At 43.5% G+C, this 288358-nt stretch overlaps 1 protein-coding gene across 4 annotated transcripts; it reads right to left on the reverse strand.

Annotated features, from left to right (window-relative positions):
* Positions 1-4084: 4084 nt before the first annotated feature.
* Positions 4085-160974, reverse strand: LOC126416044 (early growth response protein 1-like). Of its 4 annotated transcripts, none has more exons than XM_050083513.1 (3): positions 160760-160974; positions 48631-49041; positions 4085-8407 (listed from the first exon to the last, which is right to left on the reverse strand). In XM_050083513.1, the coding sequence occupies exons 1-3, from the start codon at positions 160774-160776 to the stop codon at positions 6658-6660; spliced, it is 2178 nt and encodes a 725-aa protein (XP_049939470.1). In that variant the 5' UTR covers positions 160777-160974; the 3' UTR covers positions 4085-6657. The 4 variants fall into 4 exon arrangements, with proteins under 4 accessions (XP_049939470.1, XP_049939481.1, XP_049939475.1 ...); XM_050083518.1 differs by lacking the exon at positions 160760-160974 and adding an exon at positions 160154-160665 and having other exon boundaries at positions 6848-8407; XM_050083524.1 differs by lacking the exon at positions 48631-49041 and having other exon boundaries at positions 160760-160970.
* Between the last annotated feature and the right edge of the window lie 127384 nt (positions 160975-288358).

Below are 288358 nucleotides of genomic sequence, written 5' to 3' on the forward strand. Positions count from 1 at the left end.
GTACGAAATTCTTGTCAGAACAACACATTTTTTGTGTAAAAGTAACTCAATTTCAATTAATACAGCGAAGCCGGATACCAGTGTGGGAAAGAATGACAATTTATTTATTTAATTGATCACATGTGCACTCCCTCAAAATAAATCCCTACATCCAGTTTGGTGAGATCTGTGAAAGGAATGAATGTATGGTCGTCTGCTAACCACAGATAGTGAATCGGAATATATGATCATCTTTGAGTCGATCCTTTGGCTACCTTTGGTGAGACCAAAGAGATGGAAGTTACCAGAGCTTTGAGCGTCTGAAATGTGGCTGACCAATAAGGTAGCAGGGTGCTTCTCCCACTTCGAGAGAGGTGCGAGAGAATCGAGAATACGGCCATGTTTCAGCACTCTGCCGCTGAACCTTCTGCTGTAAAGACCTGTTTTTTTGTTGTGCTCCGGAATGAAAGAGTGGAGGCATGGTATGGATGTGGAATATTTAAGAGTAGTTAGAATTAATAATTTCTCTTTCACAGGACCTTTTGTGGGGAAAATTACAAAGTGAGGCAGGTAATTTTAAGGGGATTGTAGTAAACCAACGGTCACAAAGAGCCCACGTGTAGATATAAGTTGAGATACTTCCGTGAGCTTAAGCTGAAATATTTAAGAATTAATAGCGTGTGTACAATAAGCTGAAATATTTAAGAAATAGCGTGTGTATCATAAGTTGAAGTATTTAAGAAATATCATTCCGTGTGACGCTGAATTTAAACTCTGAGAGAGAATCAAGGTGAGTCGGCCGTTTTTCCAGCAACGCCACATGGCTTGCATTGCACAGGAAGACGTGCGTTTATCTCCAGAGTTCACAGTAGGAAAGTAGAATTACAAAGTGGGGCAGTGTCGTGTGAAACTGGGATAAATATTGATTGAAGTGGGAAAGCGGAAAGTGATGAAGTTGTAAGCGTTCTTTGTGTAATATTTCATATTGTTGTGCTGTGTATGTCTTGTAATTTGGGTATGTGTGTTTTGCATGGGAGTAGCAAGGTAGTTTCGAAAGATTTGTGGGTATGCCTGTTCCTTCTGTATCGCTCGATCTGGAGGAAAGTTTCGTGAGGATTATTGTGAGAGGCGAAGTGTGAGGTATAATAAAAGATCCACCATCCGATCCAGGGAGTGCACTGTTGCGGTAAAATAGATTACGAGACCATAGTATAGAGATTCACTAACGTAAAGCCATGCCCACTGGGCGGAATTTCTCATGTGATTTTGTTGTAGGTTGTAGAATTTGTGTGTTTAGGAATAAATCAAATAGTGAAAAGAAAGAGATTGGTGGCCTTTTTTTATTAAATTGTATGTTATTGTAATGTCCCGAATTTATATAAAAGCCGTTAAATCAAAGACAAAAGGTAAATGTGGTATTGCCAGTGCGTAGTGTACAGTCAGAGTTCTATAAATCACTGATAGTCAGATGCGTGTTTCCGTTGCGTATTATTCATACAGGAGGATAATTTGTAACTAAATAGTAAGGTACGAGAATTCATGTTGCTCGATAAATAAAGGAAGATTCCACTCGCTTGGCAAACCACTCATCTTGCAGGCCTGACTGCTTGATGCCACAGTATGAGAAAGGCAAGTGGGTGCCTCTCACCTTTTAATTTCTCGCTGGATTCATAATTTTACACCATATTGTCTGATGTGAGGTACCAGCTTTTGAAAGTGTGATGATGACGTAGATTGGAATGAATATCTTTCTTTTTAAACCAATCTTATTGAATTTTACATTTTAGATGAGTTTTACCATTTTTATTCTTATCCTTAGGTACTTCAGTAAAAATTCCTCATGTTGGTGATTGACATTAAAGTCAATAATTTTTGTTGCTTGGGACCAGCAGTACAAAATATGTGTAAAATGCAGTGTAAAATGAGCTAATGGTTATTGTATATCATTATCGTAATCGTGTACCTACAAGATTTTCACTTCACAACCCAAGGAAAAGAAATTAAGTGTTAATTTTGGCCCTAATATTTACAGGACAAATAAAACCATAGGTATAAAATGAATATAATAGTTCTTGCAGCTAAGCCTATTCATTTGCGCCATAGACAAATATGAAGCTTACCTACAGCTCTTAAGAATGTTATAACGAATGCCTGGCTTCCGTATCCACTTCTGAATTAACAAAATTCTGGCCTGTAACGGTGCATTAATTACGTTCAATTTCACACTGAAATTGCTACTAGTCGTGCTTATAGCAATTTTTTTCCATGATGTGCGTCGGGTGATGATTTGCGCCAATGTCAAATTTTTCTGGATATCTGTTTTTGTGTGCAAACGTCTTTTTCTGGATGTTACCAATACCACAATATGTCTGGTCGGAGCAGCTGAAATACATATGCCTCTCAAATTAGTGGTTTTACTGTCATCTTTCACCAGTGTAGTCCCGAAATGTGCGTCTCACATCCAATGTTTATCGTTCTCAATATTATTGTTAATAAGTCTCCAATTTTTTTGTTAGTATGGAAATAAAACAAATCACACATAAAACTCGTCATTTATGCTGTGTTAATCACAGGTCTTAAAATGTTGTGTGTATTAACAGTATTTGCATCTGTGAGGCAAAGTGCAGAACGGTTTTTTTTATTTCTTTGCTATATGTTCCAAAATATTTGAATAATTTCTGAAAAATGACAACGATTCTCCTCCATTTCTTCAATTAATAGTTTTTGGTTACTTCAATAAATATATGAATAAATTTGAAAAGATTCATTAAATTTATTTTTCATATTTTTTTAGGTTTTGCAACTATTGGTTTTCTGTTTTTATTTTAGTTATTTGATATCACGTTTCCTGTGTGTTCTTTACAATAGATCAGTGCCTGTTACTATAATAAGTTGTTATGTGTTCGTCTTGGCCATTGTACACTTCTCTTTGTCTTTGTCCTACACAGTGGTGAGAAAAATGAAAAAATGTTGTTTTTTCACAATACTATTAGAGTGAAGATGTGTGTTATGCATTGCGTGGTGGTTGTCTCTATTGCAACTTGTTATTGATCGATACTGCTTTTTAAAACAATATTGCACGAATAGACTTGAAACTTTGAACGAAATGTTCGAGCTGTTGAAGGTTTATTTCATTGGTTGTTTTTAATACAAAGTTTTTGTTATGATTGAATATTGTTCCGCAATTCGTCTGAGTTTGAACTTCCGAATCATTTTGCAGATTTTGAACTCTCATAATGCTTGTTCACTCTTTGTGTTCCAGTTCAGTTGGTAGTATTTTGTGTTTCCTGTGTAGTGTGGCATACACATCGGTTTTTAGTCGGCGTTTGGATGACACAGTGCTATTGAATGATACAGCTGTGGCTGTTGTCTCGCAACGCCTGGTATTACAGTGTGATGTTCGTATGGGAGAATAGAGGTTCAAAGTCCCGACCAAAAATACAGATTTACGTATTTTGTAGTTTCTCCGAATTGAGAAAGCTGAATGGTGCCACTGTTCTTTTGAAAAGAAGACTGCTGGTTCATTTCTCTCAGCTTGAGTCATCCATACTTGTGTTTCGACTCTAATGATCTTAACGTCAATTGGATGTAAAAGTGTAATCTTCCTTCCACTAACACCTAATAATCATTACATACTGATTCTTGATGGATAATTTAATGTTAATTATTTTCTCCTAACATGTCCTGCACATGTTGGCTATTGAGTCGCTACCATACGCTCTGTGTGTGTGTGTGTGTGTGTGTGTGTGTGTGTGTGTGTAGCCACCGAGTGAAACACTATTTTATCTTACGTCTGTCTATAGCAATAAAGTAAACATTTTTTTAATGAAATGTGATACGTTTTTTGATCAGGTACGTCGCAGCTTTTACTGTGATATGTGAGTTTAAATCAATGAGTACAAATTATGTTATATCTGAGATGTTTACTTGTATGTTTCTCGACAGTTTATAACCTACCCTATTTATTTTGATTCACTCTTTCTTTGCCACAGTTCTCATTGTTGTTCCATGTAATGTTGCTAATCAGAACTTTTTAACTTTTACTGAGAGGTTTAGGGAGTTAAGGGGTATTAAGATTACAAGGAAAATATTTTTAGTTCAGCATTTATATTCATTTTTTTTAAATTTGACAACATATTCTCCCATCGCATTGTAACAACACATTACAGCCATTTAAAGTGATCATATAGAAAACATCAACTTGTACATCTAATGCTCAGAGACAGGAGAATGTACAAATAAATATTTTGAGTGAGTGTTTCACTATTTATAATAGATACATGTTCATTTTAAATTCATCAATTCTTTCGTTTCCAAATATCACATTTATAAAAACAGCCTCACGAGAGATTTCAGTAACCTGCATAGATTGTGACGAGTAACAGAACTATTTGACAAGGAGGATCGAGGTTTCTGCAGCATAAATTTTTCGGTGTGTTGTGACAATAAAACACTGTTCACATTTAAAATATTAAGTTTCACAATTTCTTTCACGAAAATACATCATCTTCACTAAGCACATGTTAACAATTAAACCACGTAACGCGGAATTAATATATGATTTTTTCTGTACAACAGTTAGAAACACGGGTAGTGGAGGCCAAGTGTGGCAATAGTAACAGCAGTCAGAAGAAATAGGTCAACAATATTACACTTTTAAAGAGATAATTTATTTACAGTTCAGTTTTAGTATATGTATATATATATACACATTTCGACGATTTTAATCCCTTTTATTTGGCTACTATGGCATTTTAGGCCTAAAATTTGTACACTTCTTTTTTTCGGGTGGTTAAAGTTCCACCATAACAACTGCAACACGATACGAAAAACTTTCTTTTCTATCTAACCTTCTATCCTGTACTCTTTTTAATAGCCAGTCTGCTTAGCATCGTTGTGTTTGGGATGAGAAGAAGCAGAGATCCATCGCGACTTTGGTTAAAGCTTCATCAACACACACATGAGCTTGTGAAGGGGTGCAAATTGACATGAAACTGTTTACACGCATGACGCACATTCGTACAAGTATGAATTAATCCAGAAACCACACGGGGCAAATTAAAGCTCGCTATTGCCAACCTACGGCAGTCTTTAGAAAGGGAAATAGAGTGTAAGAATTTCAGCTACAATTTGTTGTCAGAGTGGAAACAGAAAGTTATTCATCTCGAACATGTATTGTGAGACTGGGGCAGATGGAGCAAGCTAGTTCACACACACTTATGCACGACTCTCTCAGGTTTGATGCACCAACTAAACGAGATCGGAAATATTTTGCAGTGCACGTCCGTGACCACAGAACGGTAACCAGCCACTGTAGCTGAGAGGCACCATGAAGACTTTCCAATAGGTGACGCTCAGACACGGAAGAAGGATCGGTACCGCACTAATTACATAGCGTAAGAATGGGTTAAGGGTGATAAATTGATCATTAACACTTAACGTTACCTGCACAGCTAAATGAAGTGAATGAATGTATTTTACAACAGTGAATAGCCCAATGTACTGGAGCCAAACTACTAACGGTATGCATGGAACCTGTAGGTGTTTTCTCTGCAAGATCAGTAACTCTCGTGGAATGGTAAATTCTGATAGAAACACAGAGAGCCTTTCCTAGTTACAACATTGACAGCGCTAGTTGAAAATCTCTGTGGCCACGGACTGGGGACAGTTTGGCTCGCTACTGATGCTAAACACTCTGGATATGAATGCAGAATTTTAATAAGGCAAGTTCCCGGCTGCGCCGGCCTGTTCGCAAAAAACAATGCGTCTTTCTCCACCATCTGTGCGTGTATGACTGTAGCTAGTAAAAACGACCACATCAACATTAATTTAGACTTTTAAAAAATTTACAACCACAGGTAATTTGAACAACCTCTTTTTTTATACACACTTAGCCAACTGTTTCTTTAAAATAAAAAAGGACACTAATTTCCTTTTGTGTAAAAAAATCTAATTTACGGAATGTTGTTTTGTGATAAAACATTTGTTATTTGGCAACACTTCAAGTATGTAACAGTTACAAAAATGTAAATACAACAGCTTATTCTTCTTTTTCTTACTTGTTCACCTTACTCAATTAATTAAAGCCATTTTGTTATTTTGTTTCTCTCTCTCTCTATACATGTTAAAGCCGCAAACCGGCTGGCATTAAAACAACTTAAAGCACGGATTATTACACACGGCATGTCAGAAACTGTAAAGATCCGATTAGCAAATGAAACTTGTACAAAAATAGGACTGCCGTGGCAGGGCGCGATTTTTGCACACACACACAGCCACAGGGTTCTTCCGAGAAGGAAAAGAAAAAAAAAATGCAGCACAGCGCCTTCCGTCGAGCCCATCTCTCTCTGTTTTCGTCGAAGAAGGGGGAAACTTCTCCACAGTCATCGAGTCTCTTGTATAGACATTACATATATGAAACGACAACAATAATAGTTTACACGTACACACACATTTACAACAACATCAATTCAGATATATTTTCTTCTCTCCAAATTGACGAAAAGAAGCGAGTGAACTGTTTGTTACACACGGAATTTCCGGAGTAGCGTAGTTCGCTCCATTACAACGCGGTAAAGTGTTTGTATGGTTCCGACACTTTCGGGGGGCGCTTAAGGGGTGGGAAAAGATTCTCGCGTTTATTTTTAAGCGTCTGCGGTGCCGTTTGCGTCCTCAGTCTCATTTCCGTTGTCGTCGGCCGCCAAGTCGACGACGAGAACGATGAGAATGACGCTCCTGAACCTGTACACCCACAAGTGGTTGACGGAGTCGGAGAAGAGGTGGATCACGGACGCAGAGGGCGAAGAGACGAGACGAGGGGCGGGGGTGTCGGTGGGAACCGGCGACAGGCGGGCGGCGGGCTCCGCCCTCGGTTCGGGGTCGCCTTCGGTTTCGGCTCCGGGTTCGGATTCGTGTTCGGGTTCGGAGTCGATCTCGGCCTCGGCCTCGACTTCGCCGTCGGCTCGTGATGGTGGCGGTGGTGGTGGTGGCCCGGCTGCAGAGCCGGCAGGTGGGGCTCAAAGTGACGTCGTGACCGGCAGCGCCAGAGCGTCCTCCACCTGCTGCATGCCGCTCGTCGACGCGTGGCCGTGTGCGTGGGGGTGGTGGCCGTGCGGGTGGCCGTGGTGGTGGTGCGACAGGTGGTGGTGGTGGTGCAGCGCCTGCTGCTGCTGCTGCTGCTGCTGTTGCTGTTGCTGCTGCTGCTGCTGCTGCTGCGCCGTCGACGTGCTCGTCACCAGCTTGCTCTCCTTCTTCATGCGCTGCTTGAGGTGCACCTTGGCGTGCCGCTTCTTCTCGTCGGAGCGCGCGAACTTGCGGCCGCAGACGTCGCAGCTGAAGGGCTTCTCCCCCGTGTGCGTGCGGATGTGCGTCGTGAGGTGGTCGGAGCGCGAGAAGGAGCGCATGCAGATGCGGCACTGGAACGGCTTCTGCCCCGTGTGGATGCGGATGTGCCTCGTCAGCTCGTCGGACCGCGAGAAGCGTCGGTCGCAGTTCTCGACGGGGCATGCGTACGGCCGCTCGTGCACCGGCGTTTTGCTCGGCCGGTTGGGGTACTTCCTCGGCTTCACCGGCACCAGCTTGAGCGGTACGTTCGACTGCTGGTACACCTGCGACAGGATCTCGTGGCCCTTGCTGGTGGACGGGTTGTACTCGGCGAGCTGCACCTGAGGGGAATACGCCTGCGACGGGCGCTGCGTCTGCTCTCCGCCGTTGCCCTGCGCCGACGGCGGCTGTTGGACGTCGCCGCCGAAGACGGCGGCCGCGGCGGCGGCGACCACCGCGGCGGCGGCGGAGGTGGGCGGCTCCTGCTTGGGGACGAGCCCGGAGGGTCCCGCCGCCGCTGCCGCCGCGGCGTACTCCTGCTGCTCCAGCCAGGGGTACTTGCCCGACGGCCGGCCGTACAGCTCGGGCTGCTGCGAGACGTCGCTGACGCAGCTGGGGTAGCCGGGCGGCTGCTTCAGCGGTAGGTTGTCCATGGACAGCCCCAGCAGCTCCGCTTGCTGCTGCTGCTGGGTCCGCACATCTTCGTACGCGCCGCTGGCCGGGCTGCCGGGGTACGACTGCGGCGGCGCCAGACCGAAGAACTGCTGCTGCTGCTGCTGTTGTTGCTGCTGTTGCTGCTGCTGCTGCGCCAGCTTGTCGGTCAGCCACTGGTCGCTCGCGGTGGCCGTGAAGATGCCCCTGTAGCTGACCCTGCCCTGTGATCCGGGGTACATGGTGCTGCCGGCGGTGTTGCTCGACTCTTCGTCCGGCGTGGCGGCGGAGGCGGAGGCGGGGGCGGAGGAGGGCGCGGGGGCGGCGCTCGTGCCCGGCTCCGGGCTGAGGCGCGCCTCCGGCTTGGCGTCGACGAGGGCGGGACTCGCGGTCGCGGCTGACGGCGTTCCAGCAGCGGAGGGTTCCAGCGACAGCTCCTCGGGGTCCAACGAACCTGCAACAACACAACGGAGACGCGCCATTAGCTTACTGCCTCTCTTGCCGTCGCCATTATTAACATTCGGCGATATCTTTTCGTTCAGTACTGTAACCGATACTGCTGTCTTTATAAAAAGGAAGAAGGTTTAACGTAAAGTCGACGACGAGTTTCGGAAAACAGCATTGAATTGGAGAAGAAAAACTGCGAACATTGATCATAAATAATGATATTAAGTGGCAGGCAATGTGCAGGTTTCAGAACTAGTCTACAGCAACGTATGATGAAAGGAATACTGTTGTAGAGTGGACGGCGAGTTGTTTACATTCCGTCCTGAGATGGCGTGCGAGCGTCATAAATGTGATTGGGCAGCTATACATGTCTCGGTTGCTATAACGGAACCGTAATGTTTTACTAGAAAGTAAATATCGCGTTTCTTCACTGTTGAAATATTCCCTCACTGGCTCCTTAGCGTATTCCTTTCTGTGAAGTAAAATTAGTTTTTCTGTGTAAAGTTTCCCCTCTGCCACCGATCTCTTTTCAGTATCATATATTGAAAATTTCACGGGTATTCAGCCGGGTAGCGTCGTCCAAAAGGTGCGATATTTCGGCAAGACGACTTCTTGCCATCTTCAGACGATCAGGCCACTTCGTCAGAAAAATTAATTAAGTCGTGGAAATCGAAACTGGTAACATATCTAATGACTACCGAGCGAGGTGGTGCAGTGATTACGGCACTGGCCACGCTTTCGGGAGGACAGGATTTTGAATTTTGACTTCAGTTCTCCATTGTTTCCCTAATTCCGTTATCGCTGAACGCTGGATACTTCATTTCGATGAAAGACGGCCGGTTTTCGCCTTCACTCTTCCACAGTGAGAATTGACGCTCAATCTCTAAGGATTTCGTCATCGACGGGACTCAACATCCTACTCATCCTTTTTAGTGCTGTCCCAGTGATGTACGCGTGAACGCCATTAGGTCTTAGGCCTGTTCCGACTGACCAGCTGCTGTCTACAAGGTGGTACTTGAGGCGATCTGTGATCGTGGGAAATTTGATAAGCATGTTGCCAGTCCTTCCATCCAGTATTACCAGTAGTTGAATCCAGATGATGTCGCGGCTTTTATTACTCAAGCAGCTCCTCATTTGGCCCGACAAGTCTGAGTAGACTTCGTCCCAGACCTCCCTATACCAGAAAAATCCGAGGAGGTACCGAGAATCGAACCCGGCGGTTTCCGCGCCATTCGGTTACGGAGGTGGTCTCAATATCAAAACAAAACCGTGGTTCCAGGAGAAGAAAATATCGGGTCAGCACCTCTGCTGTTGGTTAGGAGCCCAAGCGTCTTAGTTCCGACCTGTGGCACATGTGAACGTCCGTCACTGGTGGTGTCTCGAAAACAGAGTGCCAACCAGCCAGACGGTCGGGCTGCCGGTAAGCGGGTGAAGGGGATGCGGAACTGGGCCGCGGGCCGCAGCCATCAGCCGTGACGCGCCGACCTTGGCGTCAGATCCGCGAGTGACGCGGCGCGGGACGCTGAGCCGCCAGGCTGCTCGGCTACCGGGCTCTGCCCTCCAGGATCACTGACCCTCCTCGCCCCAAAAGCGCTCCGGGGACTACAAGAGTGCAACAGTGGTGTAAAAAGCCGGTCACTCCGTTGCGAGAAATAGTGTGCTTTAGATATGTCGGAGCCCGGTACCTGCACTGACCACTGGAACTGGGTAACAGTTATCTCCTAGGGGTCTGGTGAATTTAATCAATATTTATTCCTTACGCTGCTCTTGTTGCTAGGTGACTCGTCAGGCTCGATTACTCACTGAACCCGTAAAATAAAAATAAAATACCTCAACTCCGATGTTGTTTCTACATAAAACGAAAAGATTTAGTACAGAAAAGGCGATATTTTGTGAACACGTAAATTTGGAAAAAGTGAAAGCTGGACACTGTTGAAAACAGAAAGCGCTTAGAAGAGACGGAAATTTGGCTTTGGAGATGGCAATCGAGGACCGCCCGGATAGAATCGGAATCGAATGAGATGTTTTGAAAGAGATTAACCAGCGAAGAAACATCATACCAAATGTGAAAAAGAAAGAAATGAAACTATTCAGACGTTAAGGCAGACAAATTAAGTTTTTAAGTAATATACTAGACAGCAAAAATATTTGGGAAATAAACACAAGGTGAGGCAAAGAAACAAAATAGAATTTACTGACGGAAAAAATAATTCATAAATTAACGAGAACTGATGACAGCATAAATCAAAGAAAAGTGGTTGCAGTGAAGGACGCACAAGCTGATAATCATCATGATGATGCTTCGAAAATATGTGGAAAGCCTGCAGACGATTAAACGATTACCTTGTGGACTCCAGAGGACAGTCTGTTCGCGGCCGGCCGCTGTGGCCAAGCGGTTCTAGGCGCTTCAGTCTGGAACAGCGCGACGGCTACGGTTGCAGGTTCGAATCCTGCCTCAGGCTTGGATGTGTGTGATGTCCTTAGGTTAGTTACGTTTAAGTAGTTCTAAGTTCTAGGGGACTGATGACCACAGATGTTAAGTCCCATAGTGCTCAGAGCCATTTTTGAACAGTCTGTTAGCAATATTTTGCCCCTAATCAAAAACGAAAGCCGAGTGTCAGCTGGACTTTACGATTCTTTTTGTTTACTGTTGCTTTTTTCACATCTCCTGATGTTCTACGACAGTCGGAAAGTAATAATCTTTCGACACATTACAGCCATAGTGTGTTAACAAAAGAACTTCCTAACTTCCTGCCTTCAGTATTGAAAAAATAAATTAGCTTTAAAGAGTGATGATGAAAATGGGTGCCCAATAATTGAGAAATTTCTTCCCATAATGAGAGTATTTAGAAGTTAAAAAATGTGTGCTGTCTAGGGACTGGAACCATGGCTTTCGCCTCTCCATGAGAACGCTCGTACTAGCCGAACCTTCCGAAAATGAGTCTTCGTCAAACAAAACTGTAATGTGGGAATACGTCTCACACTTCACAGGAACTCTTACAAATGATATGGAAGAGGACGGCTCAGCCACAGCTCGAGGGGTTTCACATAAAATTAATCTTTCCCTCTTCAGCAAAGTGTATGCAGCAATAAAACTTCCAGAGCTGGATTCGAACCCGGACCTTCCCCTGTAATGTCTGCTGCACGCCGATTTTGTAACGAACGTGTGTCACTGGTGTTATTATCTCCAGGCCGTGCTGTGATTCCTAAGCGATGAAATGGCGTGTGCATGTGTGCACCTTCCATAAGGTGAATACAACAAGCGCACTTGCTGAATAGCCATTCCTGTTGAATGTAGCATCGCTTTATTGTATTCGCTCGTCGGTCGTACCCACACATTACAGTTTATGCAACCTGGAAGCATTCATATGCAAATCCCCGGCGTGTTAGCTGCGCGTGCCGGGACATAACCACTACGGAAGGCGATTTATGCAGGGTCTCATTAATTTTCGACCCAGCAGGTACACAAAGCGCAGTTTGAGGCGGGTGCTGCCTTGTTCAGCCGGCATGTCCCATCTCTGCGCCTGCACGCCTCTGGGACGCGCCTTATAGCTCAGCCTTGGGTCATAAAGTGCCTTAATTTGAAGTCAGAGGTCAACAGTAGTTAGCCTGGCGCAACGGCCAGGCCATTCCTCCATTCGGAGACCCTTATTGGAAGGCTCTTAGCATTCTTTCACAGATAGCCGTCCGTGAGATACACAAACTGAGCAGCTGAACATGACACGTCGCATCACTTAAGCGTAACGGGCAAAATATCAATACTGGTTACCGCCGCAGCCTGCGAAATACATTAGCAAGACTTGTTGAGAAACTCGGTCAGTCAAGAACCTTTAGTGCTGCACTTTTTCTGTGACTTTACAGAGTCATCACCATCAAATAATGAGATACTTTTTCTAGAAATGTCTTCACGTGCAGTATGAACTCTTCACAGGGGGGGGGGGGGGCGGGGGGGGGGGGGGGAGTGGGTTACGCAAAATCGAGGTAAATATCTCATCAATAAGTCGTCTGTGACATGGTGGCAAAATGAATACCAGGTCACAAATTGAAAGGTTCTGGTTCAGTTGTGAGTCAGACCTAGTATATTTTCTGTTGTATAGCGATTTTACCTCTGAAAACGATTTGTATAAATGAAAACATTCAATATTCGGGGTGTTCGTTAAACGGTAGATTCCACTATAACTAGTGTGAAGCCGTTGAAAGGTCACAGTTGACCAAGGTCCAAGGATAGTAAAGTACAGAGGTGTTTATAACAGTCTCCGGACTGAGGGCATCTTTAACTTTGCCATCAACTAATACACTAAATCAGTCATGAGGGATGATCTGATTTCGAGAAGACAAAGTGACTAAAATTGCTTCAGAAGTCACTGTTCAGTGTGCAGAAGATTTTGTCGTAAGTTCTCATTGTTGTTTAGTACGGATTTCTGAATTCAAAATAATGAAGCTCGGGGTAGTTTTTATGTCTCTTAGTCGAACACCCGCTTTCCTAGACACGAAATCCGCGGTAAATAGGAATTTACATACATACGATAATAGAAGCGATGTTCTTTAAGAAGCGTGGTACTACACTATATCACATTAGATCCGCCAAGCAAATGATGGTGGAATGACGCATGTGAGATTCAATTACTTTCTTCACACTGCAAATCAGAGTACTCACAGTCGACATAAATGTATTCGTGCCTAGAGGCACTGGGAAGTGCATTTATTTCTGTGCTGCTCGATGTGGTACGCCCACCATTGCAATAAAAATAAAGACAAATAATATTAAGGAAGATACTCGCGGTGTTTGTCACTGAGAATAAAGTCCTTGTACTATAAATAAAATACACTCGTGTGTTAGTAATAAATGCACATACCGACAAATCATCTACCAAAGAAATAGCGAATTTGAAGAACTGTAACTCAGGAATAACTTGACGCCACATAACTCACCATATAGATGAATTCGAAAGCTTGAAGTAGCATTCTGACGAGAAAAACCAGAAACACTTCTTCGGTACTATCCTTGTAGTGTAATCCCTTTATCACGACAAGCAGATTCCTGGACGTAGCTATCTTATCACCACATCTTACCTTGAGATGTAGATTATAGTTTACGCGATGTGAACGAAATTTTCTTTTGGCCATGCTCCACAGTGTATCAGTATCTTTTCGGCAGTTGTGTCCAGAAAAAAAAATGTGTTAGCTGCATGTTAAAATTTTAAAAATATCTGACATGTGTGAGTAAATACTTTATCAGCTTAAGGCAACGGTGATGCATATTTAAGAAGTTCTATATGACTGCGAATCCTAGTGACGAAAAATTAGTCATTTGGAAAAGAAGCATCGGCTGCCAAATTCGGAGAGCTGAGAACGGCGGATTAGCATTATTACACCCATATGCTCCTCATAAGTCATCCAGTCGACTTGGGTTATGTGACACGGTAGCGGGTAGGCATCGCGTAGTCTTTAGGGCCTAATCGCAACGTTTCTTTTTCTACTGCGAAGAAACGAGAACAGTTCCTACATTCTGTATTTTGCATAAGACCCGAGAAGAAACAATAGCGATCATCAGTGTGCTCATAAAAGTGTACCGACTCTCCCGCTCCGTAATGCTATCGATTAGAATAGATGCAACTGATTAACAAATGCCACGAAGTAGCCTTCCCTCTGCTCTGTAGAGGGGCCTGCCGTAGACGGACACACTCGCGAGTGACCTAGCTGGTCGGCAGATTGTTCCGCGAACTCGCGCCTCGCTGGGATTTCGGCTCGTCTTCCCGCGCGAACGATAATGGGCGGTGGTTATGAAACGGCGTGACGTCGCCGCTCTGGCGGCTCTGAGGAAACGCTGATGACTAAGGCTGCCTCTGGCGGGCCAACGGTTCGCGCTCCGCAGCGCCGTCAGTCCAGGTGGCCCGCACAAACCAGAGGAAAGCTGCAAAGGCCACAGCTACACAGCCTTCCTTCTCTTTACGTTCCCTACATGGCCTGTACCCCGCTGTCGATATCACGATCTCACAGATACCTCATATAGCACAGCTTTCCCTTTCACTGGAGAAAATCGTGCAGCAAATTCATGTGTATTAGGAGAAAACATATTTTATTTCGACACCTTGTTACGATGAACCCCATTACCTGTTTATACCGTGCACGTGTTGCCCCGAAGCTCGTAAATATTTCAAGAACCTTATTTTTATACAACACCAAGAGCTAATAATAAAACAAGCCACCGGTTTCTGTCGCACTGATTCCCGGCGGGGTCAGGGATTTTCTCTGCCTCGTGATGACTGGGTGTTGTGTGATGTCCTTAGGTTCGTTAGGTTTAAGTAGTTCTAAGTTCTAGGGGACTGATGACCATAGATGTTAAGTCCCATAGTGCTCAGAGCCATCTGTCGCACTGATCGCTTTCAAGTAACAAAATCGTTATAGCAGCCTGTTTGCCATCACTTTTTTTTATTTACGCCACAACGGAACTAATGCCATATAAGCTGCTATAACAGTTTTATGTTGCCTGTGCCGATCGTTTCGATCGAAACTAGCGGGCTAGCATATAATGGTTTCATTTATTAGGGCCTCTTACTGTTACGTGAAAAATACTTTCTTTAAACATCTATTACCTGTTACTCTACAACTTTTCGCTCCCCACGGCGCACTTAAAAGGCTTATCTCTGCATTTGTAGATCAAATCTATCTTTTAGTTGCATAACCCGTCCTACGACTACGGCATTTTTGCCTTTCTTGTTAACTCGCCCGTCGTACCATCCCAAAACTGTGAAAGTGATCGTCACACACACACACACACACACACACACACACACACACACACACACACACAGTCAGGCGCGCGCGGTCTCCTTCTAAAGAAGGAAAGAGGGGCGTTCGATACTCATCAAGGCAAATAAAGCACAGCTTTTTGTCGCAACACAATGTCGAACCGACAGTTGATATGAGATGATTTTCCGCGCGTAACGAAATAAACAAGGAGCGAGTATCCCTTATACAACCACTCGTTTGAATCACTTTCGTGTGCAGTGCTGACTTTCCAAAAAAAAAAAAAAAAAAAAAAAGGATACGCAAGTAATTTCTCACTTTCACTGCCAGCTGTATCAAGATGTATATCTTAAGGCGCCACTGACGGCTAAAGAAAGTGTATCTGAAACTGGCTGAAATTATGGGAAGCAATATCTTCGTTATTCATTTTTGCAACAAATCTGTGTATTCACTCACAGTCTGCTGTAACATATTGTATAGAAGAGTCGAACTTAAAAATTGGCGTAAAATTCGCCGAAAGAGAACGCTAATCAACGTATACAAAGATAAACTAGAAATTGTGCCTCGGCCTGTTTGAGGTGACCATCCCAGAATTCGACGGAGGAGATCAAGGGTAGGTACGTTTTCAGACACATTGGCTTATATTAGTCGGCTAAACTTGTCAGAGGAAGGTCTCGAACGTCCTGCGGTAGAACCAACGCCCGCGAGATCTCGGGGAAGAGTAGTGATCCACGCTTTCTTGAGAGCCCCGTTGCCGCTCAGATAACTACTGGCACGGGTGTCCTTGGCGTGACATTAGAACAGCTCAACGTTCCTCTCTCTTATCTCCTCCGGCTGACTTCTTGCGGCTTCGCCAAGAATAGTGACGTAAACCGCTACGTAACTTTTTATCAGTGAACTCTGCGCCTGTATGTGTGTGTGCTTTAATTGCATCACGGATCCAAAATAGTTTCCCTTCCCCCTACCTCGCAGTGACACGGCAGGACTGCGGCAGGGTTATCGCAGCTGGCGGATATCATGACCTAGGCGTGTAGCGTGCTATTGCAGGCGAACGGTGAGTGCTGTTTCGCGACTATGAAACCGCTTTTAGAAGCTTTTTTTACGACCCATCAGCGGCTGTAGGTTACTTGAAGAGTATGAACATTTCAACAGAAGTTCCTTTACAAACAGTAGAACTGGCCGCAGCTTTGAGGATGGCAAAGTACAGGATTTCACGCTAAGATGGTAAATAAGATTCCATGGCTCATAATGATGTAGTAGCTTTGTACTTCCTGTATACACATGATTCCTATTTGTGGCGTCTACTTAGTTCCGTCTTGCTATACATATACACAAACTGTACATCTTCGAGCTATTAGACTTCTTCTTTTGCCAATCTGTTTAGTCTTGCCTCCCATTTTATAGCACTACAGTTTTCCCAGCTCCATTTCAACCATTCTAATGCTCCCTGTGACTGGTGCAAAAACTCGACCCAAGCTTCTTGTTGTTTATCCGCTCTAGTGAAGATCTTCTCTCTCCTATTATTCTGTTTCTTGACGCTTCATCCTCCTCTAGCTACTGAAATGCGCAATAAAAACAGTACAGACAAGTATTTTTCCTTGGTGCACTCGATTCATGATCTCGTTTATCGAGAAGGCTCTTGAACGAGAAGTAGCGGTTACTAGATCGAGATGTGACAACGTTTGGTAGAACAGTGTCCTGCTTTATTGTAAGACTCTAACACTTTTTGTTCCTTTCAACTGTCTTAGTGTGATACAGTCTGCCACGATTTTCTCTCGTGGGCCAGCCTCTTCATCTCGGAGAAGCATTTCCACCCAACTTCTTCAATTATTTATTGGATATATTCTAATCTCTGCCTTCTCTTACACATTACTCTCTACAACTTCCTATAGTACCACAGAAATTATTGGTTCAAATGGCTCTAAGCACTATGGGACTCAACATCTGAGGTCATCAGTCACGCAGACTTAGAACTACTTAAACCTAACTAACCTAAGGACATCACACACACCCATGCCCGAGGCAGGATTCGAACCTGCGACCGTAGTAGCCGTGTGGTTCCGGACTGAAGCGCCCCGAACCTCTCGACCAAAGCGGACGACTCAGAAATTATTCCCTAATGTCTTAGCGCATGTCCTACCATGTGAAATGTCAGCGTTTCAAAATTAATGGAAGTACAGTTTCATACATGAATTCACGTTGCAGTACCAAACATTGCAAGTCATTAAAAGTTAACTGACCGTCTGCCGTGTGTTGTTCTACCTACGGCGTTTGTGGACACAATGTAGAGAGGTATGTGGTCAGCATACCACTCTTTCGGACTCCCCACCTAGCGTCCGCTACTCTTCATTCAAGAAACTTCACTATTAACGAGGTCGTGCATCCCGTTCTAGTCCAACAAGGAAAAATACTTGACAGTACCTGGAATCAAACACAAGAACTCCGCATGCAATTGCACTAATAGTAGTAGCATTTTATAACGTAGGAGGTGAAATACTGGCTGAGTGAAGCTTTGACTGGGCTGAGCACGGTGCCATACGAGCTCAGTCCTTTGCCGACGAAAGAAGAAGAGTGCAGGCATGAATGCCGAACCAGCACTCTGCTTTAGTTTGTATTCTGTTTTTTAGCGCATTTCAGTAGCTAGCGGAGGATAAGCGTCGAGATATAGAATACTGACAGAGACTAGGTTTCCATTACTGTTGATCAGTAAACCCTCACGGCAGATTCTTTAAAGAATCGATCTCCCACGTAGAAAACGCCATATCTACCGAACTATGTGCCTTATAATAATATAAGTCTGCAGGCACATTCATTGGTATATGTGGATACTGTCAGAAAACTGTGTTGCGAATAAAATTAGTAATCAATTAGAACGTCGTGTCTGAAGCCGAAGTTTTACCGCACGAATAGCTAAAATGAAGCAAGAGATAATCGTTTTTCCTTTCATTATTTAGTGGGAGTGTCAGCGTGAAATATTTGCTTCAGTCGCTAAGTGCCCTCATTCTCAAATAACGGACGAATATAGTCTGGGTAGTTTGCGCGCCATGTGTTATGCTTTGTCAGGAAATATACATAGTTTCTCTGTAATATTTGAAATTCACTGTGGTTTTGTTGTTGTTGTTGTGGTCTTCAGTCCGAAGACTGGTTTTCTGCATCTCTCCATGCTGCTCTATCCTGTGCAAACCTCTTCATCTCCCAGTACCTACTGCAACCTACATCCTTCTGAATCTGCTTAGTGTATTCATCTCTTGGTCTCCCTCTTAGATTTTTACCCTCCGCGCTGACCTCCAATACTAAATTTACTAAATTGGTGGTCCCTTGATGCCTCAGAATATGTCCTACCAACCGATCTCTTCTCCTAGTCAAGTTATGACACAAATTTCTCTTCTCCCCAGTTCTATTCAATACCTCGTCATTAGTTATGTGATCTACCCATCTAATCTTCAGCATTATTCTGTAGCACCACATTTCGAAAGCTTCTTTTCTCTTTTTGTCTAAACTATTTATTGTCCACGTTTCACTTCAATACATGGCTACACTCCATACAAATACTTTCAGAAAAGACTTCCTGATACTTAAATCTATACTAGATGTTAACAATTTTCTCTTCTTCAGAAAGGCTTCCTTGCCACTGTTAGTCTACATTTTATATCCTCTCTACGTCGACTATTATCAGTTATTTTGCTCCCCAAATAGCAAAACTCATTTATTACTTTAAGCGTCTCATTTCCTAATCTAATTCCCGCAGCATCACCCGATTTAATTCGACTACATTCCATTATCCTCGTTTTGATTTTGTTGATGTTCATCTTATATCCTCCTTTCAAGACACTTCCATTCCGTTCAGCTGCTCTTCCAGGTCCTTTGCTGTCTCTGACCGAATTACAGTGTCATCGGCGAACCTAAAAGTATTTATTTCTTCTCCATGGAGTTTAATTACTACTCCGAATTTTTCTTATGTTTCCTTTACTGCTTGCTCAATATACAGTTTTAGTAGCATCGGGGATAGGCTACAACCCTGTCTCACTCCCTTCGCAACCACTGCTTCCCTTTCATGCCCCTCGACTCTTATAACTGCCATCTGTACAAATTGTAAATAGCCTTTCGCTCCCTGTATTTTACCACTGCCACCTGTATATTGTATGAGATATTAAAAAGCTAATTATTATGGCCCATAGAGGCCTTTTGTAAACGAACTTGTAACTGGGATCGTACCCTGGGTTAGCTCTTTAGTAATATAGATAAGCAACAAACGGCATAAACGGAGCTGTTGCTTAAGTCAGAGGGAGTATTAGTGTTGTTTGAAGAGGGATGAGAAAGTTGTAGTTCGAGGATGTAGAAATTAGCAGCGGAGTGAGAGGGAGAGGCTTTACGGAGCGTTGCGGGGGCGGCTCGGCTGGTGGCGGGGTTAGGGCAGCGCGGGACATCGACCCCTATCGATCGGTGGCTCATCTGGGCCGAGGGTCGACCTTCAGCCCAGGCGGCGCGTCGCTACCCTCACAACAGTCGCCGCCTTCACCCCTCACACTGGTTGCTGGGTGCGGCCTGTAGCGCTTAGGTCGCTAGAAACACGTGTTTGCAGGGTGAGCAAATTTACTGTACACATGACATATTAAGTCTCAGCTCGTATTACACTGTACCACCCTTCGTAAGTCCAGATTTAAGATCGTGATAGTTGCACCGAAGGTACCACTGAGCCACTGACTCAATTCGGAAAGGGAGGTATTTAATTCTGCCTCGAGCATTTAGTGCTTCCGACAAACAGCTACGCACAAAAATAGGAATTACAACAATCAAAGAAAGTAAAATAAGGATTAGGGAATGGCAATGCTGAGGGAATTATATCAGAAAAAGAAACACTACAAGTAATAGATGGTTTTTTCCTATCTAGCAGCAAGAAGAGTGACGATGGCCGAAATGGAGAGCATTCGAAAGGCAGACTGGCTACAGCGAGAAATTTTTTTAAATCGGATATTAATTAAAATGTTAGGTAGTCATTTCTGATAGTGATCTGGAGTGCAGTCTTGTACGGAAGAGAAACATTGACGATTAACAGTGGAGGTAAGAAGAGGATGGAAACTTGAATACAGTAAGTAGATTCCAATAAATGTAGATTGCGGTATATACGCAGAGATGAAGAGATCTGCATAGGACATAGTGGTGTGCAGAGCTGCAGCAAACCAGTCTTTGGACTAAAGACCACAACAACAACAACAAGGTCATAGTCCGTTTCTTCTTCCATCAACTTCCTCCAGCGCTACAATTCAGTACTGATGGGAAATTGCAGCATTCCAAAAGCACAACCCCCAAAACTGTGTTCAGTAAAAGACAAAGCTGATGAGGCAACTTAGTATATTCGCTTTGTAGGAACATTAAGAGAGATATTTGAAAAGTGTCCTTACGAAAACCGAATCGGTTGATATTTGCTAACTGGATAAGTATATCTTTTCTTCGTGCTCGATCTGTTACATCGACATCAATGCGTCGATAAACTCTGAGCCTTTCTCCTTCCTTCAACATTTTAATTGGTAAATAAGACAATGTTATTCACTTTTGATGAAAACTGACTTTACTTGTTAGACTAATTTTCTCATACAATTAATAGCATTGCAGAAATTTTCGATAATTAGCTTGAAATACCAGAAATGGTGTTATTAATCAGCTCCAGATGATTCTAGATTTATGGAATACTCCAGTATTACCGGAGCTCGATACACGTACATGCACTTAAAATATACGGATTTCTGTTGGAGTACAGCTATTCACGAAGATTGATATTTACGATCAAATTGGAGGTATATCCTTTGCCTTTCTTCTACCTGAGAAGTGGTTCATCCAACCAGCGCCGTTACAGTTTATTTTGGAAAAGGGGCGAAGATGTAACTTTTTTTCCTTACTGAATGTGTTAGCAGATGTAAAAGTCGTTCACCTACTAGATATATCTCGCAAGTACCAACAAGGAAGCGAATTGCGGACTTTTCAGTTCACGGATTGACGGTACAGAACGAGTGAGATAACGCGATTGCAGCAGAATGGACTCGCATTTGAGAGAAAATTAGTATCCCATTCCGTGGTTTTTCTAAAACGATCTGGGGAATGTCTGGATGGTTCTTTTGAACACACAAAGCGTGTGCATAAACTCCAATTACCTCTTCGTCGTCGGGATTCTACAGGGAAGTCTTTCTTCAGTGCAGTGCTGTTAAGTGATACGGAAACTCAAGAAATGTGGCATCTGTGTTATTCCTTTCAGGTTGTAGTTCATTATTCACTTGAGAGAGATACGAAAGGCGCAAAAAGTCCAGAGGAGAACACGTTGACTTAGAGTTGATCACACGTCCACTCGGACCACCTTCGGGAGTGAGAGATCTAGAGCGGGGCGCCCAACGCACGTGCTCGCTGGATGACATTAGGTGTCGACCTACAGAGCGTATCCGCGTGCGCGGCTCGTGTGAATAGCTGGTAAGCGCAGCGCCTTTATGCGCCATTGTTCACGGCCTTGGGCCCGTCGAGCGCCGGAATGTGAGCGCGGACCCCGGAGCGTGCGGCTCCTCCGTGCCCGACACATCTCTGTTAACGGCGACCCGCAGCACGGTCACGGTGTACCGTCTCGGGTTTCCCAGAATGCAGTATCGACCTTGTCTTTCTCCTCCACGCTGGACGCGGACGTGGAGTTTGACATTTTATCAGTGTGTCCAGCTCTCAGAGGCCGTTCCGGAAACCTGAGTGACGCTCCGCAACAGGACAATGACATTCACGTTTATTGATGATTCGTGTTTCTCCTCTGCTTCGGCTTTCACACGTAGTGACTCTTTAGCGTGAATGACTGGCAGTAATCAGTAGTGGCAGGCGTAACTGCTGAGTTGAAGGGGAACTATTCAGGGATGTGTGCGCGCTAGTGGTGACATTGTCGTTAGCATATATATATATATATATATATATATATATATATATATATATATATATATATATATATATATTGTAGTAGGGCCACTGAAGTCAACAACGCTGTTGCTGCAACTAAAGAGAAAATGCTCTTATAATTCCCCTTCTACAGGTGTTCTTTGGTCGTGTCGTGTAGTGTACATGCAAAAGTGACTCGCCATTGCTCAGCGAGACTGATTTCTTCGCCTGTTGTGAAGCATGAGGAAGTCTAAAACCCTGACTACATATAATGAAACTGCAGGCTGAAAATGTAGATCTGAGGCAACTGGATAGGGAAATAGGAAGGGGGTGGGGAGCGGGGGTGCGGAGAGGGGTAAGTCGGTAGGGAGAATGGGTGGTGACAGAAGACGGCTATACCCATCTATTCGTTACTCTGTCATTCAAAACACGATTATGATAATATATCTAGTAAACGACAAGTTGTTAGCGGTTACGGTGCGCCCTGGTAATTGTGCTTTCAGCTGTGCAGCAGTACGTTGCTGTAATCCGTTGTGGGATGAAATGGTGAGCAAGATGTTGGAGAAGTGAGTTGTAAAGACAATTATTTACCTCTTAAGTGCAGCTGCATTCCAGTGATAAGGTACCTGAGCTGCTACAGAGAGAGTTGTTGCAAACATCCTCATTACAGATCCTGCACTGGCTTACGGAGGCTACAGAGAATAACACATCCCTTTGTGACCACCGGCATTTACTATTAATTTCCTAGTGGCATTTTATAAAGCGGGGTTACCTTTGGGAAGCCTTGCACCAGATTTCTGTGAGGTCTGCTTGTTAGTGCAGATATAGTGCTTGATACAGAAAGGTCAGACTATCAATGTTCAGATCCATATAAACGCTCGTCTGCCCTATACGGAGTGGTTCATCTGCCCCTGTCTGCGGGTGTTTTGCAACCCACAACGCATTCTGATACCATGAGCAAGATTTCCAGATTCTGTCTCTAGCTAAATGCAAACTATTAGACCTACAGAAAGCCGGCCGGTGTGGCCGAGCGGTTCTAGGCGCTTCAGTCTGGATTCGAATTCTGCCTCGGGCATGGATGTATGTGATGTCCTTAGGTTAGTTAGGTCTAAGTAGTTCTAAGTTCTAGGGCACTGATGAGCTCAGATGTTAAGTCCCATAGTGCTCAGAGCCACCTACAGAAAAATGAACGGGCTCTTTTTGTAGTAAACTTGGTGTAGCCACATTTTTTACCAGGATATGTTTTCGCTAGAGGCCGTAAATTTAGAATTATTCAAGGAAAATGTACAAAAGCGTCCTTCAAACGCGTTTTTCTTGAATAACTCGAAAACAGTGGCCTCCATCGGAAACATATTACATTACAGAATTTAACTATCTTAAATATATTATAAAATGGTCATGTTCATTTCTTTCTGTAGGACTAGTAGTCTGCACACAGCGCGGGAGAGAATATGAAAATGTCACATGTGTTTTTGACGGAATTTCGGGTTGCATAAAACCAATAGGTAGGGGTGGCTGAACCACCTTCAATACCAAAAGACGAGCTGCATATAACCAGACATGGCCACCGGAGAAGTCTCAAACCAGGGGTAAGTATGTAGTTTTGTGATGTAGATGAGCTAACCAGCTCAGTGAAGCAGCAGCAGGAAACGACAGGTTATTGCTGAAGACGTTTCACAAGACGAGAAAGTCCATCCGGTCGCAGTAGAGCTCAAGGCCCCCGCAAGCTTTACGGCTCTGCCGGCTGGCTGCGCGCTATTGCCCTCTCAGGGAAAGCCCGAATCACGCGGCGGCGCCCGGTGAAAACTGTTGCGACGCTCGGACACTGGCGTCATGCTGCTGAATGGACAAGTGGCACCTGGGATAACCAGTGACGCGTTTTCCCTGTGGGAATAGTTTTACCAATGAGCCGCGAAATTTCTCAGTGTGGTCTGCAGGAGGAAGGCGGCGTTCGAGCAAGCGCCGATAATGGTGGGGATGCCACTTTGTCTCGTAGAGGCGCAGAACGGAATCATTGGCGGCTGAACAAATGTACGTTTGCAGTGTTCTGAAAATGCCATGAAAGATACACCTCAATGAAGAAACTGAAACATAAATCATGTATTGTAGAAAGCAGTCATAGAACTTCCTACAAATTCTGGGAGTTACCAAGAATAATTTGCTGAAGTGAATAAAGTTATATAATGGACTGCAGGTTGCTGTAAGTAATGTATCCCAACAGGCAACTACGGTGTAAACTATGACCGAAATACTTGAGGAGTAATTTTGTTTGCCGGCCGGTGTGGCCGAGCGGTTCTAGGCACTTCAGTCTGGAACTGCGTGACCGCTACGGTCGCAGGTTCGACTCCTGCCTCGGGCATGGATGTATGTGATGTCTTTAGGTTAGTTAGGTTTAAGTAGTTCTAAGTTTTAGGGGACTGATGACCTCAGCAGTTAAGTCCCATAGTGCTCAGAGCCATTTAGTAATTTTGTTTAATGTAAACAATCCTCCATCGTCTTAAGATGCATTTCTCAAGAAACTTTCAGATAACTTGTGTTGGCCAAGTTTTGGCAGAACTTCAACGATGAAATCATTTCTTTTGTTTAATGACTTACACGCAACGAGTCACAGAAAAATAAACAAAAAATAAAAAAACGAAAACATTCCCATTACTATGAATGCACTTGTTGCAACGTGTTTTTGCGTGGCTGGTACTCGGCTTTGGGTAGTGTCCTTGAGAACAATCAGCTCACAGGCAGTCGTAGCAGACGAGCAGTTTAGTATAGACGTGTCCTTGAGCTCTGATGGAATGCAAAATCGGTGGAGCTCTTGCGCAGTTTCAGAAAACTTGGCAGCAAGAAAAAATCTGAGCAGCGCAAGGAACAAATGATAACATTTTGTGGACTAAAATTGGCCACAGTGCCGAAGAACGAATTTGCTTGCTTGCTACGGTGGCTGCATAGAGGCATTATCTATGTATCCGAGTCAAATAAACAACTACTTTCTAAATAGACCGCATCTTCATTCCTCGACCCGTAAGAAAATCTCGTTCCTTGGATGAAATGTTACGAAACGCTACTATATTCCTTCACGTCACAGGAATTCGGTTCGCCGGCCGCGGTGGCCGAGCGGTTCTAGGCGCTTCAGTCTGGAACCGAGCGACTCCTACGGTCGCAGGTTCGAATCCTGCCTCGGGCATGGATGTGTGTGATGTCCTTAGGTTAGTTAGGTTTAAGTAGTTCTAAGTTCTAGGGGACTGATGACCTCAGATGTTAAGTCCCGTAGTGCTCAGAGCCAGCCAACCAGCCAGGAATTCGGTTCCCTCTATCTCTCTCCAAATCTACAGGTTTTCAGAGAAAAAAAAATCACTTTGTTCTACAGTCTTGTGTTTAGGTAGTGGCGTAACTAGCGTAATTGGAGCGAAGCTAAACTACAACTTCGTGCACCGCGGTTCCCCCCCCCCCCCCTTCCCACCCTATCGATATGGCCCTTTTTTTCTAAGTTCACATCGCTGCTAAGCCTGTTCATTCGTTTACTGCGACTAACAAGACTTAAAAATAAGGTGAAAAGTTTACATTTCAATAATTCTTTTTTTATCATACAACACACACACTAACTCACCCTCCAATGTAGCACTTCTTAGAAGAATACTGCTATCTTTTCTCATTGTTCCACTGAAACAACAAACGCATTATATACTCTTTGTACTTTCGTTACGTTGGTTCGCTTGGCGGAACGACAAGGGTTCCTCTAGACAAGAAGAAACAAGCATCTCCTTACTAGGGAAATGAAAGTTTGGTGGAACTATTACGCAACGCAGTCCAGTCCAAATCTCCTCAGGACTCATATATCTCCAGCTTTCCAGTCCATTCTTTTCTTCTTATTTCTGTTTAATTTTTCCTTCTTCTTCCTGCTCCTACTTCGTTCTTTCTCTTCCTCTTTTCCTCTGCTCTTCCTCATTTTCTCGTCTGTCACAAAAACGCACCTCTATGGAACTGCCACTGAGAACACGCTTTACGGCTGCCGTCCCCAACTTATGCCATTGTGTTTAAGACTCACTGAAATGACTTACGGAACTGATACGTCAGTATATATCTTTGAGGTATTCGAGGTCGTAAAAGCTGATACACAGATAAGCATGTTTTCGTGCGAATATCAGTGACGTCACAGATGCAACCGAACTCCACTGTTGGAGGAGAGATACCAGAGGGGAAACAGATAATTTGACACACTGTCAGGATCTGTCTTATCTCCAAACAGCTTGCAAGGGGGAGACGGGGCCTGTGGCACTGCCGAGCAGGTAGCCCGAGCTGATTGCCAGATGTTGCTGAGAAGGAAGTGGCGCTTCCACTCCTGTGACGGCTTTCTGTCTTAGCGCCAGAGATGAACTTGCCAGCTGCGCAGAAATTTGGCGGTGTACCACTAGCCTATGTGGCGGAGGCTCCTGACGGCTTACACCGAATGTTTAAATGTTCATTCCCAATAACGATCTCTAGACTAAATTTTATGGAAACAGGAACAGTAGTCCGCAGCTCGTGGTCGTGCGGTAGCGTTCTCGCTTCCCACGCCCGGGTTCCCGGGTTCGATTCCCGGTGGGGTCAGGGATTTTCTCTGCCTAGTGATGACTGGGTGTTGTGTGATGTCCTTAGGTTAGTTAGGTTTAAGTAGTTCTAAGTTCCAGGGGACTGATGACCATAGCTGTTAAGTCCCATAGTGCTCCGAGCCAGCCAGGAACAGTAAATATAAGCGATAAAATGCTTTCCGCTTTGAATGTATTTTGTAGCAGCGACATCGTTTACTATTACCCACAAAGGATAAATTACAGCTGAAGAGTTTTCATAGAGGCGCTTGGAAACATACGTAACTATCAGAAGAAAGAAGATAATATTCTCCTGCCGAAATTCTTTGAGTTTCATTAGCAAAGCAAAGCTGTCGTCAAGCCGAATGTTGGTCTGAAGACTAAAGTGTTTTACTAGGCATCGTCGTGCAGAAAGTGCGATGCTTTTGTCTTCCTCCTACCTTTAAACTGGCTTACCTAGCAGCTACACAAGGGCCTACAGTTTAGAGTGGACTCCGAACTAGAGTGCAACTTAGCTTTCTTCACATTAACGAGCCAAGGGCAGAGGTGAAAGAGACGACGTGTGACAGAAAAACATTGATGTACCTTTGGACAGGTAATACGGCATTTTTCCACATTGCCACAAAGCTATTATTACTTGACAGCCGGCCGGTGTGGCCGTGCGGTTAAAGGCGCTTCAGTCTGGAACCGCGTGACCGCTACGGTCGCAGGTTCGAATCCTGCCTCGGGCATGGATGTGTGTGATGTCCTTAGGTTAGTTAGGTTTAATTAGTTCTAAGTTCTAGGCGACTGATGACCTCCGAAGTTAAGTCGCATAGTGCTCAGAGCCATTTGAACCATTACTTGACAGAGGGTGCAAACATATTATCATTCGTCAATGGAGTATCTTGCTCAGCTACCACAAGTGCTAAATTAAGTGGACTGGAGATCCTTCGAGAAGAATAGAGATAGTTATTTGTCTTTATTTCCATTCACAAAAGACACAGGAGTAATATAACTTTACTGCACAGCGTCAGTTTTGGACCGCTCAGAGAGTTAGTGTATTTTGGTCACCGTTAGCCATTGTGGTGACGTTGTAGGTCCCTGTTTTGTTGCAAGCGTGAGATATCAGAAAAGTGACGAATATTAGCCTACGAAGGTTAATACCTATTACGTTCTTCAGTATTGCGTTTCGAGTCTATCTTCGCAAGGTAGCTTTGCTTCGCCGCTACATTTGTTAAGTGGGTTTGTCGTATGAATATCAGTACCATCCTACATTCCCCTTTCCAGTCGTGTAATACTCTAAAATAAGCAAGAAACACCCATTAATAAGAGGGGCTTCCTTATGCTAGTACAGCAACATGTATGCGTGGGATGTTTGTTGACATTCTCTCTCCCTCTCCTCCTCCCCCCCTCTCCCCCTCTCTCTCGCTACCTCTCTTCTCTATCTCTCTCTGTCTCTGTCTCTCTCTCTCTCTCTCTCTCTCTCTCTCTCTCTCTCTCTCTCTCTCTCTCTGTATCCCACTCGATCATCACTTGGCTATACCGTCACAGGCCACTGTAGGAAAACTTACAGTTTAGGTACTGTTTTAAAGCGGCTGTTTTCTCCAGACCAGTTTACTTATCAAACTAACGAGTACCCAGTATTTAATGGCATTCACACTATAAGCAGCTAGCAAAATTCCAGTCAAAAGTACAACAATTTATCTTCTCACCCATTCTGATCACGAAAATGTTGCTGTTACTTTCTGTCTTTTTCCATTTCGTATCCGTGACAACTAGTGAACTCAGAGTGTGGAGATATTGCAGTTCCTTCAGTGAATAGATCCTCCAGCGAACTGCAAAGTAGTGTGCTAACATCTCCAAAGACTATACTTGAGCGTCCTTCGCATGTATTAGACAAACGAACTGATTCATCTAGAGGTAATACTGAGAACACACATATTACCCACTCCACAGTTACGCACGGTGGGGCCGACGCCGTCCCCCTATTGCCTTTTCACGCTTCGCCCGAAGCGCGCACGACGCGAGACGCGGAATAATTGGCAGGCAAATATTACCGCCGCTCCTTCGCGGTACGGTCGTTTTTTGCCCGTGACTCAGGAGTTCGGCAGGCGCCTTGCGCCTTGCCGACGGACCTGGGCCCAGAAGCTCTCCCGCGTGACTAACGGCGGACGCCGTGACATCAGCGGCGTGTCTTTCTCGGGACACTGATGTAAGGAACGCTCCAGGCGCCCGGCGGCATTCCGTATGCCGTCCGCGCAGCCGTGCGCCAGTACACCACGCGGAGAGCGAGCCCAGCTGGTCTAGGTGACGTCACGGCTGCGGCCTTGACCCTGCAGGAGCGTGGGACGTCGACAGCGACCGGTCAGTAGCAAACACCCTGACATTCGTCTTGCCATCACCTGGCCGACCCCTGCTCGTATCTACGGTGAAGGGCGGCTGTGCCGGAATGAAAGTACGCACACGGAGCACGAACTGTGTCATCTGCTAATGCTGCAGTCACGTACGGTAGTGAATGTAACATCTACGTCGAGTCTGTAGAGTTGGTGATAAACTTCTGGAACTGCAAGAGCAACGTGAAACACTGCTTAAGACATCAGACTTTCCACTCGAAAGACGTCGGTCTTAGATCCTTGACTGGACTAACTATTCTGATGTTGCTTCGTCAAGATTCTTCAGAATCGCTACAGACAATATCAAGACGCTCCTGGAAAGATATTCCTGCTTTTCCAGTCAATAGACATCGACAGTACCTTAAAGTGCGAAGAAAATAGGAATGGCGAAAACGGCAATAAAAAGTGTTAACGAAATTGAGAAATATTGTGAATGTCCATCTTTCTCGGAAACGTGGGATAACAGCTGATGATATAAATAATGAAAACGAAACACGACGGACGTATCATGAAACAAATTTATATCAAACGACTAGTCCCTGCGTAGCCCTTACACCATCTTCAGGTCCACTATAAACCAAAGAGTACTTTCATTCTGTGGCCATGTATAGTAAAAGCCATATAATACCAGTTGCGAATTGCATACATTAAGTGTGTATACCTTACATGGACATCATGTCCATGTGATTACAGTAGTGACAACACGTTGTAGACTAATACTCCTTATGTATACAGTCCACGATAATTGGCTTATATGGGTTCTACGACAGATGGGCTAAGGAATAAAAGTACCATTTTGATTCATAGCGCACCTGAATATGCCGTAAGTGTTGCGCCCAAACTAGTCACTTCACAAATTTCTTTGATGATACGGCTGTAGTGGTGCGTTTCCTTATTTTAAATGAAGAAGAATGCTTAAAATCTTCTTTAGTTAGTGCTCGACAGATTTATAAAAGACATTTTTATGTATATCGCAACAAAGCTGCTAAAACATTATGCTGCAACTTGTTTCTGCTATTTATGTCATCACCTGACACACTTAAGATTTTAAAATTATGTATACTACCGGAGCGTTATTGTAAAATGGGATATCATATCCTCTGGAACACAACACAAAAGTTGTGTTGTTTCAGTGGCGAGGCGGATAGCTCTATAACCATGTGGAGTTTTTGCGATTGGCCTTGTTGCGAAGACCCAAAGCGCTTACTTCAAAAGGTGTAGGGCAGCTCTCAAACTGTGTACTTCAGCATACGAGTCACTCGTTCCACAACTACTAACCTTAGCAGATAATTAAACGAGTGACACTGCTGAAAGTGTCATTATCTGAATCTACAATCGTTCATTTTATACGTATCTTCCACCCTGTTGTTAATCCTAGCCCCTTACATGTTGAGATGTCCACTGAGTGTAACGACTGACTGATTATTCTACAGTTCACTGGTTTTCGTTAGTGACCCTATCGTAGGGACCTCGATATAACAGAAGGAGGAAAGGAAATGATCAGACAAACTTCTGCTTAACACTTAAGCGTACTGGGAAATACGTTTGACCGACGATGCAGTACGACTTCCTGCTGTGTCGTCGCCACAGTGCTAGTCTCTACGGTCATTTATTTTTCGTGGGAAAGGCAACAGCTCGATGTGACGAACGTACTGTGAAAGGCGGACGGTTTTCCTATAGCTCTCTGCAGACCAAAAGCTTCCGAGGTGTAATTTCGAAGTGCTTCCAGTTCACACAACCACACTGACGAGGCTAACGAATCAAGCTGGACGTAAAGCTTAATTTTATCGCATGACAAAGTTCTTACGTGTATAAAAATCCCCCAGAAGCATCATGTTCCAGAAATTAGCCACCGTTGGACTTGTGATTCTTAAACTTCTCGCGGCGAAATTCGTGACGAAATAATTCACGTCTTAACAATAGGATGTTAATGTCCAAAGGACACAATATTTCAGCAAGCTATCCTGCTGATATCGTCTGTAGAGCTGATGAAATGTTCGTCAGAGCGCCATGTGATGACAATGAGGTCGCACGCCTAAATATAATGCTCCTTGGTCACTGAAATCTGGCTGTTCACACCTGAACTATGTCGTCACTATATGACTTATCCGCAGCGCTTTGTATTCATCAGTACTAACTTCTCTTACTGCGGGGTTTGGGTAAGAATCTGCTCCGCTTTCCTTCATAAAATGTCAAGTGCTTTCGTTTTTGTGTAAATAAATCCATCTATATAGCTTAAAACGAGGGCGTGCTGAAAAGTAATGCCTCTTGAATTTTTTTGTGTGAAAACTCTTAAAGCGTTTTACATAAAGCAGACGTTGTTAAAGTTCTCCATCTTTATCCTTCATGTCTACATATTTATTTGCGAACTTAGTAACTGGATTCTCCCAACGAGAATCCAGTTTGTTGATACCACCATTGTAGGATGTATGTGTTTGTTGACAGAGCTGCAGACTCACCTCTGCTTGCAACGCTTCATCTCTATCGAAGTGATCACCTCAAAGATATTCTTTAAATTTGGGAAGTAGAAGAAAATGGAATGGGCCCAAGACGGAACTGTATGGAGAATGATCGATGACGGTGAACCGAAGGTGTCGGATTGTTGCAGATGTCTGAGCGCACGTTTGGGGTCTGCCATGAAGGTGAGAGCGCTGTGTGTGTGGGCGAACTTTTCGAATTCGAAACTCGATTACAGCGCGCTGTTTCTCACGTACCGACACCCGTTACATACCACCATGTTACACGCTGCAATTTCCAGTGCTCAAGCGGCAGAGGGCTGCAAGTACATAGACATGAAGAGTAAATATGCAGAATGTTAATAACGTTTGTTTTATTTAAAAAGCTTTAAGAGTTTTCACTTGAGAAATTCGGAGGCATTATTTTCCAGCACGCTGCCGTATATTTCTTTATTCGTAATATGTTATCTAGACAGCTTTATTTCCAGAAATTCACAATGATCGCTAAGGAAATTTATTTACTTTATTGGCACATTCGCTTCAAGCTTACTTTGAGAGGAGCCCCGATGAAACTTTTGTACATACCATACAAACAATAGAGGAAGGAAGGCAAGATTAGTTGGGAAGGTATAAGAAACGCAAACGGCCATGTTTGTCGGAGGAAATCCCCCCCACCCGGAATATGTAAAATAATTCATTCTGTCAAACGATAAAATCTTATTTTCCATAGCCAGACAAGGATATATACCCCGTTCCCTCGATGTACCAGTCACGTACGGCAAACAATTGCGCCACCTCCAGCAGTACAAACACTCAAGAGGACTAGAATGAAATTTTCACTCTACAGCGGAGTGTGCGCTGATATGACACTTCCTGGCAGATTAAAACTGTGTGCCGGACCGAGACTCGAACTCGGCACCTTTGCCATTCGCGGGCAAGTGCTCTACTAACTGAGCTACCCAAGCACGACTCACGCCCCCGCCTCACAGTTTTAATTCCGCCAGCACCTCGTCTCCTATCTTCCAAACTTCACAGAAGCTCTCCTGTGAACCTTGCAGAACTAACACTCCTGGAAGAAAGGATATTGCGGAGACATGGCTTAGCCACAGCCTGGGGGATGTTTCTAGAATGAAATTTTCGCTCTACAGCGGAGTGTGCGCTGATATGGAAAGGTCTCGAGTTCGATTCTCGGTCCGGCACACAGTTTTAATCTGCCAGGAAGTTTCACTCGAGAGGACTGGTAATGTAGGTTCAAATGGTTCAAATGTCTCTGAGCACTATGGGACTTAACTTCTGAGGCCATCACTCCCCCAGAACTTAGAACTACTTAAACCTAACTAACCTAAGGACATCACACACATCCATGCCCGTGGCAGGATTCGAACCTGCGACCATAGCAGTTGCGCGGGTCCAGACTGACACGCCTAGAACCGCTCGGCCACACCGGCCGGCGATAATGTAGGTATTACTGAAAGTGCGATGAGGGGTATTCGGGCAGCAAATTTGCAGGTATACCTTGAAACTGGTGTTCAGTGGTAGGCTTTTAGATTAGCACAGCGACGCAGGCAGAACAGATCATTGGAATGAGCAGGGCTGGAGGAGTCCCATAGTTGGTGGAGGGTGTGGCGCGTGCTGTGGACTGAGGGCGCTGCGGCGCGCCGCCGGTGTGAGATGTTGGTTATGAGTAAGTAGACCAGCGATTAACGGTGCCCCCGCCGACAAGTCCTGTGAATCATGGCCCTGAATGTGGAGCGTGCGGCGATTTCGCTGAGATTCGGCGTGCCCCCGCGCGACCTCACAGCCTCCTTGGGCCGCGGCGCTGGCGGTCCGTCGCTCTCGCCGTCTCGCTTCTCTGGCCGGCAACCGTAGTGCAGTCTGTATGGATGCGGCGTCAGCCAGTTTGGATCTATGACGCTCAGGGCGCACCAGATTGACGTTAGTGTCACACAGAAATTTATTGGTTCCACAGAGGTTGCACTGTCATTTTATCCCACGACAAAAAACAGTGTTTTGTTATTGCAGTTTCTTTGATACATGATTGCAGCTGTGTTACAGTTATCTGCGTTTACTAGAATAACTTTTCTATTAATCTGTGTGAGTACCAATGGTTCATTGTGGACTAGTTTTGAAAGTCTTTTCAAGACTTTTCTTTATGGAAGCTTGACTTCCTGTTAACTGGAGATAAATTCACTATAACAGAATTATTATATTCTTATTACAGCCTACCGTCGCATTTGTCTTTAAAAATGATAACAAGTTTCGTTTATATTCTGAAAATTTACTCACAAGTCAAAACAAATAAAAGATACGCTAAGGTTCCGATCTTACATTAGTAATTATACATATGTTTCAGATTACTTATATGAGATCAAAACTTGTCGTGCATTTAATATGTTTTAAGAGATCTGAAAACATTCAGAACACGCACGAGACCGGTTATTATTGATGCGACAACAGACTTTTAACAAACAATACTAGAATAACTTTTCTTTTTAAATCAATCGTATTTATGTGTTATAACTTTCTATGTATTGTGTCCTACTTTGGCAGCGATGCAGGAAATTTCAGGGATAATCTGCCGGAGGAATTCGCAACGAATTAGAAAACAGAGTTAAAAATCAAAGCAATGGACTCTCAATAGAAGAACCATTGCAACAACTATCATCTTGACACATATAATAAAATCCTCCAATGGAATCATCGAAACGTAACGCCACAGACAGACCGGGAGTGAGAAATGAGGGTGGTTCTTCACCACCTTTTCGTTCCAGTTTTTAAGAAAGAAACACTTTCCATTTTATGTTAAAAAAGCTACACGAAAACAAGCACTGGGGTTCCCCTTGTCACAACTATCAGAGCTCTTAATTCAAATAATTACAAATAACTCGATGTAATATACATCAATGTTAATAATCTTAGGAATGCAATTATACTGGTTCATAATGACAGAAACTCAACATAACGTGCATATTTTTCAGTAGAGTACCACACAGAAAAAATTACTCCTTATTATTAAGTACATGATCAATTTATGAAAATATATTAAGGCTGAAATACGTCACTTCGCAAGTGATACAATTCAAAAAGGCACATATTTCCCCGAATAAACTATATGCGTAGTACAGGTAATTTTGTTATCAGTCAAATGATGTACTAAATGTAACTGGGAAATATTCCGGAAAAGCGTAGTTTTTAGCTTGTTATGCAATGTTTGTCTGTCTTTTTTTAAATGCCCACACAGCCACCTCAAAAGTGAAATGTCGATAGGACAGTGTGTGTCGACAATTCAGAACATTCGTTAAGGTTAAGTCGTATCCTGGTATGAAGTTATATAGGCTTAGACTTGTCATGTGAAGCAATGCAGACGGCTATCATGTTAGTTATGACGATACGTAGATAAGGAGAACACAACACCTAGTCCCAGAGCAGAGTAAATCGCCAACCCGACCAGGAATCGAAGTGAGGACTCTTTGGGTAGCAATCTGCCGGCCTGACATCACAGCTACCGAAGGGCACTATTTAGGAGTTGAGGTGAAAGTTGCCGGCCGGTGGGGCCAAGCGGTTCTAGGCGCTACAGTCTGGAACCGCGTGACCGCTACGGTCGCAGGTTCGAATCCTGCCTCGGGCATGGATGTGTGTGATGTCCTTAGGTTAGTTAGGTTTACGTAGATCTAAGTTCTAGGGGACTGATGACCTCAGAAGTTAAGTCCCATAGTGCTTAGAGCCATTTGAACCATTTTTGAGGCGAAAGCTATGCATTCTATGCATCTACAGTGAAAAGAGTCACTGTTTATTTACTTTTTTTTTTTTAAGAATGAAACAATGTTGCATCTCTGTCGTATCAGTGTAATCCGGTTTCCATGTCTATTCCAGTCACGTTGAAAGGAAAACAAAGAAAAAAAATTAATAAAATCAAAAAACCATTATTCCCCCAGTACGTCACTAGACTAAAAAATTTGCAGTTATGTACCATACAGAAATGCGTTTGTTATTTATACACTATCACTGAGGACCTTTTTACGATAGTAACACGTCGGATGGTCATATAGCGCCCATTGTGGTCACTTACGAACTGATCGACGATTTTAGTTAGCACGATGGGCCCTGGTTGATCTTCTGACTTGTTGCTTTGGTAACAAGGTAGTGGTTCAGGTGATGACTGACAACAATCATAACTATTTAACTGTCATATAGGTCATAAAATGCCAAGAAGCACCTAAGTGTGAATTGCAAAGTAGTTTTATGTATAGAGAGATATTAACAATTTTGAATAAAAAACTATTTTTCAGAACGGATCAGGTGCTCCGATCACTGCCTCCGTGTGCAGAGTGTGACTGTTGAGAACTGAAGTCGATGTTGCTGGCCGCGGCAGCAGGAGCAGCAGCAGGGTTCAAGCGTCTGGATGCTGTGGCAGATTCTCCAGCAGAGCAGCGCGCGCCGAGGGGAACAAAGAGGTGCTCCGCGCTGGAGCCAACGGGGTCAGCCCGCGGTGACAACTGGCGCATATGGGTCAGGCGCCCCGCCTAACGCAGCTATGCGGTCGCGCCGGCTGCCGGGCCAGCTGCGAGCCCGCCGCGCCGCCTATTAACACGCTTTATTGTCCCGGCTTAACGGTCGCTGTCAGGAAGGTCACCGGTTCGAGACCCGACAAGCGCGAGAGCCGCGCGACCTCATTCCGGGCCAGCTTCGGCCGCGGCTCGCGCTCTTCCGGTACCGCACGCGAGGCATCTGCTCTCGGAGGCGCTTCGGGGGGCGTGGGCGAAACGTACTCCAAGCTTATGAGCGGCTGGTGATGGCCGGAGGGCTAGAGTTTCATGCCCCTTCGTTGATGACGTCATTAGGGACGAAACAGGCGCTGAGATTGGGGAAAGGAGATCGGATATGCCCTTTGGAACACTGCTGGAATACCTCGTCATGCCCCTTTGTTGATGACGTCATTAGGGACGAAACAGTCGCTCAGATTGGGGAAAGGAGATTGGGTATGCAATTTGGAAGACTGCTGGAATACCTCGTGGTTTGGTTCATGTGCGTAATTGGAAGATTCTTCTTCACCCACGCTCATGGGCTCCTTTCCTTTGGCCAAATGTGAATGCCTTACCTTAAAGGTAACCGTTCAACATACATCAGTACCATTCCTATCTAGTGTGCTGATGGCGGTGGGAAATGTGAGAGGGTGAAACACAGTACGATTACATAGCTTCTTTCTCCCCGATCAACAGTTTAGACACCTTTATTTAAAAGAATGTAGAATACCAGTCACAAAATAAGGTGATTTTATTCAACAAACGACCGATTCGGACTTGTGCCCATCTTCAGATGGTTTACATTCAGATGCATGTTTACATAATGTTGGAGATCACTGTTTGGATTAAAAACAAATGATGTGATCATCATCAAATCACGAATGTAAACCAACTGAATAAGGGCACAACCCCCAAACTGGTTGGGTGTTCAATAAAATCATTTTCTATTATGACTGGTAGCCATTATTATTCTACACCCTATTAAGGAACAGTCCCGCAATTCAGCCCCATCCATTATGGATAAAATACATTTCCTCTGTATTTAATATTCTCTTTCCATGGACAGAAGAGAGGTGACACTTCCACGTTCAAGGCTTGGATAAAATACTTGAACACATGTGATAAGAGACAAATTCTGTATTAGTCCACTATCCCTCATCCCCTTCCATCTTTTTGCGGCAATTGCATCCTGGATTCCTCGTTTGATGAATAAATACAAGTCAAACAAAACAGCTAGAGGGATACGTAGCCAATCTACTGCTGTTTATTCAGAAAGTCACACTGGAGAACAACTGTATAGTTGCAAAAATGGTTCAAACGGCTCTAAGCACTATGGGACTTAACATCTGAGGTCATCAGTCCCCTAGACTTAGAACTACTTAAACCTAACTAACCTATGCCCAAGGCAGGATTCGAACCTGCGACCGTAGCAGCAGCGCGGTTCCGGACTGAAGCGCCTAGAACCGCTAGGTCACAGCGGCCGGCTGTATAAGTTGCATTCGACAGCTAGTGAACAGAAGTGGGTGTTCCCTTGATGGTAAAACAACTAATTTGTTTGTACCTTCATCCAAACTATTTCATATTTGAATTATTTATTTATAAAATCTCCAATGTTTTTCGGTCTAAGTGGGAAAAATAAATTGCAGATGGAAACCCGTGTGCGAAACCGTCGTCCACCGAAGCAACAGAGCTTCGCATTCATAGTAGACAAGGGCTGTCTATACAGCAGCTAGCTCCAACTTTCTCCACTGGCGATCGTGGACAACATTGCTAGGCGTTCCGCCGGCGATACGTCACCGTGCAAAGTTACGTTTACTGGCGAAGAGGTGGTCTGTAGCGTCACTGGATGACATTTCTGGACACGGGATCCTAACCTCGATTTGTTCCTCAAGACACCCTCGAAGTTTATCGCCTCATTTCTGGGACACCCTGCACTTCGGCTAGAGCTGGTCGTACGGAAGTGTCCCAAACAATACACGATATTGTTATGCAGAGTCTTACTCGTTAAAATCTAAGGTGGATACATCGTTAGTTGAAAGCAGCTGTCAGTTCGAAGGCTATTTCTCCTAGGCATGGTCGCACGAAATGTGATATTCCATACCGTTACTTCACCTCAAATCATATCTCTAAAAGTTTTTCCCTGGTGGTTCTGCCGGCCGGGGTGTCCGAGCGGTTCTAGGCGCTTCTGTCTGGAACCGCGCGACCGCTACGGTCGCAGGTTCGAATCCTGCCTCGGGAATGGATGTGTGTGATGTCCTTAGATAAGTTAGGTTTAAGTAGTTCTAAGTTCTAGGGGACGGATGACCTCAGATGTTGACTCCCATAGTGCTCAGAGCCATTTGAACTATTTGAACCGGATGGTTCCTCCGAAAGCGATGCGGGAGGTTTCCGTCCGCATTTTCTCTGAGCTTCAACTTCATCTCCAACGACCTCGCCATCGGCGCGAACTGAAACACTAATCCTCTACCATCTGAGCCAACTAGCAGGAGAGAGACCTATAATTTAAGATGGAATCGAAACTGTGGATTATGTAGTCTTTTTAACATTGAAAAACGTGAAACTTCCTAGCTAGTTAAAACTGTTTGCCGGTCGGAGACTCGAACTCGGAAAATTTCCCTTTCGCGCCCAAGTGCTGCACGTTTGATGAATAAATACAAGTCAACCAGAATAGTTACAGGGATACGTAGCCACTCCATTCTTGCTTATTGACAAAGTCTCACTGGAGGAAAAATGTATAGCTGTATTCGACAGATAGTGAATAGGATTGGGTGTTCGCTTGAAGGTAAAACATCTAATTTGTTTGTACCCTCATCCAAGGTATTTCATATTTGAATTATTTATTTCTAAAATCCGCCATGTTCTTCGGTGTACATGGGAAAAATAAATGGTTGGTGGAAACCCGTGCAGAAGCTGAGAGGTCGGGTTGTGAGTCGTGCTTATGTGGCTCAGTCGGTAGAGCAATTGCCCACTAGAGGCAAAGTTCCCGAGTTCGAATCTCGGTCCGGCACACAGTTTTAAACTGCCAAGAAGTTTCATACCAGCGCACACTCCGCTTCAGAGTGAAAATTTTATTCTGGACTGAAAAACTTTCCTGGATCCACACAAGAGTCGAAATCTGGACCGATCCGAGTCAACGTGCTGCACGTATTTCAAATGTGAAATGTCTTTCAGGAATTTTAGCACCGTCTCTGGTAGGCGTGGTCCTTTCGCGAGATGAGGGAACTGCGTCACCGTGCAATCGCCATCCCGTCCACGGAGCGCCGCCACACTCGGTGCGCGCCTCGGCGGCTGGCGCTATTGATTTCTCGTACGGCGCCAACGCCACAGCCTCCGTGGCGTCACTCCGCCGGAAGGCAGGCTGGTACTCGAGAGAAGAGCAAGTGTTTCAAACACGTTAAGGGAGCTCTTACCGAATCTTCTAGTACTCCAAATACTACAGTGCGTGTCTTTCCTTCGCAAGTGCATTAACGCTTCTCTCTTTAATAAGAATGTAGACAGACCTTTACAGGAAGCTGACACTGATGAAAAATGGAAAGGAACGTGGGATTTTTTTCACTATTCAACTTCTTATTCGGTCTGTGCTGTATTCAAAGAACGGCGTCGCGGAATAGTTGAGAACTGTTGTACCATTCACTACTCACGATCAAGTGATAATCTTCAAGTCACCGATTGACACTAAATCAATTTTAAGGAAGATTCTTTGGAGTAAAATTCATGATTGCTTTCAGTTTCAGCATCTGTGATATATATGTGCATCTGTGGGGTAGACGTAATGACTAAAAACAGGTATGTGTTTGACGCTAAGGGATTTTCCTTAAATTTGGCGTAGTATTAATCCGTGACTTAAAGATGGCCACTTGATCGAAACTAATTGCCTATGAATAAATATTTTTATAGTAGTTTTTGGTGGTTCCATAATGCCGTTCATTAAATGCTTTGCAGCTGCACAGCTCTCCAAACAGAAAAAGTTTTATACTCTCTTCGTTCCTTAGAAGCTGCGCCACGAGAGCTATTGAGTTCCCAGCCAAGCACTTAAGGGACAGGCAGGAGTTCGATGAAACGAAGAACACGCCTATAATGAGTTGAAGCGTTCCATGTAGGTTTCAATGACAGAGGCTGTAGTACATAAAAATGCTACTCACTCTCTTAGTAGACAAAAAAAAAAATGCTCTAATCCCGCTAACCCACACACTGGGGCTCGCTACTGCTGTAAGCTCTCCCAGCTGCTAATGCAGGCAACTGAAACCGCAGCTACTACTCGTCAAATAACTATACAGTTGTCGTGGAGTGAATGAGTAGACATCGTTTCATTCCTCTCACTCGTCACGTCCTTCGTAGTACCTAGAATTAAACACAGTCCTCGATACCGAAATTACAAATGGTTCAAATGGCTCTGAGCACTATGGGACTTAACATCTGAGGTCATGAGTCCCTTAAACTACTTAAACCTAACTAACCTCAGGACATCACACACATCCATGCCCGAGGCAGGATTCGAACCTGCAACCGTAGCAGTCGCGCGGTTCCGGACTGAAGCGCCTAGAACCGTTCGGCCACCACGGCTGGCAGCAATTACATAAGTAGCACTTAATTACGAAGGCAGCAACTCTTTTTGTGCACGTGAATTTCATTAAACCTATCTGCTTCGTATCTTGCTTAGCTTCCGCGCGATTGCTACGGTCGCAGGTTCGAATCCTGCCTCGGGTATGGATGTGTGTGATGTCCTTAGGTTAGTTAGGTTTAAGTAGTTCTAAGTTCTAGGGGACTGATGACCACAGATGTTAAGTCCCATAGTGCTCAGAGCCATTTGAACTATTTTGCTTAGCTTTCGCAATTTACGCTCGCAGAGTGAGACCGTGTTTCGCATTTACTCAAGAGCTGATTTAGTAATTGACTGTATTCGACGATGGACCCATTCTTTGATTCCGTCCTCAAAATGTTTATGTTGACATACATGTGTCACTAAAAGCAACTTGTTCGAATGGTTTAAATGGCTCTGAGCACTATGGGACTTAACAGCTATGGTCATCAGTCCCCTAGAACTTAGAACTACTTAAACCTAACTAACCTAAGGACAGCACACAACACCCAGTCATCACGAGGCAGAGAAAATCCCTAACCCTGCCGGGAATCGAACCCGGGAACCCGGGCGTGAAAAGCAAATTGTACTGAAATCTTGTGCACCTCATCTTTGACGGGTGCAAAAGGTGAAAACCAGAATGGAATCACAGCATAGTTTCAGCAGCTTCCAGTCACACAAGTCTATGCCGAGAAAATGTTTTTTTTCTGAAGCTGTCGTCAGGTGAGAAAAACACAAGAGCTCTCTTGATGCACCTTCTATGAGTGTCGGAAAGCGTATCGGAAAGATCTGGTAGAAGATGCAAAGCAGTTATCTTAACAACACAGGAACAACATTTTTATAGCGACACTGTGAACGATGGAGAGGTTAATTTGTGTTTACTACGTGCACGTTACACTGACGGTATTTTTGGAGAAAAAGTTAAAACTGCCCCTGAGAGTCGACATTTTTAAAGGTTTTACCTGGCTCTCAGTCCTAAATCATGTCGCGAAAATGTCCCCGAAGAATGACTCGTAAGCCATCTGGTGCTTCCCTTGACAGCGAGTGCTCTCGAGCGCATAATTTTTCCTGTAGCTGCTTCAAGGAAAGACAGGGATTCTCGCAGACAGCCTGTGGCGTTGTTTCCTTCCTCATACGTAAGCGCCGGGATGACGCAGTTGGATGCTCGTTGAGAATCCCGGTGCAGCTTTCCTCGGGAAAACTGTTTTCCCAACGGCAGCAGCTGCTGTAGAATCGAAGCACCAGCAACGCACGGCTAAATATACTGGGAGGCCATTCGCTTGTTTTCTGCCTACGTGTCTTATTGATAGACAGTGTATGTACGTACTGAAGGTTAATCTGGAGCAGACGTATTCTGAAACGTTACTTCAATACTGACGTCTATATTACGTGTAAATGACATGGAATCACTGTTCGACTCTGTGATCATTGTCACTACTAAATATAACTGCCCACCTTCAATGTGTTTTTTTTTCTTTTTTTCACGTCAACGTGTTTCGGCCGCAGCCATTCTCAAAATAACATTTAAATTTTCGAAGCACTGTATCTTGTATGAGAGATGATGTACTCTTGTACCATAGATTAGCGATCAAGACGGGCAGTTGTACTGATGTCTATATTATACTGCTTGTCCACTGCGGTGTACTTGCTCCATTCTGATAAAAGTTTAGGCACAGCTCAAGTTTGAAAAACAGTTGCACCAATACGATATAACATATGGCACCTTAGTGAAGCGAGAAGACTCGTTCCATTTGAGTCGAGTTAGTATTTCACCTCTCATCTTTGCAACTGCTTTTCAGATTTATACAGAAGCCCCTGCTGCAGGAAAAAAACGAAGCTGAACAGTAGCAACTTGACCCAAGCCGGTCTGAAGACACCAAAACACTGACATTTATGGTATAATCTGCTGTGTCCTTTTCAAAGGAACTAAGCCTTAGAAAAGATACATCTTGATGGCGGGCGAGGATTACATCCAGCATTCTCGATTGCGAGCTCTCACAGCGCTATAAATAACGGAAAATTCCGTTATTCTCAGCAAGTCTGACAAAACGTTGCAATCTAAAGCAGTTACCGGGAACAGAACCCAGAGAATACGCTATACTAGATATCAGAGGCAGCAAACAATGGATACCGGAATCGCTGGTGTTATTACTAATGCAAAGTAATGCCCAAATCCCCGCCCAGTCTGTGTCAAAATATCTAATGTCCTCGCTGTTCAACTTTGAAACAAAAGAAGTCGCAAGTCATGCCACCATGTTATTCGGAATAGACTTCAGGGGATCGATGCCGAAATCTTTCACACTCGATATACAAGGAAAGCTGCGCAGTGGATGAATCGTTCTGTAAAAAGTGAACAGAATTTAAGAAAAATAATTCAGGCCCAAAAGGCAATGTTGTCTTTTTCACTTTTCATTCCCACGAATTTTAAGATCACGCACGACAAGTAAATAAATGAAGGATCTTCGGGCAAAGTGGGCAGAGGTGGTTGGGAAAGACGTTGACCACAACGACATTCAAGGCAGAGATCAGTACAGAACGCTCATCAGAACATCAGATCCTCTCCGGTCTCTAACAGAAGTAAACTGCATCCAGAAACTGGACTGAAATGAACCCAGGAACGGAAAAACACCCATAGCGGAAGGATAAGAGACTATTGGACTAAGAGGAAAGCTCGCCAAAAGCAGTAAGTACGTGGTACGATGTAGTCCTAAACGGAATATACGAGAGCCGTTCAGTAACTAATGTAACACACTCTTTCTGGCTTTATTCAACATTCCAGTACACCATATTTTCCCATTCTTTTGGCTGCAAAAGCCTATTTTTCAACGTAATCTCCGTTCAGTGTGAAGACCTTAAGCAATCTTACTGGCCTGTATGCACACATGGTACCACTCTACAAGTGGGCGACCGAGTCAACGTCACGCTGCATCAATGACTTCCCAGTCTTCCAAGTAGTGCTTCATGCAGAGTGCATCCTTCTTTGAGGAAGAACAGTCCAATGGAGTTTCGTTAGCTCCTCTCGGATACGCAGACATTTTTTGGTCTTGTGTTGTCATGGGGAAGAAGAAGTTCGTTTCCATCTATCGCCCACTTCGAACGAGAGTGTCCGAACGGTCCAACACTACAGAAACCAGAGCTGTGTGCGGCCAGCCGGTACGCGGGAGATAGGGCAGGTTTGCACAATCTTGTTGCGATGATGGCAGTCGTGTCACTCAACGACTCACCGCGCTTTTGTTCACTGCCCCGTCTCCGTAGACCAAGCATCCGTGAATCTGCGATGCTCTGGCTTCACTCCGAAAGAAACTCAATGATAGCACTTTGCTTGGAACGAACCTCTGTTGCAGACGCCATTTTGAGGCCTTCGTATAGCGCTGCTACCTGTTGGAACTTCATGTAACTAAAGGGGATGAAGCAGGAATATTCCACGATTCCCACAACGAATTCCGTATAGTTTTCAAACTGGCTGAGAAAAAAAAGTGTTGCATTACTTATTGAACGTGGATAGTAATAACAATAACAACACAAAATAAAATTTACAGTCGCTTTTACGAGTCAGTGAATAGACTGCTTTTCAGATTTATACAAGAGCCCCTGCTGCAGGAAAAAAGCGGACAGTAGCAGCTTGACCTAAGCCGGTCTGAAGACACCAAAACAGTGACTTCTTTAGTATAATCTGCTCTGTCCTTTTCAAAGGAACACTCCTAGACTGAGCCTTAAATCCCCATCTCATGTATAAAACGTATTTCTCGAACTATGCGTCTCACGATGACACTATTTCGCAGGTACATTCAGCGATATATGTGAATACTGTCTACAAAATTTGTTGCGAGTATAATAAGTAGTGAAGAAATAATAAATGAATATGAATGTCTGATGCTGCAGTCTTACTGTAGGAACAGTGGAAACGTGGTAATCGATGAACTTATTTCTTTTCGTGATTTTATCGGGGTTGGGTGTGGTGGGGACCATCAGCGAGAAAAAGTTTCGTAAAGGTTAGAAATTATGTGTAAATCAGTTGGAAATTCCTAAGTGCTCACATTCTCAAATAATGAACGACTATAGTCTGGGTCACTTGCGCGCCATGCATCAAGAGTTATACACAGCTTCAGAGTGTAATACTTGACTTATCGCGTTAAACCTTTACCATAAGATCGTAACTCTTAATGGGTAGATTGTGTCAGCATTTAAATTTTTTTAAATTTGATCAATGTAATATAGATGGTTACTGGATCGGTTCACAAAAGTGAAAGACAGAATAACACCAGCATATTGACTCTGATTACATAAGCAACGGCAGACAAAACAAGACCTTGAATCGGCGCAGAATGTTGCAATACGATCGTAGCTCGCGCGGCACCGGCAAATAGGCGTTCTCTACGGAGTGTCGAGGGATGCAGGCTTTGTGAATGGGCGGACAGGGCTAGGTCAACGCGTGAAAGTTCTGGAGGGCGGCGCGCCGCTGCGACTTCATGAATGGACGTCGCGTATTGATCGGCCAGGCCCCGGGCGCCGGATCAGCTGACGGGGCGCCGCCGGTGCGTGGGCGGTGCTCCTGTACCTTCACCAATAATCGGCGGTAACCTGCGCGAAGTGAACTCAGCGTCCTGTACCTCATCCACAATGCAACATGAGAGTGTCATTTCTCCAGTTTCCATTTTATCATTCAAGTATGAGTAACGCTGGTATAGCTAGAACTTAGTACTAGAGAGTAATATTTAAGGGGAAAGTAAAAGTAAAACTGCAGAAACCATTGATTAAGGACTAGTCTTTTCCTGGCAGATACTAAAGGTCCTCACTCAAAAACTGTGGCAGTCGACAGTCAGCTGCTCAAAATATGCTCGACATTACGTACAGCATCCACAACGATTCTAGCAGTAGCATTCTTCAGTTTTTACTTCGTAAGTGAGTCGCTTACTGTGAAGAACGCTGATGCCTCTAGAACTTATTAGTAAAGAGCAATACTGAAGGGAAAATTTAGAGCTTCTCTCCTTACTAAACTACATTTTATTTCAAACAAACTACAAAAATCATTCGTTAAAGGGAAGTGGAATTCATTAAAATCTTGCAGATTGTGTTTGCAGCTTGTATGGATTTTTTAAGAAGTGTTATGTTCAACTTATGGCTGTAGAATTTTCTATTCTGCTACTCTCAATGATTGACAGTGGCATAACGCCGAAATTCCAAACAGCAGAATAAAACCTTCCACTGCCATAAATGACGTTCTTTAGCAAACATTCGTTTGAGCACATAACAAGGAAAAAAATTTCTCTAGCAGTGGTGCGCCGAACGGAATGAAGGAATAAAATAGGTGAAAAATGACCAAGACATCAATAACCATTTTAATATGTTGATAGCACATATTGTAATGTCATTCCATCTCCCTGTCACGTGAATAATCTAAACTAATACATCGTCAAAACGTGTTAAAACATTTTTAAATTTTTTAAATTTCACTTTTGTCTAGTATGAGGCTGGGTATTTGAAATGTTGATTTAATATCGTGTTCTTACAGTGTCATTTTAGTATACAGTATCAATGAAGGTGTAGAAAAATACTGTAGAAAATGCTAAGAATGATTCAGCTTCAATAATTCTTCCTTCTTTCAAAGATTCAAACGTATGTGATTGTTCTCCGTTGGAACTGAATCAGCTTCTAGAAAATCAATACATCTGATAGTGATGGTAATACAAAAAATTCATACTGGATAACAAAGCAATCGAAACCACGGTTCTGTTAAAATTTGCTTATTATCAATATGTAGTTTCTCTGACGAACAAATTATACAATGTGACTGGATTTCGTTAAACGTATAAAATTCCTTGTGGCTGTAATGCTGTTGGCATATTGTCAGACACCACGATTCTAAACACAGCTGGAATGTGTATACATGTACAGCTTAATTCATAAATGCATGAAATGTCATTGGGAAATTGAATATTAGATGAAGCTATAAGTACTCATATTTACGATTTATTGGTAGCGTCCATTTGGGGGGAAGGAGGGGGGGGGGGGAGTGTCAAGGAGGGAAGACAGGCGACAGAGGGGAAGGGTCGAAGTTGAGGAAACAATGGAGAGAAACACAATGCAAATGAGCTCTCTGATTAGGAAACTGAACAAGAGTATTTAACGCAAAATTCGAGTTTTGCGCTCCTCAGATGCCAGCAGGGGTAGGCTATCCGAGCGCCCTCGGCGTCTGGTGCAACTAGCGCTGCCTGTCGGCGCTTTAGCGAACTCTGTGGCTACTGAGCAGACGCTAGACTTCACAACACGATTAATAAAGCGGAAAAGAAGGGAGACGCATATGATCCCTTCTTGATTATTGCAACTCGCACTGCTAATCCAGACATCTGTACCTGGGAAAGGGTTATTCTGTAAGGGAATATAGTTCTCATAATTTTTATTTCAATTCGCTAGACTAGCAATTTGATGCAGCACTTGCTGAGAAGAATCAACGAGAAGTGTAAGACTTGAATCACTGTGTCCACTGTTTATGTTTTTTTTCTGTTGCTTATCATCGCTGATTAAACGTCGTATTTACAACGTATTTGGCGTTATAAGCTCAAATCAGGAGAGGCTCCTAGAGCAGGAAGCGTCTCGAACTGCGCGACAGACAAACTCTCTTGAAACTGATAAATATTTTGATAGGAAAATAATAAATATTTAAATACAAAATAATTACTGGGCTGGACGATTTGCCTACGCTGAATAAAATACAGTAATACAATCGTGTCACATAAGAAAAAGCCAGGTAGTTTTGAAAGACAGACACGTTAGCTAAAAATTATACGATAATCGTGGTTCAATAAGCTAGTGGTCGGAATTTATCTTACGCCAGAAACATATGGGAAATCTCCTCAGTAAGTTTTATTTATAAACAAATCAGTATTTACTGAAGTCGTGTTGATTAACTACAAGACTGACAGTGCACTGTCAAATCATAAGGAAGGGGCACAGTAGTTACAGTCTGAGGAGTCCCAAAAGGCCAGAATCGAGACACACAGCGGTTGAAGAGTACATTTAGTTTTCGAGCTCAGTGTACAACGGCGGTTGACACACCAGAGCGCAGCGCCCGCACAAGGCGCATTTGCCGCTGGCACTGCCGGCTTGCGTTCTCGGCGCTCCTGAATCGCTCGCCGCGACGCTGCCAACGGCGCAGCAGGCACGTGCTTCTGAGCGCCTGCGGGACTCATTGCCCGGAGATGAGTCAGTGCTTGCCACACGCAACAAGTCACCAGCCGCTTGCCGGTTGTCGGCTGCGTCCGCTAGCGTTGCGCGCTCTTCGGCGTCGGCGAGACGTACAGTTTGCACAAAATTCTGCGCAAATAGCGGAATACCTGAGTGTAGTCTGGCCAGGTAGCTGTCTGCGTGACGGTATTTATTCTGAAATTTCGCAACGTATCGGTCGTTACTGTTGGTAACCACCGTCAGGGTGGCTACAATTAGACGGTATGAGAAGAACATAAAACAACATAAAATGTACAATTACATGTATTTTTGATCGACTTCGAGTAACAGAATGAACATTCTGTACTGACGATGGCAGTGACCGGTGGCTTTTACGTGTCTCCAGCACAGCATTGTCGTCGTGGCCTAGTAGTTTTCGCCTTTCTCGACTTCAGTTCTCAGTAACCACCCTATTTTTGGGGGAGAAGAGACTGGAACCGCGTCCACTGAGCCTCGTGAGGTCAAAATGAGAAGCTGATTGAATAAATAAGAATACTGTATTTGTTCTAAAATAAAGCAACATTTCGATCATTATAGCAGATATCAGCAGGATCACGATGTTTACATGGCATAAGAAAAACATAAACAACAACTTAAAAGGCAGAGGTGTGCTATTGGAGAGCGTCAGCTTGACGCTAACGCATTATAAACAAATGGGGAGATTGTCACTCCATGAGCGTGTTTGGAAGCCAGGAGCGATAAGCGACAGTATACACAAGCGTAAAGCGGGCTATATTTCCGGTACTCGACTGCGTCTGGTGCATGTGTGTTAGAGGTGTGGGAGCCGCTGTTACACAGGGACACGAAGCGAGTTGGCGCCGGTCGCGGGGATTATTATCGCGAGTGAGAAGGGTGCCGCCCTACCTGTAATGGGAGGTGGCTCGACTACGGTGGACGGTCCGAAGAAGGACGGAATGTCCCCGGAGGTGGTGACGGGCGTGTTTAGGTCTCCGGGTTGCGGCTCGGGGGCGGCCGGCTCCGCCGCGAGCGGCGCGGGGACGGTGGAGGAGGCGGCGGCGGAGGCGGCGGTGGCCGGGCTGGAAGGCGAGCCGGCCGCGCCCGCGACCGCGTCTTTGCTGGAGTACAGGCAGTCGAAGCTGAGCACGTTGAAGTGGTGGGCGGCTGCGGCCACGGCGGCGGCGGCCGCGCTCTCGGCCGGCAGGAATAGCGGGTGCGGGTGCAGCAGGGGCGGGTGCGGCGCCAGCGTCTCGACGCCGTCCATGATCATTGTCGGCGGCGAGCAGGTGCTGGCGGGCGCGGTGGCGGCGCCTCCTCCTGTTGGACAGTCAGAGACCAGCGTGTCGGTGTCTGCAGGTCCGCCCGGCACGGCTAGCCCTGCCTGCTCCTCCTCCTGCTGCTGCTGCGAGGCTGGCGGAGTGGTCGGCGGTGGCGGTGCGTCAGTTCCTCTCGCCGAGTCGGACGTCGTCGAATCCGAGGCGGCGGCGAATAGGTGGCACGTCCAGGATGTGGGTGACTGGGGGAGGGGGAGCACCAACACGCAACCGGTAGCCGACAGGGTTGTTGTGTTGTTGTTGTTGTTGTCGTCGCACGTCGCGTCCCTCCCACGCGAGGGGTCGAGGTACTCGCGTCACCTTCGGCTGTCAAAAGCCGCTTATCGGTCACCCGCGCAGGCACGCACGCAAACACACGCGCACTTAGTGTGACGGCCGTCCTCCCTCCTCGGCGTCTGCTCTAGCACTAGCGCGCCGCCGGGCTCCGTCACCAGTTTTATGAATGAAGCTCGTGTCCCATATTTGGAAGTCGCGACGGGGCCGGCCAGCCAATGAGAGTGCGGCGGCACGCGGCCCCTCCCTCCGCTTCCCCCCACCGAGCGCCATCCCCACCACGCGGCGGCGTCAGTCACTCGGCGGGCGCCGCCATCCCCTCCACGGCGCCGCGTAACGGTGACGTCAAGGTGACGTAATCGAACAGATATAGCAGCGCCGCTCTCGCGGCGGCGCACGCTCTGCGCTAGCGACGGCCGCGCCGCACATCTCGCCCAAGTCCTTTGCCTCTGCAACAATGCTGCGCACCGTGAGGAGTCTTCTGTAGTGCTGCGCAGCGGCGTCTCCTTTTAAGGTGATCGGAAAGGGCCGAACGCTGCCGAGAGCTCGCGAATTCGACGTCACGGGCGGAGGAATGCCAGCCGGACTCGGCACGTTTCGCCGACGCTCGGGAGGCGGCAGTGATACCAACACCGCCGCTTCGGCTTGCGCGAACAGTACAGCTGTTCTCGCGCGCATTCCCGCCAGAGCTCTCTCTTCCCCTCGCAGACGCGCGCCTCCTGCGACAGTCGCACTGCAGCGCTGCCACAATAGCGCCGCCGTTTCCTCGATAGCGGTGCTCCGAAGCATACGACGCCGGTTGGCAGAATGCGAGCCGGCGACGACCGCGATTCCATTTTTGAAGGGCGTCCAAGGCCCCAGCCGTGAGTCAAGCCTCAAATAAACCGGCCAGCAAGCGTGTGACGTGCTGTTATGTAAGCGGTCAGCCGGTGCGGCGGGCAGAGCGCGCGTTACCGTTACGTACCGATGACACCATCGGCGAGGAATTAGAAATAGGGGCGTCGTGTGCCAAGTGGACGCAAAGATAGCAGCGCGCGGTATATTTAGCCGGTGCGGCGGCATCGCGTAGGCGGCCGGGCCTCCTCCGCCCCCTTACAAGTACACGTAAACACGGCGAGCGACACGTCACGTCTCCACGTCACGGCCGCTGCCGCTGGCAGCGGTTCCTCGCCACTGCCGGCTGTCACATTCCTGCCGCACAGAAGTCGGCAAGATGTTCGGGCAGTTCAGTGCTGTTCGACTGGCCTGCCCGACGAAGGAGGCTAATCTGTTGCTGGACTCTGCCAGAAATTCTTTAGAAATCAGACTGTTTTCATTTCCGTAAAATCTTTTTAAGATTCTGCACTATAGATTAGTAAACAAACGCAGTATTTGTTTGCCAAATAGATCGTATTGACGGTTGGTTTGTTCAAATGGCTCTGAGGACTATGGGACTTGACTTCTCAGGTCATCAGTCCCCTAGAACTTAAAACTACTTAAACCTATCTAACCTAAGGACATCACACACATCCAGCCCGAGGCAGGATTCGAACCTGCGACCGTAGCGGTCGCGAGGTTCCAGACTGTAGCGCCTAGAACCGTATTGACGGTCTCCTAACGCCTTAATACCAAGAGTCGCTAATTCGCATCATACGAATGGGACGCTAATAAATGGAATGTTAACTGCGATTGAACTCAAGTGTTGGTAGTGCAGATTCCACAAGCTGCTGTAAATGCTTCTGACGCGTGCTGCCATCTCCTGGGTGTCTTAGGTACTTCTAGAAGGGCATAATATTTTATTTTTTTCTTCCACGTAGTATTTTTTTCAGATATTAAAGGGCTAACAATAGTACTCCATTTTTTTCTGTTGGGATGTGATACCAGAAGAGCGTGCATCATTGGATGTATCTCAAAGTACGACAACACTATTACTCGCCTAGCTATTCACGAAAAGCACTAAACACACACGGTAGTTGCCTGATACTCAGAAAGTAGTCAACTGCGCCGGCCGTTTACATTGCTCAAATAGTCCTTAGCTAAATGGCACTTTTTCTAAAAGTTGTTCCATTGAAACAGGCAGCTGTAAGTTACTAAACAGTATGTTACTTTGGAATATGACGTAACTGAAGAATTTCTAGTGGACAGAGTTTAATATGACATACCCGTGGACGTAATTAACTGATTCGTTTTACGAAGTTGGCAAGCCATTTGCTTTGACTGTCTTAAGAACTATTGATTTCTGGGCAATTTTTCTCCCAAAAATGAAAATTCAAGATTTGAAAAAAAAAAAAAAAGGTTGTTGCCGGAATAAACGATCTTAATAATGTGTTCCATTTATCGTTATCAAGGAAATATTTTCGCTTTACAGTATGCGTAAAAGCCACAGTAAACTATCTCAGAATGTTTGCGGATATTAGTAATGAAGTACGTTAGCTTGCGATGTTCAGACAAAAATAATTTGAAACTTTGCAGTTTCCTTGTTTCCTTCCAAAAAGTCTACGATAAAGTTGACACTATCATAAAATAAACAACGCATTTGTGTACGGAGCTCACTACCTGACAGGTTTTCATTACTGGTAGTGTTCTTAATGGTGTTTACATGTTTATAGTAAGTCTTTTGAGGCTGGTGTTGATAAAGTTTGGTATATTTAAGTAGTTTAGTGGGTATGTTTTTGCGATAAACGGGGAAACATACGAGAAAACAGATCCTTGCTGAAAAGACAATCAGCAATGTAAACAATTACAGCGGGAAGCTCGTACCTTAATGAGACATTGTTTCGTCGTTTGAACCAGACTTGGATACTATAATGTTTGGAGCCTTACAAAATTAGACTGAGTGGAGCGACAAAATATAATAATAACGATGTATGTACTTAGTTATAATACAAAGATAATGTGCATCTAATAGGATTAGAAATCCTTACAGCCTCGGAGGAGGCCACGAACGTATTATTAGCTTTAAACGCACGAGCGCGGTAAACACATACGCACTTACACACACACACACACACACACACACACACACACACACACACACACATATACGGCTCATTTATAAATGGAATGGTTATAGATGTGCTCGGGTGATACCCTTAATATTTCAGCATGATGTTTCCAATAAGAGCGCTGAAGAGTATTTCTGCAGAAAAAAGGAAATGTGTAAACTTCGTGCACGCCTTCTTATTTAAATGATATAGCTACTGCACAACAGCTCTTCTGCTCTTGCGTGTAAGTCCCGACCGAAGTGTCTCAGTGGGTACTAAACCAGACTACTACGCTTCAAATCAGCTTCCTCTGATCCAGATTTAGATGGCCCGTGAGATCTATAAATCGCTCCGGCCAAATGCCGGGATGGTTCCTTTGAAAGAGCACAGCCTATTTCCTTCCCCATTCTTGAAATATTCCGCGCTTGTGGTCCGTCATTAGTGACACAGACGTCGACGGATCGTTAAACCCTAATAATCCTTCATTCTGATTAATCCTGAAGGTTGTGTTATTGTTAATTAGAATCATCCAGTCGTAACAGCTGAAGAATTTCATTCTTTCTTTTGTTTTATTTTCCGTCATGAGCGATAGAACACGCTGTTTAAGAGTGCAACAATAAGTTGGTACTGAGATTTTTTATTGATTAGAATTGGTAATTTTAGACATAATGCAAAAACCCAAGCTGGGGCCCGAACAGCACAATAACCCTGGGTTCGGTGTCGGGCGGCGGTGGGGTGGGTGGACTGCTGTAGCCTCTTGTGGGGTCGTCAACCACTGAGAGCTACGGCGAGGACGAAGCCTCTCCGTCGTTTCTAGGTCCCCATTTCAATACAATACAATACAATCCATTACATATTGAAATATTTTTGTACGTCTTTCTTGCATTAACAGAGCGAGGTTAGCACCTGGTAGCCGAAAATTGGAACTAATTGTTTTGCAGCGTAAATCGATTTCGCATTAACGCATTAGAATATCTACTACGTTTCGCTGCCATACGATAGTTTCAACTGGCACTGGACCTCGGTAAGTAACCGCACTTTAATTATAACCACAGTCCCAATGTCTCGCTCCTGTAGCGACCGCGAAGCAAAGTACACAAATTACAGCAAAGACAGAGACATCTTCATTGCTCAACATACCGCGAATGGAAGAGAAGGAAACCTTAACACTTCGTACATTGATAAGTACTTTCTGCCATGTACTTCACAATAGTTTGAAATGTATATATCAGGACTCGCAGAAGCTCCGTATTGGTAGTCATCATTTGTTGGATGCTGTCGTGCTGCTGGGCAAGTCTGAGGTGGGAGAGATTTGTGTTTTTAGAATTTAATTCACAACGGGCAGGAAAAATTGTTTGCATTTCTATAGGATGTTCACGGTTCAAGAACATCAGGAGGCATAATGATGTCGTGTTGCTTGGCTTCCGCAAGGCGTTTTTTAAATAAAACAAACGCTGTTAACATTCTTCATCTTTATTCTTGATGTCTACATATTTGCAGCCATCTGCAGCTAGAGGGCTCCTATCTGTAGGGTGAAAAATGGCCGTATGTAACGTAATTTTGTCGGTGCGTGAGAAACGGTGTGCTGTAACTGAGTTCAGAATTTGAGGAGTTCGTCCAAACATGGGACAACCTCTCCTTCAGCACGACTTAGCCCCATCCGATTCTCTGTTCTAAACTTAAAGAACACCTTCAAGGAATTCATTTTGTCATTGATGAAGCGGTGCAAACAGAGGTGACGTAGAGGTTCCGTCAACAAAGTCAAATATTCTACAGTCACAGTATCAACGAAGTGGTCTCTCGTTGGGAGAAATGTGTTCGTCGGCAAGGTGACTGTGGCGAGGAGTAACTATGTGGACAGAAGAGACGTAAAATGCTAATAAAGTTATTTTTATTTAAAAATCCTTAAGAGTTTCAAATAAAAATTTGGAGACATCACTTTTCAGCACATTCCCGTACGACCATTACTCTTTACAGAATGTGTAACTGATGTAGTGGAAGTTACACGAGGCTTTTCGCGGATAATGCTGTTGTATGCAGAGAAGCCGAGGCGGTAGAAAATTGTACCGAAACGCAGGAAGCTCTGAAGATGATCGGCGCTTGATGGAGTGACTGGCAACTGGTGCTCAAAAAATGCAATTGTGACCTATTGTGCATAAATGGGAAGGAAGATCCATTATTGTATGATTACACGATTGCAGAAAAATCACTCCAAGCAAATGGTTCAAATGGCTCTGAGCACTATGGGACTTAACGTCTGAGGTCATAAGTCCCCTAGAACTTAGAACTACTTAAACCTAACTAACCTAAGGACATCACACACATCTATGCCCGAGGCAGGGTTCGAACCTGCGATCATAGCGGTCTCGCGGTTCCAGAATGTAGCGCCTAGAACCGCTCGGCCACAACAGCCGGCTCACTCCAAGCAGTTACATGCTTAAAACGTCTACGTGTGTGGATACAGAGCGATTCTAAATGGAACGATCACGAAAAAATAAATGACAGGTAAGGCTTCCGTACAATATTTTATTTTGCAGGGGGGGGGGGGGGGAGGGGAGGGGCCTGGACATGTGCGTAAGGACTATTTTTTAACATTTTGGAGGGCGAACGGTGACTTTTAAGTAACCATAAAAAGGTTTCAGTTACGTGTCTGTTAAAAACGTGTGTAATTTCTACTCTTAAATAATTTTCATGAAAGAAAAGCACCGGACTACACAATAATTTTTTCTTTCCTAGAGGGGGATGGCCATCCCCGCCCCCCCCCCCCCCCGTCCTTCCCATCTTGCCTCTAGGTATGAGCGCCCTTGATGGCAGGTAACGGAAATTCCATTCAGATTCATTGATAGAATCCTCTGGAAATGTAGCCCAATCACAAAGGAGGTAGCTTACAAAACCATCGTTTGCCCAGTACTTAAATATTGCTCATCAGTCTAGAGTCCGTATCATACAGGCTTGATAGAAAAAACCCTAAGAAAAAGAATGCAGTTTGTTACTTTTTCATTTAGTAAGCACAGAAACGTCTCGGATATGCTCAGGAAAGTCCAGTGGAGACGCTACAAGAACGGCGTTGTGCATCACGCTGTGGTTTACTATGTAAATCGGCGACCTTCCATGGAAACAGTCAACTGATCTACTGCATCCCCTACGTATATGCTGTTAGAAGACCTCGAAGGTAAAATTAGAGGATAAAAGTAAGAGTAGGGTTTAACGTCAGGTCGACATCGAGGTCATTAGAGACGGCATTAGAGAGATTCGTGCCCGTACGGAGATTTGCTAACAATCGTTCTTCTAGTGCACTGTTTCCATCTGCAACGGGAAAAACGGAGGGTGGGGGAACTTGCGGGGGGGGGGGGGGGGGGGGAGTGGCTACGAAATAAAAATTACACTCCGCCGCCCACCGTAGTCTGGCTTGCCGAGTGCAGATGTAGACATATGGAAGTGTCTTGGAAAGAGACGATGAAGATGACGAGGACGTCGACTACGCGCCGGACCCATCTGCGGGGCTCGGGCGTTATCGCGGCGCGCCGCACCGCGTCGGGCTGCGGTATTATTAGCCCAGCTGATAGCCGCACAGCGCGTGACGTCACGCTTCATTCACGGTGCGGCAGAGCGCGCAGGCCGTTCGATCGAGCGGCAGCGGCGGCGACCCCCGAGCGCAAGGTCACGGCCAGCCCACCCCCACCACACCCCCACCATCGGCCACCCCCCACCACCCGCCCCTACTGCCTGCCGCGACAGCAGCGCCCCAGTATGCCCGGCGGTTCCCAGCGTGGTCAGGGTGCGTCTCTGTTACGAGCAACTTTTTGGTACAACTACACTACGTTGAATACCGCTAATATTGAATACGTAGACAGGGGACACAGATAACGTCTGTTCTTGGGGTCACATACCATTGGAGGTGGAAGGGAAGAACTAGCCGCATATATGAGTGAGTTTTTGGAGCGCGCAAGAAATCTTGAGACCTGCAAAATCTCGTCGGTCACACCGATTTTATCTGACATCCATATTGAGATGCACACAGTTACTGGCAGCAGATTTAATTGCGAAGACGACGTGGAAGATGCATTGTTATTTATGCGAAGCAGTATATTTACAAAAACCAGTATTTTTTTCCTTCGAGTTCAGTTACGAAAGAAAGAGATACTAATACTTCACACTGAATTTTACGCCAGCACGCCGTTGGGGGATCCAAAGCTAAATGCGTGCTAAAGAAGCCACCGCACACAGCTGAAACATTTCTAAAGCTGCTGCCAATGAATCGCTGTACGATGCTACACTTCATGATTGAGCTCGTCCATTTTGTTATGGATCCCGTAGCAGAGTGCCACGGTAATATGGTACGGGGATTTCAGCGCGTAGCACGACTGCTGACTTGTACCTGATACAAACAAAAATAATTATATAATTTGGTTTTTTCGAGGTAATAATTAAAACTTTATGATTAACCTTCTTAAACATCATACGCAGTCACCTACAGTCAACGTATACACTGAACGACAGAACTGTCAAACACCACGAAGATAGGTCGTATTAATCGGCTGACCTGCCCCACGAGGTCTCCAAGTCAACACTGTCATGAGACTCTAGCTTGTTTTCCTTTCCTACATAAATATCATTGAGCGATAGGTGTACACATTTCGATAGAGCAGCTAGAAACTCCAGGTTCTGGTTGTTTAGAAATCACCAAAAACGCAGCTGGCTCTATCACAAGCCAAAATAAAATATTTGATGAAGAGCAAGTTTGTTTGTAACAGACGTTCCGGACAGGCGCAACATGAACCATTTCACAGTGGCATTACTCCCTGAAGAATTTCAAGCGTCTACAACGCATTCAACTTTAAACAACCTGTCAGTTGTTGGAATCCATATCGTTAATTAGTTTCAGTTCTTCGTTGTCCCTTATCTTGGAAAGAAAGAAAATAAGTATTGCATTTCTATCTAATAATCATACGCTTGGTTCCGCAGCAAAGTTTGAGTCGAACGAGCGTTTCAATTTTGGGTTATCACCAATAGAGAACACGTTTCGTCGCTGGAAAGCACCTCACTCTAAAACAAATACCTAATTAAGCGAACTGGTGAGAACACGTTTCGTCGCTGGAATGCAACTCACCCTAAAACAAATACCTAATTGGTTTGGTTTGGTTGTTTGGGGAAGGAGACCAGACAGCGTGGTCATCGGTCTCATCGGATTAGGGAAGGATGGGGAAGGATGTCGGCCGTGCCCTTTCAGAGGAACCATGCCGGCATTTGCCTGGAGTGATTTAGGGAAATCACGGAAAGCCTAAATCAGGATGGCCGGATGCGGGATTGAACCGTCGTCCTCCCGAATGCGACAAATACCTAATTAAGCGAACTTCTTGCGCAGAAGCTATGTTCCCGTACAAAGGACAGATCCACATTACATTAAAGAGAAAACTACTAAAAATGTTGTTACATTTCCTTACCAAAACTGACAAATGTTCTGAAATGAAGCCATGGGCAGTCATTCGTTCACCAGTCTGATGTGAAAACAGAATACAGCGAAACGAAAGCTGAAGTATAAAATTTCGCGTTTTACACTCCACTACACGCTATGTATCTGACAGGTACATGCTTGAGTGTTTGATGACAGGTTTAGCCGCGCGAGAGCGCCGTTGTATTCCTCTTTCCTATTCCTCAAGCACGTGGTTCCTCAACGGGTTAGTCGAACGTTGTCGCGCGTCCCACGCTCGAGATGCGATTAATTTATTTCTGTGTTTGCAGATACGCCACGTGTTTTAAAGTTAAGTTTTTTAAATGTTTCATTTTTTATTTTACTCTTCAATTTTAGTTTTAGCAAACGTTGTTATACCTTGCGATTATAATTATTTTTGTGAAAATGGATTTGCGTACCTAATACGTACTCATGTATCTCTCTTATACAACCCGTGCATTTATGTTAGTTTAACTGTTCCAAACCTTCTGAGTAACTTTATTTTGTCCAAGTTATTCGTACGTAATTTGTTTTCCCAAAACCCAGTATTTTTCAGTGATATGTTCAAAATGGCGACAAAAAAAGTACAAATTCACGACTTCTACTTGATGGTTTTGACCAGAGTGATGACGAAGAAAGTGTGCTTTCATTAGCTTCAGCTGCTGAAGGAACGTCAAACTTCACCCCAGAGGCTCCGTAAGAGGAAGTTGACGCTGATGCAGAATAGGAGGTTCAAGAACGTGAAGAGAACACTGACACTGAACAAAGACATACCACCTGATTGTGAAGACGACGACACCTCTTAAGTATGTCTCAAAATGCAAGAAAGAAAAATATTAGATTCAGTTTCATGAGAAAAACACCTTACCCACGTAAGAGTAGGCGTAAACACAAACCCATCAGACAACTCCCAGGCCCAGTCGGAAGGGCAAAAGAGTCACAGACAGTTCTGGAAAGTTGGCTCTGTTTATTTGATGGCAGTATGTTAGAAAAGAATGTAATGTTCACTAAACAATATAATGATAGCATCCAACATAATTATTCGCGTGTCAGAGCCGCTAAAAAGACCGACAAAACCGAGATAAAAGCGTTCACTGCCCTTCTCTGGATTGCTGGAACTTACAAAGCAGGAAAACGTAACCCTTCATATTTATGGGCTAATGATGGATTCGGGATTAAGATATTTCGTCTCGTTTCTTACTTCAAACTCTGAGATTTCATGACAGGCAAACCAGAGAAGAACAAAATGCTCTCGATCGCATTGCCCCTATCAGGGGTATTTTTTGAGAAATTCATTAAGAACTGTATAAAGAGTCATTGTATAGGAGAAGACGTCACCATGGATGAGAAATTGGAGGCTTTTAGGGATAGCTGCCACTTTATTGAATATAGATCTTCGAAGCAGGGTAAATATGGAGTTAAAATATTAGCTGCCGTCGATTCAAGCGTGTATCGTACGCGCAACATGGAAATTTACGCAGGCAAGCAATCTGTTAGCCCTCTCCAGGTTAGTAATAAATCCGTGGATGTCGTTCACGCCTGTGCCCTGTTATTAAATAAGGTCATAATATAATAGCAGACAACTGGTTCAGTGATGTTACTCTCATAGACACCTTGTCAACAAAATACGGTCTGGCCTATGGGAGTGGGGGGGGACTGGGGACGATTTTTTTGTTTGTTTCTTTTTACTAGTCCTAGTGGTACTAGCCATGTTTCATTCGTTTGACGGAACTTCCATGAGCTAATTTATACAAAAAGTTTAGACATAGTTTATTTAACAAGTAACGTTCCCAGTTTGATGTTGCATATGTACTTCTTCACCTGGAAAAACCGCAACATTACATTTTTCAGTTAAGTAAATCTGTATCTCACAGATGCCAGGCGTGTACCGATGTTCGATCGGATGACACATATAAAGGAGTGTTAAGAGATCACGTAGATCGTACAAACTTGTCTTCGATTGATCGTCACACAGATTCCCGTGTGGATCACATAGTAACAGACATCCTTGACGCAGAGAAGCAACTGAAAGAGATGAAACAAGTTGCTAGGTCGGGATTAACGGAAATGGACCCTTACTTCGCGAAACTATAGCCCAGCTCAAAGTCACAAGCGGCTGGAAAAGCGCGGGTGACTCCTGCATATGAGAAGGGTAATGAAACGGACCCGCAAAATTACAGACCAAGATCCTTAACATTGGTTTGCTGCAGAATGCGTGAACATATTCTCAGTTCGAATATAAAGTTTTCTTGAGAGGGTAAAGTTTCCGCCCACAAATCAGCACAGATTTAGAAAACATAGCCCGTGCGAAACTCAGCCTGCCGTTTTCTCACATTATATACTGCGAAACATGGATGAAGTGAACAAGTAGATTCCGTATTCCCAGATTTCCGGAAAGTGTTGGAGATAGTGCCCAGTGCAGACTGTTATCAAAGATACGAGCATACGGAATCGGTTCCGAGGTATGGGAGTAAAAAAAAAATGGCTCTGAGCACTATGGGACTCAACTGCTGTGGTCATAAGTCCCCTAGAACTTAGAACTACTTAAACCTAACTAACCTAAGGACATCACACACATCCATGCCCGAGGCAGGATTCGAACCTGCGACCGTAGCGGTCGCGCGGTTCCAGACTGAAGCGCCCGTAGCCGCGCGGCCACTCCGGCCGGCAGGTATGGGAGTAGATCGAAGATTTCTTAATAGAACTCAGTACGTTGTCCTCGACGGCGAGTGTTCATCAGACACAAGGTTAGCGTTACGAGTGCCACAGGAAACTGTCACAGGGTCGCTCTTATGCTCTATACACTTAAATAATTTGACGGACAGCAGTTTGCGGCTGTCTGTTGATGACGATGAGGTGTCGCGACGTATACAAAACTTCAGTTGGTGTGACGAATGGCAGTTAGCTCTAAACGTATAAAAATATGAGTTCATGCAGATGAGTAGGAAAAACAATCCTGTAATGTTAGAGCACAGCATTAGTAGAGTGCTACTCGGCACAGTCACGTCTATTAAATATATAGGCGTAAAGTTGCAAAGCTATGTGAAATGGAACGGTTGCGAGAATTTTATGGAAGTGTGATTCAGCTGAAAAGGAGACCGTGAACAGAACACCAGTACGGCCCATTCTTGAGTATTGCTCAAGTGTTTGGGATACCTGTCATGTCGGATTAAAGAAACCAATCGAGAAGCGAATTGCTAAAATTGTTACCGGTAGGTCCCGTCGACAGGCGAGTTTTACGCACATGTTTCGTAAACTCAAAAGGGAATCCCTGGACTGAATACCATTTTCGTTTCGCGGAACATGGTTGAGCAAATTTACAGAACCTTTTGTATGAGAAACTGAAAAGGAAGTTCTTAGTAGTAGGACCGCCCCCATGAACCATACAACGGCTTACGGAGTATGCATGTATGTAGATGTAAAATAAATCGACCGATAACCATGTAAAAACTTATTTCGCTTGAGCTGTGAGATAAATCGGGCCATTTTAACTCTAAAAAATGGCTCAAATGGCTCTGAGCACTATGGGACTTAACTTCTGAGGTCATCAGTCCCCTAGAACTTAGAACTACTTAAACCTTACTAACCTAAGGACATCACACACATCCATGCCCAAGGCAGGATTCGAACCTGCGACCGCAGCGGCAGCGCGCGGTTTTTAACTCTAAGTTGGTTAGGATTCTAGTAGAGAAAAATTCTGCAAACAGGAAATTCAGAACATCTATGTATAAAAACGGACACGCGCTACCCTTCAAGTTGTTCCTTCCTCATTTGAATATTCAAGATTTACTTTGTTGCTGAAGAGTCATTTTAGATCATTTTTGCTGCACTTTGTAACTCACGGACTTATGTTTTGAATCGTTGTAAGCCATCAATGAACAAATTATATTTTAGTAAAAGGTACAGAACTATTTGGAGGCATAGAGCAATCAAGCGATCACTGAAATATATTGACAGCTTAAAATATCGCTGACGATAACGTAGTGTTAGCGTGAGCACTCATCGTATCATACGTGGTCGAGTACGCAATATATATGGACACATGAACAATGGTAAAGAGCTTCAGCAAGTAGTGAAACAATGTAGCCTTTTGGGAATGCTTACGGAATGAAAGTCAACGCAAAGAAATCAATAGTTACACAAACAGGAGAAGCAAAACAAGTTAAAAACATTGTTGAATGGAGTAAAGCTGGTGTACGTTAAAGAGCCAAAATATTTATGAAGTAAAATAAAGATTGATTGAAAGGTGTGCTAATGAAATAAAAACACAAACAACAGAAATTAAGAAGAAAAAAAATGGTTCAAATGTCTCTGAGCACTATGGGATTTAACATCTATGGTCATCAGTCCTCTAGAACTTAGAACTACTTAAACCTAACTAACCCAAGGACAGCACACAACACCCAGCCATCACCAGGCAGAGAAAATCCCTGACCCCGCCGGGAATCGAACCCGGGAACCCGGGCGTGGGAAGCGAGAACGCTACCGCACGACCACGAGATGTGGGCAATTAAGAAGAAAGAACAGGACGATATTTAGTAGGAATGTTGACGTCAACAAGGGAAGCGACTGATCAAACGTTTTCTATGGAGTGTTCTATTACACGGTGCAGAAATTTGAATTCTGAGGAAAGAGGACACCAGATCGCTGAGGACATTCGAGATGTTGATGCTGCAAAGAATGGAAAAGATAAAGTGGATAGACAAGATGAAATATGAATAGGTAATAAGGTGACTGGAAGTAATCATGCAATAAATGCAGAAAGAAGAAAGGAAAAATGATTTGGAGGATGCTAAAGGAAAAGTTAAATCACAAATAAAGTTCTAGAGGGGTATGTACAGAAAAAAAGAAAAGCAAAATGGATAGGTTTCGGCTTCTGGATGACAGAAGAAAGTACAAGTACAGCGAATTGAAAAAGGAAGAAATGGATCACGAGAAATTAAGATACGAATAAGGTGTACGCAGGACAGGCAGCTATATGACAGATGTCTATGAGGATAAATCCAAATGAATTTAGAGTTCAAAGAAATAATACAGATAAATAAATGGCTATCTCTGGTGTCATAAATTGAAATAAGATGTTCATTTAGCTACAGTAAGAATTAAGTTACTGTAACACCTACAAAAGATGAAAAAAAGAAAGTGAAATGTCAGGCAGATAAAACAGTAAGACAGGAATGCAATTCATTGTTATTGCTGCTTAACTGAAATGCAATAAAAACAAAAAAAAAGGGAAGGAAAGTTCAGCACAGCAATTAACGAGTAAAGGGCACAGGTTATAATATTAAGGTGTATAAATTATATTCTTCTTAAGGCTGCAAAGAAAGGAATGTCAAATAGAAAGTATAGACGATATACCTCAGAAATGGGAGTGAGATAGTGACAGTGAAAGATGATAAGAGGTTACATAAAGTCAAGTAATGGATATAAAAACTGGAGTAATTACATTATGAGAAGTGGAAGAATTGAGGTGTCCCCTGAGCAGGCAGTAGGTTAAGATAATACGAGGTAAGCAGAAAGGAACGACGTCTGCTGTTTAGTGCCACATCGACTTAGTTTTCATTTAAGATGAAGAACCAATTAATCTTGGGAAGTATATGGGGCAAGGGATTGCTCACTTGATGACACGAGGTGCAGAAACACGCTGCAAAAAACTGGTTAGTGTATTGAAGTGAAATATAAACCATGGAAGAATCACGAAAGATGACACAGGGACGAACTGAACGCCGGCCGCTGCGGCCGAGCGGCTCTAGGCGCTCAGTCCGGAACCGCGCGACTGCTACGGTCGCAGGTTCGAATCCTGCCTCGCGCATGGATATGTGTGATGTCCTTAGGTTAGTTAGGTTTAAGTAGTTCTAAGTTCTAAGGGACTGATGACCTCAGATGTTAAGTCCCATAGCGCTCAGAGCCATTTGAGCCATTGTTGTTGTTGTTGTTGTGGTCTTCAGTCCTGAGACTGGCTTGGTGCAGCTCTGCATGCTACTCTATCCTGTGCAACCATCTTCATCTCCCAGTACCTACTGCAGCCTACAGCCTTCTGAATCTGCTTAGTGTATTCATCTCTTGGCCTCCCTCTACGACTTTTATCCTCCACGCTGCCCTCCAATGCTAAAGTGGTGATCCCTCGATGTCTCAGAACATGTCGTACCAACCGATCCCTTCTTCTAGTCAAGTTGTGCCACAAACTTCTCTTCTCCCCAATCCTATTCAATACCTCCTCATTAGTTATGTGATCTACCCATCTAATCTTCAGTATTCTTCTGTAGCACCACATTTTGAAAGCTTTTATTCTCTTCTTGTCCAAACTATTTATCGTCCATGTTTCACTTCCATACATGGCTACACTCCACACAAATACTTTCAGAAATGACTTCCTGACACTTAAATCTATACTCGATGTTAACAAATTTCTCTTCTTCAGAAACGCTTTCCTTGCCATTGCCAGTCTACATTTTATATCCTCTCTACTTCGACCATCATCGGCTATTCTGCTCCCCAAATAGCAAAACTCCTTTACTAATTTAAGTGTCTCATTTCCTATTCTAATTCCCTCAGCATCACCCGACTTAATTCGACTACATTCCATTATCCTCGTTTTGCTTTTGTTGATGTTCATCTTATGCCCTCCTTTCAAGACACTGTCCATTCCGTTCCACTGCTCTTCCAAGTCCTTTGCTGTCTCTGACAGAATTACAATGTCATCGGCGAACCTCAAAGTTTTTATTTCTCTTTCCATGGATTTTAATACCTACTCCGAACTTTCCTTTTTTTCCTTTACTGCTTGCTCAATATAAAGATTGAATAACATCGGGGATAGGCTACAACCCTGTGGTACTCCCATCCCAACCACTGCTTCCCTTTCATACCCCTCGACTCTTATAACTGCCATCTGGTTTCTGTACAAATTGTAAATAGCCTTTCACTCCCTATATTTTACCCCTGCCACCTTCAGAATTTGAAAGAGAGCATTCCAATCAACATTGTCAAAAGCTTTCTCTAAGTCCAGAAATGCTAGAAACGTAGGATTGCCTTTCCTTATTTCCTTAATCTTTCTTCTAAGATAAGTCGTAAGATCAGTATTGCCTCACGTATTCCAACATTTCTACGGAATCCAAACTGATCTTACCAGAGGTCGGTGATGTACTTGAGGACAATATTATGGAAATGGAAGAGGATGTAGATGAAGATGAAATGGGAGATATGATACTGCGTGAAGAGTTTGACAGAGCACTGAAAGATCTAAGTCGAAACAAGGCCCCCGAAGTAGACAACATTCCATAGGAATTCAGAATAATGCTAGAAATTTAAGGGGTAGGTGGAATAATTATTGACGAACTGTGAGTAATAACGGGTGAGGAAAGCAGGCTATGCGATATCAAGGGTAGTAGAATTCATTAGCTTTTGGGTCGATAAGCTGTCTAGCTGAAACAAGAATTACTGAGAAGTGTGGAAACCTGAAGAGTCTTCCACCAGAGGAAAGCAGAGGTTGGTTTCAAATCTTTGAATAACTGGTCACACAGCCCCCCTCTTCCTATCCACATCCCCCGTCCCACCTGCCACCCAAACACGCACACAGTAGGAGAGAGAGAGAGCAAAAAGGAACGGCAAGATTAGTGTGTTTTGCTTCAGTATTCTACACAGTGTCCGTTGTGAAAGATTAGATGGGAATCTCATTCTTCGAGGATGCTGATAAGAACCTAAGAGACGCAACGTGTATCCTTTCTATTCTACATTTTCAGGGAAAAGGTGAGAGATATGCACCCTGGTACGGTGACGTAATGAACGTAATCAGTGCGCAGTCGCACATCTCACCAATACCTAACGCTCCAGATAACGGTCGACACCCCATGACGCAACGGCGACGTCGTTGCGTATGTCCTCGGTACCGGTGCGTGCCGGGTCTATTCGCTGGATTTGGGCGCTTCCTGTCGTCTCGTTTATTCAACCGCGTCACATCTCGTGTGAGTTCTGTTTGTTGACAGCTCCGACTCCCTTCGGATGACAAAATCTCTTTTGCATTGTTTCTCTGCGACAACAGAGCACTCTCTGACAGACTGTAGCAACATGAGGCGATGCATAATCCTTGTTTTTCAGAGCAGACTAGCTTGCTAAGAGGTGTTGTAATCAGCATGAAAAGCGACAGTGAATCAGCATTTTCTGTAGACTGTGCAATCAGTTTTCTATGGCAATGATCTTTATTTCCAGAGCACTTTCTCCATTCGTGTTTCCGCAAGTTTAGCATCAACTCCGTATCTCTTCTTGTACCGCGCGAGCAACTGTCCCACTGCAGTCGAAAAGTTCGGGGGTTCAATCACATGGTGTTAACGATTTTTTTGTTTCGGTTAACGTGACTTTAACTTCTTGCTGCTCATTATGCAGGTCTAAAAATCCAACCTTGTTTTTTTCATATTCCCTGTTAAACTGTACATACCTCTATAACCTGCAAGCTACGTTGCTTCCAATTTAGAGTAAGGCGAAATCATAGTATGCTGCCAGACAAAGCATGAAGCACCCAGAAGACATAGTCAGATTTCAATGTAACTTTGTACGCGTACACACATCATCAGTGGGTGTTTATAATTACAATTACCATACTCTTTGATAGGTGGAAAGGGTCAAAGGTGTATTGGCCCCCGAGCAGCCCGGATTTGAGCCCCCTCGGCTTCTATGGCTCTGAGCACTATGGGACTTAACATCTGTGGTCATCAGTCCCCTAGAACTTAGAACTACTTAAACCTAACTAACCTAAGGACATCACACACATCCATGCCCGAGGCAGGATTCGAACCTGCGACCGTAGCAGTCGCGCGGTTCCGGACTGAGCGCCTAGAACCGCTAGACCACCGCGGTCGGCTCGGCTACTATGTTTGGAGTGTAATCGAAAGAGTTAACAATAACAAAGGGTGTTAATAGTACATAGTACATAGGTACAGGGTGCAGCGCTTAAATTTGGACAAATGAAATTTTTTAAAGCAAATTTATTAAAACAATATACAAATGATATTGCAAATGCTTTTACATATAAGTACTGGTATCTTTCAAGAGGAACATTACTGGATATAACCCCCTTCAGCCGCAAAGGCCGCCTCGAATCTTCGTCTTATTGGTAACTCTTTCGATTACGCTCCAAACATAGTAGCCGAAGGGGCTCAAATCCGGGCTATTCGGGGGCCGGTACTCCTTTGACCAAAACATGTCAACGTCATCCGAGAGCCAGTTTTGGACTAAACGTCCTGTTCAAAAATACACTCCTGGAAATGGAAAAAAGAACACATTGACATCGGTGTGTCAGACCCACCATACTTGCTCCGGACACTGCGAGAGGGCTGTACAAGCAATGATCACACGCACGGCACAGCGGACACACCAGGAACCGCGGTGTTGGCCGTCGAATGGCGCTAGCTGCGCAGCATTTGCGCACCGCCGCCGTCAGTGTCAGCCAGTTTGCCGTGGCATACGGAGCTCCATCGCAGTCTTTAACACTGGTAGCATGCCGCGACAGCGTGGACGTGAACCGTATGTGCAGTTGACGGACTTTGAGCGAGGGCGTATAGTGGGCATGCGGGAGGCCGGGTGGACGTACCGCCGAATTGCTCAGCACGTGGGGCGTGAGGTCTCCACAGTACATCGATGTTGTCGCCAGTGGTCGGCGGAAGGTGCACGTGCCCGTCGACCTGGGACCGGACCGCAGCGACGCACGGATGCACGCCAAGACCGTAGGATCCTACGCAGTGCCGTAGGGGACCGCTCCGCCACTTCCCAGCAAATTAGGGACACTGTTGCTCCTGGGGTATCGGCGAGGACCATTCGCAACCGTCTCCATAAAGCTGGGCTACGGTCCCGCACACCGCTAGGCCGTCTTCCGCTCACGCCCCAACATCGTGCAGCCCGCCTCCAGTGGTGTCGCGACAGGCGTGAATGGAGGGACGAATGGAGACGTGTCGTCTTCAGCGATGAGAGTCGCCTCTGCCTTGGTGCCAATGATGGTCGTATGCGTGTTTGGCGCCGTGCAGGTGAGCGCCACAATCAGGACTGCATACGACCGAGGCACACAGGGCCAACACCCGGCATCATGGTGTGGGGAGCGATCTCCTACACTGGCCGTACACCACTGGTGATCGTCGAGGGGACACTGAATAGTGCACGGTACATCCAAACCGTCATCGAACCCATCGTTCTACCATTCCTAGACCGGCAAGGGAACTTGCTGTTCCAACAGGACAATGCACGTCCGCATGTATCCCGTGCCACCCAACGTGCTCTAGAAGGTTGTAAGTCAACTACCCTTGCCAGCAAGATCTCCGGATCTGTCCCCCATTGAGCATGTTTGGGACTGGATGAAGCGTCGTCTCACGCGGTCTGCACGTCCAGCACGAACGCTGGTCCAACTGAGGCGCCAGGTGGAAATGGCATGGCAAGCCGTTCCACAGGACTACATCCAGCATCTCTACGATCGTCTCCATGGGAGAATAGCAGCCTGCATTGCTGCGAAAGGTGGATATACACTGTACTAGTGCCGACATTGTGCATGCTCTATTGCCTGTGTCTATGTGCCTGTGGTTCTGTCAGTGTGATCATGTGATGTATCTGACCCCAGGAATGTGTCAATAACGTTTCCCTTTCCTGGGACAATGAATTCACGGTGTTCTTATTTCAATTTCCAGGAGTGTATATAGTCTCCTCGAGGCCACACTTAGCATTCACGGTTTCACGACATTCGTCAAAACTTGCAGATAAACTTCTTTTGTGACACTTCCTGGCAGATTAAAACTGTGTGCCGGAACGAGACTCGAACTCGGGACCTTTGCCTAACGCAGGCAATTGCTCTACCAACTGAGCTACCCAAGTACGACTCACGCCCCGTCCTCACAGCTTTACTTCTGCCAGTACTTCGTCTCCTACCTTCCAAACTTTACAGAAGCTCTCCTGCGAACCATTGCAGAACTAGCACTCCTGAAAGAAAGGATATTGCGGAGACATGGCTTAGCCAAGGTCCCGAGTTCGAGTCTCGGTCCGGCACACAGTTTTAATCTGCCAGGAAGTTTCATATCAGCGCACACTCCGCTGCAGAGCGAAAATTTCATTCTGGAAACTTCTTTTGTGACAGTTTGTCCCTTTTCAAAGAAGTGTTATGATGTCACCCTCACTGGACACAATATCTAGGGCGCGAAAACCAGACTTCTCCGAAGCATGGCCAAAATGTCGTAAACAGTTGATCTCGGATACACTAAGAGTCGAACTATTTCAGTGGGCGAACGCCCAGCGCGAAGACCTTCGATAATCGCGGCTCTTCGATTTTACTCCGCACTTGGCCGTAACATGTAGGTCATTCTGAGGTTCTAACGGTTTACTAGGTGCCTATGGCTTTCAAGAACGCCAATCGCGACCTCCGGAAAAAGTACGATATGGCGGAAAATTCAAATTGAAATTTGTCTGGATTTAATCGCCGCACCCTGTACATAAGTAGCGTGAACAGCGTCAGATTTTGAGTCACCATTGCGAAAGACATAGAAATGCTGCGACTCGTGTAAGATAGCATTATGAGCACCTCGCAGAGTTTGAAAGAGGCTTCATTGTGGGCCTCCATTTGGTCAGCTGGTCGAGTCGTGCAGTACCTAGAGTTGTGGAGCATTCGGATGTGACAGTGGCCCGATGTTGGACTGCATGGGAATGTGTAGGCAGGCAGGTTCATCATTGAGATTCTGATCACATTGTAACCACTGTCATACCCGTGCCTGACATCCGAGAACAAGTAATGGATTTCCTGTAACAAAATGGTTCAAATGATTCTGAGCACTATGGGGCCTAACATCTGAGGTCATCAATCCCCTAGACTTAGAACTACGTAAACCTAACTAACCTAAGGACATCACACACATCCATGCCCGAGGCAGGATTCGAACCTGCGACCGTAGAGGTCGCCTGGTTCCAGACTGAAGCGCCTAGAACCGCTCGGCCGCAGCGGCCGCCGGACTGCCTGTAACATTGTGTGTCATCCCGATCTTTTTTCTCTCTTTTTTTTAATTTATTGGCTTTCGGAACGCGCCCATAACTGAAATGTTCAAATGAGTGTGAAATCTTATGGGACTTAACTGCTAAGGTCATCAGTCCCTAAGCTGACACACTACTTAACCTAAATTATCCTAAGGACAAACACACACACCCATGTCCGAGGGAGGACTCGAACCTCCGCCGGGATCAGCCGCACAGTCCATGACTGCAGCGCCTGAGACCGCTCGGCTAATCCCGCGCGGCGCCTATAACCCAAATCACCAATGCAAAAGTTACACAATAGTTGGTATTGACAATTCATAGCATACATAAGTATAAGTCATACCTTGGTACGAAGGTACATAGGCTTAACAAATCCCGCACTTTTGACTGGAGATCAGCTGCAGAGAATTACTGTCCCACTGGTAGGCTGCCGTTAACGGCTCAACAGAAACGCCTGCGAGTGGTGCAGCGACAGGGAAGTGTGTACTGCTGACGAATGGCGTCGCATTTGGTTCAGCGATGAATAACGGTTCTGCACCACTCTGAATGACCATAGGCGGCGTGTGTGCCAGGTGCCTGGGAAGCGGTTTTGTCCTTGCAGAGTTTCAGAGCGGCACAGAGATGATACTCCTGGCCCCATGATGTGGAGAGATGGTAGTGACTGAGACAACTTTGACGGTACAAAGGTGCGCCATGGACATCCTGCATGCTCATGTGTTACCTCCCACGTTACAATACCGTGGTTCTATTTTTCAACAGGACAATTCTCGTCCACACATGACACGAGTCTCTATGAACTCTCTGCGTGATGTCGAGGTTCTTCCGTAGCCAACAAGATCCACAGATATGCCCTCAACAAACATACGTGGTGGGATCAGACTGGGCGCCAAATCTGTCTCAGTGCCATTATCCAGAACCAGCTACAGCCGGTGTGGACCAGTTTTCTTCATGAGAGGGTACAAAATCTCTATGACACCGTTCCCAACTGAGTCACGGCATGCATTTAGTCTAGATGGGGTGCAAAACATATTGATAAATGGCCTCTACTGCTAACCTCTTCGTAAATTTGACTCGATTTTTTAATCACTGAGTTACATCAGGTAGCATCTCAACCCGTGAATTTTCATTCTGTTTCCTTCTCACCTTCTGGACGCGTCGCCTTCTTTTTTTTTCAGGTGATGTATTATCATCACGACCATATCTAATGAAGCAATGCAGTACTTGAATCAATACCTGTGGGCCGTATGGAAAGAATGCTACACAGTTACGTTCGCAGAGTATCCATTAACAACGGTGCTGGAATATCCAACTACATTGATTTAAACGTAAATGCAGAATTGAATTCTTATAAGATACACAAGAGGATCAAATGGAATCATTTTAAATGTGAATAATTTAGGTTAAGCTCTACCGTACTGTTGTTGACATTAAATGACAAACAAGTTTACTGTTACCAGTCACTGTTTATTTATCTCCACGACGCGTTTCGTGGTTTAAACCTCCATCATCAGGTTGATTTACATTTGTTAGTATGACGTGTGTTACGATTTTTTGGAGAAACCATGGCACTGTCTAATGGGAGAAATAATGCACTATTTCAGAACATGGTTTTCGGTTTCTTTTGACAAGAAACTAAACGCATATCCAACGGTAAAAATAAAATAAGTAAAATAGATACCTCTAGTGGCCACTGGAGGTACTTTATTTTACTTATTTTATTTTTACCGTTAGATATGCGTTTAGTTTTTTGTCAAAAGAAACCGAAAACCATGTTCTGAAACAGTGTTTTGTTCCTCCCACTAGTCAGTGCCACATGTTCCTCCAAAAATCGTAACATAATACAACACACACACAAACATACGTCGTACCAACAAATGTAAATCCACCTGACGATGGAAAAATGAACAGTGGCTGGTAACAGTAAACTTGTTGCTTTGTTCAATATGGAATAATGTTTGTACTTTGTTACTTAAATCTGACGTTAACTTATATCAGATTGTGAGAGCTGCTTCTTGCTAAGCGAAACAAGGTATTCAGATTGGAAGTCTACTAGGTAAATCATACCTACTGCCTACGTACCTCTACTAATATTCAAATTTTTTCTCTTTTCTCATGCGGCTTTTCGCGGATGATGCTGTAGTATACAGAGAAGTTGCAGCATTAGAAAATTGTAGCGAAATGCAAGAAGATCTGCAGCGGATAGGCACTTGGTGCAGGGAGTGGCAACTGACCCTTAACATAGACAAATGTAATGTATTGTGAATACATAGAAAGAAGGATCCTTTACTGTATGATTATATGATAGCGGAACAAACACTGGTAGCAGTTACTTCTGTAAAATATCTGGGAGTATGCGTGCGGAACGATTTGAAGTGGAATGATCATATAAAATTAATTGTTGGTAAGGCGGGTACCAGGTTGAGATTCATTGGGAGAGTGCTTAGAAAATGTAGTCCATCAACAAAGGAGGTGGCTTACAAAACTCTCGTTCGACCTATACTTGAGTATTGCTCATCAGTGTGGGATCCGTACCAGATCGGTTTGACGGAGGAGATAGAGAAGATCCAAAGAAGAGCGGCGCGTTTCGTCACAGGGTTATTTGGTAACCGTGATAGCGTTATGGAGATGTTTAATAAAGTCAAGTGGCAGACTCTGCAAGAGAGGCGCTCTGCATCGCGGTGTAGATTGCTCGCCAGGTTTCGAGAGGGGGCGTTTCTGGATGAGGTATCGAATATATTGCTTCCCCCTACTTATACCTCCCGAGGAGATCACGAATGTAAAATTAGAGAGATTAGAGCGCGCACGGAGGCTTTCAGACAGTCGTTCTTCCCGCGAACCATACGCGACTGGAACAGGAAAGGGAGGTAATGACAGTGGCACGTAAAATGCCCTCCGCCACACACCTTTGGGTGGCTTGTGGAGTATAAATGTAGATGTAGATGTAGAAATCTGTGAATTTCTTTGGGAACGACAAACGTTATATAAGACAGAGGGACCGTTCGCAAGAGGCGTAATTTAAATTCCTGGTCTCCTGATTTAGGTTTCGCGTGATTTCTGTATGTCACTTCAGGTGAATGTGGCGATGTTTCCTTCGAGAAAACCGCGGCCGGTTGATCTGCTACGCAGCTGCCTTAGACTTCATCACTAATAAGCTTGATGGTGATAGGGTACGAAATTGTAACCTCACTTTAAAAAATTAAATAAAAACGTTTTAGTTATTTACATCCGGATCGCTTACTTGTCAAGGGTGCTCTTCACACAGAATTTCGTTTTATTTTAAAATAGGAGTTCCAGTAGGTAAGCCACTTGTTCTTCAATATTCTTTTCTTGTTTCTCTTGAAGTACTGACAACAGAAGCTTTGTATTATTCAACTTCCGTGACAGTTAAGAATCGTGCCAGCTCGAAATTCGAAAGGGAACAATCGGTTTAAACAGGTCGTCCACTCACGGTGGCAGGGCCGACCCAGTTTTGCAGTGCCGCTGATGTTATCTCCGTTCCGTTATTTCAGGACACAACAGGGATGAGTGAGGGTAGATCCATTTGTTAGAGGGTCTAGGTGATACGATAAACACATTATTGTTAATATATCTGCAAGATAGAGATCAGTTTTTACTTTCGATATTCTCACTTTTTACCAATGAAAACAAATCACACTGTTTCGAATTCTTTTGATGCAGAACTTGTAATTCCGAAATTTAGAAATCAAATCAGCGGTTGAGCGTTATCAGCAACCAAATACTATGTAAATATGGAATATCTGAACCCAAAATTGCTTAGTAATAGGGGATGAGAGCAACATCCCAAGTGTCTTTAGGACTCTGAATCTTGCGTCTGGTTATATAGACCCTGCAGAGAGCTGTTAGACAACAGGTAGTAATATTAATCTCCGGCAAACACAGTCTCGCTGAGGGCTAATTCCTTTATCATTGAGTCCATAGTTCCATTTCACCGTTACTCAGCACCTTTTAAGTCAACAGGACGCACAATAACCTCTCTATGGTGGAAAAAAATGATATTAGGTTGTATTTATAGGACATTACTTAATGTGGCTCATGTAAATAAATTGCGCTACTCACAATGGAATTGGAAATGCTATGTGGCTAGGGCCTCCCGTCGGGTAATCCGCCTGGTGCAAGTCTTTCGAGTTGACGTCACTTCAGCGATTTGCGTGTCGATGGAGATGAAATGATGATGATTAGGACAACACAACACCCGTCCCTGAGTGGAGAAATCTCCGAGCCAGCCGGGAATCGAACCCAGGCCGTTAGGTATGACATTCCGTCGCGCTGACCACTCAGCTTCCAGGGGCGGACAATGAATTTGCGATATCTACATCAAAAGCTACACTGATAAGCCATCTTACGGCGTTTAGTGGAGGCTCCTTGGTAGACCACTAACATTCTCCCTCTTTTAGTGTTCGTTTGGAAAGTTGTACGTGAGAAAAACAACTGCGGATAGGTTCTCTAAAATTTCGAACTTTTCTGATTTTTCCGACATCATCAAATGGCACATGCAGGGTACTCTTAGTTCAATCTCGGGATTTTAACAATAATGCTGCGTGCTTATGATTAAAGTGCAGCTACTCACAGAGGTCCATTGTGGGCCATAATTATCGTATAGCAGCGAAACATGGTGCGAAGCATATTCGGAAAGCAAGGTCAGATTAGGCGCGAAATGGAAACCACTGTGGAAATTCGATGGAACTTTGCACAGATGAGTTGGGCAGTGTCTTTCGTGTGTCTGTCGATCGCTTCACGTCGCTCTTTCCAGTTCAGAGCGCAAAGTGATCACGTAGAAATGCCTACAACAACAGTGTCTCCCGCCAAGCAAATGGATCTGGTGAGAGATTTCGCCTGAATCTACGCAGCCCACATAACTTAAATGTCTTGCGTTTCTTTCTTCAAGACAATTTTCAGCCGCGTTCTGCGGGGGCAATGAAGACGTTCCTGCAGCGTTTTCCATGGGAAGTGTTTGATGATCCACAATACAGCATTTAATTGGCTCCCTCCACTGTTCCTCTCTGCTCACGTGAACCGCTCGCTATGGAGTCAACATTTTGGCACAAACAACGAAAGGCAGATCAGCGAAGACAATTGGTGGAAAGCACAGGCGGCTGCTTTCTGTGACGAGGGTAATGGAAAGTTAGTACAACGCCACGACAAATGTGTAAGTCGGAGCGGCGACTATTTAGAGAGGTAGCTGGAAGGTGTGGCTAACTGTTGTGAATAAAAAATTTTTGATTTTCACTGTGATTTTCATTTCGCGACTGACCGGACCTTACTTTCTGAACAGCCCTCGTAATATACTAATGCGTTAATGCGGAATCGATTTACGATGGAAAAAAATTAGTTACAATTTTGGCCTCCAGGTCCAAATCTGGCTGTACAGCATCTCGTCGATGTCCTCACTGCTCATACTGGATAAACTGTGTAAGCGGCAGTTAATAATATCATCAAGATTGTGCCTTTATCACTCGTGTGACCATACCTGCCCTAGTACCGTTCCTGATCAGTTACATATGTAAACATTTCTATACGTCTTCCTTGCATTCACAGGGTCAGTGGTGGCCAAAATTGGAACTAATTTTTTCCAGCGTGGACGCTTTAACGCATTAGAATATCTACCATGTTACACTGCCATACAATAATTACAACCCACATCGGACCTCAGTGAGTAGTTGCACTTTAATTACACTGAAGCGCCTAAGAATCTGATATAGAAATGCGTATTCGAATACAGAGATAACGTAAACAGGCAGAATACAGCGCTGCGGTCGGCGACGCCTATATGAGAGAACAAGTATCTGGCGCAGTTATTAGACCGGTTACCGTTACTACAATGGCAGGTTATCAAGATTTAAGTGAGTCTTAACGTGAAATTCTTGTCGGCGCACGAGCGATGGAACACAGCATCTGCGAGGTAGCGATGAAGTGGGGATCTTTCCGTACGACCATTTCATGAGTGTACCGTGAATATCGGGAATCCGGTAAAACATCAAATCTCCCACATAGCTGCGACCGGGGAAAAAAAACCTGCAAGAATGGGACCATCAATGACGGGTGAGAATCGTTCAATGTGATGGAAGTGCAATCCTTCCGCAAATTGCTGCAGATTTCAGTGCTGGAACATCAACAATTGTCAGCGTGCGAACCATTGAAAGAACATTATCGATATGGGCTTTCGGAGCCGAAGACCCACTCGCGTAACCTTGATGACTGCACGACACAAAGTTTTACTCCTCGCTTGAGACCGTCTGCACCGACATTGAACTGTTGATGACTGGAAACACGTTGCCTTGTCGGAAGAGTTTCATTTCGATTTGTATCGAGCGGATGGAAGTGTACGTGTATGGAAACAACCTCGTGAATCCATGGACCCTGAGCATACCTGCGATGCCTTGCAACGTGCTGTTCAGAGGAGAAGTCCACACCCTCGTACTGTTACGGATTTGTGGACAGTCCTGAGGATTCGTGGTGTCAATACCCTCCTGCACTGCTTCAGACATTAGTCGAGTCCATGCCACGTCGTACTGCGGCACTTTTACGTGCTCGCTGGGGCCCTGCACGATATTAGGCAGGTGTACCACTTTGGCTCTTCAGTGTATAACGACCCGGTGCCTTAAGAGGTAATGCTGTCGACAGTGGTATGGTGTAGCCACTCGTACCACTTACGAATCGCAGATTCTCTGAAGCATTCGGAGGCAAACGCGCCTATTCCAGCAGGAGGCATTTCTTACCATTGCGTTCAACAATGCCCAATCGCTGCCGTCGACATGCCTTTAATGCGGCACTTTGGGTTTCGCGTGCAACTGTTATAAGCAGTCGAGTCAAAACCGAACTGAAGAAATCCTGCTCTCCTGGCACAACTACCAAAGTAGCAAATCCGCCCCCCCCCTCCTTCACCACTCGCCTCCCCCCCCCCCCCCCCCCTCGTAAAACCATCGTTTTTTTTCTGCTATCACATTCATCACATTTCTAATTTTGTAAGTAGGTTTAAAAATTGGATCATTATTGAAAAATATTACTTATAGTAACTATACTGATGAAAATTATACACACAATAAAATTAAAGTATCATCAGACTAAATGAATTATTAATTGTATAAACTTTCCAAACAATTGAAAATGAAAGAAAGGGTCTTAATTTGCATATCCTATCACAAAACGGCAGCTATCGTGTACAGCTTTCATTATGATGTTATTACGTTTTGCAGAACAAACATTTGTTCGCAGCAGCATCTCCCACAGTGAAAGCCAGCCTACTCTTCTCGTAGTTTGTAGTTTTCTCCTTCTTATATCCTTTTTAGAAGAACTAGCCCACGTCTTTGTGTGGCACACAGAGATACATCTCCAATTTGTAGATTTCCTTTCTTCGGTTGGTTAACAATAATGCCACGCCTTAAGTCTTCTGGAAGTTGCGTAGTTTGCCAAACGGTATTGCAAAGTTTAGTTTCAATTAAGAATCAACAATAGTTTAGTTTCAATTAAAAATCAACAAAATATAGGGAGGTTACAACTCTCTCCGCGATGCACAACAACTCTCTTGTAGCGTCTGCCAATGGAGTGTACAACATCTCTATAACTCTCTCGCACATAATGAACGAACCCATGGCAAAACTCACTGAATTTCTCTGTCTACTAATATTATCTAGCAACGTTGTGTTTTGGACACGTACAAATAAATAAATAAAAATCCTATTTAGTAAGGGCCGATCGAACTGAAGGCTTACTGTTATGCTTACAATTCCACATTTGTTATCATCTACATTTTGCAGGAACATTGGAGTTCGTGAGTTGTTCACAAAATTTTCGCGAGTCTTTTACATGAACCGGTTCGGAGGTAAGCTTCAACTACACATACCCTTTCATTCACGGAATACTGCCTGCATGCTTTACACGAATATCTGAGAAATTAACGAAAAAACACTCGCAACACTATCAAGTAACAAGTAACATTGGCAACTACGGCATCATCATAAGGTAGGGCTAGCATGAATCAGTAAAATTACGCGTTGCTTACGAAGCGGAGTCACTCTTAGCTGTATAGTATTGCACAATGTCAAGAAACAAAAAAACTGATGTACACTATCTACTACTGAATCTAATGTTTATACGACAACGTGGAAGTATAAAGCCGCAAAACTCTTGATAATCTACCTACAGAAATAAAAATCGTCTGACAGGCAACGGAAATTTACTTAAATGCAGTATAAAGTTATTTGCTCTGTACTATAAGCGACTCCTTAAACAGAAGCAATTAGTCGGTTATATACCTGAAAATGGGGAACTTGCAGGCAACTGTACATTATTTTTATTAATAAGTATGCCACGTTCCACATCATATCGCTTATCCTCAATATGATCTATACACCATCCGTGCTTTTCGTCTGATGATGTGTCTTAATTTGCATCTGTTGCCACTCATTCCAGCAGTCCCTGTTTTCTCTGCGTGTTTATCTCAATCTTTCATCGTAAATGTGAAGGTACCTTTATTACTTATTAATTACATGTGAATTTGCTTACATAAATAACAGGTTAAATCAAAATATCAAGTACAAGGAGTAAGTGTAAATAAAAAACTGACTTCAGTTACAAATAAGCATGTCTTGTGTTATACAACACGTTTCATAAGTCATTTGTTTGTTTACATTGATTCCATTGCTCTTCGGCGATCCAGATTAGTACAAACCACTTTGTAAACGTGATGTTATAGATGAAATAAAATAATGTGGAGGAAAAGGAAGGCAAGAAGAGGAAGTTATGAGAAACATTGTATCAGCCATTTCACACAATGGAATAACGGTCGCCAATAATTCAAGTGTGAGTCAATTGTGGTTGGTGGATTAGCAACAAACTCCAAATCCAAAATTTCGTGGATCGATTCTTTTTTACGTGCCACTCATCTTTTTTTTTTTTAGTTGTGGTTGATGGTTAATATCGCAAATTTGCGCTGTAATGTTTGGGCATCTAAATAAAGTTCGAGTGTAACTGACAGCCGCTCGGTTTTGGCCCCTTTCCACAGTTCCAGCTACCTGTTCTGTCCTGAGGATTTAACCAGGCGTTTCATCCAGAGAGTGCGAAATGCACTGAAAGAGACTTTTCACTGTGTGATCAAAAGTATCCGGACAAGGCTATGTATTGTGGAATTGACCACCAGATGCCAGGAGAGGTGAACCAGCAAATGTAAAAGGAGACAGGGAGTTTTGTGTTGTCAATAGTGCAGCAGTTAACAAAAAAATAGATCGTTAGAGGAGATAAGTGACTTCGAACGTGGATTAGGCATTGGACGTACCGTGAGTACCGTGAGTAATACAATCCATCAGGGACATTACAACCCTTCAAAAGCTGACCAAGTCGACTGTTGTCACGCTGAAGTGCAAACTTTAACCAAGACCAGGCGGACCTCAGGTACTGACGGACGTGGACCATCGAGGATTGTGGGGAGTGGTTGTGATCGCATGAATCAAAGGAAGGAAGCCCACGTGAGTTCTAAACTACTACCTGTTATCCATCTAGCGCTAAGACTGTATTTTCAGAATTAATATCAGTGGGCTACAACAGTCGAACATCCCTTCATAAGCGACACTTTTCTGTAGTAAATGCTAAGCGATGCTCGAGGTGGTATAAAGAGCGGTCCAACTGGATAATGGGTGACTGCAGACGAGTGTTTTGGAGTAATGAATCACGTTATACCCTGTGGCAATCCGATGGGGCCGAGCGAGGTGGCGCGGTGGTTAGCACACTAGACTCGCATTCGGGAGGACGACGGTTCAGACCCGCGTCCGCCCATCCTGAGTTACATTTTCCGCGATTTCCCTAAATCGCTTCCTGGCAAATGCCGGGATGGTTCTTTTGAAAGGACACGGTCGACTTCCTTCCCTATTCTTCCCTAATCCGATGGCACCGATGACATCGCTGCTTGGTCCCCTCCCCCAAATCAACCAATCAATACAATGGAAGGGCATGGATTTGACGACTGCATGGAGAACGTTACCTGCCATCATGTACCTCAGGGCTCCGTATTGGGCCCTTTCCTTTTCCTGGTCTACATTAATGATTTTGAGGCACCTCTGTACTCCTAATTAGTACGTTATACAGATGATACGTGACTTTTGTTCTTCGGCAAACAAACTAATGACTTGAGATTGGCTGCAACTGATGGTTTAAGTCAAATAACTACTTACTTCCATGATCAAGGTCTAAAAGTCAATATTAGCAAATCCCAGCTATTACCATTACCAAATCAGTATTGATAATATAAGTGGCATCAAAAAAGTAGACACAAATGTAAATTTTTGGGGATATACCTAGACGAAAATCTTAGATAGGTAGGCAACTGCATTTTGTATCTAATACAATCAGCAGTTCACTGCACTTAAATAGCTTACTATGAATATTAGTCTCTGAACAAATATTAAAAACTGCTCATTATAGGACAATATTTGCATATATTAATAATGGAATAGAGGTAGGGATGTGCTGCTGATAAACACATGAACAGAATCCTAACACTGCAGAAAAGAGAAATCAGGACCATGCATCGACTAAGATACAGAGAAACCTTTGTAGGGAAACCTTTGTACAACATAAATATCTAACAGTATATTCCTTGTATCTGTACAAATTAATAACATTCTTTGTGGACCATAAAAATAATGAAACTAAGTACTCTGATGTGCATACCCATAACACAAGACAAAAAGATTGCCTCTTCAGAAACAGAACTAAACTAAAGACAACAGATAATAGTCCTTGGATTAATGGCCAGATATGGTTTAACGAACTGCCAAGTGCTATAAGATGTCACAGAGGTGAAGAATTCAAAAGGGAATTAAAATCATTCTTAACTCTCAAATGTTTGTACTCACTGAATGAACTATATATATATATATATATATTGCAACACTATGCTGTAAATTTAAATACCTATACTATGTAACAACTGTATGTTGCATTACGAAGTACTGTACCATATATTGCGAAGTGCATCACCCGTAAATGGCTTCTTATACATGTGAATTGCAAATTCCTATTGTTTGTACAAAAATTGTATAAAAATGCTATGACGCTTGCAAAACTCACCAGTTGGTGACTATATACAAAAAAGATAATAATTAAATGTGTGGTGCCAACAGTGAAGTACGATGGAAGTAGTGTTACAGTGGGAGTGTTTTTCGTGGTAATGGTGTGACCTCTTATTGCACTTAAGAAAACCCTAAACGCGGAAGGATACAAACACTATTTACAGCTCTTTGTAATGCGCACAATAGACGAAAAATTCCGAGGTAATGATTGTTTGCATCATCATGACAATGCTCCCACTGAGGCAATGGTTTGTGGACAGTAAATTCCTGAAACGGACTGGATTTCCCAGCGTCCCCACCTAAACTACTAATATGTGTCCGGGTACTTTTGATAAGCTAGTGTATTTCACCCATATTTTTGATTTTAAGCAGTGGTGTTACCTACTCTCTCAGCCTGTGGTAGACGGCCGTCGTCACTCCTATTTGCAATGGTGATTTCCTGTCCAGAGCGACCAACCCGCCAAAAAGTTCTTTCTCCTGCAGTTGTGTACGAGCCACCTGACTGCTAACGTGCGAGACTTTTTACACTACTAGCCGTTAAAATTGCTACAACACGAAGATGACATGCTACAGATGCGAAATTTAACCGACAGGAATAAGATGCTGTGATATGCAAATGATTAGCTTTTCAGAGCATTCACACAAGGTTGGCGCCGGTGGCGACACCTACAACGTGCTGACATGAGGAAAGTTTCCAACCCATTTCTCATACACAAACAGCAGTTGACCGGCGTTGCCTGGTGAAACGTTGTTGTGATGCCTCGTGTAAGGAGGAGAAATGCGTACCATCACGTTTCCAACTTTGATAAAGGTCGGATTGTAGCCTGTCGCGATTGCGGTTTATTGCATCGCGACATTGCTGCTCGCATTGGTTGCGATCCAATGACTGTTAGCAGAATATGGAATCGGTGGGTTCAGGAGGGTAATACGAAACGCCGTGCTGGATCCCAACGGCCTAGTATCACTAGCAGTCGAGATGACACGCATCTTATCCGCATGGCTGTAACGGATCGTGCAGCCACGTCTCGATCCCTGAGTCAACAGATGTGGACCTTTGCAAATCAACAACCATCTGCACTAACAATTCGACGTTTGCAGCAGCATGGACTATCAGCTCAGAGACAATGGCTGCGGTTACCCTTGACGCTGCATCACAGACAGGAGCGCCTACAATGGTGTACTCAACGATGAAGCTGGGTGCACGAATGGCAAAACGTCATTTTTTCGGATGAATCCAGGTTCTGTTTACAGCATCAAGAAGGTTGCATGCGTGTTTGGCGACATCGCGGTGAACGCACATTGGAAGCGTGTATTCGTCTTTGCCATACTGTCGTATCACCCAGCGTGATGGTATGGGGTGCCATTGGTTACACGTCTCGGTCACTTCTTGTTCGCGTTGAGGGCACTTTGAACAGTGGACGTTACATTTCAGATGTGTTACAACCCGTGGCTCTATCCTTCATTCGATCCCTGCGAAACTCTACATTTCAGCAGGATAAAGCACGACCGCATGTTGCAGGTCCTGTGCGGGCCTTTCTGGATACAGAAAATATTCGACTGCTGCCCTGGCGAGCACATTCTCCAGATCTCTCACCAATTGAGAAGGTCTGGTCAATGGTGGCCGAGCAACTGGCTCGTCACAATACGCCAGTCACTACTCTTGACGAACTGTGGGATCTTGTTTAAGCTGCATGGGCAGCTGTGACTGTATGCGCCATCCAAGCTCTGTTTGACTCAATGCCCACGCGTATCAAGGCCGTTATTACGGCCAGAGGTGGTTGTTCTGGCTACTGATTTCTCAGGATCTATGCACTCAAATTGCGTGAAAATGTAATCACATGTCAGCTCTAGTATAATATATTTGTCCAATGAATACCCGTTTATCATCTGCATTTCTTCTTGGTGTAGCAGTTTTAATGGCCAGTCGTGTAGGTGCGCTGTCAGGGTCATTACCCGTTACTGGAGAGACCGCGGAGAGAACAGCGACGAGCTACACACCCGAGTGCGCTGCTGCAGCCGTGAGGAATGCCGCGGCCACGACCCCGTATTAAATTTATCCATCCACACAGAACGGGCCCGGCACGTCGTTGGCTGTTTCCCCTGGACTTATAAATAACCGCACGTTGTCCTCTACGAAACGTCACGTAATAAGCGGGCCCTCCGTGTCCCGGCGTCGCGCTACCGCGTTCCTCGTTTAATTCCGTGCTCCTAGTCTCGCTCTTGTACAAGATGGCAACGTGATACCCCCCCGCAGTAACTAGGCTAAGAGCCGCGAAGCATCCAGGCAGAGGATGATTCGCTCTCAAAATACCCACACGCACACGGGTGACAGAGATATGCCTCCGTCAAGTCGTAAAGTAAGTCTCGAATCATCGTTGCGACGCTTTAAGTGTCAACAAAAAAATAACTGTTGAAAAATATAGGCGGCAACATCTGGTCGTAAAAGTGACAAGGCGGATCAAAATAACCATCGAAGAATGTTTGGCGTTCTACCAATGTGTGCGACGTCCTATTGTGATAATGGAGACAGGGATCCCTGTCTTTTCTTTCTTTTTTGTTATTCTGTTCCAGAGCGAGGCTGGCCTGGCGAATGGATGGGTGATCAAAAAGTCAGTATAAATTTGAAAACTTAACAAACCACGGAATAATGTAGATAGAGAGGTGAAAATTGACACACATGCTTGGAATGACATGGGGTTTATTAGAACCACAAAAAAAAAAGGATTACTAGACGCATGAAAGATCTCTTGCGCGCGTCGTTTGGGGATGATCGTGTGCTCAGCCGCCACTTTCGTCATGCTTGGCCTCCCAGGTCCCCAGACCTCAGTCCGTGCGATTATTGGCTTTGGGGTTACCTGAAGTCGCAAGTGTATCGTGATCGACCGACATCTCTAGGGATGCTGAAAGATAACATCCGACGTTAATGCCTCACCATAACTCCGGACATGCTTTACAGTGCTGCTCACAACATTATTCCTGGACTACAGCTATTGTTGAGGAATGATGGTGGACATATTGAGCATTTCCTGTAAAGAACATCATCTTTGCTTTGTCTTACTTTGTTATGCTAATTATTGCTATTCTGATTAGATGAAGCGCCATCTGTCGGACATTTTTTGAACTTTTGTATTTTTCTGTTCTAATAAAACCTCATGTCATTCCAAGCACGTGTGTCAATTTGTACCTCTCTATCTACATTATTCCGTGATTTATTCAGTTTTCAAATTTATACTGACCCAGTAGTTTTCCTTCATTAGAGGAGAGCATTTATAAAATATGTATGCACAGTATTAAGACACCGCCATTTTTATAAATTATGAAGCGAATATTTTATTTATTTTTTTATGTATACTATCTGAGAAATGCTGCATTGCCGAGCATTCATTTCGCTAATTTTCTATTAGGAATGTACAGTTTCTGTACGCTTAGTGCAGCCGCCTCGCGTATCCACAACACGATTTTGTAAACGTCTGTATGGCAACGCCTCTTTAACAGCTATTGTTTTCGCCTACAGCTATTAGCGCTTCGCATTTGAAAGCTGTCACAAGCGCTGCCTGGTGTCAGGGATTTCCTACAGTTTCCTCCACTCTGTAGGAGTGTCTTGATAGTAAAGAATAAATGTATTAAAACTTCATGCATGATGCGGCATTTTTTTCATGCATTTCAGTGTTTACGACGTCATATGTCTTCAGCAGTGTGTCTTACAATGATATATTTGTATATGTCCATTCAGCGGCACATGTAGACATTGCCTGCAAAATGTGTTGATAGTAAATTAGTAGCAAAGAAGTAATAAATTTAAACGTCATGCACAATGCGGCAGTTTTTCACGCATTTCATGGTTAATGACGTCATAGCTCCTGAACTATGTATGGTACAATGACATAATTTTTTAAGGAGCATTTAGTGGTGTATGTGAATACTGTGTGAGAAATTTATGGCGAATAGAATTAGTGGCACAGGAGTAATAAATATAAGCGTCTGCTTTATGGGGAAGTTTTCACGCATATCATTCTTTATGACATCATATCTCCTGAACTATGACAGGTTGGTGGTTACTCTTACTGTCGCCTGACAATAAGGGACACGTGTACCAAGTTTAGTTCAAATCGGTCCAATGGTTTAGGAGCAAATTTGGAAAACACACACAAACATCCATTTTTAATTTTTATTTTTGTAATATGTGTGGATCTAGCAGGTTCTGTGGCACCAGGCGAACCAAAGCTGTTTGGTCACCGTGCATTGCACGGTGGTGGGCCAGAGCAACAGCAGTCTGCAGCAAATGCAGCTTCTGTGATTTTTCCCAGCAGCGAGAACTACTTGCTTTTCTTACATAGTTTACGTAATGCTTGCTGGAAAACTTATAAAAAAAGAAAGTAACAAATTTATAAAATACGAAAAAAATCATGAGAGAAATTCCCTTTGCAGAATAGGAGCGTGTGACGAGTAAACCTTTCAACTTAGATTTGAACACTCGGGATTTACCTATAATTTTTTCCATTGCTGCTGGAAGCCTATGAAAAATTAGACCTGCTGAACAGTACACGTCATTCTATATAGTGCTTAAGGAAATGGAAGTCAAGTGCAAATCATTTTCCCGTCACGTGTCCAGTGAATGAATATTGCATTTTCCTCTGAGTGAGTCGGTATTACCAAAAAAAAGTCCCATTATGCAATGGGAATGGCAAAGTAAAATTCGGAAACAACTGAACAGCGACCTGCACGAAGTTCGCGAACTGACAGAAGGAGATCAGTCAGATCGTTCTTTTCTGGCTTAAGAATATTCTTGGTGAGTCCGCTTTTTCACGATTTGCCAAATTTTATATTATTATTTACCTTTTTGCCCGGAAGAGCTTCCTGTCACCACAGTCGACAAGGTGACGTAATGGACGGAAGCAGTTTACGCCGTTTGTCTGTACCTAGTGCAAGCTGTGTTTTGTATGTTATCGTATTTTAATCACTTAGGTATTTCCAACTGAAGGACTGGACTGCTGGCATACTAGTAAATATATCTTTCTAAAATTTGGCTGACTTGTTGATCGGGCATGCCCGCGAGGAGTAACAGGCGATTTGTTCTTCTGATTTAGTCATTGCAAAGAACGTAACCAAAAAGTCGCGACAAAACAGCATCTTTGCTTCAAACGTCCGCCATTATTCTCAAATTATAGAAAACTGTGCTGTTATTACCTGCGCAATATGTGTAGATTAAACAATTCTTCTTGTTTTTTAATTTCGCATAAGATTTGCAGAGTGCCGGACCACCGTCATGGACACACCTCATTTTGGACAGAGGAAATTTAACTCCTTGAATGGGTGGCTTAATAATTAAATTTCTTTAAAAAATCAGAAAACGTTGTCCAGTGGTTGAGTAATAATATACAAGAAGATTTACGTTGATAGCTTCATCAGTTTTTCCTTAAAATTCGTAAAAGTCGCTTGTTATATACCCTGACTGAGGAGAATGGGCCCTTAACATGTTCCTTGTACAGGTCAAATATTCCGCTAGGCAGTCGCAAGTGCACTAAGTAACACATAGGAACTCAGTCTTATTTGTGATGGAGTTAAGCTTCTTCCGGAAGTTTATGTACTAGAAGCCACTGTGAAGTACGCGGTAGTGGGACAGACCAACATTATTTTGTTTGTTTTCGTGATATGTTACAATACAGCATCACCGGATTTTTTGTGATATCTTACAATACAGCATCACCGGTCTATTGCGGTCCAACTGTATTGGTGAGGCAGCACAGTCTGCAGCAAATACAGCCTCCCTGAACTTATCCAACAGCGAGAACTACTTTGCCATTCTTACAAGGATTCCCATTTAAGTTCCCTTAGGATTTGTGCCACATTTTTCGTAATGGCTTCACGGGACTATTATGAACGTAGAAGTGCCTCTTTGAATTCTTTTGATGCATGTTGTCTTGTTTAATAGACAAGCGACCCAAACGTCGAAGCAGCATCACTGGATACTTTAGCGTCTTGTATTTAACTTCTTTTACAGAACCCTTCCAACAATTCTAAGCTGCGACCCAGAAACTACTCGCAAATAAATCAACTGCAAGTAAATACAATAAAAAGCAAATACTCCATCAGCTACGGATCTGGAAATGGAATACAGCTTCGCAAAAAACTGGATAGAATTATGAAAAATGTAAGCCCTCCATTCAGCTTTGTTAAATCTGATTTTGCGTGTTCGTCCCATTTGATATCGTTTCTTATTATTTCCACTGAATATTTGTTCTATGTGACGACTCGTTACTGTCTGGGTCTCTCTCAGTTATCTTGCATTTACCTATTAATCAGAGAGAGCCGCCATTCGTTACGCCAAACGGACAACAGTGTCTTAAGCAAGCGATTTCATAGCGCTTCTGATCGTATCTGACATATACATATACTGAATAAAAGAACGTCGACGGCTGTCTGCATTTAGCAGAAAGCCTCATGTGAATGTTGAAAATCCTGATGGTGGAGCTTTTGCTCCGAAATAGATAATGGAAGAAATATAGCCAGCAGGCAGACTCCTTTCATGCTAACAGTCAACAATGTTTACAACAAAATTTCATCCCTTGGATATTTTCGTCAGAAAAAGGACGTGAAAGAAAGGCAATTTGACACCACCGCAATCACTTGCACGGCAAGAGTGTCTTCATTCAATACACTGCATGCATATTGCCCTGTTACTGCAATGGATATAGATTAGCGTCAGATTACACGATACAAATGCTTACGCTACAGTTTTTTTTAACGTTGAACATAACAATTACTGGGCAGATCTATCGAAAATATAGATAATGCGTTTAAAAATATTACTTGTCACACGACAGAAATAACTGTAGAGAAAGTCTGGAGATGTTACACATACAGTAAGTGCGGCGAAGTTTTTCTTTTTTTGTGTATTCCTTCGAGAGGCGTATGACTGAAGGCAATAGAAGAAATGCTGAAAACGGACCGGGGAACATTAGAGGTGTAGTGCTTGAAAGAGAACAGAGTAAATCTTTAAACACAAAATACGTTCCTAAAATGAGAACAATAAAAGATACGTTTGCGTCACTTGGAACGCATTTCCAGCTATATGTCCGTATGAACTTTTTTGTCCTTGTGGTGTCACCGCCAGACACCACACTTGCTAGGTGGTAGCCTTTAAATCGGCCGCGGTCCATTAGTATACGTCGGACCCGCGTGTCGCCACTGTCAGTGATTGCAGACCGAGCGCCGCCACACGGCAGGTCTAGAGAGACGTCCTAGCACTCGCCCCAGTTGTACAGCCGACTTTGCTAGCGATGCTACACTGACAAATACGCTCTCATTTGCCGAGACGATAGTTAGCATAGCCTTCAGCTACGTCATTTGCTACGACCTAGCAAGGCGCCATTACCAGTTTATATTGAGATTATAATTAATGTATCATCAAGAGCGATGTTCTCCAATCACGGATTAAAGTCAAGTATTCCAGCCGCTACATTCTTCTCTTCATAGTATAACTCCTTTAACTGTTCCAGACCTCACGCCAGTCTGCGTGAGCTTAAACGCGTGCAGTTCGGCCTCCTCTAGCAACACGGTGTTGGCTCTTCTGCCAACACATCAGTCCTATCTGGGATACTTTTCTGCAGTTTGTCCTCGTTCATGAAGATCACCTCGTGTACATCACTTCTCTATGTAAAAAAAATCCGATGCTGCTGATCGACAGTCACGCGGTATTTTTGAAAGAATAAACGGCCATTTGATTATATATTGTTGTATTTTTCTTCTGTAGCCTCTACATTTTGGCTTTTGGGCATTATCTAGTCCAATGCTAAAAGTGCTTAGACCATTAACACGTCATATCTGGCACAGTAACACCAAAGCAGGTAAAGAAGACTAGCCCTACGATAAGTCAAAGAAATTTTGGCACTGTGCTCGATAATAGCGTAAAAGCCTAAATCTAGACAGTACAGAAGAAAAATACAGTAACATACAATCAAAAGACGGTTTACTTTTTTTTTGTGAAAAATAAAGAAGTGTTACGAGTGGAACAGGGAATTGTATCTATGCTTTATAGATCTAGAAAAGGCATATGACCGAGTTCCTAGGAGGAAGTTATTGTCTGTTCTACGAGATTATGGAATAGGAGGCAAACTTTCGCAAGCAATTAAATGTCTTTATATAGATAGTCAGGCAGCACTTAGAGTTGACGGTAAATTGAGTTCATGGTTCAGAGTAGTTTCAGGGGTAAGACAAGGCTGCAACCTGTCTCCACTGTTGTTCATATTATTTATGGATCATATGTTGAAAACAATAAACTGGCTGGGTGAGATGAAGATATGTGAACACAAAATAAGCAGTCTTGCATATGCGGATGACTTAGTTGTGATGGCAGATTCGATTGAAAGTTTGTAAAGTAAAAGTAATATTTCAGAGCTAGATCAGAAATGTAAGGACTATGGTATGAAGATTAGCATCTCCAAAACGAAAGTAATGTTAGTGGGAAAGAAATAAAAACGGATTGAGTGCCAAATAGGAGGAACAAAGTTAGAACAGGTGGACGGTTTCAAGTACTTAGGATGCATATTCTCACAGGATGGCAACATAGTGAAGGAACTGGAAGCGAGGTGTAGCAAAGCTAATGCAGTGAGCGCTCAGCTACGATCTACTCTCTTCTGCAAGGAGGAAGTCAGCACCAAGACTAAGTTATTTGTGCACCGTTCAATCTTTCGACCAACTTTGTTGTGTGGGAGCGAAAGCTGGGTGGATTCAGGTTACCTTATCAATAAGGTTGAGGTTACAGATATGAAGGTAGCTAGGATGAGTGCAGGTACCAGTAGATGGGAACAATGGCAGGAGTGTGTCCAGAATGAGGAAATCAAAGAAAAACTGGGAATAAAATCTGTAGATGTACGAGTCAGGGCGAACAGGCTTAGATGGTGGGGTCATGTTACATGCATGGGAGAATCAAGGTTACCCAAGAGACTCATGGGTTCAAAAAAAAAAAAAAATGGCTCTGAGCACTATGGGACTCAACATCTGAGGTCATCAGTCCCCTAGAACTTAGAACTACTTAAACCTAACTAACCTAAGGACATCACACACATCCATGCCCGAGGCAGGATTCGAACCTGCGACCGTAGCAGTCACGCGGTTCCGGACTGAAGTGCCTAGAACCGCACGGCCACCGCGGCCGGCTCATGCGTTCAGCAGTAGAGGGTAGGAGGAGACGGGGTAGACCAAGGAGAAGGTACCTGGATTCGGTTAAGAATGATTTTGAAGTAATAGGCTTACCATCAGAAGAGGCACCAATGTTAGCACTGAATTGGGGATCATGGAGGAATTTTACAAGGGGGAGTATGCTCGAGACTGAACGCTGAAAGGCATAATCAGTCTTAAATGATGATGATGAGAAAGATAAAGTAAGAAACATATTTATGTGTCGCGTGAAACCATTACGGTTTCGTTAAAAAATTACATATATGTCTGGTCACCTCTGTTCAACGATGTTATCGTACGCGATGAACACAATAAAGATACTGCGCGATCGTGCGTTAATGTAGATACAGACGTGAATAGACGTGAACGGGTCTTAACTAGTGTTATGCGAACAAATATTGCCACAGTAGCGGTTGTGTGTACTGTTAATTACGCAATGCCGTTCCCTGCCATACGGTACGAAAGGAGGGGAGGACGTGTCAGATGGATTAGCGAAGGCGTAGAGCGGTGGGGGCGTAGTCTGTGAAGGTGACAGTTAGCGCCCGATGCGACGCCGCTTCGGTTGCATGGGCGGCGGGACGTGCACGCCTAGATATATTGGGAGTGGTGGACCGAACAAAGAGGCGAGGTGACGCTCAAACCGGTTCCATGGGTGTAGTCCCCGTATGACGTCTCCGGAGCGTTGGCGTGTCCGTGTGTCCGGCGTGCGTGTGTGTGTGAGCTAGCGCTGCGTCTAACTTATACGGCATAAACTGTGGCGTGCGTGTGTGCGCGTGCTGCCGCGTGTTGGTGTGCGTGCAACGCGTATTATGTAAGGCTATATATGGCCGCATTCAGGAGGGAATCATAATTATTGTGAACCGCACCCAGGCCCCATTGGCCTGCGAGGGCGTGGGCACGGTGGGGGCGGTACGTCCGGGCAGACAGGAAACACAGCGAGGGGGAGGGGCGGCGCGGAAAATTTATGGAAATTCTCTACCGCCGCCACTCTGTAATTTTCCATAAACAAAATTTGGGGGTCTATATGAAGTGCTTAACGCCTAACAAATAGATTGCGTTACATCCTCATGTAGTCGTCGCCGAGATAACTGAGCACTCCGAGGCATTCTTTCTGTAATTCGGCCCCACGGCGAAGCAGCGAGCGCGTTCGGTGCTTTTGAACTCGCGTCGGGCGAGCGGAATGGGAGCTCTACACAGATTAAAATAACCTCTTCATCAGCTTGTTTGCTTCGCCTCTTCTGGGGACGAGCCCCCGTACCGCCTGGCGGAGGACGTATCCCCTTAGTATTTATTTTCCGTTGATTTCTCGGTACAAAGTGGAGGAGTGAAAGGTTTATACTGCGCGCTACCTTGAAATAACCGAGTTCCTTCAGTTTCGTAATAGAGTTGATGGGGTGACTTTCAGACCTGTGAATCGTAGTAGGCAATAAAAACTAATTTTCCCGCTCAGAAAAGATCAAAGAGAGCGTAGAGGGGCGTTTTATCAACAAGATGAGTTCTCTGTTAACCGGAGCGAACTGCATCCTTAGAAGATGGAAACGTGCAATTAAATCGCTCTAGAGGAACCAAAAAATTTTTTTTGTTACCTTTAGGGATATAATCAAGAAGCTTTGAAACTATGAATAGTCAGCTACAGGTAATAGGGCAGGAAAGAGACTCCAAAGAGTTCGCCCTATTTGCTTGCCGAGCGAGGTGGGGTAGTCGTTACTAATCTGGGTTCGCATTCCGGAGGAATACTGTTGCTTTCTTACTTTCATGTTCCATAGATCAATCACACGATAAAACTTAACGATGTGAAATGTGCCATTTTACATTCTCACTGTTAGTTAATTTATATAGCCGGTGCCGGCCGGAGTGGCCGAGCGATTCTAGGCGCTACAGTCTGGAGCCGCGCGACCGCTACGGTCGCAGGTTCGAATTCTACCTCGGGCATGGATGTGTGTGATGTCCTTACGTGAGTTAGGTTTAAGTAGTTCTATATTCTAGGGGACTGATGACCTCAGAAGTTAAGTCCCATAGTGCTCAGAGGAATTTGAACCATTTAATTTGTTAATATAGCTACATGCTGAACATTTAATTTAAACGTGTTTTTATATTTATTACAGACACACACACACACACTCCGAGCTTGTGCTCCATCTCCAGTGACCCTGATGCCTACTAGACGTTAAACCCTAATCTTCCTTCCTTATAATCCTTTAGAAGGGAGGTAAGATGTGTACTCTAAAGCAGCAAGTTCCACAGTCATGTACAGGTATCCTTATTTACGGTAAGCGAATGCTTTCCATTCACCGGTTCCTTCGTCTTCTTCTCCTAACGTAGTGTGTTTCAGGTCTGATAACCACAGCATCTTCCACGGATTATACACTCCTGGAAGTTGAAATAAGAACACCGTGAATTCATTGTCCCAGGAAGGGGAAACTTTATTGACACATTCCTGGGGTCAGATACATCACATGATCACACTGACAGAACCACACGCACATAGACACAGGCAACAGAGCATGCACAATGTCGGCACTAGTACAGTGTATATCCACCTTTCGCAGCAATGCAGGCTGATATTCTACCATGGAGACGATCGTAGAGATGCTGGATGTAGTCCTGTGGAACGGCTTGCCATGCCATTTCCACCTGGCGCCTCAGTTGGACCAGCGTTCGTGCTGGACGTGCAGACCGCGTGAGACGACGCTTCATCCAGTCCCAAACATGCTCAATGGGGGACAGATCCGGAGATCTTGCTGGCAAGGGTAGTTGACTTACACCTTCTAGAGCACGTTGGGTGGCACGGGATACATGCGGACGTGCATTGTCCTGTTGGAACAGCAAGTTCCCTTGCCGGTCTAGGAATGGTAGAACGATGGGTTCGATGACGGTTTGGATGTACCGTGCACTATTCAGTGTCCCCTCGACGATCACCAGTGGTGTACGGCCAGTGTAGGAGATCGCTCCCCACACCATGATGCCGGGTGTTGGCCCTGTGTGCCTCGGTCGTATGCAGTCCTGATTGTGGCGCTCACCTGCACGGCGCCAAACACGCATACGACCATCATTGGCACCAAGGCAGAAGCGACTCTCATCGCTGAAGACGACACGTCTCCATTCGTCCCTCCATTCACGCCTGTCGCGACACCACTGGAGGCGGGCTGCACGATGTTGGGGCGTGAGCGGAAAACGGCCTAACGGTGTGCGGGACCGTAGCCCAGCTTCATGGAGACGCTTGCGAATGGTCCTCGCCGATACTCCAGGAGCAACAGTGTCTCCGTGCGTCGCTGCGGTCCGGTCCCAGGTCGACGGGCACGTGCACCTTCCGCCGACCACTGGCGACAACATCGATGTACTGTGGAGACCTCACGCCCCACGTGTTGAGCAATTCGGCGGTACGTCCACCCGGCCTCCCGCATGCCCACTATACGCCCTCGCTCAAAGTCCGTCAACTGCACATACGTTTCACGTCCACGCTGTCGCGGCATGCTACCAGTGTTAAGACTGCGATGGAGCTCCATATGCCACGGCAAACTGGCTGACACTGACGGCGGCGGTGCACAAATGCTGCGCAGCTAGCGCCATTCGACGGCCAACACCGCGGTTCCTGGTGTGTCCGCTATGCCGTGCGTGTGATCATTGCTTGTACAGCCCTCTCGCAGTGTCCGGAGCAAGTATGGTGGGTCTGACACACCGGTGTCAATGTGTTCTTTTTTCCATTTCCAGGAGTGTATGTGTAACACCCCTTTCACTCTACCTCTCGAAAGTAATGAAGCGGGTGGATAAATTTGAGTGGAAGTTCAAAAATGGCTCTGAGCACTATGGGACTTAACATCTGTGGTCATCAGTCCCCTAGAACTTAGAATTACTTAAACCTAACTAACCTAAGGACATCACACACATCCATGCCCGAGGCAGGATTCGAACCTTCGACCGTAGCGGTGAGTGGAAGTAACAGAAGTAAGTGCATCAGTTCCCTTTAGAAAATGAAAGAAGATAGGGTTTTGCATCTCGTAGACGTGGGGTCTTTTGGGTGATTTGGCGGACATTTTTAGCGCCATTCTAGCGGTTATTACTTGCTTTGAGAGCTCTCCACGCTTATCTGCCAGTTGTGTACAATGCTAAAAGAAAATACAAAAGTATCAATTTCATGATAGAAAAGAGTGTTACTGACAATGGTCTATCAACAGAGATAAATACAGAATGTCCAACCTAACGAACTCCTCACAATATCATAAACTGTTGCACATACTTGTTTGTTTGGTTAATACGCGTTGCCCTAATATATACTGAAGTATTTAAGTATTTTTCTTTCGTTTCCCTTCTCTTTCCTTATCTTTTATTTCCTTTGTGGGTCGTGTTTTACTTTTTGATATTATGCGAGAGACGACGGAGGATAAGATTGTTATAATGTTTATTAACAACACTTGGCAAAAAGCTTTTCAGGAAATATACAATATGAGAGAAATAAGGCTGGCAGCGTAGTGCAATTTTATGTCTGTTGACGAGTGAATAGGATTCAAGTGCGCGCTTAATTTCCAGAAATATTTACACTACGCCGCGCGGGATTAGCTGAGCGGTCTCAGGCGCTGCAGTCATGGATTGTGCGGCTGATCCCGGCGGAGGTTCGAGTCCTCCTTCGGGCATGGGTGTGTGTGTATGTGTGTGTTTGTCCTTAGGATAATTTAGGTTAAGTAGTGTGTAAGCTTAGGGACTGATGACCTTAGCAGTTAAGTCCTATAAGATTTCACATACATTTGAACATTTTTATTTACACTACAGAAGAAGCCATAAACCCGTTGCATACGACAGCCCTTGTTGGATGATGGGTAGTTGGCGCATTAATCGAAACGGAATGGTAGATGTTTCATTTATGGCATTTACATGCGATCGATATTTATTGTGAAATCCCACATAAAGACAGAATCATAAAATGGCAGTAATCCTGAAGATGGGGAGGAAGGGTTCACGCACATATGGCCCTCCGTTACCATTGCGTCATTCGTAGGACAACGTCCAATAGTCAGGAAGCTTAAGTCACGTCTTTCTGAAGAAAAGGACTTTCACGGCCCCTTGTCTTACAATGGCACTGCCGCGTGTGTTTGGTGAAGAGGACTACACCAACCAAACGTTTTTCGACTGCGTAAATCAATTCTGACTTTCGATTTTAATCTACAGACAGTACTGGAGTGTATAAAATTCTGTGACAGATTGTTAACAAACCGTAAAATATCTTTCAGCTGCACTGTTTTATCAGTTAGAGCTAGCGCTGGTTGTAGGAGACTTGTCAAATGCATTAAAATGTAAAAAAAAAAAAAAAAAATATAAAAGCCTTCGAAGTTTCACTAAATTGAATGGTGCGCATCTCTACTTAGAAACACAGGTAGAATATTTAATGAACAAATTTTAATCGTTACCGTTGACACGCTGAGTACCAACACGTACGATCAGCTAACCGACACGGCAGTACTTGGCTCGCACGTGCTAACGATGCTGACAACCATTCGTTTGTTTGTGACGCGAGTCTGATTCACGGTGTAAAATACGCCGCTGGCGTGTCCACCGTTCGTGTGTCAGCAGGATCCTGCCGATGAGTGAATGAGTTCACTCGGTAAACAGCGCTCTTGAAGAGATGGCGCTTCCCTGTAAAATGTTTGTTTGCCCCCGACTCCTGCTGAGCATGAACAGACGGTGTCCCTGGATTCGGTGTGTGTTGTTGACAGCGCGGGCGAGCAGTAACGGCGAGGGCTAAATGGCCCTCCTCAACGTTAGGTCTTCTCCTCCTCCTCCTCCTCCTCCTACGCTTCATGGGTTAGGCGTTGAGTCTGTTCCGTCTTCAAAACTTGTCTCTCCATCGCTTCTTAGGTATTCCAACATCCCTTCTTCTGCCGGTTTGTACCCTAAGGCTATTCTGGGAAGTTGTTTATTGTCCATTCTTTGTACGTGTTTTTACAAGGTGCTGCGATATTTGGTTATTCCACTTTCAGCTGGTTCTACTATCCGTTCTTGTGCTGTTTCGTTTCTTCTGTGGTCTATTCTTGAGTAGCTTTTTGTTCTTAGAAATTTCATTTCAGCGGTTTGTATTTCACATACCGTTCTTCTTGTTGGTACCCATCATTCACTGACATCACGACATGCTGGAAAAGCCATATTATAATAAAATGTTGCTCTAGTTTCTTGTCTAGTGTTATTTTTAAATACATTGCGAATGGTTCCACATGCATAGGGTGACTAAGCTCCTCCTACATGTGGGTTTTGCGATACCTGCAAAGCCTTCAAAAACCACATGTGAGTTTTTCAGCCGGCCGAAGTGGCCGTGCGGTTAAAGGCGCTGCAGTCTGGAACCGCAAGACGGCTACGGTCGGAGGTTCGAATCCTGCCTCGGGCATGGATGTTTGTGATGTCCTTAGATTAGTTAGGTTTAACTAGTTCTAAGTTCTAGGGGACTAATGACCTCAGCAGTTGAGTCTCATAGTGCTCAGAGCCATTTGAACCATTTTTTTGAGTTTTTCATATTCTCTCGCTCATTACCCCCAAACTACTAGTCTACAGACGTGCCACTGCGACATCGTCAGCGCTGGCGGGCACCTCTGTGTTTTTGTGTTCGTGTAACAATTTTCTGTCTCCAGAATAGTGGGAATTGGCCCTGTGTATTTCGACTGTTTATATTCTTTTTGGCGAATGCAGACTTTTTATCATAGTATACGCTATTTGCACAACCCGAAATCAATTGTTTGCATTGTTACGGAAGCTGGGATGCTCCGAAACAGGTGTGTAAAATACACATACAGGACTAGATGACAGTGTACCACATACATTGGCACTAAATTAATGTATGTTATGGATTTGAAGATGCCGCTTTGCAGTAGCAGTCTTCAGATTTGTGTAGGGCCGAGCGTTATCATGTTGCAGCTAAACATCTGGGTTTCTGTGGCGCCGAAGTCGGCGGAAACGCGTCTTGAGTTTTGTCAATGGGTTGACTTATGCTTTAGAATTAATGGTACCGCCACTTGACATTATGTCAATGAGAATCACACCTTCACAGTCACACAATGCGGTGATCATGGCCTTACCGGCAGAAGCAGATGCTTTGAATTTCTTCTGCTGTGGGGAGTGGGAATGGCGCCTTTCCATCGACTGTCGTTTTGTTTCGGGCTCAAAATGGTGTACCCACGTTTCATCAACTGCCACAATCCGGGACAAGAAGGCCTCCCCTTCAGCTTCAAAACGTGGCAACAAATCAAGACAGATGTTTCTTCTGTGCGATTTGTGATCCAGCGTTAGACACCGCGGGACCCATCTTGCCCACACTTTTGAATATCCAAGAGTGCGGATAATTGCATCCACACTTCCTTTCCAGACTGACAGAAGCAGCGCCAACTGCCGAGTAGTAATGCGTCTGTCCTCGCGTATGACAACACCAATTCGCTGCAGCAAATGGCTCTGAGCACTATGGGACTCAACTGCTGAGGTCATTAGTCCCCTAGAACTTAGAACTAGTTAAACCTAACTAACCTAAGGACATCACAAACATCCATGCCCGAGGCAGGATTCGAACCTGCGACCGTAGCGGTCTCGCGGTTCCAGACTGCTCGCTGCAGCATATCTGGTGTGACAGCCGTGAATAGTCTCACCGACCGCTGTAAATCGTGGAGCTCCGCCGAACAGCCTACCGCCTTCTGGTGACCCCTCCCTCCGTGCCCATCTACTAACTGTACTTCTACCGACAGCAGCTGCTCCACAGACTTTGCACAAGTGTTTGTGAATATTCCCCACAGTTTCTTTCTCTGCAGTGAGAAATTCAATAACGGCACGTTGCTAGTAATGTACACCACCTACAGATCCATTTTTGAAACTGTCCAGCAGCTACGCTATCCGTCGGAAGTGACGGAAACTTGGTGCGTTCACACAGGAGACTTCAAATAATACATACCTAGCGTTTCGCATTCGTAGCATTTATTTTCTGCTGAGAAAAAGGAATGGGGTGCATTCCTTTCTGGACAATCCTCGTACATATCTGTAAACAGACTCGACCCCGTACCCATCACTTTAAGGAACGTGCAAGTAATTATCTTATAGAAGGAGTAGGAGACGTCTCAGTGCTTCGATATTTCCTAAGCGAAGTTGCTGTTCATCTAGAAGAGACTCCAGTATTTCCTTTTAAACTGCTTTAAGTAGTACACTATTGACCATTAAAATTGCTACACCAAGAAGACACGCAGATGATAAACGGGTATTCATTGGTCAAGTATATTATACTAGAACTGACATATGATTACATTTTCACGCAATTTGGGTGCATCGATCCTGAGAAATCAGTACCCAGAACAACCACCTCTGGCCATAATAATGGCCTTGATACGCCTGGGCATTGAGTGAAACAGAGCTTAGATGGCGTGTACAGGTACAGCTGCCCATGCACTTTCAACACGATACCACAGTTCATCAAGAGTAGTGACTGGCGTATTGTGACGAGCCAGTTGCTCGGCCACCATTGACCAGACGTTTTCAATTGGTGAGAGATCTGGAGAATGTGCTGACCAGGGCAGCAGTCGAACATTTTCTGTATCCCGAAAGGCCCGTACAGGACCTGCAACATGCGGTCGTGCATTATCCTCCTGAAATGTAGGGCTTCGCAGGGATCGAATGAAGGGTAGAGCCACGGGTCGTAACACATCTGAAATGTAACGTCCACTGTTCAAAGTGCCGTCAATGCGAACAAGAGGTGACCGAGACGTGTAACCAATTGCACCCCATACCATCACGCCGGGTGATACGACAGTATGGCGATGACGAATACACGCTTCCAATGTGCGTTCACCGCGATTTCGCCAAACAGGGATGCGACCATCATGATGCTGTAATTAGAAGCTGGATTCATCCGATTGCCATTGCCATTCGTGCACCCAGGTTCGTCATTGAGTACACCATCGCAGACGCTCCTGTCTGTCATGCAGCGTCAAGGGTAACCGCAGCCACGGTCTCCGAGCTGATAGTCCATGCTGCTGCAAATGTCGTCGAACTGTTCGTGCAGATGGTTGTTGTCTTGCAAACGTCCCCATCTGTTGACTCAGGGATCGAGACGTGGCTGCACGATCCGTTACTGCCATGCGGATAACATGCCTGTCATCTCGACTGCTAATGATAAGAGGCCTTTGGGATCCAGCACGGCGTTCCGTATTACCCTCCTCAACCCACCAATTCCATATTCTGCTAACAGTCATTGGATCTCGACCAATGCGAGCAGCAATGTCGCGATACGATGAACCGCAATCGCGATAGGCTACAATCCGACCTTTATCAAAGTCGGAAACGTGATGGTACGAATTTCTCCTCCTTACACGAAGCATCACAACAACGTTTCACCAGCAAAGCCGGTCAACTGCCGTTTGTGTATGAGAAATCGGTTGGAAACTTTCCTCATGTTGCCACCGGCGCCAACCTTGTGTGAATGCTCTGAAAAGCTAATCATTTGCATATCACAGCATCTTCTTCCTGTCGGTTAAATTTCGCGTCTGTAGCACGTCATGTTCGTCGTGTAGCAATTTTAATGGCCAGTTGTGTATTTTACATAACTTTGAAGGGTTGTGGTGTGTTTTGGTGCGTGACACTAACTTTCAAAGTAGGCGCAGACTGTTACTGTGGCCCTGCACGGTCGTTCATTTTTTAGACAGCGAGCTTGTGGTGAGTGAGCGCCGGGCCGTTGTGCGGGAGCTGGAGGCGTGTGAGGGGCGGCCGCTTTGAGGCTGTGCGGCGCTTTGGCGGCCAGTTAGCGCTGTTAGCGTTCGTCAGCTCGGCGGGCACGGACGACCGCTTTCTGGTTCCGGCCGGCAGCCAGCACCGCCGTGTTGGCGACAGCTGCCGGCTCGCCGGTTTGCCCTCCTGCTCTCCAGAGGATCCACAACCAGAGTCCGCGAGATTTCTCCGGACGCCATTCGCGCGCGAATTCAGTCGTGAATCCCTCGCGAAACGAGGAAGAGAAGACATAAGAATGTAGGCTTCCGCGGCCGGTGTGATAGTGATTAAAATTCCTCTGGGTATTATGCCGCGTCATTGCTAAAAACTAACAACAATAATAAACTAAAACCTACGTTTCGGCCGAATTGCAACGGCGTTCCTCAGGGCGCTACTGGTTTTGCATGGGCATAGGTGCTTCAATTTATTACAGACTATCGATGTCTGACGTCACTGTTGTGAAACTTTTAATTGGTCCTCTAATATGATTGGCTAGTCATGACGTAAGGAAAGATAGAAAGAAAGAGGCTATTCGTGGATGCCCATGTGCCGGCCGGCGTGGCCGAGCAGTTCTAGGCGCTACAGTCTGGAACCGTGCGACCGCTACGGTCGCAGGTTCGAATCCTGGTAGTCGGAAGGGGCCAAGTCTGGTGAATACAGCGCGTGGGCTAGCAGCTCTCAGCCAAGTGTTTTGATTGTATCCTGAACCAGTTTTGCTTTGTGTGCAGGTGCATCGTCGTGTAAAAAAATTACAGGGTGATTCAAAAAGAATACCACAACTTTAGGAATTTAAAACTCTGCAACGACAAAAGGTAGAGCTAAGCACTATCTGTCGGCGAATTAAGGGAGCTATAAAGTTTCATTTAGTTGTACATTTGTTCGCTTGAGGCGCTGTTGACTAGGCGTCAGCGTCAGTTGATGCTAAGAAGGCGACCGCTCAACAGAAAGCTTTTTGTGTTATTGAGTACGGCAGAAGTGAATCGACGACAGTTGTTCAGCGTGCATTTCGAACGAAGTATGGTGTTAAACCTCCTGATAGGTGGTGTATTAAACGTTGGTATAAACAGTTTACAGAGAATGGGTGTTTGTGCAAAGGGAAAAGTTCTGGACGGCCGAGAACGAGTGATGAAAATGTAGCACGCATCCAGCAAGCATTTGTTCGCAGCCCAGGAAAATCGACTCGCAGAGCTAGCAGAGAGCTGCAAATTCCACAATCAACTGTATGGAGAGTCCTACGAAAAAGGTTAGTTATGAAACCTGAACGTCAACTACCCGAGGCGATGGATCGGCCGCCAGGCAGCCCGTGACAGAGCACTTCATCACTGGCCTCCAAGAAGCCCTGATCTTACCCCCTGCGATTTTTTCTTATGGGGGTATGTTAAGGATATGGTGTTTCGGCCACCTCTCCCAGCCACCATTGATCAATTGAAACGAGAAATAACAGCAGCTATCCAAATTGTTATGCCTGATATGCTACAGAGCGTGTGGAACGAGTTGGAGTATCGGGTCAGTAGTGTCTGGAGGGGGCCATATTGAACATCTCTGAACTTGTTTTTAAGTGAAAAAAAACCTTTTTAAATAATCTTTGTAATGATGTATAACAGAAGGTTATATTATGTTTCTTTCATTAAATACACATTTTTAAAGTTGTGGTATTCTTTTTGAATCACCCTGTACTTTGCCATGTCTTCTGGCCCATTCTGGTCTTTTCTCGATCAATGCATAGTTCAAATTGATCATTAGTTGTCTGTAGCGATTAGTATCCACAGTTTCACCGGGTTTTAGAAGCTCATGATACACAACACCTTTCTGATCCCACCACACACAGAGCATTGTCTTCTTGCTGAATCGATCTGGTTTTGCAGTCTATGTTGATGATTGTCCCGGATTAACCCATGATTTTTCCCTTTTAGGATTCTTAAAATAAATCCATTTTTCATCGCCAGTAACAATTCGATGCAAAACTGATTTTCTTTTATGTCTTTCAAGCAAAATTTGACAAATGGTTTTTCGGTTTTCCATCTGTCTTTCATTCCATGTGGCACCCATTTTCCACACTTTTGGATCTTTCCCATAGCTTTCAAACGGTCAGAAATTGTTTGTTGTGCATCATTTAGCATTGCTGCCACTTGATTCTGAGTCAAAGTATCATATTCATCCGATATTGCTTGCAATTCGGCATCTTCGAACTTTTTTGGTGGTCTTCCACGTTCTTAATTTTTTACATCAAAATCATTATTTCTGAACCGTTGAAACCATCTTTTGCATGTTGATTCTGATAGAGCATGATCACCATATGTCTCGACAAGCATTCGATGGGACTCTGCAGCACTTTTTTTAAAATGAAATTCGACATTGTTAACACGATGAAAACATATGATGTTGTTTTTTCCATGACTTGATGTGTACAAAATATCTTTGACAAATGTCATACCAACAAAAAAAAAATTAAGGCTCGTTCACAATAAATGTTTCCTATCGACACAGTATCTTAACGCTCATTTCATACCGGTACACCTGGTATGTAGGCAGCTCTGCACTCACACCGTAGTTCGTAAACACCTGCAGTGTTACGAATGTTGACTACATCCTTGGTGGGACCTATCATTTCGTGGATCCTGTGATTGCTTCGAAAAATCGGTGCCCTGGGGAAGGCCGTTGCAATTCGGCCGAAACGTCGGTTTTAGTTTGTTATTGTTGTTAATTTTTAGCAATGACGCGGCGTAATACCCAGATGAATTTCAATCACTACGAGGAAGAGAAGAGTCTGTGGCTTTCCTTCAGGAAAAATTTCGTTGGAATCGTGGTCACCGTTATGGGACAGAGATAATGATGAACGACTTAGGGAATGCGGGAAAAAGACTTTCCTGTGTAGCAGAGGTTAACACCGTTAACACTCTGAGGTGACAAAAAGCGAGGGACATCTCCTAATATCGTGTCGGACCTCCTTTTGCCGGCGTAGTGCAGCGTCTCGACGTGGCATGTACTCAACAAGCAGTTGGAAGCCCTCTGCACGTACACTGAGTCATGATGCCTCTTCAGTTGTCCCTGATTGTGAAAGTTTTGCCGATGCTGGATTTTGTGCACAAACAGTCGATTATGTCCCATAAATGTTCGCAAATTGTCGAGGATGTTCGTCAAACCAGTTGCAGACAACTGTGGCTCGGTGGCATGGCGCATTGTCGTCTGTAAAAATTCCATCGTTGTTTGGGAACATGAAGTCCACGGATGGCTGCAAATGGTCTCCAAGTAGCCGAAGACAAACATTACCGGTCAACGATTGGTTTATTTGGGCTAGAGGACCGAGTCCTGCAACACGCCCGGGAGTACATTTGGGTGGGGTGGAATTCTAAACCTGCCTTCTCACTTCGGGACCGTGTGCCCTGTTCACACCACGTACCTGATAATCCGGCGGCGGTCGTACTATTCTGCTCCACAGCTGGCTTGCCTGAAATTATCTATCGAAACACTCAAGCGAGTTAGGGGAGCCGCTGAACGTCAAAACACAACACTGTTCTACGTCTGGTATGAACAACTATATTAGGAGACGATAAAAAAGTCGCAGGTTGCACTGTTTACACTCTAAATCAGAAGTGTTATCCCAATTAATGGATGTTTAACAGTCGATAATATCTTTGGACGAGCGTACGCGTAACCGTCACGACGCGGGTGATTGTTGACGAAGCGGAAGCCGAATGATCGCACGAAAGTTCTTACGCTCGTCACGCATACACAGATATTTGACACCAGACCTCCTTGACACTAGTAATGATATAACACTGTTTCTAAAGTTAATTTTTCAGTTCTCAGTTTTCACTTGTACGAGCGTGCGTGTAACCGTCGTGGCGCGGCTGATTGTTGATAATGCGGAACGCGATGGCCGAACGCATGTCCTCACGCTCGCTACAAGGCAGTGGCACTTGACTGCACTCTTTTATGGTAACCAATTTTTTTTTCAGATTACATTAGCTCATTCTGGGAGACCAAACACGGCGCGGATGATTGATACTGTACGGTACGACACGCAACGAGAGGATACACAAATACGTTATCAGCAGCACTGCTCATTTTTAAATTACTTCTTGACGCACTTTCCTCTGAATCATTTGCATATTTTATCATTTTACTGTAATAGCACTTGTAGCAACACTTTAACTTCCATACTAACCATGCCTCTCACATGCAGAGCTACCCACAACACAACATAACAGTTTTGTATCCCGTGCTCGACTCAACAGACGCGGCTACCCACAAAGATACTCCGCAACCAACCCAGCGATATGACAGAACGCTTACAGTCCGTTCCATGTAAACGCAGCGCCCATCGTTATGGAGCCGCCACCAGCTTCCACAGTATCATTCTGACAAACTGGGTCCATGGCTTCATGAGATCTGCGCCACACTCGAACCCTACCATCAGCTCTTACCAACTGAAATCGGGACTCACCTGACCAGGCCACGGTTTTCCAATAGTCTAATGTACAACTAATATGGTTACGAGCCCAGGAGGGGCGCTGCAGGCGATGTCGTACTGTTAACAAGGGCTCCCGCGTCTTCGTCTACTGCCATAGCCCACTTACCGCGACTTTCAGCTCACTGTCCTAACGGATACGTTTGTCGTATATCCCACATTGATTACTACCGCTAATTTCCATTTCCTGCATTTTTTCTTGTCTCTTAGCACTGACATATCTACTTAAACATCGCTGCTCTCGCTCGTTAAGTGAAAGCCATCGGCCATAGCGTTGTCCGTGGTGAGAGGTAATGCCTGGAATTTGGTATTCTTGGCACAGCCTTGACACTGTAGGGCTGGAAATAATGAATTCCCTAACGATTTCCGAAATGGAATATTCCATGCGTCCAACTCAAACTTCTATTTCGTGTTCAAATCTCCTAATTCCCGTTGTGTGGCCATAATCACGTCAGAAACATTTTCACGTGAACCACCTGAATACAAATCACCCACATCCATGTCCAAGGCAGGATTCGAACGTGCGACGGTAGCGGTCGTGCGGTTCCAGACTGAAGCGCCTACAACCGTTCGTCCACCTCGGCCGGCTCATTGTATCGGATACACGTTTGTACTTCATGACGGGTGCGAAACATTTGCTACATACCTACAATACGTATTGGCAACGGCCTTGCCGCAGTGGATACACCGGTTCCCGTGAGATCAGCGAAGGAAAGCGCTGTTGGGCATGGCCGGCAATTGGATGGGTGACCATCCAGCCGCCATGCGCTGTTGCCATTTTTCGGGGTGCACTCAGCCTCGTGATGCCAATTGAGGAGCTATTCGACCGAATTATAGCGGCTTCGGTCAAGAATTCCATCACGACGACCGGGAGAGCGGTGTGCTGACCCCACGCCCCTCCTATCCACATCCTCCTCTGAGGATGACACGGCGGTCGGATGGTCCCGGTAGGCCACTCGTGCCCTGAAGACGGATTGCTTTTTTATAATACGTCTTACTTTAGTGTATGATGGCAAGAAAGTTACAATTAGTAATCGTCAAAGTTGCGACCATTGCAGACAATTTCACCAGCTCGGCTGGAGGAGGATTCGATCGTGGCCTTATTTCGAAGTGACTGTCTGCAAACGCGCCTCAATTAATTGCGAGAAACTAAGAGGAAAAAGATGAGAATCGAAGCGTTTCGGATGTGTCCTTACTGCTGAAAACTACTGCTAATATTAATAACGATGAGGTTCTCTACAGAGTCGGAAGATAACGGAATTCGCAGAAAATACTGGCTAGGGGAAGGGGTACGACGATAGGACATTTGTTAAGTTATCATGGACTTACTTCCATACTACTAGAGGGAGCTGCAGTGAGCAAAATCTATAAAGGAAGACAGAGGTTGGATTGTATAAACATGTAATCGAGGACATTCTACTCGGAAATGGAGAGCTTGACACCGGAGAGGAAGTCATGGCTGTATCATACCGGTGTGAACACGACAAAAAACATCGGCACGGGCTTTGAAGCCATACTGATCAGAATACTAGTCCAATGCCATTCATACTGTGATTCCTCTAAGTCTAGTGCCTATTGTTAAAATCACTGTGAGTTCTGTAGAAAACGAGATTTAACGCTCCGTCGACGACTTGGTCATCAGAGACGGAGCACAAGTTTGAATATGATAAGGATCAGGACGGCAATGGGCTGTATATTTTCACAGGTACTGGGCTCTGCAGAAAGCACGTACAGTATTAAACAGTTTGTCAACGAACTCAGTGACTCGCTGACTAATCGCGCAGCACGGCACACCGAAGGAACGACGTTTACAGATCAGCGCGCCGTCGACATCGAGGTAATTAAATGGAGAGTACGGGATTGGAGACCCGTGGTCTAGGGGTAGCGTCTTTGATTCAAAACGTCTTCGGTCTCGGGTTCGATCCCCGCCACTGCCTAAATTTTGATAAATAATCAGCATTGGTGGCCGAAGACTTCCGGCATAAGAAATCAGCCTCGTTCTGCCAACGGCCTTGTCAAAGAGGGCGGAGGAGCGGATAGAAGTTCAGGGCACTCTCTTGTCCTAGGGGTGGGAAATTGCCCCTAAAGGCGGAAGAATCAGCAATGATCAACGACATGAGGATGCAGAAGGCAATGGAAACCACTGCATTAAAGACACGTAACGTGTATCCACAGGACATGTGGCATGTAATTGAAGAAGTGTCATGATGATCTCTCCATTGGCAAAAGATTCCGGAATAGTCCCCCATTCGGATCTCCGGGAGGGGACTGCCAAGGGGGAAGTTACCATGAGAAAAAGATCGAATAATCAACGAAAGGATAACGTTCTACGAGTCGGGGCGTGGAATGTCAGAAGCTTGAACGTGGTAGGGAAACTAGAAAATCTGAAAAGGGAAATGCAAAGGCTCAATCTAGATATAGTAGGGGTCAGTGAAGTGAAGTGGAAGGAAGACAAGGATTTCTGGTCAGATGAGTATCGGGTAATATTAACAGAAGCAGCAAATGGTATAACAGGTGTAGGATTCGTTATGAATAGGAAGGTAGGAAGGTTGTTCTAATCAGAATCGACAGCAGACCAACACCGACAACGATAGTTCAGGTATACATGCCCACGTCGCAAGCTGAAGATGAACAGATAGAGAAAGTGTATGAGGATATTGAAAGGGTAATGCACTATGTAAAGGGGGACGAAAATCTAATAGTCATGGGCGACTGGAATGCGGTTGTAGGGGAAGGAGTAGAAGAAAAGGTTACAGGAGAATATGGGCTTGGGACAAGGAATGAAAGAGGAGAAAGACTAATTGAGTTCTGTAACAAGTTTCAGCTAGTAATAGCGAATACCCTGTTCAAGAATCACAAGAGGAGGAGGTATACTTGGAATCGGCCGGGAGATACGGGAAGATTTCAATTAGATTACATCGTGGTCAGACAGAGATTCCGAAATCACATACTGGATTGTAAGGCGTACCCAGGAGCAGATATAGACTCAGCTCACAATATAGTAGTGATGAAGAGTAGGCTGAAGTTCAAGACATTAGTCAGGAAGAATCAATACGCAAAGAAGTGGGATACGGAAGTACTAAGGAATGACGAGATACGTTTGAAGTTCTCTAACCCTATAGATACAGCAATAAGGAATAGCGCAGTAGGCAGTACACTTGAAGAGGAATGGACATCACTAAAAAGGGCCATCACAGAAGTTGGGAAGGAAAACATCGAAAAAGATATGATTGTCGGAAGGACAGACTCAGCATACAGGAAAGTCAAAACAACCTTTGGTGACATTAAAAGCAACGGTGGTAACATTAAGAGTGCAACGGGAATTCCACTGTTAAATGCAGAGGAGACAGCAGATAGGTGGAAAGAATACATTGAAAGCCTCTATGAGGGTGAAGATTTGTCTGATGTGATAGAAGAAGAAACAGGAGTCGATTTAGAAGAGATAGGAGATCCAGTATTAGAATCGGAATTTGAAAGAGCTTTGGAGGACTTACGGTCAAATAAGGCAGAAGGGATAGATAACATTCCATCAGAATTTCTAAAATCATTGGGGGAAGTGGCAACAAAACGACTATTCACGTTGGTGTGTAGAATATATGAGTCTGGCGACATATCATCTGACTTTCGGAAAAGCATCATCCACACAATTCCGAAGACGGCAAGAGCTAACAAGTGCGAGAATTATCGCACAATCAGCTTAACAGCTCATGCATCAAAGCTGCTTACAAGAATAATATACAGAAGAATGGAAAAGAAAATTGAGAATGCGCTAGGTGACGATCAGTTTGGCTTTAGGAAAAGTAAAGGGACGAGAGAGGCAGTTCTGACGTTACGGCTAATAATGGAAGCAAGGCTAAAGAAAAATCAAGACACTTTCATAGGATTTGTCGACCTGGAAAAAGTGTTCGACAATATAAAATGGTGCAAGCTGTTCGAGATTCTGAAAAAAGTAGGGGTAAGCTATAGGGAGAGACGGGTCATATACAATATGTACAACAACCAAGAGGGAATAATAAGAGTGGACGATCAAGAACTAAGTGCTCCTATTAAGAAGGGTGTAAGACAAGGCTGTAGCCTTTCGCCCCTACTCTTCAATCTGTACATCGACGAAGCAGTGATGGAAATAAAAGAAAAGTTCAGGAGTGGAATTAAAATACAAGGTGAAAGGATATCAATGATACGATTCGCTGATGACATTGCTATCCTGAGTGAAAGTGAAGAAGAATTAAATGATCTGCTGAACGGAATGAACAGTCTAATGAGTACACAGTATGGTTTGGGAGTAAATCGGAGAAAGACGAAGGTAATGAGAAGTAGTAGAAATGAGAACAGCGAGAAACTTAACATCAGGATTGATGGTCACGAAGTCAATGAAGTTAAGGAATTCTGCTACCTAGGCAGTAAAATAACCAATGACGGACGGAGCAAGGAGGACATCAAAAGCAGACTCGCTATGGCAAAAAAGGCATTTCTGGCCAAGAGAAGTCTACTAATATCAAATACCGGCCTTAATTTGAGGAAGAAATTTCTGAGGATGCACGTCTGGAGTACAGCATTGTATGGTAGTGAAACATGGACAGTGGGAAAATCGGAACAGAAGAGAATCGAAGCATTTGAGATGTGGTGCTATAGACGAATGTTGAAAATTAGGTGGACTGATAAGGTAAGGAATGAGGAGGTTCTACGCAGAATCGGAGAGGAAAGGAATATGTGGAAAACACTGATAAGGAGAAGGGACAGGATGATAGGACATCTGCTAAGACATGAGGGAATGACTTCCATGGTACTAGAGGGAGCTGTAGAGGGCAAAAACTGTAGAGGAAGACAGAGATTGGAATACGTCAAGCAAATAATTGAGGACGTAGGTTGCAAGTGCTACTCTGAGATGAAGAGGTTAGCACAGGAAAGGAATTCGTGGCGGGCCACATCAAACCAGTCAATAAACTGATGACAAAAAAAAAAAAAAAAAAAAAAAAAAAAAAAAAAAAAAAAAAAAAAAAAAAAAACGAGATTAGCTGGACGAAGACGAGCAGCTGAACATGTATCAAAGGACAAAGGCTTATACTCGGGCCTCAGACGATTGTGGTGACAGTTTACTACAGAATTAAGCGCTGGCGCTTTCTAGCATACTCGCTGTTCCTTCCTGCGATACGCACATCTCTTCGCGATGATAATAGAATATTTTAGGGATAATGGTGAAGCTATCTGTGTACTGATCAGAAGCGATTTAGAAACAGTCGTTCGTGCGAATCTCAGCTTTCCCTATTTTAGCACGATATCATACGAATTATGGATGAATGGAAACAGGCAGATTCCATTTTCCTAGGTTTCCAGAAAGTGTTTGACACAGCATACTGGCTAGCTTCCCAGATAAGTGAGTGGCTTGAAAACTTCATAAGTAATAAAACTCAGTATGTTCACCTGGACAATGCATGTTCGTCAGAGTGGAGAGTATCGCCAGGAGGGCCACAGAGGAGTCTGACAGGTCAGCTTTTATTCAGTATACACATAAACGATCCGGCGGATAGAATGCGCAGTACTCTGCGACTGTTTGATGATAAAGCCGTGGTGCACGAGTAAGTGTCGTCGTTGAGTCACTGTAGGAGGACGCAGGATGACTTAAAGGTAATTACGATGTGTTGCAATGAAGGGCAGCCAGCTCTAAATCTACAAAACTGTAAGAATGCACATGAGTGCGAAAAACAAACCCGTAGTGTTCGAATGCAGTACTAGTAAAGTGCTGTTTGAAGTAGTCACGTTGATGATTTAGCCATGACGTTACAAAGCGATATGAAATGGAACGAGCACGTAGGGTCAGTAGTGGTGAAGACCAACGGTCGACTTCGATTCTTGAGTACTGCTCGGGTGTATGGGAGCCAGACAAGGTCCGACTGAAGAAAGACTTCGAATCAATTCAGAGACTTGCTGCTAGATTTGTTGCCGGCAGATCCGATCAACATGAGAGCGTTACGTCAATGGTCCGTGAACGTACATGAAAATACCTGGAAGGAAGACGACGTTCTTTTCGTGAAACAATATTAAGAAAATTTAGAGAACAAGCATTTGCGGCTGACATCAGAACGATTCTACTGTTGCCAATATATGCTTCGAATAAGGACTGTAAAGACAGGATAAGTGTGAAAGATTACCGTCAAACCTCCTTGCCTAGGGATGCCAGATGAAAGTTGATGTCGTCATGCCCTGAATGAAAATTGCGCACTGGGGAGGGGAGCTTGAGAGCGCTACCTAGTGAGCGTGCCCTTTCTGTACGATACTGGGCAAGGGGCTGGAGAGCTCACGCTGATGTGTGGGTCCCTGCATTCTGTATCTTTTATTTTAAATGAATTCCTTTAACTTGACTCCTTCGTGATTTTTAGGGTATGTTAAAGATTAATGACAATTGGTTACCTATTTATTTTAAACATTATCACTCGACTTTACAACGATTGCAGCAATTGTTACAGTTTACAGATATTACAATTTTACAACTTACAGCTCGGCTATATTATATACTAATCTGCACGCACATTTCTACGGGCAAAGCGCAATTGCGTTGGCCAAATGTATGCCACCAAAGTCTCCCAATATTTTACATGGGTCATCCACTATGTGAGAAGAATAACGGGCAACCTGGGGACCAGATACATTAACACAGCGGGTCAAATTTTCGAAATTAAACGAGAACATTCATTTCCTTACACAATTCGAAGCTGGAAATAAAAGAATTAGTGCAAATATTCAAATAGCTCTCATCCACGCGTGAACATCAAGACAGACGCACTGAGGGCATGCCTGCTCACTTACCCGTCTTCTGTAACACTCCCAGAATATCGGGGGCACCCGGAGGTCTTCCTGGGCCCCGGTGGAGGGGATGGTCGAACCACTTGGCCGTGACCAACCTCTCCACCCCAAATCTTTTGACATTGGAAAGTCTCTGACTTTGACCTGCCTGTGCTGTCTCTCTTATCACCTACCCAGGAGTAAGTTTGGCACTACTATACTACAGAACAACTTCCCAACAAAGATTTGGCCACGCTTTATGGGAAGGTGTGAGGAGGATTAGGAAAGTTCAAGTGCAGATTCACATTCACGTACAAGAAATCCATAATACACGACATATATAAATACGTGTTATGAAGCCTGACACATTTATTTCCACCCGTCCACATGGGTTCTGTTGCACCCGCGGTCGGCTGCATCGTACAATAAAATTGGCGACGGAGCCGCCTCCGTTTGTATTTCTCGGTGCGAGCGAGCAGCGAAACCTGCTACTTACGGAGCGGAAACTACTGTACCGTTTCAAGTGAACTGGGGCTCGTACAGAGCCATATAGAAACTCAGTTTCCCGTCGCTTCGTTTGCGACTGGAAAAAAACAGTAAATGACCAAGCACCCCGCTCTCAGTATTACTGTTATTGTTAAAGTATAGTAGTGGTATAAGGTATCATAAACCATGCAATCTATGGTGATTTGCAGAGATTGTGTGTATATATGTATGTATGTAGAAGGGCTAATAGGCTGCGTTACTTTGCGGAGAGGAATCCCGATCAGCAAGTCGAAAGTGAAATACGATATAATAAATTGATTTATTATGCATGCAGTTGCTAACATTGTAGGACGGAAAAACCCGATCAACATGTTTGCATACAACATGAGGGGAGGAGACAAGAAGTGCCGCTAGATCTTCGTACACGTGTGTAGTGAAAACAACTTACAGTTACAGTTCACTTTGTATACATTACTAGTAAACACCACAATCACAATCAGACGTTCTCTGATAGGTGAAGAGAAAAAGACCTGTTTGAGAATCCAACAGATTTACGTGATCTGACTGCATTTGAGTTCTTCTTGTGCAGTCAAACGAAAAGCCTTATCAATTGCGTGACTTCATGGATTAAAATCCATTCACAAATGCCACACCAAACACCTGCTATCGCCATTACTGTTATTGTTATGACAGTCAGTCCATAGACAAGTTTGATACCTCTTTCCATGCTACTCTACCACGTGCCGGCCTGCTCTTCTTCGAATAACTGTTGCAACCTTCATCCATTGTACTGAATCTGTTAACTGTATTCGCTCCTCGGTCTTCGATATTCACCCGTCCACCCTTCCCTCCTTTATAAAACTGATTATTCCTTCATGCCTGAGGAAGTGTCATATCAACTGAGGGGTTCTTTCAGTCAAATTGTGCCACAAACTTCTTTTCTGCTTCAATTTGATTCAGTACCTCCTCATTAATTACTGGGTCTACCCATGTAATCTTAAACATTCTTTTGTAACACCCCGCGCGACTGCTACGGTCGCAGGTTCGAATCCTGCCTCGGGCATGGATGTGTGTGATGTCCTTAGGTTAGTTAGGTTTAAGTAGTTCTAAGTTCTAGGGGACTGATGACCACAGTAGTTAAGTTCCATAGTGCTCAGAGCCATTTTGTAACACCACATTTCTTACGCCTTTATTCTCTTACTTTCTGAACTGCTTATGATCGAAATTTTTTCTGTAAAAGGCTGCTCTCCAGACAAATATCTTCAGAGAAGACTTCCTAACATTTAAATTTATACTAGTTGTTCAAATTTCCTCTTTATTAGAAATGCTTTTTGTTGTTTAGTCAGTCAGCATTTGGTATCCTTTCTACTTGCCTCATCATCAGTTATTTTGCTGCCGTAATGGTAAATCTCATCTGCAACTCTTTATGTCTCATTTCCTATCCTAATTCCTTCAGCATCACCACTATCACTACACATTTCACCTACCAGCTGATCCACCCATTTATTATTACTGCGAGGAGCTACTCATTCACCAGCAGTGCACCCCCATCACGTCGTGAACGTCACCACATTCATCGACACATTTTAAATATTTTAATCCTATATTTTAAACGCATTATAATATTGTAAATATTACTGTAGGTTTTTGAAAAAAATCTTGTGACGGTGGCAGCTCGTCCCCATTTTGGAAAGAAAGCAAAAAAAAAAAAAAAAAACCTGTAACGGATCTCCTGGTAGGAATGTGACCTTTTTAAAAGAACGCAGAGGTCATGCTTGCAGATGGTGAATTGACATCCATCTTCTCAGATGAAGATATCGTGACACAGAAGCGTAATCAAAGATGAGTAAAGACTAGTTCTCTGAGGGCCCCGCAACACAAGGTAATTTCAAGTGTGTGAGGAAATTTGCTTTCGTCACTTGACACTGTTGCCATTGCCTAGAGAGGAAGGCATAGAGCTAACGGTATGTTGCATGGGTTTTCTTCACCTCTGCGGGTCGATTATTTTGAAAATGAAGACGTAATGATAATTTACTCTTGTTCCTTTCTGACGTTTACGTTCATCTAAGCTGTGTAAAGTGTCCTATCGAAAAGGTATCATGTTAAAGTCTGAAAAAGATATTTCGTTTGTGACATCAGATAAATACGTCTTGCCATTTTTTCAGTCCAGGATTTTTAATCAATGAAACCAGCAGCAATATGTGATGTCCACGGACATTGAATCTTCGCACTGACCATGCAGAAATTCAAGACAAATGTAACTGACTTAACAATACATCTACTAAATGTTTAAAGAATAATATTTTTTCAACTTTCTGGGCAATTAAAACGTCAATTCAAAATATTATTCCAAAAGCAAACGTTAGTCCTTTGCATTTATATAATAAACAATTTATCCCATATGACAACAAGAAAGTCATAAGAAAAAATGACCCTGTTTGGATTCAAGAAGACAACATTTCATTAGCAATGTCACTATTCACTATAAATAATTTGCTGCAGATAAGGAAAAAAACTGAAAACAAGAATAATTCATATATTACATAGTATATGTGAGATACTGTCCAACCATAATTCCAAACGTCATTGCCGAAGGAACGCTTTTGTTAGAAAACACGTTACAGTTTATCTGGAGACGTTTAGACTCACGACCGAAGTGGCCGAGCGGTTCTAGGCGCTTCAGTCTGGAACCGCCCGACCACAACAGTCGCAGGTTCGAATCCTGCCTCTGGCATGGATGTGTGTGATGTCCTTAGGTTAGTTAGGTTTCAGTAGTTCTAAGTTCTGAAGGCCTCCCATAGTGCTCAGAGCCATTTGAACCATTTTTTTGGAATAGGTTCAAGATAACGGTTTTCAAACGAAGAATTACTATGTTGAATATATCAAATAAATATAGAGTTAATAACTACTTGAATTTAAAGTTTTACTTTGAAATTAACAAGCGTTTTCTCCGCTATTCATAATTGTTTTTGTTTCGTGAAGATTTTATGTCCGTTATTCATTAATGTTTCTGTTTAGTGAAGATTTTATGTGTAAATTTTTCTCTAAATGGGAGATTAAATTCTTAAAGTAATCCGAAAGCCTGATAAAACAACTACTGTAAAATTTATCAGTTGATTCTTGTCAAAACATTAATGTGATGTTAAAAATGTTAGTTCATTTTGTGAGTCATCTGTTCTAATTCTATGGAACTAAACTTTTTATTATTATTTTATCTACTATGAGTAATCGACGGTATTCGATAATTGAAAAAATAAGTTTAACTGAATAGTCATATTTTTCCTATTTTGTAGGCAAATTTTTGCATTCATATTCAGATATGTATATTATGTAAGTAGATGATGATGTTTAAGATACACGTAATACATGCAATAGTGATTAACTGATTTCACAAATTAAAAGAAAAAAGCGTCATGAGTAGACTCCAAGAAATTGTAATACCGTATTTCGTGGTATCTGTTATCATACGGTACGAGACTTCATCATATATTATAATTATTTACTAACTCATAAAAGTGTTGTAAAAAATTTTACATTCACTGAAGTATAGAAATTCTGGCTGCAGTACTACGATAAGCTATTTTAAATAAACTTCTTCTGTGATGTACAAAGAGAAGCTACTCCTGATTTTTCAATGTAACACATTTATCGTGTCTGTTGTACAAACACCGAAATCAGAAACATAAAGATAGTGTTAACCAGTTACAGCTAAAAGTTTAAATGCAGCTAAGTGGAGAAAAGATCTTATTCAGTGTCTGTGGCATCTCGACACACGTGGTGCCTCCTTAGTAATTTGTAATATTTGAAGATGTCAAAAGATTGTGAAGTGGAACTGGCGCGAAAACCGTAAGAAATAAACATTCATCAGAGATAAACACCCACATTCCAACGACTGTAATCTGAAAGGTCGAACGTCGAGTGGTCTTCGTTTCCGTGATAAAAGACGCTGCGACGTGACAATCTTCGCTAAGGACGCGTACTTGGCGACGGTTCGTTGTGATAAGAAGCATGTCTGCAGGTAGTGCTCTTGCGATATATAGCACGATCATAGTTCGTTGCGACAGAATGATAAGGGCGATAAACGAGTGGATGTTTCACACAGGAGTAAATTCACAAGACCGACTGGTTTACGGTTGATCCTTTGAGCTAAAGCTGGCACGAACATCTGCTGTCTAATATTCGCTCGTACAGTGATTTCCCAACTTTGATGCACCATCCACCCAGTGCCAAGTTACCTATGCCTTTCACATGTCTGCTTAACTTGTCCCGTCTTTCTTTACGAATTTTCTACATTCATATCCTAAAGGTGCTTTTACGCTGGCTGCATTTTATGACAAGATGTGGCCGCAGTAATGTTGCTGTCAATATTGCTGGAATTTGGCTTCAATACGTGATAATATTATCGTATGGCCCGGAAATATTGCTGGTGCAGCAGACTGTTGCAAATAGTTGCCGAGATGAGGCCGAGGTTTCCAGTGTTGTCCGCACAGGATGGAGAATATTTCGCATGGCCGGAATACTTCAACATCCGTCTTTGTAAGCGCTTCCCTTTCACTCTCAACCTTTCTTCCTCTTCTTCATACTGACAGTGCTTTGGATCCGAGTCACGTAATCAGTTCAAAAGTTGGCGAGCATATGTAGAGGTACTCAATTTGTTTGTCGCCTACAGGAACAGAGAAGGGGACAAACGAAAGAGCCCGAACTTCATAAAGGCGATACAACTACGTCCGAAGTACGGAACAGGGTAGGCTTTATGTACAAAGTCCGCAAAGTAATAAACAAGGTGTTTCAGCAAGAAAAACTTTAGAACGTGTGTCTCTAAGCAGGGAAAGATGTTTCAGAAATTCGGCCTACCCTCTTTCGCGCGAAGCACATGACGGTTGTAAGCAACACACATTACATTGAAACGCCTTCGAATACCTAAGCCATGCTGCCTCTCAGAGGCAGTTGCACAAAGCGTCTAGCTTCACCAGGAAGCTTCAGAGAACGTTTTCTTTCTAACAAAAGTTGTTCCCCATCACGTGATCTATCACCATTAGACTATTAATGCAAAGACTTAGAAACAACCTGAATACTAAAGGAGACCGCACTCTGAAGAAAGGTAGTTGGTAAACTGTTGCCAATGTATACAGAATAATATGTGATAAAACTAACAGAAAGTTTCGAGTTTGTCGAAACTGTATCAAAAGATTACCGTTTTTGAATACATTACTTTGTGCGTCTCATAACTCATAGATGTTCATGAAATTTTGTAGTCTACTGATGAACTACAATTACATATTGAAATAAATATTTGATTGTTATTTCAGACTTTTCCCTTAACTAATTCTGTGAATTCTACCAATGATGGTGAACAAGAGTTTGACGAACTATTGAGCTGTCATGGTTCTACGTAATGCGTCACTGTTCCACGCAATTACTATGAAAACTCCTCTATTTGTGTGCATTTAATACTTATATTTTTGAAAACATGAGCCCTATAATGCCGAAATAGCCGCGAGAGTGAAACACGAGAAATATCGAACAATCGGTTCGAAACCTAATCCTGGACAATATCAATCCGATAGTATCTAGGATACCTCGAGGTCGCGCAATGTAAGTATCCCAGCACATAATGAACTTCTCGTTTCGTAAAGTTTAGTTAACTTGTGTCCAAATTTCTAATAATTTTGCTAGCTTCAGGAATCTAGCGTCTAGCTGCACACGGTTCAGAAAATTATGCTTCTGTAACACGTCCATCTGATTATGAGCCTGAAAAGGCTGGATAAGGATTCAATGGTACGATTAATCGTATCAAATTCAAAGAGAGATTTGTTGCATATCAATCATACACGAACCGCCAGTTTAAATTAGTTGCTAATAGTCATCCACAACAAATGCAATGGATTGAAGGACTGAGAGTACAAGTGGAATCCCACAAGAAAATTGCCTAAATGCAATATTTGGAAAAATAATAGGTAAATAGCAAACAAAAATTAAAATACCAAAATGAAAATATATTGGCGTGGTTTCAAAACATACTAGAGGTAATTGACAAGCACTGTCTTTAACCCCCTCACAGTCAGTGTCGAGAATCATAATGATTTCTTTCTGTGGGAGCTCTTGACGAATGTCCTTCCCGGGTAATACTCTTGACTCTGTACCACTGACTTGTGCATTTTTCCGTCTTCCTCGTCCCCTTTTTTGGACACGTCTTCTACGTTCTCCACTCTCTCTTCTTACACCCGTGGTAACTACTGTCTGGGGATGCTGTGTTTTGTTATAGAACTCATTTTGTTATAGACATTCGTCAAGAGCTACCATAGAAAGAAATGATTGTGATTCTCGACACCGACTGTGAGGGGATTATACACAGTGCTTATCAAATATCTCTAGTATGTGTTGGAACGCCAACATATTTTCATTTTGGTATTTCAATGTTTGTTTGCTATTCACCTATTATTTTTCAGCTTGTTATATTAATTTCGGTTTAATTACTCAAATATCCGTGTTTTATAACGTACAAGTGTCGTACTATGTATACAATGCGCGTTATACCAAATAATCTTCGAAATATAGCACAGTACTTGCACCTGTTTAAAAAGTTTTAAGTGGCAAGGAGTGTAAGTATTTTTATATTAAAAATTATGCACGTGCACTGCAGTCTCTAAGCATACCTCTATCCGTAACATAATAACTGACAATCAGGAAAAAATGTCTGATGTTTGGATGGTAACGTACATGGTTTATAAATAGCCATTTAGCTGTGGCTGTCACTTACTCGGTGTGCTTCAGCAAGGACTTGTACTCTCAGCCCCTTAAATACTTCTTTTTTTTATGATACCCTAGATGACCGTTTATAACAAGTTGCTTCATCGTAACAGTTGGATTACGTAAGCGGAACGATTTCGTCTACAGTTCCGTCACTGATATTTGAGCGTTTGTGGCCTCTTCTCCGAGATGTAGTCTCGCCCCCTGACCTCGAAACCGCAAGCTCTAAATTTGCTTTCTCGTAATCAGCAACTGTCAGCAGACTTATCACTTTGCTTCGCAGGCACTGTGGCGTCACTACATCAGACCTCGAGGCAGCGTCATCGTTCCAGAAACGTGAGTCACCAGGCTACACGTCTTCCCTCACTTTTGTATTGTTTTTACGTCTAATTCCATTCGTGACGCCACTGAAACTTTCCTCTGGCAGTACTTTGACATTGCAAGGACGAACATCTTCCCGCTCCTCGTTCACACCACATCAAAGAAAATCGCGACGCCTCTAATCGATACTATTTCAGCTAGTCATTACTCTTCTTCCTGCTTGAAATTTCACGCTATACTATTCATCTAGTTCCTTCGTAGCTATTCCTTTAACAAACCAGTGGCCGCGTTGCTAAAATGCTACTATCCCGTACCGCAGTTCTAATTTCAGCTCTAACGAAGGAAGATTACAGTTTAGCGTCCACTGAAGACGAGACGATTAGATATCAGAGCACGAGTTCCGAACGGAGAAGTAATTCAGATCAGACACGTCTTTTTTTGACTTGACTGTTTAGGGAAAACACGGAATTCCAAATTGTGCATGGTCAGGAGGTGATATGAGACGCCGCCCTCGCGTATTAGAGTCCAGCGTTTTACTGTTGTTGCTCTCAGAACGAATTTTCCGATTCAAATTTTTCGCGTTTTCGCTGAATCACTTAAGGCGAAACCTAAGACGTGTACTTCCACAAGGCCCGAGGACGTTCATTAGCAGATCTTTTTCTTATGGAAAAAAGACCTCTTATTCGGTGTAACAAAGTCAAAGTTAACGTGGCCTTGTTCGTCTGGCAGTTGCACACACGCCGTGGAATAACGTAATAATTATTATCTGCTGTCATGGGCGTAAATAAAATTATCGTGGTCTGTTCTATGCGGCACTAAAAGATTTTGTAAATGATATATGGAAATCGACAGTTCCCACATTGGTAAGGAATGTAAAAAGTATTTGTCGAGATTTGTGGAATGACTGAGTAGCGTGAGCACGTTTCCAGTGTATCGTTAATAGTTCGTTATATTTCTAGTCAATAAATAATGCATGCTAGCAGGAAACGTGAAGTGAACACACTCAGAAATAATTTTCCAAAATGTTCTGAGTATGGTGTACACACTAAAACTATTCGAGTCATGCTGAAATAACAAAAAAAAAACAAAACAAATATATAGATGTGTAACTACAAAGTTATGTCAATTGAATGATGTTAAAGAGCGCTCTTGGAAAGGAGACTGAAATGCCTTATTTAGTAAAAATTCCCAAAATGTACGAGATGATTCCTACATTTACGGTTACACATAGCTGAATGACCTGAAAAGCTTACCTCATATCGCTCGTACTTGTTTCTGTTTGGACAAATTATGTTGCAGTTACTCTAATCCGTTTATACGCGGGACACTTTGAGTAGTTTGTACGATAATAAATCACTCATCAACGAAATTAGTAATTATTTTCTATTCAACTGTAACAAATTCGAAAACGAAAGTTTTCTCCAATTGTGGTTTATCAACCAATGGAAACGAAAAACTGTTCATCTAATATTTCCTTGGCCAAACTCAGAGAAGGAAAGTGTACGAACGACAATTGTTATCAGATACATGTCTGATCTATTTTCTTTTCAATAATGGTGTAAGTTTCATAAAACCATGAGAATCATTCCAAATTATTTGATGAATGTCTCTACCTTACCACTCGTTTTCTGTGACACCTGAATACGACTACGGAGTTAAGACACTACGAGAAACGTCGCTGTTTATGAGATACGAAAGAAAGGAACCTGCAGCAGAAAATGGTAGTTGTCTCAAATTTGCTAATGCCGGAGGTACTTCACATCCCGCTAGAGGAATCTGGGAAGACTCGTGACTGGATGCGTGCTACCATCTATCGGATTTCGCGTGCACTTCTTACGCCATGAGGTGCAAGGTGCCAGGGAAGTTTTATTCTGGCTATGCACAGCAGCGATGCAGCAACCCAGCAGCCGTCTATAAAAAGAACAAAATCGCTTCTCTGAAGCGACTGTATTGATGTGGAATAATCAGTTTACTGCCCATGTCTTACGCTGTACGGCTGATAGCATACCTCCGTGTAAACGTTTTGTAGCAATCGCTCAATTATCGATATGACAATACTTCGGTTATCTTTAAACAACAGCTGCTGAAATTATTCAGTTTTTGTAGAACTAACTGTGTTATTAATCTTACAAAAACTATCCTTGACTCTCTATTCTGTTGTGATTAAAAGCTGTAGTGTTAGTGATCTTTTACTTTTAATTGTTTTGGAAAATAACAACTACCTAAAATTGAAAATACTGGTGTAGATGATAAGATTATTAAACGTATACTGAAATGAACTGGAGGACAAAGAACAAAGAAAAATGAGGGCATTGTAAAGTTTTTCATTTGCACTGGTATGAAAACAGCAGAGAAACAAATATTACAACAATCTCAATTATTAACGGTCACTGAAGATTCTTTTTAATAAAGCAGAGTTGAAATGAAAGAAATAACGATGAATTTTTGCTGCAATAAACGTTAGTCTGTTTACGTTACAAAACATGAATAATCATCGTTTTATCAGTGCGACATCGTCACAATCGATTGGGGCAGCATTGCGAATCTACAGCACCCTTATCAAAGGTTCAAATGGCTCTGAGCACTATGGGACTTAGCGTCTGAGGTCATCAGTCCCCTAGAACTTAGAACTACTTAAACCTAACTAACCTAAGGACATCACACACATCCATGCCCGAGGCAGGATTCGAACCTGCGACCGTAGCGGTCGCGTGGTTCCAGACTGAAGCGCCTAGAACCGCTCGGCCACTTCGGACGGCCGCACCCTTACTTGCTTGCCTGATGCCCTTTTTAAGAATTTTTTCTGTGTCCAGTTAAATGATTTTGCTCTAGGAGGTCCGCTGCATGTGATCTATGTACAAGAAGAAAGAACTTTTTTCCTGTATCAATTACTTCATATATTCCGGTCCGAGTAAGATTGCGCGGCGGTACAGGCCATAGACACGCGAAATGTAGGAACCGATTTCATTCACTGTCCGGGTTTTAAGATGTCCTGGTTCCTGAAATCAGTTATGAAAATTTCAGAAAAAGATCATCCAGAAAGACTAAGGGTGGTTTCCTTCTCTAGCCTCGTCTAACTTACGTACTGTACCGTCTCTAATGACCTGGGAGTACAGGAGAGGATAAAAATTCTTTCTTCCTGTCAAATTATTCTGCTTAGTGTCGGGCGAAACAACCTTGTTTAAGGACTGAGGAAGCTTACTCAAACTCTGTGAAAAGAAGAAGCTCTAAATATCTCATATTACGACAAAGGCATGGAAGACGAGATATTTTTAACTTTCTACTTTTGGTCTCCATATCTGCTCTCGTATAATATCTGTACTAAATTTCTAATTTCTGCCCTAAAATCACATATTTTTCTGTGTTAATCTTCGTCACCTCTGGATTCTAGTGCTTAAATTAGTGCCTTTGGGGGTAGAGTGTCGAATATTTTTAGCGATCGTCACATTCACGAGAACTCGAAACTGGCTAATTGATTTAGAGAAGTAATGATATTTATAGGTACCTCTGTTACAACGTAAAAGGATTTTCAAAGCCACTGAGTTACTTTCTATCAATTACTATAATTCCCTAATTTTTAATGTTTCATAAATTTCACCGAAACCATGAATTGCATTCGTCTATCTTGTCTTTAAATCATTCATATAATAAACGAGGGCGGAAAGTAATTACAGCTATATTTTGTTTACATACAAAAGCACCTATCTCACAAACTACTTACAGGGAAGGAAAACCAGTATAAGTTCATAGTTTTATACTCCAGTGTGTGTAACACACTCTTCAGTTATCAACATCGATGTGTTCAAGTGTTCTAAAGTAACGCACATGCCAAACTTGAATTATCTCAAAGTCAGAATCTTGTCATTACTCGAGTTAATGAATGCAAATGGGAAACTCATTCATGAGGCAGCAGCAGTTCTGAGAATGAGAAAGACTAATCAGAAAGCATTATGCAAATCATAGATTTAAGGGAGATACAATGGTGGAACTCTGTCGTGGCTTTTCGACTTAATCATCATGTTTCATGAGCTCTCGTAAAATTTTTTACTAACAGTCTTTCGAAATCATATCAGTAAGTGATGGGCGTAACATCTGTCTCTTATTATAATGCTGAACTGCAAGCCCCCTGTGTCATGAATACAAGCACTTATGGTTGATTTCTCACATCAGCCGTCGAGGTGAAAATGTATGCGTTCTTACCGAAATACCATAACAGTATAGAAAAAACAGCATAATTATTAATCTTTAAAAACTCCCCTTTATGGCTGCCAGGAAACACAATTAAAGGAAACCCAAGTATGCATTTTGTTTACCCCCGATCGTTCCAGAGCTGCGTAACTGTCTCGTTGACGGGATGACTGCGAAAACGCCGCCCTAACCTCGACGGAATTGTGGGTTGTTAGTGTTTCTTGCTATCATTCTAATAGGACAAAGCCGACTTTTCGAACACAAATCCTTTATGATAGTGGCCCAAAATCTTGTGCAGTGAATATTATTAGTGTTTTTAGACATATTTCGGTTACTGAATAATCGTCCTACGCAGACGACAATAATTTAGTTATTGGTGGAGTTTCTCTGGTTTACAATTTTCAACATAAAAAGGTTTTGGTTCTCATACTGTATGTTATTACCATACTTCCTGACTTTTTCCACAACTGAATGTGGTAACTTACTTTTCTTTCCCATCAGAGTTTGGAGACAGAATGTTACCTTGTTTTTGTCACTTGCTAACATTTCTGGTGAATTCTACAAACAAAATTTTTAAGCTATGCTTTTCAAGGAATACTTCAACTGCATTTATCGTCTAACTACTTATGAAGTGACTTGAGTATCATGTCGGTGGTGCTGGTAATTACGATATTATTACTGCTTTTTCAACTACTGTAACTGATTTACATTTTGTGTTTGTCTCTTTAATGAATATCAGTTTTTGTTCCATTCGGGACTGTGTTGAACATCTACCGGTCGTTCTGTTGGTATCTCTTCGACTTACAAAGAACAATCTTACCGCATAGCATTCGGTAAATTGTCTCGACAACAGATTACATGTCCAGTGTTACATAACACAACTGGTACAGGTAGAACTAGCAGTTGGTTGTCGCTAGCAATTGCTTGTAACATCACAAAATGAGCGTACAGCTCCATTCCGTGACCATTGAGAAACTTCATGTGCTTGCTACTGATGTGTATGTAAACTGTTATGTCCACGATAAACCGACAATAAATGTGTGTAGAATATATGAGTGATGCTACAACATTACGAAATTGTTTATTTTTGAAGGTTTTAAGGAAGTATGCACTGAGTGTCAGTCCGTAATAAATGGTTCAAATGGCTCTAAGTACTATGGGACTTAACTGGTGAGGTCATCAGTCCCCTAGACTTAGAACTACGTAAACCTAACTAACCCAAGGACATCACACACATCCATGCCCGAGGCAGGATTCGAACCTGCGACCGTAGCAGCAGCGTGGTTTCGGACTGAAGTGCCTAGAACCGCTCGGCCACAGTGGGCGGCGGTAATAAATACTCCAATTATCATGTGTAAACTGAAATTTACATGATTGTGAAAAATTGTTTGCGCTCTGTGTGGGCTTTCCTGGGGTGTATCTCCTTCCACAACGCACTACTACTGTGTTTTATAGTAACTACTATTTTAAACATAATCAACTCCAAAATCTTTTACGCCGACACCTGTATAATTACACCCGTTTATTTTGTGCTTGATGCTGTTAAGCTGGTACGGTTTATTGTTTGAAGTATCTTAGAGAGGAGGAGGAAGAGGATATTAGTGTTTAACGTCCCGTCGACAACGAGGTCATTAGAGACGGAGCGCAAACTCGGGTAAGGGAAGGATGGGGAAGGAAATCGGCCGTGCCCTTTCAAAGGAACCATCCCGGCATTTGTCTGAAGCGATTTAGGGAAATCACGGAAAACCTAAATCAGGATGGCCGGAGACGGGATTGAACCGTCGTCCTCCCGAATGCGAGTCCAGTGTGCTAACCACTGCGCCACCTCGCTCGGTGAAGTATCTTAGAGCACTGACTTGTTGTGAAACAATGTCTCCAACACCGACCGTCTTTAGAAACAAGAAATATGAGTAAATGACATAACCGGTTAATAAAGTAAAAGAAAACATGATCCGTAGTAGGCTGTAATGTAGACGATCTTTATTTCGTGCGCTTAGCTAATTTCGACGACTTGTCATTTTCAGGCAGCTCTAAAATTAGCTAACCGCACGATTTATGTAAATCGTTAGAGCCTAGAGCTACGTTAGAGCCTAGAGGGAGCATGTTTTCATTTGTTAAGTATTTAAGCCGGCCGGAGTGGCCGAGCGGTTCTAGGCGCTACAGTCTGGAACCGCGCGACCGCTACGGTCGCCGGTTCGAATCCTGCCTCGGGCATGGATGTGTGTGATGTCCCTAGGTTAGTTAGGTTTAAGTAGTTCTAGGTTCAATGGGACTGATGACCTCAGCAGTTAAGTCCCATAGTGCTCAGAGCCATTTGGACCATTTTTTAAATATTGAAAGGCTGCGGATCCCGAGAAAAACAAAAATGAAATTTAAGTGGATCAGTCAGTATTGTACCACGGTTACAGGTTAAGTACTACGCTCATCTATTCGAGCTTTGCCACGCTGGATTAGCCGAGCGGTCTAAGGAGCTGTAGTCATCTACTGTGGGGCTGATCCCGGCGGAGGTTCCAGTCCTCCCTCGGGCATGAGTATGTGTGTGTGTGTGTTCGTCCTTAGGATAATTTAGGTTAAGTATTGTGTAAACTTAGGGACTGATGACCTTAGCAGTTAAGTCCCATAAGATTTTACACACATTTGTACGTTTTATTCGAGCTTTAATTTCTTGACGTGTCACGGAAAGGCGCACATTCGACGAACAGCGGTGGAACCCAGTACCCCGACATGTTGCGCTGGTTTCACTGTTGCCCTAGCACAGTTCATGTGATGAGCAAGGCCGGCCGAAGTGGCCGAGCGATTCTAGGCGCTACAGTCTGGAACCGCGCGACCGCTGTGGTTGCAGGTTCGAATCCTGCATCGGACATGGATGTGTGTGATGTCCTTAGGTTAGTTAGGTTTAGGTAGTTATAAGTTCTAGGGGACTGATGACCACAGCAGTTAAGTCCCATAGTGCTCAGAGCCATTTGTGATAAGCAAGTCAATTCTCTGGTACAGCCACTTTACGAAAAACCTCTGCGGTTGGTCTCGCACTGGACTGGCTCTTTCCTTGACGATCTCTGTAACATGCAGCACAGACAGCGGGAATGGAATTTGCATTCGCCATAACCATAGCCAGCTGTGGTAAAGGAGGCTACCACTGTTATAAGCACCACAATAAAATACTCGCGCCGTTCGACATGATATAGAAACAGTATCAGTAACAGGGACTGCCTTTGAAGGTGGAGCTGTAGCATAACAAACGGCAACGTCCTCATTCAGGCTTGCTTATCCGTAGTGGAGCAAATATCTTTCCGTCAGCGAGCAAATAACTCGCAGCGGCTACGGAGGTGTAAGCGTGTAGTGGAGGCACGTTGCCTGTAGGGGACGGCTGGAGCGTGTCGAGGGCCTGGCTGGACCTGTTAACGGGCCGTCGTGACCAATAAACCTGTGACACGGCCCTTGCCGACGCCGGGATCTGACAAACACTCGGAGCGCCGCCACCGACTCGTGGCGAACACACAAACCTGCGCACCTTCATTCCTTCTCCCGTCTTGTTACTTCCCTCTAGGTTAGTTGAAAATTGCACTGGAGCGTAGAATAATATCCGCTAGCAGCCACAATAGAAAGTGATTTCATTTAACACACGACCGGTTTCGGTCTTATGCCCATCTTCAAGCGGTTTACATTCAGGTTCATGTTTCCATAGTCACAAGGGAACCTCCCCATCGCACCCCCCTCAGATTTAGTTATAAGTTGCCACAGTGGATAGGCCTTGAAAAACTGAACACAGATCAATCGAGAAAACAGAAAGAAGTTGTGTGGAACTATGAAAAAAATAAGCAAAATATACAAACTGAGTAGTCCATGCGCAAGATAAGCAACATCAAGGAAAGTGTGAGCTCAGGTGCTCCGTGGTTCCGTGGTTAGCGTGAGCAGCTGCGGAACGAGAGGTCCTTGGTTCAAGTTTTCCCTCGAGCGAAAAGTTTACTTTCTTTATTTTCGCAAAGTTATGACCTGTCCGTTCGTTCATTGACATCTCTGTTCACTGTAAAAAGTTTAGTGTCTGTGTTTTGCGACCGCACCGCAAAACCGTGCGATTAGTAGACGAAAGGACGTGCCTCTCCAATGGGAACCGAAAACATACGATCGCAAGGTCATAGGTCAACCGATTCCTCCACAGGAAAAAACGTCTTATACAGGGTGATTCAAAAAGAATACCACAACTTTAAAAATGTGTATTTAATGAAAGAAACATAATATAACCTTCTGTCATACATCATTACAAAGAGTATTTAAAAAGGTTTTTTTTTCACTCAGAAACAAGTTCAGAGATGTTCAATATGGCCCCCTCCAGACACTCGAGCAATATCAACCCGATACTCCAACTCGTTCCACACTCTCTGTAGCATATCAGTCGTACTGAGTTGTTTGTTTCCCGCGGATTCTCAGTGCCCCATATACAGACATTGTGACGGTTGACTTTCCCGTTAGTGTGGAAAGTTGCTTCATCACTAAACACAATCTTTGAAACGAAAGATTCATCTGTTTCCATTTGAGCAAGGATAAAATCACAGAAATCGATTCTTTCAATCTTATCAGCTGCAGACAGTGCTTGAACCAATTTCAGACGATAAGGTTTCATAACTAACCTTTTTCGTAGGACTCTCCATACAGTTGACTGTGGAATTTGCAGCTCTCTGCTAGCTCTGCGAGTCGATTTTCCTGGGCTGCGAACAAATGCTTGCTGGATGCGTGCTACATTTTCATCACTCGTTCTCGGCTGTCCAGAACTTTTCCCTTTGCACAAACACCCATACTCTGTAAACTGTTTATACCAACGTTTAGTACACTACCTATCAGGAGGTTTAACACCATACTTCGTTCGAAATGCACGCTGAACAACTGTCGTCGATTCACTTCTGCCGTACTCAATAACACAAAAAGCTTTCTGTTGAGCGGTCGCCATCTTAGCATCAACTGACGCTGACGTCTAGTCAACAGCGCCTCAAGCGAACAAATGTACAACTAAATGAAACTTGATAGCTCCCTTAATTCGCCGACAGATAGTGCTTAGCTCTGCCTTTTGTCGTTGCAGAGTTTTACATTCCTTAAGTTGTGGTATTCTTTTTGAATCACCCTGTATATTCTATACGACACTCGTGACGGCATGTGCGTCACATGACAGGAATATGTTGTCGACCCACCTAACATGTACACTTGGCGAATGGGTAAGAAGATTCTTCTACCTTGCCCGATTTAGGTTTACTTGTGGATGTGATAATCACTCCCAAAAAAGTGATGAAAACGTAAGAGTTTGTCACATAAACTGAAACAAATGAATGCAACAGTTTCACAGTCGCATCGGACGGACGGACGGACAGATAATAATTGTCTGAAAATAAAAAAATAAACTTTTCACTCGAGGGAAGACTTGAACCTCTCGTTCCGCAGCTGCTCACGCTGACCACGGGACCACGGCGCTCCTGAGCTCAGATTAACCGTGATGTTACTTATCTTGCACATGGACTATTCAGTTTGTATATTTTGCTTATTTTTTTCATAGTTCCACACAGCTTCCTCCTGTTTTCTCGATTGATCTGTGTTCAGTTTTTCAAGGCCTATCCACTGTGCCAACTTATAACTAAATCTGAGGGGGGTGCGATGGGGAGGTTCCCTTGTCCCTGTTGGAGATCGCTGTTTGAATAAAAAACATCAGAAACTCTTTCAATCCATATGTGGCATGAATCAGGAAACCAGTGTTTAATAGTTCTAGTTGAAAACAGTTTTGGTTGCAACTTTAGTTTTTTTATTTATCAACTAGGCGTTTCACCTTATTTAGGCATCTTCAGGCTGATCTTAATATGGTATTTCTTAGGACGATCATGTAGACAGTATAGCGATGCCCTTTAGCTATACTGTCTAAATGATCGTCCTAAGAAATACCAAATTATGATCAGCCTGAAGATGCCTAAATAAGGTGAAACGCGTAGTTGATAAATAAAAGACTAAAATTGCAACCAAGACTGTTTTCAACTAATAATAATAAAAAACCATGTAATGTGATGGTCACTAAATAGATACAAATGAAACATTTGGAAGTGGCTACGTGACATGTGCTGCAAAATACTATAGTACTTACATATATCTGGTGTAGCTATATCGTTTTCACATTACATTTATCACTTTACTGTATAAAAATATTTCGTTTATCGCATGTTAACTGTGTATTAGCCACTGTGCTAATTATTGATGCTTCCATATTTAGCCTTTGATAAAGTAATGACACGTTAGATGTTGGTAACTTCAGGCACACATAAAATCAAAACATCCAACGTATTAGACTTGGAAAACAGAGGTATTGGCAGACAGCTTAATTCCAAGAAGTACTGATATTTTGCACAAACAGGTACATAACATATTACAAACTATAAAAATGAAGCAGTTACATGATTGTGGAACCTCACAGTCATTTATAACATCTTGAGTGGGTACTGTAAATTAATAATGGTAAATATAGTTTTTGTATTTTTATCCAAATTTGATAGTTGTGAGGGGGGCCTCGAAATTAGGATTTGGTTTACAATGATACAACAATTTTATTTTCATAATTTGTGATATTTTTTGTATCTACATGTGTATCTTCTCTGGACTTCCTTGACATAAGCTCTCTGACCATCATCTTTGTTTTTCAAAATATGTAAATAAGATGAATGTTGTTACTGCTTGTGCGTCTGAATGTACCAATATCTGAAGTGCCACTACTTTACCAAAGACATAATATGGAAGCACCAATAATTAGCATTGTGACTAATACACAGTTAACGTTATTTTTTACAGAAATATGATAACGATACTGATATACTATTTTTATGTACGTACTACAGTATTTTGTAATACATGTCGCTTAGCTACTTCCGGATGTTTCATTTGTATCTACTTGGTCAACATCACTTTATTTATTTTTGATTTATATAGTGATTTCCAACACTGAGTGTGGAACATGTACGTGAATGTAAACCACCTGAAGATGAGCGTAAACCCGAAACCGGAGTGTGTTAAACAAACTCACCTCCTGTTCTGACTGGTAATGTTTATTATTCTACAAATATACAGTCACGGCGTTCAGCTGCATCCATTAGGGATTAAATACGTGAAAATTACATTACTGTCCAAAACACAAAAGTCTACATCTACATCTACATGGATACTCTGCGAATCACATTCAAGTGCCTGGCAGAGGGTTCATCGAACCACCTTCACAATTCTCTATTATTCTAGTCTCGTACAGCACGCGGAAAGAATGAACACCTATATATTTCCGTACGAGCTCTTATTTCCCTTATTTTATCGTAGTGATCGTTTCTCCCTAAGTAGGTCGGTGTCAACAAAATAATTTCGCATTCGGAGGAGAAAGTTGGTGATCGGAATTTTGTGAGAAGATTCCGTCGCAACGAAAAACGCCTTTCTTTTAATAATTTGCAGCCCAAATCCTGTATTATTTCTGTGACACTCTCCCTCATATACACTCCTGGAAATGGAAAAAAGAACACATTGACACCGGTGTGTCAGACCCACCATACTTGCTCCGGACACTGCGAGAGGGCTGTACAAGCAATGATCACACGCACGGCACAGCGGACACACCAGGAACCGCGGTGTTGGCCGTCGAATGGCGCTAGCTGCGCAGCATTTGTGCACCGCCGCCGGCAGTGTCAGCCAGTTTGCCGTGGCATACGGAGCTCCATCGCAGTCTTTAACACTGGTAGCATGCCGCGACAGCGTGGACGTGAACCGTATGTGCAGTTGACGGACTTTGAGCGAGGGCGTATAGTGGGCATGCGGGAGGCCGGGTGGACGTACCGCCGAATTGCTCAACACGTGGGGCATGAGGTCTCCACAGTACATCGATGTTGTCGCCAGTGGTCGGCGGAAGGTGCACGTGCCCGTCGACCTGGGACCGGACCGCAGCGACGCACGGATGCACGCCAAGTCCGTAGGATCCTACGCAGTGCCGTAGGGGACCGCACCGCCACTTCCCAGCAAATTAGGGACACTGTTGCTCCTGGGGTATCGGCGAGGACCATTCGCAACCGTCTCCATGAAGCTGGGCTACGGTCCCGCACACCTTTAGGCCGTCTTCCGCTCACGCCCCAACATCGTGCAACCCGCCTCCAGTGGTGTCGCGACAGGCGTGAATGGAGGGATGAATGGAGACGTGTCGTCTTCAGCGATGAGAGTCGCTTCTGCCTTGGTGCCAATGATGGTCGTATGCGTGTTTGGCGCCGTGCAGGTGAGCGCCACAATCAGGACTGCATACGACCGAGGCACACAGGGCCAACACCCGGCATCATGGTGTGGGGAGCGATCTCCTACACTGGCCGTACACCACTGGTGATCGTCGAGGGGACACTGAATAGTGCACGGTACATCCAATCTGTCATCGAACCCATTGTTCTACCATTCATAGACCGGCAAGGGAACTTGCTGTTCCAACAGGACAATGCACGTCCGCATGTATCCCGTGCCACCCAACGTGCTCTAGAAGGTGTAAGTCAACTACCCTGGCCAGCAAGATCTCCGGATCTGTCCCCCATTGAGCATGTTTGGGACTGGATGAAGCGTCGTCTCACGCGGTCTGCACGTCCAGCACGAACGCTGGTCCAACTGAGGCGCCAGGTGGAAATGGCATGGCATGCCGTTCCACAGGACTACATCCAGCATCTCTACGATCGTCTCCATGGGAGAATAGCAGCCTGCATTGCTGCGAAAGGTGGATATACACTGTACTAGTGCCGACATTGTGCATGCTCTGTTGCCTGTGTCTATGTGCCTGTGGTTCTGACAGTGTGATCATGTGATGTATCTGACCCCAGGAATGTGTCAATAAAGTTTCCCCTTCCTGGGACAATGAATTCACGGTGTTCTTATTTCAATTTCCAGGAGTGTATAAAGGAGTTTTGCTATTTGGGGAGCAAATTAACTGATGATGGTCGAAGTAGGGAGGATATAAAATGTAGACTGCCAATGGCGAGGAAAGCGTTTCTGAAGAAGATAAATTTGTTAACATCGAGTATAGATTTAACTGTCAGGAAGTCGTTTCTGAAAGTATTGGTATGGAGTGTAGCCATGTATGGAAGTGGAACATGGACAATAAATAGTTTGGATAAGAAGACAATAGAAGCTTTCGAAATGTGGTGCTACAGAAGAATGTTGAAGATTAGGTGGGTAGATCACATAACTAATGAGGAGGTATTGAATAGGATTGGGGAGAAGAGACGTTTGTGGCACAACTTGACTAGAAGAAGGGATCGGTTGGTAGGACATGTTCTGAGGCTTCAAGGGATCACAAATTTAGCATTGGAAGGCAGCGTGGAGGGTAAAAATCGTAGAGGGAGACCAAGAGATGAATACACTAAGCAGATTCAGAAGGATGTAGGTTGCAGTAGGTACTGGGAGATGAAGGAGCTTGCACAGGATGGATTAGCATGGAGAGCTGCATCAAACCAGTCTCAGGACTGAAGACCACAACAATAACTCCCCCATATTTCGCGATAATACAAAACGTTCTGCCTTTCTTTGAACTTTAGCGATGTACTCCGTCAGTGCTATCTGGTAAGGATCCCACACCGCTCAGCAGTATTCTAAAAGAGGATGGACAAGCGTAGTGTAGGCAGTCTCCTTAGTATATCTGTTACATTTTCTAAGTGTCTTGCCAATAAAACACAGTCTTTGGTTAGCCTTCCTCACAATATTTTCTATGTGTTCCTTCCAATTTAAATTGTTCATAATTGTAATACTTAGGTATTTAGTTGAAAAATGTCACAATACGGAGCGGAAATCAGTAATAGTGACACGAACAGCCAAAAATATAGAAAGGAAAGGTAAGCAGTCACTGTCAATGACCATTAAGATTTCCTTCAAGCCGGATTTGGGTTTTCTGTATAGCAAAGGAGTACTTTCTGCTTCGAACTGACGCCTGATTCGAACATAATGAACAGCAGTTCATTGCATTCCGCTGTGTACTGCACTCATAAAAAATTAATTCAACACGAAGCTGTCTTCTTAACAATGGTCACGTCTTGGAATAGGGAAAATTCTTTGTATATGCGTACATAGAGTTTTCACGGCCGGTGTTTCCTTCAGTGGCAAATTTCGAGCTGGGAGGTCCTGGGCAATATACAGGCTGGTCAGAAACACTCTGAAAGTATTATAAAGGTATTTTAGGGTAGATTGTGCGGAAAAATAAATTTTAAGAAAAAATAATATGTTGCGCCATTTCCGATTTAATTAGCATTGATGTTAGCCAATCATGTTGTAACGCGCGCAAATTCGAATTCTTGTACGCGCTAAAGCGGGGCAATTCACAGACATCTGTGGGTCCGTGAGTTACGTCTGGTTCGGATCCACGTTACCAGTTAAAAATGTGCCTTTCTCGGATGTGATAAATTTCAGCTATGTGAGCAAAAGCTACGTTTCGTCGGTTCGAGGAAAACAAACTAAGAGCTCTATTGGCGACTCTCTCTCTGGCAAGCTGCTTGAATTTGCGCGCGCGGCGACCAGGTTGGCTAAGATGGGGAGACCACGTGGCCAAGAATCTTCAGATACTTGGAGCAGGGGAAGAAAATGCCAAAGACCGTAAGCTAGGGAAGAGGCTACTTGACTAGGACAAAAGCGTATCTAAGTCGTAAAATCAAGAACTACAGGAAAGCTTGGGAAATACGTTGCGGTAAACATGTGCAGCATGGAAGCACTTGGGGGATTTGAACCAAAGGTAACACCACTATTTCGTAATTATAGAGCGCCGAAACAGACTACACCTGCTTTTGCCTTAAAAATATTTTACTAAAACAATTATAGTTGGAAATCTGACCCAAGAGCGCTGCGTAATTTATTTCTAATTAGGAAGGTTCCCTCGGTAGGTGCAATAAACAAGTGGATTACAATCTCCGAAGTGACAGTAACGACTTTGAAAAAGAAATCGACGAGGGGACTCAGGGTTTCGAGACTATGCCCATCAGTCACTCCGAACACAAGATGACGCCCAGAAGCAAGCTGTTGCGATGACGTCTGCAGATAGTGTTCACTGATTCATGTTGATTTAAATTTTCATCCGCAGAAACTGAAGATTCTCTTATAACAGGGATATAACAAACTTCAAATGCCATTAACATTTTGCTTGGAAATGAAACAAAAATTTCGAGGACGATGAGTCTCTGGAGAGCCCTTTGGTTACAAATGAGTGCGTTTTGATCTTACAGTTGACATGAACGAGAAGAATGGTTCTTGCTGGGTAGGCAGCAATCCAAAATACACTCTATGAACCACATTTACGTTGCTGCAGTGTGACAGTAACGTGTGCAGTTCTTCACAATGGTATTACATTTTTGAAAACGAAGAGCGACCCAAAAAGATTGTCAGTTGGGTATGACATTCTTAGATAATGCAATCTTTCGTCGCTGTTGCACAATTTTCTGCAATTTCACAGCAATTGACAGTGCGATAATCGAAGATGATTGTGTGGGACGTTTATGTTAACTACACTGCTGGCCACCGTAAATGCAACACCCTGAAGGAAGCATCCGAATCAAGTGAAATTTACACCATGGGTTTGCAGCGATGAGATATGCAACTGATTAGAATTTCAGCGCAGACGCACATCACGCGCGCCTGTGGCGCCGCCTCATAGCGCCAATTAAGGCTTGGCGATTTCGACGAGTGTACGTTCGGCACGTGTGTTTACCTTGTGGTTGTTTCACAAGACGATCAGTTATGCCTCGTAGACAACAGCGAACATCGTTTGATCAAGTACCCGAGCTCGACAGAGGAAGGATAGTGGCTTACCGAGATTGTGGATTATCATACAGAGAAATCGCTAGTCGTGTTGGACGAAACCAAACAACTGTAATGCGGATATGTGACCGTTGGATGCAGGAGGGTACGACGGACCGACGTGGTCGATCGCATTCACCTCGGTGCACCACTGCACGTGCTGATAGGCAAATTGTGCGCATGGCAGTGACGGATCGCTCAGTGACATCCCGAACCATAGCACAGCACATTGCGTCTGTAACGCATCATCCAGTGTCTGCGCGTACCATTCGACGCCGTTTACAGCAGAGTGGTCTGTCCGCAAGACGTCCATTGCTTCGTCTACCATTGACGCGGAACCACAGACGTCTCCGTCGCCAATAGTGTGATGACAGACGGATGTGGACGGCAGAATGGAATGACGTTGTCTTTACTGACGAGGCACCCTTCTGTCTGCAGCACCACGATGGTCGGATTCGAGTGTGGAGACACCGTGGAGAGAGGATGCTGGACAGCTGCATTATGCACCGCCACACTGGTCTTGCACCGGGTATTATGGTATGGGGCGGTATGGGATATTACTCTCGCACGCCTCTAGTACGCATTGCCGGTACTTTAAATAGCCGGCGCTACATATCCGAGGTGCTGGAGCCAGTTGTCCTTCCTTACCTTCAGGGCTCGGCCACAGCCATATTTCAACAGGATAATGCGCGACCACACGTGGCACGCATTGTCCAAAGGTTCTTCGTCAATAACCAGATTGAATTGCTTCCCTGGCCGGCTCGCTCTCCGGATCTTTCGCCGATAGAAAACATGTGGTCCATGGTTGCTCAACGAGTGACCCAGATTACATCCCCAGCTGCCACACCAGATGATCTTTGGCAACGTGTGGAAGCTCCTTGGGCTGCTGTACCCCAGGAACACATCCAACGTCTCTTTGACTCAATGCCGAGACGTGTGGCAGCGGTGATCTCCAACAATGGCGGCTACTCTGGCTACTGATTCTGGCAGGAACCACATGTCACAGACGTCTGTAAACGTAATCATTTGATACTTGGTCAACATGTTATCTACAAAATAAATTTTGTTGTGCTACCTCTTGTCTTTCTTGGTGTTGCATTTACGGTGGCCAGCAGTGTATTTCATCCCATTTGGTGTCATACGGTGGACTCCAAGAGCACTACATTGATCCACTGGATTAACAGAACCAAGGCAATGAAGACGAAACTGTTGTGTCCACCTGTTATGGAGAGCAATGCAGGAGGCCAAGAGCACATCGGCGGGGTGCATAAATAAGACTCTATGAATTGGACATTAATACCTTTTACGAAGAAAAGTGCAATGGTTCAGTTTATGTCAATAAAGTGTTTCACTTCATTGTATCGGATAATATATAAGGTTGTTCTAATATTGATTGCAAAATAGTTTCACTAGTAGCGTCACATCAGACTACAGCTGAATCATTGTTGATAACAGTGTACATATTTGGTTCACTCTATGTGAAACGTGGCAAGGTCTCCCAACGACTATGGTTACTTTCTTGGAACTATCCCTTATGCTGTGTTATATTATTCAACATCTTTAAAGAACCACTAACAATGATGCCTAAGAAGTGTTAGAAATACACTACGAGTATTGTTTCAAAATCATTACTCGAATTGTATTTTTCCAGTAACAGTTATGTCCAGTAGTCTTAGTCATTTGTACGTGCTAAAGCCCACGTGACCCTAGCATATTATTGTTTATGTTAGCAGAGCAGCAGTCGCTTAGAAAGATAAAATGATTATCTGATACATATCGTTCGGGGCGTTGCTAACCTAGAGATAGGCGATAGCAATCGCATTATATTCCACGTGATATTAGAATCTTTAATTATCACACACTGTCGTATGGCTCCCTTACTGAGAATGATCGTATTCCTACAATAAATTAAAGGAAATTATGTTGAGTGGAATAATGCTTATCATCGACTGCACTTCATTTGCCCCAAAATTTAGTAAAACAGGCACAAAAACGATTCTCATCTCCCTTTTCTTAATTTTAATAACGTTTTACTAGCATGAAAAGATACTGGTATGGGGACATTAACATAATTTTGAGAAGAATGGAGCAAGTCTATGAGAAGCTTCCTGACTATTGATCAACTTATAACTACTTTTCAATACAACTAAACAGCTGTAAATTGCTAAATTTCACAAGTACCTTACATATTGCGTAACAAGTTTCGCATCACAGGCCAGAAAAAAGTTGTTTCCGCTTCGCAAGTCTTATAGTAAGACTGATATGCGATAACAGATAGCGAACTTCATGTAGGCAGTTGTTTAGGTGTCTCGCATTCTAACTCTGCTATCCCCCTATATGTTCCCTACCATGGAATCTGTTGTTGACCAAATCAGAAGAAACTGCAACATTCACTCACGCTACACAGAAAAACGATTAGCACTTGGATAATACTTCTTTAAGCATTGCATAGAACGGTGTCCACTACTAGGCTGGTTTGATTTTGTGTGGGCCTCCACCAGCACCGAAAAAGAAAAAGACAAAAAACCCCAAGTCTTCACATTTAAGTTAAAAAGTTATCTTGTGGCACACTGCTTCTATTCAGTACAAGAGATTCTCTATAGTTGAGAACTGTTTTGCGTAATATGTTATTTAGTCGTATACTCTATCATCATTTGTTTAGTGTTTCATTTATTATTCACTTCTTTTGTCCATAATTTTGCTAATTAGCATTTTGTAAACAGTACACAAGGTCGATTCTTGACAAAGTAGCTTTGGCTCTCATGGTCCAGCTAAAGCTAATAAATTAACTAAATAAAAACAGTTAAGAACTTACGTCGTGTAAACATAAGCACTGGTAATATATGCATAAAACAGTGCTAATTAATTAATAAATGTGTATATGTGTGGTTCCCTTTAGATTCAGTATTTAGAATATTAATATAGAATTTTAGCACTTACTCTTGGAAGTATAATGGTGTCATTTTAAGAAACCAGTACATATCGTAGCGAATGTGATGAAAACGTAGAATCAACAGGTTGGTTCCTCTTTCAAGACTACCTACTGCACGATGATTCACTCCTTATCAAACTACTGTGATAAGTGTACAGATATCGATACAATACGTGCATAAGGAAGAAATTTGCTGTCAATAACAACACATTCGTAGTTTAGTTTGTAAAGCTCTTTTCTGTAAGCTAAAAGCATTTACGAGCCGTTTTTCCCAAAGTAAAAACGAGTTACCTTTACAGTACTGAAATCCCTCTTTATTTACTTGGTAATACGAATGGCAAGTTACTGTACTGAGACAATCCAGAGTAGCATTTTGTGTCTTTTTTTTTTTGGGCTCAGATTTTTCACAAGGAAAATCCGCGATTAGTAAAGCTAGTCTATTAGTCTTGTCGATTGGTTCTCTTTTGGTTCATCATTTAGAATACTAATACCGAGTTTTAGTATCTACTCTTGTGAGTGTAATAGTGTCATTTCGAGGGACCGAAACGCATCGCAGGGGATACGATGAAAGATGACACTACCGACACTGCGGCGTTCGACGAATTCTGCGTACAAAATAGGTTGAAATTTGAATCTTCTTGGTCTTGGCTAGTCTATTTTCAACTCCATTTCTTACGTTGCCCTGTGGTATCTCATTTAATGATGCGTTACGACAGGAAAAAAAAAACACGAGGGAGAGACAACGCTGTTTTAAGTTGCCTACAGTATTTATGTGCGAGAGGTTGTCAGAAAGCGTATCCAGATGTTTCACATGGATTTTTGCCATATGCCATATTTTCTAATTGTGCGGCGTCCGATGTGTGCTGCACGAAAATTACGGCTGGAATTTTAAACTTCTTGGTCTTAGCTTGTCTAGTTTTAACATCATATGATATGTTGCCCCGTGGTATCTCATTTGATGATGCGTAAGACCAGAAAAAATGCATGAGAAAGAGACGACTCTGCTTAGAGTCGCCAGTAGTATTTATGTACGAGAGGCTGTCGGAGAGTGTATCCTAATTTTTCACACGGATTTTCGATTTTTAGTTTTACTGGTAACAGAGAATGGAATCTAAGAACAAGATTTTCTGGTCAGTGGTAGTACAACGACCAATAAAGATGAAATCGAATATGATGGAGCAGTATGTGAGACACTCGATTTGGTTTCGATACACACGGCGTTACTAGGCCCGTTCCTTCCCAGTTGGTGTTTTAATAATTTTGATATCCACAAGACCCAGATCACTAAACTTCATTACTTCCTCTGAAAGTGCTGTGTGGATGCCTCCAGTCACATGGTAGCTATGATCAATATTAGTGGCTATTTTAAACATAGAAGTTTTATTGGCAACCTTACACTCAAGAGAAGTAAAAACTGAATTTCTACGTTACTAAATACGTCGTTAAGACGGAGTTTGGTGACAACATCTCAGAGTTTACTAGGTAAATGTGCTTATAGGAGGTGGTAAGCCCCTATATTCCTCCAACCTTTGAACTGATACACACAGCCACTTGTAGGGGCAGCTACATTTTAAAGTGGACTCCGACAAAGGTTGAAAATTGTCATTTTTCACATTAAAAACTCATTACCAGACGTAAAAGAAGTGACAGGTGACAGAAAAAGAATCCTAAGCTACTGCGTCACATATCCACATAGACACTAAGCCAGTAAATTTTAAAACAAAATTATCTGTTTTAACTTCCCTTAGGATCTTATAGTTTTCATGAACGGTCATATTAACATTACGGAAAAAATTTTCATGTTTTGTTGGGCGGCTGAAGATGAAAATAAGAGATGAAGGGGAGAAAACAGAAACGATTCTAAGATGAAATGTGTGTCGCGAAGATGATGAAACCACAGTGTGTAAAATATAATATTATTGGACATAAAGTACAAACAGGGGAAACGTATTTGCCTCGTGGAAGACATACTGTATGAGCGAGTGCATTTCTTGCAAATAATTCCTGTGTCAGCGGACGTCCGGCGCTTAAACGACGCTTGCATCAGCCGAGTGGTCAGGCGTCGAACCCAGCCTGAGCCCCGAATTGCGCAGGTCAGTCTGCTAGCCCAGAGGGCCCCATCCTAGAGCGGCGATTATCAGTAGTATGCACTTCTTTGTCTCACCTCAAGATTACTCACGTGGTCAACGCTAAGGAAGGGGCCGTCCATCAGAGTGATGGCTTCTGGAAGGTGCGCTTTATCGACGCGGCCCGGTCACCCTGACCGTGGAGCAGCCACATCTTCCGTTCTACGCAGCAGCATTGCATCCGTGCTGACGCAATGTGCATCGAGGGTGGATGCGCCGAACTCGCAATTGCAGAGTTCAGTACTCGGTTATATCAAAGGGGAGGGCTATATTTTACACTTTTGAAAATCAACATACAGCTATTGAATTACGTTTATACGGATCTTTCAGCGGGCTTGCTTCACAACTGCGCATTTATTACCTGCTAACGTAAGTCATTCTTAATGTTTAAGAAACAGGTTCGAGTACTTTTCGAGCTGCTTTCTCTTACATTTGTATACGCGTAATTACAATGTTGTAATTAACACCCACGAAAAACAGCTACGTAATTATTTTTTTCACTGTTTGCAGTTACATATCTGTAATTCTGGAACTCACTCTCCTTTACAAGGACGTCACTAGGGACATCAGAACAAAACTGAGCAGCCCATTGATAAAACGGAAATGTACTATACCATATTGGTTTGTCTTTCCTCTTATTGTACTACGACACTATGGTGACGGAATTTCAGTGCGTACAAGGACTGCAAATATATATCTGCTAACAAATAAGCAACAAATTATGTAACTTTACTTTTTGAGGTGGTAATTGAAAGTCTTTGAGTAGCCCTTATATTTACCAACTAGGATCACCTAAAAATTTCAGTCTTATTTCCTGACGTTCCCTTTTCTTTAATATTGCGTCATCTCCCCATATTGCTTTTCTTTTTCTTTGTCTGTATGTTGTTCAATTATTTTTTTCTCACCATCGATAGCATTTTCAACCGAGGATCTTCGCTCCAAAACAGTATGTGTATGTTGTTTTTTATTCTGTGGTGTGATTTATTTTTCCAGTTCCTTTTTTATTTCGCTACTCTGGCTGTAATGAATTTCTAGTTCCAAAAATACCCTATTATTTGTTTGGTTAAGCTGTTCTCTTTCTCCTGGTATAGATGTACAAAACATATTTATCTTTAGTTTGCTGTCACCTCCCATATTTTACAAATTTTTGGTAGACCTTATCACTGTCAGAGGCTGTATATTAATCCTGTTATTAACGTTTGGTCCCTACTGGACCGCACAAAGTATAACTGAGAACATTGCAGCACCTGCTTTTAGTCTTTCGGTTCCACCTATATTAGTTTCATTCCTCAGAAAAGTTTTTATTCCTGTTCTTAACATGTGACTCTGGTCTTTTTGGGTTTTCTGTACGGCCAAACGTTAGGTCATCATTTCCAACTAAAAATGAAAAAAAAATACTGAACCATTATAAACCATGACGACAAAACACTGTCCGTTATGGGACTCTGGTACCCATAAATGAACGAAAACTACGGAAGTGATTCTCTGAAGACAGTAGACAGTAGACTGTACGGCCAAACGTTAGGTCATGATTTCCAACTAAAAATGAAAAAAAAAATACTGAACCATTATAAACCATGACGACAAAACACTGTCCGTTATGGGACTCTGGTACCCATAAATGAACGAAAACTACGGAAGTGATTCTCTGAAGACAGTAGACAGGAAATAAAATCTTTGTTATCCAAGAGATGCAAAAATCAGATGAGTTCTGCAAGAGATAGAATCAAACTCCACGAAATACTAGAGATAGATGTACTTCGAAAAAACAGCATTAAATCTTGTCTTTAAGAAAACCAATGATGAAAAACTCTATGAATATTACAGAAGGCAAGCAGTAGCACTATTATTTAACTACAAAATATTGTTAAAATTAGAGATCACATAGTAGCAGCAACAAAATCCCAACGAAACACGAATCTGTCACTTCAAAGGTTTATGTTGTTGTTGTTGTTGTTGTGGTCTTCAGTCCTGAGACTGGTTTGATGCAGCTCTCCATGCTACTCTATCCTGTGCAAGCTTTTTCATCTCCCAGTACCTACTGCAACCTACATCCTTCTGAATCTGCTTAGTGTATTCATCTCTTGGTCTCCCTCTACGATTTTTACCCTCCACGCTGCCCTCCAATACTAAATTGGTGATCCCTTGATGCCTCAGAACATGTCCTACCAACCGATCCCTTCTTCTGGTCAAGTTGTGCCACAAACTTCTCTTCTCCCCAATCCTATTCAATACTTCCTCATTAGTTATGTGATCTACCCATCTAATCTTCAGCATTCTTCTGTAGCACCACATTTCGAAAGCTTCTATTCTCTTCTTGTCCAAACTATTTATCGTCCATGTTTCACTTCCATACATGGCTACACTCCATACGAATACTTTCAGAAATGACTTCCTGACACTTAAATCAATACTGGATGTTAACAAATTTCTCTTCTTCAGAAACGCTTTCCTTGCCATTGCCAGCCTACATTTTATATCCTCTCTACTTCGACCATCATCAGTTATTTTGCTCCCCAAATAGCAAAACTCCTTTACTACTTTAAGTGCCTCATTTCCTAATCTAATTCCCTCAGCATCACCCGACTTAATTAGACTACATTCCATTATCCTTGTTTTGCTTTTGTTGATGTTCATCTTATATCCTCCTTTCAAGACACTATCCATTCCATTCAACTGCTCTTCCAAAGCCTTTGCTGTATCTGACAGAATTACAATGTCATCGGCGAACCTCAAAGTTTTTATTTCTTCTCCATGAATTTTAATACCTACTCCGAATTTTTCTTTTGTTTCCTTTACTGCTTGCTCAATATACAGATTGAACAACATCGGGGAGAGGCTACAACCCTGTCTTACTCCCTTCCCAACCACTGCTTCCCTTTCATGTCCCTCGACTCTTATAACTGCCATTTGGTTTCTGTACAAATTGTAAATAGCCTTTCGCTCCCTGTATTTTACCCCTGCCACCTTTAGAATTTGAAAGAGAGTATTCCAGTCAACATTGTCAAAAGCTTTCTCTAAGTCTACAAATGCTAGAAACGTAGGTTTGCCTTTCCTTAATCTTTCTTCTAAGATAAGTCGTAAGGTCAGTATTGCCTCACGTGTTCCAGTGTTTCTACGGAATCCAAACTGATCTTCCCCGAGGTTGGCTTCTACTAGTTTTTCCATTCGTCTGTAAAGAATTCGTGTTAGTATTTTGCAGCTGTGACTTATTAAGCTGATAGTTCGGTAATTTTCACATCTGTCAACACCTGCTTTCTTTGGGATTGGAATTATTATATTCTTCTTGAAGTCTGAGGGTATTTCGCCTGTTTCATACATCTTGCTCACCAGATGGTAGAGTTTTGTCAGGACTGGCTCTCCCACGGCCGTCAGTAGTTCCAATGGAATATTGTCTACTCCGGGGGCCTTGTTTCGACTCAGGTCTTTCATTGCTCTGTCAAACTCTTCACGCAGTATCGTATCTCCCATTTCATCTTCATCTACATCCTCTTCCATTTCCATAATATTGTCCTCAAGTACATCGCCCTTGTATAGACCCTCTATATACTCCTTCCACCTTTCTGCTTTCCCTTCTTTGCTTAGAACTGGGTTTCCGTCTGAGCTCTTGATATTCATACAAGTCGTTCTCTTATCTCCAAAGGTCTCTCTAATTTTCCTGTAGGCGGTATCTATCTTACCCCTAGTGAGATAGGCCTCTACATCCTTACATTTGTCCTCTAGCCATCCCTGCTTAGCCATTTTGCACTTCCTGTCGATCTCATTTTTGAGACGTTTGTATTCCTTTTTGCCTGTTTCACTTACTGCATTTTTATATTTTCTCCTTTCATCAATTAAATTCAATATTTCTTCTGTTACCCAAGGATTTCTACTAGCCCTCGTCTTTTTACCTACTTGATCCTCTGCTGCCTTCACTACTTCATCCCTCAAAGCTACCCATTCTTCTTCTACTGTATTTATTTCCCCCATTCCTGTCAATTGCTCCCTTATGCTCTCCCTGAATCTCTGTACAACCTCTGGTTCTTTTAGTTTACCCAGGTCCCATCTCCTTAAATTCCCACCTTTTTGCAGTTTCTTCAGTTTTAATCTACAGGTCATAACCAATAGATTGTGGTCAGAGTCCACATCTGCCCCTGGAAATGTCTTACAATTTAAAACCTGGTTCCTAAATCTCTGTCTTACCATTATATAATCTATCTGATACCTTTTAGTATCTCCAGGGTTCTTCCATGTATACAACCTTCTTTCATGATTCTTAAACCAAGTGTTAGTTATGATTATGTTGTGCTCTGTGCAAAATTCTACCAGGCGGCTTCCTCTTTCATTTCTGTCCCCCAATCCATATTCACCTACTATGTTTCCTTCTCTCCCTTTTCCTACACTCGAATTCCAGTCACCCATGACTATTAAATTTTCGTCTCCCTTCACAATCTGAATAATTTCTTTTATTTCATCATACATTTCTTCAATTTCTTCGTCATCTGCAGAGCTAGTTGGCATATAAACTTGTACTACTGTAGTAGGTGTGGGCTTCGTATCTATCTTGGCCACAATAATGCGTTCACTATGCTGTTTGTAGTAGCTTACCCGCATTCCTATTTTCCTATTCATTATTAAAGCTACTCCTGCATTACCCCTATTTGATTTTGTGTTTATAACCCTGTAGTCACCTGACCAGAAGTCTTGTTCCTCCTGCCACCGAACTTCACTAATTCCCACTATATCTAACTTCAACCTATCCATTTCCCTTTTTAAATTTTCTAACCTACCTGCCCGATTAAGGGATCTGACATTCCACGCTCCGATCCGTAGAATGCCAGTTTTCTTTCTCCTGATAACGACATCCTCTTGAGTAGTCCCCGCCCGGAGATCCGAATGGGGGACTATTTTACCTCCGGAATATTTTACCCAAGAGGACGCCATCATCATGTAATCATACAGTAAAGCTGCATGCCCTCGGGAAAAATTACGGCTGTAGTTTCCCCTTGCTTTCAGCCGTTCGCAGTACCAGCACAGCAAGGCCGTTTTGGTTATTGTTACAAGGCCAGATCAGTCAATCATCCAGACTGTTGCCCTTGCAACTACTGAAAAGGCTGCTGCCCCTCTTCAGGAACCACACGTTTGTCTGGCCTCTCAACAGATACCCCTCCGTTGTGGTTGCACCTACGGTACGGCTATCTGTATCGCTGAGGCTCGCAAGCCTCCCCACCAACGGCAAGGTCCATGGTTCATGGGGGGGGTCAAAGGTTTATACAAGCAGCAAAAGCAGAACAGTAGATGGAAGACAAAGGAAGGAAAATTATTAGTCTCTAATTTGAATCATACAGAATCAACAACTAAAAGTAAGAAACTGTGGGAAAATAAAAAAATTAATTTCGCATGATGTACGAAGCAGTAGGTAGTCATGTTTACCTTTGTCTTCATGTGAAACTGCTTTGCAGCGTTATGGAGACGGCAGGATGAGCTTGACATACGTTAAAAGTATGGTATACGTTGAACTCTTTGGTTGTTGAAACTGTTCATCATATCCGTGATGAACGTTTTTAGGAACACGCTTTAAACGTTCTGCAAAGGTTATCTAACTACCACGGAGAGAGTCAACAAATAAATGGAATCCCACTTTGCCAGTCTTAAGTTGTATGTTTAAAATACGTCAAAAACAAAGAGTACGCTCAACTACTAGCTCCCCCGCCCCCCTTAATTTCTGAAAGCTGAACCTGTTTATGGACAAATTCCTAAATGTGAAATATATCAGATATGATAACACAACGTAGATACTAATTTTAAAAATATATGTTTTAGCAAGCTAAGCTTTTTCTTCAAAGTCTTATTAAAAACTTTTATTTGTAAAAGCAGAATGAAGTAAAATTTCGCATATATATATATATATATATATATATATATATATATATATATAAATTAAACTCAATGACAGCACAGTGCGGACTGATTGGATCTCTTTATTTCTCTTTATTTTGTGAATTTTATGTGATTCAGAAGTGGACTATGCCTCATTCTGAAATCAGCAATAATTCTTTCTCTTATTAAGAGCATTTTTTTCAGATTACTCTTTTATTTCGACCTAAAAATAAATAACAGACTCCAATTATTTAAAAAAAGGAAAACGCGATGGTTTTTGGTCAGTACTTCAGTCTAGTGATTGATTTCAAAATTACACACTTGAATTACGCGCTAGAGGCCACCATAAGCAGTTTCCGCCATTTCCAACAATTTTTGTTGTTATTTGAGACTAGGTTGTGTTTTGCGCAGAATCGGAAAATATTTCTCGTTATAGACATTTAAGCGTTATATGATATATTAAAGCTATACGGAATATACTGTTAATTCCTCAGGTGCAGAATTTTACAGCGAGTAAAATGCTACATACGTTTGGAACTATTTATATAACATGTGGATAAATAAGCTATACTTCGCCAGTCGGGTGCCTTCCTGCATCTTGAAATAGAAGGTCTTTTATCGTGGAATATGTGATACCTGAAAATGAAATGAACTTCTTTAACGCCTTAACAGTATTACCTGTCACGGAAATGGAAATTTGTGTTATTTCCAATAGATTCTATTTCAAAACGTTTTTAATTTCTAATTAGTCTTTGTTAATACTTCTGCTTAATTTGATTTCACACACCAATGGTTTGTGTGTGGTAGATTAATAATGTAACAGATGAAATATTAAGTAGAATGCTGACAAGATTTTCTCGACTGGAACGCTTTTAAATTCCAATTTAACAGGAACATAACAATGTTGTACATTTAATATATTTTCTAACGTCCATTACAGTGCTGACTGGAGGTGAAACTGAAACGTGTACCATAGTAAAAGACTCTCCCCTGTACTTTACCTCCTCTTAATTACATTGGTATTCAGGGTTCAACTATCAGTAGATACGATTTCGCGCATGCACTATTGATGTCAGAAGTATATTTAAGTTACATATATATTATGTGAAAGAACAAGGGTACGGCTAAGTTAAGCATCCCCTGTTTGCAGTTTTCATTCATAAAAACTAAAAAGTCCGGTAGCTGTAGAGGATATTCGTAGAACAATTCCGGAAGTATACTGACTTTCTTTATCCACGCTAAGGAAAAAACGTGTTCAACAGAAATTTGACGAACTTGAAGAACAAGCTTTGTTAACATCGGGGTAACAAATACTTGAGGGCATAAAACTGGTAAGAGCGGTCGAAATATTTGCCATCCTGTAAAATGGTTTTTAACGAAACCACAAAGAAAAAAACTGTACTGAGAAGTGATGAAAACTGTTACATCACATACAGTGCCAAATAAAAGAATGTGTTGGTATAATTTGGAGGTATTTATGCTCTAGCATACTTCAGCTGCACTAGCTTCATCCTGCAAATTTAATAGGTTCGTTGGCCTTTTGCTACATCTTAAGGAAATGTCAGGGCACAAAAGACAATGATACCCATCACGTAAAACCGTTGCCTTCTGTCTTCCGTCTTCTGCTAACGGTGTCCCCGCTGTACCCGCAGAAACATGACGTAAGGCTGTGCTGGAAATTACCATGAAAACGACTTCTGTCATCACGCTACCGCAGGAATTGACACAGACAAGTTCCGTAGCCACTCATGCTCTGAAAATTCTGTTAAATAAAAAAAGTCGCTTGTGAAACAGACTCTGATGTATAGTCTATTTTTACCAATGATGAGAAGCCACCATGTAGCTCTTCGCGGTACTGTGCCTCAGAATACCCTTTATGTGTCTCATAACATCAGTGAAAATATTATAATTGCGACCAGACAAACAAAGTTTCACTTCTTTCTTTCCCCAAGCACTTGGGCTCCCAAACGCGCCATTCACACGTGGATCTTGACTCATGACGCAGCTGGGTAGGTGAATGTTTTTCGGCGTATCGCTCATTGGTAGGCGCGTGTGCACACCGTAGACATGTTTTCGTGCCATTAATTTAGAGAGCAAGTCTAATGTTACCTTATGCGTGCGACAATGAAGTTTCGCCAGTTGCGCTGGTTGAGTTACTGCGTGTACGTCAGGACAAAAACTATGATCCCGTTTCTTTATCAGCTATTGTTTAAATTTTACGCCGCACTCACTGCCCAGAGATAAGTAGACAGCGTGTCTCTAGCAGCTAATCTCTGCTGACGATACAGCCCCGCCATATTGGAAACTCGTACGATGCAAAGTGTGCGTGGGTGTACGGCTCGCTTTCTCAAAGGTGTCGGAGAGCGCCAGTGTTGAACTAAAATGTTCAAAGAGTGTAGCGTATCCGAGATCTCTGATGTGGATCTAAGCGTAGAATTCGTCCACTACGCCTGATGTATCCCAGTTGCGTGATGTTTAAGCGATTTCCAAAATCTACCAGAAATACAAAATTAGCATCTTTATGTTCACATACAAAACGAATTTGCACAACATTATTAACATAACGATTCCCAAAAACCGAAACAATACTGCACCTGTAATACTTCAGAAGAGAGGAGGCCGACAAGACGTAAAAAATTTATAATTATTCGCTCCGTAATGTTCAAGATATTCGCTAAAATCATAACTAATCACAAAGGGGGAAAAGCATCATATTTTAATCAAGCAGGAGAGCCAACTGGCTTCAAAACTAACTAGGTAGATAATTTCCAACTTGTAAACGAATTTATAACAACTAGGTAGATAATTTCCAACTTGTAAACGAATTTATAACAACGAGAAATGTTTATGAACTACCACTGTTTAGGATTCACCGATTTTGAAAATTGTAACAAAATCGGGACTTTGGGAATGAAAAAACACGCAACACTGGTATAATATTCTACAGTATTTATAGTTGTACAGCTCGGTTTCCGGCTGTTACACAATCTTCACGTACTAAGATGAATATTTGTGCCTGTGATATTTTTTGGAATCAAAAATTTTAAACTACTTGGATCTGAAGTGAATCTCATTTGGTTTTCAAATGTGACAAATGTTAATATTGGATTTCAGACAAGATCGAGACGAATTATTTCAGTAAAATGAGATGTGAAACAGTTTTTCTGTACCACTTAAAATAATGCACCACATGACAAATTACAGCAGTTTGTTCTGAGGAGAAAAATTAGTTGAACAATACATAGTAAACTTTGGCAACGTGTTGCGTCGGGTTGACTGAAGAAGATAATCTTGTCCCAATATAACAACTATTACAAACAGATAAAATATTACAAGTGAGACTAAACAGGCAAGTGAAACATATGTAATCATACAAAGTAAAATTTTAACAGGATAACTGAAACCACACTAACTGAAATAATGGAAAAATGGGACGTATGTACATTGTAGAAAATTATGCCAGTGTTGTGTGTTTTCTCATTTACAATGTATAAAATACTCTACCAAGAACCAAAGGAACAGCAAATTAATACGAAACTGGTACTAACGAAAGACGGGGGCTTCTGTGTTTGCGTACTGATGTTTTTAGATTAATAATATATATGTTTACATATTGATGATCTTTTACATTAATACTTCCAGTTCCATTAGAATTCAACAGAATAGCGAAAAATTCACATCTCTGATATAATCAGCTGTCATACAATTTCAATTACAGTTCAGAATAAATAAATCGTTACATACTTCTATATCCTAGTATCATAAGAATCCTTAAAACAAAAAATAAACAAAAACAGCGCCAATGAAATATGAAGATATTGAAAGTCACATAGGAGGAAGAAACAGAAAAAAAGCGTCTTGTTGCAGTCTTCTTTCGATAGAACAGAAAACATTCTACATTGCTGTGTGATCTTGTGTCCCGTCGTTCTATACAAAGTGCAGGAACTCCATCTATTTCGAGAATTTTTGGGTCCTTCATTAAGAATAAAGTGCGCAGTACTATACAAAAAGAAGGAAGAACTGTGCAGAGCGAAGTCGTTGGCATCCTCATGCTCCACTGTTGAAGTACTTGAAATTTTCACACAATATTAGCAGCAGTTGCCTCTGTATCATTACATGAGGGTCTCATGGTGCAATGAACTTACTACACCAAAGAGCAGGCTTCCAAAAATCACCTGATTTCTCCGTAACCCAGTGAGCAAAGCCTTGCAGAAATGACGCGAATTGATTCAGAGTAATAAACTACTCTTAAAGCTGACCAGGGGAGGGAACTGGTAAGTGATGTGCGAATTACAACATTGGAACCGTACTAACGTGTGGACATGAAAATCTAGTTACTGCGTCACAAGTTATCTTAGGCTTTCCCTGCATGTTTGCTGTTTGTGGTTATCTACTCTCCAGGACATTTTAGTGGAAAATACTTACATAATCGTTTCACGGTATTGATGATGGAATTTTTTTTTTTTTTTTTTTTGTAGTTCAACACAGAATGTAATGTATATGGGGACAAGGAAAGAAACAGATGCTGTTACAAATACAACTAATTTAAGTAGAGAATTCAGTAATGCTTCGCTATCTCTTGGTGTTGACAGAGTAGCCAGCCCTGTTCGAAATCTAGAGGATTTTCTAGAAACAAGTGAAACACTATATCCGAAAGAGTTCTTCGCGTTTGCCTGTTTTAATAGGAGAAGCGGAAACAGCGAAAAGCCTTAACGCCACTGTTGCGAATGAATGACTTCACTGACAATCAGTACATGGGATTGCCCAAGATGCCCGTTCAGTGAACCCTGCGCCATTTCTGTCTCACTTCTGTTGAAGTTCTCCACGTTGACCGTGTAGCAGGTCGAATTTATGGCGGCCTATCGCACGAATCTTTGTTTCGTTCTCAGTTGTTGCTTCGCTGCTGCTTTCGAGTGATTTGTGTCCAGAACACTGCGCTGCTTCACGATTTTTTCACTTCTTGTGTCAAAAATCTCGTTTGCTAGATTCTCAGAGTCGAGTGGAACAGATTCACTAGCTCCGAAAATTCCAAGCAAGTGCTGAAAATCGAAATGCTCTTCCCATAACGTAGCACATGAAGTTATGAATATTGACGTAATACGAGCCACCGTGATTTACAACAAGGAGCATGGTCACTGAAACATTTCGAAATAACTGAGGGAAGGCAGATGATATAAGCTAACTAATTCAAAGAAAGTTATGTATCTAAGCTTAGTTTTCTTTTTGTAGTCGAACTTCCAGGGATATTCTTCACATGCTAGATTCTCTATTTCTCTAGTAGTGCACATAGACGTCTGGCTCCCAGAGTGGACAACACTGACCTAAAAGGAAATCACAAGTAATTCCACTGTCCGGGTTTGGAGTATCAGCCAGCAACCCCTGTCAGACATTTCCACCTGTAAATCACATTGTTCCACTTATAGTTTACTGGGATTTCTCCCGTACTGGTCGTCTGGGTAGGAAATTATTTATATATTTTTTTAAATCTTTGCGGCAACCCTTACTCCAGTCACCAAATTCAATAGCGCAGAACACGCAGGTTGTAAGAAAATTCCGTATACAAAACTTTAGACGTTTAGAGGAGATTTTCATATGTGACAAAAATGTCACAGGTGCCCTGTTTTCCCGCTCTGGGTCTATGAAGGTTTTTACTCTAGTAATGTCCAGAGACGGTGCTCAAACTGCAGTGAGGTTGACAGTGTTTCAAAGATTTTGCTGACCCCTTACGGATTTCTTTCTGTGAACGGAGATGAAGCGTCTTGTGCACAAGACACCTACAGGCACTCCAGACGAGCAGACTGCCCTTTTAGCTGCAGCTGTGGCCATTATTCGCGAGACGTAGTTATTTTGAGGATGTTAGACAGTCATTTAGCATGCAGATGCCTGTTGTGCATTAATGTTGACAGGTAACATTTCCCAAAGCACCCTAAAACAATATTTATCACACAGAAGTCAGAACATCACTACTGTCCAAACTTCCATGATACTCTAGCGCAGAAAAGATGCACCTGTCACATAAGAAAAGTGTTTCTTTTTATCTGCTCCAAACATTCTAAATTTTTTTTTATATGTAGTTGGTTTACGCCCCGTATATTTAGGGTCATTTTTCATATCTAGTCCACAACACTCTTTTATAATACGCGCAGTTAAATCGATGACAGTCTAGGTCTAGTAAACGATTTAAAAACCAGCAAATACTCTTTTCGGTGGAACAACCACTCACTACACTATACCAGTTTATTTTAATGTTTGGGTTAATGCTGGGTTACCAGCACTTGTAAAAGACGACATCATTCTCTGTCAGGGTAGTCCAGAGGTGGCGCTCGGCGCTCAGCTAGGTCGAGTGTCGTAAGTGTAGCTAACAGGTGACGCACGCTGTCAGTGTTTAGGCCCCAAAAGTGGTGCAATCCACTAAGCATGACGTCACTCTGGTTCTCAGCTGGGAGAGAGTGGACATACCAAGTGTCCAGTGATATCCTACTACAACGGGTGTCATCTGTAATGTGACGGCGACTATGTATAGCACATGGCATGGAAGAGTGGGCAGTATAGAATAACTCCACTGCAAAACGAGAGATGCATCTGACGCACAATCCAGTAACAGTAAGCGGGACACTACCTTTAGTATGAATAGGAAATAATTATGTACAAAGGAAAGAAACATCATCTGAAAACAGTTATTGTGGAATTTAAGTGAAGTCGTTACTGATGAAATGAGAAGATAGAATCAAAAGATAACAATCGATAGAAAGTTAGTTTACAGTTAATACTTACTGTACTTCTGCGTCGGGCAATAGCGAATGTGCAGTTGTACATCTGTAAGTGATTAGTGACAATTCTCATGTTACACTCATTAGTGTTTAATGTTTAACACATCGAAATGTTGCTAGTCGCTGAATATTATCAGATATTTATTTCTTAGTGCATGAATACTTAACAGTATTATGCATATGACGGAAGACTGATAAACGTACTACGGGGAAATAGGCGGTTTAGATCGCACATTTTTCTTATTAACGGTTATTAATCTCTCAAACTGTTTTCTTCAGATGACAGTGGAAACCAATGATCAATAAAACTATTGTTTGATCTACAGGGACTGACATCCTGCAATAAATTTCAGCGCAGTCACGGTTTCACAGTGGAATCACTTCGTAATTTAAAAAAAAATTGAGAAACGTCTATAATAAATACAACGGCCGTGAGAGCGGTGTGCTGACCACATGCTCCTCCATATCGGGATCCAGTGACGCCTTTGAGCTGGAAATGACTCGCCGGTCGGTCGGTACCTTTGAGCCTTCAAGGCCTGTTTGGACGGAGGTTAGCTTTTTTCTATGATAAACGACTTTTGCGTAATGTTGATTCTGCCATATATGTGGAATATTTGTTTCCTAAGGGATGAGGAAGGAAATAGTCCTAACTACTGACGTTACTGAGATGTTCTGGATCCTACCAAGAAAAAGTACAGAAGTTGAAGACTGTTAAGAACGTCAATCAAAATGAAGTTGTGTTAGAAAGCGATATACCAAAGGAAAAAATTCGAGTTGCGAGCGTAAGTTAAGATTACAGCTTACTGCCATTGTTGTTTAATTTTAAAGTGTAAGAAACAATAAATGAAGCAGAAGAAACATTCTTAGCATTACTAGAGGCCCCAAATATGACATTCCTTTTCACCCTAGGTATAAAAAGATAACGAACGGGTAAAATGAGCGAGAAAGTAAGAGAGGAATTAGTTTGAGAAATATCTAAATAAAGACGACAGTGATAAACAGGAATAGAACGGAGAATGGTCATCCGCTAACCTTCGTAAGGCATAGAAGAAGTCAAACAATTCTGTTAGTCAGCAAGCAAGATAACTTAATCTGGCCAGAGTAAGGGAGAATTCAGGGACAGATTGATGCTGGCTACCTTCGGCATAAGTGGCTTGTTGATATCGATTACTAATAAGCCCTGAGGAAGTTTTGAGTGTGTACATCTGCATAAAGGCAGTGCATTCGAGTGAAACGTGGAAAACTTTGGAGGTAGAAGTTGATAGTATGTAAAATGAGGTAGTGAGGCAGGAGGAAGATAAATATCAACTACGCAGGTTAAATAAGAAATGTGTAACTCCTAGAAAGAACGTAAAAGAATGGAAGGGACGTGTCATATAAAAGAATCACTGGCACTGAACGGAACTGTTGTTGTTGTTGTTGTTGTTGTTGTGGTAGTGATAGTAGTGGTGGTGGTGGTGATGTACAGTTCGAAGACTGTTTCGACGCAGCTCTCCACACCGATGTATCTAGTTGAAATCTGTTCATCCTTCCGTAACTACTGAAACCCACATTCATTCAAATCCACATACTGTATTTTAGACTTGGTCTGCCTCTAAAATTTTAACCCCTCACGCATCCCTCTATTACCAAATTGCCCACTCCATTAGTGTAGTCAGATTGTGCCATAAACTTCCGTTTTTCCTAGTTCGATTCAGTATCTCGTCATTTGTTATACGATGTACCCAAGCAAATTCCAGCATTATTTGTAGAATTTCAATTCAGTGGCTCCGATTCTCTTACGTTTACTTGCGCACACTGCTACACTCCACATCGATACATTCCGAAAGGCTTCCTAACACTTAAATTTACATTCGGCACTAACATATTTCGCTTTTCCAAGAAATTGGTTCAAATGGCTCTGAGCACTATGGGACTTAACAGCTACGGTCATCAGTGCCCTAGAACTTAGAACTACGTAAACCTAACTAACCTAAGGACATCAGACAACACCCAGTCATCACGAGGCAGAGAAAATCCCTGACCCCGCCGGGAATCGAACCCGGGAACCCGGGCGCGGGAAGCGAGAACGCTGCCGCACGACCACGAGCTGCGGACTTTCCAAGAAATGATTTTATTGCTATTGCCAGCCTTATTTTATTTCCTCCCTACTTCGACTGGCATCACTTATTTTGCTGCCCAAATAGTAAAACTAATCTACTACTTTTAGCGTCTTATTTCCGAAATAATCCCTTCAGAATTACCTGTTTTAAGCTGATTATATTCCATTAGTTTCGTTTTAATTTAGTTGGTTAGTTCCATGTTCTATAGAACATTTGAACGGATCCTTTATCGAGTTGACGTGCAAAGAGTCAGACTATACGATATTTATTTAATGTTAACGCTAATGAACAAATTATTATTTTTCGTCCTACTCATGTAAATATTCATAATTACTACTTCCTTTTTAATGACTACCAGTTTTTAACCACAAATTCGTCAACGGAACAGAAAGAGCTGTCCTGGAAAAATGCTTTTAAATTGGATTTAAAACTTGCTTCGCTACCTGTTAGACATTTTATGTTGTTGGGCAAACGATAAACTTTTTTTGCATCGTATTCAATTCCTTTCTCAACTACTAACAGATTTGCCATGCCTAGTGTTCTAGGCATGGACATCACTGGTCTTCTCGAACTGTGAAGGATTATACAGTACACGACGAATTTCATTAGCGAATATATGCATTGAGACAGTGCAGTCAAAATGCTTGGCTCGTTGAAGAGGTACCTACATGAAGTCCGTGGGTGAACACCACGTATTATTCCTACAGCTCGCTTTTGTGCAATCAATACTTTCTTTCTTTGTTATGAGTTACCCCAGAAAATTATTCCGTAAGATATTAGTGAGTGAAATATGCAAAACAGGTTGGTAAGTTTGTTTCTAAGATTAGCAATTATACGAAGAGCAAAGTAGATGAACTTTTTGAGAAGCTCAGTAATACGCTTCCTGCAGCTCAGGTTTTCATCAATATGTACACTCAAAAATTTGCTGAATTCTGCACTATTTACTGACTCCTGTTCATGTGTTACATCAGTTGTTGGTATGATTCTGTTTTGTTGTGCAGAACTGAATGTTATGTGTTTTAATAAAATTTAGGAAGAGTCCATTTTCTGAGAACCACTTTATAATTCTTCGGAAAATATTATTTACTAACTCTTCTGTTGCTTTCCCTTTTATGGGATTTATTATAACATTAGTATCATCTGCAAGATGTTCTAATTTTGCTTGTTGAATTTTATGTGGAAGGTCATTCACATATTCAAGGAAAGAGTGGAGCCATTATTCAACTCTGTGGGACTCCATTTTCCCTAGTCACTGAAGTTTTCTTCCTTTCTGACATTGTCTGAATTATTTAGCACAACTTTTAGCTATTTGTTAAGTATGATTCAAAGCAGTGGTGTGTAAAGCGATCAATTCCATAAAACTTGAGTTTTTCTAGGAGAGACATATGTTCAACGCACTCAAACGCCTTGGACAGACCACAGAAAATACCAATTGGCGACATATTATTATTTAAGGCTTTTGCTAATTGATGAGTAAATATATGTGAACAACATTTTCAGTCGAGCAACCTTTCTGAAATCCGAACTGTGATATTCTAAGTAAATTGTTTCCACCCAAGTGTGTGACTACTCTTGAGGACACCGCTTTTTCGTTGATCCTTCACCGTCTCTGAACAGAGGGAACTGAAAAGGTTAATGTAGTAGGTGTGGACAGAGATGGGAATACTGTAAAAGAGGCTTTGAGTTTAGTAGGTGTGGAGAGACGAGAAGGGTAGCCTAAGAAAGGAAGTGATCTAGGACGCTTACAAGCCAGTCGAAATACTGGTGACTAAGAATCAAAGTAAATATGTAAATATGTCCTCGGCGAAATAGCGTAATCTTTGCACTGCAGAAGTTTCCATCTCACTAACTGCGAAATATACTGCAAGAACACGTTTCTCGGAGAGCAGTTGATTGCGAGGAAGCAAAATGAATCATAAAAGGCAGTTGGCAGCGGCCAGAGAGGCTGCGCGGTACGGCTAACGGTACGCCGGCGCTACGTCACAGTCGACTCACACAGCAGGCGCGCCAATTGCAGCAGAAGCGGGAGAAACGCCGACTATTAGAACCGATCCCGTCGCAGACGAGACTCCTCGCGGCTTTGGTGGCGGGCAAGGCTTTCTGCAGTGTCAACCTGTCGCACAGACACAACGTGACTCAACTCGCAGCCGGCGACCTCTAAATGTGACTCATTTTCCAGACGGTCTAAGGTCAGAGATGCTACCGGCAACGATATGAATGTGCGAGGAATGACGTCTGCATCTTACTTGCTTTACATCTACATAATAAGCCGACAAAGGAAGTCACCTTATTGTGACTATTTGTTATAACTGATTCGGAAACACGGAGATAATCTGCCCATAACATTCACGTTTAGTAGTTGTTAGTTTATCGTTTTTGACAGTGTTTTGATTCAGAGGTAGAGAGAAAATGTGCATTAAACACCACGCTTAACTAAAAATAGCGAAGTGACACGAAACGCGAACTTCCGCAGCTTAAGCACTAACGTTGATAGCTGAAACTGAAAATGATATGGTGTAATCCGTCACATTAATCATCATCATCATCATCATTTAAGGCTGATTATGCCTTTCAGCGTTCAGTCTGGAGCGTAGCCCCCCTTATACAGTTCCTCCATGATCCCCTATTCAGTGCTAACATTGGTGCCTCTTCTGATGTTAAACCTATTACTTCAAAATCATTCTTAACCGAATTCAGGTACCTTCTCCTCGGTCTGCCCCAACTCCTCCTACCCTCTACTGCTGAATCCATGAGTGTCTTGGGTAACCTTGCTTCTCCCATGCGTGTAACATGACCCCACCATCTAAGCCTGTTCGCCCTGACTGCTACATCTATAGAGTTCATTCCCAGTTTTTCTTTGATTTCCTCATTGTGGACACCCTCCTGCCATTGTTCCCATCTACTAGTACCTGCAATCATCCTAGCTACCTTCATATCCGTAACCTCAACCTTGTTGATAAGGTAACCTGTATCCACCCAGCTTTGGCTCCCATACAACAAAGTTGGTCGAAAGATCGAACGGTGCACAGATAACTTAGTCTTGGTACTGACTTCCTTCTTGCAGAAGAGAGTAGATCGTAGCTGAGCGCTCACTGCATTAGCTTTGCTACACCTCGCTTCCAGTTCTTGGTGTGGGTTCCTGTAGTCATGTCCTAGTTCATGAACCACGGGCAACGTATGAGTGGCCAAGTAAGTGGTCCCGACAGTCGGGATACCAGTTACTTTGGAATAAGGCTGGGCATCTCGGACATATTCTGAGTCGTGGTCACCTTTGTGCTCATACGGCAAAGACTATCAAATCCACCCGTTAGTCCCTCAGCCGTTAGGGGTAAAACCCAATGGGACTCGGGGCAAGTAAGGCTAGCAACCTGCTTCCCTGGTACTTTAAATATGATGCTGGCAACAATCAGAGCAAAATGCCTCGGACCTTTGGAGGTGACGGAGTCCCACCTCTACCTGACAAACCAGGGACTCCTAAGATACGTCACATTAATTGTTAAATTAAATGTGAACTCATACAAACCCATATCATTTTCGAATATCTCTAATAGAGCTCTCAGAAGACCACGATACAACCGTATCTCTGAAGCAATAAAACGTTGTATGACCCAGTTCCTATCACAACAAGGCGAGTCCATGTTAATGGAAGTTTGGGTGTTCATAGGAGATAGTGGATCGGACGAAAACTGTACTGGTACACAGCTTGAGACTGTTCCAGTTAGCAGCACTAATCACTTCAGGCAACTGACGAGTCATATAAAATTATCGCTTGTAACGTCTCAAAATTATTTTCATTTACTCAATACAGACACTGATCACTACTTAAACTAAACCACAGCAATGTACCTAAACATATTATAGTTTCAGTATGCTGAAGAATAGTGCACTGGCTGAAACGTCGACGGCGCTAAGCTACGTTTTAAATATCCAAACACTTCTTCTGAAGAATGCACTGCAGTCTCAAGTGATAACTGAGCCAAAATCAAAATACATAATACTTCCAGAGCCGCGAAACAGGACATGAGAGTTCTATCGGCAAGGCATCATTTACAATTGCCCCCTATCACAATTTTTTAAACAGTTTCAGTTTTTCGTGCCCCAGAGCTTGCAGACTTTATTGAAAATTCTACAGAACTATCTCAGTTACTTTGAAAACACTATCGTTGCCAGTTCCCATTCTTCCAAATCATCATCAAGAGCATGAAATGGCATGTATGCAGCTGCATATATGATGTCACACTCCACTGCACCTAATGTCAAAACAGTGAAACAGACATTGCCAAGAGGCTCAAAGGCTTTATATATAGATGGAACACGATGTGCATATACAGACAGATTCTGTGACTCAAATCGATCTTGTCCCTAACGATTATGATTATTTGTTACAATCGAAATTGATAGCAATAAAAAAAGCTTTAAAGCATCAGATGGCGGTAAATAGCAAGCATATGACGACACTGCAGCGCCAAAAGATTATAAAACACTCATTTTCCCGCACTGCTTGAATGACAGTCTCGATGCCTAATCGTAGCAGAAGCGACAGCAACGTCAGTCTAACGACCGCGTTTTCATTCCCGGTATTGTAGAAAGTGGCTGCCTCTGCGACAATCTATAAATCATGTAACTGGGAACATTATTTAGAAATTGGGTCTAATTCAGAGTATATACACTAAGAAATGCAGGCTGATCGTGAGACACCACGCTTACAACTCTAACCTTACTACAAAATAAGAATGTAATGGACAATTTCGATTTATATGATGGAAACTGGCACTGTTGCGCATGTTAGGTACTATATCTGTAGAAGAGCTTCATTTAATCACTATTAATGTTACGTTTGTGTTGACAATGTCGCTTGATAAGAATGGCTTAGGAAGTCGTGGTTTTTCAAGAGTCGATCACATTCCTACATCACATCACTCTGCAGATCCAGCAATTCCAAATAACATTACTCTGCGTTGACGACGATGTCAAGATGTGCTTCAAAACCTTAACTTTTTGCCAACGCAGCAAATGAGCGAAACTAGACAGGAATCAAACACACTACCTATGGCTGCATACCTGCGCATTATTGCATAAGTCGTGCCCGTCGTCTTTGAAGGTAACATCATTAGGGTGAGTAGGTCGCGTCGGGTTCAGCCAACAGGGGATACCAGAGGACACTTGAAGATGATCCCAGCAGAGGGGTCGAAACGTCGAGTGTTGAAATGACAATAATTATTGTTTATTTTCCACTGTTGGCTAGTTTCGGCTACTGCAGCATTGTCAAGCGGTACATGGGTACCAGGCTGTCCACCTAGCAATGTATGGTGGGCAGCAGTAAGACTTACAAGCAGTGAGTTGGTACATCAGGTCGTAAGCTTTATGTTTGCCCGCCATTTGGCTTTGGTTGGACAGCATGGTGGGCAGTCCACATGCACGAGGGCTACCAAAAAATGTTCAAATGTGTGTGAAATCTTATGGGACTTAACTGCTAAGGTCATCAGTCCCTAAGCCGACACACTACTTAACCTGAATTAGCCTAAGGACAAACACACACACACACCCATGCCCGAGGGAGGACTCGAACTTCCACCGGGACCAGCCGCACAGTCTATGACTGCAGCGCCTCAGACCGCTCGGCTAATCCCGCGCGGCACGCGACAGCTACCGCTTGACAATGGCATAGCAGTCGAAATTAACTAATATTGGAAGTTACACTTTTTGTACGATTGTGGTACCGTATCAGATGGAGGCAGTCGAGTATTGTAGTTTGAAGAGTAACGTCACGCGAGCTATTCACCCACAGATTTTACCTTCGCCGATGGCACAGTGATAGTGAGAAGTATAGGCGCACCTGGAGGCACGAGCCAGAGCGCCAGCAGATCGTCGACGCTGGGCGCATGGAGGTGCGGCGCGACCGCTGGTGCGGGCGGGTCGGCTCCACCCCCGGCGCCACCCCCGCCGGCCGCGGCCGCCGCCGCCGCCCCCAGCAGCAGCTGCTGCACCTGCAGGATGTCTACGAACTCCTCCGACGAGTCACTGGCCGAGTCTTCGTCGTTGGGCCGCAGCCTTCTCATCGTCGCAGCCGGCATGGCGCCCGCTGGCCCCTCGGCGGCTGCTCGCGCCACCCATGCCAGCTCAGCAGCACATAATACCTCCCCCACCAGCACAAATAACGCACAGCGCGCGAGTCGAAAGAACGAAAAAAAAAAAAAATTGGTCGTAGTAATCGGAGGTCGGTCGAGCACTGTGGAGCACCACCACCACGGCGACTAGCGCGGCCACCACCGGGTTGACGCGCACCGAGCGAGGACGAGGCCGTCGGAGCGACCGGCCGAGAGCAGCGGCCAGCTGACACTGGCGCAAGCCGGGCCGCGCGCGCCGCGTTTCTGAATGGGAGGAGGAGCCGCGGAGGAGGGGGCGACCGCGGGCCGAGCGTGTGTGCGTGACAGCTACTCACCGGCGACACCGACGCATTTCCCGGCGCTGCCGCGGCGTCCCCCGGCGGCGCCACCATTGGTGACGTCACGCGCCCGGCGTCATCGCCAGCGCCTGGAAGCCGGCGGCAGAGCACCTCCGACTGCGGCCGCCGCTCGCGTAGGCAGTCGGCGGGGAGGGGGGCGGAATACGATGGAAAGATGGGGTGCGCGGGGAGCTCGGCGCGACGCTCGCCGACGGCTCCGGGCCGAGACTAGCTCGGGCGGCAGGAAGGCCGCTGGCACGGGCGGCGCGTCATGCCACGCGGTGCCCTTCTCCGGCCCCCACCCGCCGCTGCCCCCTCCCCCGGCCGTGCGCGCCCCCCACCACCGTGCCCCGGCTCCTGATGCAACGTCTTTTTAAATCTCGCACCTCTCCTCGCTCGCCCGATCCCCACCACCGCCGTCCGCAGTTTTTGGCCGCGACGTGCCGGGAGCTCGGCCCGGTGACGTCACGGCGCGCGGCGCGGCTCGGCGGCAGGTAGGCATTCCCGGTAAGGACCGCAGTCGCACCTCGGCTCTGGCAGCGCCATTGTTTCGCTAATTGCGAGCGCTGCTGCGACGCGAGGCGAGACGGCGTGACGCGTTGGGTGCGAGGCGCTAGGCCAGGGTCGAGGCGCGCGCGTCCCTCGCGGAGGCCTTACCCGGCCAGGAAGGACGCCAGCTTGTCGGCGTGGGCAGCGCCAGTCGTTATGCCGCCGAGCAATGTTTTCCTAAGTAGGTCAGGGGTACGCTAACGGATAACATAGGCTGCAGCAATCTCTCGGCGCTATATGGGTCTCTTATGCAGTCGGTATACGGACCGTGCTCCGAACGATGGGCACTGAAGGTGCCGAGCTCCCGACATCAGAGCGTCGAGAAACCACGTTCGGGAGTCTTTCCGAACGTGTAAGGCAGTATACAGGGTGTTGCAAAAAGGTACGGCCAAACTTTCAGGAAACATTCCTCACACACAAAGAAAGAAAATATGTTATGTGGACATGTGTCCGGAAACGCTTACTTTCCATGTCAGAGCTCATTTTATTACTTCTCTTCAAATCACATTAATCATGGAATGGAAACACACAGCAACAGAACGTACCAGCGTGACTTCAAACACTTTGTTACAGGAAATGTTCAAAATGTCCTCCGTTAGCGAGGATACATGCATCCACCCTACGTCGGATGGAATCGCTGATGCGGCCCTGGAGAATGGCGTATTGTATCACAGCCGTCCACAATAGGAGCACGAAGAGTCTCTACATTTGGTACCGGGGTTGCTTAGACAAGAGCTTTCAAATGCCCCCATAAATGAAAGTCAAGAGGGTTGAGGTCAGGAGAGCGTGGAGGCCATGGAATTGGTCCGCCTCTACCAATCCATCGGTTATCGAATCTGTTGTTGAGAAGCGTACGAACACTTCGACTGAAATGTGCAGGAGCTCCATCGTGCATGAACCACATGTTGTGTCGTACTTGTAAAGGCACATGTTCTAGCAGCACAGGTAGAGTATCCCATATGAAATCATGATAACGTGCTCCATTGAGCGTAGGTGGAACAACATGGGACCCAAACAAGACATCACCAACAATGCCTGCCCAAACGTTCACAGAAAATCTGTGTTGATGACGTGATTGCACAACTGCGTGCGGATTCTCGTCAGCCCACACATGTTGATTGTGAAAATTTACAATTTGATCACGTTGGAATAAAGCCTCATCCATAATGAGAACATTTGCACTGAAATGAGGATTGACACATTGTTGTGTGAACCATTCGCAGAAGTGTACCCGTGGAGGACAATCAGCTGCTGATAGTGCCTGCACACGCTGTACATGGTACGGAAACAACTGGTTCTCCCGTAGCACTCTCCATACAGTGACGTGGTCAACGTTACCTTGTACAGCAGCAACGTCTCTGACGCTGACATTAGGGTTATCGTCAACTGCACGAAGAATTGCCTCGTCCATTGCAGGTGTCCTCGTCGTTCTAGGTCTTCCCCAGTCGCGAATCGTAGGCTGGAATGTTCCGTGCTCCCTAAGACGCCGATCAATTGCTTCGAACGTCTTCCTGTCGGGACACCTTCGTTCTGGAAATCTGTCTCGATACAAACGTACCGCGCCACGGCTATTGCCCCGTGGTAATCCATACATCAAATGAGCATCTGCCAACTCCGCAATTGTAAACATTGCACTGACTGCAAAACCACGTTCGTGATGAACACTAACCTGTTGATGCTACGTACTGATGTGCTTGATGCTAGTACTGTAGAGCAATGAGTCGCATGTAAACACAAGCACCGAAGTCAAACCGAGCGGGGTGGCGCAGTGGTTAGACACTGGACTCGCATTCGGGAGGACGACGGTTCAATCCCGCGTCCGGCCATCTTGATTTAGGTTTTCCGTGATTTCCCTAAATCGCTCCAGGTAAATGCCGGGATGGTTCCTCTGAAAGGGCACGGCCGACTTCCTTCCCAATCCTTCCCTAATCCGATGAGACCGATGACCACGTTGTCTGGTCTCCTTCCCCAAACCAACCAACCAACCGAAGTCAACATTACCTTCCTTCAATTGGGCCAACTGGCGGTGAATGGAGGAAGTACAGTACATACTGACGACACTAAAATGAGCTCTAACATGGAAATTAAGCGTTTCCGGACACATGTCCACATAACATCTTTTCCTTATTTGTGTGTGAGGAACGATTCCTGAAAGTTTGGCCGTACCTTTTTGTAACACCATGTACAGGATGTCAGAAATATTCTCTACGTCAGTTTGTACTGTAGAGCAATGAGTCGCATGTGAACACAAGCACCGAAGTCAACATTACCTTCCTTCAATTGGGCCAATGACGGAAGAATGCCACGCTGCTCCACGCCAACCGACCAGATCCCGGCCCGGAAATGGTGAAAGGACCAAATATACGTCGGCCGATGAGACGACTAACCGAACGACGAACCAACGGTCGTCCTGCTCCAATCTCCCTCCGTCGGACAGTTCACGTATGTCGCCAGCGGTCGGCGAGCACTGGCTGTCGGCGCCTCACCGGCGTTCCGTCCCCGACTTCACTGCTGTGTCCCGACTGCACTACTGGTCCATCTCCAACTGACTGCCAGACACACGACGACCCGGAAATACTACCGGTCGCTCCAGAGATGGTACGACGGGCAAGTAAGGCAGGAAGTTAGTGACGCCAGTAAATGGAATAAGAACACGAGGCGGCAATACCGTAATAGAAGATGACAATAAATGGGATAAACGCGAGCCGTGCACGTCGATGATGTGGCGTGAGTGGAAGACAGGCTATAGGTGTGCGTGGCCATAGTCGCATTGCTAGTAACGTTCCACAGCAGTTCGTTTGACTCGCCTGAGTTTATAAGCTCTCATATCTGGCTGTGATAGCTGTACCTCTTCAAGGGACCTACGCCTTCCGTTGAGAGGCAGCGCACAGTCTGGATGGAAGGATCTTAATTGTGGTCCCTCTCTTTTGAGCCCAACCCGACGGATACCTATGGTAGATCGGGGAAAACCACCGTTCAGGCTGTGTTGCTGGCGGGGCCGGAAGGTGCTAACTGCCACACCACGTATCATTGTTAAGTCTCATTGGCTCAGCGTGAATTGTTTGTACAACCAACCTACACAGCCTATACCTCAACCTCCACTACACTAATAACTTCTGATCTGAAGCTTAAAGTTAGGCACCTCTTCAAGGGACCTACGCCCCCTGGTAAGAGGCGGCGCACGGCCTGGATGGAAGGATCTTAATTATGGTTACTCTCTTTTGAGGCCAACCAGACGGATACCTATGGTAGATTGGGGAAAACCACCGTTCAGGTCGTGTTGTCGGCGGGGCCTTGTAGGCTCAACACAAACCGTTAGCGTCATTACCTTATTACTTTTACCACAAGTACACTTTCATTAGCAACTTTGAGCCAAGCAGTTACCTCTCTAATGTATATCGTAAATGGTTTAGCAGGCTGGACATGGAGGTCTTAGTCTTAGTTTCTAGCTTTAACGTACCCTAATCTCTTCTAGTTAAGTTAGTTTTTAGGATGGTAGATGTTAAAAGCATGTGAGCGACGGCCAGCGTCTTGAGGGTCATTCCAAGACCCGGGCCGCCGCCCACAACCAGGTGACGGGCAATATTATACCTATCTCTTCCCTATTCAATTCTCTTCCTTCCTTCTTTCTAAATATTAATTTCGTTTTTTTATTAATATCCCACTTGATTTTGTATTAGTTATAAGTTTTTCTAATGGTACACAAAAAAGATCTCAAATCGATGTAAACAATTAGAGCCCCCCTCCACGTGGCGGGACACGGGCAACGGTGTGAGTGGGGACGGGAGCCGGTGTGGTGTTACTTTCAGTCACTCCGGACCCCGGACCCAGTCATAGCGGCTAAGTGGCAACATACGACCAACCATAACAAATTAGAAGGTGGGTCATAAAATATAAGCAGCTAGAAAAAAAAAAACGTACGATCTGCCACTGCGACCCTTACAGTATGACCGTTAGGGCTGGCGTCTGTGTTGCGTGGACGTCCAGAATCCTGTCTACGGGTGTGGAAATGTTCGCGTGCCCATTGAAACCGGCTTCTTTGCTCAGCTAACGCAGCACGTCTAACTTTTGTGGCAGTCCTCCGAAAGGACCACTGCGGCACTCGGATGGCAGCAATTTGACCCCTTTCAAGTTCCCTCTGTTGACTGTAGGAAGCACTAATGCGCCTCCGTGACATGGTTACCTGCTTGCTTCAAACGTTCCCGCTGTTAGCATTCTCTATGAGAGGGTAGATAAAATCGCGCTCTGATAGCTATACCACTATGCCATCCGTTGGCGGTCGACGTGAAACCATTATCAATACATCCATTACACGCCAGATAGCAAATGGTATCATCGGATCGAAATCGACGTCATCTTTCCAAGTGTACTAATTTTCTTTCCAGCAATGTGATCTTAATTATCCTTTCTGTAAGCGCTCGAGACACTGACAATGGCATTGGCTGCATCTCTGAGATCATATTCCATGCATGTTCCTTGTTTTATCGCAACTGGTGAAAAGACATGTTGACAACGCAGTCCATAGTGCACTGTCATCTCACCGGTAACGAGCTGCGCATGGCGGATCCAAGTCCGACCTGGAAGTTAGTATACAATTCCAAGAACTCGTTGACTGCCAACACAAGGGACTGAAATAAATCCCTGAAGTCACCTTCAGTCAGATGACGCCTTTTCTCATCAGTACAGAGTCGTGAAACGCCATTTTGGCTTACTATTGAAGCCTACGTTTAGTATATGGGGTGAACGGCAATAAAACCTCCAAACTCCAGGAACGGATCCCTGACTGGAAATGGAGGAAAATAGATCCAGAAAGGCATAGTTACCACGGTAGATGCCGCTGACGAATGAAAGTTCCTCTGAGCACGAACCATGTGCTCCTTGTGTGTTGCAGGCTGTGTGATTGACGCAGCTTACTGTAAACAGCAGAATGGTCCGGTATTCGTGTCAGAAGCAAGCCGAGATGGTGTTTGTGTAGCCAAGCAGATGGCAACGGTCGAGGCCTACACCGAAACAAGTAACCTCACTGACACCAACCACATCAAACAGCATTTCAAGCCCTTTGTTGGGCTTATGTATCATCACGGGTCCTTTCAAACAGACGAACATCCGGGGAGGCGGCGTCCTGCTCGTACACCGGATTTGGAGGACCGGGGTCTGAAAGATATTGAGACTAACCCTAATACAAGCTTCAGGCAGGTGGTCCGCAACATGATGTAAGCAAAAGAACGATTACGTTCATCCTGCGTGCATTGCATCTCATGGAAGCCACTTTAAACAGTCGTTGTGGCGTTGATGCGGTGCAGCTCTATGCTGAATTCCGGGACTTTTTATTGTCGTTGCACGCACCCCGTTCATTTCTGGACCCATGTTCATGGGACTATTTTTTCCTCCATTTCGAGTCAGAAATCCGTCCTTGCCGTTTGTCGGTTTTATTAATGTTCACCCTGTATATGACGTTTCTAAGCACCAGCAAACTGAGGATCTCTCGAAAAATCCATCTTTAATTGAACGAATTGTTGTAATAAAATTCTGGGAATCGTCTTATTGGTGGTTAAAGAATTATTGTAACTTGCATAGCCGGCCGTTGTGGCCGAGTGGTTCTAGGCGCTTCAGTCCGGACCCGCCCTGCTGCTGCTGTCGCAGGTTCGAATCCTGCCTCGGGCATGGATGTGTGTGATGTCCTTAGGTTAGTTAGGTTTAAGTAGTCCTAAGTCTAGGGGACTGATGACCTTCTCAGATGATAAGTCTCATAGAGCTTAGAGCCATCTGATTTTTAACTTGCATATTATGAAAGTATGCCGTTTCAAGTTAACGAAGTATTGAAGATCTATGAAAAAGAACCTTCAACATCGCAGGGCGTCAGCAATCGTTGGTTAATATATTAAAAACTAGAAACCCGCCTCAACTGCGAAAAAAGTACCTAGTGTTAACCTAGGATTCGGCGTAGATAACTACACCTTCTTCAGAAGGCCTTGAGAGGGCAACCCATGTACTGCCAAACCGAAGTTCATTTATGCTACATATTTAAACATTTTTAACGCTTATTAATTGACAATAGCTGTTTAATAAGCTAAGTTTAGTGTGTATTTATTTTTATTCTTGACAATGTTCTTTTAACTAAGAAATTTTAAATTGTTATTCGACTTATAACTCATTGGTTAGTAATGACATCATACCGTCAGAAATGGGCGGAGCCTCCATTATATATAGTAAGACGTGCACTGGTTTCTCCAGTAGTGATTCCCTAACAGAAAGAGGTTCCTTCTCAATGGTAATTCATCGTTTTATAGCTTTATAACTTTATGTATTTTCTTTAATGTACCGGGTGATCAGAAAGTCAGTATAAATTTGAAAACGTAATAAACCACGGAATAATATAGATAGAGAGGTAAAAATTGACACACATGCTTGGAATGACATGGGGTTTTATTAGAACCACCCCATATTGCTAGACGCGTGAAGCTCTCTTGCCGCGTCATTTAGTGATGATCGTGTGCTCAGCCGCCACTTCCGTCATGCTTGGCCTCCCAGGTCCCCAGACCTCAGTCTGTGCGCGAGTGTATCGTGATCGACCGACATCTCTAGGGATGCTGAGAGACAACATCCGACGCCAATGCCTCGCCATAACTCCGGACATGCTTTACAGTGCTGTTCACAACATTATTACTCGACTACAGCTATTGTTGAGGAATGATGGTGGACATATTGAGCATTTACTGTAAAGAACATCATCTTTGCTTTGTCTTACTTTGTTATCCTTATTATTGCTATTCTGATCAGATGAAGCGCTATCTGTCGGACATTTTTTGAACTTTTGTATTTTTTGGTTCTAATAAAACCCCATGTCATTCCAAGCATGTGTGTCAATTTGTACCTCTGTATCTACATTATCCGTGATTTATTCAGTTTTCAAATTTATACTGACTTTTTGATCACCCGGTATGTAGCCCTCTAATTAAAGCTTTGTATACAACTTGTAGGTCTGAAGATGACCACAGTAGTAGTCGAAACCGGTCACCTTGATAAATAAATCGTGATAAAGACTGTTTTCAACAGTAAATATTTGTAAGACATTGATCACTGCCACTCCCATAATGTATTCGAAGTGCAAGTTGTTGGGACCCTCATCTATTCCTCTGGTGAGTCTTTCGCTTGTTGTAGGCCTCGGCGATTTCCACGTTGCCCTCGGAGATGCGGTCACTCTGCAGTCCTCGAACTTGGACGACTCAAGAGCAAGTGTGGGACGAGGCGGCTGCCCCCACCCCGCGGCCGGCGGTGTTTACGTGGCGCGCCACTAGCCAGGTGAGTGTTGCTGAGCGCTAAGCCGCTTGCTGCTGCCGTATTCGGGGTCTCGCGAGCCGGATCTGCAGCCCGCGTGACGCCACGGCACGCCGCCGCTACACTTTACGAGCTCTCGGCGCGATTACCCCTCCAGTCGGTACCTTGCTCTCGGACAGTGGACATATAAGAAGCTTAAACACTTGTTTACTACTGTGCAGAAATAAACCGTATTACCAATGCAAGACTCCTAAATTTGTACTCGAATCTACTCTTCTCAGGATATCGTGCTTAGCTGCCTGTCTCCGAAGGAGTTTGTAACATATCTCTTATCTGCCACACGTGAGTGTTAGATATAACCGGCTACGAGTGCCTAGTTTCCGTTTAGTAGTTGAGGTGGGATTTTGTTCGGGATGACAAGAAGACAGCTCCTACTTGTCATCACCGATTTCGTACTGATTTATGATATATGGAGGGCTTAGCCAGAACTGAAAGTGACATAAGTGGAAGCTTCAGGAGGCGAAGCGCTTAGAAAAAATAGCATTTTCGACTCGGGTTGGGAGAGACATGAGCAACTTGTTTCGCTTGGCGAAGCGGAAGGGGCACAGAACGCTAATCCAAGGATGTGCATCGATTATACGCGAAAATTACAGACCTCAGTCCGTGTGATTATTGGCTTTGGGGTTACCTGAAGTCGCAAGTGTATCGTGATCGACCGACATCTCTAGGGATGCTGAAAGACAACATCCGACGCCAATGCCTCAACATAACTCCGGACATGCTTTATTTATTTATTTATTACTTGCCCTGCAAATAGACTGAAATAATGCTCAAATGGTTCAAAAATGGTTCAAATGGCTCTGAGCACTATGGGACTTAACATCTGAGGTCATCAGTCCCCTAGAACTTAGAACTACCGGGTGACCAAAAAGTCAGTATAAATTTGAAAACTTAATAAACCACGGAATAAGGTAGATAGAGAGGTAAAAATTGACACACATGCTTGGAATGACATGGGGTTTTATTAGAACAAAAAAAAGAAAACTTCACAAAATGTGCAACAGATGGCGCTGGACAGCATAACGTCAGTGACTGCGCATGACAATCGTGTATAAAAGGAGCTGTAATGAGAGAGAGAGAATCAGATGCGCCAGCAGTAGCAGCATGATGACGTTACCTGAAAAGGCGCTTTTAGTGAAGCTGTATTATCAAAATGGTAATGTGCCAGTTGAGCGTTACGCTCCTATCGCCATAGGAAGGGGATTCGAACGGGTAAAAGTCCGTTGACAAATGCAGCTGTGGCGAGAATGATTTCGAAGTTCGAAGCCACGGGTTGTTTAGACAATAGACCCCGTAGTGGCCGACCGAGCACAAGGCGTAGCGCTGCTGAGACAATTCAGGAAGAAATGGAGACTGTAGCGGGTTCGTCTATGCACGGGGAAGTCAGCGCTCGTGCAGTCGCACGTCGCACCGGCATTCCTTACACTACTGTTTGGTTGGCACTGAGGCGTACCCTCCGATGTTATCCGTACAAAATCCATCGGCATCATGAACTGTTACCTGGCGATTTAGTGAAGCGGAGGGCATTTGCGGTGTGGGCGTTTCAAAAGATGGGGGAAGATGACGATTGGTTGAGTAACGTGTTGTGGACCGACGAAGCTCATTTCACGGTCCGAGGGTCTGTCAACGCCCACAACTGCAGAATTTGGGCTACCGAAAATCCTAGAACTGTCGTGGAAACTCCATTGCACGACGAGAAAGTCACGGTGTTGATTGGATTTACCACATCTACCATTATCGGGCCTTTTTTCTTCGAGGAAATGCGTGATTCTGGTTTTGTAACTGCTACCGTGACGGGTGATAGGTACGCCGATATGTTACAGCATCGCATCATCCCCAGCCTGGCTGATAAACACCTGCTGGAACGTACGATGTTTATGCAGGATGGCGCTCCACCCCATATTGCTAGACGCGTGAAAGATCTCTTGCGCGCGTCGTTTGGTGATGATCGTGTGCTCAACCGCCACTTTCGTCATGCTTGGCCTCCCAGGTCCCCAGACCTCAGTCCGTGCAATTATTGGCTTTGGGGTTACCTGAAGTCGCAAGTGTATCGTGATCGACCGACATCTCTAGGGATGCTGAAAGACAACATCCGACGCCAATGCCTCAACATAACCCCGGACATGCTTTACAGTGCTGTTCACATTATTCCTCGAATACAGATATTGTTGAGGAATGATGATGGACACATTGAGCATTTCCTGTAAAGAACATCATTTTTGCTTTGTCTTACTTTGTTATGCTAATTATTGTTATTCTGATCAGATGAAGGCCCATCTGTCGGACATTTTTTGGAACTTTTGCATTTTTTTTGTTCTAATAAAACCCCATGTCATTCCAAGCATGTGTGTCAATTTGTACCTCTCTATCTACATTATTCCGTGATTTATTCCGTTTTCAAATTTATACTGACTTTTTGATCACCCGGTACTTAAACCTAACTAACTTAAGGACATCACACACATCCATTCCAGAGGCAGGATTCGAACCTGCGACCGTAGCACTCGCGCGGTTCCGGGCTGAAGCGTCTAGAACCGCTCGGCCACAAATAATGCTCAATACACTGTATTTATAAATATTTTCATTAATGATACGAGAAGGCCCGAGGGGGAACCTGTTCCCCTACCGGGCGCGTCCCCAGGTGGCGGATAGGGGAAAGCTCTACAGATATGTAGGGTAGGTGGGAAATAAAATACCACCCGTGGACCAACACAGGACCAGAAATCCAAAGGCGACTGTCTCACATTGGGCGGTCTTTGGTCAGCGTCTGTTCCCCAGGTTAGGGGCGGCTGGGAAAAACCTCCAGGGCTAACAACCGTGGTTGTAAATTTGTAGCTCGAAGAGTCACCCCTTACATAATACTATCAATCATGGAAGAGTGTAATGTGAAACAAATTACCCCAGGTGGACAATCCACCGCACCAAGGTGCGCAAGCAGACTATCGGATTCTGGGGAGTCTGCAGCATTGCACAGAGATGAATCGGGACATGATAAGACATCAAGCAAATTGAAATGTAAAAAAACAAGTTACATAGCTACTTTCAATGTAAACTCTCTTTTAAAAACAGGAAAATTAAAACATCTTACAGATACCCTCAAACATCATAGAATACTCATAACATCACTACAAGAAACTCGATACATAGATGAAAACAATTTTGATTCCGGAGGTTTCAGAATATACAAAGGAAAGGTAGGCAAAAGAATAATGAAAAACACACCCCACCTCGGAACGGGCTTTATAATAGATAAAAGTATTTTAGACTCCATTATCAGCTTTCAATCACGATCGGAAAGACTCTCCACACTCACTTTTAAATCTGCTAATAGAGTATACACAATTGTGAATGCACATTCCCCCATAAATGAAGACAATAGGAAAAATAAGGAAAAGGTGGAACGTTTTTGGGAACAACTAGATGACGTGGTGCAAAAGATCCCAGACAAACACAACATCATACTTACGGGGGACTTCAATGCTCAAGTAGGAAAAGAGAAGAAATACAAAAATATTGTTGGAAACTACCCAGCGCACAATAGAACTAACCAAAATGGAGTCAGATTAGTAGAACTCTGCCAAGCGCATGGCTTGATCCTGAAATCCACAGCCTTTAAGAGACTACCCAGAAAACAGAAGACATGGACCTCACCAAACCCACACTTGGGTGAATTTCAACTTGATCATGTGGCGATAAAATGGAAACACCATACAGAAATACAAAATGTCAAAGTACTCAGAGGAGCAAACTTGGATTCTGATCACTATCTTTCTAAAATAAAACTCAAAATTATCCCCAAAAGGAAAGATAGAAACAGTAAACCCAAAAGCAGAAGATACGATCCAGAAAAGATAATGAATTCGAAGGAGTTTCCCCTCGCGACTCAAGATATAAGGAACCAAAATTGGGATCAAATGAAGGAAAGCCTACTAACCAAAGCTGAACAAATAGCACCTATAACCAAAATCAAAAAACACGCATGGTGGACAGAGGAATGTGACAAACTTATTGAGCAAAGAAAGAAAGCATGGCAACAGATGCAATCTCAGAAAAATGAATATAATAGGCAAAATTTCCTGAGTGTAAGAAAACTAGTGAGTAAACACCTCAAAAGAATTAAAAAAGCACAAGAAGATCAACTCCTTTTGCAGATCAACGAAGACTTCAACAAAAACAAGACTAGGAGCTTTTACAGAACTTTTAAACAAAAAATAACCAAGTACAGCCCACCGACACTCCAATTACAAGATAAAAATGGTAATATTGCACACAACAACAGGGATAATTGCAAAATTTTGAGGGAATATTTCAGAAACCTTCTCAACTGTAAAGAACCAATTGAAAAAATGGATTTCAGCAACTCAACTTCAACAAGTCCTAACTCAGAACCACCCACCGTCGAGGAACTACAATCAATCATTTTGAATCTCAAAAACTATAAGGCTTCGGGAGAGAACCAAATTACAGCTGAACTGTGGAAAAATGTCAATAGAAATGCCATAGAATCTCTCCAAAACATATTTGAAGAAATATGGAAAACAGAAAGAATTCCGGATGAATGGAAGATGGCCCTCATTCACCCAATTCATAAGAGGGGATCCAGAACAGACCCCAACAATTACAGAGGGATTTCGCTCCTTGACGTAACATACAAAATACTGTCTAAAGTCCTTTTGAACAGAGCAGAACCCCAGCTAGATTGTCAACTTGGAGAATACCAGGCAGGCTTCAGAAAGGGAAGATCCTGCCCAGAACAAATTCTAAACCTCAAAAATCTTATGGCCTACCAAAAATCGAGAGCAAAAGCGTATGTCATCACATTCATTGACTTTCAAAAGGCGTACGACTCCATAGACAGGGAATCTCTAATCTCCATATTAAAAGAATTGAACCTAGACAATAAAACTACAAACCTAATTAGAGAAACCATCACCAACACATACTCCAAAATTAAATTTATGGGAGAACTCTCAGACCTATTTGAGATAAAAACTGGAGTACGACAAGGTGATGGACTCTCTCCATTGTTATTTAACTGTGCCCTAGAAAAAATAGTAAGAGAATGGAACAAGAAAATCAATAGTGGAATCCGACTAGGAACAAAAAACAAAGGCATCAAGGTTAATTGCCTAGCATTTGCAGATGATATTGCTCTACTAGCTGAAACATGGGAAGAAGCCAAAGAACAGATCCTCGAATTACAGAAACAAGCAGAGAAAATAGGCCTTAAAATTTCTTTTGAAAAAACCAAAATAATCACAAATATAAAAAAGCCAATGAAATATCTTAAAGTAAGAGACCAAAAGATCGAAATTGTTAAAGAATTCAAATATCTTGGTGAATGGATTAGCTGGAACGCCCTTGAGAAAAAAGCAATAGAATTAAGAAGAAACAAAGTTGAACTAGCCTTTCAGCTTACTAAAAATACTTATAATAAAAAGTCCCTCTCATGGAATTCAAAAATAAAACATTACAACACTGTCATTAAACCAGAAGCACTATATGCAGCTGAGACATTATCTATCACTAACCATGGCCCAATTGAAAGGCTAGAGATCAAAGAAAGAAAAATATTGAGAAAAATTTTAGGCCCCAAATTTCATAACGACAAACTAATTCATACCAAAAATGAAACACTCTACAAAACCACAGAAAAACTTTCGGATACAATGAGGAAAAGAAGAATTGAGTTTTATGGGCACATTCTCAGAATGAACCCAAATAGACTTACAAAAAGAATGTTTGACTACTTCAGGAATAAAAAATCCAAACCAAATTGGTTTATCCAAACAGAGAAAGACTTAAGAGAACTACACATCACAGAAAAAATGCTCACAGACAGGACCGCAAAAATGATAAGCAAAGACAGAAAAGAGGGATTCCAGCTCCAAAATAGAAAGAAAAGAACGATTGTCATCTCTGATGAGGAAAGAAAAGCAAGATCAGAAAGAATGAAGCAGTACTGGGCGAAAAGAAAGGCACAGAACACGCAGAAGTGATTGATTCAACGTACCCCAAAGTTGGGTGAAACGAAGAAGAAGAAGAAGAAGAAGATACGAGAAGGAGGGCAAAGGACTACTTTCGCTGTTATTCATGCCTGCCTTACAGCAAAATACGATTTCGACACCCCATTTTGTTGCCCTTCATCGTAAGCCATCCTGAGCTTACATTTCAGCAAGATAATGCCCGCCCGCGCACGGCGAGTGTTTCTGCTTCTTTACAAACCATACCTTGGCCAGCAAGGTGGCCGAATCTCTCCCCAACCGAGAACGCTAGACGTATTGTGGGCAGCACCTTCCAACAATCTCGGTATTTTGACGATCCAAGATGGCAATTGGACAGAATTCGGCTCGATGTCTCTCAGGAGGAGATCCAACAAGTCTACCAATAAATGCAAAGCTCGATAACAGTTTGCATAAGGGCCATAGTTGGACCAACGCGTTATTGACTTGCTCAGTTTGTGAAGCGTTTTCTGTTGAATAAATCATTCAAATGTTCAGTAGTAGCATTCGGATAATTTCTTCGTGATGCATCACTTTTTTTTTTCTCAGAGTATGCTCGCCCGATGCGCACCAAAAACGCTATTTTTTCCAAATTCTTCGCCACTTGGAGCTCCTACTTCTGTCACTTTGTTTCTGGCGTAGCCCTGAATATACTATGAAGTTGAACGAAATCGGCGATGACGTGTAGGAGCAGTCCCTGGTGAAGCTGATGGACTAGACTCTTCCTGATCTTTTCTGAATGGATGGATCTCGGAGCCGACTGGGCTGATTTTGAGAGCGAGTGACTTCTCCATGACAGCCATTGCTTCCAACATACTTTGTACAAAGAGTTCTTAAGATCTCGCAGGAAGGCTGCAATTTAAACAGGCGCTGTAGGCGGGAGCACGAAGTGGCTAATGATAAGGCCGATTTTGCCCTGTGACTCTGGCTGCCTGAAGGGCTTTTGTGGTACATAGCTTCGTGGAGCGGTTTTTTCGTGCTCGCGAAATCGAGTGGTCACCAGGCAGCCCTTGTGAGGTTGAGACGGCAAGTCGTGGGCCACCTGGGGCAAAGTTTGCGTTTTGCAGTGGTTATCGTCCCGGAAGACTGGAGTTAGCGATCCTTTCTGATCAGCGAGGCTACTTTTCCAGCACGGAAAGCTTACAAAGCATCCGAAAGTACATTCCGCTGCAAGGTCGTTGAATTGTCCTTAGGCCTTTTCCTGTTTCTCCCGACATGTGTTGCGGATTAATGAGGGTGAGCTAGTTCGATGAAAAGAAAGATTTCACAGCAGAGTGCGGAACCATAAGCTAGCTTGGGGTGGAGTTGGATATAAAACTGACGGAGTTTTCACTGCTTAATTCGTACCAATGAATTTAATTTCGTTCCATTAAAATCTGAAAGCGACGTTTTATTGTGTGACACTCCCCAACTGATTTTGAAGTGTATCTCTGTTTTGTTGTTGTGATTATAGTCGAGAGCTACTAGGGGCCAGTTGAGGGTGGTGCACTGAACTGTTAATGGTGAATGTATTCCACAACAGTGGTCAGAGCTCGGTTCCTTTCCTGAAAGTAGTTACGTTTCTACTTACATGACTTTCAGCTGTTGACTTCGGTGTCGTAAGAGGTTTAACCCTGTCTCACGGGTAAAAGTGAAGCTGGTGAATCTTATTTTTACATGTGTAGCGATAGAGAGAGTTAATCCAGATCCGCCAGTGAAACATTGCCGCTTAGATCTGTGGGCGGGGCATCGCGTAGTTGGTCTGTTGCCGCTCACCGCCGACAGCAGAGCCGGCCGCCGTGTGCAAAACTCCACTCGTCCCACTAGTCGGTAAATCCCGCCATCATTAGGTCCGTCGCACATGCAGCTTCAAAGCTCATGAATCCAGTTTGCTGACAAGAACAATATACGAGGGTTGGAACTTAAATAGTGGCAACTATTTATTCATAACCGATACAAAAGAGTTACATGTTTGCACCTGTTACTGTGCTTCAAAGTAGTCACAAGCGTTGTGCAGAACCTGTTGCCAGCGATGTAAAAGACGTAGTATACCATTAGCAGAGCCTGTTCTGTTGATAGTGCGAATGGAGCGGTCTAAAGTTATGGTGATTCTCGTGTACGACTATAATGGTGTTATACTAACGCATTACGTTCTTCCACGGCAGATCGTCAATGCACAATATTACTGTTCGTTTTTTGAGTATCACTTGCGACCAGCTTTGTGAAGGAAGCGGTGACACTTTCTGCGCAACCCACCAATCATTTTGCACGACAATGCGCGGGTGCATACAGCGCAAGCTGTGGCTGCTCTGTTCGGTTGATGGGACGGCGAAGTACTGTACCATCCACCATACTCCCCGGACTTAAGTCCTTGTGACTTTGATTTGATTTCGAAGATGAAGGAATCATTTCGTGGCATTCGCCTCAGAACTGTTTCAGAGATTCGACAGGCAGTAGACCGCTCCATTCGCACCATCAATAGAACAGGCTCTGCTAACGGTGTACTACGCCTTCCACATCGCTGGCAACGGGTTCTACACAACGCTGGTGACTACTTTGAAAGACAGTAACAGGTGCAAACATGTAACTCTTTTTTATCGGTTGCGAATGAATAGTTGCCACTATTTAAGTTCCAACCCACGTACATAAGAATAAAGAAGAAAATTGAGGACCTGTTAGATGACGATCAGTTTGTATTTGGGAATGGTAAAGACACCATAGAGGCAATAATGACGTCGCGGTTGATAATGGAACCAAGACTGAAGAAAAATCAAGGCGTGTTCATCGGGTCTGTCGACTTGGAAAAAGTGATAGACAATATTAAGTTGTGCAAGATGTTCGAAATCCTGAGAAAAATAGGGGGAAGCTATAGGGGAAGACGGGAAATATACAGTATGTACAAGAAACAAGAGGGGACAATGAGACTGGAAGACCAAGAACGAAGTGCTCGGACTACAAGGGCGTAAGACAGAGATACAGTCTCTTGCCCCTGCTGACAAATCTATATGCCTAAGAGACAATGCCGGAAAAAAAGCTTCAAGAGTGGAATTACAATTCAATGTGAAAGGATATCAGTGATAAGATTTGCCGATGAGATTGCATCGTGAGTGAAAGTGAAGAAGAATCAGAGGATCTGTTGAATGGGCTGAACAGTCTAATGTGAACAGACCATGGACAGAGAGTAAATCGAAGAAAGACGGAAGTAAAGAGATGTACCAGAACTGAGAGCAGCGAGAAACTTATAATAATAAATTGGGATCACGAAGACCACGAAGTTAGGGAATTCTGCTACCTAGGGAGAAAAACACCCAATGATGGACGGAATAAGGAGCACATACAAAGCAGACATTCATGTCCAAGAGAAGTCTACTAGTGTCAAACATAAATATTAATTTCAGGGATAAATTTCTTAGAATGTACGTTTGTATCACAGCATTGTGTGGTAGCGAAACGTGGGCTGAGAGAAAACCGGAACAGAAGAGAATCGAAACATTTGAGATGTGGTGCAACAAAAGAGTGTTAGAGTGTTGAAAATTACGTGGGTTGGTAAGGTAGTGGATGAAGAGGTTCTCTACAAAATCGATGAGGAAAGGAATACGTGTCAAACACTGACAAGAAGTAGGGAGAAGATGCTAGGGCATCTGCTAATAGACCAAGGAATAAGTTCCATGGTACTAGAGGATTAAGTTACTTAAGGAACATATCCTTTTCCAATGTCTGGACTATGGTTTCTATAGCAAGATACCCATATTCCAAATACATCTACATCTACATCTACATCTACATCTACATGATTACTCTGCAATTCACATTTAAGTGCTTGGCAGAGGGTTCATCGAACTACAATCATACTATCTCCCTATCGTTTCACTCCCAAACAGCGCGCGGGAAAAACGAACACCTAAACCTTTCTGTTCTAGCTCTGATTTCTCTTATTTTATTTTGATGATCATTCCTCCCTATGTAGGTTGGGCTCAACAAAATATTTTCGCATTCGGAAGAGAAAGTTGGTGACTGAAATTTCGTAAATAGATCTCGCCGCGACGAAAAACGTCTTTGCTTTAATGACTTCCATTTCCAACTCGCGTATCATATCTGCCACACTCTCTCCTCTATTACGTGATAATACAAAACGAGCTGCCCTTTTTTTGCACCCTTTCGATGTCCTCCGTCAATCCCACCTGGTAAGGATCCCACACCGCGCAGCAATATTCTAACAGAGGACGAACGAGTGTAGTGTAAGCTGTCTCTTTAGTGGACTTGTTGCATCTTCGAAGTGTCCTGCCAATGAAACGCAACCTTTGGCTCGCCTTCCCCACAATATTATCTATGTGGTCTTTCCAACTGAAGTTGTTCGTAATTTTTACACCCAGGTACTTAGTTGAATTGACAGCCTTGAGAATTGTACTATTTATCGAGTAATTGAATTCCAACGGATTTCTTTTGGAAGTCATGTGGATCACCTCACACTTTTCGTTATTTGGCGTCAACTGCCACCTGCCACACCATACAGCAATCTTTTCTAAATCGCTTTGCAACTGATACTGGTCTTCGGATGAACTTACTAGACGGTAAATTACAGCATCATCTGCAAACAGTCTAAGAGAACTGCTCAGATTGTCACCCAGGTCATTTATATAGATCAGGAACAGCAGAGGTCCCAGGACGCTTCCCTGGGGAACACCTGATGTCACTTCAGTTTTACTCGATGATTTGCCGTCTATTACTACAAACTGCGACCTTCCTGACAGGAAATCACGAATCCAGTCGCACAACTGAGACGATACCCCATAGGCCCGCAGCTTGATTAGAAATCGCTTGTGAGGAACGGTGTCAAAAGCTTTCCGGAAATCTAGAAATACGGAATCAACTTGAGATCCCCTGTCTGTAGCGGCCATTACTTCGTGCGTTGCACAAGAACGATGTTTTCTGAATCCATGCTGATTACGTATCAATAGATCGTTCCCTTCGAGGTGATTCATAATGTTTGAATACAGTATATGCTCCAGAACCCTACTGCAAACCGACGTCAATGATATAGGTCTGTAGTTCGATGGATTACTCCTACTACCCTTCTTAAACACTGGTGCGACCTGCGCAATTTTCCAATCTGCAGGTACAGATCTATCGGTGAGCGAGCGGTTGTATATGATTGCTAGGTAGGGGACTATTGTATCAGCGTAATCTGAAAGGAACCTAATCGGTATATAATCTGGACCTGAAGACTTGCCCGTATCAAGCGATTTGAGTTGCTTCTCAACCCCTAAGGTATCTACTTCTAAGAAACTCATGCTAGCAGCTGTTCGTGTTTCAAATTCTGGAATATTCCATTCGTCTTCCCTGGTGAAGGAATTTTGGAAAACTGCGTTCAATAACTCCGCTTTAGCGGCACAGTCGCCGGTAACAGTACCAGCGGCACTGCGCAGAGAAGGTATTGACTGCGTCTTGCCGCTTGCGTACTTTACAAAATGTTAACACTGTGTGTGAAGCCGAATCGATGCATATCGTAAGTTCACTGGAGTATTTGTTTGTGAATTTATGGGACTAAACAATGAAATTATTAGTGACTTGCAGAAATAGTCTGAGATGAATATGCTTAAAATGGATAAAACAAAAAGAACATGAAATACAAACTCACCTAAGATAACAATCAGTTTTTCCCGTTGTCACAAACATTTAACTACCCAGCCAAACTTGATGATGCAGACTGTAACAATATCGATGTAAAAATGCACTGGTAATGACCGTATTCGACAGTAGAATAACAGCTAAAATAAAGTGTGGCTGACTGATCACATTCAAAAATACCTGGGTTTGTCAGGCATCCTGATGACACATCAAAATTGCCTCCCTGCTAATTTGCAGATTAAATCAGACATCTCTAAATACTTTAAAAATCTTAAGACATTCTTCTCGTCGTCAGCTTGGAGATAAGTTTGACTTTTGTCTTCTGACTTCTCATATGAAGATAAAATACATTCTATTAATAGATGGCATCTTAAAATCTGTACGCTACGAGCATCGAACCTAGGTGGGTTCTGTCACGGTAGTAGGATACCACGCGTCACTGGACTATGACCTCTCCGTATTCTAGTAAGCTGTTATTCGCCGCACCGAGGCATGACGCCAACAGCGAGATAAGATTGCAAGGGATGGAGAAAAAAAAATTATTAATGTAGAGTAATAAAATTTTGGGAATGCCTTTGTCTAGGTACGATATTTAAGTGATTGACATTGCAAGACCACAGGTTAACATAAGTGCGAGATAAGCCATTTCAAATATGAAATGCTAGTACAGTAACAACCGGTGAACCGACAGAATGTTGAAAGCAAGCATGCAAACGTGCATGCGTTGTGTGTACAGATGCCGGATGTCAGATTGTGGGATGGAGTTCGATGCCTGTTGTACTTGATCGGCCAATGCAGGGACGGTTAATGCTGTTTGTGGACTACTCTGGAATTGTCGTCCGATGATGCCCCATATGTGCTCGATTGAAGACAGATCTGGTGACCGAGCAAGCCAAGGCCACATGTTGACCCTCTGCAGAGCATGTAGCGTTACATCAGAGGTATGTGGGCGACCAATTTGTTGGAAAGCACCTCGCCGGCCGAAGTGGCCGTGCGGTTAAAGGCGCTGCAGTCTGGAACCGCAAGACCGCTAAGGTCGCAGGTTCGAATCCTGCCTCGGGCATGGATGTTTGTGATGTCCTTAGGTTAGTTAGGTTTAACTAGTTCTAAGTTCTAGGGGACTAATGACCTCAGCAGTTGAGTCCCATAGTGCTCAGAGCCATTTGAACCATTTGGAAAGCACCTCAATCACCAGACTGACGTACAAATTTGGAGTCGCGGTTTGTGGGATAACCACGAGAGTGCTCCCGCTGTCATACGAAATCGCGTCCAAGCCCATGACTTAAGGTGCAGGTCCAATGTGTCTGGTAAGCTGACAGGTTGGTTGCGGGTCTTCAACTGGCCCCTTCTAACCAACACACGATCATCACTGGCACCGAAGCAGAACCAGCTTTCATCAAGAAATGTAACAGCCATCCAGCCTGTCCTCCAATGGGCTCTCGTTTGGCACCACTGAAGTCGTGAATAACGGTGGTTTGGGGTTGCATGTCAGAGGGCTTCTAGCTGCGATTTGTAACACTTCGTTGGATCAGTGTGGTGCCAATTTTTGCTGGGGATGCAGTACGATGCGCCAGAGCCATACGCCGAAGACGATGGTCTTCCCTTTCAGCAGTGCCACGTGGCCGTCTGAAGCCCGGTCTTCTTGCGAGCGAACATTCTCGTAACCAGTGCTGCCAGCATTCGTGTACAGAGGCCACATTTCTGCCAAACCTTTCTGGAATATCGTAGAAGGAACAGCTAGCTCCTCCTAGCGCTATTAAACGACCTCGTTCAAACTTATGAGATGTTGATAATGATGTCTTCGTCGCCATAAAAGCATTCTTGACTAACATCCGCTTACCGCGTCCAATCTCAAAGCTAACTAACGCTCAAGATCGTTACAGCTTTTATTTAAAGCAAACCTGATCTATATCCTCGGAGTAGCGCTACTAGTGCCATTCTTAAGCGACTGGCTCGTAACTTGAATTAATATCATTTTTTAGATGTAGAAACACGCCTACCTACTTTCCTTGAATTACTATGTGCCCTGGTACAGACCTCTTCCCCAGCCCTCGCACTCGCAGAGCATTATACGGTTCTTTCCGTTCGATTTTGGCGCTCCTCTGTGCTTCGATGTCCATCTGAAGCATAAGGAATCATTCGTTCGAACGTTTTCGCAAGTCGAGAGATTCTCCTTCTTTGAGAAGGAACTCTAAAGAATAGTTTTTATTGCATCTACTATGCCTTCTATAAACTAAGGACTCGAATACAGTATCCATCTCTGTCTAATCATCCATCTATTGATTTAAGGTGCCTATGGTGAGTGTCCCAAACATTGTCTTTAATCTCATAATGCGCGCACCTGTTCCCAAGACATTATACACGACGATTTTGATTTCTTATGATCGGCTTTGAGCTTGGAATGCCGTTAACATAGAGATTATAATCGGTGGTAAAGGTAATGACAGAGTTGGAATTTTTGTAATCTTATCATTTTTTACTCACGTTCCGGCTGGGAAACGATAACGTATCTGCACTCAATCTTCTCTCTGTGATCACCATTTCAAGCAATGCTAAAATGAGGACACAGTGGAAATAGTATGTTGTTGAAAATATTTATTTTTTTTTTACTTCCTGTTTTTGGTTGGACTTGCCAACTGAGCTGTGTGCACATCATCGCCCATCGACATGTGCCTAGTATCGTCTACAGACAATTTTAGGGACATCTACACCGCACGTCACGTGTGAAACGTAACAGTCTAATTGAAACCCATTTAAACACGTAAATTTTAACCGTAAACAGTAATTTCTGACACAGAGGTGTATGGAAATACGCACTTGTGGAAAAGTTGTGATGAAAGTAATTATGTCATCTTAATTACACTAATGTGTAGAAGCTCTGTAAACGAAGGGAACATTTTCCATGACGATAAATTCTAGTAATTAATAAAATATGAAACCGGATTATTGTAATTTCGTATTCGAGAAGTGATACTCGAATGAAATAACGGACACAAATTAATAGAGAAATGTACTTGCTGTTCTGGAGCAAACATAAGTTTATACATGTATTTTCAGTTTTTATATGTTAATTTTAATTGTTACTTAATTAAAAAATCATTTTAAACAAAGCCGAGGATTTTTTGGGATTGTTACGAAAGTACAAATAGTTACAGGCATATTGGCATAGGAGGTCAGTCTGGTTTTGGTTTTTGAGCAGTGAGCATGTAGCTGCTCCTTTTGTATTGTAAGTATTGTCACCTTTTGTAATAATACTTTAATTTTGTTTTGAAAGTATAATAAATATACTAAAACATAATACAAGATTGATTTTTAATTTTAACTTTTCCGAAGTTGAAATTTTTACAGTTACTGAGAATTTAGGACTTCTGCAGCGACAGATCGCCAGCTACGATGAGTATTTTAACTTTAATCAAAATTAATTCAATAGTAACGTTTTACGTGGCATCAAGAAATCGTCTATTTGGTAATGGAGAGAAGTATGTAGCGAGACCAAGGTCTCACTGCAGAAAGTAGGCTTAAATGGATGAAGGTTACAGTAGTTACTAGGAGGCGAAGAGGCTTGTTGGGAATTGACTAACGTGGAGTCTTGCATCACACTAGTCTTCAGGCCGAAGACCATAGCAACAACACCCATTGTGTTGACATTGGGTTAGCGTCTTTCCGTGAGTTCAATAATCACAGCAGATACTCATAACACAGACTTTAGTCGTCAATAATGTATTCTCCTTCACTATTTACAACAGTCTGCCAACACTGGGGTAACTTCTCGATTCCGCGATTGTAGAAGTCAGTTGGATTTTGAGGCGAAGACCTCGTAGAGCCATGTTCAGAGCTCATTTTCATCTGGAAAGTAAGTTCACTGAAGATTGTTCGATAGATAGCGGAAAAGGTGAAAATCTAGGCGCACAAGAGCAGATGAATAAGGTGGGTGCGGAATGACTTCTGAAACTAACTTCTGTATATGTTTCTTGTCAGTCTGGCAGAACTGGGCGGCAGTTGTCGTGGAGTAATAACACTTCACCCAATCTTCCTGGTCATCGTTCTTATATTGCGTCTGTAAGATGTCTCAGTTGTTGACATTAAAAGTTAGCAGCGACGGTTACACCTCGGGGAAGTAATTCGTAGTACACCACGACGTCGCTGTCCCATCAGATGCATCATCTCTTGTGGATGCGAGCATGTCTTTGTACGGGGAATTGCTGCGTTGTTTGAGCTCATCCATCCCATTCTTCTCCTTATGTTAGAATAAAGACACCATTTCTCGTCAACGTATCGGTACGGGATACGAATGATCTGTTTTGTTCACGAGCCACATGATGACGAGAAAATATGATCAACCGCAGATTTTTGTGAGTTTGGCTTAGAGCATGCGGTGGTACCCGTACACACGATTTTTGGACTTTTCCCACTGCATGCAAATACCGCACGACGTTGGAACGATCACAGTTCATCACTTTTGCCAGTTAGTATACTAACGTGGATCATTGTTGATTAATGTGTTCAAACGATTTCCATCAAACCTCGAAGGTCTTCCTAAATCCTCCTTAAAATGAGCAAACCATTTTCTTGCCGTGCTCTGTCCATTGGTATTATCCCCATAAACGGAGCAAACGTGTCTGACTGCCTCCGCTATTGTCACTCCTCAGTTGAACACAAACAGAAGAATATGTCGGAAATGTACCGATTTCTCCACATGGCGTTCCATTTTATAGCGGCCACAGCTCCACCCGCTATCTCCAAATGATAAAACTACAATGTGTGAACTGAAATAGTAACTGCGAACTACAAATAAAAATGAAAATCGATAAATATACCCATAGCAGTCGGAAAACCAACATCCAAAACAAAAACGCTTCGAACTTATGCATTCCCTAACACATATCCTTCAGTTTTTAAGTAGTTTTACCTCAATTGTTTTTTTAAATTTATGGCTCAGAAGATGGTCAGTTATAAAAAGAATACAGACAATTTCTATATCATATCTTCATGTTATAGCTTGAGTTGTTCAGGATAATGAACTGGGAACGTTGACAGCTGAAAACAAAAGCCTTTCGAGTACAATAGTAAACTATTCGGAGAACTTCATTAGAAATAAAGAAGCGGTAAATGAAGTGACTGTGGCAGAAAGATAGAGGCTAGGAATGCAATTAGCGGTGACAATCGTTGTAGAAACGGAGCTTGTTAATTACTTTATGGGAATGGAAAGAAAAATTCAGTCTCACTCGTAATCACATAAAACGGATGCCTTTCCACATAGCTATAAGGTATAATCTGCCACAGTCTCTTTCTAAAGCACTGGCTGGAAGTTATTGTTTTCTATTTTGAAGAACAGGTCAATATTGTCCATCAGAATTTCTCAGGCTCTCCATTTCAGAGTTAGTACGAAGAGCTCACAGAATAAAACGTGAATTACTAATTTTTGACAGCACTTCTCGTGCAGGATATCAGTGGTCTCGATAAAATATTTTAAAATTGAATTAAAAACAATCTCGACTGCAGCTGACGTTCGTGGACCCATGATACCTGCTCCGTTCACCTCCACCACCTCCTGCTATCATAATATGTATCGTCCGAAGATGCTCACATTTTGACGAAACCGGTTACCATTGCCAATTAATATTTTATTGCCGTCAAGCCTGTTTTTACTTAAATTTCAAGACGTGAATTTTTCTCAATCTTAAAACTAAACTCGAAAAATGTGAAGTCCGATCGCGTTGTTTTTCAGTTCCTTTCAATAAATCTATTATTCGTTTCGGTGACGGTCCATAAATCCCGATTTTACAACTGGTACGTGTGTTAAACTGGGTACTTCTACAACAGATGCTGCATAGGTCATGGAAATTAAAGTAAATATTAAAACGATGTTTACTGAGTTTATATCATCATTCGTCGTGAGTACAGGCAAAAAAAGAATAGGTGGTATTTAGAATATTCTCTTTACTTATGTTAATAACATTAATAATTCGGTCTTTGCTTAACAAGTGTATCGCTTTGCCCTCTCACGTGACTTATTTACTTTCTATGCAAAGATCTTCACTCATCGCGTCTGGGGCATTTCGACTTTATATTTGACGCCACTTCGGTAACAAGCGCGCCAGTAATGATATGAAATTATAAGGACAATGTATAGACCTAGTCCCTTAGCGAAGAAAATTTCTGGGAGTCGAACCCACGATCTAGAGACAGCAACGCTGTTATTGTACGTGATAAAGTGTTACTGGGTGAAAGAGCTCTCGCTGGTACTTGAGTATGATTCGTGCCTGTGTCTAGAGTGACTGAAAAGAAGTGCCGCTTATATAGAAACTGGAGCGTCTTATTTTAAGAAAAGTCTAATTCACAGCAGCAAATTGATTTCAGTAAGTGAGTGCTATTCAATCACTTTTTCATGGGTAACATAATATTGCTACCAGTATAGGGTAGAGTTCTAATTCCATATACAAAACATAAATCAAACTAAATTGAGTCTGGTGCTGTAGGGCACTTCTAAAGCAGCAGATGAAGTGAAAGCACTGTGACAGCTTCCACATGATGTTTGGTTTGTGGGGCGCTCAACTGCGCAGTCATCAGCGCCCCTACAAAGTCCCAATTTTCACCCTGTCCATTTTATTTTCACAATCCAATCTAGTCACTCTCACAAATGATGATGATGAAATGATGAGGACAACACAAACACCCAGTCCCCGGGCAGAGAAAATCCACAACCCGGCCGGGAATCGAACCCGGGACCCCGTGATCCAGAGGCAGAAACGCTAGCCCCTAGACCAAGAGCTGCAGACACAGCTTTCAGAGAGTTGCACAGAAATAAGTGGAATCTTTAAAATAGTTCCATTTTCAGTATCGAATCTTAGACTCTGTTTGCGTTATCATCTAAGTTGATTCACTCACCGTAGGAATCAAAAACAATTCACTTAGCATATTCAACGTTATGTAGGAAATGTGCATTTTGACTCCATATAGACTGTAGACAGGGAGCGAAAGACTATTTACAATTTGTACAGAAACCAGATGGCAGTTATAAGAGTCGAGGGGCACGAAAGGGAAGCAGTGGTTGGGAAGGGAGTGAGACAGGGTTGTAGCCTTTCCCCGATGTTATTCAATCTGTATATTGAGCAAGCAGTAAAGGAAACAAAGAAACATTCGGAGTAGGTATTAAAATCCATGGAGAAGAAATAAAAACTTTGAGGTTCGTCGATGACGTTGTAATTCTGTCAGAGACAGCAAAAGACTTGGAAGAGCAGTTGAACGGAATGGACAGCGTCTTGAAAGGAGGATATAAGATGAACATCAACAAAAGCAAAACGAGGATGATGGAATGTAGTCGAATTAAGTCGGGTGATGCTGAGGGAATTAGATTAGGAAATGAGACACTTAAAGTAGTAAAGGAGTTTTGCTGTTTGGGGAGCAAAATAACTGATGGTGGTCAAAGTAGAGAGTATATAAAATGTAGACTGGCAATGACAAGGAAAGCGTTTCTGAAGAAGAGAAATTTGTTTACATCGAGTATAGATTTAAATGTCAGGAAGTCGTTTCTGAAAGTATTTGTATGGAGTGGAGCCTTGAATGGAAGTGAAACATGGACAATAAATAGTTTGGAAAATAAGAGAATACAAGCTTTCAAAATATGGTACTACAGAAGAATGCTGAAGATTAGATGGATAGATCACATAACTAATGTGGAGGTATTGAACAGAATTGGGGAGAAGAGGAGTTTGTGGCACAGCTTGACTAAAAGAAGGGATCGGTTGGTACGACATGTTCTGAGGCATCAAGGGATCAGCAATTTAGTACTGGAGGGTAACGTGTAGTGTAAAAATTGTAGAGGGAGACCAAAAGATGAATACACTAAGCAGATTCAGAAGGATGTAGGTTGCAGTAAGTACTAGGAGATGAAGAAGCTTGCACAGGATAGAGTACCAAGGAGAGCTGCATCAAACCAGTCTCAGGACTGAAGACCACAACAACAACAACATAGACTGTAGTGCGTTGCTAAGCAACAAAGCTGGGAACCAAACAGATAGGCTATCAGACGGAGAAAAAAAGTTAGCCAGACTGACAACAATCTTTTCTTGATTTTAAAAATAAACTCTCATACGTTCCTAGGCATTTCTGAGATACTGTGTTACTGACGATATGAGGGGGAGTAAAAACAGTTAGAACTAAGCGTGGAGAATTGCTATTGGCAGCTTGTCCCACTAGTTGCCTCTATTAAACGCTGTTTTGAATTCGTAGAGCAATCTCCGTGCGTGCAGAGGCACTGTTTACATCGGAGTGGTTTAGTGTTGACGATTTTTGTTTTATCTCTCTTAAGTTATGAGAATGCTTCATTTCTAGATGTCACTTCATTTTGTTTTTGATCACTTCGACGTTGTTACTCAAATCTGTGCGAGGAGCCAACCTTCTCTTCGTCACTGTGCAGGCAGCTTTTTACCAGAGTGCTTCACGTAATCATTGTAATGCTGTTTCATTGTGGTGAGTTCTCCCCCATCTTCTTTTCGTCGCTACCTTCTAAAAGAGAGTAGAACAGAGAATCTATTATTATACTATTTTGATACAATACGTTTTTGAGCTGCTTATGTTTTGCTGGCAGTGATAATTGAGCTGTGTGCTTAGTGTCGTCCATGATCATGTGCCCATTTCGCCAATAGGTGGTATGAGGAATATTCGTATCATAGATCACGTGCATAGGCACATTCGCTTTTTCAGATTTTTCACCTCAGTTCATTTTTTGTTCATTCCATCGGCATGATTCTTTTCCCAATGCGTAAGGTTTCTGGGTTTTCCAGTGACAAGAAGAAAAGGCAGATGAAAATGGTTCAAATGGCTCTGAGCACTATGGGACTTAACATCTACGGTCATCAGTCCCCTAGAACTTAGAACTACTTAAACTTAACTAACCTAAGGACATCACACAACACCCAGTCATCACGAGGCAGAGAAAATCCCTAACCCCGCCGGGAATCGAACCCGGGAACCCGGGCGTGGGAAGCGAGAACACTACTGCACGACCACGAGCTGCGGACAAAAGGCAGATGAGGTCCGTTTGCAATCTCCAGGCTGCACGCCGTGCTGTTCACAATTAAGGACTAGGAACACAGAAACTTTTGTAAAAAAACTTGTTTGGAGTATTAAGATTAAATAATTGTTTCGGCCCTTGATAGTAGTAATGCTGGTCAACTGTAATACCTTGAACAACAAACTCATAGTGGAGTTTACCAACTATCGTATAGCAGCCTTCCACTGGCTGGGCTGTTGTGTGGTTTCTTATCGGTAGAACGCTACACAGTGTTTTTAACAGACTGAAATCGTCTTAAAAGTTTTATAACCCACATATGGTTCGCCATAGATGTAAATGAACTGATGCGCCGGCCAGTGTGGCCGAGCGGTTCTAGTCGCTACAGTCTGGAACCGCGCGACCGCTACGGTCGCAGGTTCGAATCCTGCCTCGGGCATGGATGTGTGTGATGTCCTTAGGTTAGTTAGGTTTAAGTAGTTCTAAGTTCTAGGGGACTGATGACCTCAGATGTTAAGTCCCATAGTGCTCAGAGCCATTAGAACCATTTGAACTGGTGCTTAACTACGACTGCTGTTGCATGTCCGAATATCGAAATTATTTTATCGAAAGTATCCGCCGATCTATTAGTGGACACTAATATCGTGTGTGTGAACACCCTACGTCTTTATGAGAACTTCAGTTCTGCTGGGGACATCGTCAGTGAGATGTCCGAGAGTGTGTGCAAGAAATGCAGCCCATACTTTCTCATGGACCGAAACTATAGAAGGTATTTATATTGTACGCTGGGATCTGCAACGAAGTCGACCTTCTAATTCATCCCAAATGCGCTCCATTTGGTTCAGGTCAGTACTTCCGGAAGATCAGTCCATTTCAGGAATGTTATCGTCAACAAACTGTTGCCTAACAATGGTCCTTTTGCCAGAGTGCATTATCGTCCCGGTACAGTCATCATCCACGAAACTGTTCCTGTACTGCATGGGTTCCTCCTTTCCTCTGAACGGAACCCTTTGACAATCCTGGTACATCGGTGGAAGACCTTCATTATAGAGGTTAGTGATACTTTTAAAAATGAGAAAAACTTGTTTCATTCAGCGATTGCATCTATTTTAAACCATAACAACACAGAAACCATAATGAAAGTTTAAAAAAAATAATTAGTAGCGTTATAATGTCGACGAATGGAACTCAATGTTGCTAGCAATTTTTCGCGGAGCAATTATTGACTCCCTGCGGAATACCAGTTTGGGAAAAAGTTTGGGAAACAATGTTTTCTCTATGCAGAACACAATGCTATAATATGTGTTTACATATATCCGCATTTAGAGTGTTATTAAGGGCAGTAAGAGGACCACACACACACACACACACACACACACACACACACATATATATATACTGAAGAGCCAATGAAACTGGTACACCTACCTAATATCGTGTAGGGATCCCGCGATCGCGCAGAAGGTTCGCAACACGATGTAGCATGGACTCGACTAATGTCTGAAGTAGTGATGCAAGAAACTGACACCATGAACCTGCAGGACTGTCGAGTATTCCGTTAGAATCCGAGGGATGGAGAGCTCTTCTCAACAGCACGTTGCAAGGCATCCAGATGTCCTCAATAATGCTCATGTCTGGGTAGACAGATGGCCAGCGGAAGTGTTTAAGCTCAGGAGGGGGACAAATGTAGAACAGATATGTGTGGGATAGGGGAGACAGAGAAGATCCAAAGAAGAGCGGTACATTTCGTCACGAGTTCGTTTAGTAAGCGCAAGAGCGTTGCAGAGATGCTCAACAAGCTCCAGCAGTAGATGGTGAAAGGTGGCTACACTGAGTCTCAGCGCCAGAGACTGCGCCAAAGATTATTGTTCCACCGCCTCCACTGGTGCAGTGGTAGTTAGAGAGGATGTCGAGGGCAGTTGTTGTTCTGTTGGCCGAGAGAGTAGATGCTGTTCGATTGGTGTAAGGTATAGGTGGAAGATGTTGCAATTATCACAGTGTATTTGAGAAAGGAGATGGGCTTTGATTTATGATGCTGATGTAATGGAAAATTTTCGTCAATGAGGTAAAAAGGTATTACAGATTTCTTTAATGACAATGCCTCTTGGTCACAGGTACAGTCAACAAAGCATCTGGCTCGTGCTCATGTATTAGACTTGTAATTCTGGTTTCTATGTGCAATTATAGTATTTCTGGTTTTTCAATTAGTTCATTGTAAATGGTGTTTAAAATGTTTTGCCGTTTTGAGAAAGAACCGAGCAAGATACATGTATGTTGAGTCACACTACCACACAGAGAATAGTTACACTTGTGCTTTGTTGTTTAGTAGCTTTTATAGTTGCAGGGGACTTAATTAATCAATTGTGTTAATGGAAACTCCTTGTCATTCTTTATTTTTATTTTATGCAGTTAGATTGCGTGCTAATACTAGTCAGGGTCAACCGGTTACGAGACTTCGTAACCGGTCACACAAGTACCAAAATTATTGCATTTATTCATTAATATTTTTAATTAAGCCCCCATGCAATGGTACAACAGGGGCGCTGGGCAACATAGAGAGATTTCCTACTATAATTTCGAGGGCTTACCTTCAAAGAAGAGTCAGACAACATGTTTATTCCTCCCATACACATCTCGCGAATTGACCTTGATGGGAAAGTCAGAGAAATCAGAGGTCATACTGTGCCTTACCTATAGTCGATCCTCGTGCGCGTCAGACGCATATCGAAAAGGAATGCGATAGTGACAGAGATACCAGAAATACTCTTGCGATGTACCGTAAAGTGACTGTCAAGAGTACAGATTTAGACATAAATGTTTCTGATTCATCGTCATAAAACTAAGTATCGTCTGCTTTAACGATTTTGGACCAAAACGTGATCTCAGGTGGTTGACATTTTTGTCGGCAAAAGCAAGATGGTGGAACAGATTAGTGCATAGTGAACGTCTTCATACACAGGGGATGAACAAAAATATGGAAACTATGAAATCTAATACGGTGGAGGAAACCCGGTGGCTTTCAGACAGCTTCTAATCATCTCGGGCTGGGTAAACATAAGACTTCTATTGTTTTCAAGGGAATCTTATACCATTCTTCTGCAAATAGTGGCAAGTACAGGTAGAGATAATGGAGGTGGACAACGATTACGCACGCTTCTCCCTAAAGTAGGCCACAACGGTTCAGTAATACCGAGCTGACTGTGGTGGCAAGAGGAGATGTGGCAGTTCTTCCTCGAACTCAAAAAACCAGTTCTGCACGATGTGAGCTGTGTGAACCGGGGCAGTGTCGTCTCTGAACACAGCATCACCATTGGGAAACAAACACTGCACTGCAGGGTAGACGCGATGAGCTAAAACGGTCACATAATCCTCGTAAAGCAGCCACAACCGCGGCACCCATGGAGTACCACGATATGGGTGCCAAAATCATCATCCTATCCCCCACCATGTTTCATTCTTGGGTCGTAACTTCCTCCAGACCGAGCAAGGTGGCGCAGTGGCTAGCGCACTGTACTCGCATTCGGGAGGACGACGGTTCAGTCCCGCGTCCGGCCATCCTGATTTAGGTTTTCCGTGATTTCCCTAAATCACTCCAGGTAAATGTCGGGATAGTTCCTGAGCCGTGTAACGGCTCAGCTCATTTGATTTACCCGCGAGATTATTCACTTGTTTTCGCCGCAGCGATAGGGGGCGTGATCGCTGAGCGCTGTTGACGGTGGTGCGCGAAGGTTGGACGACGGCTCGGTCGGGAGATGGCGAGAGAGTCGGTCGGTCAGCCTCGGCGCGTCTGGTCAGTCGGTTAGACGCTCAGTCTGGGAGTCGGCGCAGTGAGGCGACAGAGTCAGTCAGAAGGCAGACACACGCATGTTGGTCGGTCGGCTCTATGTCTCAGTCGCTGTTGGGTTGTGCACTGAGTCGAGTTCGTCGTTACTCCGCGGTTGGACGAGTTGGCAGTCAGCAGCAGGCAGGTCCGCACGGTGCAAGTACGCGCCGGGGCCGTGGTCGACGCAGACGGAAGGCCGTTGGTCGACCGGTGGGCTGGTTGTCGGAAAAAGGGCGACAGGATGGCAGCGGCGACGAGTTAACTCGTGCCTGCCGATTAAGGACTGCGATGAGTGTGGCTGTTTGCGAGCATGTGGGGAGGACGGAGTGCTCGCTTGCTTAGCGTGGTTCTCTATGACCAGCTCTAGCACTCGAGTGTAACAGGGAAACTGCATTGGTGTGGTTCTCGTCAACTGGCTAAGGTCGGTATTTTCATATACTTTTATTAATTTTCATAATCATTACTTATTATTATTATTACATTAGATCTTGTAAAAATTGGTACTTCTTGGCACTTCAGTCTGGAAACGCGCGACCACTACGGTCGCAGGTTCGAATCCTGCCTCGGGCGTGGATGTGTGTCATGTCCTTAGGTTAGTTAGGTTTAAGTAGTTCTAAGTTCTAGGGGACTGATACCCTCAGATGTTAAGACCCATAGTGCTCAGAGGCATTTGAACCATTTGAAAATTGGTGCGTTTAAATAGTAAATTTCCAATTCTACTAATATTGCTTGGGATATAGATTTTGAGCTGTGTTGTGTATGCACTTAAAAGAACTGTTGTGAGTGAGGAGCACACTTGAGTGTGTAATGTTTTTCAGTTCCATTGCTACGAAGTGACCATTATTTATGTTGCGTGATTTGTTGGATTTTGTAGTGAGTGGAATTTCAATTTGTGTGATTCTGTTTTGCAGAATGTTTTTCGTGGCAGCATTTGAGAATCAGTTGTTACAAGAAGTTGCTAGCTCTGAATTGCATCCTCGTTAATCAATCATTTATTGTCGGATGTGTTTGTCTGTCTGTAGCAAGTAAGAGGCAGCAGTTGTAGCTTGTTAGTACAAGAACTATTATGTAGAAATTTGAATGGAAAAAAGCAGTCATTTTTTATTATAAAGTTGTTTTATAGTATGTTGGAAGATCAGTCTTTTGAGCTGTGTTTATTCGGTATTAATCAAATTTAGGTATCACACAGCTGGCAGAAATGAATGTTGAGCTCGTAATAGACTGTATGTGTGAAATAATTCGTGCAGTTTTGTGAGTGATGCGTTAAATTATTTATTTGGAAGTTGTTTTGAAGATTTGCATTTTTGGCGTTTTCACCTTATGTTGAACCAAAACAGTATTCCTGGGGTCTTGATGACTGCACATGATATACCTTTTACTAACAGTACCTTTATGTAATGTTTCAAAGTGGGGCTGAATGTTCTTCTGGAGGAAAAAAATTTTTTTTTTCTATTGCTGAAATATCCTTTAAACTGTTAATTGTATTAACTTGGATGTATATTGTTAAATTATAAATTTGTGTCACCAGGGCTTGGACCAAATAAATGTGCCTACACCTTCCCCATCCTGGCTGTGCTACCGTCAGTACACCTCAGTTCCTTTGAAAGGGCGCGGCCGACATCCTTCCCTAATCCGATGAGACCGGTGACCTCGCTGTATGGTCTCCTCCCGCAAACAACCCAACCCCCAACCAACCTCCTCCAGGAGTTGGGAACAGTGTGAAACGGAGAGTCATCCGATCAAATAACTTACTCCAATTGCTCCGTGTTCCTGGTTGCATAGCTTCGAGACCATGTTTTCCTGTTATGGGAATTTCCATCACTGATGCTGGTTTTTGGAAATCCAGGTCGCCCTGCAGTTCCCTAGCTATGGAGCTCCCTTCCTGTTGTTTCTATGTTGACAGAATTCGCCAATGTGACGTACAATTAATTTCAGTGACTCTTGAAGCTGTGGTCTTGTCATTTTTCATTCATCACAATCCTCTTCAAAGTCGCTCAACACACGCTTTCGTTCGCAATTCGACTTAGCCGACAATGTTTTCCCGCTTTTCCTGTATATTGTACAAAACTTCGATACGGTGCCTCTTCAAAAACCAAACACTTCGTCTATCTTGTTTACGGAACCACCTACCACACGTGCATCAACAATTTGCCCACGTTGGAATCATTTATCTCCAATGTAATTCATTCTCAACTACATACAACAGTGCTTTGACCACGTCTGACCTGGCTTGACTAGCACATGCATTTATGTTCAATCGTGCATTTCTCGCGATGTTTCCATATTTTAGTTCTGCCTCCGCAATCAGAGATCTTGCGAAACGTAGCTCTCTCTGTTCCTCCGTGGGATCCATAGTGCTGTAAACCACGGCTTCAAGTTGATGAAGTGTTTCTTGACATCAGGAAACATCTGGTACCGTTCCGCATTGCCGTTTAGTGAAAAAAATGCGAAAGTACCGAATACTGGACCGGATTTACGACTGGATTCAAGATTTCCTTGCAGACAGAATTCAACACATCGCTCTTAGAGGGACAGCATTGACATTATTGTTTACAATGTTTATAACTGATCTACACTCATGCTCATATACACTCCTGGAAATTGAAATAAGAACACCGTGAATTCATTGTCCCAGGAAGGGGAAACTTTATTGACACATTCCTGGGGTCAGATACATCACATGATCACACTGACAGAACCACAGGCACATAGACACAGGCAACAGAGCATGCACAATGTCGGCACTAGTACAGTGTATATCCACCTTTCGCAGCAATGCAGGCTGCCATTCTCCCATGGAGACGATCGTAGAGATGCTGGATGTAGTCCTGTGGAACGGCTTGCCATGCCATTTCCACCTGGCGCCTCAGTTGGACCAGCGTTCGTGCTGGACGTGCAGACCGCGTGAGACGACGCTTCATCCAGTCCCAAACATGCTCAATGGGGGACAGATCCGGAGATCTTGCTGGCCAGGGTAGTTGACTTACACCTTCTAGAGCACGTTGGGTGGCACGGGATACATGCGGACGTGTATTGTCCTGTTGGAACAGCAAGTTCCCTTGCCGGTCTAGGAATGGTAGAACGATGGGTTCGATGACACTTTGGATGTACCGTGCACTATTCAGTGTCCCTTCGACGATCACCAGTGGTGTACGGCCAGTGTAGGAGATCGCTCCCCACACCATGATGCCGGGTGTTGGCCCTGTGTGCCTCGGTCGTATGCAGTCCTGATTGTGGCGCTCACCTGCACGGCGCCAAACACGCATACGACCATCATTGGCACCAAGGCAGAAGCGACTCTCATCGCTGAAGACGACACGTCTCCATTCGTCCCTCCATTCACGCCTGTCGCGACACCACTGGAGGCGGGCTGCACGATGTTGGGGCGTGAGCGGAAGACGGCCTAACGGTGTGCGGGACCGTAGCCCAGCTTCATGGAGACGGTTGCGAATGGTCCTCGCCGATACCCCAGGAGCAACAGTGTCCCTAATTTGCTGGGACGTGGCGGTGCGGTCCCCTACGGCACTGCGTAGGATCCTACGGTCTTGGCGTGCATCCGTGCGTCGCTGCGGTCCGGTCCCAGGTCGACGGGCACGTGCACCTTCCGCCGACCACTGGCGACAACATCGATGTACTGTGGAGACCTCACGCCCCACGTGTTGAGCAATTCGGCGGTACGTCCACCCGTCCTCCCGCATGCCCACTATACGTCCTCGCTCAAAGTCCGTCAACTGCACATACGGTTCACGTCCACGCTGTCGCGGCATGCTACCAGTGTTAAAGACTGCGATGGAGCTCCGTATGCCACGGCAAACTGGCTGACACTGACGGCGGCGGTGCACAAATGCTGCGCAGCTAGCGCCATTCGACGGGCAACATCGCGGTTCCTGGTGTGTCCGCTGCGCCGTGCGTGTGATCATTGCTTGTACAGCCCTCTCGCAGTGTCCGGAGCAAGTATGGTGGGTCTGACACACCGGTGTCAATGTGTTCTTTTTTCCATTTCCAGGAGTGTATTAAGGATAACTGCAGCATGTGGTGCCACACAACGTGGCACTGCACAAAACTGGCGCAAATAGCATAGGCACAGAGGGAACACACACGACACAGATCTGTAAGTTCACGGTATTGGTGATAAGTTGAGAAAACCGTCCCGAAACATATGTGCTACAAAACGCCACTGTTTCCTGCGCATGTATCCCGACATCAGTGTGGGATATGATCACCATGCACATGTATACAGGCCGCACAATTGGTTGGCATACTCTGGATCAGGTGGTCGAGCAGCTGCTAGGCTATAGCCTCCCATTCTTGCACCAGTGCCTGTCGGAGCTCCTGAAGTGTCGTAGGGGTTTGAATACGTGCAGCGATAGGTCACCCGAGAGGATCCCAGACGTGCTCGATGGGGTTTAGGTCTGTAGAACCGGCAGGCCACTCCATTCGCCTGATATCTTCTGTTTCAAGGTACTCCTCCGCGATGGCAGCTCGGTGGAGCCGTGCGTTATCATCCATCAGCAGGAAAGTGGGACCCACTGCACCCCTGAGAAGGCGGACATACGGGTGCAAAATGACGTCCCGATTCACCTGACCTGTTACAGTTCCTCTGTCAAAGACATGCAGGGGTGTACGTGCACCAATCATAATCCCACCCCACACCATCAAACCACGACCTCCATACAGGTCCCTTTCAAGGACATTCAGGGGGTGGGTATCTGGTTCCTAGTTCACGCGATGTGAAAACCCGGCGAGAATCACTGTTCAGACTATACCTGGACTCGTCCGTGAACATAACCTGGGAGGACTGTTCCAATGACCATGCACTGTGTTCTTGACACCAGGCTTTACGGGCTCTCCTGTGACCAGGGGAATACACCTTGCAGGTCTCCAGGCAAATAGATCATGTCTGTTCAGTTGTCTGTAGACTGTGTGTGTGGAGACAACTGTTCCAGTGGCTACAGTAAGGTCACAAGCAAAGCTACCTGCAGTACTCCGTGGCCGTCTGCTGCACTGATTGTGAGATATCGGTCTTCTTGTGGTGTTGTACACTGTGGACGTCCCATACTGTAGCACTTTGACACGTTTCCTGTGTGCTGGAATCGTTGCCATAATCTTGAGATCACACTTTGTGGCACACGGAGAGGCCATGCTACAACCTGCTGTGTTTGACCAACTTTAAGTCACCCTAGTATTCTATCCCTCATAACGCCATCAATATGTGTTCTTTGAGCCATTTTCAACACACAGTCACCATTCGCACGTCTGAAAACGTCTGCACAATTACTCGCTGCACCGTACTCTGATATGCACCAACGCACCAGTGCGTATGTGGACTGCTGCTAGCGTCACCGTGCGACGACCGCAGGTCAGACGCACCTCATGGTCATACTCCGATGTGATTTAAACCAACAAACCGCCCACCAGAACGTTGTTTCACCATGTATCAGCATTACCTTTAATTTATGAGCATGAGTGTATTACAATGTGTAGGAAACTCCTTAAGACTGTTCGCAGATAATGCGGTTGTATATAGGAAAGTAACAACGCTAGAAGGCAGTATCGATATGCAGGATGACCTTCAGAGGACGGATGAATGCTGCAGTCTTGGCAATTGACTCTCAACGTAAAGAAAAAAAAGTGACACACTGCACGTAGATAGGAAAGAAATCCAATGCTGTACAATTACTCTACTGATGACAAACTGCTAGGAACAATATTCTCTCGTAAATGTTCAGGAGTAACTATCAAGAGCGACCTTAAATGGAATGGCCACATAAAACAAGAAGTAGGAAAACAGAAGCCAGATTGAAATTCAAAGGAAGGAAATCTAACTCATCCACGAAGGGAGTGACTTGCAGGGCTCTTGTTCGACCAATTCTTGGAAATTTTTCATCAATGTGGTATCCTTACCAGGTAGTAATGATGGAGGAAATAGAGAAGATCCGACGAAGGACGGCGTGTTTCGTCACGGGATCGTTTATTCGGTGCGAGAGCGTTGCAGAGATTTTCAACAAACTACAGTGGCAGACGTTACAAGAGAGGCGTTGAGCATCACGGATAGGTTTACTATTGAAATTTCGAGAGAGCACTTTCGGAGAAGAGTCGGAAAATGTGTTACTTCCTCCCATACACTTCTTGCGAAGTGACTGCCAAGTGAAAATTCGACAAGTTAGAGCTAACACACAGGTTTACCGACAATCATTCTTTCCATGTGCCATTCGAGAGTGTAACAGGGAAAGGGGAATCAGTTAGAGGTACCTGAAGTACCCACCACAACATGCCGTTAGGTGGCCTACGGAGGAGTGTAGCAATGCTCTACACCTGCACATGGCTTACTGATGTGTTGCAGAGGGTGGCCAATTGAAAATCACAGGTCTGTTGCAAGCTGCAGAGTTACAGTGCTGGTGGTAACGGCAATTTTGGGAAAGTCGATGAATTAGTATGTTGAACAGCTAAAAGTTGTGGAGTTCGTGTGAGCCGATGATGGCGGAGTGTCATGTTCGTCATGGGGGTACAATCACGTCTTTCGCGAAGCCACAGAGGTCTTTCCAATATTCGGAAAGCAAGGTCCAATCGGTCGCGAAATGGAAACGACGGTGAAAACCGAAAATGTTTTATTTGTAACAGTTTGCTACACTTTCCATGTACTTCTCTACATTGTAGCCGCTTCGACTTAGACATCTGTGGTAGCGTTGCACCAAATTTCCAATAGCCTCGTCATAGAAGGGAGTTGTCTGTGCTTTCCGCCACTTCTCTACGCTGATCTGCAGTTCGTTGTCTGTTCCAAACTATTATCTTCATGGCTAGCGGTTCAACTGAGCAGGGATGAACATCAGAGGGGGCCAAGTGCGGGCTATATGGTGGGTGATCAAATACTTCCCACTTTAACGCTGTAGGGGCGTCTTCATTGCCCCTGCAGTTTGCGGCCGAGAATTGTCATGAAGAAGGAAATACGTGACAAGTACGTTACAGGGATTGCATGAAACCAGGTGAAACCTTGCAGCTGGCAACCATACATAGCGGGGAGAAAGTACTGTTCTGGGCATCCATCGACAGACAACATAGAGACACTGCCTAACACATCCGTGCAAAGCTAAAGCGGATTTTCACTTTCGTTTCCTTACTGTCCCAACAGCTTTCGTGCAACAATCTTCTCGAGAGTTGTGTGTGTACAGGGTGTTTGAAAAAGGACTTTAAAACTTTAAAAATTCATATAAATTTATTGAAATCATTGACCATGGTTCCGGTATATTTACATATACCTTCGTCAAAAGCAAAAATACATGTGATTTTAGTAAGTGACTAAAAGTTTCTGTGCTTGTAATAATTTGGTAATGTTCACGGTTACTTAAAGCTATAAGTGTTATGATGCTAAGTTTTTTGTAGGGAAACACATCAAGTTTTTTTTTATCTTAAACTAAAGATGTTGTATGTGGCTTTCGTTGATTATCCTGCACACATGCCATTGGAAGACAATTTCTTCCCAAACTCGCTGTAGCATTTCAGGTGTAACTAGCTCAGTGGCGGCGTAAATTCTTGCTCTAAGTTCCGGTAGAGAAGCCGGCACAGAGGGTTCAAAGACGATATCCTTGATGAATCCCCATAAAAAAAAATCGAGTGGTATCACGTCTGGGGAACGTGGGAGCCATGCAGTTGGCACATCACAGCCAATCTATTTACCTGGAAAGCGGTCACTGAGAAAATCTCGGTCATCAGCCACGTAGGGGGGTGGTGCTCCATCTTGCATTTCGTTCTTGATCATCCTCATCGGTCTGTGGTATCAAAAATTGTAGTAACATGTCCAGGTACACTGTCCTGTTGATGACTCTCTCATGGAAAAAAAATGTGACGTACACTTTGTTCTTGCTCGATGCACAAAAAAAGCTCAGTTTAGAACTATCACGAGCATGTTGCAATGCTTGATGCAGATTTTCAGTGTCTGTTTCTTGTCCTTTGATGCTGGTGAGATGCTCCTTTCAAGTCTTGTTGGGATTTTACGTATTTTTTAAGTTTGTTGTTCGCGGTTTTCGATGTGTATGTGTGGTTTAAATGATTCTGTTATGTTTTTTACTCACGACGACAGACGGTTGCGATTTGCTACAACATTTTGTTCGTTTTCGCTAGTATGTATCCTTGTCTTTAAGTTGCGCGAGATTCTCGCGCATAACACTAGTGCCCTCTCTCGTTAGATGTGTTCCTTAGCGCAAACTTCACCTGCTTGACACTAGGACACAGGCAAATTGGTTCCATATTTTCTATTATATGTAGGTGTTATTAATGTTTCTGATATGTTTTATTTATTAAGACTGAGTGTATGAATTAGCATAACCTTTAAAATTTTGAGCGCATGAGTATGTATCCCTGGGTTTTAATGTCTCGCGCATACCACAAGTGGCCTCTCTCGGTGAAACTCTGTCCTGTGGCTTCCACACCCTCCTCACGCTAGTTCACAGGCTAAGTACTGATACTGTGCCGTGTTCGCATCGACCTTCTCTTCATAATTATCCTGTACAGATGGTGATATTTTAATTTTGACTACTGGCGATGCCTTTGGTACGATTGTTTTATGTATCTCCACTGCAGGATGTGATTTTAGTAAGTGACTAAAACTTTCTGTGCTTGTAATAATTTGGTAATGTTCACGGTTACTTAAAGATATAAGTGTTATGATGCTAAGTTGTTTTTTTTTTTTTTTTTTTTTTTTTAATGAAGGTGTTTTCCTGTTCAGGTGTATTTTTGCTTTTGACGAAGGTATATGTAAATATACCGGAACCATGGCCAATGATTTCAATAAATCTCTATCGTGCAACTGTTTGGCTGCTATCATTTACCTTGAAGATTTTCAACAGTTTCTCGTTCAGCCATGTTCAAAATTTTGTAATTTATATGAACTTTTAAAGTTGTGCAGTTCTTTTTGAAACACCATGTATTTCTACCCAAATACAGCAAGCGTGTAAGGAAAGGTCAGACTGAAAGTGTTTCTGAAGAAGCAAGTGAAGTGGAATATCCATGTTAGATATCATTTGAATTTGTACTTTCTAAAATAACACAGACACACCTGGCAGGCAATTACCGAAACACGTCATACCTACTCGATTCGACAGACTTGCACATCGCAAAGTTCTGAGAATCTTTAGAGCTCTAATACTGTCACTGTCGACGAGTTCGCGATCGGCAGTTCCGGAGGCGGAAGGGGATATTGCGAGGAAACTGACGCGGGGCTGGTAGTCCGGGCGGCTTGCGGAAGGAGCAGCCGGAAAGCTAAAGCTGGCTCGTCACTTCCGAAGCCGCAAGGGAATCCTGCAGCCGCTGTGTCAGAAGCCCGGACGTCAGTGGCGTAGGCAATCCATGCGGAAGTGGACGCCGCTATTTCTGAAGCTCTCTTTCCTGTTCTACAACATTCCCATATTAGCTTTCTTATACTGGAGTTTTCCCTATTCTACTGATTATCATTATCTTTAGTTCATTGGTCTATTGATTAAAACTAAAACTAAAGTAAACTCCGGCAGAACAGGCTATGAAAGCCCAACGGTAAAGACCGGCCGCCGAGTCATCCTCAGCCCACAGGCATTACTGGATGCGGATATGGAGGGGCATGTGGTCAGCACACCGCTCTCCTGGCCGTATGTCAGTTTCCGAGACCAGAGCCGCTACTTCTCAATCAAGCAGCTTCTCAGTTTGCCTCGCATGGGCTGAGTGCACCCCACCAACAGCGCTGGACAGACCGGTTGGTCACCCGTCCAAGTGGTAACCCAGCTCGACAGCCCTTAATTTCGGTGATCTGACGGGAACCGGTGTTACCCCTGTGGCAAGGTCGTTGGCATTGATTAAAACTATACGAAGGCACAATTAATAGCTGCTTCTGTTGTGGTCGTTATTTTTTATCATTTACGATTGTTGTGAATGTCTACAAACGAGTCTGTAGCCGTACTCTCATGTACCGAATTAGATATACTGTCTGGTGCTCCCCAACTGACAGATGGGCTCCCACTCTTCGGTTTTAACGACCTTGAAATGACATGATGCTCCCCGCCGGTAGTCAAGAGATTGCAGTGCAACTGGTGCTGTGATTCAATTATAAGGGAATCAATATACATACTCTATGTGATCAAAAGTATCCGGACACCTGGCTGAAAATGACTTACGAGTTCGTGGCACCCTCCATCGATTATTCTGGAATTCAATATGGTGTTGGCCCACCCTTAGCCTTGATGACAGCTTCCACTTTCGCAGGCATTCGTTCAGACACGTGCTGGAAGGCTTCTTGGGGAAAGGCAGCTCATTCTTCACGGAGTGCTGCACTGAGGAGAGGTATCGATGTCGGTCGGTGAGGCCTGGCACGAAGTCGGATTTTCAAAACATCCCAAAGATGTTCTGTTTGATTCAGGTCAGGACTCTGTGCAGGCCAGTCCATTACAGGAATGTTATTGTCGTGTAACCACATCGCCACAGACCGTGCATTATGGACAGGTGATAGATCTTGTTGAAAGATGCCATCGCCATCCTCGGATTGCTCTTCAACAGTGGGAAGCAAGAAGGAGCTCAAAACATTAATGTAGGCCTGTGCTGTGATAGTGCCACGCAAAACAACAATGGGTGCAAGCCCTCTCCATGAAAAACACGACCACACCGTAACACCACTGCCTCCGAATTTTACTACTGGTACTACACACTCTGGCAGATGAAGTTCACCGGGCACTCGCCATACCCAGTCCCTCCCATCGGATCGCCACATTGTGTACCTTGATTCATCACTCCACACAGTATTTTTCCACTGTTCAATCGTCCAATGTTTACGCTCCTTACACCAAGCGAGGCGTCGTTTGGCATTTACCGGTGTGATGTGTGGCTTATGAACAGCCGCTCGACCATGAAGTCCAAGTTTTCTCACCTCCCGCCTAAATGTCATAGTTCTTGCAGTGGATCCCGATGCAGTGAGAATTTCATTGGGAACTTCATAAGAACTCAGAGGGGAAAGTGCTTGTTTATTGAATGCAGCTTTGTATATCCACCATTTTTCCTACAAAACCATTTGAAGTGCTTCCCGAAGGTCTTCTGTTGAATATATTTGTTGAATATATTCCTGCTTTCCTTCTTCATATATTTGCTTAGATCTGGAGCCATTGTGTCTGAAATGGACACTAAACGTAAGAGCCGTTGTCGTTTTCCTAAGCGATTATTTCAGTACAAATATATTTAAATTCAACTCTGATGACCGCCTAGATGTGTCTGAAGAATTGTTTGAAAAACTTAACCGCAATGAACCTGTACTGCAGCATCAACCCGGCAAACAACATGCCTCCTTCCACACAGCAAACAGTGAATTTAAGAAACTACCTGTCATGCATCCGGAGACCTATTTCGCTCAGAATGTCTTCCCCGTGTGAAGACATTCCTGCCATTTACTGAGGTCGGGCGCAACCCAGTGCAGAGAGTGTAGCATCCTTCAACAAAGGGAATATGTCCGCAATCACGGAATAAAGTATGCCACGGAATTAGGCAGGTTTACCGTACGAGAAAAGCTGCTTACAACAAAAGAAAAAGGCAGGTAGTAATTCCAGCATACCTCGAGGATTTTCTACCACAGTTCTTCCGTTAATATTCACCACTTGGTTTGACCTCTTTGGACACAGTATATGCTTATTTCTTTTCTATATCATTGAATTATTAATATTACGTACCAAATGCTGCAAAATGTAAAAATACCCTTATCAAACATTTTTCTGCCGTGGATATACTTGGCAAAAAAGAAATAAGGTTTCTTACCAAACTCGTCCTTGGCGTAACTTTCCGCGATTTCGGGCATGGCTAGAAATAGAAGATTCAAAAGCGCGCAACAGTTACCTTTTGTTTTACTATTATTGGCCCATTACATTGGGTTTTAAAAGAAGACCTTAGTTCCCTGTCTTTGGCTTGTGTAACAACTGTTTCGCCAAACAGCTTGGAAAATTCCTTGATAGATATCAGAAACCTGGAAAAAATGTAGCCGCGCGGTATTTAAAAGTTTATCTTGAGATAAGATAATCATCTGAGGAAAGCGGGTAATTAAAACGCTAGCTGCTCTTTGCCAGATGCTGAGAAGTTTGTTATTAGCGTGAGAGACAACTCCAACGGTTCAGGGTAAGTTGTCTCTCGGTATTTACAACACAACGCACAAAAAATAGCGTTTGTTTTAAGATTTTTATTCGTATTAATAGTAAAAGTCAGTTTAGTATTGCAACTAGCAACTTTGGTATCATCTGAGTTACTACTCAACTTCTGGTCTTTCAGAACGGACAAAGATCATACATTCAACGTTTCTGTTCGTTTTATAACTAGGGAAGAACTTCGTATTTCATGAAACTAACCTCCTTAGATACTTAAAAGAACACTGTGTATTCACTTGGTCAGAAACGAGACAAACACGTATTAAACTGCCTCCTTTATTTCCAGAAATGTAGGACTACTCAAATGGAACCTCAAGAGTCCCCGTCTACACGATTTTCTCCTTAGACCGAAATAAATAACGACTGCAGCATTGACGCCACAAACGCCACACAACAAGTCTAAAGTCGGAAGCTTACAAGTTTTTCTAACTTTTAAAAGTCATGGTTCCTATAAATTAGTAGTGGTGCATTTTCCGCACAGAAACTGTCCTACGCCACAATATCGCAGCAAATTTACTCATACCTTCAAGAGCTACTAGTCTTAGCAACTACGTCAGCGGAAGTATCGAGTGAAGACCCAGAAATTAAATTCTATAAGAGAAGTCAACCGGCAGTCATTCGGCACGGAATGGGATGAGCATTCACTCTTATGATAGTTGCCATCTGATATCTACACAAGATGTAAATAGTCTTTCACTTCCTGTATTTTATCCCTGTTATCTTTAGAATTTCAAAAATACTGTTCCATTCAACTTTGCAAAAAGCTTTCTCCAAATATACAAGTTAGAAACGTATGTTTGCCTTTCCTTAACCTTTTTCCTAAGATAATTCGTAGGAATAGTATTGCTTCACGTGTTCCAGTCTTTCTCCGGGTACCAAACTGAGCATTCTCGACGTCGGTTTCTACCAGTTTTTCCATTCTTCTGTAAATAATTCGTGTTAGTATTTTGCAGCCATGATAGTTCGGTAATATTCATACATGTCAGCACGCACTTTCTGTGTAAGTGGAATTATTACATTCATCTTGAACCCTGTAGGTATTTTATTTGTCTCATACATCTTTTACACCAAGTGGAATAGCTCTCCCAAGAATACCAATAATTTTGAAGAAATGTTGTCTACTCCGGGTGCCTTGTTTCGACTTAGATCTTCCAGTGTTCTTCTCGCAGTATCATACCTATTATCTCATCCTTATTACGTGTCTTCCCTTTCTATAATATGGCCTTCTAGTTAATTTCCATGTATAGACCATCTATGTAATTCTTCCATCTTTCAGCTTTCCCGTCTTTCGTTAGTACTGATTTTCCATCTGAGCTCTTGATTTCCATGCAACTGCTACCCTTTCCTCCAAATGCCTTTTTAATTTTTCTATAGGCGGTATCTGTCTCTTCCCTAGTTACATACGCCTCTAAAGCCTTACATTATTCCTTTAGCCATTCGTTCTTAGCCATTTTTCACTTCCTGTCAACATCATTTTTAGACGTTAGTATTCCCATTCGTCTGCTTTATTTGCTGCGTTTTTGTATTTTATCCTTTCCTCAATTAAATATAATATCTCCTGTGATATCCAAGGATTTCTGTTAGGCCTTATCTTTTTGCCTATGTGTTCTTCTCTGCCTTTACTATTTCAACTCTCAAAACAAGCTATATGTCTTCTGCCGTATTCCTTTCCTCAGTTTCAAACAACCTTTACCTAATGACCCTTCTGACACATTCAACAACCTCTGGTTCTTTCAACTTATCACGTTCCTATCTCCTCAATGCCCTTACTTTTTGCGGTTACTTTACTTTTCATCTACAATTCGTAACCGACAAAATTATGTCAGAGTCCAGGTATGCCACTGGACATTTCTTACAATTCAAAATCTGGTTCCGAAATTTCTGCCTTACTATGTTGTTGTTGTTGTTGTGGTCTTCAGCCCTGAGACTGGTTTGATGCAGCTCTCCATGCTACTCTATCCTGTGCAAGCTTCTTTATCTCCCAGTACCTACTGAAACCTACATCCTTCTGAATCTTCTTAGTGTATTCTTCTCTTGGTCTCCCTCTACGATTTTTACCTTCCACGCTGCCCTCCAATACTAAATTGGTGATCCCTTGATGCCTCAGAACATGTCCTACCAACCGATCCCTTCTTCTAGTCAAGTTGTGCCACAAGCTTCTCTTCTCCCCAATCCTATTCAATACCTCCTCATTAGTTACGTGATCTACCCATCTAATCTTCAGCATTCTTCTGTAGCACCACATTCCGAAAGCTTGTATTCTCTTCTTGTCCAAACTATTTATCGACCACGTTTCACTTCCATACAAATACTTTCAGAAACGACTTCCTGACACTTAGATCTATACTCGATATAAACTAATTTCTCTTCTTCAGAAACGCTTTCCTTGCCTTTGCCAGTCTACATTTTTTATCCTCGCTACTTCGGCCATCATCAGTTATTTTGCTCCCCAAATAGCAAAACTCCTTTACTGCTTTAAGTGTCTCATTTCCTAATGTAATTCCCTCAGCATCACCCGACTTCATTCGACTACATTCCATTATCCTCAGTTTGCTTATGTTGATGTTCATCTTATATCCTCCTTTCAAGTCACTATCCATTCCGTTCAACTGCTCTTCCAAGTCCTTTGCTGTCTCTGACAGAATCACAATGTCATCGGAAAACCTCAAAGTTTTTATTTTTTCTCCATGGATATTAATTCCTACTCCAAATTTTTCTTTTGTTTCCTTTACTGCTTGCTCAATATACAGATTGAATGACATTGGGGATAGGTTACAACCCTGTCTCACTCCCTTCCCAGCCTTACTATAATGTAAACAATCTGAAAATCCAGTTCTTTTCCACCGTCTTTCATGATTCTTAAACCAAGTGGTAGCGATGATTAAATTACGTTCTGCCCAGAATTCTACCAGGGGACTTCTGTTACATTCCCTTCCTCTAGGCCATATTCATATAATATTTCGAGTGGCCGAGCGGTTCTAGGCGCTATAGTCTGGAACCGCGCGACCGCTAAGGTCGCAGGTTCGAATCCTGCCTCGGGCATGGATGTGTGTGATGTCCTTAGGTTAGTTAGGTTTAAGTAGTTCAAAGTTCTAGGGGACTGATGACCTCAGAAGTTAAGTCCCATAGTGCTCAGAGCCATATAATATTTCACTTCTCTTCCTTTTCGTACTACCGAATTTCAGTCCTCCATCCTTTAAATATCTGAATAATTTCTTTTATCTCATCATACATTTGTTCAGTTTCTTCGTCATCTGCGGAGCTATTGAGCGTATAAACTTCTACTACTGTGGTGGGTGTTGGCTTGTACGACAATGCGTTCGCTATATTGTTCATAGTAGCTTGCCGTATTCTTATTTTCTTATTCATTACTAAATCTACACCTGCATTATCTCCATCTGATTTAGTATTTGTAACCCTGTGTTCACTGATCAGAAATCTTGTTCCTCCTGCCACCGAACTTCACTAATTCCCACTATACCGACCTCAACCTGTTCATTTCCATTTTTAAGTTTTCGAACCTACGTGCGCGATTTTAGGGATCTAACATTCCACGCTCCGATTCGTAGAACGCCAGTTTTGTATCTACTGATTACGACATCCTCCTGAATAGTGTCCGTCCGGGAATCCAAATAGGGAACTATTTTACCTCCCGAATATTTCATCCAAGAAGACGCCATCATCCTTTAACCATACCGTGGACCCGCATGTCCTCGGGAAAAATTACTGCTGTAGTTTCGCCTTGCTTTCAGCCGTTCGCGGTACCAGCACAGTAAGGCCGTTTTGGCTAATGTTACAAGGCCAGATCAGTCAATCATCCAGACTGTTGCCCCTGCAGCTACTGAAAAGGCTGCTGCCCCTCTTCGGGAATCACAAGTTTGTCTGGCCTGTCAACAGATACCCCTCCGTTGTGGTTGCACTTATGGTACGGCCATCTGTATCGCTCAGACAAGCAAGGCACCCCACCAAATGTTTCAAGTGGCTCTGAACACTATGGGACTTAACTTCTGAGGTCATCAGTCCCTTAGAACTTAGAACTACTTAAACCTAACTAACCTAAGGACATCACACACATCCATGCCCGAGGCAGGATTCGAACCTGCGACCGTAGCGGTCGCGCGGTTCCATCCCACCACAGCAAGGTCTATGGTTGGTGTGTGGGGGGGGGGGGGGGGGGCAGGATATGATGAGGAGTAATGTAGTTATATAAATTCAGTTCCTGCTCCATCCACGCCACCAAACTTCTCAGTGCCATTCTATAACAAAAGAAACCAATGATGAATATGGATAATGAGTGTACATTGCACATCACTTTGTGGAATAATGTCCGTAACTAAGTGACTGCCGCCTTTAGTTACCGTCCCTAATAGTCTCGTTGTACATAGGAAGTTAAATTCTGAGTTCCCTTACTTTCTTCCGCATGGATTGTCTAGGTTCGCTTCTTGACTCCGTCTGTTGCAGGAGGACGCATTATAAAATGAAGAGGTTCTGAGCGTCTCCCTTTTTCTCACTATGCTGTTAGCATAATGTCACAGAGATCCGTTTCTAATTATTTCATATAACCTTGATGCTTGCGTGATTCATGAAACAAGTCAATACAAGGGACCCTAGCAGTTACGTTTTTAAACTCGCGACTGAGTGGGGCGCATCTGCGCTTGCGCCTGAAAGTGCGCAGAGCCGTGGCGTTCAAGTGCAGGGAGACAAGTTTAGGGTCAAGTTCTTACCCGCCCGCAAGTCGGCGGTCAGGAGTGCAACACGCAAGCGTCTGCGTGTAAAAGACGAATCCCGTGTGCAGTTAAGCACGATAGCGTGGCCTGTGGAGCTTCAGCAGTTACAAAATATTACGTGGCGTCTGCGTGGCGAGTACGATAATTGTAGCCATGTGTCGTACAAAAACGAATGGAACACATTTTACTATCGTGGCTCCGGCAGTAGGTATTAAGCTGCGAGCACGAACATATATAGACACTCATCAAAAAAAGGTTTTGCATCACCTCGGCTCCCAGAACTGCTGAAGATAGACGTTGGCTTTATAACAGACACATTCCCTTTGACTGTTCAGAGATCTCACTAAACCCGCCCATAGATGTAATCAACCATGCATGAGAAGCGCCTATTAGACGGAGGGGGTCCGACAGCCGATCAGTTCCAGTCATTCCACCAGGAAGGAGGTACAAGGCTCGTGTTGTCTGTAGTTCAACCATGCCTAGGCGGTCAATACCGCGGTTCGATCGCGGCCGCATTGTTGTTTTGTGCCAGGAAGGGCTGCCTGCAAGAGAAGTGTCCAGGCGTCTAGGAGTGAACCAAAGCGATGTTGTTCGGACATGGAGGAGGTACGGAGAGACAGTAACTATCGATGACATACCTCGCTCAGGCCGCCCAAGGGCTACTACTGCAGTGGATGACCGCTGCCTACAGATTATGGCTCGGAGGAACCCTGACAGCAACGCCACCATGCTGAATAAAGCTTTTCTTGCAGCCACAGGATTTCGTGTTACGACTCAAACTGTGCGCAATAGGCTGCATGATGCGCAACTTCACTCCCGACGTCCATGGCGAGGTCCATCTCTGCAACCACGAAAACCATGCAGCGGGGTACAGATCGGCCCAACAACATGCCGAATGGACCGCTCAGGATCGGGATCACGTTCCCTTCACCGATGAGTGTCGCATATGCCTTCAACCAGACAATCGTCGAAGACATTTGTGGACGCAACCCGGTCAGGCTGAACGCCTTGGACCCACTGTCCAGCGAGTGCAGCAAGGTGGAGGTTCCCTGGTGTTTTGGGGTGGTATTACGTAGGGCCAACGTACGCCGCTGATGGTCATGGAAGGCGCCGTAACGGCTGTACGATACGTGAATGGCATCGTCAGAATGATAGTGCAACTATATCGGCAGCATATTGGCGAGGCATTCGTCTTCATGGACTACAATTCGAGCCCCCATCGTGCAAATCTTGTGAATGACGTCGTTTAGGATAACGACATCGCTCGACTAGCGTGGCCAGCATGTTACCCAGACATGAAACCTATCCAGCATGCCTGGGATAGATTGAAAAGGGCTGCTTATGGACGACGTGACCCACCAAACACTCTGAGGGATCTACATCCAATCGCCGTTGAGGAGTGGGACAATTTGGACCAACAGTTCCTTGATGAACTTGTGGATAGTATGCCACGACGAATACAGGCATGCATCAACGCAAGAGGACGTGCTACTGTATATTCGAGGTAACGGTGTGTACAACAATCTGAACCACCACCTCAGAAGGTCTCGCTGTATGGTGGTACAACACGCATTGTGTGGTTTTCTTGGGCAATAAAAAGGGCAGAAATGATGTTTATGTTGATCTCTATTCCAATTCTCTGTACAGGTTCCGGAATCTCAGTTGATATCAATCATTAAACAGTCTAGACGGCAAAGGCACGCTTATTACAAGGTGACTTGTTTTGCAAAACTATAATGTGATACAGGATATAAATTAGAGGGGTACATAAAAAGAACTTAAAATTAGCTATAAATTACAAAATATAGGTATACCCACACAGATAGACAATAGCTGTACAAGGAGCAGGCTCCGCCGAATAATGATAGTCAACTACTCGAGACAGCAGTGCAGGTATTTCTTAATTACTGGATGTTGTTGGCTTCTATGGAGATGGTGCACACCATTTCCAAGATGAAGCAGCAGGGTGATTTCCAAAGAGATGCCATTGAGTATCAGTATCCAGCAGACGAAATGTCATAGATATACGAAGTAATTAGCTAATATGAAGATAGTAGATGCTGATTTCTGGCGGTCTCCACTGAACAGGCCACGAACGTCGATAAATGAAGCTTAGCAGAGAACACTCTATAGATGCAGACCCAAGAGTAAAAAGTAAGTAATGTCAAAAATTAATTCATTAATTTACCATTTTTGTTGTTATTTGGTGCCGGCCGTTGGTGGCCGAGCGGTTCTAGGCGCTTCAGTCCGGAACCGCACGACTGCTACGGTCGCAGGTTCGAATCCTGCCTCGGGCATGGATGTGTGTGATGTCCTTAGGTTAGTTAGGTTTAAGTAGTTCTAAGTTCGAGGGGACTGATGACCTCAGATGTTAAGTCCCATAGCGCTGAGAGCCATTTTGTTATTTGGTAACATATTACGATCAACAACTACTTACTATAGATCAATACTTACATTATCGGATATCACTTGTTTTCACACTGGGACTACATCCTTGGAGCATTCTCCACTAAGCTTCCTTTATCGATGTTTGTGGCCGCTTCAATGAAAACCACCCGTGATCAGCGTCTACTGTCTCCATACTAACCAACCATTTCGTTCATCTATGGAATGTCGTTTGTTGGACGTCATCTATCGATACCCACCGCTATCTCGTTTGGAAATCGTCCTGCTGCAACATCTTTGGAACGGCATCCATCATCTCCGTAGAAATCAACTACATCGTAGACCTAATATTTTACCAGCAGGCCTCTAGAGGGAAACTTAAACGCAATAAATACAATGTTTATTTGTTTACTTTTTAAAGTTCTTACTACATTTATTTGTGTATTTGACAATAGCTGCATTAACAAGCTGTTTCTTCTTTATCGTAAAATTATTCTACATGGTTTTGACGTTTGATTTAGTAATAAACACATCTTTTTGTGCATAACCCTTTTGACTTAACCTGACTACCTATCGCTGACATCAAGCTGTAAGCAGCAGGCGGAGTCTTCAGTATTTAAAAAAAAAAAAAAAAAAAAAAAAAAAAAAAGCTACGCTGCTCTCTCCAGGAGTTGACTATCGTCATTCAGTGGTTCCTGCTCCGTGTACAGCCATTGTCTGTCAATATGGATATATCCATATCTTGTACTTTTATATCCAATTTAAGGTCTTTTTATGTATCATTCTAATTTATATCCAATATCATATTACAATTTTGACGAAGGTCAGTTTGAGACCTCGACTGTTTTATGATTAATTTCAAATAGTCTATTTTGATCGCTGACTTTCTCCAGTAATGTTTTCAAAAACAGTTACACATATTACACATACGACCATCGAAACTATTTAAGAATGGACAGTGAAGTAGTCAGCGGCGCATTCAGCCGGTGAGACGTAATGATGAGGAAGAGAATTTCCGCAGAGGAACGTCCGACAGTTACTCTGACAATTGTTATGAACGGGAAGCTCCCTGAAAGGTTTAAAATTTTCCATAGCAATTTTAGCATAGTTGCCATAGCAATTTTAGCATAATCGCGGTATAATATAACTTCAGAGACATGTAAATCACTTTGCGATGTGCTTCAGCTAGAGGTGACGAAGAAAAATGAAAAGTAGTAGCTACTATATTAATAATTGTAGTTCAAAAATTGCTGATAATTACATGGGAGAAAACTTATAAGGACAGCCTTTTTTTTTTTTTTTTTTGCAACGTCACTGCCTCAAATGTAGAAAACAGAACTGCTGCTGTTACTAATCTGTGGTCATGTAATTACCATACTGGTCATAAAATATACCAAGGAAAGTACTGCCCGGATCGGGAGTAGAAGTGTGAGACCCTCCAGACGTAGGAGTAGACGAAGGAGAGAAAGCTGATGAAGAACGCGATGATGCAGGCAACAGCCTCACTTTCCCTATACTATGGTCACACAAATCAGTCTGTGCACTCAACGTTTTAAGCAAACCTCAGTCCAGCACTGAATTAATTAAAGATTCAGCATACATTGCCTGTATAGGGTCCATTCGTCGAAATTTCTTAGTCACATTGACTCCAGTAGCTTCATGTTCGTTCACATCGTCTCTTCTGATCTGCTTCACAGGACTGGTGCATGTTTCTATGTTATCGAGGGTAGCTGATATCGTATTACGTTTCCGTTTCTTCTTTTTTTTGCGGTTCTGACAAAAACATATGTATAGGCTCATTTTCTTGTTGTTTTCCTATAAAAGGAGAAATATTAAATTACTTTTCTTTCGCTTATTGTTTCAGTTTCGTACAACAAAAGTGGAATGGATGGACGTTTCCAAATGATTTGACGACAGGTGGCTATATATAAATTGCTGAGGAGCATTAGAGGGAAAACATAGACGCACTGTGCCACCACCTTAATCTGGAGCCCATTATCTCAATTAAAAGAATTTATACAGTATTGTTTTACTTGCTCTGATCAATGCACATTACGAGCTCATAATTGTTGATGCAGGGAAAAATGAAAGATAATGTGATGAAGCAATTCTCGAGTGCAGAATTCTTTCGTACGTTAGAGAAACGACAGTTGAATTTCTCAAGTAACTTTACACAACTTATTTTTAGGGGAGGGGGCTGAGGGTGGGGTTGGCTTGGGGGTGGGGGTTATGGTTCTTTTTCATTGAAAGAAAACTTTTTTAGACAATGGTCTCAATGAGAATTAGATCACGAATGTGGAATTTTAGCTACATATTATCACGTGCTCGAAATTTCATGAAAAAAGTTTTCGGTGTAATAAAAATCACGATTTCGAATTCTGCTTACACACATCCATATTAAGATCGAAAGGTAAATTATCTCATTTTGGCCAGTATTCTTACGCACACGAAGTAAAGGATACATTTCAACTACAGCACTGTACAGCGAAGGTGAAGTAGACTGTACATTACATCAGCGTGAATGCCGAAAAGGAGCAGTGGTGTCACCTAAATTGGCCGACTGCAGCATCAAGAAATCCAACTATACGAGCAATAGACAATCGAGAATCTTGTGAGACTTACTTTCTATCAGAAGGAAGGGTACCATGGCGGGAAGCCATGGAAGAGCCTAACATCTGTTTCACTATATGAGACACTGTGCAGGGGATGTACAAAAATATGGAAGCACCAAAAACGCAACACATTATCATTTTTAATACGTTGTTGGTAATCTGTGGCATCCAAAACAGTTTCCAGTTGTTTCTGAATGGATAAACACGTGTCCACTTTGGTTTCCAAGGGAATCTTATACCACTCTTCCCGCAAAATACTGGTAAGGTCAGGTAATGAAGATAGTGGTGGATAGCGATCACGCACCATTCTCTCCAAAGAAGACCACAAAGACTCAATAATATTGCGATCTGGTGACAATGGTGTCCATGGAAGAGGCAACAACGCATGCCTGTACTTACAAAGCCAGGCCTGGACGACGCGAGCGGTCTAAAAAGTGGCCCTGTCGTCTTGGAACAGAGCTTCACCTTTGGGGACCGAACACTATGCCATGGGATGTACCTGATCAGCCAAAATAGCTACTTTATACTTGGTTGTATGGCGACCTTGCAGAGTAACCATGGGGCCGATCGGATACCACGATATGGCTGCACAGATCAACAACGAGAGCCTGTCGTGTTTCACTTTTGGGGCGGAAACTCCTCCAGATTGGAAAGAATGTGAAACAAGAGTCATGCGACCAAATGACATTCAACCTTTACTCCATGGTCCAGGTTTCATGGGTTCGGAACCACCTTTTCCTGTTACGGGCATATCACTGATGAGCGGCTTTGGAAGTCCAGAACGTCCTGCAATTCCCTGCTTATGGAGCTCCCTTCGTTTTGTTTACATGGGTTCGCGAGTGCGACATTCAAAAAAATGGTTCAAATGGCTCTGAGCACTATGGGACTCAACTGCTGAGGTCATTAGTCCCCTAGAACTTAGAACTAGTTAAACCTAACTAACCTAAGGACATCACAAACATCCATGCCCGAGGCAGGATTCGAACCTGCGACCGTAGCGGTCTTGCGGTTCCAGACTGCAGCGCCTTTAATCGCACGGCCACTTCGGCCGGAGTGCGACATTCAGTTCTGCTATGACTTTTACAGCTGCCGTTATCTTATTTTTCATCAGAATCCTCTTCAATGACCTTCTATCACGATCACTCAAAACACACTTTCGTCCGCGCTGTGATTTAGCGGATGATGTTTTCCCACTTTCCCTGTCCTTTCTCGGGCCCTTGTCCCGCACCAACGCGGGGTCGGCTTTGTTATGACGGATTTGGCAGTGTTAATGGCAGAGGGGGGCTGGATACCCTTCCTGCCGCCACCCTGAACCCCCCGGCACGGAAGCAGTGTACCCCAGCTGTCTGCTTCTAGCGTAAGTCATGAAATAGCGCGAATGTTTTTCAAATGTCTGTGATTCGTGTAAATGAGGCTGAACTGGGGGACCAGCCCGGTATTCACCTAGTGGGTTGAGGAAACCCGCCTAAAAACGACATCCAGGCTGGCTGGCTGGCATACTGGCTCTCGCCGTTAATCCGCCGGGCGGATTTGATCCGGGGCCGGCTCGCCTACCCGAGTCCAGGAAGCAGCGCGTTAGCGCTCTCGGCTACCCTGGCGTATATTCCAACTTTCTCTGTATGTGGTATAAATTTTCGATACGGTGCCTCTTGGAACACCAAACTCTTCTGCTACATTGGCTACCAAAGCACCCACCATACGAGCACCACCAGTTGGCCTACGTGCCAATTCACTTAGCTCCGACATAATGCACTCACAACTACACAGAACATTCTTCTATCACGCCTGGACATTACCGAGGTGCCGTTCGTAGTCAAGCACGACAGCGCAACCTGCAGGCTTGGCAAGCATCTGCATATATTTTCATGCTTTCATTTATCGGCATGTTTCCATGTTTTTGTCCAACCGTGCATAGTATGACAGGCATTTAATAAAAAATACAATACTTTTTTTCTAGGCCAATTTCGCTTGGAAAAGTAAGGAATTCACAGTCAGACATCCTGGGATATTCCAGCTTCAGAACCTGTATTTTCATGAAGTTCCGATAGGTGGCATCATTGCAAAAATGTCGCGCAAACCTGTCCTGTCCCGCATGTGGCGGCCCACAGCACACAGCTGCGATTCCTGCAATGTTTGATTGTGCGGACATTCTTATTCGAGGTGATTGACAGATCAGAATCAAACACTTAGCTGCACAACTGAACGTCTCTGTTGATACTGCTGACTCACTCGTCCACCATCTGGGGTACTCAAAGGCGTGTGCCCGCAGAGATCCACATTGCCTAACTGAAGACCACAAAGAGCAACGAAGAACCATGTAAGACGAGTTGCTTGCATGTTACGAGGCTGATAGTGACAATTTTTTGTCGAACGGCGCTACAGATCACTTGGTCTTATGTCAAAGCTGTAGGTGTATCAAGACAAAATGTCCAGACACTCTGTGAACAAAATGGTACTGAAACAGAGGATGACAGACTAAAGGCCGAAATACTAAATATCTTTTTCCAAAGCTGTTTCACAGAGGAAGACTGCACTGTAGTTTCCTCTCTAGATTGTCGCACAGACGACGAAATGGTAGATATCGAAATAGATGACAGAGGTACAGAAAATCAATTAAAATCGCTCAAAAAAGGAAAGGCCGCTGGACCTGATGGGATACAAGTTCTATTTTACACAGAGTACGCGAAGGAATATGCCCCTCTTCTTGCAGCAGTGTACCGTAGGTCTCTAGAAGAGCGTAGCGTTCCAAAAGATTGGAAAAGGGCACAGGTCATCCCCGTTTTCAAAAAGGGACGCCGAACAGATGTGCAGAACTATAGACCTATATCTCTAACGTCGATCAGTTGTAGTATTTTGGAACACGTGTTTGTTCGACTATAATGACTTTTGTGGAGACTAGAAATCTACTCGATAGGAATCAGCAAGGGTTTCCAAAAAGACGATCGTGTGACACCCAGCTCGCGCTATTCGTCCACGAGACTCAGAGGGCCGTAGACACGGGTTCCCAAGTAGATGCCGTGTTTCTTGACTTCCGCAAGGCGTTTGATACAGTTCCCTACAGTCATTTAATGAACAAAGTAAGAGCATGTGGACTATCAGACCAATTGTGTGATTGGATTGAAGAGTTCGTAGATAACAGAACGCAGCATGTCATTCTCAATGGAGAGTAGTCTTCCGAAGTAAGAGTGATTTCAGGTGTGCCGCAGGGGAGTGTCGTAGAACCGTTGCTATTCACAATATACATAAATGACCTTGTGTATGACATCGGAAGTTCACTGAGGCTTTTTGCGGATGATGCTGTAGAATATCGAAAGGTTGTAACAATGTAAAATTGTACTGAAATGCAGGAGGACCTGCAACGAATTGACGCGTGGTGAAGGGAATGGCAATTGATCCTTTATCATTTAGCTAAAATATAGCAGGTCAGCAACTGGAAGCAGTGAATTCCATAAATTTTCTGGGATTAGGCATTAGGAGTGATTTAAAATGGAATGACCATATAAAATTAACAGTCGGTAAAGCAGATGCCAGACTGAGATTGATTGGAAAAATCCTAAGGAAATGCAGTCAAAAAACAAAGGAAGTAGGTTACAGTACACTTGTTCGTCCACTGCTTGAATACTGCTCACCGGTGTGGGATCCGTACCAGATAGAGTTGATAGAAGAGATAGAGGAGATCCAACGGATAGCAGCGCGCTTCGTTACAGGATCATTTAGTAATCGCGAAAGCATTACGGAGTTGATAGATAAACTCCAGTGGAAGACTTTGCAGGAGAGACGCTCAGTTTCTCGGCATGGGCTATTGTTGACGTTTCGAGAACGTACCTTCACTGAGGAGTCAAGCAGTATATTGCTCCCTCCTATGTCTATCTAGCGAAGAGGCCATGAGGATAAAATCAGATAGATTAGAGCCCACACAGAGGCATACCGACAATCTTTCTTTCCACGAACAAAACGACCCTGGAACAGAAGGGAAAACCGATAGAGGTACTCAACGTACCTTCCGCCACACACCGTCAGATGGCTTGCGGAGTATGGATGTAGATGTAGAACTGGAAACAAAATGGCGATCCATGGAGTTATGCCACGGCATCATTCGTCCGAAGAAAAAGTTCAAATCCGTACTCTCTGCTGGCAAAGTTATGATGACAGTCTTCTGGGAGTCTGAAGACGTTGTTATTGATGTCGTCCCTCATGGTGCAACGATCAACTCGGAAGTGTATTGTGCTACCCACAGGAATTTGAAGAAGCTACTTCAGCATGTTCATCGTCACAAAAAAATGCAAACGAACTTCTCCTTCTTCATGTCAAATCAAGGCCTCAAACAAGTCTGTGCACCCGAGAAGAGCTCACAAAACCTCAGTGGACTGTTCTTCCTCGTCCACCCTACAGCCCGGATCTCTTACTTTCCGACTTGGCCCAATGAACGATGCACTCCGCAGGAAGCCAACAAGTGGATGATGGGAATGTTACCGCTGCAGCAAGATGTTGGCTCCGACGTCGACCAGGGGAGTGGTACCTTGCGGGAATACAGTTCCTCCAGTACGGTGGTGTAAGGTTTTTGCTTCGAAAGGAAATTATGTTGAAAAGTAGAGTCTTGTAGTCAAAAGAATGGGGAATAATACAGTATTACGTATTAGAATTCCGAATAAAACCAACCTGCTTCCAGAAAAAAAAAATTGTTGAATTACTCATTGAATACCCCTCGTACAACATATCATGTTGCTCTAACATTTTCTGCAAGTTCTATTGTTATAATATACACTACAGTTACTGTAGCCTAACTACATAAACACAACTGCTTACTCACTTTTACACGTTGTTCAGTGCGTTGGCTACCACCATCAGTCTCACTCTCGTTGACGACATCACTGTATTCATGGTCAATTGCATTGTAATCATCCTCGCAGTCAGAGATAACTTTCTCCACAGCCACATAAACATCCAAGTTCGAACAACTCGCACTTGGCAACTCTTGATCCAAAGCAAATAAAAACATGTCGTAGTACCACAAAGCTGGTACATAAATGTCATCGAGAGACCTACCACCATAGTTACTGTCACAAACTTTCTTCAGTTCTTTTCTAAATGAGCCCCGTAAGCCTTTTATTTCTTTTGCAATAAAGTCACGATTCGCTTCGGGGAAAACTAGTTTGCTAAACGCAACCAAGTTATCATTAGCTTCAGTCTTTAATTTCCTATTTTTGTAGTCTTTGGATCTTATTTGCCACAAGCACTCTTGGGCTTTGTACTTATTTATGAGCTGCGTCAAGAAATCCTTGGTGCAGTAACGGGAATCTGCCATGACAGCGTGGCTTACTGTTGTTTACTGACAAGAAGAATCTGCGGAAGAGCGAACAACTTTCGCGTCGCGCAGTGTAGGCAGTCCGAGATAGATCTGCGAAAGAGCGTACAGCAGCATGTGTAAGAACGTCACACTTCAGGTATGGACATCTAAATCCGCTGGCGGGCTGGTGCGGACGACATCAGACCGGCGTCTTAACCTCACATCAGCCCCCGTAACAACACTGTGTTCACACGGGCGTTCTCGAGCGCGGAACTGCGTAGGCTGTCCTGAATCGCGCGGCTAAGAGTGGCCGTGTGTGGACATCTTATCTCTGCACCTGTCGGACCGATACAGAGCTCGAGTATGTCTTACACAGATGTCACTCAGATAGCTGAAAAGGCCTTACTGTCTGTTGTATCCACCACGTTTTATCTTCTCTACATGTGTGTCTGAATTATTGGCTTCAGAACTGCTCACATTGCTACGTTAAGGTGTTTCATTTATTACATGTCATTAAAAGTGTTTTCATTTAAAGCTGACTTGACTTTGAAAGTAGGAAGACGAAGATCTATTCTATGCATGACAAGCGGAAGGCACTTCTTCATCGTACCAACTTGACTCGTAAAACTACTGCAAGGAACTGCAGTCGTCCCTAGTATGTCAAAATAATTTGACACTACATTTACGTCTACATCGACATGGATACTCTGCAAATCGTATTTAAGTGCCTGGCAGAGGGTTCATCGAACCACCATCACAATTCTCTATCATTCCAATCTCGTACAGCGCGCGGAAAGAACGAGCACCTATATCTTTCCGTACGAGTTCCGATTCCCCTTATTTTATCATGATGATTGTTTTTCCCTGTTGGTCGGTGTCAACAAAATATTTTCGCATTCGGAGGAGAAATTTGGTGATTGGAATTTCGTGAAAAGACTCCGCCGCAACGAAAAACGCCTTTGTTTCAGTGACGTCCACCCCAAATCCTGTATCATTTCATGACATCTCTCCCCTGTTTCGCGATAATACAAAACGGGCTTCCTTTCTTTGAACTTTTTCGATGTACTCCGTCAATCTTATCTGGTATGGATCCCACACCGAGCAGCAGTAGTCTAAAAGAGGACGGACAAGAGTAGTGAAGGAAGTCTCCTTAGGAGGTCTGTTACATTTTCTAAGTATCCTGCCAATAAAACGCTGTTTTTGGTTAGCCTTCCGCACAACATTTTCTGTGTGTCCCTCCCAATTTAAATTTTTCGTAACTGTAATTTATAGGTATTTATTTGAATTTACAACCTTTAGATTTGACTGATTTATCGTGAAACTGAAGTTTAACGGATTCTGTTTAGCACTAATGTGGAAGACCTCACACTTTTCGTTATTTAGGGTCAATTGCCAAATTTCGCACCATACAGGTATCTTTTCAAAATCGTTTTGCAATTTGTTTTGATCTTCTGATCACTTTATTTGTCGACAAACGACAGCGTCATCTGCAAACAACCTAAGAGGGCTGCTCAGGTTGTCTCCGAAATCGTTTATACAGATAAGTAACAGCAAAGGGCCTAAATGTCTTGTGGTAACGCTTTGTCACCATATATTACATGTGAATATGACAAGGTCGTGTCTCATTTACTACAGGAGTACGTGTATTTAAAGGCAGCAGTTTTGTTACACCGAGCTGTAAACGATCGTTGTCGTTAAGTTAGGGCGTAATTATTGCAGTGATGCTTAGCGAGCGGAGTGTAGCGTAGCAGTATGTATCAAGGTGGCGTTTCCTCGGACTTGTGGTGCTTTGATCATCGATGAAAGCTGTAATAGCTTGACGATAACGCTGACACTTAAAAAAAATATTTCAAATGGCTTTGAGCACTATTGAACTCAACATCTGAGGTCATCTGTTCCCTAGACTTAGAACTACTTAAACCTAACTAACCTAAGGACATCACCCACATCCATACCCGAGGCAGGATTCGAACCTGCGACCGTAGCAGCAGCGCGGTTCCGGACTGAAGTGCCTAGAACCGCTCGCCCACAACGGCTGGCCTGTCACTTAATACAAAAGAAGTCATGTCTCTCTGTTAAAATCACGGAAGTGTCACGGGTGATCAGTGCCACGCCTAAACTCTAATGTAGTTCTCGTGATTGGTGGTGCTGGTGTAACAAACACAGTAAATACCAGCAGTGTGAGGAACCCGGGAAGTTCCTAACAAAAGGCGAAATAGTAAAATATTTTCATACTTTTACCTGAAAATTCGGATAATATTTCTGTCAAATCGCTAATGACGTTTTTTCAATCAGTATGATTAATTTGAAGATTGTAGACCTCTTCTTAAAAAAATATACAATCTTTTCAATCTGACGGACCATTTGTCCATTTACTTCTCTTCGTTTGGTTATGAAAATTCGGACTAGAATCCGTTACGTATTTCGGAATCTTGTTTTCGCTCTGCTGGAACATTTGACGAAAAAGAAGGAAGTAAGGCGGCATTGTAGCGTCCCATCGGCTCTGAAGACCCTAGAGACGGTGCGCAACCTGTTTAGCAGAGGGAAAAGAAGGTACATCACAACGAGCATCCTTGTCGCTGGACAGGAACAAAAAGTTATTTTACAAGGATGAGCTGGAAAATGACAGCTGCGTTGTATTAGGAAACGTCCCATCATGAGCTTCATGTGGTTGGAAAAACCACGGAAAACGTAAACGAAGATGACCATACGGAAATTTGAATCTCACTTTTTCCGGGTATGCGTCCACTGAAGTATCCACTGTGCCATCAAAGTGGGACATCTGACGGCGTTACTGACTTATTCAATTGAAAAATTCCGGAGGAAGAGTGGAAAATAACAGCTTATATGTCGTAGACATACAGATACTTTCAGAATTATTAACAATGAGAAGTTCGTGGCTCGTGGTCTTGCGGTAGCGTTCTCGCTTCCCTCGCACGGAGTCCCGGGTTAGATTCCCGGCGGGACCAGGGATTTTCTCTGCCTCGAGATGACTGGGTGTTGTGTGTCTTTCGTCATCATTTCATCCTCATTCACTCGCAAGTCGCCGTAGTGGCGTTAAAGAACTTGTGGAGCGGCTGACGAACCGCCCCGCGAGTGGTCTCCCGGCCACCAATGCCATACGCTCATTATTATTAACAGCGAGAAAAGAAATTTGCCGTGTCTTGGGTTAAAAAAAATCACATCAAGTGATTCATAGAAAGCCCAAAAGAAATAAATCAGAATGCCCGTTCTGCGATTTGAAACTCACTCTTGCCTTACGTGAGCGTAGTTGCTCACTTAACGAAAGAGTCATGCCGCCTTTGGAAAGGTGGGGAAGACAAGGGGCTTGGCGATAGGTGGAGGGCAGCAAGCAAACGGCGAAGGGTATTAGGGGAGAGCGGAAAATCAGAGCAATCTAGATATGCACAACTGCTACGGACATTAACAAAACCGCTAAGATGAGGACGCAATTGCTTTGTCATGACGCGTATTTCTTCTACGTAAGCATCGATAAAAACAAATGTTCCTACTAATTCCTTGGTTACATCGATAGCCAATGGACTTAGCGTCATGGTACGTATTGCCGGTCGGTGTGGCCGAGCGTTTCTAGGCGCTTCAGTCTGGAACGGCGCGACCCCTACGGTCGCAGGTTCGAATCCTGCCTCGGACATTGATGTTTGTAATGTCCTTACGTCATTTAGGTTTAAGTAGGTCTAAGTCCTAGGGGACTGATGATCTCAGATGTTAAGTCCCCATAGTGCTCAGAGCCATTTGAACCATTTGGTACGTATTAATGTAACACCTAGAGGAACAAAGTTTATCGACGAGTGTTTGCGTTACGCTCGAATGCGCCTCTTCCTCCAATACCACGAGCCACGACATAACAGTGAAATATATAAAATGTGCTCTCCTGTAAAAACAGAAATCGTGAAACGAACCAGATAGTGTTGAGAAAGATGGAGACGAAGCAGCATGAAAAGCGACCAGATGGGCAGCAGTTGTAGGCAAGAGAGTGGATGGCACTAGACTAAGGAAGTCCTTTGCTGAATTCCCAGAGATAACAAAACAGAGAGGTGATAACGTAATGAAGGGTGGCTAGGTGACTCTAGGTAACAAGCAGAGTCTGGACACTCGGAGGTGATGCCCGTATTTAACGGAGAAACCCGGGAGAGGGTTTTAACCTGCAGTAGATACCAAATGGCTGACGAGGCTGAGCAGAAGAGCGCATAATTATTCAGTGGTAATCATTAAATGGTGCACTGATAGTGTGATTAGTGAAGTTTCGTACCACAGTTAATATAGTGTAATTACGAGATACGGAAGGGGTAGGAAAATTCAAACACGTCTGATATTCCACTGCGGAACTTTACATAATATCGTAAGCGCTGTTCCAGATCACTTATATGATCGGTCTTCCACAAATGTTCCCAGATTATAGTAGGTACCAATCTGATTATCTAGTACCTGAGATTAGCGTCAAACTTCGAAAACTTTCTAGATCGACTAACGTTTCTTATTTCTGTAATTCGAAGTGATGGAAATGATTGTGTGCCTCACTGAAGGAGCAAGAGAAGTGAGTAGCTTCGACGCTACAGCTGGAAGATGATGGGTCATCTTCTGTTCAGCTTACCGATCGCCAACGCTTTGTATAGCTAAAGTAGTATCTGCGTGATAAACGATTCACTGCCGATACACAATACCGTCGTTATGAAACTGAAATTGATTACCACACATTTCTACTATTCAAGCATCGGTAAGTTACGTTGAAAATTTTTATTTAGGCATGGTAAACTACGTAATGTGGCATAAGTTTGTCAATGAAAAGCCTCGTTACATCTCTTTTCGAGAATTTCATCATTTCTAGCCCGTCAAGGAGGAGTTATTCAAGTGGAAACGATGCAGTCCATATAGTAACCAATCGCTCTATATCTCTCATCAACTCATTTTCGGACATTTCCATCAGGAAGCAACCCTTTCCTATCCAATCATTTTTATTGATAGATTTTGTATTAGGTTTCATTGCAACCAATCAAGTCGTTTATAAACCGCGCGAAGGATGAGCGTTCGATGCCGATGTCTTGCTAGACAGCAGCTGCTGTAGCCACAGGTGGCCCACGTAGCAGGAGTCGCTGCTCATAATAGTACAGTCGCCCACAGCGTCCGAACTACATGAATAAAGCACTTCACAATTAAGAAACAAAATTCAGGTAGGCACCAATAGCAATTGAAAAAGAGGCCACATTGCTATAGAAATCTGTAGTAAATACAGTTCGGTAATAATAAGAGGGGATTGAGTCGTAAAATATGTCACCCACGAAAGTTGACGAAAATGTACACAGAGTAATTTTCGGTCATAATGCTGCCGATCTTAGTCAGTCTGATTGTCGTCTCCATTAGGACTGCTGATATTTTTAAAATATCTGGCATCCGATACATCGATAATTAACAAATGTCAATATCGGCACGCCATATATCGAAAATAAGTATCGATATATCGTCTGAGAAATGTCGACGTATTGGCAAGGGTTGATGAAGTTGTGGATACTATGCCACGACGAATACAGGAATGCATCAGTGCAAGGGTATGTGCTACTGGGTATTAGAAGTACAAATCTATACAGCAATCTGGACCACCACCTCTGAAGGTCTCGTTGTATGGTGGTACAACATGCAATGTGTGGGTTTCATGAGCAATAAAAACGGCGGAAATGATGTTTATGTTGCTCTCTATTCCAGTTTTCTATAGAGTTTTCGGAACTCTCGGAACCGAGGCGATGCAAAACTCTTTTTGATGCGTGTAAATTTTGCACAAGTTCATAAAATGACAACAAAACCTTACGGTATTTCCGAACCGACTATATTCCGTATTACCCGTGTAGGAATGTCGGTATACGTGAGTACGTGTTTTGATTCTCCAAGAAAATAATGTATACTAGAACAGAAATTACGGAATTTGACTATTTTGACAAAAAGTTAGTGCGTAGGAATGCGCTTTAACTGTGCGACAGAGAGGAGTATCCGACAGCTAGATAAGTACTGAGTGATCTCTGTGAAAAAAATTAATTAGTCTGGCTCAGAGACCTCCGTTCTTTTTGTTCTCTGCTCACTTTGGATATTGATTCAGGAAGTATAACGATGGACCAAAATTTTTAAAGGAGTGCAGTGGCATATCAGTAACGACAACGAAGTTTTATATAAAAATCAATTACTGTGTGCTGAGAACAATTGTCTTGTAGTGTACTTCGATAAAACTTAGGTCCTACAAAACCATACTTCAACGGCAATGTATGACTGAAATTACCTACAGTTACTTTTGTACAGCGTATATCAGCGATTTGAGTGATCTGTGTAGTGAGAAAGGGTCAGCAAGAGCTGCAAATAAGTTTTCGGAAACCGCGCGGGATTACCCGAGCGGTCTAAAGCGCTGCGGTCATGGACTGTGCGGCTGGTCCCGGCGGAGGTTCGAGTCCTCCCTCGGGCATGGGTGTGTTTGCTTGTCCTTAGGATACTTTAGGTTAAGTAGTGTGTACGCTTAGGGACTGATGACCTTAGGATTTAAGTCCCATAAGATTTCAGACACATTTAAACAGTTTTCGGAAGGTAGGGAATATTCGCGGTCTTATCAAGTAAAATCCGTCGAAAGTAAAATCCTGACGGCGACTCACTAGTACCCGCTCGCTGTCACGCACAGAGTCTCGTAAATAAAGTGCGTTCGGATGTGACACGATACCATAATGATGACTGACATGTTACCAAAATTAGTTTCATCGTTTCCTTAACAACTTTCTCGCTGGACGTTTCTACAAGGTCCAACAGAACGCAAATTTATCAGCGACGGCAATTCCCATTACAGAGACGGAACAGTTTCACACATCTTACGGGCTTTTACCTTTGATCTCGAAATTATTCTATGTTTTCACGATAAAATGTACACCATATGCATCTATAAACTTTGATAATGTTCATGTATTATTCTCAGTCCAAATATGTTAGTGGTTCTGTTTCTTCCACGGATTGAACTAACAATATATTTTTCTTCAAAATTTCTTGTAACGTTACTTTTATTTCTTTTAGAAGTAAGTAACAAGAATTTTCTTTTGAAAATTACTATTTGCATTTCTAGACTGAAAAAAAGAGACGTTTCACTTTTTTTCGGAAGTTTTATTAACAGTTGAAATTTTCACCAACTTCCAATGCTGCAGGTCGGTGAGATGACCTTCAGATGACCGATTTTCGTGATGGGTGCCATACCTAACAGAGCTCTGTAGATTCTGTTTCTGCCCGCAGCCATTAGCACTTCGTAGCTGAAAGTTGGCAACAGTGTTTCCAACTGTCAGGGACCATCTTTCACCGATTCTATTGTACGTACCAGGAGCATTACGTATGGTATTCAGCAAAGGGCTAAATAGTTACTGGTAAAATTATACGAGGGCTATCCACAAAGTACATTACGTTTTGGAATTAAAAATAAATAAAGTATTGGAAATTTTTTTATGATAAACAGATGAAAGCCACACTTAAATGCTACTTTTCTACATAGTTGCCATTTAAATTAAGGCACTTATCGTAGCGATGGACGAGCTTTCCTTCGTCGTAAAATTCGGCCGCCTGCGTCTTCAATCACGTGGATACCTCTTCTTGAAGCTGTGCGTTGTCATCAAAACGCTGCATAGCCAACCACTTCTTCATTGCTGGGAATAAGTGGAAGTCGCTCGGTGCCAGGTCGGGACTGCACGGCGGATGAGGAAACAACTCCCACTTGAAAGATTCGAGAACTTCACGAGTGGCATATGCCGTGTGGGCCCGGGCGTTGTCGTGAATCAGCAAGATCTTTGAGCCCAACTTTCCCCTGCGCTTGTTTTGTATTGCTCTTCTGAGGTTGTGCAGAGTTTGGCAATACCTTTGAGAAGTTATTGTAGTGTCTCTTTCCAGGAAATGCACAAAAATGGCACCTTTTCTGTCCCAAAAGAGGTAACCACGTGGTTGAAGGCGCAGGCGGCCGAATTTTACGACGAAGGAATTTCCAAGCTCCTCAATCGCTCCGACAAGTGCCTTAATTTAAATGGCAACTATGTAGAAAAGTAGTATTTAAGTGTGGCTTTCATCTGTATATAATAAAAAAAATTTCCAATACTTTATTTATTTTTAATTCCAAAACGTAATGTACTTTGTGGACAGCCCTCGTAGTTTATCGTGTAATTCCTTCCAACTAGTAGGAGACTCTAGTAACTTGCTCAGACGGCGATCCAGTGCGAGTGTTTTCCTTGACCGACGAGAAGTACATAAAAAGTCAGGGTGAGGGGAGGTCGCTTGTAAGACGGCGGAGAAGGTCGCGGGGTCTCGTGGCTGGACGAGTCCATTATTTATGGTCGGCAGCGGGCAGCGGGCAGCGGGGAGCGGCCTGCGCCGAGAGCGGCCCGCGCCGTCGCGAAGGTTCTTTCTCGCCTATTTGCGGCCGCGCGTGGGCAGCGCGCGGCGACGTCACAGTGACGTGTCTTGTTGTCGGACAGCTGTTGGCGCGACGCCCGGCGTCCCGGCGGCTGCCCGCTAGGCGTCCGCGTCCCCACACCGCCGGCCGCCACTTACGGCACCCGGACTGCCTGAGCGGGGTGCACAACACAAGTAGTACTCACTTGGTCCTCTCAGAGCCCAGAAGCATTTCACACGAGCTCCGCCTAATATGGATCCTCACGGTACTCGATCCTGGATTTAATGAATCCTTTTTTTTTTCTACGAGGGCCGTTCAACAAGAAAAGGAACACAATTTTTTCGGAAAGCAAGTTGATTTAATTCAGGATTCCAATACATAATATTATTACCCACTGTTTTGGTTACAAAACCCTATTTTTCGCCATAACCTGGGTCCAATGTGGCGGTCTTACACCAGCTTACTGGGGGTTTGGGTTGTTTTGAGGGAGGAGACCAGACAGCGAGGTCATCCGTCTCATCGGATCAGGGAAGGATGGGGAAGGAAGTCGGCCGTGCCCTTTGAAAGGAACCATCCCGGAATTTGCCTGGAGCGACTTAGGGAAATCACGGAAAACCTAAATCAGGATGCCTGGACGCGGGACCAGCTTACTGGGGATGACCTGTATGCCCGAATACTGGTCGACGTCAAAGCTAACATCTTGCAGCATCAATCACCTGTCCAACACCAACCCGCCGGGTACATCCTTCATTGGGCCGAACAGAAGGAAGTCGGAAGGTGCGAGATCCGTGCTGTTGATTGGATGAGGAAGAACAGCCCAATGACGTATTGTGTACTCCTGTCGGGTGCGCAGAGTTGTGTGAGTTTCGCGTTGTCATCAATAACGAGAAGTTCGCTTGCATTTTTGTGGCGTCGAACACACTGACGTCGTTCCTTCGATTTCCTGAGAGTAGCACAACACACTTCATAGTTGATCGTTACACTTTGAGGGAGCACATCAATCAGAGTAACCCCTCCATCGTCCCAAAAGACCGTCGCCGTGACTGTACCGGCTAAGAGTGCGGCTTTGGTGTGGTGTGCAGAGATGGTGTGGTGCCACTCCACGGATTACGGTTTTGTTTACGGTTCAAAGTGATGAACCCATGTTTCATCGCCTACGACAAAAAATGGTACCGATCAGCCGCATAACCCGCGCGGATAATCCTCTGCTGTTCTTCATGGTCTTCTGTTAGGCGGCGAGGGACCCAGTGGACACAGACTTCTGAGTATCCCAACTGAGTGTGTCAGCACTACCAACAGTTGAGCAGTTGAGCAGCGAGGTGTTGGATTGTGATCCGTCGACCACCTCGAATGAGAGTAAATGATAATTAATTGAAACCCTCAGCCAGCTAGTGTAGCCGAGCGGTTCTAGGCGCTTTAGTCTGGAACCGCGCGACCGCTACGGTCGCAGGTTCGAATCCTGCCTCGAGCATAGATGTGTGTGATGTCCTTAGGTTAGTTAGGTTTAAGTAGTTCTAAGTTCTAAGGGACTGGTGACCTCAGATGTTAAGTCCCATAGTGTTCAGAGCCATTTGAGCCATTTGAAACCCTCAGCTGCCGACAGGTGTTGCTGGTATACCTCGATGGGGACAGCCGAAAATGTGTACTTCGACTGGGACTCGAACCCGGGATCTCCTGCTTACATGGCAGACGCTCTATCCATCTGAGCCACCGAAGACACAGATGAATAGCGCGACTGCAGGGATTTATCCCTTGCACGCTTCCCGTGTGATCCACATTCCCAACTGTCCACAATCTACGTACATAATAAAACTTCCTGGCATATTAAAACTGCGTGCCGGACCGAGACTCTAACTCGAGACCTTTGCCTTTCGCGCGCAAATGCTCTACCGACTGAGCTACCCAAGCACGACTCGGACCCCGTCCTCACAGCTTAAATTTCACCAGTACCTCGTCTCCCTACCTTCCAAACTTCACGGAAGCTCTCCTGCGAACCTCAGTCGTGCTTGGATAGCTCATTCGGTAGAGCACTTGCCCGAGAAAGGCAAAGATCCCGAGCTCGAGTCTCGGTCCGGCACACAGTTTTAATCTGCCAGGAAGTTTCATATCAGCGCACACTCCACTATAGAGTGGAAATTTCATTCTAGATACATACATGATGTTCCTAACAGATATTTGCCCATCCACTCATTACTCGCGCCAACTAGGTGACGATTCCCGTAAGAGTTCAGGCAAGCTGTTCGCATTCGCACGGACGAAGGTCAATGGCCGGGTAACCTTTAACTATATATGAAGACAGTAACTGTTCTCGGAAGAACAGATCCCCCCCCCCCCCCCCTGATGACCGTGCAGCTTCTCTTAGAATAAATGATAATTACTTGAAACCCTCAGCTGCCGACAGGTGTTGTTGATATACCTCGATGGGGACAGCCGAAAATGTGTGTCCTGACCGGGACTCGAAGCTGGGATCTCCTGCTTACATGGCACACGCTCTATCCATCTGAGCCACCAAGGACACAGATGAATAGCGCGACTGCAGGGACTTATCACTTGCACGCTTGAGCACGAATGAGAGTGTCCGCACGTTTCAACACTGTAGGAGTCGCAGCTGTGTGCGACCGGCTAGCACGTGGGAGATAGGACAGATTTGTGCGACATTTTTGCGATGATGACACACGCCTCGCCCAACGGCTCACCGTGTCTTTTGTTCACTGCCAGGCCTCTGTGTACATTCTGCAAACGCGTATGACTATCAAAGCGTAGTTCCGTTCTTCCGCCGAAAGAAACCTAATGACAGCTCTCTGCTTGGAAAACACCTCCGTTACAGACGCCATTTTGAGGTAATGTATAGCGCCACCGACTATCGGAATTTCATGAAACTAGAAAGTCAGCATTTTTTCAACCGCAAACGGCCGAGAAAAAAATGTGTGACATTACTTTACTGAACTCCCCTCGTAATATGCACTGATGAGCCAAACATTAGCGTATTGATCTACCTTTGGAACATAATACTGCAGCGATTTTACGTGACACGGAGTCGATAAGTCCTTGGTAAGTTTCGGGAGGTATGTAGCACCAGATGTCTGTACAACACACCTCACAGCTCCCATAGATTAAGGGGCGGTGGTTTTTCGTCGCGGAGCTGGAACTCCATACTGTCACCGATGTGTTCCATGGGATTTAGATCAGCTGAATTTCGTGGCCAAAACGTAAGCATATGCTCATTATGGTGCTCCTCAAACCACAGCAGCACGTTCTGGCATTGGGGCACAGACAGTTATTCTGGTATAAGATGGCTTCTACGTCAGGGAAGACACTAAGCATGAAGAGATACATCGCCGAAATAATATTCACCTAGACCAGCACTTATATGGTGTCTTCTTTACGAACACTTTCCATGGATGCCCTAGTGATTGACCCCCAAGCATAATACTCCCCCCATGCCATGCGACCATCGTGCCGTGCGTTTCGGGCAGCTGTTTGCCTGAAAGGTGGCGCATCCTGACACGGCTGTCAACCTAGTGTAGAAAGAATGTGGTTCATCCAACCTGGTGACACGTTTCCATTGATGCACGGTCCGATCTCGAAGATCGCGTACCCACTGCAATAGTGACCGACTATATCGTAGGGTTAATATAGAAATACGTAGATGTCCTTTGATGCGGAGCTCCATCTGCAGCTACATCTACATTCACATCCGCCAACCAACGTCTGCTTCATGGAGGAGGCTACCTTGTAACGCTACTAGTCATTTCCTTTCTTGTTCCACTCGCAAGAAGAGCGAGGAAAACAGAGCGTCTATATGCTTCCGTTTAGCAAATGTTTTTTATTCCAGTCTTTGATCACAATATAAAGTACTTCGATGATGACCGGTTTCAGTCAGTAATGACCATCTTCAGTTCTGTTCTACACCGTATTAGCACTAATTTCTATTATCTTCGTGGTCCTCATGCGAAACGTTCGCTGGTGACAATAGAATCGTTTTGCAGTTGGCTTCAAATGCAGAATACGGCGCTGCGGTCGGCAACGTCCTTATAAGACAACAGGTGTCTGGCGCAGTTGTTAGATCGATTACTGCTGCTGCAGCTTATCAAGATTTGAGTGAGTTTGAACGTGGCGTTATAGTCGGCGCACGAACAATGGGACAAAGAATCTCCGAGTTAGCAATGAAGTGGGGATTTTCCCGTAAGACAATTTCACGAGTGTAGCGTGAATATCATGAATCCGGTAAAACATCAAATCTCTGACATTTACGCTGCCGAAAGAAAAGATCCTGCGAGAACGGGACCAACGACGACTGAAGGGAATCGTTCAACATGACAGAAGTGCAACCCTTCCGCAAATTGCAGTAGATTTCAGCGCTGGACCATCAACAAGTGTCAGCGTGCGAACCATTCAATGAAACATCATCGATATGGGCATTGGACTGTTGCCTAGTCGGACAACTCTCGTCTCAGATTGTATCGAGCGAATGGACTTGTACGTGTGTGGAGACAATCTCATGAATACAGAGATTGTCAGCCGGAGATTGTTCAAGAAGTTGGAGGCTCTGTAAAGGTGTGGGGCGTGTGCAGTTACAATGATACGGGACCCCTGATACCTATAAATACGACTCTGACAGGTGACACGTACGTAATGATCCTGTCTGATCGCCTGCATCCATTCATGTCCATTGTGCATTCCGACAGATTTGGGCAATTTCAGCAGCACAATGCGACACCCCACACGTCCAGAATTGCTACAGTGTGGCTACAGGAACACTCTTCTGAGTTAAAACACTTCCGCTGGCCACCAAACCAATTGAGCATATCTAGGATGACTTGTAACATGCTGTTGAGAAGAGATCTCCACCCCCTCGTAGTCTTATGGATTTATGACAGCCCTGCAGGATTAATCGTGTCAGTTTCCTCCAGCACTACTTCAGACATATGCCGCGTCGTATTGCGGCACTTCTGCGTACTCGCTGGGGCCGTACACGGTATTAGGCAGGTGTACCAGTTTCTTTTTCTCTTCAGTGTATACCTTGCCTGGAAACAGCATTGAACACTAACCACATTAATGATGTCTGATGGCCGTTCTACGTATCACAGAGAATTGCAACTCTAATTAATTACATAGCCGACGATGGTGTGTACGAGCACTAAGTAGCGTTGTCATCCTACCATCTTTTCTGGGTGCTTCTCTTTTTTGTCAGTATACTGCAAATAGTGTCAAAATTAATGAAATGCTTACAAATATTTAAGTCTGAATATTAATATGTACTGTAAAGAAGTGTGTAATAATGTTAAAAACTAACATTACCTTTAAGTTTCAGGTAATGTGAATGAACCAATGTAGTATGGAACATATAAAGATGATATTGGACACGGTGCGAATAAATTCAAGTATGTGTCATAATCGGACACTGTAGTAGCTAGAATGATTAAGAAATTGGCACTGTGAGTTTAACCAGTGTGAGACGAGTTAGGTTAGTAAGAGTGTGTGCTGAGAAATTAAAGTAAATCAATATTGGAAACATTATTTGTTTTTCTTTGCAAAAAACGTGCGTAGAGTAGAAATTCATTAATATGATATATAACACAATGGACTGAGATTTCATATGGCAGTTACACTAGATAAATGATAGCATAAGGAATATGAAATTTAATGATTTGTAAAAGTAGTTTCTGTTTTTGTATGAACTGTGAATTTGAACTGAATAGAATGTCACACTTGAAATGAATATGTAACAATGACCAAGAGAAATTGATGAACGTATCCAGCTACTTAAGTGCATGATTGGGACGTTTCTTTGCTATTATTCTTTGGATTATATTTGAAATAATTGTGGGCAGGTGTGTCAGATAAATACTAATTTACCATTGAAACTACGACAAAATATACCCAAAATTTTGTTGTGTGCTTGAAAGTTGTCATTTTGTTTTTTATTTACATATTTACTTGTAAATTCAAATTATATACAGCTGTGTACTATTGTCGTTGTTGCTATAGATATTGTACAGCGATAAATCAAGTGAAGCAATATCTAGTTAGCGTGATCATAATGCAGTGAGCATTTAATAGTCCGACAGCAGAATATTTGATATGTAGTATCTCTGTGAAAGACTGAGCTGTGCTCTGTGATCGTGTTTTGTATCTAAAGTTAAACTTTACTCGTCAAAAGTACTGTGACGTGCGCAATCGTAAAAGTGTGGTTTATCTACAATCTGAGCCATGGACATTAGTAGAGTAGAGGCATCGGAGAGGTTTTCTGCTGCAGGCACCAATTACTAGCCTCCGATAAACTGTTCATATCGTAGACAGCAAGGGGAGTACCAAAGAACGAATTAGCACCTCAAGACGGTAACGTGCTTACTCGTACGCAATCATTATAAAATGGAGCCGCTATTGAAAGCAGCTACGGTTTGAGCACACAACTTGTCGACCACGAATACTGCAAGTTAAGATCTAAAACTTGTGTATGTTGTAGTGTAACAGGATGAAATTAGAAAATGATCTGCTTATTTCAACAATATAAAGCTTGAAGATATTAACGTTTGTTATTTAATGAAAATTACCCTGTTAATGTTTTCAGTTCAAGTAACTCAGTGTTTGATTACAACGAATATTGTATACATAAAAAACGAAGTAAATCGTAGCGAGTGAGAATAGTGTGCAAATTCCCAAGTGATTATATCTACATACTTTATACATCTGGTTCACATGTCAAAGGCCTTCAGTCATGTAGCATGATTACACTTACTCAAAACCATTAAAGTCAGTAGTAACTATTTTCGTACATACATTACTTGTTCAGACTCCAAGTAAAGTAGTAATTGTGCTGAGAGTATCTGAGAGATACAGTTGTTTCAGTTTCATGAATGCGTTACAGTAAAAGTGATTAGTTTAATGTTTATTAAAGCTAATGAAATGTAAGACAAATGCACACATAACTAATTAATTAAAATTATATGTAATATTTTGGTTTTACTGTTTGAAAGTGTACGTTACAGAGAAGGAATGAAGTGGTTCTCAGGTAGTATTTTGGTGGTTAACAGTTAATATGCATACACACTTTGAAGTTAGTGTACATACTCAGGTTAAAGTTAACACGTGACTGTTGCGCTACTTAACAGTTTTTAGATTCACATTCCTTGCCTTGCCAATGATACACAGTGTTGGTAGTTATTAAATTGCTGCCGACACTACACACATTATTTTATTTTACGTAGTGTTGGACTTCTAACAACATTAACACCGTTTTCTCATGTATTTAGACACCATTACTGCTTTCCAAATGTTGGTTACTAAGTACTGGCATTACTTTTCAAAATTGAAGTTTACTTGTACAGTCAGATTCTGGCATAGTTAGTACTCTGAAGACATCACGTTTCATTGTATCATCCTCAGCCCACAGGCGTTTCTGGATGCGGGTGTGGAGGGTCCTGTGGTCAGCACACTGGTCTCCCAGCCGTATGTCAATTTACGAGACCGGAGCCGCTGCTTCTCGATCAAGTAGCTCCTCAGTTTGCCTCACAAGGGCTGAGTGAACCCCGCTTGCCAACAGCGCTCCGCAGACCGGACGATCACCCTTCCCAGTGCTAGCCCATCCCGGCAGTGCACTACGGTGATCCGACTGGAACCAGTGCCACCACTGTGGCAAGGCCGTTGGCAGTACCCAGTAAGGTAATATATTTTTCCTTCATGTGCTCGTCTGCCACACGCCTTGACCATCAGTCTCGTCTAAATTTGAAACACTGTGCAGAAGTACGTGACAATAAAATGTTTACTTAGATCGCAGCACGCTAGCAAATAACACCTCAGATAAGACGTTCTCACTCGACATACAAACAGTAAAACTGACTAGTCATTATTACTGTGAAATTTTTTCTTTATCGTTACATATAAACTATCTAAAGTCTCTAGCGATATATTGATGATATTACATTTTTATTTACCTGTATCCCCTCCTCCCATAACAGAGATCGCTAAAGAACCCTGTGTCTTAGGGCTCAACTGGGATGCAACCGATTCGAATATCGATGGTGGAAAGAAGTCTCAGCGTCAGAATTTCATCGGTAATGGTGTGAAGTTTAGAGTCAACGACGACTGTGCCAGATCCCCAGGTAAAAATGCAAACTTCCTAGCAGTGTCTCGTGTGCCACTGTTCGACGCATGGATTCAGCGGATCGGGACGTTAAGCTCGGCTACCCCCTCGTGCTATTCAAGAGGAGGAGGATATACACTAGTGAGTCAGACCGTTAAGACACCTGTTTAGTAGCATGGTGGTCCACTTTTGGTAAACAATGCAGCATCGATTTTGCGTAGCATGCATCTGTAAGTAGGCTGTTTAGGTTTTTATATTGGTAACGCCACGTAGCGCTCTGTATGAAAATCACTGGCTGTGCTGTGTGCAGTCTGTGGCTGGTTGGCATTGTTGTAATATTCGCTATTGTAGTGTTGGGCAGTTGGCTGTTAACAGCGCGTAGCATTGGGCATTGGGCAGATGGAGGTGAGCCGCCAGCAGTGGTGGATGTGGGGAGAGAGATGGCGGAGTTTTGAGAGCGGGTGATCTGGACGTGTGTCCATCAGAGACAGTAAATTTGTAAGACTGGATGTCATGAACTGATATATATATATATAGTGACTTTTGGACACGATTAAGGTAAATACATTGTTTGTTCTCTATCAAAACCTTTCATTTGCTAACTATGCCTATCAGTAGTTAGTGCCTTCAGTAGTTAGAATCTTTTATTCAGCTGGCAGTATTGGCGCACGCTGTATTGCAATAGTTTGAGTAACGAAGATTTTTGTGAGGTAAGTGATTCATGAAAGGTATAGGTTATTGTTAGTCAGGGCAATTCTTTTGTAGGGATTTTTGAAAGTCAGATTGCGTTGCGCTAAAAATATTGTGTGTCGGTGTAGTGTTGATCAGAATAAGTAAAGAGAGAAATGTCTGAGTACGTTCAGTTATGCTCAGCTGTTTGAAAATCAAATAACGTAAGGGGTTTACCAGCACAATCATTCACAAATTTTTCTAAGGGAAGGTTTCACATCTACAAATTCTTGGTAGGTTTGCGGAGTTGTGTGGCATCAAATTTCTACGTACAGGTCACGCAACTGCCTCAAATTACGTGCCAGTGCTTTGTGCGATCGGAGTTGGCGTCCAAAAGTGTCCCAGAAATGTTAAGTTTGACTCATACCAAGCCAATTTGGTTGCAAAGGCAACAGCAAGTGTCCACAATCATGTTCAGCAAAACCTCTGTAGCACGGTTCTGGCCATGTGACATGAAAGTTATCCTGCTGTAAGAAAATAATGTTCAAACGGCTCTAAGAACTAAGGGACTTAACATCTGAGGTCATCAGTCCCCTAGACTTAGAACTGCTTAAACCTAACTAACCTAAGGACATCACACACATCCAAGCCCGAGGCAGGATTCGAACCTGCAACCGTAGCAGCCGCGTGGTGCCGGACTTACTGCTGTAAGATGCCATCGCCGTAGGGGAGATATTAAGCATAAAAGGACACACATGGTCTACAGTAGTGATTTTCAACCCTTTTTGAATTCGCAACCCCTTTCCAAGTAAAAATATTCTGGCGACCCCCAGAACCACAATAAAAGTATCTCAGAGATTTCAAAGGCATCGTATTCAATTTTTTTTCTCTTGATACTATAATTATCTAGAAATCAAGTGCAATGTGAAAAGAGATCGCAGTGCTTTGCGGACAGAGATATAATTATGTTCATTGCCGCGGTAGATGCGTGGGGGTGAGAGGGGGTCAGCGAGGGCATATCGCGCGTTTTCGATCACTATAGAGACAGCAAAGGACATGGAAGAGCAGCTGAACAGAATGGAGAGTGTCTTGAAAGGAGGATATAAGATGAACATCAACAAAAGCAAAACGAGGATAATGGAATGTAGTCGAATTAAATCGGGTGGTGCTGAGAGAATTGGATTAGGAAATGAGACACTTAAAGTAGTCAAGGAGTTTTGCTATTTGGGGAGCAAAATAACTGATGATGGTCAAAGTAGAGAGGATATAAAATGTAGACTGACAATGGCAAGGAAAGCGTTTCTGAAGAAGAAAAATTTGTTAACATCGAGAAGAGATTTAAAAGTGAGGAAGTCGTTTCTGAAATTATTTTATGGAGTGTAGTCAAGTATGGAAGTGAAACGTGGACGATAAATAGTTTAGACAAGAATAGAATAGATGCTTTCGAATTGTGGTGCTACAGAAGAATGCTGAAGATTAGATGGGTAGATCACATAACTAACGAGGAGGTATTGAATAGAATTGGGGGGAAGAGGAGGTTGTGGCACAACTTGACTAGAAGAAGGGATCGGTTGGTAGGAAATGTTCTGAGGCATCAAGGGATCACCAATTTAGTATTGGAGAGCAGCGCAGAGGGTGAAAATCGTAGAGGGGGACCAAGAGACGAATACACTAAACAGATTCAGATGGATGTAGGGTGCAGTAGGTACTGGGAGATGAAGAAGCTTGCACAGGGTAAAGTAGCATGGAGAGCTGCATCAAACCAGTCTCTGGACTGAAGACCCCAACAACAACAACAATCAGTTGTCCGAGTACGCCAGGAAGTACGGACGCGATTACTGTCTTCGCGCTTCGCTCTGAGGGAGCATGAAATGGACAAGTTTCTTAAAAAATTTGTGCAGCCCTCCACGTCTGGTACAAGTGACAGTGACGGAAGCGAATCAAAATCGAAAAAAATAGACTTTCTGATGACAATTGTCTGAAGTACGGTTTTACCGTCACTAACAATAAACCTCAATGTGTAATTTTTGGTGAAGTATTGCCATGTGAGAGTATGAAACCATCAAAGCTTCTGCGTCACCTCTCAACTAAACCTTCCAAGGAAGCTGATAAACCGTTAGATTTTTTCGGAAAGAAACTGAAAACACTTAACTAGCAGCAAACTACTGTGATCCAGGTAATAAAATAGTAATACCATTTGTTAATTTAAAATAGTATTAATGTTTTTGATTTTTTATTCGTTTTTCTGATTTAACAATACTTTTCATCTGATTTTAAGTATCCAGTGTCAACGAGAAAGCGTTTCTTTATTGTTAACACGTTGTATTTATTATAAAACAATCTGCATTGTGCTCAACTCAGAATTGTTGTTAAACAACGAATTACGTAATTTTAATAAAAAGTAAATATAATTTTCTATAGGCCTATGTTTTAGTTCTACATAACCGCTAGTTTTGAGATATGCAGCAGGATGGTTATTTCATTTACTTTCATTCAGTTTCAAAAGAAGACAACATTTCTTTTTAATTAATTGCGCGAATGTGTAGTATATATTTTTACAAAAGATGGTTCTAATTTTTTGTAAGATATTTTTCAACTATTTCGTAAATTACTTTAAAAAAACAATGATTCACTTCACGGTAATAATTACAATTAACTACACGAAAGAAATGAGAAATTAACCAGGTAACCAGCATCGACGGTTCTATGAGAATCCAGGTGAAGCCAGAGAACCAGGAAAATAGAAACAACGTCAACATGCAGTGTGTGAATTAAAGTCTTAGTTGAGCTCAGGCATCTTAGATCCGCTGTGTAGAAACTGCTGTACTTCGTGTCTTGTCTCACTGCTGCCAATCCTAGAGATCTATTGATCCATTGTTTGGTTCGAAGCTTGTTATTGAAATGCATTCTAGTAACCGCGGTGCCAAATCTTCCCCGTGAGCTGTGTGCGTGTTGTTGCACCCACTTTGTATCACATTTGAACGTGAGCATCTTTCAAACGCGCTTTCATGAATTGTTCTTGTTCCGTGTGATACTTTTATCCCGGCAGATGATTGTCACGTAAACTGAGTTGTCACTAATACACAAGACGCTGCCACTGCACCGCCGTTACAGCTGATGTGGTCCTTTCTCTCTCCCTGCAAACCTCTCAGAGGTAAATAATATCTGTACAAGACTTCGTGACTCTCGCCGCCCTTGTTCCATTCCGCAGAAGTGGGAAGAAAGCTGTAGATGTCGTGTTGCTTCTCACTGCTGCAAGTGTGTTCGTATTTGAACTCTTCAACAGGTTTAAATTAAACGCGTATTCATTGTTATAAATAAGTACCAGTTCTGAACGTGAGCGAATTTGCAAGGTCCTTTCACAAAACCTTGGCACTTCCGTGTGACATTTATACAATAGCAGATGATCGTCATGAAATATAGGTTACCGGCCAGGCTGCAACTGTTTTCTTCTGCGACCACGACCCCCTGAGCAAGGCCTTGCGCCCCCCTAGGGGGTCACCACTGTAACGTTCCCTGGCAAACTCACACATTAACAAACTAAAATTTATTTGTACCATATACGCCGCTCTGAGAAATCTGTATATAATGTAATTATTTAACAAAAAATATTATTGAATTTTGTGTAAAAGACATTTGTTATTAATGTAATATTTTTTGTAGTAATATTCTCTCTGTATTTAGGATGGTAATATTTCTATATTAATAATGTAATTGCAAAATGTGTCAATATCTGCGATAACAGAGATGTGAAATTCAGCCAGTCGAAAATAATGTCGTGAAATTACAAAGAAATGTTAATAGTCAGCAATACTATAAAAGCACAATGCACTATGTATTCTTTGGTCTTCCTCGTTTAGAGCTGAAAGCGGTAGGAAGCTGTGTCCATGTATTCGGTGAATGGGTAGACGTCATTTGTCTGTATCTAGATTTAGCCGCCATTGAAGGAGAAATTACGAACTAATGTGAGTTGAATATTTGTTGTGGTAAAAATATATTGAAATTTATAAAAAGTGTGTATTATTAATGTAAATTAGCTTGCCCATGTCATCTATAATATTTCTTTAAAGAGTTTTCAGCATTTTTTAGCGGTGTTGCTGGGCTGTGCCGCGACCGATCGATTTGCAGCGGCGGCACATTTAAAAAACTGTTCCGCTAAAAGAAAAAATCAACCAAACCCGTAAATCGGGAACAGATAGATAAAAAATTAACAGTGAATTGAGAGAATGTTCTTCTTTTACAGCGATCCAGAGACTGACTGAGATTTTAAAATATAGTTACACATTTGTGCATTCTTAGACGGATAGTTAACACTGAAATTTAACAATTTTGGTTCTTTCAAATAACTTAAATGTATAGCGAAGTAGGTTTGATCAGTGATAATTAAATGTCGGCTTGGTAATAATTAACCATTTTCTGCTAATAGTGATAATCTTGTGTTCAAAAGCTAACGCCGGGAAAGAATTCAGTAAAAATATTTAACAAAAAATCCACTGCATTCAGAAAATGTGTGCCAAGGCCGAATGATGTAAAGAATTTAATTTTCAACCAAATATTCTTAATCAGTTAATATGAGTCCACGTAATTTTTAAATGTACGTAATTCTTTTGAAAGTGAAAATTTTTATTACCACACGTGAATAAGAGAGAGGTTCTACAACAAAGTTCGCACGCAAAGAAAGTAAGGTAAAGAAAATTAACTCAAAAGCAAATTTTATTCATAACGAAATAATTTCATATCAATTTCGTTAAACCACCTACAGCTTGAATAACACTGGTCTACGGTAACGTCCGCGTAGGTCACAGCGATGGTACCTTCGATTACTGCTACCGGTGCCACGGAAACACGGGTGAATGTTTCCCATAACACAACACTATCTCCACTAGCCTGCATCTGCTGCACTTATGATGGTGTATCCGGATACGACCACCGACCACGTATAACAAGAAACGTGATTCATCTGACCAGGCGACACGTTTCCATCGATCGAAGGTCCAGTCTCACACACCCACTCCATTTTTCATTGAAGATATCGTTGGTTCATCGTGAGAACACGTGGAACCCCTTGTGGACGCCTTGTTCAACAACGTGCCACGAACGGTATACTCTGAGACACTAGTGTCAACACCAGCATTGTAATCTGTAACCATATCTGCAAATGATCGCCACCTATCGTAATTCGCCGAGCGGACAAGCCTGCAACCTCCACTTGGTGAGATGTGCACTTCCAACAGCTTGTTACCAACTCGTGGTTTCACCGTCTTCCAACCGCTTTCCGTAAAAGCTCATTACAATAGCAACCAACAGTCGTTTATGCTAATGAAACTCTCCACTTATCGCCCGTATCGTCACTGTATGATTCCTCAATTGTCTCTTCTGCGCTTACGTACTTCCCTTACTTCGCTCCGTGTCCCCAAAGCCACCAGGCGGCATTTAGTCTTGCTGTGGCTGGTGGTCATAACCTTTTGGTCCGTGGCTATGTGTCGGCAGCAGGTTTCACTCCCTGCAACTCCCACCAGCTCGTCCATAGCAACACAAGCACAACAACACTTTGCCCAAACACTTATGACAGATACAGGCAGATACAAATTAAAAAAGGCCACTGGAAGTTAGCGGCAAACCACCTTCACTACGCCTTTACCCAGCTTCACAGACCAGGTTCCTACATTCGCTCATTTTCATAGAAATTGATTGACTTTCATTGTAGCGGGATATACTTTTTTTCGCAATCTGATATAGTAATCATTATAAAGAATTTAAGAGGAGGACAGCTATTCAAATCCCCTTTCCGCCAAGCACATTTAGAATTTCCGTGGGTTATCTAAATATGGCCGACGGTTTACACTGTACTTCACAAATCTAAGCTTGTGCTCAGTCTTCAATGTCCTCTCTGTCGACGGTAGGTAAAAGCCTAACTGCTTTCTTCGAGTTCAAGTGACGCAGTGAACTTTTAATCCAAGGAACCTCTCGTACCACACGTTGCCCAGCCGGCTGCGTTAACGCTGCTTTCGCGCTAGTGGCTGGGCAGGGGGAGTGGTTGGTGGCGATTGTGGTTCAAAATGGTTCAAATGGCTCTGAGCACTATGGGACTTAACTTTTAAGGGCATCAGTCCCCTAGAACTTAGAACTACTTAAGGGGCTCCGGAAAGACTCAAAATCATGAAAAGTTCAATTTTTACTTTTTTGCGTTTTTTGAATCTGCAGACTATTACCTTTTAACAGATATATAATTTATTCAATTCCGAAGACTACAACTATTTTTAAATTTCTTTTGAAATGTGTTCTACATGGGCGTGACCCACTGTGGCGCTGTTAAACTGCTGTCAAATGGTGTTATTATTAACGTCCGTGTTCATCAGGTACATTTTAGTGATGTGAGGTAAAGTATGTGTTGTGGCTAACCTGTCATGGTTAATATATATCGCGGGTGTGATTGTCGATTGTTTCATGTTTATTTACTCTGTCGTTATCTCGAAAATATTCGTAATTAATTCTGTTTCTTGAGTCTCTGTTTTGTTGAAGTATAACAATGAGTAAAAGTAAAGTTATTAGAAATCCTCTGAAGGCTTTTAAGAAAAGGAGAAATGTTGGAAAGCCAAAGGAATGTGTTATTATTGTAAACAATAAAGACGATAACCAAGTGAGTGAACCTAACCTCTCAAGTACACCTGCCCATAGCAGTCAAAGTGGGAAAGAAAATACTTCACAGAAGAAGCTTGGTTCAATGAGTGAAAACTATGAATGTTTTATGGGCGAATCGGATGTGAATGAAATATTTGATATGTCGGTTCTCAAAGGATTTTTTTCAAACTGTGTAAGATGTATTCATTGTAGTGAAGTTGGTCTGGAACTCTCCATAATAAAGCACGTAGGACTTGCTAGTGAAATACAACTGAAATGTGATAAGTGTTCATACATGACCACCTTTTGGAACAGTGTTGCAGTAACTGCAACTGAAGAAAATGGTAGCAAAATCTACGAACACAACAACGAGCGATGCTTGCTTTAGACAAGGAACGCCTTCGGGCTGCAGACAGGGCTGTAAAGAGTCTAGAAATACAAGCAAGAGTAAACAGGAGGAGGAACAAGAGGAAGCTGGAGAAGGAGTTTGCAGAGGATGAAGATAATCCATCCTATGGACCTGGAATGCACTAAAAACTTAATCCAATCTTTGTCGCTCGAGTCCCAAAACTTTTATTTTCTCATACTAATTACATGTTTTCTAAGAATCTTCCAAACATATTTGTTTCAAACTTTCAGTAAATGTTACACAGTACCTTCTGCATAATTTAACACAGCCTTTTTCCAAAAACTGTATATTTTTGAATACATAAATAAAAAATTGCAAAAAAATGTTGTGAATTTTCATTACAATTGAAAAAAAATCATCTTTAATAACTGACCTAAAATTTTGTAAAATCCCTGTGTTAAGTTGTAGCCCATATTCCAATAAATAATCTGTAAAAAGTTCAACTTCATACCTCAAATACTTTGTGAGGAAATATGTAATTTATAAGCGTTATTTTAACATTGCAAGTATAGGGCGTTCCGGAGCCCCTTAAACCTAACTAACCTAAGGACATCACACACATCCATGCCCAGGGCAGCATTCGAACCTGCGACCGTAGCGGTCGCGCGGTTCCAGACTGTAGCGCCTAGAACCGCACGGCCACTATGGCCGGCGGCGATTGTGGTGATACAGGCGCAGCTTTGAGCCTGGATAAGGCAAGACGAGATGGGACCTGACAGCCTTTGACTGGCCGCCTACAAGCCAGTGTCTTGTACTGAGCAGCAGGATAGCTGGGCGAAGCAGTCAGACGTTGAAGTGAGAGTGACGGCTCGCAGGACTTCATTCCTTTGGCTGAAAAGGCCGGACGGCAGGAGTTGTCTCGCGGACAGCAGGGGCTGTTTCTGACGCTGTGTGCGCCGAGAGCAGGGCCGTTCGTGCTGTCCGGTTTTTGCTCGAGGAGCACTTCGGGTAGCGGAGGGATTGCAGTCAGCTGGTGGAGAGCCAAGAGCGGGAAGACTTCTCCAAGCTGGTACACCAAGCAACTATCTACAGAATCTCCCTAACGGGCAGTATGGGACATGGCCACTGTGTGGACCAAACAACCCAGTGAGGCAGTTTATGTCTTTCCTCAGGCGAGAGGAGGACGATTCCAGTGAAGACGCAGACAGAGGCCTCTTTATTACAAGAGGAGCACAAACTGTTTACTTTAGTGGCCAACATTGTTTGCTTTAGTGGCCAATTTTAATATTTTCAAATGGTTCAAACGGTTCTAAGCACTATGGGACTTAACATCTGAGGTCATCAGTTCCCTAGACTTGCAACTACTAAAAAATCTAACTATCCTAAGGACATCACACACATCCACGCCCGAGGCAGGATTCGAACCTGCGACCGTAGCAGCAGCGCGGTTCCGGAATGAAGCTCCTAGAACCGCTCGGCTGCAATATTTGTCTACTTGCCCTATCTAGTGTGGCAAAAACTATTTAAATATTATTTTCATTATTCTCTTGTTGAGCCCTGCTTTCAAGAACTGTATTGGGCTATAGATGAAGTTCTGTTTGACCTCTTTTTTCAGTTGTCAAGAAAAATATTTTATGTATAATAAATTATTTTTAAAATTGGAGTTACATTGCGCAACCCCTAGCCCAAAACCTACTCCATCCAAATTCTATGCCACAACTAGTAGCGAAGTATTTTTGTGCATTGTGCATTGTATTAGCATGGGCCAGATAGAATTAGCATATAGGTAAGAGATTGTGACTTGCTTTCCTGTGCACTGTTGCAGATATGGTGACTGGAAGCATACAGGGGATAGGGTGGCTGCACAGGGAGGAGCTGTCATATGAGGCTGTAGTCTGTGAGCGGGAATGTGTAGAATCTATAAGAATTGCGACGTAGCGTCAAAGTTTGCAAAAACATCACCAACACAATTCCGAAGATATAAAAGGCAGATATATGCGAAAACTGTCGCAAATCAGTTTAATAGCTCATGGATCCAAGCTGCTGACGATAATAACAGACGGAAGAGTGCAAAAGAAAATTGAGAATCAGTTAGATGATTATCATTCTGGTTCTAGGACAGATAAAGGCGTCAAGGAGACACTTCTGACGTTGAGCTTGATAGGCCAAGCAAGACTGAAGAAAAATCATTACAAGCTCTAAAGATTTGTCGAGCCATACAGTGTAAAATAGAACAAGATGTTCTAAATTCTGAGAGAAATAGCTGTAAGTTGTAGGGACAGACGACTAATATAGGACATCTACAAAAAAGAAGAAGGAACAGTAGGAATAGAAGATGAAGAACGAAGTGTTCGGTTTAAAAAGGGTGTAATGCAGGAATGAAATATTTCCGTCGTAGTGTTCTATCTCTACATGAATGGACCAATGACGGAAATGAAAGAAAGGTTTAAGAGAGGGCTTAAAAAGTCACGGTGAAAGGACGCAAATGGTAAGATTCGCTGATGAAGATGCTATCTTCAGTAAAAATGAAGAAGAATTACAGAACCCTTTTGAATGAAATGAACAGTCTAATGAGTGCAGAATGTGGGTTAATAGTGAATTGGGAGAGAGTAGTGGAAAGTGGCAGAAATGAGAAATATCGAGAAACTTAACATTAAATTTGGCGATCAAGAAGCACACGAAGTTCAGAAACTCTGCTACTGTGAAAGCAAAGTTCTGCATTTCAGTCGAAGTACGGAGGGCTTAAAAAGCAGACCAGCAGAGGCAAAGAGGGCATTCCGAGCCAAGATCAGTTTACTGGTATCAATCATAGACCTTCATCTGAGGAAAACGTTTCTCAGAATGTCCGTTTGGACCACAGCGTTGTATGACAGGGCATCATGGACACCGGGACAAACAAAACAGAAGAAAATCGAAGAGTTTGCTGCAGAATGTTGAAAACTGGCAGCAGTGATAAGATAGTGGATGAGGGGTTCTTCACAGAATCGGCGAAGAAAAGAACAGACGAAAAACAATGAGGAGAAGAAGGGACAGGATGATAAGACATCTCTTAAGACATCATGGACTAACTTCCATGGTACTAGAGTAAGCTGTAAAGGGTGCAGACTGTACGGGAAGACAGATATTGGAATACATCTAAATACTTCAAATACACCACTGGCCATTAAAATTGCTAGACCACGAAGATCACGTGCTACAGACGCGAAATTTAGCCAACAGCAAGAAGATGCTGTGATATGCAAATGATTAGCTTTTCAGTGCATTCACACAAGGTTGGCTCCGGTGGTGACACCTACAACGTGCTGACATGAGGAAAGTTTCCAACCGATTTCTCATACACAAACATCAGTTGACCGGCGTTGCCTGGTGAAACGTTGTTGTGGTGCCTTGTGTAAGAAGGAGAAATTCGTACCATCACGTTTCCGACTTTGATAAAAGTCGGATTGTATCCTATCGCGATTGCGGTTTATCGTGTCGCGACATTGCTGCTCGCGTTGGTCGAGATCCAATGACTGTTAGCAGAATATGGAACCGGTGGGTTCAGGAGGGTAATACGGAACGCCGTGCTGGATCCCAACGGCGTCGTATCACTAGCAGTCGAGATGACAGGCATCTTATCCGCATGGCTGTACCGGATCGTGCAGCCACGTCTCGATCTCTGAGGCAACAGATGGGGACGTTTGCAAGACAACAACTATCTGCACGAACAGTTCGACGACGTTTGCAGTAGCATGGACTATCAGCTCGGAGGCCGTGGCTGCGGTTACCCTTGACGCTGCATCCCAGACAGGAGCGCCTGCGATGGTGTACTCAACGACGAACCTGGGTGCACGAATGGCAAAACGTCATTTTTTCGGATGAATCCAGGTTCTGTTTACAGCATCATGATGGTCACATTCGTGTTTGGCGACATCGCGGTGAACGCGCATTGGAAGCGTGTATTCGTCATCGCCATACTGGCGTATCACCCGACGTGATGGTATGGGGTGCCGTCTCAGTCACCTCTTGTTCGCATTGACGGCACTTTGAACAGTGGACGTTACATTTCAGATGTGTTACGACCCGTGGCTGTACCCTTCATTAGATGCATGTTGCAGGTCCTGTACGGGCCTTTCTGGACGCAAAAAATGTTCGACTGCTGCCCTGGCCAGCACATTTTCCAGGTGTCTCACCAATTGAAAACGTCTGGTCAATGGTGGCCGAGCAAGTGGCTCGTCAGAATACGCCAGTCACTACTCTTGATGAACTGTGGTATCGAGTTGAAGCTGCATGGGCAGATGTATCTGTACACGCCATCCAAGCTCTGTTTGACTCGATGCCCAAGCGTATCAAGGCCGTTATTACGGCCAGAGGTGGTTGTTCTGGGCACTGATTTCTCAGGATCTATGCACTCAAATTGCGTGAAAATGTGATTACATGTAAGTTCTAGTACAATATATTTTTCCAATGAATACCCGTTTATCATCTGCATTTCTTCTTCGTGTAGCAATTTCAATGGCCAGTATTGTAAACAATTGAGGAGGTAAGATTGAAATGCTACGGGGGGATGAAGAGATTGGCGCAGGAGACGAATTCGTGGCGGGTCTTTTCTAACCAGTCAGAAAAATCATGAAACTACACAACTTGCAGATGGAAGGGAGTAGGTTAAGCTAGAAGACGATAGAGGATATCATTAAAACTGTAGAAAGCCAGCTAGTTTTTTTAAAGAAATGAAAGTAAAAAAGAGCAGTCTTTCGTTCCCGGCCGCGTGTAATGTCGCTGATAATTGCGTTGAACGGTAGAGGACAAAAATGTAGCCAGCAAAGCAACGTTCCCGGAACCAACACTTGCTTCGGGAAGCAACAAACCGTCAGAGCCGCCAGCGGAGTGTCATCCGTGACGCCTGGAGCGCAGCGTCATATCGGTCGCGCAGACTTTTGCGACGCACGCAGAGTCCCCGCCGGCCGTGTGACGGAGGGTCCGGCGCTTCGGTTGTCTCACGCGATGCGCGCGTCGGCCGACACCCACGCCGGCCGTCACGGCCTTTGTTCCCCGTTTGTTCCCGCCGAGACGCAAATAGCTTTCCGGACGCTATTTTTTGCCGTGTCCATCTGCGAGCCGGCGTCATCTGCGGACGTCCGCTTGGCCGGGACTCGGGAGTCGCGGATTCACCAGCGGCGACGGGGGTCGGGGCGGACGCTTTCGCGGAACGGGTTATGGGCTTTCGCCCTTGCGGGGAGGTCGTGCGGAAATAAGTATTGGCAAGAACGCCGCTTCCAAATCCGGCATGTTCTGGCGACTCAGTCACGCCGATATAGAGCTCGGAGTCATTTCCCGAAAAGCAGAGTAAAACCGTGCTGGAGTCAACCCTAATAATAGTGGCGGTTACTCGTCTTGTACGCTAGTACCAAGTTTTGTAACATACCAATATTCAAGAGAGGGAGTAGGAGTTATCCACTAAATTACAGGCCCACATCGTTAACGTCGATACGCAGCAGGATTTTAGAACATATATTGTGTTCAAACATTATGAATTACCTCGAAGAAAACGGTCTATTGACACACAGTCAACATGGGTTTAGAAAACATCGTTCTAGTGAAACACAACTAGCTGTTTATTCACGTGAAGTGTTGACTGCTATTGACAAGGGATTTCAGATCGATTCCGTACTCCTGGATTTCCGGAAGGCTTTTGACACGATACCACACAAGCGGCTCGTAATGAAATTGCCTTCTTATGGAATATCGTCTCAGTTATGTGACTGGATTTGTAATTTCCTGTCAGAGAGACCACAGTTCGTAGTAACTGACGGAAAGTCATCGAGTAAAACAGAAGTAATTTCTGGCGTTCCCCACGGTAGTTTTATAGGCCCTTTGCTGTTCCTTACCTATATAAATGATTTGGGAGACAATCTGAGCAGCTGTCTTCGGTTGTTTGCAGATGACGCTGTCGTTTATCGACTAATAACGACATCAGAAGATCAAAAGAAATTGCAAAACGATTTACAAAAGATATCTGAATGAAGCGAAAAGTAGACCCTAAATAACGAAAAGTGTGAGGTCATCCTCATGAGTCCCAAAAGGAACTCGTTAAACTTCGGTCACACGATAAATCAGTGTAACCTAAAAGCCGTAAATTCAACTAAATACCTAGGTATTACAATTACGAACAATCTTAAATTGCAAGGAACACATAGAAAATGTTGTGGGGAAGGCTAACCAAAGACTGCGTTTTATTGGAAGGACACTTAGAAAATGTAACAGACCTACTAAGGAGACTGCCCACACTACGCTTGTCTGTCCTCTTTTAGAATACTGCTGCACTGTGTGGGATCCTTACCAGATAGGACTGATGGAGTACATCGAAAAAGTTCAAAGAAAGGCAGCACGTTTTGTATTATCGCGAAATATGGGAAGGAATGTAACAGAGCCGGCCGAAGTGGCCGTGCGGTTAAAGGCGCTGCAGTCTGGAACCGCAAGACCGCTACGGTCGCAGGTTCGAATCCTGCCTCGGGCATGGATGTTTGTGGTGTCCTTAGGTTAGTTAGGTTTAACTAGTTCTAAGTTCTAGGGGACTGATGACCTCAGCAGTTGAGTCCCATAGTGCTCAGAGCCATTTGAACCATTTTTTTGAATGTAACAGAAATGGTACAGGATTTGGGCTGGACATCATTAAAATAAAGGCGCTTTTCGTTGCAACGGAATCTTCTCACGAAATTGCAATCACCAACTTTCTCCTCCGAATGCGAAAATATCTTTTTGGCACCGACCTACACAGGGAGGAACGATCACCACGATAAAATAAGGGAAATCAGAGCTCGTGCGAAAAGATATAGGTGTTCATTCTTTCTGCGCGCTTTACGAGATTGGAATAATAGAGAATTGTGAATGTGGTTCGATGACCCCTCTACCAGGCACTTAAATTTGATTTGCAGAGTATCCATGTACACGTAGATGCCAAGGCATTACTGATCACGGTTTCGTTGAACTCTCACGATGCGAAACATAACATGAACGACTGACAGCTCGCTCGATGTCAGTCACACAGCAATCAAAATCTGAATTAATCAAACGAAAGTGGCCAACATCATTTCATCTTGGGCTCCCTTTAGTTATCCGAATGCGTACATTATGCACCACGTGCATTATCACAACATGGATATTTTGTCTTTTTCCTGATATAACCGATACCGGAATTAAACACTACGCCAATCTGTGTATATAAAACGTATCTAATGGGATATTTGAAAAAAGTAACACATGGTTCAAGACAAACGCATTGCTATTAAATTTTCACACTAAGTAGCACATATAATGCGTTACTTTTCACAGAACTCCTCGAGCTACTAAAAAAAATCTACTCAAGCAATGAAAGCAATGAACCAGGACAAGTAAATACACTGTAGGAAATGTGGACCGGTCATTTCCTGAATTTGAAAATATGCATCCCTGAATTAATGAAGCGAATCGGTTCATCTACTTCTGCAGTATGAATGATTCATGCTGTAGGTAATTTAACTACTTTTTCACTAATGAGTTAAGGAATCGTTTATGGAAGAACATAAAACAGCTCTTACATATTCGTTACACCCCCAAAAATCCTGAAATAATCTTATTTTCGTGTACCTTTGAATGGTGATCTTGAAAAGTAATTGAAACTGGGCAGTTCGGTCACTTCGAAAAGTAATCGAAATTAGATAGCCAGAACTAACGTAAACCTCGTTTCTTACCTAAATGAAAATGTTAAAAAAACTTCCATAATACATTCTGAGCCAAATATACAGTGTGTCCTAGGAGGGTCGATATTCAGAGAGATAACAGGAACGATCATTGGAAGCAGAAAAGTATAGTAAACATGGAATGTAAAATTGATACATTAAAACCTACGAGCACTTCTACATTTTCTTCACTTTGAAAGAAATCTCTTCCACTGAAAGTTCTTTGCTTGCCGTACTTTGAGGGTTAGTGGTATCGACTAAAATAAGAAAAAAAGTCCCGTAAACTTGGGCTATAGAATGCATACTTTAAGAAGTATTAGAACTTGTTCAACATAAGAGATATATTTCACCAGGCAGTGAAGATGAACAAATGCTAATAACTCTGAAAGTACGCATTTTAGAACCCGTGTTTACTAGACATTTTTTTCTTGTTGTGATCCATACTACCTCCTCCGGAAATATGGAAACCTAATATCTCCCAATAGATGAGATTTGTTTTACAGTATCGAAGATGAAGTAGTGCTCATACCTCTTAAGCTTTGCATATTACAGCCCATGTTTACTAGAATTTTTGGCCTCGAATGATCGTTCCTGTCATATCACTGAACATTGATCATTCATCCTGGGATACCCCGTAGTAACAGTATTTTCAGAATTCAGGAGCGTGCTACAGAAAATGCTTGAATCCAGAAGATCCTGCTGACAGACCTTGAAAACGATATTCCAAAAACTGTTTCACTTACTTTCATTAATGTGCTTCGTTGTTCCCAATACTGATCTCCTATCAAAAAAATAATGTAAAGCATGACCATAAAACTAGGGCCAAAGATTACAAACGCGTAACTTTAGAAGACAAAGGGGCCAGATACATGACAAAATAGGTATTGAACAACGTGTTATGGCATATTAAATATCTTACAGTTTACGTGGTGAAGTTAATAAACTTTTTGTTGCGCAGCACTTTCTACATCACTGATGAGTATCTTCTTAGAAACACTTAAAATTAATCAGTTGGGTTAGCTTATAATTATAATTACCACTAAAACAATAATAATTCATAATATTAAATCATGTCACTGTATTACACTTACATAAAATGAATTTCCTAGACCTCTTTCACAGACCAGAGACTTATTTGCGCTTGATCCGTGGAATACGAATAACTTAGTACATCAACAAAAACATTAGAAACAAAAATCGGGTCTATCCAGGCAAGTAACGAAGATAAAATCATGTTGGTCCTTGTTTGAGGAACGAACCCAGTACCCGTCTCCTCCGCTCACCCTTTATAAAGGTACCGCGGCGGTGTGAAATTCTGTTTCCTCCTCATCCGAGGAGATATGAAATTACGTATAAGACAGCAATCGTTTTCATCGTCCAAACAGATAAATCGTAAGTTTGAAATATTTGAAATACTCCGAATCAAGTAATCGAATGTTGTGAGACTGAAATGCCTTTGAATTCGTCTCTTTTAGGACTACAGTACTTGCAGCAGAATTTACTACAGTTACATCGGAAAATGCGAAGTTTATACCGATATCTCTCTGACAAATACAGATATGAGAAGAAACTTCACGTCCGCAGCTCGTGGTCGTGCGGTAGCGTTCTCGCTTCCCGCGCCCGGGTTCCCGGATTCGATTCCCGGCGGGGTCAGGGATTTTCTCTGCCTTGTGATGACTGGGTGTTGTGTGATGTCCTTAGATTAGTTAGGTTTAAGTAGTGCTAAGTTCTAGGGGACTGATGACCTCAGATGTTAAGTCCCATAGTGCTCAGAGCCATTTGAACCATTTGAACCAAGAAACTTCACGGTTTTTAGCGAAGACACGTCAGAATTGCTATAGAGTGGCTCAGGAAACTCTTCTGAGTTTGAACACTTCGGCTGGCCACCGAACTCCCCAGACATGAACATCATTGAACATGAATGGGATGCCTTGCAACGTGCTGTTCAGAAGAGATCTCCAGCCCCTCGTACTCTTACGGATTTATGGACATCCCTTCAGGATTCGTAGTGTCAGTTCCCTCCAGCATTACTTTAGACATTAATCAAGTGCATGCCACGTCGTGCTGCGGCACTTCTGCGTATTCGCGGGGGCCCTACACAATATTAGGTAGGTGTATCAGTTTTTTTGACTCATCAGTGTATATAGAAAGAACGTTAAGATATAATTTTGTTTGTTTTCAATTCTGGAATATATGTGTCCGTATATGTACATGTATATGTCAAAGTGATTAAAATACACTACCTTTTACACTGACACCGTTTTGTGCTATAGTTACTGTTGATGTAATTCCATTCGTTCTACGTAATGGTATCCACTACGTTTTTCCGAAATTAACGAGGATTCCATTTCCAGAGAACCATTTATCAATTTTTTGAAAAACAATATTAACAATTCCTTTAGTTGCTCGCATTTATGGCATCAGCAGAAAGTAGACACAATTCTCACTTTCAAGGCAGTAGATGTTCATGATAGTTCCTATGCAGTGGATTTACCCCATACATGTGTTCCTACACCGTACACTGGTCTTTCCCAGAAATGCGTGTCACGGCAAACTTAAATCATGATTGAATTTCTGATTTAGCCTTGTGCTTAACATAGCCTCTCTCGTGTAACAGCTCTTGAATGTGTCACTAATAAGGCATCATTAGCATAACTGTTCTCAATGTTTGGAGGCACAATAAGGACAAGTAAACATTCTTTAGGTAATTATTAGTCTGAGTCTCCATTGCTCATATCAGCATTGAAAACGATTCGTTCGAAATTTGGGCTAGTACTCGATCCAACAACAGCCAGTACGAGCTGTGTCACATAAACGGTTCTATGCTGATAGCACCAAGTTGTTCGATACCAACTTCTCCTGAGTCCTGAGAACTCTACGATGACCGTTACTGTCACTGGGTGTTTGTGCATTCTCTGTGGGGTTTTAGTTGAACACCATCGCAGGCCAACTGAGGAGCTACCAAAAAATATAGTCGCAACACATCTGCTTTGTAGACTGCAGTCTGGATATGTAAGTTAATATGACATACGGGCCTTATGCGATGCAGATCCTGATCGGCAATGAGGTTACCATGAATAACAGTTCCCTGAAGAATATTAATTCTGAGCATGGGACAGAGACGCTAATGTTGTTCGCACGTAACTAGTACGTAAATCGGAAGGGTTCGCAGAGGTCTGTGTACATAGTGTATTTTATCTTTTGTGGCACAAAGTGTCTATTCGTCACTGAAAATGATGCGTCAGATGTACCACACTGTTTCTGTATAGTCTTCAAGATGAACGCCCTTTGAAGAAATTCCGTACTGCAAACCAAATTGTTTCAGATGACATCAGACACTGTTAAAGGATGCAATGTAAAGGAAACAATTTCATATCCGCAAAAATGAACTACATTCATTATGTTACCTGTTGCGGCACCCAAATCTGTCTTGATAGTTTCGCGCTCCACTTCAGTTGTTATCTAGAACCTTTAAACCTACGTGGTCTTGCGGTAGCGTTCTAGCTTCCCGCGCACGGGGTCCCGGGTTCGATTCCCGGCGGGGTCAGGGACTTTCTCGGCCTCGTGAGATTGGGTGTTGTGTGATCTTCATCATCATTGACGCACGCAAGTCGCCGAAGTGGCGTCAGCTAAAAATAACTTGCAATACGGCGGCCGAACTTCCCCCGCATGGGGCCTCCCGGCCAACAATGTCATATGATCATTTCATACCTTTAAACTGCACCAGACACATGCGTTGAGTTCTCATTAATTCATTCTGGCCTGTTGTAATTTCATCGTAAAACAGCATTGTTCCATTGTATTACTTCTCCGTGGGGCCTATTACTTGACAGACTCCTCGCCATAAATGTTCGGCACATATATGGCTGCAAAAAGTAATGTAGATTCCAAATATCAAACATTCACTATTTTTGCCGTAACTTGTGTACACTGTACAATGTAAAATTTTCGTCGTTAGTTACTTGCACATCGCTGGTACCCGTATATCGTAGGGAATATTTTCCGAAATCCCACTACTTTGCAGCTTGAAATTGCCGTGGACTTACAGCAAGTTTTTAATTAAAACTTGGAAATCTTCCTATTAGTCATTTTCCTTCTCTTTTATACGGGAGTACCTCGCAATGTTTTAGAGCCTTCCGTGTGTAATATGGTATTTCTTTGCACACATTCAGCTATAAATACTTTGCTTCTTATTTTTTATTTCATTGAATGAAGATTCTGACAGTATTATATGTGAGTCGCTTCATGGCTACTTAGCTTTGTATGAGAGGGTACCAGGGAATCTTAAAAAGAAGTATACGTGAAAAACAACACAGTTTCTTTTGGCATTGGCGGATGGAAAGTAGAAAAAATGCTTCCAGCCATTTCTTTTTATGGGCTGCCCTTATCGTTTCTGCGTAATCACTACGGAAATGATAGTATTCCACTTTGTCCGACGGCGATTTGATGTATCCTTGTTAGATATGAAGTACGATATCATTTGGAGGAAGTTAGTATTCAACGAAACTCATACGGTCCATGATTATATGCGTACAGCATGTTGTCATTAACAGACACTGAGGTTCAAATGGCTCTGAGCACTATGCGACTTAACTTCTGAGGTCATCAGTCGCCTAGAACTTAGAACTAATTAAACCTAACTAACCTAAGGACATCACACACATCCATGCCCGAGGCAGGATTCGAACCTGCGACCGGAGTGGTCGCTCGGCTCCAGACTGTAGCGCCTAGAACCGCACGGCTACTCCGGCCGGCAGACACTGAGGAGGCTCAAACAACTTCTATTGTACTTCCCTTACACTGAAACATTTGGAAACAACAGGCATTCTAGCAGTGCTATGCAGTAACAGCTTTACAGTATTTTGGACGTAAGGAGCTCATTCTTGCTGGGGACGTAATAAAACAATTTCTCGTTTACGCCAAGACGTGTTGTGGTATTACCGTACGAAGATCTCACAACGGCTATACCGTGATGAATACCTAGGCACCAGAGTAGTCGTAAGATCGGTTGTTTTATAGGTTTTATGAGCACCGCAAACCCTGTGGTGATGTCATAAGACTGACGTATAGGAGAGCGACAGTAGGAAAGTCCAGTGGGCGCAGCAGGCAAAGCAACCAGGAAACTTCGCTGCTGCTTATCTCTCACTGTGCTGCAACAGCAGGGAGACAGAGATATGACTAATTGCCATTAGCAACCATTACATCCTAGTTTATTCCCGGAAATGAAAGGGAAAATAAGTACCTACCAGCTACGAATTGATTATACATCATTTGTTCACTCAACGGAACAATCAAGCCCTCCACCACTGCTGAGCGCTCAAGTGCACGACGTACGTTTGAAAAGCGATCCGGATAAATTCTAGTGTGCGATTCCACTCGTCGACTTTGAGCAATGACGTCATATGTAAGGCAAAGATGCTACTTATAGCCAGTCTATGAAAGCAACGGATCATACTCGTAAATGAACGAATGTAGCATGCGATAAAATTACAATCACATTTCACGTCGTTATTTACTTAGTCATGAATTATATCGAAACGAATTGAAGATAACGAAAATAATTAAGAACAAGAATTAAAAACAAATTTTCATGTCTGATAAAAATTATTCTAGTAATTTATGTGAGAAGAAAAGCGCAGAAAACCTCTAAATTGCATTACAATGAAGTGATGATGATGTCATACTATTATAAAATAGTGTTAATTTTACTATTAATTATTGAATGTAACGGGAGAAGCGCAGGAAAGTGGAGGTTTTGGGAGGAAGCCCGATGGGACCGATGACGTCGTTGTTTGGTCCCCTTCCCCAACTCAACCATCTAAACTAAAATGTCAGAGAAAAACAGGGAAACGAAATGAATGACAACAAATACGAAACAGTAGCATGAAATGCGGAGAAACCGACACATTAAATTCTTAAAGAAAAGCTAGTAGACACCTAATGGCCGGCCGGAGTGTCCGTGCGGTTCTAGGCGCTACACTCTGGAGCCGAGCGACCGCTACGGTCGCAGGTTCGAATCCTGCCTCGGGCATGGCTGTGTGTGGTGTCCTTAGGTTAGTTAGGTTTAATTAGTTCTAAGTTCTAGGCGACTGATGACCTCAGAATTTAAGTCGCATGGTGCTCAGAGCCATTTGAACCATTTGATCCACACCTAATGAAAATTCGCAAAAAATAATGAAAGTTGGAATCGATAACTAGAATTAATCCAGATTGGTAAATTCCAGCTACCGATTCCAACCTTTCCATGATTCATATGTAAATTATTTTTGCAGGAGTTGTATGCTCTGAAACGTAATAGCGTTTCTACTTTTGTAATTGCTCCCTCAAACTACAGCGGTGAAGTGACAAAAAGTGGAATCGGGAACTACAATTGACCTTAGAAGTCAATTCTATTTACCGATTCCAATATTAGTAATTTTTTCGCCGAAGTTCAGAGAGCAATTACTAATTCAAAAATCATATATCTAATGCACACACCAGCTGGAAAAACGAGACAAATTATGTACCACGGAATGAAAGGAATCGGTAACTAGAATTGACCTATATAGGTTAATTCTAATTACCGATTCCAGTATTTGTTAGATCCCACTTTTGTAAATTTTCGTTACTTGTGTACTACTTCCGTTAGATTCAATTATTATTATTATTATTATTAAAATTAACACTATTTCATAATACTGTGACTTCTTCATGCACTATACTGTAATGGATTTAAAGGTTGTGTCTGCCTTTCTTCTCACACAAATTACGAGAAGAATTCTTATCAGTCCGGCCGAGGTGGCCAAGCGGTTCTAGGCGCTTCAGTCTGGAACCGCGCGACCGCTACGGTCGCAGGTTCGAATCCTGCCTCGGGCATGGATGTGTGTGATGTTCTTAGGTTAGTTAGGGTTTGGTAGTTCTAAGTTCTAGGGGACTGATGACCTCATATGTTAAGTCCCGTAGTGCTCAGAGCCAAGAATTCTTATCAGACATGAAAATGTGTGTTTTGATTCTTGTTGTTAATCATTTTCGTTATCGTCAATTGGTTTCGATATAATTAGTGACTAAGTAAATAAAGACTTGAAATGTGACTTTATCGCATGCTACATTCGTTTGTTTACGAATATGATCAGTTGCTTTAAAAGATTTCTTCAACATAGAGTCTCTGCCTTAGGTATGACGTCTTTGCTCAAAACCGAATGGGACACTAGAATTGACCCAGAGATCCTAAGCACCACCAAGAGTTTTTCCTTCGTGGTACGAACAGATTCAGATTCTGCGAGAGTGTGTTGATAAGTAATGTTTCCGGACTCCTATATGAAAATTTTTAAAGCTTTTTAAATAAAAAAACTTTATTAACACTGCATATCTTCATTCTTAATGTCTTCATATTTATTTCTCGACATAATCGCCCTGGAGAAGAATGCCAGTGTGCACTCGGTGTGCTTGCCGGGGGGTCTCGTCCGTAATGTGGAGGAGGCCCTTCCGGCAGCTATTGAACGCACTGGGTGTGACCGGCTGCAGATAGTAGCACATGTCGGAACGAATGACGCCTGCCGCTTGGGTTCTGAGGCCATCCTTGGTTCCTTCCGGCGGCTGGCTGATTTGGTGAAGACAACCAGCATCGCACGCGGAGTGCAAGCTGAGCTTAATATCTGCAGCATAGTGCCCAGAGTCGATCGCGGTCCTCTGGTTTGGAGCCGTGTGGAGGGTCTAAACCAGAGGCTCAGACGACTCTGCGACTATAATGGTTGCAAATTCATCGACCTCCGTCATTGGGTGGAGAACTGTAGGGCCCCCCTAGACAGGTCAGGCGTGCACTACACACCGGAAGCAGCTACTAGGGTAGCAGAGTACGTGTGGCGTGCACACGGGGGTTTTTTAGGTTAGAGGGACCCCCCCTTGGGCGAAACGATAAAATACCTGACGGCTTACCAGAGAGGACATTATCATCGTTGATAAAGAACGTCCGTCCTCAGAGACCAAAAACAGGAAAAGTTAACGTAATATTGGTAAACTGCAGGAGTATCCAGGGCAAGGTTCCTGAATTAGTATCTCTTATTGAAGGAAATAGTGCGCATATAGTATTAGGAACGGAAAGTTGGTTAAAACCGGAAGTGAACAGTAACGAAATCCTAGACACAGAATGGAATATATACCGCAAGGATAGGATAAACGCCAATGGTGGAGGAGTATTTATAGCAGTAAAGAATTCAATAATATCCAGTGAAGTTATTAGCGATTGCGAATGTGAAATAATCTGGGTTAAGTTAAGTATCAAAGGTGGGTCAGATATGATAGTCGGATGCTTCTATAGACCACCTGCATCAGCAACCGTAGTAGTTGAGCGCCTCAGAGAGAACCTGCAGAACGTCGTGAAGAAGTTTCGTGATCATACTATTGTAATAGGGGGAGACTTCAATCTACCAGGTATAGAATGGGATAGTCACACAATCAGAACTGGAGCCAGGGACAGAGACTCTTGTGACATTATCCTGACTGCCTTGTCCGAGAACTACTTCGAGCAGATAGTTAGAGAACCAACTCGTGAAGCTAACGTTTTAGACCTCATAGCAACAAATAGACCGGAACTTTTCGACTCCGTGAATGTAGAAGAGGGTATCAGTGATCATAAGTCAGTGGTTGCATCAATGACTACAAGTGTAATAAGAAATGCCAAGAAAGGAAGGAAAATATATTTGCTTAACAAGAGTGATAGGGCACAAATCGCAGAATATCTGAGTGACCACCATCAAACGTTCATTTCTGAGGAAGAGGATGTGGAACAAAAATGGAAAAAATTCAGAAACATCGTCCAGTACGCCTTAGATAAGTTCGTACCGACTAAGGTCCAAAGCGAGGGGAAAGATCCACCGTGGTATAACAATCATGTACGAAAGGTACTACGGAAACAAAGAAAGCTTCATCATAGGTTTAAGAGTAGTCGAATCATAGCTGATAAGGAAAAGCTGAACGAAGCGAAAAAGAGCGTAAAGAGAGCAATGAGAGAAGCATTCAACGAATTCGAACATAAAACATTGGCAAACAATCTAAACAAGAACCCTAATAAGTTTTGGTCATATGTAAAATCGGTAAGCGGATCTAAATCCCCTATTCAGTCACTCGTTGACCACGATGGCACCGAAACAGAGGACGACCGAAGAAAGGCAGAAATACTGAATTCAGTGTTCCGAAACTGTTTCACTGCGGAAAATCGTAACACGGTCCCTGACTTCAGCCGTCGCACGGACGCCAAAATGGAAAATATTGAAATAAACGATATCGGAATTGAAAAACAACTGCTATCACTTAGTAGCGGAAAAGCATCCGGACCAGACGAGATACCCTTAAGATTCTACAGTGATTATGCTAAAGAACTTGCCCCCTTTCTATCAGCAATTTATCGTAGATCGCTGGAAGAACGTAAACTACCTAGCGACTGGAAGAAAGCGCAGGTCGTTCCCATTTTCAAGTAGGGTCATAAATCAGATGCGAATAATTATAGGCCTATTTCGCTTACGTCAATCTGTTGTAGAATAATGGAACATGTTTTGTGTTCTCGTATTATGACGTTCTTAGATAATACAAATCTCCTTCATCATAACCAACATGGATTCCGCAAACAGAGATCATGTGAAACTCAGCTCGCCCTATTTGCCCAAGAAATTCACAGTGCCGTAGACACTGGCGAGCAGATTGATGCCGTATTCCTGGACTTCAGGAAGGCATTTGATACGGTTCCGCACTTACGTTTAGTGAAAAAAATACGAGCTTACGGAATATCGGACCAGGTTTGTGATTGGATTCAGGATTTCCTAGAAGAAAGAACACAACATGTCATTCTTAACGGTTCAAAATCTGCAGATGTAGAGGTAATTTCGGGAGTACCGCAGGGAAGCGTGATAGGGCCTTTATTGTTTACAATATACATAAATGACTTAGTTGACAACATCGGTAGCTCCGTGAGGCTATTTGCAGATGACACGGTTGTCTACAAGAAAGTAGCAACATCAGAAGACTCGTACGTACTCCAGGAGGACCTACAGAGGATTAATGCATGGTGCGACAGCTGGCAGCTTTCCCTAAACGTAGATAAATGTAATATAATGCGCATACATAGGGGCAGAAATCCATTCCAGTACGATTATGCCATAGGTGGTAAATCATTGGAAGCGGTAACGACCGTAAAATACTTAGGAGTTACTATCCGGAGCGATCTGAAGTGGAATGATCACATAAAACAAATAGTGGGAAAAGCAGGCGCCAGGTTGAGATTCATAGGAAGAATTCTAAGAAAATGTGACTCATCGACGAAAGAAGTAGCTTACAAAACGCTTGTTCGTCCGATTCTTGAGTATTGCTCATCAGTATGGGACCCTTACCAGGTTGGATTAATAGAAGAGATAGACATGATCCAGCGAAAAGCAGCGCGATTCGTCATGGGGACATTTAGTCAGCGCGAGAGCGTTACGGAGATGCTGAACAAGCTCCAGTGGCGGACACTTCAAGAAAGGCGTTACGCAATACGGAGAGGTTTATTATCGAAATTACGAGAGAGCACATTCCGGGAAGAGATGGGCAACATATTACTACCGCCCACATATATCTCGCGTAATGATCACAACGAAAAGATCCGAGAAATTAGAGCAAATACGGAGACTTACAAGCAGTCGTTCTTCCCACGCACAATTCGTGAATGGAACAGGGAAGGGGGGATCAGATAGTGGCACAATAAGTACCCTCCGCCACACACCGTAAGGTGGCTCGCGGAGTATAGATGTAGATGTAGATGGAGACAAACTCATTTCTCCCAAGGAGAATGCTTTTCGTTGACGGAGGCACGACCTCATCTCTGCTTGCATCGGTTGATGCCTATCAAACTGAAGTCCTCGTAGATGTTCTTAAAGATTTAGAAAAAGATGAAAATCGGATTGGGCCAAATCAGGACTGCATAGAGGATGATCGATGACAGTGAACCCAAGGCGTCGGTTTGTTACTGGTGACGCAGCGCTCGTGTGTGGTTGGGCACTGCCATGCTGAAGGACAGGGTACTCCATGTGTGGACGAACTCTCCGAATTCCAAACTTGGGGGTGTTGGGGGGGAGGGAGGGGGGACGAGAGAGAGAGGGGGAGGGGGAGAGGGCGGGGGGAGGGGGAGCGAAACGCAGCCGAAACGCACAAAATAAAAAAAGGCACTACTTTTCAGCACACCTTCGTACTAAGCCAAGCAAGTATCCATTTGAAGTAAAAGCAGTAGCTCCGATTTCGAAAGCTGATATTAGCCATCGGGAGAGCATAGTGCTGATAATAAGACTTTCCAATAGAAACGCTCAGTGATGCGATAGAGCAAAAAGGTGTAGCAGCAGTCTGTTGAGAGGAAACTGCCCCGCCAGGAATACAGTGCCCAGTTTAGTTTAGTTTAATAAATATGAAATATGGCACAGTTGGAATGTTCACTGCATGTCTTTTGAGAGTTTGGTAGGTAGTTCGAATTTACAAGGATCACTCGCACAGTATAATAACAAGGAAAGAGCCACTTTACAGGTATTAACTTAATATATCTTTGAATGTGACTGGCTACTGAACGTTTTCAGATAAATTAACTTTTTATTTTCTGTTCTTGAGTCATCAGTCTTCGAACTGATTTGATGCGACCCACCACTAATTCCTCTTCCGTGTCAACCTAGTCATCTCAGAGTAGCAATTGCAATCTACGCCCTCAATTATTTGCTGGACATGTTTCAGTTTCTGTATTCCCCTATAGTTTTACTCTCTACAGCTCCCTCTAGAACCGTGAAAATCATTCCTTGACGTCCAAGGAATTGTATCTCGCCTCTTCTTCTTGTCAGTGTTTTCCTCCTATTGCTTTCAAAAAATGGTTCAAATGGCTCTGAGCACTATGGGACTTAACTTCTGTGGTCATCAGTCCCCTAGAACTTAGAACTACTTAAACCTGACTAACCTAAGGACATCACACACATCCATGCCCGAGGCAGGATTCGAACCTGCGACCTTAGCGGTCGCTCGATTCCAGACTGTAGCGCCTAGAACCGCATGGCCACTCCGGCCGGCCCTATTGCTTTCCTCGACAGTTCTGCGGAGAACTTCTTCCTTCTTATATTACCATTCAAATTAATTTTCAACATTCTTCTGCAACACTGCATCTCTAGTGTTTCGATACTGGTTCTGTTCCGGTCTTCCTGCAGCCCACGTTTCGTCTTCATGCAATGCTGTGCTTTCACCTTGAATTTTAAGTCAACTCTTGAACTTTTCTTTCATGTTACGATATATAGACTGAACAGTAGGAACGGAAGACTACATGATTGTCTTACACCCTTTTTCATCAGAGCACTTGTTCTTGGTTTTCCAGACTTATTGTTCCCTCTTGTACCTCATACACATAATACCCGACTTTTCCTGCAGCTTACCCCTATTGTTCTCAGAATTCCGAACATCTTCCACTATTTGACGCTGTAGGACGCTTTTTCCAGGTTGACAAGTCCTATGAACCTGTCCTGATTTTTCTTCAGTCTTGCTTTCATTATTAACCGCAATATCAGAACTGAGTTTCCGGTACCTTTACACAGCAGCACATAATTTACTTTTTAAATGAAGCAGTTATATTGCACTTTTGCACTAAATAATCTACAAGTTTCTGAATAAACTTTTTCTATGGCAGGGTATGAGCTTCCCAAAAGAAACTGTATACATTTACTTCTAAATTGATCTTTGTGGTCCATCCAGAATTGAATATCATTTTTTAAGTGACCAAATGTCCATTTTCGTAACTGAGCAGTCAGAGTGTCTCTCATGTGAATGGCCTGGGTTCAATTCCAGGTGCCACCAGGGATATTTCTTACGTGGGAGGACTGTAACGTGATGCACTAAGTCTCGTAATGCCAGCTGGAGAGCTACTTAAATGAGAAGTATCGATTCAGTCGGTTGGGGGGTTGAAAGAGACTGTGAGAGCTAAGCATCCAAATGACGTCTTAAGGTAACGGATAAGACGGCGCCCGGTCGGCATCGCTTGATCTTCGGGGTCTGATTGTGGAACTGCGTTACTCACACAACGAGCAAAATATTTGTAACAGTGACTTTCACTCCTTTCTGAAATGAAATCTTCACCAGTCTATACACGGCAAATTTCTGTGAATTCCCTGGTAGACAGTACTACTTTGTTCATCGCATCTTCCCATTTCATTTCGTAAGGTTTCCATATTATGAAAAGTGGCAGTTTTTTTGGTGATACTTGCCATAGAGAGCGTATTTCCTTATAACAGGTATAGAAGACGCTCTTTGGAAACCAATATTTACGTTGATGACATTGTTGTCGTGTAGTCAGTCGGTGCTGATTAGCATTGCTGTGTTGAGTGTTAGTAGAACTAGATGCGTTTTCCTTGGCCGTGGTGGTATGGAGCCTTGATTTCGGAATGCAGCTGCTGCAGCTTGGAACATATCGAATGGTGTAGTATCTGGCTATGCATTCGTGGCCGCTAATGTTGCAGAATCCGATATGTCGTGTTTATGGAGCGTTTCCAATCTAAACTTTTTCAATACTGTAACTTGTGTTTTGACTATTAAACCACTGTCGCTTTAGGCACTTCATAATATGCATGAACTCCTGAAAGCATCACGTCCCCTTTTATCCCCTTCTTTTCAAAGTAATGAATTCTAAGAAGTAGTTTTGTCATAAGTGTTCATTACATGAGCTTTCTATTTTATATCCAAATTACAATAGTTGATAATAACAATGATAATCAATGTAGAAATTTTCATATCTTCTAATTCTGTCCATGTTAGTCGTACACGGTTAATGCACACACAAATCCAATTATTCTTTATTGAGCATTCACATTCCACTTGTTTTTTCAAATTTTCTAAGAACGATAATCTGCACACGCATTGCAGCTCGAAAGATCCGATTATTAGTGAACGGTTTAATGGCGCTTGCTTTTCTCACATTGAACCTAGAGAGATTTATTTATGTAATATCAAAAGCAGCGGGATTTCTTCCAACTCATCTTGTTGCAGGTGATTATAACCAACGTAGGCATGCACAGTGGAACAGAACTACGTTTCCGTTGTTACACAGATAAGCGATATCATTCTTAGACCCAGGTTCAGACGTTGTTTTGTGTGTTTGAGGAATAGTAAGTTTTTTCTCATTTTGCACAGATCCGGATTACCTTCAGCTACAGCACAATTTTATCTAGTAAGTCTTTTGATTACACTTGTTAGGCCAAACGTAGTATTGTATTCAGAGAACTTGTGGTAAAAAAATAAAAATACAAAAATTGTTGTCTTTAGTCATATCAATGGACAGCTCCACGTTATATTCTACGATTATTTCAGTCATGACGCAAGAGTCTTGCACAGCTACCTACGTAAACATTGATTTGATTAACACACATATTGAAGTTGTACAGTTAAAAGATTGTATAAATGTTCTGTATCAGTAAAAAAAAAAGATTATGCATAAAGACAACGTTACTGCACAGCAATCGCACCTAGAAGGTTAGATTGGTAGGTTTCATATATATGTATAATGCATACACAACTATACACATTGGAAATCCAGATTCGGTAGTTTCACATAGTCTCGCAAGTTGGTTTCGTATAGGCAGCTGGAAGTACGTACAAAGAGCCTTCTGCACTTTTTCCGTCACTTGGGACTTTGTGCTAGGCGAAAGGTCCGAGATCAATGCAAGCTAAGTAAGAAGCCAATGCCACGCTCTCTGTAAAACGGAATTGTCATTCCGTCCCGACTTGCCTACTTACTTGCTTTCAACTCCTTCAGTTGTTCCTCTACGCCAAGGATACCTGTTACTATGTCCTCCATACGGAAGTCTGTGCGATGGTCAAACGGTGATACGTCTATACGATCTTAGTGAGTTCTTAAACGCGGAATTTAAAACTTCAGCCTTCCTTTTGTTTATCTTCTTTTACCCACACCAGAGTGGGCTGAACGATTCGACCAGTCGGCCAATTGGAGACCCACAACGACGTCCCTTTGAAACTGTGTTAGGTGCTGATAACTCTGTCTCACACGTGTGTGCACCATCTCTGTGTGATTAATGAACATCTAACGCTGTTTATGCCCCTTTATAAACCTTATCAGGCCTAGCCATATAACTGTTCGAGTTGACACAGAGAATGGCAGCTCTAACCATTTACATACCCGTTAGTTAGTATGATTTACGTTGGAATGATATGGAAACAGTTAATCTGTGGGCCATGCATGCATAATTTGTTTCTGTACAGGATACTAAATAATACAGTAATTTATTTAACAGAAAAATGAACGCATTAATCTTTGTCGCTACTCACGTTACACCTTAATCACAGATTTAACAACAAAGGATACCTCATTAAATATTCGCTTATGGAATAGGCATAATTCACCAGAAATTATTTGCAATTAGACTCAAAGTTTGTGTCGCACATAAACAAATATTTTTATGGCTTCACAAGCAACTTCTTCCTGGACACTGACAGTATTAGTAATGAGTATCGAAGGTAATTTCTTCTTCTAGAGTTATAGCCTTGCGCGTTGCTATTATTTTAAAACCATATGGGTTATGTACGTTGTGAATATGTCAGTGAAGTGCAGTTAAAACAAGTAACTCCTTAAACATCACTTCTAACATGATTCCACCACAATTCTGAATAATGTCTATTCGATAGTTCTTTAATTATAGTCATTACCGTATTCTATAATTCTACGGGGTTTCCCTTGAACTGTCAGTTACTTCTCAAATTGTACTGTAAACGTATGTTCCTAAATGTTCCTTATAGAATTCTATGGCTTGTAGATAATAAACAGTAACTCTGAAAGCAAACAAACCACATGCTACAGTAGTAGACATCTACAAGAACATGTTCCATTCTCACTTGTTTTTTGAACGAAAGAGCGGGATAAATTACTGTGACACAGGTAGTTCGAACACTAATAATACATTGTCCGGCTTTTAGTCAGTATCATACAGTGTTCTCGTACAACGTTACACAATCAGTGTCTCTTCCACTAACGGTTCCCACTCAGATCCACTCCAATAGCAGCGGCTAGCATTTCACACTGTTACTAAATTGGTTACTTGATTGAATATGTAGTGATTACGTCAGTCACCACAAATTCCTGTCATAGACATTGCTCTCCAAGCCTGTTCGTGTGACACATATACCAAAATGAAGTACAAAACGATACGTACTTGGTCCCCACTAGAATACCCAAACTGAGCAACGCCACAATTGAAACTTTATTAAAATGCCCCATGCTTGCGAACACACAGCTCAACATGTGACTGTTCTGTTCAGAGGTACTTGTTAAAAGAATAGAAGAAAACACTACACTGCACCTCTTGCTTGAGAACATGCTAAAACCCAACATATGGCAGCTCTTTTCGAAGGTTCTTGTTAAAAGATTAGAATAGAAGGAGAGTGCCGTGCGTTCCTCTTACCAAATATACTCGGTGCCGTGTGCTGTGTGTTTTACAAGGGCCACTCGCTCTCCCTGAGCAGTGAGCGGGTATGCAACCAGCAGCACTCGACACTTGTCTCAGCCGCAAAACTTGTCGGGGATGCCGCTCAATATTTACATTTTTAGTGTGTCGCGCTCTGCGAAGTTGGAGGTCGCCTATACTACTAATAATATATAACAACAGTTATAGGTCGACGATACAACTAATAATATCTAAAAACAGATGTAAAATTTTTCATCTCAATTATTTGTGTAGTGGAAACACAACGTGAGAAGTAAAGGACTGTCCTGATGGGCGAATTGTTTGTCGCGGACAGAAAGTACCGTTAGTTGGTGTCGTAGCAGTGGTCGTTGACAGTTTATAGGAATCGAGTTGAAATGGAACGTGCAACATCTAGTGGCTATAATACGCACATAAAAAAATAAACCTAAGGTAGTTGTGTGTGCATGCATACATGCGGAATATCAAATGTTGGAGAAGAGACTGTTCAAGAGATGGAGGGATTTTGCTCCTTCTGGAGTACAGTACGTCCAAGATGAAAGCGACCTCGCGCCAACAATACGCACATACAATCATAGACACAATTTTATTTGAAATCACAAAAACTTTTAGAAATTCCTACAGTTAAACAATTTAAAAATTACAACATGTATTGACAGTAATCACCCTTCATCTCCGTGCATTTTTGTGCTCGTGAAATCACATTTAGGCCCACTTTACGCAGAATCGTAATATCGATAATTTCAGTGTCGCGGTATATGTTTTTCTTCAGTTGGTTTAGGGTGATTTTCCAACACTTTTCCTTTGAAATATCCGCAAAGGTGAAAATCACAACCCGACAAGTGCTGCCAACTAGGGTTATTCTGCGTTCATCTTTGAAGGATTCGTAAATACGAGACGCGATTCTTGTGATGTGCAACATGCAGCTCTATCTTACAGGAAAAACCAGTGCTCTCTTTCATATTCCCTTAAATGAGAGTGGAAATTCTCGAAAATTTGTCTCCGTCGACAGAAGTTTCCAAAATCACGGAGCCGATAATTCGCAGGCGGAACCAGCGCACCTATCTACGAGTACTTTTTTTATCGTGAAGAGGAGTTTCACGCATATTTTGAGGATTTACGGTGGACAAGTAGTGATTTATCTTTCTATTCAAATGACCATTTCTCATAAAACACTATATCGGGTGAAGTTCGACATCGACAATCATTTTAAGCAACCACTCACAATACTTAACACTCCTTGGAAGATGTGCCAGAATACATGAAACGCGGTAAAGTTTCAGGTGTAAGGACTTCAGTACAGAATAACAAGATGTTTGTCACCTGTGTGCTGAGAAATCCGCTTGACAAGGCTTTTTTTTTTTTTTTCGGGCTACCAGAAATTTTATGTAAAGTTCTTGGAAGTGATTCCAGAGTTCGAACTGAAGGCTTATGATTACGCATAGAATTACAGCCATCACATCTGAAGAGCCAATGTTTTGGTTACTTAGCAAATGTCTTGGTAAAAGTCACTTAATGTTTTGTTTTAAGGGGAAACTTTGCTGAGTGAGTTATTTGGTATTGTAGAGTTGGGCGCATCTGATACATTACGGTATTCGTATCTCTCGTGAATAGTTCGGTGTGTTCACTGCCGCTAAAATATTTGGGATTAGTGTTGCGAAAAAAGTCTACAAACACACACTAAAATATTACTCCACTGTTACTTTTTGATAAAAAATTCTTTAGCATCAGGAAACACAACTAAACGCAACAACAATTCTAAATGTGTCTTACGAGCCGCACTGGTAGAAATCTACTTCAGCCAGCCACAAGCGAACGCTGGCCAGTCTGTCGGTGGGCACTTCTATTTCTAAGCGTTATGCTATTTCTACCAGCATGATAATCCACCATGTTGTAAATGAGCACCTATGAGTCAGTAGTCTGCGAACAGAAGCATTCCTGAAATGGACTGGCCTTCACGGAGTCCAGACCTGAACCCAATAGAACACTTTCGGGATGAGTTATGACGTTAACTTAGTTCAGACCCCAGCGTCAGTTTACCTTCGCTGATGTCAGCCCTTGATAAGGAAATGGCTGCCGCTCTTCCACAGAGATAGAGACACCTCATTGAAAGTATTCTCAGCTGAGTTCCAGCCATTTTAAAGGCGAAGATTGGACACACATCAGTGTCGACTAACACCTATCATACTTTCTATCAGATAGTATGTATCTCATGTACGAATCATGAAAAGAACTTATGGAAGACTAGAGCGCTAATCGCCAATACTTGTATGAAGTACCCCTCGCCATGCACTCGTGAGTTTTTATTCCCCCTGTCACATACCAAAGGTGTATGTGGGAAAACAGACATGAGCCACAGCAGTTGACTTCATTTTCATCCTATTTATGACTTCTGAAGTTCTGACAGCACCTTGAAAATGTCCTAAGGTCGAATTGCAGTAGTGATTTTTAAATAAGTAGTACAGCCGATGGAGAAAATTATATCATTTTAAACTTTTGGATAGGTGTCTTGTCTTCTACAAACCAGATGATACTCTATTGGGCATCTTACTGGTATACATAATAAGACATATCTTCATAACATTATTCTTTTAACCTAAAACCTCCAGGCCATCAGCTCGAACTCAGGAATCGCTCTATATAAAATTTCCGCTAGCCTGAAAAAAAAAAAAAAAAGAAATAAACTTGTCAGGCGGCTTTTGCAACAGACAGTGTTAAACGTTCATCTTGCCACTCTGTAATTAAGTCCTTACAGGGCAAAACATGTAACTAACAAACAATGAGGGTAGAGCTACCATAAAGATGTCTCATACAATCAGAGAATACCGATCACCATCAGAATTTCATCGCATCTATAACTTCTACACAGTTATAACACTATTTTCTTCCTCAGATACCAGATACATGAGTCTGAACGCTAGGCTCTACCAAAGCGCTTTTTGCTTCATATACTTATTTACTTATTATTACATAGTAATGAAAAATCGTCAGTCTTCTTATTCTTGTAATAGGGAATTCCTTACTACATTCTTGTCGGACCTAAGCAACGACATTTAAAACAAATGTATGCCTGTAGTAGAGAAGGAATTTAAATATGAGGAAGAAGTTGGCTGGTCAGAGAAAGTGCGAGAATTAATAAGGTAATACCAGTGGATGAGCTGGAAAGGAGAAAACAGAAATGGTCAGTGATGTGAAAATCACGGATAGTTTACAATTTAACAGCGATACAGATTCACTGTTGGACAGAAAGAAAACAGTTGAGATTCTGCAAGGGAGAGACTACGCTGATGATAACAGACAGAGCTTTATTCTCCTCTTGAATGTAGAGCGGTTCTGGGTAAGACGTAAGTTACAGGACGATTTGTTCCACAGTCATACGGCTGAAATAAGGAAAGATATGGCGAAAGATTTAGTGTTATGGAAAGTTTCAGCGAAGATGCCGAGCGTATTCGATCTAAAATTGCAGTTATGGAATGATGATTGGTATTTACATGTGAGGAGTTAAGGAAGACTCCTGTGACCAGGGAGCGGATGAAAAAAACTGAGCGCGTGATAATCATATCTCACATCACATTCATCATCATTATCATCATCAGTGTTCTGCTCTTGTTCATGTAGCTCTCCATGCAGTCCTGTCACTTGCTTTTCTCATAATTGTTTCCCGTCCTTATACTGTCCACCATCTGGTAGCTCCTGCATCCTCTTCTTCTTTATCCATTCACCGTTCCTTCCATAGCATCTGTCAGTAAACGATCTTTTCTCATTCAATGTGTCTCTTCGTCCTGATTACCTTTAAAATTTCTCTGTCTTCCCCCACTCTTCTCAACACCTCCTCGTTCTCACTTTCTCTACCCATTTCATTCCTTCCATCCTCCTTCAAATCCACATCTCAAATGCTTCTATTCTTGAGACCTTAGTTTCATCCAGCGTACACAATGTTCAAATAACTTACGGAAATGTAGCTGAGTGACGTTGTCGACAACCGCGGTTTTACCAGTATTTTCTGTTGTTTGTACAGATTCTTAACCAGCCTTCTATCCCTCCTGTCGATACCATTCTTCCTCAGAATGTCCATTAATTTATTCCACTGCACTCTGTCAACGGCTTTCCTCAAGTCAATGAAAACAATATAAACTTCTCTTCCTCTTGGAATGTATCTCTCACCTATAACTCTCAGCAGTCCAATTGCATCTCCTGTACATTTCGCTCTTCTAAATCCTTACTGTTCCTCTGCAATACTTTTTCCAGTCTTTCGTGAAGTCTTCTATTTGTCACCCTTAACAGAAGTTTTGCTGCATCAGACATCAGACTTACGGTTCCAAAATCTTAAGATTTCTTGGCATTGCTTTTCTTCTCAATCTGTTTCACTACTGCCGAGAGAAAGTCATAGGGCCATTCGCCTTTTTCGTATATCTCAAAACATAGATAAGTTAACTCTTTCACACCACTACTCCCAAGGCTCTTAAATGACTCTGCTTGTAATCCATCAATTCCACTTGGTTTATAATTCTTCTTTTTCTTCGTCACATTAGTGGCGCTCATAGAAATTTCGTTTCTGATTCGTCGCTCGGCGCATGAGTAACATTTTGAGCTCCTCCCTCTTTGTGTCAGAGGTCCGGTACTTGACGTACCCGGCTGTTTGACCATCAATGCTGCTCTCTACAAACGACCGTACTTGCAGCTTCACTGATCACCCGTCGCCAGCAAAAAGAAAATACTTTACTGGGAATTACACCTCACAAAACCAGCCCGTAAAAAGAAACGCTTCAGTATGCGTATTGCTATAAAATGCTCTTACACGAGGAAATAAATCTTACACTGTCACCTTACTTTACACTGCTAATAAATATCTTTATATAACAGTTCCTTACGTCTCGGAATGGCCAACGAGACTATAGTCGTCCATGTCGTAAATGATCGCAATGAGCTTGTAACAGGATCCATAAAATGGCTCTAGTATGTCTGTACTGAAAAGTTTTTTTTTTCTTCTCACTTTTAGGCGGTTGCGTTGTTTATAAAAAGGAACTCTTAAATTCGTTCGTAATCCGCTCTCCAGTGTACACTATCTGATTCAAAGTATCCGGACGCCTATTAGTGGACTTCGGTATGGGGTGTGCCCACCCTTCGTGTTTCTGACAGCTTGAACTCTACTGGAAACATTTAACAATGTGGTTTCTGAATGTCTGTGCACATACTATAAGTCTACGGTAACCTTTCTACTATCATATGCGGGATATGCGACATTGGGTATATAAAATCTATTCATCGTTCCCAGTAGTCCTTGACGGTGTATTTCTCTTTATTTCAATGTTTATACACTCCTGGAAATTGAAATAAGAACACCGTGAATTCATTGTCCCAGGAAGGGGAAACTTTATTGACACATTCCTGGGGTCAGATACATCACATGATCACACTGACAGAACCACAGGCACATAGACACAGGCAACAGAGCATGCACAATGTCGGCACTAGTACAGTGTATATCCACCTCTCGCAGCAATGCAGGCTGCTATTCTCCCATGGAGACGATCGTAGAGATGCTGGATGTAGTCCTGTGGAACGGCTTGCCATGCCATTTCCACCTGGCGCCTCAGTTGGACCAGCGTTCGTGCTGGACGTGCAGACCGCGTGAGACGACGCTTCATCCAGTCCCAAACATGCTCAATGGGGGACAGATCCGGAGATCTTGCTGGCCAGGGTAGTTGACTTACACCTTCTAGAGCACGTTGGGTGGCACGGGATACATGCGGACGTGCATTGTCCTGTTGGAACAGCAAGTTCCCTTGCCGGTCTAGGAATGGTAGAACGATGGGTTCGATGACGGTTTGGATGTACCGTGCACTATTCAGTGTCCCCTCGACGATCACCAGTGGTGTACGGCCAGTGTAGGAGATCGCTCCCCACACCATGATGCCGGGTGTTGGCCCTGTGTGCCTCGGTCGTATGCAGTCCTGATTGTGGCGCTCACCTGCACGGCGCCAAACACGCATACGACCATCATTGGCACCAAGGCAGAAGCGACTCTCATCGCTGAAGACGACACGTCTCCATTCGTCCCTCCATTCACGCCTGTCGCGACACCACTGGAGGCGGGCTGCACGATGTTGGGGCGTGAGCGGAAGACGGCCTAACGGTGTGCGGGACCGTAGCCCAGCTTCATGGAGACGGTTGCGAATGGTCCTCGCCGATACCCCAGGAGCAACAGTGTCCCTAATTTGCTGGGAAGTGGCGGTGCGGTCCCCTACGGCACTGCGTAGGATCCTACGGTCTTGGCGTGCATCCGTGCGTCGCTGCGGTCCGGTCCCAGGTCGACGGGCACGTGCACCTTCCGCCGACCACTGGTGACAACATCGATGTACTGTGGAGACCTCACGCCCCACGTGTTGAGCAATTCGGCGGTACGTCCACCCGGCCTCCCGCATGCCCACTATACGCCCTCGCTCAAAGTCCGTCAACTGCACATACGGTTCACGTCCACGCTGTCGCGGCATGCTACCAGTGTTAAAGACTGCGATGGAGCTCCGTATGCCACGGCAAACTGGCTGACACTGACGGCGGCGGTGCACAAATGCTGCGCAGCTAGCGCCATTCGACGGCCAACACCGCGGTTGCTGGTGTGTCCGCTGTGCCGTGCGTGTGATCATTGCTTGTACAGCCCTCTCGCAGTGTCCGGAGCAAGTATGGTGGGTCTGACACACCGGTGTCAATGTGTTCTTATTTCCATTTCCAGGAGTGTATTTACACGATAGTTTTTGATATTGCCGTTTATCTTTGATATTTAAACGATATGTACTAGCATATTTCGGTACCGCAGTCATATTCCCTTTTCTTTCCAAGCACAACGTAAAAACAATTGAGTTAATGTATTTGTTCTTCATGTTCGAACTTCAACTAACGTAAATATGCTCCTGCCGAAAACATGCGAACTCTGTTGAATGAAATGATTCTGTGTGTGATTACTGTATAATTTTACTTTACAGCACAAACTGGAATTATTAGTATACTGTGTCAATAATGTTATGCATCTTTTTCCGTTGCCTCTTTAATGAATTTGATGGCGCATTTCTTATAGTTTTTCATCATTAGTAATTTCATGTACATGGGTATTTTGAAGCACATCTGTAGATGCATGAAAAATAAAGTATTCAACGTATGTACCTTCGATTTCAATGATGTTGTTATGTATATGTTTTGCGTATGAGGTCACACTTCCTCTGTTGAAATATAGGTCAATAAGAGAAAAGTAGTGCGACATAACGTTACATTCTCTAAAATTTTATGAGTTAACTTGAAACGCTGCCTTTTACGACTGCTTTTAATTTCTAACTCACACGTTGATAATAAGACCTTGTAAGAGGTCCATGATTAAGGAATTTGTTGCTAGCGCACTCCAGCAGATGTAATTTCGATGGATTGCTCACGCGCTGCCTGCGATATGTAAGCTATAAGAGAATCTCAGACCAGAGAGCAGTGTTGACTGCAGTAGGAAGTGTGTAGCAGATATAGTAGTAGTAGCGAGCAGTCGTGTGTATGGAGTTGGCAAGGCCGATCGTGGGGAGCGATGGCAGTGCCTGAGCGATATAGTATAAGGTAAAAAGCAGCCTCGCGATTATGTAGTATGTTATATCAAGTCCCATGTAAATGTTTAAAACAAATCTCTTAATAATATTTTTTTATAAGAATTAACTTTTGACAATCATTCAATTTAAAGAATTTACTAATTTCTCCAATCCATGGTCATCCCGATCATTGTAAAGAAAAATCAGTTGTTTCCTTTTATACATGACAAATCTATCGGCCAGCATTGCACTGGGCTGTGCCAGAAAAATTTATTATAAGAGCAGATATACCGGGTGTTACAAAAAGGTACGGCCAAACCTTCAGGAAACATTCCTCACACACAAATAAAGAAAAGATGTTATGTGGACATGTGTCCGGAAACGCTTAATTTCCATGTTAGAGCTCATTTTAGTTTCGTCAGTATGTACTGTACTTCCTCGATTCACCGCCAGTTGGCTGATTTGAAGGAAGGTAATTTTGACTTCGGTGCTTGTGTTGACACGCGACTCATTGCTCTACAGTACTAGAACGTTTGGGCACGCATTGTTGGTGATGTCTTGATTGGGCCCCATGTTCATCCACCTACGCTCAATGGAGCACGTTATCATGATTTCATACGGGATACTCTACCTGTGCTGCTAGAATATGTGCCTTTACAAGTACGACACAACATATGGTTCATGCACGATGGAGTTCCTGCACATTTCGGTCGAAGTGTTCGAACGCTTTTCAACAACAGATTCGGTGACCGATGGATTGGTAGAGGCGGACCAATTCCATGGCCTCCACGCTCTCCTGACCTCAACGCTCTTGACTTTCATTTATGGGGGTATTTGAAAGCTCTTGTCTACGCAACCCCGGTACCAAATGTTGAGACTCTTCGTGCTCGTATTGTGGACGGCTGTGATACAATACGCCATTCTCCAGGGCTGCATCAGCGCATCAGGGATTCCATGCGACGGAGGGTGGATGCATGTATCCTCGCTAACGGAGGACATTTTGAACATTTCCTGTAACAAAGTGTTTGAAGTCACGCTGGTACGTTCTGTTTCTGTGTGTTTCCATTCCATGATCAATGTTCTTTGAAGAGAAGTATAAAATGAGCTCTAACATGGAAAGTAAGCGTTTCCGGATACATGTCCTCATAACATATTTTCTTTCTTTGTGTGTGAGGAATGTTTCCTGAAAGTCTGGCCGTACCTTTTTGTAACACCCTGTATATGGGTTATCCGGCGACTCCATTGAGGTAAGAATTTTCAGTTTATTCAGTATGATCTTTCAGGGCCATGACGCAGCACTGCTGACGTCCAACATTTACCAGTTTAAATTGACGGCCAGTTATTGAAAGGTTATCTATGAGTCACATTTTTTATTAGGAGGTTAGTCACATTTTATTGTTCCTAGGTTACGGAATTTATCTGTGGGAGGTTACGCTGAATGTGAATTATATACTCATATTTTTTACTGTTGGGAGGTTATTATAAATATTATTTATCTGTTGGGAGGTTACAACCTCGTTGATCTACATTTCTGCACAAACTAGGAAAAACTGTCGCTACAGTTATTTGGCTGCTGGCTCTGCATATTCGGTCGTAGAACGTAGTTTTCGTCAAGATCTTTACTGGTTACTGAACAGAACTGGCAGTATGTATCAGCCCCCTCAAACATCCCAAGACCCACGCTATAAATGCTGGTGTCCAGTCCAGTAGGTAACGACTACCAGACGTAGAAAAGTGTTTCGTAAAGAGGACATGTGCACCATTTGGCGCTAGTGTTGCGCGCGCCGCAGCGGTTAAGGAGCAGCGGCAGGTTGGCGGCTCCGCCGACAGGGCGCAGCACTGTACTGCGCACGCAGCGTCGCCCCGTTGCTCCAGTAACGCGAGGTCGACCTGTGTCGCTGTTTTTGCGGACCTGTCGGCTTCACCCTGTGTCACTCCGCTCGTTCCTGGCACTAATCCAGTTTGGTCGTTATTCTATTAGACGCAATGAGGCCTATTGCGACCTCCCAGTGACTCACCGAAGCTGGAAACACGATACTCCGGAGGGCCTCTTGCACGGGGCAGCGACCGTGCACTCTACTCGCAGTATTCCACGCTAGAGAGCCGCGAATTACCGCCGATTATAAAAGGCCCCAAACCCGGACCTCAGCGCCGCAAGCTGTAATGATTGCTCGTTAGCTCTGCGTACAGCGGAGAGCAGGACTACCCGTCTATCCGTTCCGCAGCTGTCTCTGCCGGTGCCACAGTCCACTAACTGCAGGTGAGTCCTGACTCGGCAGTCGTAAGATGCCAGATCAGATGTAAATTCGGCACAAATGGCGCGTCGCCCGCGGCGCCAGGCGCTCGGATACAGGTCAGAGACAGGTTCCTCCTCCAATTATCGTGTCCCTGATCGCCATCTGTAATTCGAGTTCAGAACTCCTCCCTAAACCAGTTATCGTATCGGGTGGCCAACAGTAACCTATCGAATGTCGTATTTAGCTCTGCTCTGCGAGTAACAGAGCATCATGTTTATTTTATGGAGCCATCAAAAGGCAAAAAATATTGCCTCAAACGGCCACTGAATTTATTAACTTATTTACTTACAATGATGTCCTTCCGTCACACATATTTCAAGCGTTCTGCCACCCTTTCCTTCCCTCTCTACGTTTCGTTTTTCTTAATAGAACCTTTCCGATATGACTACTTCAAGTAGCTAAAATTCTCTTCAATTTGAAAGTTGCTTTGAACATCATAGTGGTAGTGTTAGAAGTGATATACTCTTGCTTCCCTATTACCTTTGAAAAGATTCAATGAATCACTTACTTAAAGACTCGCAATTTAATGTGGACTCCGAATTACTGTGCAAGTTCGCATTTTTCACACACACACACACACACACACACATATATATATATATATATATATATATATATATATATATATATATATATATATATATATATATCACCCAACTTGTGCTTCAGATGACCGGATAGAACCCTAGAAACCAATTGTGACATTCTGACAAAGTACTTTGAAAAACTCCTCAACACGGACCCCCCTATGAAAGAAATGATGACAGAAACGAGCACGTAAAATTCAGATATTGAACCTCCAAGTCTAGAAGAAGTTAAAGAAATAATCAAGTCACTCAAGAATCGTAGAGCACCAGGAGAAGACGGTATCATTGCGGAAATCTGGAATTTACAAGACCCAGAACTCACCAAAGACATCCACAGCATCTTGGAAGATATCTGGAAGACCATGAAAATTCCTGACGACTGGAAAACTGCCCTGATACACCCACTACACAAAAAAGGTGACAAGACTGATCCGAACAACTACAGAGGAATATCCCTACTACCGGTCACATACAAGATCTTCTCTAAAGCTTTACTAAACAGACTAGAATGCCAGACCGATCACTTGATTGGGGAATACCAAGCAGGCTTCAGTATTGGGCGGTCTTGTGCGGAACAAATTTGGAACCTGAAAACGATTTTACAACACAAACCGACCCAGATCATTACCTTTGTCGACGTCAAAAAGGCGTAGGACTCTATCGACCGGAAAACTCTCTTCAAAATTCTAGCAGAATACAAAGTAGACAACAAAACACGGACTATCATAGAGCAAACCTTGACCAACACGACCTCCAAATGTAAAGTTCTGTGGGGAACTATGAGAGCCCTTTGAAATTCGCACAGGTGTCCGACAAGGCGATGGCCTCTCACCTCTCCTTTTCAATCTAGTGTTAGATAAGGTAATAAAAGAATGGGAAACATCACAACAGGGTATAATCCTAGTGAACCTATAGATTAAATGCCTGGCTTTTGCAGACGATTTGGCAATTGTCACGAAAGGTATAAACGAAACAAAAGACGCTATTGAAAAACTACACGAAATCGCTTCCAAAACTGGACTACAAATCTCTTACGAAAAGGCACAGTTTATGAACACTAACAAACTCTCATCTCTGAAAACAAAGTACGGCACGATTTACAAAACGGCAAACTTCAAATACCTTGGTGAAACACTGCAAATGAGCGGACATAACAAAGACTCAAAAGAAGAAAGAAAAAGTAAACTGGACAAGCCATACAAAGTAGTGTGGAATCATTACAACAAGAAGTCTATCTCACAAAAAGCCAAATAACGCCACTACGACACGGTGGTGCTCCCCGAGGCACTATATTCAGAAGAGACCACACTAATCCTAGGGCATACACGTATCAGACAACTAGAAAAAGTAGAACGGAAAATACTTAGGAGAATATTTGGCGCAAGTAACAACAATGGAATATGGATCAAGAAACCTACAGAGGAACTATACAAACATACGGAGACAATCACAGAAAAGATTAGAAAACGCAGACTACAATTCTATGGACACCTATACATAATGCCATCACACAGGCTGACCAAACAGATCTTTGACTGGGTAACCACTAGAAACAACAAATGGGTGGCAGAGGTAAAAGACGACCTGAACCAACTCAACATAACAGCAGAAACAATAAAAGACAGAATAAATTTCAGAAACATAATTAAGAAAAGCAGACTACATGAGATACACTGTGACAAACGAACAGGCGTAAAATGGACCGAAGAACGCAAGCAAGATCACAGCCGGAAGATGAAAGAAATATGGGCAACCAAAAAGGCAATCAAGATGAAGCCGAAGACACGAAGCCGACAAGAAGCATGGACAGAGGACCAGAAACAGAAACACAGCAAGCGAATGAGGGAAGTTTGGGCAGCAAGGAAGGCAGCAAAAGGAATTGGCCATGTAGTTTAGTCCAACTGCGCTCTTTAGGGGCAAAACACCAATAATACACTCCTGGAAATTGAAATAAGAACACCGTGAATTCATTGTCCCAGGAAGGGGAAACTTTATTGACACATTCCTGGGGTCAGATACATCACATGATCACACTGACAGAACCACAGGCACATAGACACAGGCAACAGAGCATGCACAATGTCGGCACTAGTACAGTGTATATCCACCTTTCGCAGCAATGCAGGCTGCTATTCTCCCATGGAGACGATCGTAGAGATGCTGGATGTAGTCCTGTGGAACGGCTTGCCATACCATTTCCACCTGGCGCCTCAGTTGGACCAGCGTTCGTGCTGGACGTGCAGACCGCGTGAGACGACGCTTCATCCAGTCCCAAACAAGCTCAATGGGGGACAGATCCGGAATCTTGCTGGCCAGGGTAGTTGACTTACACCTTCTAGAGCACGTTGGGTGGCACGGGATACATGCGGACGTACATTGTCCTGTTGGAACAGCAAGTTCCCTTGCCGGTCTAGGAATGGTAGAACGATGGGTTCGATGACGGTTTGGATGTACCGTGCACTATTCAGTGTCCCCTCGACGATCACCAGTGGTGTACGGCCAGTGTAGGAGATCGCTCCCCACACCATGATGCCGGGTGTTGGCCCTGTGTGCCTCGGTCGTATGCAGTCCTGATTGTGGCGCTCACCTGCACGGCGCCAAACACGCATACGACCATCATTGGCACCAAGGCAGAAGCGACTCTCATCGCTGAAGACGACACGTCTCCATTCGTCCCTCCATTCACGCCTGTCGCGACACCACTGGAGACGGGCTGCACGATGTTGGGGCGTGAGCGGAAGACGGCCTAACGGTGTGCGGGACCGTAGCCCAGCTTCATGGAGACGGTTGCGAATGGTCCTCGCCGATACCCCAGGAGCAACAGTGTCCCTAATTTGCTGGGAAGTGGCGGTGCGGTTCCCTACGGCACTGCGTAGGATCCTACGGTCTTGGCGTGCATCCGTGCGTCGCTGCGGTCCGGTCCCAGGTCGACGGGCACGTGCACCTTCCGCCGACCACTGGCGACAACATTGATGTACTGTGGAGACCTCACGCCCCACGTGTTGAGCAATTCGGCGGTACGTCCACCCGGCCTCCCGCATGCCCACTATACGCCCTCGCTCAAAGTCCGTCAACTGCACATACGGTTCACGTCCACGCTGTCGCGGCATGCTACCAGTGTTAAAGACTGCGATGGAGCTCCGTATGCCACGGCAAACTGGGTGACAGTGACGGCGGCGGTGCACAAATACTGCGCAGCTAGCGCCATTCGACGGCCAACACCGCGGTTCCTGGTGTGTCCGCTGTGCCGTGCGTGTGATCTTTGCTTGTACAGCCCTCTCGCAGTGTCCGGAGCAAGTATGGTGTGTTCTTTTTTCCATTTCCAGGAATATATATATATATATATATATATATATATATATATATATATATATATATATATATATATATATGTGTGTGTGTGTGTGTGTGTGTAGGATGTCTCACCTACTCTGCCACCTCAAATATCTCTGGAACAACAAAAGATATTCAAAAACGGTTTCAGCAGAATGAACGTACGGCAGGGGCTTAGGAAACCAAATACTATGCGAAATTTTAAAACGTAAACAAATACTATTTTCAACAAAAACTTGTGTATTTTTAAATGGACACCCCCTATTATTTCGAATGCAATCAATGGCACGAAAAATCACAAAAAAGAATGGAGTTGGTTGTATCGCAATACGTCAGTTACATCCCGAGAAATTGCGAAGTAAATGAAGTAAATGAAGCGGACAGCTAGCGCACGCCCTGAGACTCAAGCGTGCACCTCACACTGCCGGTAATCGTGATGTGATTGACGTACTACGTCAGTGGAGTGTTAATGTATGGTGTAGTATCGTGTGACAACACAGCACTGGCCCATATTTCATTGATGGGACTCCTAAAGGGGGATAGTTTAGCCCCTTCTGGAGCTGTACCTTACTCGAACCGGTCCACCTCTTATAATGTGTCAAATAATGTGGTATCAGAATGATGGTTGTCCTACGCATAGTGTTTATTGTAGCGAAATGACAACTAGAGGTTGTGGTAACACACTTGGTTTCACGTTTCTAAACCTCATAAATTCCGAAATATGTGGCTTGTAAAGGATTGCAACGACGTTACAGTTTCTGACGTAATGAATCGCATGTAGTACTGTGCTCAGAGCAGGGGTTGCCTGCCCTGGCGCCTCTGTCCTGCGGCAAACATACCAATATCTCCAAGGCACGCTCTACTTTCAGTGTACAACTGTCTTCTAATCTGGTGTGCTCAACTGCTCTCATACTGTAACGTAATTCACATACGTTGCCACATTAAAACTTGTTTTCTTGTGGCTTGTTACATTTGCCGTCATCTAGTCGATATGCAGGCCTTCAGTAATGAAGAAAAACTAGATATTATTTTAATTTATGGCGGATGTCACAGAAATGCAACAGCAGCTGTGATACTGTATGCTGAACGCTACCCAGATCGGTGGTGTCCGTCACGTCGAATCATTGGCAACATCTGCAAGACACTCACGGAAACAGGAAGTTGGGCTCCCACAAAACGTCGACGTAGAACGCCAGCGACTGGCAATGGAAGCGAAATTGCTGTTCTGGCTGCTGTAGCGCACAGCCCTCAGTTGGGTGTACTAGAAATTGCAGGAGGTGTAGGTATAAGCCACAGTAGTGTGTGCAGAATCTTGCGTCGGCATCGGTTTCATCCGTTCCATATCTCACTGTACCAAGAACTGTACGGGAATGACTTTGAATCCCGCATTGCATTCTGTCGTTTTGTACTTGATCAGTTGCAAGGTATTCCAGTATTCCTAAGCAATACGTTGTTTACGGACGAGGCTTCATTTACAAATCATGGTAATGTGAATCTGCGGAACATGCACTAGTGGTCCGTCTAAAATCCCCACTGGATTCGCCAAGTTGCTCATCAACGACAGTGTAGTGTCAATGTTTGGTGCGGTGTCATTGATAACTGTACTGTAGGTCCCTATTTTTACCGTGGAAGACTGAATGGACAGCGATATGCATCATTTCTTCAACACACACTAGCGCTCCTCATGGAGGAACTAGGAGTGGAAACTCGTCTATCAGTGTGGTTTCAACATGATGGATGTCCCACACATAAGGAAAAAGTTGCCAAAGACGTTCTAGATGCGAAATTTCCACATAGCTGAATGGGGCGGGGTTGTACTGTGCGTTGGCCAGCAGGGTCCCCCATTAGACTTCTTTATCTGGGGTGCAGTGAGAGACAGAGTGTATCCAGAACCCCTAATGACAGTAGAGGATATGCAACATCGTATTACTGCGGCGTGTGCGGCAATACCTGTAGAAACTCTACTACCTGTGCAACACTCTCTTGATACCCGTCTGCAAACGTGTATTGATGTAAAAGGAGGGCACTTCGAACAGATGTTGGCGTCACACAGTTTCATTGGTCAAGACGTGGGTTTATTTTCTATGCTGGATGTAATGCACAACAATACAGTTTCTGTGGGCGACAGGCCACTAGTAAATGTGTTTAACAAAGTGAATTCAAGCGTGTTATCTCTAATTATAGCTCTAGTTGTCATTTCCCTAGAATAAACATACGTTTACAATTTGAAAAACGTAACTTTGCGTTTGACGTGTTACTTGTGGATTGTGCATACCTTCCCATTGTGTGAGCCCCTGACAGAGGCAGCGTGAAGTGCACGCTAGAGTCTCAGCACCTGCGCTAGCTGTGCCCTTCATTTATTTCAAGCGTCAACTTCGCTTCGCAATTTCTCTGGGTGTAATTGACGTATTGCAATGCAACCAACGTCATTATTTTTGTGATTTTTCGTGCTATTGATTGCATACGAAATAATAGGGGGTATCCATTTAAAAATACACAAGCTTGTGTTGAAAACAGTATTGTTTACGTTTTAAAATTTCGCATAGTATTTGATTTCCTAAGCCCCTGTCACACGTTAATGCTGGTGAAAACCGTTTTTAAATATTTATTGTTGTTCCAGAGATATTTGAGGTGGCAGAGCTAGGTGAGACACCCTGTATATAGCATTGACAGAAATTAACGAAGCTATATCTAGCAGAAATAATCCTAGTGCCGATTGTGGACTGAGCGTCAAGACTTCTGCTTTATAGTCTTACTCTTTTTGTGTCTCGTTCTTCCCCTTATAGCCTTTTCGTCCTCTCTCCTTTGTTCAGAGCGTGTGGAAAAGTAATATAAAAAGAACTTGCAAAATAATTCGCAGAATATTTGAGAAATTTTACAATATTGGAACAAGCAATCTGTACATTGAGGTGACAAAAGGTAATGGGATACCTCCTTTTGTCCGGCTTGGTGCAGCAGCTCGATGACCCACGGACGCAACGAATCGTTGGAAGTCCCCTGCAGAAGTGCTTAGCCATGCTGCCTCTACAGCCTTCCGTGATTGAGGAAGTGTAGCGGGTGCAGGATTTTGAGCATGAACTGACCTCATGATTATGTCCCATAAATATTTCATGCGGTGCTTATCGGGCGATCTGGGTGGCCAAATCATTCGCTTGAGTTGCCTAGAATGTTCTTCTACCAGTCATGCGCATTTGTAGCCTGGTGACATGGCGCACTGTCATGCATGAAATGAATGGCTGAAAATTGTCTCCAAGTAGTTTAATGTAATTATTTACTGTCAATGATCGGTTCAGTTGGATCAGATGACCCAGTCTATTCCAATGCAACCCTGTCATTATGCAGCCACCGCCAACTTGCACAGTGCCTTGTTTTGCCAACTTGGGTCCATGGCTTGCTGGGGTCTGTGCTACATTCAAAACCTACCATCAACCCTTACCAACTGAAATATGTGCTAGTCTGACCAGCCCACGGTTTTCCAGTCGTCTAGCGTCCGACCGATATAGCGACGAGCCCAGGAGAGGCGCTAATGGTGAAGGCAGTGCGTCGGTCTTCTGCTGCCATAGTCCACTAACGCCAAATTTCACCGCACTGCCATTACGAATACGTTCGTCGTACATCCCACATTGATTTCTGCGGTTGTTTCATGCAGTGTTGCTTGTCTATTAGCGCTGAAACGCTTCACGAATGCCGCTGCTCTCGCTAGTGAACTTAAGTCCGTCGGCCACTGCGTTTCCGAGGTAAGACGTAATGCCTGGAATTTAGTATTCTCGGCACACTCTTGACACTGTGGAACTCGAAATATCGAATTCCCTAACGATTTCCGAAATGGAATGTCCCGTGCGTCTAGCTCCAGCTACCATTTCACGTTCAGAGTCTCTTCATTCCCGTCTGAAACCTTTTCACACGAATCACCTGAGTACAAATGAAAGCTGCGCCAATGCACTGCCCTTTTATACCTCGTGTATTCGATACTACCGCCATCTGTATATGAGCATATCGCTGTCCCGTGGATTTGATCGCTTCAGTGTACTAAGTGGATAACCAGGTGCTCGGTGCGAGGTCACATTTGCAGGATGCCTAATCAACGGCTTTCAGGAGCAACGAATATTTGATTTGCAGTATTTCTCATAACTGCTGACTGAATTTAAAAATGTAATATGTTGTCGTAATCTACTCACTAAGCGGGGTAATCATACGTTAAAAGTTTAACATAAGAAGACAAGTACTATAGTTAAAAACCATGTATACGTCTTGAGCAAGCAAGCCTCACGGCGCGAGAATTTACCAGACTATATTCAAAAATGGTTCAAATGGCTCTGAGCACTATGGGACTTAAATTCTGAGGTCATCAGTCCCCTAGAACTTGGAACTACTTAAACCTAACTAACCCAAGGACATCACACACATCCATGCCCGAGGCAGGATTCGAACCTGCGACCGTAGCGGTCGCGTAGTTCCAGACTGTAGCGCCTAGAACCGCTCGGCCACACAGGCCGGCCCAGACTATATTCATCGAGTATTTATGAATGAGAGCAGTTTTAAATTTACAAAAAACTTCAATCACTATTTCAAACCGTTTCTTAAATTTCCCTCATTTGCATATTTAACGTCAGATATTTGACGTATTAACTCATTTGTGAAGTAATGAGACTTTTGAATCTGTTTTGTACATGAGACTACGATACAGAATCTGGGACTGGGGAGGGCCGCGGGGTTCTTTACTAGTAATTATCTTTCTCCACAAGAGGGGGAATAGAGAAGACATTACACATTGCATCCTACCCATCAGACTCCTTACCATTGGATTTAATTCACACAAAGAAGGAAGCCGGCTTTAGAAGTTTAAATGGTGCAATGGATCACTTTCATGTCGTATACGGAATTGCAGTGCGCAACAGAATTAAAGGATCACTTCTCGAAACCCTGTAATTGCCTCCCGTTGAGACACAAAACTTTGAAATTTGGCTCAAAGGTGGCTACAACCTTCTCTGTAATGATGCCAAAGCATGGCGCCCTGTTACGTCAGCCTCGAGCTCAGAGACGTTTAAACAGCAAGGTGTCGATACATGCGGAATAAAGTCACAGCTCACAGTTATTGTGAGCTGTAAGTTTGGTTAATGATGTCACATTGGTACCAAATTTGACAAAAATTCTGCCCGACGCCACTGTGGACATATCACACGATGAGAAGGTCGTCACAGCCTCTCTTACGCATATTTCACCCCTTCTTTTGACGTCTCTGCGATGGAGATCGGAACCGCGACATCCTGCTTTGAAATAACACGGTCTTCTTGTGGACGGCAGAGGAATACATTTAAGACACACTGTCGCTCAGAATCAACATGATATGGCCTCAGGGGGTGGCATGAAGGGTGTCAATTAAAAATCACCTTTTCTTGCGGCGTTGATCACCAAACATTTCGTTGTCGAAGACGACAGTTCGCAGTGCTATGAGCAACAGGAAGACGTTCTTGACAACCTTCGGCGCTGTTGATACTCTCAGATGTTTCAGTTCATCGTAAGCCTGCATCCCAATGGAACGTGATCGTACCCCTTTGGGGTGCAGTGCGACCGCGAGTTTTGTTGTTGTGTACAGGTTGGAACTACTAGAGACTCAAAACCATTCGAAGAAATCTGAATGTGATCCGAAGCAGCTAAAGGTACTTGCGGTTTTTCTGCTATCCTCTTTTCCGTCCTACTGTGGACAGATTATGGGTTAGCCCAGCATTAACATGGGCCTGAATAAAACGGCAAAGGTTCCTTTTAACACCCCGCACCCTTGGTGCCACACATTCAAGTTTGTTGAGCACGTTACAAATGTACCTATTGGAAACCAGTTGAGCCTGGCTGCTGCTCTAGCGCCTCAAGGCAAGCAAAACCCATCCAAGGGATGTCGAAGGGGTTGCCTATCCTTCAGATGCTTGAACAGTCGCCAGGCTGAATTGGTGTTGAAGTTTCTGACCGGTATATATGTGACGTGCTCGATGAAGTTGCATATGTGGCACCGAGGGTGCTGCGAAGTGGGAGGGTATTCGAAGGACCCTT

Source organism: Schistocerca serialis, chromosome 1 (genome assembly GCF_023864345.2).
Source record: "Schistocerca serialis cubense isolate TAMUIC-IGC-003099 chromosome 1, iqSchSeri2.2, whole genome shotgun sequence".
In the NCBI taxonomy this organism is placed as follows: Eukaryota; Metazoa; Arthropoda; class Insecta; order Orthoptera; family Acrididae; genus Schistocerca; species Schistocerca serialis.

What these genes read in the sequence shown, in the direction of transcription:
- LOC126416044 (XM_050083513.1), bottom strand. An exon ending in CGAGCCACCTCCCATTACAG is followed by an intron (nt 8,408 to 48,630) that starts GTAGGGCGGCAC and finishes GTGTTGTTGCAG; the next exon opens with GTTCGTTGGACCCCGAGGAG.